This window comes from Hemicordylus capensis, chromosome 4, assembly GCF_027244095.1.
Source record: "Hemicordylus capensis ecotype Gifberg chromosome 4, rHemCap1.1.pri, whole genome shotgun sequence".
NCBI classification, from domain to species: Eukaryota; Metazoa; Chordata; class Lepidosauria; order Squamata; family Cordylidae; genus Hemicordylus; species Hemicordylus capensis.
Genome location: NC_069660.1, coordinates 120,606,146 through 120,894,503, shown reverse-complemented (window position 1 = coordinate 120,894,503; position 288,358 = coordinate 120,606,146). Strand labels below are relative to the sequence as shown.

Below are 288,358 nucleotides of genomic sequence, written 5' to 3'. Positions count from 1 at the left end.
GCTGAATGGTGAATTTTAAAAGCAAAGAATTAAGCAAAGGGAGCCCCCCCCCCACACAGACACAGTTCAGAGGGTGCAATCTCCTTACACCAGGCCTGCACAACTTGCAACCTGCCATTGCCAATACCAAATGACACACACCAGCCATACAGTGAGACCAATCACCACACCTTGTTTTTACAGTCCCTGGCAAGTAGGAAAAAGTGTGGGTTTATCAAGCCCCTGTGGGGAAAGGCACCATACATTGCTGATGCTGTGTTTGGCTTGATGGGTCACAGATTGTGGAAGCCTGCCTACACATAGCATTTCAGAGCAAACATCCTCCTCCACTATTTTGATGCCTAGGCATATCAGCTGTAATACAAACCATCTATTACTCTTGCTACTGTGGGTTGTTGGTGCTGGCACTGCCTGTTAGAACACGCAATACAGTATAGTTTTGCATGCCCTCAAATTTCAGGGGTAATGGCGCCTCTGTCTGAGCCCTCCTGTATAAGCTGGAAGAATGTTCAAGGCAAATTAGGATGTCTATACAGGGGCACCAACGGAACATCTGAAGCTGCCTTATGCTGTCAGACTACTGGTCCATCTAATTCAGTATTGTCTGCTCTGATGGCAGCAGCTCTTCTCAGTAAAAGGCAGATGTCTTGCTGCCTGAGGTTTTGTGACTAGAGATGCCAGGATATTATTATTATTATTATTATTATTATTATTATTATTATTATTATTATTAATTCGATTTCTATACCGCCCTTCCAAAAATGGCTCAGGGTGATTTACAAAGAGAAATAAAACAAATAAGATGACTCCCTGTCCCCAAAGGGCTCACATTCTAAAAAAAAATATAAGACACACACCAGCAACAGTCACTGGAAGTACTGTGCTGGGGGTGGATAGGGCCAGTTACTCTCCCCCTGCTAAATAAATGAGACCTTCTACTTACAAAGCCCCTGGTGGCGCAGTGGTAAAACTGCCGCCCTGTAACCAGAAGTTTACAAGTTCGATCCTGACCAGGGGCTCAAGGTTGACTCAGCCTTCCATCCTTCCGAGGTCGGTAAAATGAGTACCCAGAATGTTGGGGGCAATATGCTAAATCATTGTAAACCGCTTAGAGAGCTTCCAGCTATAGAGCGGTATATAAATGTAAGTGCTATTGCTATTGCTATTGCTATACAAAGCATGCCCTCTGCTTCTGAGCTCTGGTCCTTCATTATTGAGGGCACCGCAGGTCTCTGATTCAGGATCCATAATACCCCAACCTAAAGGGGCTCACACCAGTGATATGAGCACTATGCTGCTCTTCTTCTTAATTGGCTGTTTGATTACTTTATAAGAGGGAGAGGGAGAGAGAGATAATAAGAGCCATAATTCTGTGCAATGTACTCAAGCCTGGGACTCTGCGTCTCTCTGATTTGTGGAAACAAACAGCATGAGTGGAAGAAGTTTCAAACTTCTAGTCCTGGTTTAGAACAACCCAGGACTCTCTGTGACTTCGAAACTCAGCAACTCTTGGCTTATTCTTGCTTTGTTTCTTTGCAAACCAGAGTCTGCCACCAAGCCAGGATGTCAAACTAAAATGAATTCCAGTTCAGGAAGTCACACCCAATCATGGCTTGTTTTAAGCCAGGATCAGAAGTTTAAAACTTCCTCCACTTGTGCCCTAAGGGAAGGAGGAGTGTATGAGCCCAAGAAGAGGGGGAGCACATGAGCCCAAAGTTCATCAATAGGACATTGAATCATGGTGCCATGTGATGTCTGAACTGGGCCAAAGTATGTGTTGTAATGCACCAAGCAGATATAGCAATCAGTTTCCCAATATGTATATTGGTAAAAAGGACCCAGTCCAGCCCACATTGGCACAGCTCTTTTCTTCTCACCAAATGCACATATTCTTATAGACAAAAATGGAACCACATTGACAAAATCTCACTACTCTTAATTTGGATTTTAAAACACTGAATCTAATTGCCTTTAGTTAAAATTAATTAAAATAGTAGAACATTGGCAGACATATCACACAACATTACGTGTGCATTGTAATGTAACGTTCATGCAGTTGCACAAGTGTGCTTTTGTGCAAGTGCGAAAATTGCATTTATTATTATTATTATTATTATTATTATTTTACATTTATACCCTGCTCTTCCTCCAAGGAGCCCAGAGCGGTGTACTACATCCTTGAGTTTCTCTTTCACAACAACCCTGTGAAGTAGGTTAGGCTGAGAGAGAAGTGACTGGCCCAGATTCACTCAGCTAGTATCATGGCTGAATGGGGATTTGAGCTCGTGTCTCCCCGGTCCTAGTCCAGCACTCTAACCACTACACCATGCTTGCAGTCGTACAACAGCAAGACCATTATTTCCAATGGCCGCACTTTCACACAATTCTGCAATGTTTGGATTTACGCAAGAGCATACTTATGCAACCGCACGGATATTACAATGCAAATGAGTACCCTAACATGAGATACAGGATGCAAGGTGTCAACAGTCTGGGTGGGGGAGGGAAAGGGAGGAGCTGAGATGTGTGAGGTGAGTCACATGGGTATACTGGGTGCAGAGATAGATGTGGCTTATATCACAGAAGAAGCTGCAGTCTTAACTAGGAAGAACTGCTCCTGCTGAGCCTCTCATCCATAATAGATTAATTAACATAATGGTCCTAAATGAGATTTTCTCCAGAATTTAATTAATTACAATTGCAATACTTCTAAAGGTTACACAATATATTTGTCAGCAGTTAACTGATTAACCAAATATCTAATAAAAATGTTATATATACAGACACACCCCTGTTCGCGCCGGAAGAACCAATATTTCCGTGTCTGTGAATAAGTGCAAACATGAAAGTCAGCACAGGCAGCACAAATTTTAAAAAAGAAAAACAAAACCGAGAGAGGTTTGGTGTTAGGCATTTGCTTCAGGCTGGTAACTGAATAGCTTAGTTGTGGGTTTACCCTCAGCATTAGCCTAATTAATCGAGAACTGCTTTATTAAAAACCAGTTATAAAGAAAACATTCCTGGACAAGAAAGCCCTCCGGGGCTTCAAATTCCTTGTACAACAGATGAACCTGATGCATCAGAAAAGTCCAGTCATTTTCAAGTTTGCACATGAAGCTTGCCGTCCCACCGTCTTCTGTTTTTACTCCTATTTTCCTGTTCATTGACCTCAGAACCTAGAGTATTGGCTTCCACCTTGCCAGAACTTGACGCAGGAGATGAATTGTAGAAACCGATTTCATATAGAACAAAGAACATAGCAAGGCTGGGGTTGCTTTACTGACTGTAAACTTACCTAATCCTTGGGAGTGTTCAGCTCAAAACTGACTGGCAAAGGTCCCAACCCAGTCAGTAGCCACTGAGGGATGACAAGCAGAATGCACAGGAAGAGCTGATCTTTCCCTTTCCTCAGCAAGCAGCAAGTCTCCCAGAACAAAAGGAAACGGAAAATATCATTCAATAGTAATACTATTTATTTATTTATTTATTTATTTATTTATTTAAGTGAACACATTTAGCATTTGTATAGCACTTTCAAGTGTTCAAAAGTGTTTCATGTGGTTATTTTATTATGGGCCAGCAGCAGTGTGCTGGAAGGCAGGCAGGAAGGGCTGAGCTCCTCCTCTTCCTCCACAGCCCTCAAGCCTTGAGCCACCCCACGCATTGACTCCTCAGCACCAGGAGGCCAATGTAAGGCTCCGCCTGACAGGCGACTCATTTGTGCATGAGTGTTGGAGGGGAGGGGGCAGCCAGCAAGTGGGCAGACAACATGCCTGGGCGCATGGGGCTACCAGTACACACCCAGTCTGGGCTCCACCTGGCATTGTATTCTTCTCCTCTCCAGACTCCTCTGCTTCCTCCTCCACTGCTGATGCCGCATCATCAGTGAAGGGGCTTGGCAGGCACAGCAGCAGGGCGGGTGCCCTTTACAACTTGGTGTTTCAGGTGACCACCTAGGACACTTATATGGATAGCCCCACCCTGGTCCTTACAACAATCCTGTAAGGTAAATAAGTATCCCCATATCACAGATCAGGGGGCCCAGAAGAAGTCACTTGGCTAAATATACCTAGTGAGTTTATGGCAGGGTTTTGAACCAGGGAATTCTTGATGTGTAGTTCCGTCTCTAAGCCACTACGCTACAACAACTCTAGATGTGCTTAGATTCCCCAGTGGGGTGTGAGGGAAGATGGTGAGAGAGAAGAGTTGGGCAGGAAGAGAAAACTGTATCTTGCTAATCATTTTTTTTTTATTGTTGCATTTTATATAGCAATCTTTTGTGTTTTGTTGTTTGGAAGTTAGTACCTGGGGGGGATCCTGCAGAGAGTGTGTGGGAGGACAGGAGTGGAGTCAGAAATAAAAGGATTTAGACTGAACATCCTGGATTTTAGGAGGTTTGTTCTGAGGTACCAAAGAGAGTGATTCAGTACAGTGAAGAGCATTTCCCACCTTCCTAGCCATCTCTATTACTTTATCCAAGATGAATTTTCCTTCCAGGAGCAGTTTTTCACACATTTTAGAGTAGGCTAAACTTAAGGCACGTTATTCTGTAACATATTGATTAATAGATTCACCAGGCAATTGGGATCTAGCATAGAACTTGCTACATTCAGCCATCACATTCAAAGTAGGGTTGAAATGATCATCTAAGGCTTGAAGAGCAGCTTCAGAAGGGTTGGCATCCCCTTCCAAGTTGGTAAAGGTAAAGTGTGCCGTTGAGTCGGTCCATACTCCAACATGCTACAATGCATAACATGCAGGGCAAGGCTCCCTACAATGGCATTTACAACATTGTAGGGCAATACACTTTGGAGGGCACGTTGCCACGTTGGAGGGCAAAAATGCATCATTAAAATTTGAATCAAGGCATGGGAAATATGAATGGCACCCTGCTGAAAATGCAGCGACATCAGTGTGGAAACACCAGGAATACTGAGGGGCACTTAGCAGACACATTGCGAGTACGTTGCAGCATGTAATCTGGAAATCTCCCTGCAGTTGCTGAGGTGCTAGGGCAGCAGGCAATTCAGGACCCTGCCCCCCAGCACCCTGCCTTTGCTGTTGCTTTGAGGCTGCCTTTCGCAACCCTCCTCCTGCTGCTGTTGCTTCCATGAAGCCTCGTGGACCGGGTGACAAACTCACATCCTGGATTTCCACCCTACCCTTGTTCTATCACACAACCAGACCAGCAGTGCAAGAGAACCACAAAAGGTAAACTGAGTGCTGTGTGCACACTTGCATTCCAGGCAGCAGTAGTCCTCATGTTACATCAGCCAAATGTAGCCTAAAACTACAACAAATCTGCACCTGCAGCCTTCAGACATCCATCCATGGGGATATGGAGGTTCCCCTACTGCCATAAATGGATACTTCACTGCTATCTTGGAATACAAAGGATGGACTGCAGAAGGGAAAGTGTCACAAAAAGGTGTCTCAGTACTGGGCTGGAAACATCAGAAAGATCTACAGACAGTAGTAGACTGAAATAGCACGGAACCTGTATTACAGAAGATGGAGCATCCATATGCTGATACGATTGCTGATTTCGCTGGTGTTTTTGCTGATATTCCATACATTTCAAACAAAATTCAGATGAAGGCAAATGCAATATGTGTACAATACGTGTAAAGTGAGGAATGTAGCCATAGCACTGTGCCAACCACTTAAAGAAGATATTTTAAGACTACAGCATGCTGACATCATAGAACCTGTTGATTAATCAGAATCGGCCTCTCCCACTGTCCTTGTACAGAAATCAAATAGTATGCATTGAATGTGCGTAGATTTAAGAGATGTGAACTCCAACATGGTAGTGGATTGTCATCCATTACCCAATAACAATTAAATGCTTCTTACTCTGAAAGAGGCCTCAGAGTTCACAACTTTGGATTTATCTTCGGCCTATCATCAAATTGCTCTGCTCAAAAGTGTTTGCAAATACACAGCCTTCATTACCCCCGAGGGTCTTTTTCGATTCAGAATACTGCCCTTTTGAGTCACCTCTGCAGCTACAGTGTTTCAAAGAATGATGCATGCAATTTTTGAGACTATGGATGGCACCACTTACTTTCAGGATGACATTTTAGTGTATGGCAAAACCATTGAAGAGCATGATGCTAAACTGACAGAAGTCTTTAAAAAAAAAACCCTCTGACAACATTGAGGCTGTTCCCAAGAGCAGCCAAACCCAGACTTGGGCAGTCCTGTCTGGGTTTGGCTGCCCATGTGAGGCGCTGGGATTGATGCCAATTCCAGCGCTGCCTGCCCCATAAGCCCAGGAATTTACCCCAGGCTTTACCCTGGGTCATGTGTGTGCTCGAGCTGTATTCTTAAAGTTACTAGTGACTGACAATGGGACACAGCTTACCCCATTTGAAATGGAACAATACTTATGTAACCATGGGATAAAACACAATACTGTTCACTGTTTTGCACCCCATTTTTGATCCACATACAATTCATATTTTTGTTGATTTCCCCTTACCTGATCATGAATCTCTGCATCCTCAGGGTGAGATGGCATGGCTATCAGTTGTTGTCATTGTGTAAGTTGAGTGGTAGCTTTGCATCCTTTCAGCAGTTCAGTGATTTTCCTGATGTAGCGAAAATCGATAAGCAAATAGAGTTTCACAGATTGCCTCTTTTGAAGGTTGTTGCATTGTAGCCAGTTGTACCATCCTTGAGGGAATGGCTTAGTGGAAAAAATGAACAGGTTAGTGAAGGAAAGTTACAACTGGCTACAACGCAAGACTTTGGTTTGGGGTGCTATATAAATGTATTAAATAAAAATAATGAATGAATGAATGAATGAATGAATGAATGAATGAATGAATAATGGAGCATTAAAAGGCCTCCTTTAAAACGTGTGTTTCAAGATTAAAAACAACAACAACACTGAGGGAAGGAGCATGGCAAAGCTCTTCAGGGAGGGCTTTCCAAATCTGAGGGCCACAACCGAAAAAGCCCTGTCTCCAGTCCCCACCAACCAGATCTCTATTAGCGGCGGGGTCGTGAGCAGGGCCTGAGATGATGAGTGGAGGGCCCCGGCAGATTCATATGGGCAAATGTGGTCTGTCAGGTACCCCAGCCCCAAGCCATGTAGGGCTTTAAAGGTCAATACCAGCACCTTGAATCTAGCCTGGAAGCGGACCAGTAGCCAATGAAGCTGACGCAGGATGGGTGTAATACTCATGATGCAACTCGCACCCAAGAGCATCCTTGTGGCAGCATTCTGAACCAGCTGAAGCTTCCAAACAGTCTTCAAGGGGAGCCCCACGTAGAGCGCATTGCAGTAGTCCAGTCTGAATGTTACCAACGTATGAGTGACTGAGGTCAGGTCCAACTTCTCCAAGTAGGGTCGCAGCTAGCGTACCAGCCGTAGTTGGTAAAATGCGCTTCTGCACACCGCCGCCACCTGCGCCTCCAAGGACAGTGTTGGGTCCAGAAGCACCTCCAAGCTGCAGACTTTGTCTTTCAGGGGGAGAGTGACCCCTTCCAAGGCCACATTTACCTCATTACACGAATGATCACTTCTACCAACCCAGAGCACTTCTGTCTTATCTGGATTGCGTTTCAGCCTTTCAATGCAAAGGCTTTTCACGGATGCTAACTAATTTATTTTATCTTGTTACCTATACTGCACAGGAGCAATATTGGCTAGATGCTCCAGCTACGTTTTTGGGCTAAGTGGAGAAATGATCTCAAATGGAGGTGCAGCCCTGAAAACAGCATTACATTAAACAAGGACGGCGGACTGAAAAGATCCAAAGAAGAAGAGACTCAATTGTAAGTTTAAGGCTTTATTGAAAACAAACAGAAAGTAAGAGGGAGCTTGGTTAAGAATCTTAGAAAAGTGCCTGGCTTAGAGGATAGGGGAAGAGATGTTTAGAGCTGGAGGGAAAAGGTGGGATGTAGTTAGAAGAGAGATTGCTGAGTCGATAGTTACCTATCCTTCCTTGTGTTTGTGTGTTTGTTGCACAAAGTTCAGTCCTGAAATCCTTGAGGAAAGGGGCACATGGCAAGGCAAAGTGTGCGTGTAGAAAGCGGGACCAGGCAAAAAGAAAAGGGACGAGAATAGGGGGACGAGAAGAAGCAGCTGCCGTAGCTAGCCCAGCAGTGGCAGCAGGCTAGCTCTCTCTCTTGAGCAGATCAAGGGCAGATATACCTGACACCTTGCCCCTGGGCTACTTCAGGGCCATCAAGTGGCTATCTCTCTCCAGAGGGCAGGAAGATAGAGGCATTACAATGGTGTCAATAACTGGGTTAGGCTCATCAGCATGGGTGCACATTCTGTTACAGCACAGAATGGTGAAAGGGGACAAAGACGGTTGCAATCTGTTCATGAGCAGTTACATGTTTGACTGCCTTACTGAAACTAGGTGTGCCAGGTGCATATGCAGAGCCCTTTGCTTAGAGCTGAGCTACCTTCCTTATCTAGCCACCTCCCTTCCTTTACTTAACAAGGAGGGAAATGGTTGCATGATGGCCAATCTTGGCTGGAGCACTCAAGTGTCCTTATCGCTAAAATAGGGATCATGCCCAGGAGATTGCTTTTAAGGTCTGTCAGCTGGTAGCTTTGAAGGTCAAAGCTGTTTTTAACACCCTTTTCAACCAAGCAGCATTTTGACCTTTGGGCGTGTTTCCAAACTTGCCTTTTGCCAATGACCAAACTATGCAAAGAAGTGTGGGCTGGAAGATTGCTGGTGACTGTTCAGCCATAGACCTGGTGTTTTGCGAGATTCTGGGGTGAGGTGCGCCCCATAAGAACACTCTTGGCAACAATCTTTACCTGGCAGCCAGTTCTACATCACCACAGAAATTATGTCCAGCCATCCCAGAGGCTTTGACAGGTGCAGACATGCTTTGATGATTCATGTTGAAAGTCTTACCCTTCATATAATAAGGTAGTTCTCACAAGCATCCTACCCAGCTTTGGGAGCTGTGCGCACTCCCGGCTTTTGGTTATCTGTCAGTAAAGACCTAGGTAGGAGGAGGCAGAAGTGATCATGTGGCAGGCGGCACAGGCTCCGATTGTGGTGCCATCCACCCCAGACTTTTACCAAGCTTGACTTTATCAAGGGTGGATGAAATGCTGTCAGAGCCTGGGCCTGCCTCTCACACCATCACTTCCTCCTCCTCTTACCTAGGTTTTTGCTGTCAGACAACCAAAAATCAGTAGTGCGCACAACTCCCGAAGCTGGGTAGAACATTTGACCTCTCCAGTTTACCATTATGACAAGCAGACTTATGTGTAGAATCCAGACAGTCTTGCCCTCAGGTGTACAGCAATATTTTCATTCATTCATTTGATTTCTATACCGCCCTTCCAAATATGGCTTAGGGCGGTTTACACAGAAAAATAATAAATAAATAAGATGGCTCCCTGTCCCCAAAGGGCTCACAATCTAAAAAGAAACATAAGATAAGACACCAGTCACTGGAGGTACTGTGCTGGGGTCGATAGGGCTGGTTGCTTTCCTCTTGCTTGATAACGAGAATCACATTAAAAGGTGCCTCTATGCCCAGTTAGCAGGGGTTATATTTTGCGATATTTTGACCAGAGTTTGTTTTGTTTCCCCCCGATGCCATGTTTGGTTATATATAAAGTATTAGAATTTATTGGGACCAATATGTCACCATATTTAATAAACAGAATCAGCACATTGGCGGTGGGGGAGGCAATTTTTTCTAATACTAGGGAAGCCTTCTTATTACCATTTCCTAGAACTTTGGCATGAATCAGTTGGTTTTACAAAATGTTGGGCAGGGCCTATAGTTCAGTGGTAGAGCATAGGGGTGTGCAGACAGGTTAGAATCCAAACCGGTTTGATATTGAACCGGTTTGGTTCAAAGATTTGGGGTCGAGCTGAACCACCCGTAGTTCGGCTCCACCCTGGACTGAACACACACACACACACACACACACACACACACACACACACACACACGGGGTTTGTTGCGCCCTTTTAAAAAATATATATCTTTTTCCTTTAACTTACCTCCTACAAGGGGCTCCTCCAAGGTGGCGGAGAGGGTCCATGGAGGTTCCCCCTCCCACTGTCGGCCTTCCTTTTTGTAGTAATCACCCAGTTTGGGCATCTTCAGTCCTTTCTGGGCCTATTCCCCAGCACGGGGGCCATTTTAGAGGCTGCTGTGCCAGCGCAGTGGGACCCTGCATGGCCAAGTCATGACATGCCCCTAGTAGAGCACATACCATTCAGGCTGGAAGTCCAAATTTCAGACCCTGGCATGTCCAGATAGGTCTGGGGAGAGACCCCCGGACTGAAATTCTGGAGAGCTGCTGCCACTTAGTATAGACAAATAAACTGCATGAACTGCCTCTGCCTCCATATAAGGCAGTTTCGTACATTCATATATGTCCTGTATTATCTCAAACATAATCTGATTGTGCCACATTATGATCTATAATATGTGCTTGCTTACTATGACTATTATTATTTATATTTTAAAATATGCATACTAATGCTTACTACTACTATTATTATTTATATTTTAAAATATACATACTTACTACTATTATTATTTATACAGTACTGCTTTTCAGTGAAAAAGTTCTCAGTGTGGTTTACATAGAAAAGAATAATAATAATAAGATGATGATTCCCTCAAAGGGCTCAGAGTCTAAAAGAAACACAAGGTAGAGATACCAGCAACAGACACTGGGGGGATGCTGAGCTGGGACTGAATAGGGCCAGGTGTTAATATTTAAATTTAGTTATTTTTTAAATTTTGCCATTATTTGTTTCACAACCACCACCACCACCACCACCACCACCACCACCATCATCTTGCATATATTTAGGCATACAGAATACAGCAACAGAACCCTTAGAATGGCGCCTACAGCCCCAACATAGAATCTAGCAAACTGATATGCCACAAACATATCTTCAGGTTGCTCATAAGCTTTTAGACTTATTTTAGACTGACTTTGTGAAATTCTGTTTTGGAGAGTTTCAGATAATTATTAAAACACCTCTTTCTGTGTTGGAAAATAACACACCTTTCCTCCTTTCTTGAGTTGAAGTATGAAATGTCTTTCAAGAGCACCTTGCTTGAATAGTTGTTCTTGTTGTTGTTTATATACCATCTATTAACAATAAAAAGTTCTCAGAGCAGTTTATATAGCAAAGGGAATAAGAAAATGGTTCCCTGTCCCCAAAGAGGCTCATCATTCTCTCTCTCTCTCTCAATCTCTCTCTCGCTCTCTCTCTCCTCTCTGCTTAATATTTGAGAGCCACCTCTTTGAAAGTGCTTCTTTGCCCAGTTAGCAAGGGATGAGAAAGTTGTTTGAGTGGAGGCTACTTTGCTACATGAAGTACTGGAGGAGAAGAGGGGGAAGGAAGGTAGGGGTGTGCACAAAACCAGTTTGCCCAGTTCAGTTTGAGACTGAGCTGGACTCAAAGCACATCAGGCATGTTCCATTCTGGCACCCCGAACTAGAACTCTGGCTCAGCTCAAATTTGAGCCAGTTCGGGGTTCTAAATGTGTTTTTTTAAAAATTATGATTTATTGCCAGGTCTGGCAGCCTCTGGGGGGTGCTGCTGTGGCTGAAGGTTCCCCCTCTCCCCATCTTTTCCTGGCCATTTAGTCCCATTTTCTGGCATTTTTGGTTCCCTCCCTGCTCACAGTGGCCATTTTGAAGGCCGCTGCACATGCACACGGGCTATTTGGGTGCTCAGGTCATGACACGGGTCACACAGGTGCCATTGTGCATGTATGGTGGCCTCCAAAATGGCCACTGCGATCAGGAAGAGGGCCGAACAAGCCCGAAAATGGGCCTAAACGGCCAGGAAAAGACTCAGGGGGAGGCCAGCGTGGGAGAGGCAGTTCAGCTGAACCAGGTCCAGTCCTGTTCAAGGCCTGCTAGAGGGTGAACCCTTGAACAGGGCAAGTTCAATGATGAAATGAACCAGTTTGAGGTCAAGCTGGTTCACACATTCCTAAAGGAAGCCATCTCTTATATAAGTCCAGCTTGAAGAGAGGATTCCAAACAGGGAACAGACATAGAGCAAGCTGAAAAAACCCATTTCACAGATAATATACAAAGTACAAGTAAATTTAACTGGAACCAGGAACACTGTGAAATCCTTCAACATACTTAATGTATAATATTAGCAAATATAAGTCTAAGCATATAAAAGTCCAAGATAGACTTAATCATCAGATAAATTACATCTCAGAACATCATATATATTGCTTCTTATTTAAAGCTAACAACTTGCTTTAACTGTTGGATTTGCCTTCACTCTTGGCCAATGCAACAAGCTGTTAGAGGAAGAGTATCTCTTCTCTAAAGAGCTACAGAAGGATTAGGTTCAGGCAGTGTATCTGACAGCCTTGTGCCTCAAACTCAGCCAAAAGAGCACAATGAACTCCCTTAAGATCCTAAATTACTTTGTGCAATTTTTATGCTAGGATCTTTGCAGAGACATAAATATTGCCAAGTTGCTCTTTAATGCTTTTCTCTGTTTTTATGGTCTCTCTTTTTTTTGTCTTTACAGCTTGGATCATCATTGCCTATGAAAGTTAATAGTTCCAAGGCTCTGGGTGGGATACCTTTCCCAGAAACATGCACTCTCCATGGGAAACCAGAACAGCACTAGAGAGTTATCTTAAAGCAGATTTAAATAATTGAAAATTGAAAATTCTCAAACCATTCACCGTTTCAAAATTTATTCTTTAATAACGGCCTTATCTGAGCACTATAGGTTGGATTAGGGTTTCATTTGTTTGAAATGTAAGGCCTATCCTGCTCCTAATGTTATTTGTTAAATATGTAGGAGGAATTTTTGGTGCTTGTGAAAACGGAAAGATTGCTGCATTAGAAGTTCATTTCATCTCTTATTACACAGGACGTGTATGATGCAGCTGTGAAAGCTCTAGAAGTTAGCCCCAGTAGTGTCCTCAAATCGAGCCTTCAAGGACAATCCATTGTTTTTTTTTAGTATAAGCCTGTAATTTTGCCCATTTTGGGTATAATCTTGGTCTAAGTACTTCCAGACTGTCAACAGTGCTCAGTCCATGCTAGATAATCAGTGAATGTTAACGCTTGTAGGTGATTTTTCCCAGCAAAGAAATAATAGAAATTTTCACCCAGATCCTCCAAAATGGACTCTAGGTATTTCTTCAAAGGTCAAAGGTTCTCGAGCTAGCCAGCCCTTCCAATAACATGCTATATTAAATTCAGTACATAGAGCTGCTCAGCTAACAGGTGTTACATTGTAAAACAATCGCTCAGTGGTCGTTACTATTCACGCTAACAATTTTACAAACAAACGAGTTTCTTATACAGTCTTCATCACCTCCAGGCATTCTGATTCTTTTTAAAGTACAGAAACATTAATTAGATTTTGACCACAGACCCCGGATTTGACTTACCCTGACAGGGTTTCCATTAGCGTAATCTGTAGGGGAATTCACTGTTTTAACATCTGTGTGCCTGAGGCCTATCTCACATTTACTGCTGCAGCCTGAAAAGCCTCCCTTGTATAGTTGTATGTTTCTTCTTGCTCCCAATTTCACAGAAGTCATTTCAGCACCAAACGGTAATTAGCAAAGGGATGGGCCTCAGCTGACATGAATGCAATTTATTGTGTTCCAAAAGGCCCTGAACTAGGCAAACAAAGAATGCAGTCTTGCTGTCTAGCATTTTATTAACTTGTATTATTTTGTGTGTACCTCACTGAAGAGAGATCTTCAAGCAAATCCAGTCACTAATATGCAGTAACATGCATGCTTTTGAAGAATATTAATTTCAGTTCAATTAGGCACATTTTGTGGGCCCTCAGCCTCTAATACAGGGTAGGCACTTTCATAATTATCTTTGGTATTAACTTTATCATCACCAGGCTTCTGCATAAATGCAACCTTTCATCTTTAAAATGCCAACACTTCTTCAGTTTTTGGCAACCGTACAGCATTACTAATTATTTGCTCATTATGTGTGGTTAACTGATGAATCATTAATAAATGAATGAATGGATAATATATTTTTATGGTAATTGGAGATATAACTGATTGCAGATTTTCAGAGCTTTTTCAAGCCGTGCTGAAGGAGCAGTTGCTGCATAATTGTTTACAGATGAGATGTAGGCCTCTGACAAGGTTTTTCTCACAATTGTGTTTTATCACTAGGGAAGAAATTATCCTATCAGGATGCCTTCTACTCCAATAAAGCACTAATGGCAAAATGCAGTGGGCATATGAATGACAAATCTTATTTTACTGCACATTTATTTCCAGAATGCATGCCTTGTAACACAAAGCAGTACCTCCTTTGGGATGGTTATTCCTGTTACTTACGCAGCACCAACAATGCGCTTGATGCTTGACAGCATAAGTTAAAAAGTGCATGTCCCTAAATGAAAGTGTAGATGCATTCGTACTTACTTGGATGTGAAGAATTTCACCATTGCCTGTATCTGCCAATCTGAGAAATACAGGGTGGGTGGGTGGGGGGGGGTTTGCTTTTAAATGTTATGTCAAAGGGGAAGAAAACGTAGGAAGAAAAGGTTGAGAGGCAGAGTAACAAGGAATGAAGGTGAGCAGCTGCAGTTATTCATATGAAAGCCCGCTTCAGATTTGTATCTATTGAATGCGCATGAACATTTGGGAAGGTGTGACACTGGAGCAACTAGTTCTGTCCCTGACCTATACATTTTTATTGTAAGATCTGAAAAAGATCTTTGTATATACAACTGTTTTTTGAAAACAACAACACTTTAACAGTTGTAGACATAGAGATATTTTCAAATATTACAATTAACAAGTGTGGGTCTTCCATGATTCCACCCCTTCCCCATACACATTCATTCAATAGACTATGTTCATCTGAAAAGCCTGCAATGTGGTGAGTAGTGAAGTAGAGATAAGCAAGAACGTCTCTAGAAATGTAGGTATCTTCATCTTCCAACTCCTTCACAACCAGGGTGACTCCATACTTTATATAGTATGATAGAGGTGGATACAATGGTGGTACACCAGTGCATCCACAGGTGCATAAAGGAGGGATGGCTTGTTTTGTTAGACACTCATGTACAGGTTGGAGAGTTCAGACTGTAGAAGTTTTTAACATGCCCCTCTTTTATAATTAGGTCTTCAGCCCAGCCTGGCCAGAGCCCAGCAACAAGACCATATTTCGGGTCTTCTTTACCTGAGGGAACACAATTCACTCACACAGAATAAAATTTCAAAGCTTTATTAGCAACTCACCAGCTCCAGCAGATACTAGAATAGCAGACACAGGAACCAGCAACAGCAAGACTGAGAAGGTCATGCGCGATGAAGCAGAAACACCGGGGCGGGGGGGGGGGGTAGCCAATGTGGTTAGGATTGGAAGATGGCAACCCTTATGACAAACAGCATGCTAAAGTGCATGGACCAACAAGGATGTCAGACCCAGAAGGCAGACCCCGATCTTTAATCAAAGTAAAGGTAAAGTGTGCCGTCAAGTCGATTTTGACTCCTGGTGCCCACAAAGCCCTGTAGTTTTCTTTGGGTAGAATACAGGAAGGGTTTACCATTGCCTCCTCCTGTGCAGTATGAGATGATGCCTTTCAGCATCTCCCTATATCGCTGCTGCCCGATATAGTACCAGTGGGGATTTGAACCGGCAACCTTCTGCTTGTTAGTCAAGCATTTCCCCACTTTTTAAAATTCCACCCCACAGGAATCAAATACCATATTCTGCAATATGTATGTTTTATTCCTCTTTATGACTGACTTATCCCAACCAGATTTTCTTCCTCATATCTGGATAGACTCATTTGAATTAAAGACATCCTTTAGTCTCCTTTAAACTCATCCTTCTAGTTTCCACCTTTAAAGCATGTGATTTCCATGGAATTGGTGGGTTTTCCAATTAACTGATGGCCCATTCCCTGTGGCTTTTAACCAGCGTAGAGCTCACCATGACTACCTGTTTTCCAGGATAATCCCCTAACTTTGGTTGAGTTTGGACCACACTCTGTTTCAGTGTTAGACCTAAAACCAGCCAAGTGAACCTCCACCCAGTTATGTGGCAATTGTCCTTCACCACGGCAAGTGCAGCTCAAAGGCCTAGATGCACCTGCACATTGATTCCTTTCAACCCATAATACTTTATTAACATGTATTGATGAAGCAGTGTGCAAATCTAATAAGATTTTCCTTCAAGACCAAATCAGGTTCTCAGGGTGCTTAAGATGAAGGTGTGTTGTTGTTCAGACAGGATGCCCCCCCCCCCTTTGGCCAATCAGCTGGGGAAAACCCATGTGATCATGCCCATCCACATGATTGCAATATTTATTTCTATTCATTTATCAAATGTCTATGCCTCACCATAACAAAGTGTCATATCAAAGCACCTCCTGAGAACATTCAACAAAATGTAGCAATAAAAAAGAAAGAAACAAGCAGTAAACAGAACAAAATAAAATCAAACTAAATATCACATACAGCATAGAAATGAGCAAGCCACATATTTAACGCACACAAACATCACAGGTGAGGGAAAGAGCATCATGGAGAGGCAGCTTCGACATGGCTTGTGAAGGGAGGTTGTCCACTGCAGGAAACTGTGGTGTAATATCAGCATTCTGAACTCTGAAGCCCTTAGTAATGCAGATCACTGAAGAAAATATACCCTTGTTTCTTGTGGGCTTTGTGGGGTTCGTTTTAATTTCAACTTTGCATACTGCACACCAATATCTCTTATACAATACTAGTATTTTTAAGCCCGTTAAAATAACGGGCGCTAGTAGACCTTTGGGGCCAGCTTTCTCTGCCTCGGCCGCACCGCGTCCTCCTCCTCCTGGCCCTCGTTCTTTAACGGGCTCGTTCTTTGGGGCTGGCTGTTCCCTCCTCTCTCCTGCCCCACTCTCCCTCCCTACCTTCTGCCCCACACTCTTGCCTCTCTTCCTCTCCCTCCCACCCCACTCTCTTGCCCGCCCTCCCCATCCCCCTCTCTCACCCTCCCCTTCCTGTCAGGCTCCTGCCCCAGTCCCTTCTGCCCTCCCCACTCTCTCTTGCCCTTCCCCCTCCCCCTCTCGCCCTCTCCCATTGCCCTCCACCTCTCGCCCTTTCCCCTCCTCCTGCCCCACTCCCTCTTGCCCTTCCCCCTCCCCCCTGCCCAGCACAGTTGTGCACTCCGGGCCCCACTGCCACCATTCCCCCTTCCGCGGCCGCAACAAAGGGAAGCAACATCCGCAACAACTCCCTGCCCCACTCCCTCCTGCCCTTCTCCCTCCCTCCTGCCCTACTCTCTCTTGCCCCTCCCTCCTACCCCATACCCTCTTGCCCCTCCCCCTGCCCCACTCACTTTTGCCCTTCCCCCTCCCCCTTCCCCACTCCCTCCTGCCCCTCCCCCCTGCCCAACTCCCTCTTGCCCATCCCCCTTCCCCCTGCCCCACTCCCTCTTGCCCTTCTCCCTCCCTCCTGCCCCACTCTCTCTTGCCCCTCCCTCATACCCCATACCCTCTTCCCCCTCCCCCTGCCCCACTCCCTCCTGCCCCTCCCCCTCCCCCTGCCCCACTCCCTCTTGCCCTTCCCCCTCCCCCTGCCCCACTCCCTCTTGCCCTTCCCCCTCCCCCTCCATTTTGAAAGTTTTACTTACCAGGCCACCGCCGCTCCTCCTCCCGTGCGGAGAGCAGGAAAGTCCCGCTGCCCGGTTCCCTCCCAGAAACCACCCCAGCTAGGGAGACCAACAGAGGGGAGTGGGAGAGGGGAAGCCAAAGGCAGGGAGGGCTAAAGCTACACCAAGCCAGCCCCTAAACCCAATGGAGGACACCTGGGGAGGAGGGGGATGCGGGGGAGGAATGAACAAACCAAGAGGGCTAAAGCCCTCAACCGGCGAAGCCATGCCTGGACAACAGGCCGGAACGCTGGGCGCCCCTCCGAGCTGGGACGCCACCGCCGAAGCCGCCGCCCGCGAGGAAGGCCAAGCCGCCAGGCCCCATTCCGCGGCCGAGAAGCTGCCGAGGCCGCCACCAACACCCTTGCCAAGGCTGCTGCCTGCTCCGCAGCCGGGACCCTGAGAAGTCAGCCGCCGAAGCTTTCGCCGAATCCACCTCCTGGAGCCCCGACGGCGACCTGGAGGCTTCGCCGGCTGCCACCTCGCCGGTCCCGCTGCTGCCGCATCTGCCCTCCCCACAGTCCATCTGGTCCCGCCGCTCTCCTCATCATGGCTGCCTAGTGCCTGCGGCCGAGGAAGACACGGGCGCAGAGACACGGGTGCACACCCAAGGCTTTTATTATAGAGGATGTTTTTGCCAGGGTATTGTTAATGACTTCAGAGATAATTGGGGGGTTATGAGTTTTTGTTTGGGGCGGGGGGAGCTGTCCACAAATTATCAGGGCAAATAATACTCCAAAATGAGGCATTTAAACCTGCTGCCCAGCAAAATCATCCTAAATGAAAAGGAGGCAAAGAAGCTGGGAAACAAGCCTATGCTAGCTTGATGCTGTTGAAGCTCAGTGCTGAAACTTAGTGAAAAATGCAAAGGAGATTCCCAAATCTTAACTGTAATTATTTAACCAGGTGGGCTGTCTTTTCCTAATGATCATTTCCATGCAAAACAGAATAACTAATGAGGGTCCTAAAGAAACCTTTGTCTTTCCGTGTACTAATGATCACATTTATAAAGATGCAGAGGGGGGCCCCCTTGCATGTTGCTAATGATAAGTAATTAAGCACCAGGCATGGAAAACTACAGAAAAGGGTCATGCCAATGCAGGGGGAAATTAAGAATGCAATAAAATAAGTTGTCTAGAAAAGATTAAACTTTTGGCCTCTGCCATTCTTGGTATGAAAAAACATCTTTCTTCACGCGGGGGAGGGGGGCGAATCTGGGGCTGGTATTCTGGTAAACAGAGCGCTCATTTTCTTTTCACTTAATGTAATGTACTTCTGTGCTGCACTCAGTTTTATACACAAGTAATACACTATCCACTAAAACCAACGATCTTCTTTGGCCAAATTGCAGTGTCTTTATAAAAAAAGGAGAGGGAGCCAAGTTTGCCATTAGTAATAATCTCCTCTCTCCAGAAGCAGTTTCTAACTTTTTGGCAGTAGAAAACAGGGACATGTTCAGATTAAAATCTTAAATTTTATCCCCCAAAGATGATTATACTCACAGGAGTCCTCCCCAACAAAGTTTCTCTTGTCTGAGAAGCCATCTTGGGTTGAAAATGTTGTATTAGAAATGAGAAGAGGGGAAAGTTTCTATTTTTTGGATTCAAGTATTTGTGACTTGAAAGCCGTTATATAGGATAATTTGGAGAAACTTCTTAAGAGTCTTAGCATACAACTGTGACAGTAAAAGTTCCTGTCAGACTGTTTGGAGTCATTGATCACAAGCTTTTCTGATTCCCACATTCCAAAATTCTTCATTTTAGTTAATCCCTGGATAATAGAAAGCTAATTTTCTGCTGCTGAAGTCAAGTTTTCAACAAGGTGACAATCTTCGTCTGAAGGGAAATAAACTGCTGTTATTCATTCTGGACCAAAATTAGGATTTTAAAAACTATTCTTATTATAACTATATTGTATACATTGCAAATATAAATAGAGGAGAATTAGAAATCCAAGAGATATTGAAATGAACGAGTTGCCCTTTCCAGGTCTGTGAGAGCCTGTTCATAGAAACATCTGGGCACATGGTGGACATTGTTAAAGAAAATGGCAGTCTAAAGTCCATGGGAAGCCAGCAGTGTGCATTCACTGGCACAGATACTGAGGACTAATATTTATTTCTGGTGCTTTCCAGTGCATGCTGAAAGAAGGCCTCTGGTGGTAGCCACTTTCCTTTCCCCAGTGATCCAGATATTGGGATGTTCCAAGGCCTTTGAGGCGGGGGAAGAATGGCTGCTCCAATAGGCCCGCCATGTTTTTGTGGCAGTAGCTTTTTTGGTTTTTTTTTAAGCCCCAATGCCCCAGAATGATGCAATATTCAAGGCACTGGCAAAAATTGAACTCTGCTGCCAGAGTTTGAGCACTGCTGCTGGGTGCTGCTGTCATGTTACAAGGTAAGCTTCGCTGTGTAAAAAAAAAGAATGAGTGTCCAAATGAACCAAATACTATATATGCCATTCAGTTTGTTCAGGAACACATCCCATGAATTTCAGAATGAATGAAAAAAGACTTGAATAGGCCCAATTTGCATCATTTCTCCATTCATTGCAAAATGAATGCATAACCCTGCAATGTTTTTTTCAGTAAGTCCTGAGATGGTCTTTAATCATTACTTCTTGAAATGCCTTCAGGCCTGCTTGGCTGCTTTTAAATGGCAATTTAATATCACAGAATATATATATCTTAAACAAAGATAAAAGGAATGATCTACACATACAGAGAATCATGTGGGACACATTTCCTGGAACTGGACTGAAATTTGGACCCCCAAATTTCTAAAATCAAAGAACTTGGGAGGAAATCTAGGCCTGGTTCAGACGTAACATGGAACAGCAGGTCCAATTGACCTGTCGTTCTGCACCCCCTCCCCCCACTCTCCTGTCCATTTTCAGCCATTGGGGAGAGCTGCGTCTCTGCAGTCAGCAAGTCTGCAGGGAGGTGGGGAAGCTGGCTGTGCTGGCTTCCTTTTTTTCTGAAGGACAGCCTGCACAGCCAACCCAGCCAGAGCGTGGGAGGAGCTTCCTCCCTCAAATCCGGTTCCGTGGGGCCCAAACTGTGGTGTCAGCATTCAGATTTAACGCTGGCACCCCAGAAAGGTAGTTTGCAGCAGCAAAACTCCAGTTTGACTCAAGGTTCAGAGTGGAGTTCTTTCCCCACAAAATCCATGAATTCAGACATTTGGGTTAGGAAACCGGAGGTTAAGGGACCTCCAGTTTCCAGTTACGCCTGAACTGGGCCATATTCTTGGATATACAGTAGGATGTCAGGTAGAAAGCTAGGCTATAATTCTTCTCTCAAATGTGCTACCCTCCTACATTTAGGGGATTTTTAAAAGCATGAAAAAACATTCAAACATAATCACTTACCTGCAGCAGCATAAGTGAAAGGCTGCACTGCACAATTTCTCTGTATGTATTTGGCATTTTTAATACTGGCACTTTTAAACAGGACTAGTAATATTATAATACTAGAACACCAGTATTATAAACACAGTGGCTCAAAAGTGCATGGCTACCACATCACTATGAAGTGAGGAACAGACTCTTAAATGCAGATTTGAGGGAATTTCTACAAAAGCATGGCAAACAGGCAAAGAAAGGGTGGTGTCTAATTCTAGTTATACCTATCCCTCCTTCCCCCCTCCACCTCCCTAAATTATCAGCAGAATCTGAAAGGGATGGAATATGGTTTCATAAGAGGGCTTCTTCAATCAGTTATACCTATATCTATACCTGGTGGTCTCAAACTTCTACCTTCTAATTTACTGCACTTAAATTGCCTTCCAGTGTTCACAAATTCTTTTTGCCAGTGCCATCCAAAAGCAAATTCTATGCTGTGGATGTGTATGTACACACGTATACACACACACACACACACACACACACACACACACACACACGTCCTGCCCGAATCTATCAATCAAAAATTAAGTCAATTTATAATGTAATGAGTTTGGGCTGTCCTGATTTTGTTAAATGGATCCATCACCATAGTACTCGTCATATGTTCAAACTGCGTAGTCTGGATGGAGGCATGGATAACATCCACTAGCCCACCCTCTTGCCTCCACATGTTCAGCCTAAGATCTGAACAGAGCTAACTATACACAGGCACCTTTGTGCAATTCAAAGCCTTGAGCAGTTTAAGTATTGAATTAGTGGGACAGGAATTTGTCAACTGGCAATATCTCAAGATGAAACCACCAACACTGGACCAAACTAGATGTGGTGTGGAAGTATTGCTATTAGTATTCTGGGTGCCTTTTTAGCCTACTTTCCAGTAGGCTTATGAAATCACCCAGCATTGTTTGTGTGTGTGTGTGTGTGTGTGTGTGTGTGTGTGTGTGTGTGTGTCCCCGCATCAACTTTGCAACAACTGGACCATTATGAACCAAATTGGGTACATTTGCAGGGACACACAGGGTGTGGTGTGTGATAATGTCATCCACTCCAATTCAAAATGGCGGCTGTGTGAACATTTGAGGCATGGTGTGTGATGATGTCATCCACTCCGATTCAAGATGGTGACCGCATGATCATTTGAGGTGCCAATGGGCTAATTTGTGGACTCCCTAACCCATTTGAACCAAACTGGGTACAGTTGCAGTGAGTGACACACAGGGATGCCTCAGTGGCATAGTTTGTGATGATGTCATCCACACTGATTCAAGATGGCAGATGCATGAACTTTTGAGGTTCAAGTGGGCTAACGTGTGAACTGCTTAACCAATTAGAACTAAAATTGCTGCAGCTGTAGGGTCACCTCAATGGCATAGTTTGTGATGATGCCATCCACCCCAATTCAAGATGGTGGTCACGTGAACGTCTGAGGCTCAAGCCAGCTAATTTGTGGACTGTCTAACCCATTTGAACCAAATTGGGTATAGTTCCAGTGAGTGACATACAGGGACACCTCAATGGTGTAGTTTGTAATGATGCAATCTACCCTGGTACAAGATAGCAGATGCATGAACATTTGAGGTGCAAGAGATCTAATTTTGTGGATCTCGATTTGAACCAAATTTAGTCCAGTTGTAGAGACAATGAAAAAAAGTAGGCTGATTAGTTCTTACTAGAACCTGTTTTCTTTTTCAAAATGTGACTGAGGTTGAGAGTGCAGATTGGGTAAGGGACCCCTTGTTCCCATGTCAACAGCCCCAATCCCTCCCCGCCATTTAATGTTTTCCTTTCAATGAGTTTTCCATTCTATGGCTTATAGCAGTCTCAGGGGAGCCATTTGGATTGGGGCCACAGGGGAAAAGGGGCTAGACCTCCATGTCCCTGCCGCATGACCAGTGTTCCCTCTAACAGGGATTTCCAGATGTTGTTGACTACAACTCCCATAATCCCCAGCCAAAGGCCATTGCACTTAGGGATGCTGGGAGTTGTAGGTTAGGAACCTTTATATATTTATTTAGGAACCTTTAGGAGTGAGAACAGGTCTGTACCTGCTCCTCTGCTGCTTGCTGCAGCGACACACTCTCCAGAACTTCTCACATGCTTCCCAGCACCCCTCACATGACCTAGACCAGCCCTCTGGGGCAGACTGATGCGCTAAGTCTGGAGCAGAGGGCTGGTCTACCCACCAATCCCAACTGGCAGACCAGCTCTGCCTAGGAAAACAGAAGAGCTGGTCTACCACTTGGGATCAGTGGATAGACCAACCTTCTGCTCCAGACTTAGCACATCAGTTCACCCCAGAGAACTGGTGTAGACCAGTCCTCCAAAGTGGGCTGATGCACTAATTCCGGGCTGGTCTACCCAATTGGGATTGGCAGGTAGACCAGCCCTCTGTTCCAGACTTCACATGTCTACCTGCCTCGAACTGGTCTACCCAGGAAGACCAGGTAGACTTTGAGGTGGCCTGATGTGCTAAATCTGAAGCAGAAGGCTGGTCTACCCACCGATCCCAATTGGTAGACCAGCTCTTCCCAGAAAAACAGCACCATTCTGAGGCCCGTTTTTCCCAGTAAAATGAACCTTAAAATGGTGGTTGAATCATTCAAATCGACTGAAGTGATTCAAGGTTCATTGAGGCAGCCAGCCAAGCCAGCTGTTTTCAACTAATCAATTCGAGTTTTTGCAATTTGATTCAAGCTCGAATCAAATCGCAAAAATTGATTCATGCACACCCCTAATGGTTGGTGTGGCTCTTTTTTCCCCAAATAAGAATTGTTTTATTTAAAGAAAGAAAAAAGAAATAAGTTTGCATTATACACTCTTGAGCTTCATACAGGTGTAGTGGCTAGAGTGCTGGACTAGGACCAGGGAGACCTGAGTTCAAATCCCCAATCAGCCATGATACTAGCTGGGTGACTCTGGGCCAGTCACTTCTCTCTCAGCCTAACCTACTTCACAGGGTTGTTGTGAGGAGAAACTCAAATATGTAGTACAGCGCTCTGGGCTCCTTGGAGGAAGAGTGGGATATAAATGTAAAAATAAATAAATAAATAAATTATGGGGAACATTCAAAAAGAAAATACCATTGCAAGATTAAAGTTCATCAAATCTTCAAATATTTCAGAGCCGGAAAAACAAAAAACAGATCAAAGATTATATCATGATTACATAAGCAAATGTATGCTATATAACCCCAGTTTTAACAAAAACCAAATCTTGGGTGAGGGTGCAAACCTTGTGCTACGTTATAATTTATAAAAGGTACCCAAGATAGCCAGAATGTTTCATCTGTGTTATTCCTAAGGTAAGCTGTGACTTTAGCCATTGAGGCATACTTCCATATCTTTAATGGCCATTCATCCAGTGTTGGGAGTATCTGGGAGCGCCAATTTGCAGTGTAAAGAATCCTTGCTGCCATAATCATGTATAAAGATAGCTCAGTATATTTGTCTGGTATAGAGGGTTTAGTCATATTGAGCAAAAAAAAGCTCAGGTAGCTAGGAAAAGTTTATATTTAGGATTTTCTGCAGCATAGCATGAATTTTTTTCCAAAATTGTTGCACTTTATTACAAGTCCACCACATGACAAGTCCACCACATGTTGCACTTTATTACAAGTCCACCACAAGTCCACCACACCACAGAGCCCCTGGTGGCGCAGTGGTAAAACTGCCGCCCTGTAACCAGAAGGTTACAAGTTCAATCCTGACCAGGGGCTCAAGGTTGACTCAGCCTTCCATCCTTCCGAGGTCGGTAAAATGAGTACCCAGAACGTTGGGGGCAATATGCTAAATCATTGTAAACCGCTTAGAGAGCTCCGGCTATACAGTGGTATATAAATGTAAGTACTATGATAAAAAGTCTCTGCGTGCTTCCCGCACTTCCAACACTCTCCCTGGTAGTTACTGTCCATCTTATTTATCTTAGCAGGGGTGATATGCCAATGAAAGTACATTTTATACCAATTTCCCCGTAAAGTACTGTTTGCAGTAAATTTTATATTCACCCTCCACTGATGCTCCCATTGTTGAAGATCAATTGTTCTATTTATGTCCATGTAATCATGCAGCCTTTAATCTGTTCTGTTTCCAAGTCGTACTTCAACAGCAGTTTGTATATCAATCCCAACAAGTGTTGATCGCTTTTAGTTATTAATACTTCAAATTCCATTAGTTCTCTGAGCTTGCCACCTTGTTTTTGTATTTCTTTCTGTATAATCGAGATGATTTGCAAGTGTTGAAGCCACGGAAGTTCTGTAAACTATTCTTAAGTAAGTGTTTGAAGAGATTTGGGTTTAACCTTTCCAAAAGTTAATTTTTGCATATTATATGCCTTCTTTCTCTAAAGACTAAATTTGTTAAGTTTTTCTTCTTCATGAAAAAAAATATTTTAAATAGATGCCAAAGGGGATATATTTGGACTAATTCTGTTCCAGTATTTGTCCCAAACAGTTAACAAGCAATTTCTGATTGTATGGGGTTTTATTTCTTGTTTATCTCTCCTTGTCCTAGTCCATAGGAACTTATGTAAACCCTCCGATAAGCCTGACCCTTCCATGTTCATAGTTGGACTGTGTGGTGCTCTGATCCAATCTGAGATCCATGTCAAACAGCTGGCATGATAGTATAATTTCAGGTTAGGAACAGCTAAGTCTCCCCGTTCCTTTGTGTCTTGCATAACCTTAAACTTGACTCGGTTTCTTTCTAGCCCAAATGAAAGAATTAATATGCCTGGTGTGGCTCTTTTTCAACAGCATGGTGCTTTCCAGATTAGACTCTGCAACGGGGTCACAATGTATCTCTGCAACAGGGTCACAATGTATCTCCAAAGTGTGTTACCACACTTCCTGTGTTGTGACACTGCAGTCCCTATGCTGACAGCAGGGTGCCATTTCACATTTCCAATGCCTTGTTTGGGATTTATTCGCTGCAATGTATTGCTGTAACCTTGTATGTCCATCATAAAAAGATTGCTGCATTTTCTGGTTGTTAGTTTTCCCGAGACTGCTCCCCCTGCTGGGCGCTTTGCTATTTACGTTTTGAATGTGATTTGCCCAAACCAAAGCATCTTGCCGCTGTTGAGGGGGTAATCTGGAAAGCAGCCATGTCATTGGTATTGAAAAGTTTCAGGTGGTTGCTGAATGTAGTAGAACTTGATTCTCCTCAGCCCCAACGGTGGGATGAGCAAGCCTGCTCAAGCGAACACAACCTCTCTTCTGAGGTTTGTGGGCCTTGCCAAACAAATGGGTGTTTTGCACAAATGTTATTTATTTGTTGCAGGAGATCAAGATGTCTCTTCAAGGTAATGTTTCTGTTGTGGAGATATTGCTTAAAGCAACAGAAATCCTAAAAGTGGGTAGAAAGAGCTGTGTGTGACTCCTAGCCTTAGTGGGGGGAAGTGTCAGTGGCTTTCTGCTTTTAGCAACGTGCACCAGTGAATTAGGAATGGACAGCACAGCAACTACCTATGGAAAGAAAAGAATCAGAAATATACTCTTTTTATGCAGCATGGGTGATCCATGCCAAGTTTTAAATGTCACACACCCAATGACTAATAACCTAATCCCTCCCCTCCCCTCCCCTCCGTTCCCCTCGCCTCCCCACCCCAGCCAATATTTAGGCTTACTTCACTCAGGATGAACTTCCTACACAGAACCAATTTTTTGGTAGGAATTTGTGTCAGCACTGGGTATGTAAATTGTTATTTATTAAAAACCTTTCGCTCAACTAAAAATGTGCCCCTGATGATTTGACCTGATATATGTACTGTATGAATCAACATCTATGTATAAATTTTTTAAAAATACAAATACTTATGAAACCTCAGGTTGCAAGAACTGACTTGAAAGAAGTATCTCCTCTCTCTCTCTCTCTCTCTCTCCACACACACACACACACACACACGAATCCCTCTTCTGAAAATGTGAAAAACACATGTGCTTTTGCTTCATAAGTACTGGTTTTACTTATATGCAAATGTATGAAAATTTGAACTAGAACACATATGATGCATTTTATTAACTGAGTGACAACCCTAATAAATTATTCCATATGATAAACCTCTATGTACTGAATTTACTTCATGGACCGACAGTGGAAAACTGCAGATGAATACAACTGTCCAGCATGAAGAATTAGATGTAGGGTTTTCTAGAACACACTATAGTCACAGAAATTCCTACCAAGAAGTTATTTCTGTGTAGGAATTTTGTCATGTGTGAAGTGGCCTTTGGAGTACAGGAAAGCTTTTAGGAGGAGCACAAAGAAGTGGTTTGTGGATGTTTTCCCTACACATTTTGGCATCATTCCTGTTGTTTATAATTCCCAGCAAAGTACACTCAAACTATTAGGTCAGTTCCAAGCTACATTTTGACTGATATTAAAACCAAGGCAGACATATATATTAAGAGCCAGAACAAACATTTTTAACAGGAATTTTTTTTTTAAAGGAAAACCAATAAGTTAAAAAAAATTAAGGTGAAACCAATAAACCTGAGTCTTTGAAGATGTCTTTTAACACATTCCTATTAAATTTCCAAACTGACCTTTAATTACTTTACTGACTGTTTCCTAACACCCCCTCCAGATTGGTTCCCTGACTCCAGTATAGAGCCCCATAAACAGAACTCTGTGTGTGCTTCAACAGATGAATGCAGGACGCACTCCAACCAGCCAAGTTGGTTTTAATTTTTATGGGCTCTGCTGTTCAGCCTCCCTGCTAAAGCTGTTTCATTTTGTCTGCAGCCCAAAATCAAATAACCTGAAATAAACCCCATGCCAAAGAGGCTTGACCTACTGAGCAAGCCAAGGCATTTGGGCTTGGAGAAATAAATGGATGTCTATGAGACAACTGCCACCCCCATCCACCCCTCCTAGGTGCGGCCAATAGATGGTCTTCTTTTAATATGGTAGGTTGGTGGTGGGCCAGTAGTGTCAGGCAAGACTTCTCCTCCACCCTGCTAAGGTTTGCAGGGCTGCCCTCTCTCTGAAATGGCCACTGCTGGAAATGAGACATTGGTGGGAGAGGGCCTGTGCAAGAGAGAGGATTGTGGAAATCACCAGTGAACAGCCCTGCTTAGACAGCATCCTTTTGCTAGATGCGATGGTGGCACACCGATGTCTTCCAATGCAGATTGCACTCAAGAACTGTAAAAATTGGACACAGGAGTGACTTCAGCAGGGAATGGGTGAACAGGAAGGAAGTACTGAATCCTCCCTCTGCCCATTGCTTTTCTTCCTGCAACCTCCACCACAGCTCAGAAATAAGCCCAGCTAGGCAGGGGGGAAATGACTTGCCTAGCAAGCCAGACGTTGCCAGTTTGAATCCTCGCTTGTATGTTTCCCAGACTATGGGAAACTCCTATATTGGGCAGCAGCAATATAGGAAGGTGCTGAAAGGCATCATGGCAATGGTAAACCCCTCCTGTATTCTATCAAAGAAAACTACACATGACTCTCTGGTCGCTAGATGTCGACAGTAACTCAACAGCACACTTTTACCTTTACCTTTAGGAGAAAACCACTCAGGGACGGGACGGGGAGGGGAGAGAGGTGGCAAAGGGAAAGCAGCAGGCAGAAGAAGCGTTCAGCAGCACTCCCTCCCCATCCACCCATCACTTGAAGCTGTCCTCTCCTGAAGACACATGATGAGATCCAAAGTTGTACTTCTGCATGCAGATGGCCACTGGCAGGATGAATAAAATTGCTTACAGGAGTCCCATTGGAATTAATGCCTAATGTGTCCTTTTAATGTCAATAGGACTACTACCGTATTTTGAGTCATTTCCCTCATCATGTCAGCCAGTGCCTTCTCCTCATGGATGGGCTGTTTCACACCTCAGGCCGCTAGAGCAAAGCATGAGAAAAGCCAGCCTAACTCCAAAGCTGCTATTCTGCTTGTGCAAGAGATTGCATAACTTCTTGTGCAAGTGAAAGCCTGCAGACAGCTACAGAGCCTACCTGTTGTAGCACTACATGAACCCGTGTGCAAGCGTTGGTGGTTCTTTTTTGCTCGCCACGATTTCTTTCAATCCAGTACAGAGAACTGCAGCTGCCTTGTCCAGTTCAACTCTGAAAGCCAAACACAGAGTGAGAGTGCCACATCTGCTGCTGTGGGCTATACATTGCCACTCCAGGTCTATAAGTAATTGCTGGAAAGTTGCCTGGGGATGAAACCATTTTGTTTCATAGTCTCTTTTCCTGAGTTGTAGAATGTTCACAGAAGCTTTCAAAATGCACTTTTCCTCAGAGGAGCATGCTAGAGACTAGGTGTCTTGTTACAGTTAAATAAAATAAAATAAAATAAAATATGTATATGTATATGTATATGTATGACAAGACAATGCAATGGAAGACTGACACTCAAATCCCAAATTTCAGCTCTTCTCACTTTAGACAAAGAGGCTATTCTCACGTGCACTGGAAACTGGGCTAAGGGAGCCCAGCCCAGTTTCCAGTGTGCATATGGACTGCCAGGAGCCATGCAGCTCCCAGTGGCAAGTCCGCTTAATTCCCCACCACCACCACCACACACACACCTTAAATGAAGTTAACAGAGTGAACGCTCAGCTAACCCCATTTGTTTGGTCATGTGCCGCTGCGGAGCAGCTCTGTGCCACGACAACTCACGAGGAGACCCCTGACCAGGAGGCTATAATCCCAGAATGCCCTGTGCACTCACACGGGGCAGTCTGGGACTCCTGGAGGCCAGGAGGCCCCCCCAATCCCTGCCGTCCCAATCAGCTCCATGACAGAGCCGGTAATCATGTTGGTGGCCGACCCTGGGAGAGCCGAGGAGATCAAGCAGAGAGCAGATCAATCCCACTCTCCCTGCAAACCCCCTGCAGGCTCTCCACACTGCTCATGTGGAGAACCGCAAAGAATAGCCAAGTTGGCCATCAATGTCTATTGTCCCACAGCAATGAGGGGCACATCAACATCTAAAGGAGGTGCTTCTTCACTAGCCCTTTTCCCTGGAATTGCCTTACTTTACCCATGGACCTTTAAAGGATATTGTTTTTAAAACGATACCGTTAACTTCCAGGGCTTTCTGAGTTTTCCTCCTGTGGGGTGGGTGTGTGTGTGTGTGTGTGTGTGTGTGTTTTAAGGCCTGGTTTGTGATTATTCTTTTGGTACCATTGCACCTCCAGCCTGCCCAGCATAGACAAAGTGCTTTTCAGGGCTCCTGTGCTTTTAAATTAGAACACTTTTTTGCAGGTTCAGCTATCTTATTGCTTCCATTGATTCCAATTGGGAGATTCCACTTGTGGGATTATTGAGTAGTTGCTGCTATAATTACCTTTCTGTGAAGTGTCCCATATCAGATCTCTGTTACTGTGGGCAACACTTTAATTACCAATTCCCTCTCTCCTCCCCCCCTTTCCCTTTAAAAATAGCAAAATAGTGCTATTTTTGTTATAAACGGGAAAGGGGGGAAATGAGAAGTAATCAGTAATTCACAGAGAGGCTATTCAAGGAGCAATTACTGACTAAACTCCCTACTGGGATCAACAGAATTAATAAAATGGGCTGAACTTGCAAGCAAAATTTGAAGTTGCCAGGGACCTTTGCTGAATGGAACTTACTTGTTAGCCGAAATTATCAAAAGATTTTGGGCATGCATAGATTTTTTTTTTAAAAAAAAAAAAATCTAGATGACCTGGGTTAACATAAGGCCCACATGGCATCTGATGGTGGCAGACGTGTATTTTAAGGTACTCTGCATCATTCATATGCAAAGTGCCAAGATTTAAAAGTCCAAAAGAGCATGTAGGCAGAGATGGAGAGGAGAGCTGGTCTTGTGGTAGCAAGCATGACTTGTCCCCATAGCTAAGCAGGGTCTGCCATGGTTGCATCTGAATGGGAGACTTGATGTGTGAGCGCTGCAAGATATTCCCCTCAGGGGATGAAGCCGCTTTGGGAAGAGCAGAAGCTTTCAAGTTCCCTCCCTGGCTTCTCCAAGATAGGGCTGAGAGAGACTCCTGCCTGCAACCTTGGAGAAGCCGCTGCCAATCTGTGAAGACAATACTGAGCTAGATAAACCAATGGTCTGACTCAGTATATGGCAGTTTCCTATGTTCTTCCTATGGTGAATGTTTACTCTTGCACTTCATGCATCCAGCACTTTCCCTCTAGTTTGGCTCCAATAAGAAAAGTAAGCCTTGCTTGGAGCACATAGGAGTGCAGTGTTCAGAGACATCTACTGAACACTGTCTCTGTAGATTCAGTAGATGCTACAGGGGACTTGAGTCTTAGACTTGAGTCAACAGAATCTTCTGGTCCCCTGTGCTTTCCTGCTCTGGGGGGCTGAGCATACTGTACACAGGATGCTGCTTTGTACCAAGTCAGACCATTGGTCCATCTAACTCAGTATTTTCCATAGGAATAGCTCTCCAGCTGCACTTGGGAATGCCGTAGAAGGAACCTGAGACTTTCTGCATGCAAAGCAAGTGCTCTGCCACAGAGCTGCAGTTCATCCCCATGGTGATCCCTGCCCATATGGAAGCCCCTCTGAGTTCTAGGGGCCACTGCAGCTTGTTCAGCACTGGGTCGGCTTCATGTCCCTTGGTATCAATATGATTTCTGTACAACATGATGGGCACCCTTTATTTTTCATACCAGCCCCATTAAAGAAAGAACCAATACTGCAAACACCTGCACCAGGTGAAGTGAACTATGAAAAGTTCATGCCACAATACTTTTGCTAACCTTTATGGTGTCAAAAGACTTGTTGCTGTTGTCGTTTTCATTTTCAGATGTATGGCTGGCAAGACTACATGTCCTGATTGCCAGGAAATTTGGAACCAACAAAAGGAAGTACATTTTCCACACAATGCATAATTAATCTATGGAATTCTCTGCCCTGGGATGTGGTGATGGCCACTGACCTGAAAGAAGCATAGACAAATTCATGGAGGACAGGTCTAGAAATGGTTACTAGTTTGATGGCTATAGGCCACCTCCAGCCTCAGAGTCAAGATGCCTCTAAATTCCAATTGCAGGGGAGCCACAGCAGAAGAGAGGGTATGCCCTCACCTCTTGCCTGTAGGCTTCTCAGAGGCATCTGGTGAGTCACTGTGTGAAACAGGATGCTGGACAAGATGGGCCCTGAGCCTGATCTAGCAGGGCTGTTCTTATGCACCCAGCGCATTCCTTCTTTCAGTGTAGACAAGCCAGATGTGACTAAATTCAAACCGTGGCTATGACCAAGGGAGTTCCAGCCCACAGACATTTGAAGCTGAAGACACAGAACAAATAGATTTTGGGGTCAATATTAGGTGGATCCACTGCAGTTGGGTTTTACGGAGTGGCAGCATTGAGCCCCATGTAAAAGGAGTGCATCTCTGCCCAACAAATGTTATAGCTAGGTTTTAGAGTCAGTGGGTTTATCATGCTTGTTCTATAAGCAGATGGCAGAGAGAAAGCCGCAGCTATGGTGACTATTATTTGGGATTTTAAAAGACAGAAGCCTAATTTCTTTGCACCACTGTTTGCATTGCAGCAACTAAATTAAGTGTGGGAGGGAGGTCAGAAGAACATGAAGTTTTGAATTACAGTTAGCTCCAGTTAAGAAATGTTTTTGTCCTTGCGAATGCATATCTGTTACTGACAGACTCCAAAAACCACCACTCCAACCTTGACAGTAAAAACCTAATGTTAAGTGGAAAGTATTTGCCAAGATTTAAAATTAGACCCACACATTACTTACAGATGTTTCAATGGGCCGGGGAGGGGGGGCCTTGCAATCCAACCACACTAAGTAATAAACCCAACAATTGTGTGCATTTTTTTATATTCCAAGTTAATTTTTATTATACAAGTAGCCATATGAAGAAGCTGTTGCATACTGCTTAAATTAAATGTGGAGGAATGAAATCAGCAGTATCCTTTTCCAGCATATGGTCCAGCAAATCAAATTACAAAGCTTTCCACATCTCATTAACTGCAATGAGTACAGTGAGTTTTATAATAAGCCACTTCCCCCCACCCGCCTCTGTCCCGTGAGTGGTGAACAGTGACTTGTCATGTAAATATTCTCACAGGATGACCCTTGTGCTGGGATTAAGAACTAATCTAAAAAGGGAAGGGTCATTTGGTCAAATCTGAGCATAACATTTCCGCATTATTGTTTTCCTTGGCACTGTAACTTGTGCTTTCCTGTAGCCCTGGCTGAAGGGGAAAAAAGAAATGCCTCTGATAATTTCATCGACAGTAAGTAACCCGCACGTTGTTTAATGAGCTTGGGCAGGCTTAGCGAACAATCAAGAATAAAATCAAAATGTTTTCATAAGGAAGGAGGAGGAGGAGGAGTTCTCTTCAGCAGTGAAAGTTTCACACAGAAATCCTCAGCTAATGCATTATTTCCATCAACAAACAAGAGGTCACTATAAATACTTCTCAAAATGTAAAATCTTAAATCCATAAGGCAGTGTTTCTCAGTCCTGTGATGACCAAGGTCAGTGGCAACACCAGAACAAACACTGAGAGGGGACACAGAAGGGATAGCATATATTTCTTGTGTTGTTAGCCTCCCAGAATACAATTTGTTATGGGGTGGCTAACAAAGTTGTTTATTTTTAATTTGTTGTTGTTGTTGTTGTTGTTATTATTATGAAATTAATAATAACAATAACAACTATTTGTTGTTACCTGGACAGGACTGAGCTCTCTCTCACAAATTCATAGGTACGCATCATGCTGCCTTATTCTGATTCCTGAAAGAGAAATAAAAGTATATTTCAGATATATGCTTCCATCCTAAATTTACCTTATTTGAAATCCTGTTGATACTGGTGGGAGTGACACTCAAATTGGCCTGCTTAGGAAGACAGACTTATTTCCATTTCTAGTTTACGACTCACCCTTGGGGCCAGCAATGGAAGGCAGAAAGAAAGGGGAGAATACTTGCTGTGCCTCCTCACTCCTCCAGGCCAGCTGTTTATCCTCAAGGCACACCTTTTTTTCTGAATTATAATGGAGAAAATTATACATAGACTGCATTCACATGATCCGGGTGATGCTGGTTAAAGAGTTAACTAGAAACGTTGAGCCCTGTGGAGCTGACTGTGAGAACCTAGTTTTTCTAACTGCTGTGGTTAAACCACATTTAACCAGGATAGATAATCATGATCAAATTGGATTTTTGTGTGTGTGTATTTTATTGCCTTTTTTGATCTTGTAAGCCACTTCAAATCCAATCGGTAAAAATTTAGCAGGGTAGAATCTTTTAAATTAAATAAATTAAATAAGTAACTCATGTAGATACAAGATAAGCTCCCTTTGTTGAAACATATTTTGGGCTCACAAGAGGTTTAAATTTTGTAAGTGATTTATTTCCTATGGCACACTAGTGAGCCCTGCTACAGTTTGCAACTTATGCCCCTAATGAGACTATAGTTTGTTCTACATTTCGAAAGTCCACATGCTCAGGTGCTTTTCATAGTAATCTGGGAGCTCATATTCAAGCTGTGAAAAACAAAGCTAGGACTTAAATCTTCAAAGTATAGGCTGTCTTTTTTCATCTGCACAAGGTGGGGGAACCCCCCACAGCACAATCTCCAGTTGGGAATCATGTGGCCTTCATTTCAAGTGAATTCCTAATTTTGCATCAGGGTTACTGGCTCCCTGCTCCTGTTCACAAATCATTAAAGAGGAATGCAATCTTTCTTTCACCACAAACTTAAAACTGTCTCTTTTAAGATATATTCATCATAAATAACAAACCGTGGCACCCCTTGAAAAAGCAGAAGGATCTCAAGACACTGATTCTTTATTTATTTATTTATTTTTAAAGAAAGAAGCAGCAACTCAGCCAGCCAGGCCAGCTTTAAAAGCTTGGGAGGAAAGAAAAGTCAACCAACTGTTTTTAGACAATTACGAAGTTGTTGGCCGATCTGATGTAGCCAGGCAGGAAATTCCACAGTGTTTGGAAGTGATTTGACAAAACGGTCTGGCACTTGCTGTCCTCCAATTTTGCTTTGGGAAGAGTTAATATGCTGTTGGTAGTTGGAGAGACCAAGAACAGAGGGAGGGAAAAGCCGATTCCGAACTGAAAATCAGTGACGGAAAAGGACATACTGCAGCAAAGTTGCAGTTTCCCTTTCCTGCAAGATAACAGATGGCGAACAATAGCAGATTCTGTATCAAATGCTTAACAGAATTTGAGATGAATTGCAAAAGTGCATACTAAAACGAGGGCAAGCAATACATATCTCATGCCAGCTTACAACCTGGCTTCTAAAATGAACAGCAAGTTGCAGACAGAACTCATGACTGCCATTGAAGGCTAGATCCTTTTGTGACTACAGTCCTATTCAGAAACTAGGTATGCCAAATAATCGTTTTGAGGGGGAGATGGAGGTTGGTGGGCCAAGGTCCCAATTCCAAAGTGGCCCACTGGCAAATCCCATTGGCACAACCGCCATCCCTTCCCCAAACACCAGTCTTCCACTTCTGGGTTTGCAACTGGGTGTCCAGTTAGTGCCCTTCAAGGACCAGTTCCTGACCTGTAATTTACAGCACACTGGTATGATTGCTTTTATTTTCAGAACTCAACTGGGACCATTATGAAGAGCGGGAGCTAAGACATTAATGTGATAGTGACATCTACAATCTGAATTGAGTGGCAAATTCCACTTATGTCCTTGTGCCATCCTGGCATGACCACAGTAGAAGCCTCAGAAGATTCTCTGCAACCACCATAAGGAGTGGACAGGAGACACTGGGATAAGTAAGTTAAAGGAGGAATTATATTTTATCTCTCATGTGATAGGAAACAGAAACAAAGGAGACCAAAGTATGACTGTGCCTTGCATCATTTGAAACACTTGTCAACTGCAAGTGGAAATCTACTTATTCTCGTACAGCTCTCACCATCATCCGCAGGACAGCTGCTCTATGTCCTAAGAGCAATACATGACCCCAGTCTTGTTCACTATTCCTTCCAAAGGTCAGGGTTTTCTTTTTCTTTCTTTCTTTCTTTTTCTTTTTGAAAAGCCAGTGTTATTTGTCCCTCTCCAATTAAGTACCTCTGATCAACTTGATTAAGGGAAATTGTAAGGCATGTGCCTTAATAGCCTAGAGCTGAAGCGTCATGATTTTTAGGCTCATCAGCCACGCTAATGAGCAAAAATTCTCTTCCTCCAAAACACACGTCTAACCACTTCTAATGGCTTCTTGCAAATGTTTCTTTTAAAGAAATCCTAGCCCCTCTCAGTCTCCCAAACAAGAAAAACATCCATGTAAAATAAACATGCGCTTTGAATGTCCCTGTCTGTGTTACAATATCTAATGAGTACATGAAATCCAGGCATAAACCACAAATGCTCGCCAGAGTGTTCTTCCTTAAGGAAAAACTGTGTCCAAGTATGCATAGTGACTCATTCATGCACCACTAAACCACATGCATCTACTCAGCAGTCTGTTCAGCACAGGCCATTCGTCGCTGTTGAGTCACCTTTTGACTTAGTTCCTCGTTGGCTTGCTATTTCTCCAGATGAACATTAGTCAGTGGGTTCCTATTATCCCTGCAGCCATATAAGACTTGCTAAGTTTTTGCTCTGTAGAAAATATGTACTATCACGATTCCTATACAAATATGATTTGTTGGTTACTTGCTATAAGAGCAGGAAGCTTAAAGGCCATATTTGGTCAGATGAAGAGTCCACATAGCCCAAGTAGCTTCAACCATAAACTGTCCTTGGCAATAAATAAAATGTTGGACCTTCTCCAAATGCAGCAGAGACAAATATCTTAGTAGCTATTTGGTAGTAGCACCCAAAAGTCACTCAAAAATGGGCTGCAAGAAAGCAAAACACTGCTTTAAAAAATAATAATCACACGACACTCACTGCTGCCTTGTAACACACACTACATGTCGGAGATCAGAACACCCAATTTTACAGTCAACCGTCACACATCCCTAAGTAAGGTTGCCACGTTTCCAGATTGGACTTCAGGAGTAAATGAACAGAAAAACTGGGGATTTCCTCATAATCAACAGAAATTTAACCCCTGGCCTGGTCATCAAGTCCAAGCAATCTATTTTAAATGTCAGGACTGGGCCCTGGGTAGCAACCATATAGCCATATTATTAAGACATCACATTTAGCTCACTTATCACAAGAAGCAAAGAAAGAGCAAATGATTACAATCCTAGCTCATAAGCTTCAGCTCAGTATTCACAAGCCCTGATTCTCTGTACATAGTGCCAAACTGAATATGTGTACAGTGATTTATATTATATTAAATTAATTTTTTTAACCTGTAGCCCCTTTGGGGTGCTTCCTAAAGACTGTGGGGGGGGGGGTCCTGCAAAGGTTCCCCCTCCCCCCCGCTGGCCTCTTAATTCACCACCACAGCCAGGCTGATTTTGGGGCCTGTCTGGGCCTGCAAAGATCGGTGTGGTGGCCATTTTAGAGGCAGCCATGCATGTTCAAATGGCCTCTGTGAGGCCTGGCATGGCCTAGGGCCTCACAGAGGCCATTTGAGCATGTGTGGTAGCCATTTTGGTTTCGGTGGCCATTTTAAAAAATTCTTTTTTAAAAATGGTGCCCCCCCTTCAAGTGGTGCCCGGGGCATGTGCCCTGCCTGCCCCACCCTAGATAAGGCCCTGCGTATCCAGCAGTCAATTTATGGGCCCAATATTCCATGTATGGCCCATGTACAGGGCAATTCTAGGTTCTCTTGGATGAAACTGATTATCTGGGCTCATTTCCAACCTGGCTTTAGAACAGGTCTTCGGTAATGAACCATCCTAGTAGAGTTGGTTGATGACCTTTGTCTAGTGACAGTGTCTGCCAGTTAATTATTCTGAACTTCTCGGCAGCTTTCAGTACTGTTGACTGTGACTGCATTCGCATGACCATGGGGAGCATGGTTGAAGAGTTAACTGTGATCACCAAGCTCTGCATGTTCCTGTGGAGTATGACATGAGAACCTGGAATTTCTAGGCAATCCCAGACAGATCTTTGTGGTTAAACATAATTTATTCCGGATTGATAACAAGGATCCGATCCTTGTTGTTGATCCTGGTTAAATGCTGTTTAAGCACAGCAGTTTGATCAGGATTGCCCAGAAACCCCAAATTCTCATGTCACGATCCACAGGAGCACATGGGGATCGGCAATCATGCTTAATGTTTTAGCCATAATTCCTGTGGTCATGGAAATGAAGCCTTAGATACTGTGGACCATATCTCTAGGGTGGTTATAGGGGCATTGCTTTGCAGTGATCCTATTATTGATTTTGTTCAGTCAATAAACTCCACATGTCTATGGGCCCATAACTCTGTTTCCCACATACCTCTACTTGGCTACCTGCAATCAATGGGCAAGTAAATTCTTTTGTCCATCTCCAGAATGCCATTCCTTCATGATGCCTGCCCTAGGGTGCAGGTTGGAGTCTGAATGGACCTCTTAGGAACAGCATAGTATAACCATTACTCCTACCAAAAACACTCCTTGATAGACCCTGCCTGAATCCAGAAGGCACTATTTAATTCAATAATGAACATCAATAACCAGGATTATTATATTAAGGTGCAGACAAGTCTTTACTGCACAAGTATGCATAAGTGTTTTCTGATCAGTTATAAACAGTATAAAAGACATAATCTATATTATTAATTCTCCTCGGTGTGCCTTGGAATGTGCGTCCCAACACCCAGCTGATTGGCTGGGCAGTAGAGGCGCCTGATTGGCCGAGGTGCACCCAGGAGGATTGGTTGCCATGGTGGCGGCATCCGGCTTTGGAGGCCAGAGGAGGTGGCAGGCCCAGCCTGGCTGCAGAGGCAAGGCACAGGAAGAGGGAAAGAAAGTGGGGGGAGAAGTGGCGGTGGGGAAGAGAGGCGGCTGGGCCTGGCATGGGCCAGCTGTGGTTAGGAAGCAGAGACTGGGGCAGAAGGTGCAGTGGCGGGGGGAGAGGTAGCTGCTGGCCCCAAATAGTGCACAGATGCTCTGTACAGGGTCTGCTAGTTGCATCTAAGTATATAAGTACATAGGAACATAGGAAGCTGCCATATACTGAGTCTGACCATTGGTCTATCTAGCTCAGTATTGTCTACACAGACTGGCAGCAGCTTCTCGAAGGTTGCAGGCAGGAATCTCTCTCAGCCCTAACTTGGAGATGCTGCCAGGGAGGGAACTTGGAACCTTCTGCTCTTCCCAGAGTGTCTCCATCCCCTGAGGGGAATATCTTACAGTACTCGCACATTTAGTCTCCCAATAATATGCAACCAGGGTGGACCCTTCTTAGCTAAGGGGACAAGTCATGCTTCCTACCATAAGACCAGCTCTCCTCTCCTCTCAGCACAAGTAATGTGCTGTACAATACAAATCTCTATGGAAATATCAGCTGGAAAAAATGTTTGATGGCTACTTCCCCCGACATATAGCTAAAGAACAAAACCCTAATAAAATGATTATGTGACACTTGTAGAACACAACATTTTTATGTAGTTTCAGAATACAAGTTGCTCTTTCCATCTAGATGACCCCCCCCCTTTTAAATGACTATTCAAGGTTTTCAAAAAGAACAAACTTACACAAAATTGAGAAATATACTCTGGTGAATCATCTACTAAGCACAATGATTCATATTAGATAATTTGATACAAACATTCAAAAAGTGGTGACCATCTCTGACGTACAGAAAATGGATATTATTATGGCCTGAATTTTCTCTTCCTTACAGTCTAGGGATGAAAACAGTGGAAGCCAAACATAAAAACTGGCAGCTTCTGCCTTGATTTGAATTCTATTTTATTTAGGAGGTGAGTTTTGATGTTACTACTGACTTGCATGGTTTGTTAATCCAGTCCCTAGAGATAGGGGATTGTGTCTGTTTCCATTTGTTATGAAGATTGTGAGTCATTTGGGGATAGGAAACCATTAGGCTATACACCCGATCATTCCGGGTTTGGGAGACCCCAAGCCCAGGTTAGCATAGGGGCAACACAGACTATTGCTGCCCCCTCCAGGCTCACATGCCCACCCGGCAAGTGTGGTGGCAGAGCCCAGAGCTCTGACCAGAGGAAAAGGATTCACGCTTGGTCCTCCAAGGACCCAGAATGCAAAGTGTGAGCAACAGAGTGGCTGGTCTTAATACTGCAGCAGCTCCACTCTTTGCAGTCACCCTTTCCCCTGGCTTGTTGCCTAAAATAGTGGCTGGCTGGTTGGGAGATCATGCACATGATTGCCCAATGAGGTGGGACAAATGGTTGCTTCATTCTACCTCGGGAAAGACCTGGGTACAGAAGCTGGGCTACTCAGGTCCGAAGCAGCCAAGACCAGGGGGCTCCTGATGCTCCAGACAACATGGGTTGCCTGGATTACCCCAGGTAGTTAGTGCCGTGTGAACAGCCTCCATCTTTGTTTTCTTTTGCTATGTAAACAGATTGAAATTGTTTTGTTGAAAAGCAGTATATTATCATTGTAAATACCAATAACGATTTGCTGCCCTGCATTAGCTTAACAACAAGCAGTACATTCAAGAGCAAAATCTTGCATGTGCTTTATTATAAGACCATCCTCAACAATTTGTAACTATAATAGTTTAGGATTTTTTTTGATTACACAACCCATGAGTTCCCTACTTTTAAAAAATTGTCATATGAGGATCTCTGAGCCCTCAGGCACTCCCTCAATACAAGAAAATAAGAGCCTATTAATCCATAACTCCACCATCATTTGGGAGACAATTGGTAGTTGATTTAGCATAATTTGACAGGTATATTGTACCACCTGAGCATTTCAATGATGTTTCTTGGAAGCTGGTATAGATAGTGAGTTTAAACGCATTTTGTGAAGCAATAACCCATGTTTTGATCTCTATTGCTTCTCCAAGGTCTTGTCTCCCAGGGATGGAAACAAGAGGGTTTTATAGGTTGCATAGTGAATATTGAGTTATAAGTGAATGACAGGATGATTTAGGTTTTAAGTGTGTTTTCTGAAAGACAATTTCTGTAGGGCTCAATTCGTTGCCTACTTGACTTGTAACGTGGAGCTGTTGTGAAAAGTGTTTTAGTTGTAAATATTGCAGAGGTGTCCCCCTTTTCCTTCCTACATCTTCCAATGTTAGCGTATGGTTCTGTTTCTTCAGCAGTACTACTGCTGTATTTGAACTGATCTTCGCTAATCTCTAAATTGCTTAGTGGGTTATGGGCCAAAAAATGTGGATGATATTTGATGGAAGCTAGTGGGGATAATCCTGGAATTGCCACCTCCGGCCACCTGTCTGAGGTTTTACTAATGTCCAGTACTACAGAATGATAAAAGGGCTAACTTTGACTCTGTATCAAATAAAGCTATCCAAGATGAGTGGTGACATTTCCCCCCCGATACATGGAGCGCCTTCATGTCAGAGTTGGTGCTCTAAATGTTATGGTTCCAGGGCTTTCTCCACCAGCTCTTCCTCATGTTGATTTGCCAAATCCCTGACCACTGAGTCCTGTTTCTCATCTCGGTCTTTTGGATCATCGTTGTCCTTCAGATAACAATATATTCAGCTCTCTCAACAGAATTATGCCTTCTACTCTTGTGGTGATTTGCCAGCTTTTGCAATCCTTGGGTACAAGAAGTCTGAAAGAGAACTCCCAAAAGCATTTTCCACCAGTTCCATACAAGAGCCCCGTTTAAGCATTATGCAAACTGGGGGCATTGTACTTATGTACAATATCCTCAAGAATGTGCTTGAAAGCCCTGCTCCTACCATGACATATGGCAAGACCCCTGCTCTTCCCCTCCCCACATTTACCCTGCTTGAAGAGACATATGCTCATAGAGATATCCTTCCCATGATCAGAGCTCTGGCATGCCCAGTATTCTGCATCATGAGGAGGATCTCTCAACAAGTAAGGCACTGGTCTCTGCAGATCAACTGGAAGATTTACAGTGGCATGCTTTTCATTATTAATTTGTCCCACTGTACAAGAAGCCCTCACACACAAAAACAAAACAAAAAACAGAGGTACAGGAGTTCAAACAGCATCATAATCATGTCCAGTGAATTTGAATTCCTGATTCCAGGCATGCCTGGTTTAATGTGGCTATTAGAGGGCAAGTATTGGGAGAAGAGGGCATTTTAACAGGGGCCAGGAGGCTTGAGTCTGGGCTTCAAGTCCATTAACACCATGAGGTGAAATTGTAGAAAATCCTTGAGAAAATTTATTCAAATTTCCCTGTATCTATATGAACTGTCTAGATGTTGGTATATTTTTTGGAGCCAATCAGAAGCCGTGTTAGAACAGAACAAGCTGCTGGGTCAGGCCCTCATTTAGAACAGTGAGAGAACAAGAGGATGCTTGTACAGGAAACACCAGGAGTCGAAATTGGCGAGACAGAGAGATGTATACCATCCTATCTGACATGCTCTCACAAGAACTACAACTCTCAGAGTTCTTCAGCTGTTGCTGGCATTTTGATGCACTGACAGGAGAAACCAACATGTTATGCCATCTGACTGGTAGCAGGAGGGAGAGACAAACACCATAATAATTAGTGATGCCGGTGAAGCTCTTCAGGTTTGGTCTTGGGACAGAAATTTGGTGTTCAAAAGAGATCACCTCTTGCAGCACTGAAATTTCCTTTCTGTTTGGAGTTAGTTTGCCAGCAATATTATTCCCGCCAAAACAACTTCCCCTCCAGCCCCACTTGTCAAAAGCCCACTTTTATCCTTCACTTACAGTCCTCAGGGCAGCTTGTGGGAACAGCAACAGCTTCTTTAACTTGTTTAAAATGATGCTGCATGAAACGTGCCCCCTAAACCTAGCTTCCTCCTACAGGGGCTCTTGGGAATAGGTACCTTCACAAAAGCTGCTACAATACCCATAGCCCTTGGAAAGACTCCTAATCCTCACATTCCCCACAAGGAGGACTTTTTTTTTTCTTTTTAAAGAAGCCTGCTGCAGCCCGGCGGAGGAGGCTGCAACAGCAGAGAACTGCCTTGTCAGTCGCCCCGGACAGTGCTCTGCTCTACAGTTAGAGCAGTGTTCATCTGAAGAATTGGATACTTCTGTGACTGAGAGGCTTGGGCATCTAGGACTCCCAACCATGGAAGCACCCACCATCATGGATACAGCGTCCGCCTCTTCAGACAGATGCTGCTCCAGCTGTAAGTGGCACACTGCTGAGGTGACTGATGGGGCTGGGACGGTACTTTATACGCTGTATGCAAGAACAGCATTTATTCTACAACATCGGATAGGGCTCTTGCCTCTCCTCGTTCAGGCTAGGCATTTAGTCTGGTCTTTTCAGTTGTAGTCTACTCAATAGTATCCTGGAAAATGGTTTTGTAGGTTAGGCCTGAAGACAACTTTAATTCCAATCAATGTTTCCCTAGTTTTCTACTACTAGTCTCTGCTTCAAGCCTTGCACTGAAGCCCCCTTGTATTCTCCAAGTTCCCTCTAATATGGGATGCAAACATATTGGTGGTGGTCCCCAGGACTATGATTCAGTATTGTCTGCTCAACTTTTGCATAACAATTCAGCAAACATGGCTTTTAAGCATTCAATTCTACTTCTGCAGCTTCTTAAAATTCCCTGCCACATAATTATCCTGATGGGAATGCAGGGAGATAATTGCTTTTAGAGGAAAGTTCTCTTTTGTTTCACATTCATCTGGCTTTTACAAATGGAACAAGAGACCTTGAGCAGCATAAATACTCATCCATGTGTCTCTAGTTATTTATTTACAAAGATAGACCTTGACAAATGTAATTTGTTCAATACAATTAAAAAGGACGCACGATAATTCATTTAGACCACACACACAAAAAAAGGCTTTAAAAGGAACACTGAAAATCGGCAGCTCTTGCTGCATCATGGAACACAATCAGCTGACTTTGAAGAAGTGGCAGGTGTTCTCGCTTACGGAATGTGGACCAGAAATAATATTTGAAGGAGTGGGAGAGAGAGAGTTAAGAACAGGAGCTATTCTTTATGCAGGCAATAATTATACAAATTAGATCTGTGAAAGCCAGGGAATGACTATGCCTTCAACCCTGTCTGCACACAATGGAACAATGGAAAAATTAATAATTAAATCTATTACTGACGTTCACAGCTCCACTCAAAGGATACCTAGCTAGTTCAAACACTTTGGTACTTTCATTTGAATAAATGCTTTTGCACACTTCCTGCATGATAGATGCATTATATTTTAAATAGAACCACTTATTTTTGTTGCCTTTATGCATTGAATTCACAAGGTCAAGCTTTAAAACACAGATGTTGAATTATATTTTCCATCCTACCATCCGTCTCCAAAACCCCCACACCAAATCCCAGTTGACCCACAACTTGCTTTCCCTCTGCCCACTGTAAAAGCTAACATGGTTAGAGGTGAGTGATAAACCTGTGTGTAGTTTCAAAGGGCAAGAAGAGCCCTTGAGAACCTCAAGGCATTCTGAATGCCTGTGTAGGTTTAAAGATTACTTTTTGCTTTATTTACTTCTTTTGGGGCCATGGAGAACACTGCCTGCTCACTTCCAGCTAAGTCATCTTTGCCCTGGGTTGGCTTGAATGGTTTTTCTTAGAGAGATTCACTTTAACATTTAAAAAAACAAACAAAACAAAACCCCACCCTTTATAAAACCATTTCCACTGAAGTAGGCTAAACATCTTTCGCCTTGTTCACTTTTTTCCAAGTCCATTCTCCTAAACAATTCTCTCCCTTTCCTTCAAATCAAGGATACAAACTAGAAAAAAATTGCAGACGCTGGGCTCCCCTTTCCCCTCCTATTGAGAAGGTGAAACATTTGTTGGCAGGTAAATGCATGTTGATATGCACATGTAGCAGCATGTAACAGACCCCTCCTTCTTCTGGATTGGTGCATTTTTTTAAAAAAAGCATTGGATTTTCTCCAAACATGCATTGCATGGGAATTTTCTGAATTGCAACTGCAATGACAAAGATTAAAACCTACCTATTAAAACAAATCATTCAACAGAGGAGTTGTACATTTGAAACTGAAAAGGGGTTTTATGGACAATAAAATGGTGAAACCTGACAGCCTTAGGGGGGCAAATCCTAAAATAATTTTTGGCATTACTTGTCAGGCCTCAGCATGAGTCTGATGTAGGTGCTAAGACTGAGGGAAGCTGGGCATTGGTCCAGAGAAGCAGAGACAGAGAGGTGTTGCCAGGGCCAGGCTGAAGGTCAAATTCCAGGAAAGGCTGACCAGAATCTGAAGAGCCAGATCAGGGCTGCCAACTCTGACTGAGGCTATTCCTGGAGAACCCCTCCTCTCCCCCACCCCCAACAACATCAAACCATTAACTTCTCCAGCATTGCTTTCATAGTCACCTGGAGACTCCTTTGTAATCCTTCAGGGCTGGTAACCCTAGGACAGAAGTAAGGGCTTAGTCACAGCCAGCCTAAGGTCACATTTGGGGAAAGAAGTAGTCTGCACTGGTGCCCATGTTGGTGACTAGTTGCTCAGACTGAGGAATTAGCAGAGAAAGCAGGCTTTTTTCTTTTCTTTTCTTTTCTTTAAATGTAGGCTTTTTTTGGATCAGGATTAGCCCTTGGGGTCAGCTCAGCAGACAATACCCAAGCAAGCTGGGATTACAGGCAGACAGCATCCTTAAACTCCAGTGCTTGGCCTAGTACAGGACTGAAGACGATGCTTTGTAATGTTAGGGAACCCCAAATTTGCCTTGTAACACTAATGCTGGGTGTAAGTATTTGCAGGAGAGTTTTGGCAAGAAGGCAGTGCTTAAAACTACTCTTAGGAGAATCTGTCTGGATCCCTTCCTTCTGCACCTGTCTCCAGAGGTACTCTTACCCCTGGAATTCAGGGCTGAAGTCCAGGGCCTCCATACCTCATGCTCCCCCCCCCAATCCTTTTTAGTCTGTCCTGGGTGGTGTACAGAGGCATATCTAGGGAAAATAGCGCCTAGGGCAAGCACTGAAATTGCGCCCCTGTCCAAACAGGAATGATGAGACTTGTAGTCAACAATATCTGGAAAGCCCTATTAAAAGGAACACTGTACCATCTAGACATGGTTGTTGATCAAAACCTGAAAACATGAGCCATCTCTGTAAAAGACTTAGAACAGTCAGGAGCTTTGCGAGGATTCCAAGCGTCATTTTCTCTGTCTCATCTCACTCTTAAAAAAAAAAAAACATGACTTTGTCCTAGAGGATCACCTGCCCAAATAGCCACTAGCAAAACAGGGGAAGAAGGTGGTGGTGGTGGTGGTGGTGGTGTGTGTGTGTCTATAAATCAGTGAATGATTCCTGCCAGCCTTTGTCTTATGATGACTGTTGGCTCATGATGGGGTATATGTGCATTCACCACACTAGTGCTTACTTTGACACCAAGAGGGAGGAGGATACATTAGTTTGCCACACTAGACAGAGGCATTTGTAACAGGAGCAGACAGCCAAGTTCTGCCAGGGCCAAAACCAGCCCCTGCCAGACTAAGAAATCATTGTAATTTGCCCCTTCCTGTCACAAGCAGTGTGCTGTTCTTTTATTATTGACTCTGACTCTCAGATATCCCAGTCATGGGTGGAAAATTCAGGGTCAATTTACAAGAGACACATTTTCTACATGGAAGTTTCTTCTGTGCAGGTGTTGTGCAGAAACCCATGTGTAGTGACCGCCAGGGGCATAGCAAGGTTGGAATGGGCCCAGAGACAAGATTTCAAAATGGGCCCCCAGACCCTCAAAGTCCAGGGCCTCCACACATCCCAGGCCCACAAGGATTTAAGTCTGATATTTCAAAATAAGTATGCTGCCTGGAAATACATTTCACTGAATACACACACACACACGCACACTTCACAATATATAGTGATATACATTGAGAACTATATATTTGTGCTACTTGTAATGCCTAGAACACACTAGCAATACTAATTATTAAAATGGGCCCCTTGCTGCAGATTAGCAGACTTTCAACCATGCAGTGTGAGCCTATGTATGTTTTCTCAGAATTCTGAACAAATTCAGTAAAGTTTGATTCCAGGAGGTTTTTCACAGGTTATTGGAGGTTATTGGAGAGCATTTCACAAACAAGAAAAATAAAATAAAATAAAATAAAATAAAATAAAATAAAATAAAATAAAATAAAATAAAATAAAAGCACAACACATGCTTCACAGTTCTCACTCAGACCTTCTGGGTTGCAAAACAACTTGAACATAAGTGCATTTATGAATAAATGAATAAATAAATATTTGTTCCAGAAGTTTTTGTAATTTTCTGCCATGAAACAAGCCACTTACAGGCCTTTTAAGATAGTTTTTGTTCTTAAAGCCAGCAAATTTTTCAATCTGTTTTAAATTAAATATTCAGAGACTTCTCAGTCTCGCTGCCCACCATATCAAAGTCCTAGGGCAAGCAGATCCCTATATACCCGGGATTGGGGTGGGGTGGGGGTAAACCACAAAAAGGAATTCACAGTCTACCTGGCAAAAGCCGTGCTGGATGGTCTGGGCAGAGGGTCTGCTGCAGAGAACTCTGCCTGCCTCCTTCCTGGCTTGCTTGGGGCCTCCCGAGTTCAGGCTTCAGGGAGGCCTACTCGGAGGCCTCTCTGGAAGCCCTGCCCACCCACCGATCATCTGAGAGGCAGAGAGAGAAGAGCTCTGGAGTTTGCAGGCTGCTCAGATCCTAGGTCTCACTGATCTTAGGCCGGAGCCGGAGGCAAAGCAAGCAGGATGGCAAGTGGCTAAGGGGCCCTGGGGCTGGGCAGGTGGGCAATGGGGTCGGGGTGGCAGGAACTGACGTGGCACTCCCTACTGAGTGGCGCCTAGGGCACATGCCATGGCTGCCCCCCCGCAGTTCCGCCTATGGTGTAGTTTGTGCCCTCAAGAACCTATTTGTCCAAAAATGATGCTAAACTTGCAGCAGGGGGGCCTCCAAAGGCCTTTAGGTCCAGGCTCCAAAATTACCTAGGTGCGCCTCTGCCTTCCTCACTTCCTCAAGGGGGGACCATGCCAAGAAGGTATGAGTCCAGACAGCAGCTTCCCTGTACCGTCTTCTTCTCCACTTCAAATTGGAGACCACAGCATTTGCATGCCGAACACTGGTCAATTCCTTCTCAACCAGAAGGGTTCCCATGCTAGGGCCAACTGCAGTTGCCATAGGACTGTTGGCTTCTCATGTACATTCGCTTTAAGTGGAAAGCCTACAGAGCATCAGGATGAGATGGCCATATGAGAGAACTGTGGGGTCAATTTCAGTTTTGCAACAGAATCCTGTATAAGTCTCAGGGGCGTAAGAGTCCTAGGCCTAGAGGGACTAGAGACAACTCACAGATAAGCTGAACTCTTTTCTCTTGCCAATGTAAGTTCTTTGCAGTGGACTTATTGCAGGGGGAGGGGGCTGCTCATTCACTATGCCTTTGTATTCAAGGCCCCAGTTGAGGACTCGGTCTTCTCCATACTGAAGGGCAATAGGTGTATTGATGTGGGCGGAACCAAGAAAGCATGCAGGAAGAATCTCTCAGTGCACAGAAGAAACACACAGATGGCAGACACAACAACCAGGAAGCAATTCAGTCCCAGTAACAAAGACAAAGAGAGCAAGAAGAACACAGAGCCGAGGAGCATAAGCAGATATGATTAATTCAAACATTCACTCTGGAGATGTATGTCCATCTCCAGAGTGACTCTCATTAGCAACACCTCTTGAAACGATGGGTAGAGAGGCACCCTCTGTGCCTTAAGGACAGGCCACAATGAATGCCTGTAATAAGTGGAGTCAGTCATCAAAATAACTCCATAAGGTAAGACCCTCTATCTTTATCAGTAGAAGATTTGATACCTTTTTGTGGGATACAGAAATGCAGAGAAACTCCATGCCCATTTAAATAGCAAATGGATATTCCAAGTCTTCTTGAATCAGATTCAACTTCTCTCCATCAGCCACGAAGTGTATTATATTTGGCACCAGGGCATTCCTTTCACTGGCGCCTCCGCTGAATAGAGATGTTATTCCGTCATGCTTATTTAAGCAGAAAGGGCATTATCATTCCTTCATACTGTAACAGCAGCTTGCCCAAGGTGTAATAAGGTTTCCAGTGATATGCCAGAAAGGTTTGGGAAAATAAGTAATGAGTGGTTGCCCTGTTAAATACCATCATGACAAATTTGCTAAGTGTTCAGCGAGATAAAACACAGCACTTTAAATGCCCAGCTAATCAATACAGAGCACTGAGTGTGCTATTCATTTTGTGAGGAAAGGGCAACCTTTTAAGGGTTATTCTTCTGGCACTGAGTCTATGCCGGAGTCCTTTTAGAATCTGATCAGTTTTTTGATACACAAGGTTAATTTGACTATTTGAGTTCTATGAAGTCATTAAAATCCCTTATAGCAAGACCATTAATTGTTGGTTAAGTCATCTGGACAGCCATAGAAAACTTACTTGGGGATAGTTCACAGAATACTTTACATGATCCTAAATGAATGAGTGTGTCTAGCAACATTAACATACCCTCTAGTATTTGGTAGATATAAATTAAAGTACAGTTGGATCCCAGCCCTGAGCAGAACTCGGGAACCCATGGAAGTCAGTTCCACTGCATTCAGAGAGACTTGAGGCTGATTCAGACATTATACTCTACAAGTGTACAGATGTCATGTATATGTTTGTGTGAATGACTGTACTTGTGTTCATTAAAAAAGTGAACCTGGATATAGTCCCCTCAAATGCATGGTAAAGACAGGAAGTGCACTTCTCTACCTGCGTTCAACATAACATGTGAATCACTGTACCTGTGTATAGATCTGTACTTGTGTTCACTGTACCCTCATACATGTATTGAACATAACGTGTGTATGGGCCTTGTGTTCCTGATAAACATGGTTAGGATTGCAGCCCAAGTGAGAGAGTATCAACTTAGCACATAGAAGAACAGGCCCTGCTAGGAGTGAACCAGCATGGCTTCTGCAAAGGTAAATCTTGCCTCACAAACCTTTTGGAGTTCTTTGAGAGTGTCAACAAGTGAGTGATCAAGGTGATCCAGTTGACATAGTATACCTGGACTTCCAAAAAGCTTTGACAAATTTCCTCATCAAAGACTCCTGAGGAAAGGTCATGAGATAAGGGGACAAGTACATGTGTGGATGGCTAACTGGTTGAAAGACAGGAAACAGAGGGTAGGTATGGGAATTTTCACAATGAAGTAAGAAGTGGGGTCCCCCAAGGGATCTGTACTGGGACTGGTGCTTTTTAATTTATTCATAAATGATCTAGAAGTAGTGGTAAGCAGCAAGGTGGCCAGATTTGCAGATGATATCCAAACTCTTTCGGGTAGTGAAATCCAAAATAGATTGTCAGGAACTCCAAAAGGATCTCTCCAAACTGGGTGGGTGGGCGACAAAGTGGCAAATGTGGTTCAGTGTTGGCAAGTGTAAGGTGATGCACATTGGGACGAAAAACCCCAATTTCAAGTATATGCTGATGGGATCTGAGCAGTCAATGACTGACCAGGAGAGGGATCTTGGGGTCATGGTGGACAGCTCGTTGAAAGTGTTGACTCAATGTGCAACAGCTGTGAAAAAGGCCAGTTCCATGCTATGGATCATTAGGAAGGGGATTGAAAATAAAACGGCTAATATTATAATACCCTTATACAAAACGATGGTGCGGCCACACCTGGAGTACTGTGTACAATTCTGATCACCACATCTTAAAAAGGACATTGTAGAACTGGAAAAGATGCAGAAGAGGGCTACCAAGATGATCAAGGGGTCTAGAGCACCTTTCTTATGAGGCAAGGCTACAACACCTGGGGCTTTTTAGTTTAGAAAAAAGATGACTGCGGGGAGACATGATATAGAGGTCTATAAAATCATGCATGGTGTGGAGAAAGTGGATAGAGATAAATTCTTCTCCCTCTTACATAACACTAGAACCAGGGGTCATCCCATGAAATTGATTGCCAGGAAATCTAGGACCAACAAACAGAAGTACTTTTTCACACAACGCATAATCAACTTGTGGAATTCTCTGCCATGAGATGTGGTGACAGCCAACAACCTGGATGGCTTTAAGAGGGGTTTGGATAACTTCATGGAGGAGAGGTCTATCAACAGCTACTAGATTGAGGCTGGAGGTGGCCTTTAGTCTTCCAAGGCAGGATGCCTCTGAGTACCAGTTGCGGGGGAGTAACAGCGAGAGAGAGGGCATGCCCTCAACTCCTGCCTGTGGCTTCCAGAAGCATCTGGTGGACCACTGTGCAAAACAGGATGCTGGACTAGATGGGCCTTGGGCCTGACCCAGCAGAGCTGTTCTAATGTCACTTGTGCTGAGAGGGTTGCTTTCTCTCCTACACACATCTGCTCAAGAATTAAGATCCTCTCTGGAGGTGCTTTTGCAGATCACCCGCAAAATGGGTCCACTGTCACCTTAAGTGAGGCAGGTGACCACCCATGATAGGGTTTTTTCTGTTGTGATGCCCAGCCTTTGGAGCACAATTCCCAGAGAGGCTCACATTCATCGAAGATATTCTGCTCGTGCAAGGAAGAGGGGCAATTCTTGCCAGTTCGGAACCCTCAAAAAGCAGCTCTTGAGGTTCCTTTCAGAGGGCTGCAGGAAGGATTGGCGAAAGTTTCCCCTTGTGCAAGCGGAACATTTTCTGTTCATGGAACTACTAGTCAGGATGCTGTCCGTTGTTGTAGGCCTGTCACTGCCTGCTGTGTGATGCATTCATTTACTCTGTGGTAGCCTGTCCTCCACTGACTTTAATGCCAAGAGGTTAATTGTTTTTTTGGAGGTACACTAGAAAAGCATAATTATCCTAACATCTCTTTTCAACAAATTCAGTGCATTTATACCACACAATGAATGCACTGTGTGACATGTCAGGCTATTCACAGCTTGGCGCCTTAGTGTTCATGCACGTGCCTTTACTTTTATGGGTGACTCATGCAAACAACATTTTAAATTAGGCGTTTCCTAAACTCAAAACATAGGAATCTGCCTTATACCAAGTCAGACCCTTGGCCCATCTAGCTCAGTACTGTCTACACTGACTGGCAGCAACTCTCCAAAGTTCCAAGCAGTTGGCCCTCCCAGCCCTACCTGGTGGTGCCAGGGTGTGAACCTGGATCTTCTGCATGCCAGCAGATACTCTACCACTGAGCTACAGCCCTATCCCCCAAGGGCAATATCTCACCGCACACCGTGCTCACACGCAGTCACCCATCCAAATGCAAACCAGGTGGACCCTGCTTAGCAAAGTGGGCAATTCATGCTCACTGCTGCAAGGCCAGCTGTTGTCCCCATGCAACAACAGGCACAACAAATCAAGACTGCCCCTGGTAAATAGGAACAGTTGGAAGGGATGCCTGTGTGTCCTCACTATCCAGAACATACAGCTTTTTCATCACCACGAAGTTGGACAGATAGTACATCTGAGGGCACAATTCAAGAAGCTGGTTTTGACCTATGCAGTTCTTAACAACTTAAAAGCCTCAGAGGCTGCTTTTGCTCTTCAGTATCATCACAGCCCTTCAGATCTGTACCATAGGGCTGGTATCAGAGATCAGCCTAGACAGAGCTGGCAAGGGCCCAGGGCAGAAGGACCCATTGCTGATCCCTGAGACCACCCTGTGTCCAGAGTCTTCATATGCTGATGGTGCTGGAATGAATCCCTTAGGGTCCACCCAGCGAGGAGGAAGCCCAGGAAGCACTTTGCTCAGGGCCCTGTGAAATCCAGAGGCCACTCTGAATATATGCTCAAAGTTCAGGCCACAAGGGCACCTAGCGAGATGTTCTCTATGGCTGCTCAACCCGGGGTGTCCAAAAATTCCATACCAGTAGACCCTCCAGAAAACCTGTAAAACTTTTCTCTTTGGGCCAGCCTTCAGTCATCAGAATTATGCAGATGCATTGATAACTTAGATTTAATTGGCTACTTTGTTGGTGGGTGAATGGGTTGTTTTGTTTTGAACACAGTTACCTGCCCTGAGCACTTGGGAAGGGGTGGAGGAGAAACTAGATAATAACTGGGAATGTATTTTAAAGTATTCTGCCATTCACCAGCATACTAAGTCTTACCTGCTTGCATGTATAACAAACCTGTCAGATCTAGTACCAAAGCAAAATAGCTATCTTTCTACTGGCCCAATGCATAGATTTTGAATAGAGTTGCCATATTCAAGCTTCCCAAATCCGGTTAGGCTAATTTGTATATTATGCAAATTATGTGGCAACTAATTTGCATTTTTAAAATTTATTTATTTGACAGATTTGTATACTTTCCCCTCCTTCTCTGCCCTCCCATGTGATCGGAACCAGAGTAAAATCCAAGCAGCACAATTAAAATACATGTAAATCCAGGTGGAATTTAGCAGCTGAGTAGAGGAGCCAAAATCCAGGAGTTACTCTAAATTCTGGGGGACATGGCAACCCTAATTTTGAAGGATATGTAAGGTGTAAGGGATGTAAGTTTGGTGGATCTCAGCAACTGGCACACACAGGAATGGAACAGAAAACTCTACCTTTCATACTCATATTTCTAGCCACATTTCATTTAGGGCTGCCATCTCTCCCAGAGAAAATGCCCTGGTCACCTCACTTTTGTACACATACTAATTCATCTAAATAAATGCATTTAGACTAATCTGAACAGGTAGCAATCTTAAATTCAGCTTTCTGGTTTCCTGTGGAATTGAGCTGGGATTAAATGTGAACTGTAGAAGTCTTAACCTCTTGTAGAAAGGCAGACCTGACAGCAAAACAAGAGTATCCCCACTAAAGCTGCAAGATGGCATCAGCACCAAGGAGGCCATCGGAAGGGCTTGCATTTCCATTGTGTGAGGTGCGAATTCCTCTTGCACCACCTAGTGGCTGCAATGCAAAATTACCATCAGTTTAATTTCTATTTCTAATCATGGTTCTGGTAATGTTTTTTAAAGCAGGACATTTTTCAAGCTTGCGTTTTCTCTAGCCATGAAAAGAGTCAGTTGCTTGCCAACTCCATGAAGCCTTTTCAACAGCTGCATAGACAGATGAAAAAGGGGGGAAATGGTTCGATTTTAGAAGAAGAGTGCCTTTCAAAAAGAAGTTATATGAGAATGTGCGACAGAGAAGCAATAGAAAGCATTGTGTGTTTGTGTTGCTACTTATCTTTCATGGTCACTGGGCTTGCAGTTAGATAATTGCCTCTTGATAATTGCTCAATGCAAGATAAGAGCTGAAGTAAGGCAGTTGGTTTTATCAGCCTTAGCATAAGATCCGTCAAGCAGAAGATTAAAGGGGAGGCCCACTGGCAATAGTACCTGTGGTAAAATACACAAATTGCCTATTTCTAATTAGTCCCCACTTTGCATCATAGCTGCAGTTCTCTGAATAGAAAAGGGAACTGAAGACTCGTGAAATGCAAGCCACTTACACAATCAGCAGAATCAGGCAGTCTTCGACTGTACCATTCCAAGTGGCGTGTGTGCAAGTCTGTCCATGTGCACTTATTACACAGAGGGGGAAAGTTTAATTGCACATGTGGAATCGTATTGTATGTAAGGGAACAGACTAAGCTGAACCCTTCTTGTGAACTTTGTTGTGTAAAGGTAAAGTATGCCATCAAGTCGATTTTGACTCCTGGTGCCCACAGAGCCCTGTGGTTTCCTTTGGTAGCCACCTTAAGTGGCGCAGTGGGGAAATGCTTGACTAATAAGCAGAAGGTTGCCAGTTTGAATCCCCGCTGGTATGTTTCCCAGAATATGGGAGACTCCTATATTGGGCAGCAGCAATATAGGAAGATGCTGAAAGGCATCATCTCATACTGTGAGGGAGGAGGCAATGGTAAACCCCTCCTGTATTCTACCAAAGAAAACCACAGGGCTCTGTGGGTGCCAGGAGTCAAAATCAACTCAACGCCACACTTTACCTTTACCTTACAGGGAGTTATTTAGATGGGGAACATTCAAACATACAATGCCTGCCACCTGCAGCTGAAGTACTTACATGCTTGTAAAAGTTTCCCCACTTGAATTGATTCATTGTACAAACCAGCCTGGTCTGGAGGTTTTCACATGGGGTGCATTCACATATTGGCCAAATATACCCCAAAGTCCCTGCGAATTATCCAGGAGCACTTCACACACAATTTGGATTTTTCATCACGCGTTAAGAGTGTAGCCCGATTTATATCTGGAGTAAGAAAAACCACTTTTTGTTTCTGGTTTTGGGGACAACTTTGAACTTGCAGTAAAGGCTAGCAGAAAACCTTCAGTAATGCCTGCTATCTGGGAAGGCTCCTGGGCCCAATTCAAGACTAAATACATAAGGCCTGTTGCTGCTTCCCACCACTGTGATTCAGGCCTGGATCTGTGCAATCTAGAAACAGATGTGGACCCCTCTCATTTTTATTTGGTGACTATCTTGGTGGCACCTCAAGCCATCAATTTCTCGATTCATCATTTTCATTCCCTGTGCCTGTAGCCTGAAGAAGCAAGTAATGACCATGGTCAGCAGGACGATTGCCAACTTCCACCCCCTTTAACAGGATGTTTTTGCTTTTGACAGCTCTAGGGAGAAGTAGAAATTCGTCCTGTGAAGCTTTTCCCAGTTGCATGCCAGGAAAAGCTTCATAGATGAAACTGCTTGTTATGAAGCTGTTCAAGATACAGCAGGGATGCCAAAAAAAATCTTTTTTAAAAGCACTGCACAGAAACTGGAATTAATTGAAGGGTAGGCCTGCATGTCTTATAGCCCACCAAGCTGAATGAAATCCACCAGTAGGGTTACTAATCCTCCTGGATTGGCCCAGAGTCTGCCAAAACGGGCATTTATTTATTTATTTATTTATTTATTTATTTATTTATTTATTTATTTATTTGTTATTAAAAGCAATCCCGGAGTTTTTAATGGCTTGATATTATGGGGGAAATAGTGTGGTGGTGAGATCTCCCAAACTAGCTTCAGTCAGATGGCAGACCTACTACAAGCTCTCTCTTAGAGCCTGCCAGGTCCTCAACATCAAGGCTATTTATGGCGTTCTGGGCAGGTGGCAAAAACGGGCCACTTACTGAACCCCTGCTGGATTTCTGCTCATGGGTGGAAGCAGAGCTAGGACACTCCTTGCTATGGAGTGTTGGAACAATGGAAGGTTGCACTTTCAGCAATCAAAAAATCATCCTGAAATTTACAGTTTAGATTAGATTCGATCCAACCAAAAACAAAAGTTTATTTTGTGAAATTTTAACTGTTTTTACTCTGCTTTATATTGTGTTGTATTATATTGTATATATGTGCACCGCCTAGAGATGCACATATCAGGCGGTATAAAAATATGATAAAGAAATAAAACACGCTCATTTGACACAAGTCACTTTTGTGCACTGGGGATGACAAATTCTGGAGGATGCATGGAAAGGGCTCAGTTACTTTTTTGTGGGGTGAAGAGTAGTCCTTCCATTTTGGAGAGAGGAATTAACCCAAATCAGCATGGTCCTTAGTGCCGCATACTAGTGTCTCGTTCTTTCAGACAAGTATACTACATATTATCTTCAGGCATGTCCTTGTGGTCTTGAAAATGATTCTAAGAAAGTTGCTTCTGAGAGGCCTGAAAAGCAAAACACAAAAACAAACAAAAACAAACAAACCCTTTTCAGAGATGAAACAATGGATGCTTGACTGGGTCAGCCTGCCCAAGAGAAGTTGACATTCTACAAGAAGGGAAATGAGTCAACATTTCAGGAATCGGGCGAATTTGTAGACCTGTTTGGGATATGAACACTAGTCTAATGGACCCATAGTATATTACCCAGCCATTGAACAGAACTTCTCCCTTTTTGCTCCTTCATTCACTTTTCCCTCTGAAATTTATTATAACAGGAAGGAAAGTAGAGGTTGGGTAGGCAAGAGAGAATTAGGACAATAAAAGAGAAGAGGGAGGGAGTATTGGGACGGACAAGGGAATGGGAAGAGTATTAATGCTGTTAAAAAAACAACCTTGTTCTATGTCAAAAAAGCAGTACAAACACTCAAAGAAAAGAATGAAGAAAATCAGCCTGCTAGAGGTTTTACTATTTCTGCTGTTCAACAGGTGATTGAATAGCAGCATTGCTATCAAGCAATTACTATGCACTTTTTAAAAAAAGAATGTTTTTTTACAATTGCATTTTAGGTTGTATGCCTTTGGGTCAAGAAGCGGTCTATAAATTTTAACAACAATAAATACATATCCGAAGTGCAAATGAGAATCTTGATTTAAATCAATGATTTCAATTTCTTTCTTTCTTTTGCAGCAGTTTAAAATCCATCAATCCTGTTGACAGGGAATGATTTCAAGGGATTGAAACAGAAGATGTCCCTGCTACCTTGGCAAAGAGGCACCTTTTAATGTGGTGATTCTCTTTATTTAGCAGGGGGAGAGTAACTGGCCCTATCCACTCCCAGCACAGTACTTCCAGTGACTGTTGCTGGTGTCTATCTTATGTTTCTTTTTAGATTGTGAGCCCTTTGGGGACAGGGTTCCATTTTGTTTATCTTATTTATTTGTTATTTCTCTGTGTGAACAGCCCTGAGCCATTTTTGGAAGGGCGGTATAGAAATCGAATAAAATAAAATAAAATAAAATAAAATAAAATAAAATAAAATAAATTGTGGCACTGTAACCCTAAAGAGATGCAGGCCAAGAAGCAGGGGAGGGGCCCCAATATTTATTTAATCATACAAACATATTTCCATACTACCCCAAACTTGTGTCTCTTGGCAGTTTACAATAGAAATCATTTAAACATTAAAATAGTTTAAGAACCCAACATTAAAAATATTAAAACTATAACTCTAATTAAATGCCTGGGTGAACAAATATGTCTCCAGTGCCATTTTAAAAGTTGTCGGAGATGGAGAGGCTCTTATCTCAACAGGGAGCACATTCCAAAGCCCAGGGGCAGCAAGGGAGAAAGCCCATCCCCAACTAGGCACCGGACAAGCCAGTGGCAACCACAGATGAACCCCTCCAGATGATCTCAATGGGCAATGGGGCTCAAGGCAAAGAAGATGTTCTCTTAAAAAGCCAGGGTCTAAGCTGTTTAGGGCTTTATAGGTAAATATCAATTACTGGTGTAAACTAAACCGGCAGTTCCTTATATATTGACTTCTAGTTTCCTCAAAAGTTCTAGTGCAGAAACTTAGCACTGAAACAAGACTGAAGGCCTTGATAGTGGCTCAAACTATTTTTGGAAGAGAGTGTGAAAGAACCCTATCAAATTAAGCTATGAGGCAGGAAAAAGCCTCATTCTGGTTTGATTTAATGACCAATCTATATATTAACTGCTGATCTTAAGCTTCAGTCCTCCACACACCTACTGTGGAGTAAGTCCCATTGAACTCAATGGAAGACTTGTGAACAGAATCATATTGTTAGTTCCACAGTATTCCTATAGTGTGAGTTTACAAGAATAACCAGATTTCAGATCATAACGAACTCATGACTAGTTGACTACTATGACTACTATGACTGGTTCTCTCAGAAGAATTTCTCTCTCACACACACACAATTAAAATTGCACAGAAGTAAAAAAATAAATAAATTGAGAAAACTTGCAGAGAACTAGGGCTGCAAATGTCTTTCATTTTAAAGCTTTGAGTTTCAGTCTTTATTATATTTAGACTGTTACCCTAAATACACTTACCAGGTCTCATTGAATTCAGTGGGAGTTGCTTCCAGGTAAACAAAAGCTGTTCATAGGCAGCATATTCAGGCTTTTTCGTGTTCCTTAGGCCCATCGTTCTTAAAAACCGACATGATGGGTTATAAAAAGTTTTGTTTGCCTATTGTCTGAAAGGTATAGTATCAATAAAGGGATTTTTAAGAGGAGGAGGTTGGTTTATTCTGTTTCACTTGAGTCATTTATGATATGATATGCAGCCAGAGAGACTCAGTTTATTGACCCTAGTTCATCTAAGTACTCAGACCGAAATAATAATAAACTCAAACTCCAGAAGGGAAATAGAGAAGGCACATTTGGTGCATGTTTCACATGAACTCTGGAGAACAATAGTCACAAGCCAACTGATTTACCACTTCTCCAAAAAGGTCCACCACTTCACTATGTTAGCACAGGTCTATGAGGAGATTAAACAATTAGATAACTAAAATAAGAAAGACAGTTTCAGTAAAACCGATGACATGAAACCACAGACTGTCGCTATCCCTGCAAGGAGAGAAATGCTGGCATGACAATTGTTCATGACTCCCAAATGCCTCAGATGGAGGATGCCACGCACAGGAAGGTCACTCTACTCATACATAAAAGAGAAAAACCTTCTAGAGGGGGTGGGGAGAGAAAAAGCAGGGAGACACAGAGACATCAGGGTTCAAACAAAGTTTTATGAGGACAGTTAGAGTGCACACAGCTTGTAAAAAGCCTAAAAATGACAACAAGCTGTAGCTTGATACAGAGTCATCTCCGAAAAGTATACTATAAGGATACACTGTAGATTTTATGAGATGTTTAACATTGCCAACAGGTGATTGAATAGCCTTTCATAGGACAAGAGAAAAATCCTTGCCCTCGCAAACAGCAAAGAGAAAAGGACAGTATGTATAACCTACATTTAGATGTGTCCCTTTAGTCAAGGCTATCCCAGGGTTGCCAACTAGTGACCTTGATAGAGGACATGCAATTATTTGGGGGACCAAATGCTTCCCCCCCCCTTTTTCTTTTTTGCATTTGGGGGAAAAGAGACTATTTTGGAGACCAAATGACTTTTTTTTGCATGTGTTGGGGTGTCCAAAGTTCTGGGGAGCAACAGGAACATTTTGATCACTTAGAACACTTTGCTCTCATGAGCAGCTTCTGTTCCTCAATCCCCTTCCCCTTCCTACTGACCATCTGTCCAATGGGGAAGCCAGAGGGGAGGCAGTGGCAGGTTGCTTCAATGGCAAATTGCAGAGCCACATTATGCAGGAGCACAGATAGGTGGGCCCAATGGCTTGCTATTATGGGTGCAGCTTGCTTCAGTCATGTGGTGAGGGTGGCAGTGAGAAGTCAACAGTTACAGTACCCCTGCTGCTGACTGAATAAAAAGGCACCTTTTAAGATGGTGAATCTCTTCTATTTATCATGGGGAGAGCAAATAGACCTATCCAACCCCAGCACAGCATTCCTTCAGGGGGTGATGCTGGTGTTACCTGCCCTTTTGGGACAGCAGAGCATCTTGTTTTTCTGTGAAAACCATCTTGGAAAGCAGTATATAGATGTTTGTGGTCATAGAGAACAACAAGCAAGTGGGAGAAAAAGGCACCACTGCACCAACATGCGAAGGGGTTGTTAGGCTGGCTCAGTCGGAGCTAGCTGGCTGCCCTGCCTCGTGCCACGAGGTAAAGTTGTTGGCCTGGCTGGAGAGAGCAGGCTGGGGGAGGAGGACTGTGTGTGGGGTAAACCTGAAGAGGAGAAGAATTTATGGTTAAGAAGCTGGGGCCTTGAAAACTCAGCACCTAGACAGCAGACAGCTGAGCTGGGCGCTTTCCAGATTAGAACCTGCAACGGAGTCACGGTGTATCTCTGAAGTGTGCTTCCACACTTCCTGTGTTGTGAAACCACAGTCCCTACACTGACAACATGGTGCCATTCATATTTCCAATGCCTTGTTTCAAATTTAATCACTGTGATATAGTGCTATAACGTTGTATATCCAGTGTTAAAAAGTAGTGATGTGCCCAGACCGGTTCGGAGGCCATTCTACAGGCCTCCAGACCGGTCCGGACACGGGGTTGTACAGTTCGGAAGGATTGGGGTGGGGGGTTCCATTAAGGGCGGGGGAGGTTTTACTTACCCCTCCCGCGCTTTCCCCACTCCGGTGCCATATTTACTTTACAAATCGGACGGCAGGATACCTCCCTGCCGCCCCCTTCCCCGCTGGCTCCTTGTTCTTTTCAAATCGGCCGGCAGGATACTTCCCTGCTGCCCCTTTGCCCGCTTGGCTCGTTGTTCTTTCCAAAATTGGGTGGCAGGATACCTCCCTGCCGCCCCTTTCCAGGCTTGGCTGCAAAAGGCTTTAAGAAGCCTTTTGCAGCCAAGCAGGGAAAGGGGCGGCAGGGAAGTATCCTGCTGCCCGATTATGGAAAGGAGCCCAGTGGAAAAGGGGCGGCAGGGAGGTATCCTGCCACCCGATTTGTAAAGTAAATACAGCACTGGAGTGGGGAAAGCGCGGGTGGGGTAAGTAAACCCTCTCCCACCCTTAATGGAACCCCCCACCCCAGTGCCGGACCGCAGCTCCGCGGTTCCGTGCACACCCCTATTAAAAAGTTGGGTTTTTTCCAGGTTGTTTGTTTTCACAAAACTGCTCCCCCTGCTGGGGACTTTGCTATTTATGTTTTGAATGCTATTTGCCTGAACGGAAGTATTTTGCCACTGCTGAGAGACTAATCTGGAAAGTGCCCTGGTCATCAGCTTCACAGTGGTGAGTTGTATTTCTTATTTATTTATTTATTTATTTATTTATTTATTTATTTAGACATTTTTATACCGCCCAAAACTTACGTCTCTGGGCGGTTTACAACAGAATAAAAACAAAGTAAAACATTTGTTAAGACAAAAATAGGGGGACACACCCACATTACAACAATTTAAAATTTTTAAAATAATATTTTAAAACAACATTAAAGCCATTAAAACCATTAAAACAACATTAATTAAAAGCCTGGGTGAAGAAATGTGTTTTTAAAGACTTTTTAAAAGCTGTCAGAGATGGGGAGGCTCTTATTTCACTAGGGAGTGCATTCCAAAGCCTCAGGGCAGCAATGGAGACGGCCCGTCCCTGAGTGGCCACCAGGCGAGCCGGTGGCAGCTGCAGACGGACCTCTCCAGCAGATCTCAGTGGGCAGTGGGGTTCATGCAGAAGAAGGGGTTCTCTTACATACCCAGGGCCCAAACTGCTTAGGGCTTTATAGGTTATAACCAGCACCTTGTATTTTGCCCGGAAACATATTGGCAGCCAGTGTAGCTCCTTCAATACAGGAGTTATATGGTCTCTCTGAAATGACTCAGAGACCAGCCTGGCTGCCGCATTCTGGACCAGCTGTAGTTTCCGGACTACATACAAGGACAGCCCCACATAGAGTGCATTACAGCAATCCAGTCCAACCCCCTCAGACGCTCCAGAAGGATACTATGGTCGATAGTATCGAAAGCCGCCGAGAGCTCCAAAAGGATCAACAGTCACACTTCCTCTGTCAATTGCCAATTGGAGATCATCCATCAGGCCAACCAAGGCAGTCTCCTTGTTTGGCCTGGAGATAATTTAATTCTTCTCAAATTATCCAATTTTAATCAAAATATGCATACATAATACCAATTAACCTATGCAAATTTTATGCAAAGTGGAGACTTTTGTGAAAAGCGCCCTCTATTTCCACTTGTTTGGTGATGGGTATCTACTTTTTTCACCATCTGGACCTGGCAATAGAATCTACCAAGTTTAAGATGCACCATTCAAGCCAAAAAAGGGTGGAATCCTCTAGAAGTGTATTTTAAGGCCTTGTACAGTCCCTTCTGTCAGCACATACTGTCTCCTCAATTTGGAGGAGAATTTTAAGATGGTGGTTGTATTCTATCTAGTAGTATTTTTTGTTTTGTGATTTTAGAAGTTTGTCCCAGTGGGATCCTGTAGAGAGTGGCATCAGACAGGAAAAGGAGGGAAAGGAGAAGGAGAAAAATGGAGTCTCTGAATAAATTCTTAGTGAAATCCAATTAAGACCACTTTGTGTTTATAAGGGAAGCAGCTATAAAACAATGGCCAACTGTTGAGTTAAAATGCGGGTAAATTTCGCACTGGATATCTTCTAAGTGATCCATGATCTTGCTACTGTGATTAGCTTTTGTTGTTCATATCACTACCGTGTTATATTCTGATAGGTGATCTCCCATCACATTTACGAATTATGATTCAAGAGTTCCCCCCACCCTCCATCTTCAATCAATGATCTCTCATTAGAAGGTACAGAGGATGGTAATATTGCTATTTACCTAGTGTGAACCCGATTGTGCCTGTTCTCTCCTCCGTTTTGCCTCAGGTCAGCATGCACCTGTTTGCAATACTGGACTCCCTGTTAATGCAGCCTGGCACATGTTGTTCATTTGTTGACCCCCATTTGCCCTTACAGAAAAACTTTCAGGAACGTCTTGAGAAAAAGCAGCATGACACCAGAGCACCTCAGTGACACATTGGCATCTGGATGTTTTTGGCAAAGCGGGGGGTGGGGGAGAGTGTCTTTGTGGAAATATTGAGCAAAAAATCTTAAAAGTAAATCAAACAAAGGTCACATGTTGCACTTGGTTATCACAAGACAGCATCGAAGGAAGATTGATGCAGAACAATTATTGAAGGAAAATTAAGAGCCCTGAAAAGAGGAGGTGAACTTGGGAAGGAATGGCATGAAAGCAATTCTGAATTGAAACCTGCTTGGCGAAAAGTGAGCACAAAAACCAAACTTTTTTTTTTAAGATCATTAATCAGTTGAATCTTTACATTCACTTATTATTTCAGTAATCTGTACACTGGTTTGTAAGATCAGTGATTACCTCTATTTTACAGTTACAGCAGCTGAAGTAGATGAAGGACAGGGCCTTGTCGAAGCCCTGCCCTCCATGATTTCATGATTAAGGTGAGACTTGAATTTTAAAAAACCTTCCCTGCCCATAGCTCATTCTCCTACTATGCTACACTGGTCTCTTAAATAAAAATATCCACCAGCAATATTAAGGATTTCATTTTAAGGAAACCCACATACTATATAACAATCAGGGCTTTAACAAACAGCCTCACTGGGTAACAGGTTACCATGACATACCCGCCCTCACCCCAACACTTTACTAAAACAGGGACCCCAGGAAACATCTCAGTTCTTATGTCCAAGATCCCCATGACCTGAAGTTTCTGTGCCATCACATTCGTTTACTTTACAACTCCACCCATTTAAAAGCCAGGAGGGTTTTTGTCTTTGGGTAAATACATACAATAGAACCCTGTTCAGGCATTATCCTCTTTGCATACAGTCAATGCATAAACCCCTCGTGTGTTCAGCAGCACGGCCCTGTGAGGAGAAGTGCTGAACATAAGGTGTTTAGGGACATGGCCACTCAGCATGGTGTGTGTGTGTGTGTGTGTGCGCGTGTGTGCAGCTAGCTAGCACAATTTAAATGTTCTCTCTGACATGATGGCTGGACTCAGAGAGGATAATGCCTGTTCGGGCATTAGGTTATCAACTGTCCAAAATATATCTCAGCAGCTGTGGTATATAAAATGGCAGAATGTGTACTGCATGTTGCCTTAGTGTTAATGTAAACACATGGAGCTGCTGTATACAGAGTTACACACTATTGGTCTTTCTAGGTCAGTATTCGCTATACTGACTGACAGAGGCCTTTCCCAGCCTTATTTGGAGATTCCAAGGATTCTGCGTGGAACCTTCTGCATTCGAAGCTGGATACAAGATGTGTCCAGCACTTAGAAAATCAGCTTCTAGAACCCCTCCCTGGGGAGAAAGAGAACCCTGAGGAATCACAGCTCTAGCAATTCATATTAGAATTTTTCAAGAAGGCACTTCCAGAAGCCAAATGCAGGCCTGACCTATAGTATGCTTTTCCACACCAGGATATTCCTTAAATAGTAAGTGCACCATTTGAGCATGTCTCCCTCTGCAGCATACCATTCCTTAACCATGTGGCATTCTTCCAAACTGCCCTTCTACCATAACCTTTTTTTAAAAAGGAGAATTCAGAACTGCATATTAATTCACATGTGTAGTGCACACTGCTGTTACACATACCTATGCATTTCCCCAGTTTCTCCATACAAAGTCATATTCTGCCTAGAGTAACATTCTATAGTATTTAGAAGCCTTACAAAGAGTGAGATAAAACAGAACTGGGATTTGACAGCACGGTTGCAGAAGGTCTTTTTCTTTTTCTTTTCTTTTCTTGGTGAAGACTCTGTGGAGCAGCAGTGGAGTCTGCAGAAAGTGTCTTTGGCAGGGGAAGGAGAAATGGGTATACTTGATCAGAGTCTGAGTTAGAGGAGCCTGGACTAGTCACTTTACTTTTCTCACTGTCAGTCACTTTTAACATCATCTAACATAATACACCTTTTGCTTGACTTAAATTTTGGAACTGCACATTTTGTGTATGGTTACACATTTTTAAAAGCCTTGCCTTCTACACATGGGCCAACTACTACTTTAAAGTGGTACAGTTGGCAACAAGCAGGAACAAGACTTCTGTAGTGGCGCCATGCCTCTTTGCCCAAGAATGTTCATCTGGCTTCTACTCTGGCTGGTTTTAAGGGGGTCCTAAAAACCCTTTTCCGCCCTGGCTGGCTTTTAATCTATGACTTTAACATCTTGGCTTATGTTGTCTTCTTCTTTGGATTTCATGTGTGCTTGTGTTAAATTTCTGCACTTTGAGAAAGATGCATATAGAAAATGTTTTAAATGAATTCAATAAACAGATGAACTAGAGTGTGGATTGGGATTCCTAAACAAGTAAATCTTGAGGGCCTGCTCCTGAAATCACTGAGAAGGCAGCCAAAATGTCTCAGCAGCTTTGCATTTTAGGCGGATGTAGGTAAAGAAATTGTCATCAGTGCAGTTCTTTAATTCCACCTTGGAAATAGGCTGGGGGTGGGGAACTACCACACAAATCAGGCTTGGACAAATTTAGTATTTGCACATCTGTTCCAAGCCCTGTCCAAAGGGAGGGTCAAATGTGCTAGCTCCAGTGTTCAGAAATCTGCTGCTTGTGGCATTTTCATTTCGGGCCTAATTGGAGGGTTGATAATTAATCCTGAAGCCCAGAGGAGCACTATTCTTGCCAGCTAGGTTTCTACTACACCATAAAAAAAATCTCCTGAAACCTAAGAGATTATCCATCAGCAAACACCACCCAGCTTTTCATAACCTTCAGACTATTAAGGCCTATTTTTCAGATAAGCTGGCAGAACTTTTGTGGCACTGTACTTGATTTTTACTATGTACAGTGCAATACACAATATAGGTCACCTCTAATTTCAACCACTCTTTATGTGGAGAAAGGCTGGGTTGCTACCAATTGGTATTAGGAAAGAACTTGCTTCCTTCTTCGCTAGTGAATATCTACAATGAGAACAAGAATCCAGAAGGGAGCTCTAGAAATGCATAGAGCAAGTAGGCTGTAGGGCATGGTATGAGGATTGTAGTAGTCACAGGAATTCCTTTCTAGATAACAGGGGAAAGAGGGCAAATGCATCTACGTGGGTGGAGCTGTGTTTCACGCTCATCACAAGAATTCCATCCCATCTGAGAATGCAGGTAGGCTGGAGCCCACCTCACACATGTAGCACGTTAGCAGAGCCCATCATTTGCAGAGAGAGACACTAACACAATTAAAGTCTGCCCAAACCAAATAAGTAGCTGCCAAAGCAAATACTTCACTGTGGGAAGTTCTGTCCATTCAGTTGCCTTATGAGCAACCACACACTTGAATGACTGAACATGTAAATTAGACCTGTGGTTGAAATTTTAGTTGTCTGTTTAACATCCTAATCAATTACATCCTAATCTATTTGTCATTTCCTTATAGTAAAGTCTCCTAGTGAATGCACTTATTCTGAACACCTGGAAGGTGGCAGTTTCTCTCATGTTAGCTAATGTAAAAGTTACCATGAGTAAGTAGATTATATTAATATTTTCCTTTTCTGCAAATTGAATAATATGGCATACAGTCTATTATAGGAACTTATCAGAACCAAAATGCCCTCAAGTTCAAAGCCAATAAGCCTGGGTGAAGACCCAGATGTACATGATATGTTGCCAGCAGTGTTCCCTATAACAGGGATTCCCAGATGTTGTTGACAACTCCCATAATCTACAGCCAAAAGCCATTGCTGCTGGGGATGCTGGGAGTTGTAGTGAACAGCATCTGGGAATCCCTGTTAGAGGGAAGAGTGGTTCCCAGTGTCTTCAACCCAAAGAAGCCGGGGGAGGGGGGGCACAAAGCAAAATACACACCCCATACTGGAAGACTGTCAACTTTCCCTTCCTGCTGCAGTTTCTTGTACCTCTAGGAATGGTGCTCTTCAGATTCCCAGAGCTTCAGGGACATATACATTTCACTGTGCCAGTCAAGGTACTGGCTAATTTTAGATACAGGCTAGAATGAAAAGTAATCTCTAAGCCACCCACTCATTAAACAGGGCACAGGGAAGAGGACGTTGACATATCTGTGCAGTCAGCATAGCAACATTGTCTTCAGAAGTCCAAAGTTTTTGCTTGCTCTGAGCTCCACCAATTAAATGGGGAGAAGGAATTTTAATCTGTGATTAAAAATGTTAGTTGACTAATCTGCTGATTAAAATCTATTAAGGCTTGCAGCCATAAGACCAACATAAAACTGAGGATGCCACAATTCTTGGACGGGTTTTCTTTTCCTCTGTCCCCAAGGTGCAGGGATCTAGCACACTACCTTAACATTGCAATAGAATGAGTTTTATCATTGCAAATCAATGCAAGCATGCATACTTGCTTATGAACAGAATTGCTGGATGTGGGCTTTGCAGTTGCTTGCACCAGTAGTCTGTATGCCCTCACATACAACAGAATGAGGGCAGTGTAGCAGCTAGAGCATTACTGGACTTAGATGTGGGAAACTCCAGTTAAAATATCGGGAAAGTTTTGAACTTCACAAGACAGCCTGGAGCAAGTCACTATTTTCTAGCCTACCTTGCAGGTTAGTGGGATACTAAGATGCCACTAAACTTCTTATAAGAAGGCAAGGAGAAAAGTGTAACAAAACACTGGGTCAACACCTTCACACAAGTGCAAACCCGTACATCCATTGCTGCAAATTGCAGCCACTGGCTAACATGCTGACTGCTGAAGCACACACATAGAAAGTAAATTCATGCACACAGTGGGACACGCCCCCTACCCCCAGCCTGAAGCTCTGTCAGGTGCATTTTTGTGCAATGGATCTAGTGGGCACTTCTCCTGGAACGCTTTCCTGTACTCCTTGTTGGAGGTAGGACCCTGGCATCATCAGCTCTCAGCTGCAATGTCTCATAGTGACCCCTGGGGGTTAGGGTCACAGATAAAAGTGGTGGACTCCTCCCCTCTTTGTTCTTCCAGTGTAAGTCTCCATTTTGTCTCTGGTCTCTCTCTTCAGCCATGAGCTACAGCTGAAATTGAACTGCAGTTTTTTCACATTTGTTTGTAACCTTTTGTTTAAATAAATCCTTGTAGTTCTTCAGTACTAAAGAACTGTCTCAAGACCTCTTGCTTTGCTCAAACTGGTTTTGCTTTGCTATTTGGGGACTGAACTGTCATTCTTTCCCTACATTCCCAAAGCCCTCTGTCACAACAGAAACCCATCACCGAGGGCAGGAATGTGTTGCTGCTGCAAAAGAGGGCTTTGGGAGCACAGGGATTTATTGATTGATTGATTGATATTTATTTATTTAACATACTTTTATACTGCCCCAAACTTATGTCTCTGGGCAGTTTACAACAAAATAAAATCAGAAAGTTAAAAAAAAAATTAGTTATAAGTTTAAAACATTACAACAATTTAAAAATTATAAAACAATATTTTAAAACAGCATTAAAACCATTAAACCAATATATTGCACATCCCCATCCTGAGGATATGCCTCGGGATGGGGATGTGCGAACCGGTTCAGTTTTAAAAAAAACAGTTCGAATGGGACTGGTCTAGTTTGGCCGGTCTAAGTTTGAACCTGCTCAGCCCCCCAAAGGGGAGTGCCGGTTGAAGTTCAAAGTAGATTGGCCCCGGTTCTAAAAGAACCGGCCCAGGGGGCATACTTGTAAAGGGAAATCCGATAAGGATTCCCTTTTACAAGTAAAGGGGCATCCCCTATACTAAGGCTGGGGGTGGGAGAGAAAAGGTACTTAGTACCTTCTCTTTGCTGGCAGCGGGGACGACGGTAACCAAGACCTTGGAGACAGCAGAGGGGGGTTCCTCCAAACCACCTGCTGCCATCCTGAAGAACAGCCTGCACTGACCCGGGCTGTTCTTCAAGAGTACAGCAGGGAGGGGGTAGGAGGAGCCCTGCCACCTCTGCAGCCTGTGTCTCCACCACCTATGCTGTCTCTACTACCTACAGAGAGAAGGTACTAAATACCCTTCCTCCCCCTCCCTGCCCACCTTAGTATAGGGAATGCCCCTTCACCAGATTCACTTTTACAATTCTATCTGCCAAAGCAGCCTGTGGACCGGTTTGGCCAAGTTCGTTGGCAGAACTGGACTGAACCTGGTTCAGGCAGACCCAGAACAGGGCTGGTTCATTTCCAATTTGGTCCTAATTCAAACTGAACCAGCCAAACCGGTTCTGTGCACACCCCCTTCTTTGGGACCAGGAGAAGTACCCACTCTCTCCATTGCGCAAAACCACATGGGTAACAGACCTGAAGGAACTGCAGGAACAGTCCCGCAGATGTGTGCAAATCTGTTATCTACACACATGCTTCAGTAATCAGGATGTCAGCCAGTATCTTCAGTGAAATTAAAGTGCAAAAAATCTTTTTTTTTTAAGCCAGTGGTGGCTATGGTTTTCTCACTTTGGCATTATGTGTTGGCATTATGTGGCACTTAATGCCAAAGTTTATCTACTAACCAAAGCTTGACTTGTGTAACTAGGATGAAGTCTTGTTTGCATCACAACTCATCAATCTGTTTACAGTGAGTACTGGATGTGGTAGAGTATCTAGTGGCAAATGTTTTCATCTCATTGGATGAAAATGCCCCAGATCACTGCTTCATAACCTATAATTCACATTTTAATGCTGTGTCCAAGATCCTAAACCGTGACATAAAGCTATGCTTCCCACCACTCAAGTTATGGGTTTCTTCATCCACTGAATTTTTGAAATTTAGATATGCTTTATGTGTGCATTTTCCAAGTATGTTGTTACACACATTATTTATGTATTTAACTCACATATTTATATACTGTCCAAAACACAAGTCTCTGGCTAGTTTACAACAAAACAAATCAAGTAAAAAGGTTAAAACATTACAACAATTTCAAACTTAAAACAATGTTAACGCTATTAAAATCATTACACTATTAATACAGTATCTAATTAAAAGCCTGGGTGAACAGATGTATCTTGACTGCCTTTTAAAAAGTTGTAAGAGATGGGGAGGCTCATATTTCAGCAGGGAGCACATTCCAAAGTTATGGAGACAGCAATGGAGAAGGCCCGTCCCTGAGTAGCCACCAGATGAACCGGTGGCAACTGCAGACAAATCTCTCCTGATGATCTCAGTGGGCAGTGTGGTTCCTAGCGAAGACTGGGTATTTAAGAATTCTCCTAAATACCCAGGGCCCAAGCTGTTTAGGGCTTTATAGGTTATAACCAAGACCTTGTATTTTGCCCGGAAACTTATCAGAAACCAGTGTAGATCTTTTAAGAGAAGAGTGATATGGTCTCTCCTAGATGACCCAGAGACCAACCTGGCTGCCACATTCTGGACCAAATGCAGTTTCCACACTACGTACAAAGGCAGACCCACATAGAGCGCATTGCAGTAGTCAAATCTGGAAGTGACCAGCAGAATGTACTACTGTTCTGAGGTCATTTATCTCAAGAAATGGGCACAGCTGGCGTATCAGCTGAAGCTGATAAAAGGCAACTAGCCACTGCCTTAACCTGGGACACCAGGGAGAGGTTTGTGTCCAGAAGCACCACCAGATTGTGTACCTGTTCCTTCTGGGGAAGTGTGACTCCATCCAGAATAGGCAGATCAAAATAATCTCCTGAGTTCCGTCTCTACTCTAAACAATAAGTACTTTCGTCTTATCTGGATTCAGTCTGAGTTTGTTATCTCTCATCCAGCCCATCACAACCTCCAGACAGACACTTAGGGAGGTTATTAACAACAAAACAACAACAACAACATCTGCCTGACTGTGTAATTAATTAATTAATTAATTAATTATTCAATTTCTATACCATCCTTCCAAAAATGGGTCAGGGCGGTTTACACATAGAAATGACAAATAAGGTTATACCTTCTCCTGATGATATTGACATGGAGAAAAAGATTTGAGTGCTCCTGCCTGTGGCTCCCAGCGGCATCTGGTGGGCCACTGTGCAAAACAGGATGCTGGACTAGATGGGCCTTGGGCCTGATCCAGCAGGGCTGTTCTTATGAGTGTCATCAGCATATTGACAACATCTGGCACCAAATCTCCTGATGATCTCTCCCAGTGGTTTCATGTAGATGTTAAACATCGGAGACAATATATTACAGTCTGTGAGTCCCTAATCAAAAGCTCAATGTGCAGTATGAACAATCCTATTCCTAGAACCCTGGGAGTCTAGAGTAGGGGTGGCCAAGCCAAGGTTCTCCAGCTCTTGCTGTACGATCATCATTCTCAGCTTCAAAAAAGTGGTTTCAGGTTGGCAGACCCTCAGCTATAAGCTTATATGTTTTTTTAAACTAGCTGAGATCTCACGGCAACAATTTCTACACCCCATGCATTTCTCTACTTGAGTGATGGTATGGTTTCTCAAAGTCATGCAGAAGGAAGCAGTCTCATATTATGGGAAGCACTCCCCTCTCTTTGGGGAAAGCTCGACTATAGGATGCTCAAAATATTTTGAATGCTCTTCAGTTATGCTGTGCTGTGGTGACTAAAGGCAGTAGAACTGGGAGAAAAATAGAACAGTCTGAGAAAATATTGCAGGGTTGCTTTTTTGCTTTTTTTAAAAAGTGGAGCTAAGTTCTAGCTAATTTTGTATTCGTTATACTGAAACCTATTAGCATTCAGAAATGTTTATTTTATAAGAAATACTATTCAGATGAATCCATTCTGTGGTTAAATACACATTTTACAGGACTAAACATTAGGAACTATAAAAGATTCCTATATTTTGAACAGGTTCCTATACAGGTACTTTAGCTCATACATTTAGTTCATACATATAGTCATGGCTATAACGTACTCACCATAACCTCGGTGTCTCTTGGCCTCAACTGCAGAGGGAGATGATAGTGACTGGCTTTACATTGTGGTTGTAAGGTACAGCAAGGCAACCTTTCAAAAGTACTATACAGAAGATTTTATTGCAACATAACATACCTTTTCATAGGACCGTGAAGAGGAATTCTTATTCCATTTTTCAGTCATCTGTATTTTTTAGAATGTAAACACTTTGTACTTATCCATTATTTTGCTTTGTGACAGATTTGAAATACTGGAAATATTACTTTTATCATGAATTATCTGTTCATTGTTCAGCACAAAAAAGGCCATTAAGCTGGGCATCAAGACCACTATTATCCATAGAAAATAAAAGTAGACACAGATTGAGGAGCAGTAGTATATAGTCCATGTTTTGCGTGCAAGGTAGTTTCATGCCACATTTCCAGTCAAGGGATATGAGAAGGTGCTGCTAGTAGGATCTTCTCAGTCCACTATGCTGTTTTTGGCATGAAGGGTGAATGCCTAGGCCACATGGTGACTCTCTCAGCTCTGCCCATCCTATACACACACACACACACACACACACACACACACACACACACACGGTCACCTGTGCTACATTGACTGAAGAGCCCTGTAGATCATGTACCCATATCCACGATGACATGACACGAGTATTACTAAGGTGCTTTGAGTATCTTTGTCCACTCAATAAATTGAGATGTTTCAGAACCCTTAAATATTTGAATCAGCACTAATATCAAGTGTAACATGTCTCTGTCTTAAGTAGAAAAACCTAATTCCCTTTGATATGAATGTAAAATCACATTTTATCACATAAATACCATAATACTCTTAGCATGAAGACCGACTTGAAAGGGGACTCTCTAAAACAACCTTGGTTTATAAAAATTGGCAGAAACTCTTGCCTGGCCCCTTTCATTTTGATGGGGTTACAGTGGGTTGTTATGACAAGTTGAAAGGTCTTGAAGCTTTCGTTTTGAACCCACAGGTGTTCTTTGTAGGGTCTATTTTTTAATAAAGAGTATTATTTGTTTTTTAAATTAGCTCATATTGTGAGTTACCACATCTGTGCTATGTGGTAATGAAACCCAGGGGGAGGTCACAGCAGGAGGGGGGACTTACACATGAAGAAAACATCTGGATATTGCTTTGAGATTCACTTGCAGCTTCTTATATTTTATTAAGCAGCAAAGAAACTTGTGTGCCATGTTCAAATGCAGCACCCAGAAAAACACACAAGCAGAAAAGCCTAGCTATGGACAAATATGCTTTATCCCCAATGGATTTGGGGATGGTCAGCAGGCTATTCATAAAACAACATCTGTTCTAAAGGATTTCCTTGGTAAGTAATGTGACATGATAAAAGGTTGAAAAAAAATTGCTTTTATAGGATGCTAATATATACCATATTGAGGCATCATCGTGTTCCTTGGCAATAATTACTTGAGTGGCTCCATATTTCAATTTAGGTAAAGGTGCCTCTGAAGGAAGTGCTTGTACCCGTTTACAGGCCATGCAAATTGATCTCTCCACTTTTACTTGTCTAGTTTTTAAGGAGAAATGATATACAGGCTTGAATGAAAGGAGCTGCACGTGCAAGGGCAATGTAGAGTGGTTTTAAGGGCAATTCCTACATCTAGTTCAGGAATAAGATAGACAACCCCTGCTCCATCTTCCTTACCTCCCCAAACTGGCAGTAGATTTAACCTTCAGGAGTCTCCTTGGCTAGATATACAGGTCATCCTAAAAAGAGCTGAAACTTCATACAACAGTTGCCTCAGGGGGTAATGCTGACGACTAAATATTTAGGAACTATCCCATTAAGAGATCAAAGCAAGCACTTGAAGTGGAGTCAGCTGACTATCCTACAGCTAGAAGACAGCTGCAGCAGAGTACGTTTAGAGCTTAGTACACTTGTAAAGGATGTGTTTATTGGATTACAGCTTGTGGGTAACATATGGGAAGGTGTCATTGGCTAGATCACCATTTTCTTGATATTCAGCTTTTTCTGAAAATATGAGACAGCAACACACTAGTGTGTTCAGGATTGCAGATCGTCTCAGTCAGTCTTCATTAGTACATCCAATGGCCTGAATTACAAGAATAAAATCATTTAGAATTAACAACTTCAGATCGTGAAAGAGAGCTTCAATCAGGACCATAGCAGCTACCATCACCTAGAGCACCTGTCAGGCCTGTGCTGGTAACTGGGGCTGCTTCATTGCCATTTCAAATAGACCTCCATCAACACAAGCTGGGATTGGATTGGCTAAGGCAACATGCTGTTAGCTAGTAAATCAGAGTGTGCTACAACCACTCAAGCCCAACAGTCCTAGTTCCAACCTAGCTGCTTTCCAGAACCCTCAGTCAACTTTGGTACCCCTCCTTTGGCCCTGCTCCTGCTACTTATCTGCTGCTCTTATAAAATGAATCCCTAGCATTGCTTGGCCTATGGTTTCATTTCTGACACAGCCATCTCATTGCTTTGACTACCTCAGTTTAATACATATTTCAGTCATAGGAACACAGGAAGCTGCCTTCTACCAAGTCAGCTCATTGGTTCATCTAGCTCAGTATTGTCTACATAGAGTGGCAGCGGCTTCTTCAAGGTTACAGGCAGGAATCTCTCTCGGAGAGCCCTATCTTGGAGATGTCAGGGAAGGAACTTCGGAACTTGTGCATGCAAGTGCTCTTCACAGAGCAGCCCCATCTCCTAAGGGTAATACCTTACAGTGCTCACATGTAGTCTCCCATTCATATGCAAACTAGGGTAGACCCTGCTTAGGAAAGAAGGAAATTCATGAATCTCTTGCTGTTCAGATGCTCTCTCTACAGGCAGCCCTGATACGACTCATTCACCCACCTAAATTTTAATAATGACATCAGGCTTTCCCTGAAACACTGTCCCACCTTTTTAAATGTTTCCGGTGAAGGTTTCCCCTGCACAGAATGTAAAGCCCTATTCTTCTACTGGAGGCATACTAAATTGCACAAAGGTTATGGAATTATGATGAAACGTACTTCTCCTGCCATGTTTATAGCTTTAGGCTCAGTTGTCTGTATGCTTATATTGATTGCAGTTATTGTGAATGTTTACAAAGACATTTAAAAAGAAGAAGAAAAAGGCACCAGACTGTGCTCCCCCTTTCCCAATGGGTATTTTATTTTATATGTCATTTGCATCAGGTAATCAACTGAAACACTTCAACAACAGAAAGCTCTTAGCAAAGTTAAGAAATATGAAGCAATTATCTCAAACAGATGTGACAAAATGGTTTCAAATTTGGGAGAGTATTGCACAACTGAATCAGTATGTGAAGAAAGGAAAACAGAGGAGTGAGCATCTTCTAACATGGATTGTGAGGAAAAAAGGCACTATTTAGCTGTGTATATTTAAACAAAATAATGAGGCACAATCCATGTTCTCAAAGTTACATTCGACACTGCTTCTGAAATGCTCACCGATCCGACTAATACAGAAGCAACAGATTTGTTTCCTAAAACTTGAGTATTGGAGAAATACAAGCATCTAAACAGACTTATAGCAAACCTGCTATAAAAATCTTTACAAGGGCCTCCATTTATAAATAAGTGCCACAAAAGGTTACATAGCTGCATGGACTCAAAATAGGATATATCTAGGCAACTGATCATTGATTACACACTCTCTAGTCTGCTCTCCAGTAGTCACAAAATGCTCCACTTTTAAAGAGCTAAGTTGGCAGTGCACATGGTACAGGCTCTTCAGTGTGCTCTGTCTGCAGCATAGCTTAGGTATCATATATCATTCCTCACACAAAATGCTTCCAACACCACATTATATCAAAGGAGAGATGGGTATAACTGGACCCATTTCAGCTGCAATCCTAGGCATGTTTACTTGAAAGTAAGTCCTAATGAAATCAGTGGGGTTTTATTCCAATATATGGCATTAGGGTCAGAGAGTGAGAGTTTTGAACACAGGCAAATGTTTATGATGAGAATGCAGTGACAGCTGCTCTGCTCATATTTAGAAATGCAAAATAATATCTAAGAAGATGCAATCCAGATTCCATGAAAGACTACTTTCCCTTTTGCTACATTTCAGAAGTGATAATACATTTAACTCCCATTTTAAACTAAGATACACTGACTTAGAGTGGGGGGAAATCTGTTTAAGAGTACACAGTATTTAAAACAGCCCACACTGTGCATTCCGAAGCACTTGTTTGCTACAATTCTGAAAGTCTAAAATCTTCCTGCTTTAGTTTAAGTGGATAACCTTTCACTTTGTATGTAAGTGTTGCCAAAAAATACCAATAACTAGAAATTGCAACACACACTGATTTGTTCTTAAATACATGTTTTTATAACTAGATTTGCATAATATGATTTTCGAAGCAGAAGATAAAAAGTCAGTGAATCTGTATCATTTGATCATTCTACAAAACTTCTTTAAAAAGGAGAAGTATGATCAGGTTTTGGGTATCAACAGGGATACCCAACCCAGTCAAAAATGACCAACACCTTGGCCTGTGGAGTAAACAAACATACATGCAGACAGTGCAACAATGCAAGGTCTCCATGTTTTCATTCCAATTTCACAGCCACATCTCTTGCAAATGCATGTTCTTGTTCATTTCGATGAAGAAACCAGAGATCTGCAGCCTCCATTCACATGAATGGAGCTGCCTTTGCTGGCAGGAGAGGGACATGTGCATATGAAGCTTTCACTTGTAATCATTAACAGGGTTGGGGAAAGTGCTGTTACACCAGGAATGCTACACTAGATAAATGGTAAGATATTTAGGATCTGGATACTACCTAACAAATCTGTGAAATACCACATTAAAAATAGCACTTTCCCAAACCAAAGTTTGGGATTTGTCAAATAATTTACATTCCTTAAGCCACCTATTCAAATACTCCCACTATCTGTACTTCTTAATACATGCCTTAAATATTTAAATGAGATCAGTCCTATTGATTAATAATCAGATTGTAGACTGCATTTCTAAAGAACTGTACTTTATATGACCAGTACACATTGTATTCAGGTTTACATCTACCTGGAGACCCAGAGCAAACAAGCTAATCAATCAAAATTTCCCTACCCCTGAAGTCCAAGGGGAAAAAAAATTAATCTGTAGTAGTAATTGAGCTGTAGTAGTAATGCAGAACTTCAACCATCCTGACATCATCTTAAAGTCCAACTCTACTAATAATGGAATGTTCCATAAACTGGTGTTGCTGACAACTTCATCTTTCAGAAGGTGGAAGGAAGAACATTATTTTCTGTGCTGATCAAACCGCACTTGGAATACTGTGTTCAATTCTGGGTCCTGCATTTTAAGGACATTGGATTGGGTTCAGAGGAGGGCAACAGATGATGAAGGGTCTGGAAACCAAGTCCTATGAGAAACAATTAAAGGAAGTGGGTATGTTTACTCTGGAGAAAGGAAGTCTAAAGAGAGATATGACAGCTATCTTCAAGTCTCTGCATTGAAATAGGTGAACCAAGTCCTATTAATTTAAATGACTAACTTAGTCCTGCCCAATGGGTTGAAATTATAAGGAAGCAGATTCAAGCTAGCCATTATGACAAAAGAAGCAACCTGCCTAAAAGGAGGCTGTTGGTTCGAATCCCCGCTGGTGTGTTTTCCAAAATATGGGAAACCCCTATATCAGGCAGCAAAGATATAGGAAGGTGCTGAAAGGCATCATCTCATACTCCATGGGAGATGGCAATGGTAAACTCCTCCTGTATTCTACCAAGAAAACCACATGGCTCTGTGGTTGCCAGGAGTCGAAACTGACTCAATGGCACAACCTAACCTAACCTAAGTCTACTTTGCACAGTGGAGGTTTACAGATAAAGGCTGGACAGCCATCTGACAGAGATGCTATAGCAAATTCCTGCAGTTAACAGGGCTTGAACTAGAAGACCTTCAAAGTCTCTTCCAACGCTAAAATTATGTGGTCCAGCAACTACTTTGGGCTTAAAAGATCCATACCCTAGATTTCTAATTAACTATGAACCTATCTGGCCACCTAGGAACACAATTCTCTCAGCTTTTGGTTCTCCCCTCCATCTTTTCTTTACAAATTCAAACACTGTTTTCAGAAGGGTATATTCAGGGCTTTGTATTAAGAAAACAAGGGGTAGGACTCAACCCCATATACTGCATGAACAAAACAGTTATGCTCATACACTGGGAGATGGAAAAAAAAATCCTTTTGATGGCAGCTATTTGTGCCTTTAAAGGATGCTGCTGCATCACACCCAGACCTTGAAAGGACCCGTCTCTTGAACAAAAGAGCTCAGAAGTCTGCATAGGAGCAGAGTATCCACTCACACTGGTTTAGATCTCAGTGAATTTTCTAAACATTGCAAATAGCGAATACTGGGAATAGACCAGAGAATTTTAGCTGCAGATGAATAAGAAGCTGTTTAGTACATCAGAGTCCTGACTAGCATAGCTGATACTGAGAATCAAGAAAATATATCAGAGACTCCAAAGCTTCTCTCGAAGGACAAGAAACTGACTTTAAATATTTTTGGTTCTTGTGTAGTGAAATAATGTACAAGTAGAGAACAAAACATCCTTGGGTGAATTCTTTTCTAAATGTTTAAATACTGTCAAGATAAGCAGACTATACAAGTCACATTTCCAGTTACTTCTGCAAACTTGCAAAAGTGTTTTAAGTGTTCAGATACCTGTATTTCAAATATGTAAACATTAACCCCTTTATTCAGTGCTTTCTTTTCAAAGTAGTTTAAAACAGCTTCAAGAACACTTGAGCAATTAGGAAAAGTACAGATAATTTAAGAAAGAGTTGTGTACTATGGGTCTAGATATGGTTTGCCTTGAAAAGATCATCATCCCTTTGCATTAAAGAAGTTTTCTACTTTCTGGCCACTATCTTTAACATTCCTGCAGCCTCCTATTCCATAATTCTACAACCCTTCATACAGCTAGTAAGAACCAAAGTATCATGAGAAACATTTTTTCCCCTCAGCCATTGTGGTGCCTATGATGCTGGCTCATGATGCAGAACGTAACACGAGAAACACCGTTTGTGACTTAGGATACCTAGAATGTGCGTTTCAAATGAGCACTTGGGAAACTTGAGGAAAGTGCTATTCTAGTTGTTCAATTATCTACTTGCTGCCTACTTTGTTTCCTATACTGACTGGATGTATTAAAAAAAATGAACCCCAAATCCATGTTTAGATAAAGTTTAAGATTTAATTAATATGCACATACTCCTTTTGGCTTTAGGGGCAAGCCCACAGTGGAAATCTTGCCAGGGATGGTAGTCAACTGCCTCCTGAATTCTGGCTGTGAGTCAGAGGATCCATACTGCAGACCTGAAAATCACTTAACACAATTATACTTTGTGTCTACCGACTAGCACTAACTCACTCCATGCTACACTGCCCCTTGTTCCTGAGGCTGAGTACCTTAAACTATCTTCTTACCACACAGGAATGGAACAATGCATACCACTACACAGCCTTCAGCCTGAACCATCAAGATTTTAGTTGTGCTCTGAGCACCAACACCTGAGGTTGAACACATTGGTTCACAAATTTGCTATATTTCAAGTAACCAGTTGGTCCTCCCTGTCCCAAATTTCATTTCCCCATATCTCATTCAGCTGGGACCAACGGCTACAATACACTCTGGCTCACAGTAACACAGTGAAAGAGCAAAGAATATAACAGATTGCCAGCTGAAAAGAGGAAACTGATAGGAAGGCAGTGCTATTTTTAAATCTCTACAAGGAAGGCAAATAAAGAACGTGGCAAATTAAAAGCTTTACTTAACAGTCTCATTACCCTTTTATAATAGGATCATGTTTTTGGCATCAAACATTCAGTTTATAGGCAACAGTCAACCTCTTTGTGTTTGTATAGCAGATATAATTTTGGTAAAGTATTCCCCTATCAATACTTCTACACTGCAGTCCTAACATCCTACCAAATGTAAATAGAATGTGAAGTGCAAAGCTTGAAATAAACTAAAAATAATCTTCAAATTTTAATACACATTAAAAAACAACTTGTGGTAAAACATGAGTAGCTCAGGAATTTTTAGAACTGCAAGTTTGCTTGATTTTAAAATAAAATAAAATGTGATGTCCAAGCATCTAAACAGTTGCTAAATAAGTACTATAAGGTGCTAATAATGGCAAATGCAAGTTTACTGAAAGTAACATAAGGCAGTTCCATGAACATATTGACATCAATTTCTTTGTATCTCTCTTGACCAGGTCACATGCTTCCATTTTCCTTTTCCTCTTAAGCATGATAAAAAGGATGCAGATTAAGTAATTTTCTGTAAAGAGGGCTTCTGGACAGACACACTGCATATTTAAAGTTGGTGAGGTCACTGAAGTACATTTCAGTGATGTCCTAGAGTCAACTCAAAACTGGAATTTGAGCAGCAGATTGGATGGTTTTACTTCACACACAACAAAACTGGTGCAAATGCACTTTAAACTAGTTACTTGTAACCTTTTGGTCCAAATACATAAAATATGCATTATATACAGCATTTTACTCCTTTTGCAAATGCAATGCTTTAAAACACATTATAAAGCACCTTAGTAAAAATATTCTACAGGTAAAAGTATCTAAGTAGGAAAACCCTAACCATACCACAACTCACTAGAGTCATAATATGGATTCACCAGTAGTTTTCTTTGAAGTACAAAGAATCCATGGAACAATGATGATACAGAATTCACTGTATGTTTTATATTGATGTACAGGCAAAAGCCAGCTTCGTAAGAGTTTCCTCAACATCTGTAGGAAGAACAGAGGGTATTAAAAGAACACAGCCTTGATTTTTAGCCTTTTGACAATATCACTATGAAATTTGAATTTTTAAACCCACTGATGACCATTCTAGCTTCTTAAAATGAAAACCCACATTTATAAATATGGGCACGTCCAGCTGCAGCATTTCTCAGCAGAACATGATTGAACATTCCAATGAATGTCATGTGATATGAATTCACAAGAACAAAACACAGATGTCAGCCAGTTATTAACATTATTCATAAGTGTATACAACCCAAATCTCCATGTTGAAGCTAGGGAACAAACAACTTCCTCTTCCCATGAGGTTAAGTAAAATAAGCTGTCCTATGAATCAAAAAGAGCATAAAGGGAAGCCTTTATGGTTTTAGCTACAATTGGTATGCGGTTAGTTTCTGTAAACAAATGTGTAGGCTTCTTCAGGTGTGGGGTGAGAACCTCATTGGAAAGTACTGAACAAATTGAAGCTTATACTTCTGCATTACCAACGTATCTAGTCAGCAGCCATCTTCTTCGAGCAATCCAGAGTTTACCCAAGAAGTGCCTTGGTTGGTGTATCAGCGATCTAAAAGTTGGGGCTGAGAACAGTAAGGATGTAGACAAAGGTTTAGTCCCCTAATCTAGCAGTATACACTGATTTTAGTTCGATTTAGGGTAGATCTTTTCATAGAAAAAGTTTTGTGCCAGAATATACAGTTCCCCATCTTTTTCCCGAACTGCATGTGCTCTGACAAACTGAAATTGTTCCAGTGCAAATTCATAGAACTCGTTTTCCATTTTCCATATTTCAGACTGCTGCAGCTTTGCAATGGTTTCTTTTGTGGGAAGTTTCTTCTCTGTAGTCTTCCTAAGGTGAGACTTCTTGCCTAAAAGCAACATATACACATATACAATCATAAGCTTACTTTAACTTATAACTCAAGTATTCCCAAAACACAGCCCAGAAGGGTTGTGTGCATGCATGCACACAAGGGTATTCTTTAATCAGCAGGCTGCTAAATGAGTACCATAACTTGACAAAACTTGGGCCAAGATTGATTAAGCTGCTGGGACCCAAGAGACTGGAAGCTCCAACGTTAAACATGAATGTATTTGCATTAGTGTGCTCTCATAGTGAGTACTCCCCTCATTGTTTAAATGGTTTAATTATTAAAAACATAAGGAAACATGTGCACAAAACTGCATATCCTCACATATCCATTTAAGTTGTTTTTTTCAATCATGATTAATGTCTATTTGGAAATTCAGTACAATTGATGATAAACTTAATAAGATACAAATGGCATAATGATTAGGAAAGCAGTTTGTTTCACAGAATTCACAGTAAACTCAGATTAGAGAGGGTTTTTGGAGTGTGTTTGTTTTTAAAAAGAAATTTTCTTACTGTGAATTCCTGTTCTTATAAACTCCTGGAGGACATTCTAGAACTGCCCTCCAAGAATCTAGGGAGAAATGACTGGGGTGGTATGGCTACTAGAGCCAGTCCCAAGGTTTTCTTGCACTCCACCCTAACCAAGAAACAGAACTCAGGGGCTATGCAGATGGGAGGAGGCTTGCTCATCAGTGTTTTGAATACACACCTTTTTACTTTCCTCAATGTAAATAAATGGCTTCCCTGAGATGAAATTTCTAAGCATGTGGTACCTATAATGGTCAGGGAAAAGCTTGCCTTCTAGCCCAGCCCTCTCTGGCAAGAATCTTGCAGGAGGGTACAACATGTGCAGATCACACAGAAAAGCAAGGTATATCCCAGAGCCCTTGCAATATGCAAGCCTTCCCTCTACATTCACACACCAGCCATCATGACTATATTGTTAGTTATATATTAAAATAAAGCGAAAATATTCTGTGCACATGTTATATCATCTAAAAAGGTGGGCAACACTCATTCCTACTCCACCTTTACACTGGATGCTGGTTCAACATTCTATTTATATAGAGAAAGTCTAGCTGCAACCATGAACGAAATCCAGCATCTTCTGAGATGTGGCAAGAGGAGCACATATAGGCAATAATTTAAGTTTGTAGGGTTGTTTTCCCAGTCATTTTTACTGTAAATATAGGAAGGACGATCCCTTGCAGAAAAATATGGAGTCCGACTCTAAGATCAGTTTGGCCCACTGAGATTTCTCATACAAGGCAAAAAGCTCTTCCTCTCTTTTTCTTCCAGCAACAGACTCCTCTGTGCAAGTAAAACTTCTGGTTGGTGTTTGGAGCTCAAGGAGAGTTCTTCATGCTTCACTGACTTCTCAACTACATTGAGGAAATCAGTGGAGAAAGCATGAATGCACTGTGCAAGCACACAAAGGGAAACTAGAAATGGGTACTGGCAGGGCTACTACGAAGTAGGCTAAAGCAGGCCATTTCAGATGTCAGATTGCTGGCCAGTTCTCAAGGGTGGCACTGCAGCCTATTCAGCAGCTTCCCTCATGGATTCCTTGCAGAAGTGAAAATGGCACCACATCGCTTCTCCTTTCACCGAACAGACAGGAAGGAAGGGAGGGAGGGAGGGAACGATTTTAACAGAAAAGGAAGGAAGGGGGCACCGTTTGGTGGTCTGCTTCAGGCAGCAAAATCACATGGCCAGCATTGTATGTACTTATGGGTAGTCAACCTCTGGAATTACAAAAAAACTGAACCACTGTCTCAGGAAATACCTGTACGATAGAGTTCTGTAGCACCCCTGAAGAAACGGGGCAAAGCTGCCTCCAGCAACATAATAAAGTCCTCAAGTTCTTCAGTAACTCCCACTAGGAAATATTCATTAATCAAGTTGTATTTGGCTTGTTCCAAAGCCCATCTGCTTCCCACATTCCTAAAACGATAAAAAGTAATTACAGGAAGGTTTTGATGTCTGCCAAGAATTTTGGTTCCCTTCATTTAGATATTCTCACACCAGGCTAAAAGAATGACTTCGCTGTTATCTTTGCACAGGCAAGAAAACAAAGTTTCAGCCACACACATTTTTAATTTCCTTCACTTTTTTCCCTGCTCCCCACTTTTTGCTCTCTTCATTGCCTAGGTTAGATGTCAAAAGATTTACGGCTCTGATTTCTAGCTTCTTGATAACACTAATGCCTTTTTCAAGTGAGCTGAGCAACTATTCAATGCAGAAAGGTTTTGCTGTTGTAAAAGTGTGTTCAAAAATTGAAAGGCCTGTTTGAGCCAGGCACTAGTCTGCTGCAACAGATTTCAGAACTTTTGCATTTAGCAAGATCACTTTAATGAAGGGGCAAATGTGTCAGTTTTCTAGAAAAGTTAAGCATTCATAACGTCCCTTATACTTCACAAACACTTGCACATGCCCTAAACTGAAAAAGCAAATTGCGTAAGTAATTGTGTAGACATTTCTCTCCTCTACAAAACTACAGTGTAAGAAATGTGTTACACCTGAAATGGCCTCGAGACACAAAACACTGAGGATACTATTACCTGGAGAAAAGAATCCTTCATGTTCATTAATCCTTTTCTCCTACTGACAAATTAACTGTATTGACTGGAGTTACTGTATGATAAAACAACCTCCAAACTTCAATTTCCTGAATACTTTTAGAGAGGAAATGGTTTCACATTGTGATGGACATCCATCCATCCATATTTAATTATAGTTGCCATAAGTCTACTTCCCAAGCTAAAAGTGGCCATCTTTAGAGCACAAGTTGAATGTATTTTTCTTTATATAAAATGTTAACTATTTGAGTGATAAAACTATGGAATCTTTATTCAAACTATCAATTCATTAACAGAAGTTTAGAAAGGGAATACACAGTTTAAAATGTTCTGCTGCAGTGCGCAAGACAATGCTATTGTTTGGTACTGTTTGGAAAAATATCCCAAGGACACAGGCAATTAAGGTAAAGAGTGGTTCAGCCTAGTGATTTGTTCTGTGTGAAAATCTAAACTCTGCTCCATATTCTCTCTGGTTATATACAGTTCACATTGATAATGCATCTGATCAGCAACTTAAGCCAACTTCATCTTCTTACCAGCATTCAGAGCTGTGGCCACAGAAGAATGGAATTTGAAGCCAGAGTTTCTCTGGGGCACAATCTGAGCCTCCAGCTGCTACACATTCATCAAAGGTCTGGAACAAAGACAAAAACTCAAGAGTTAGCTATAAATTTCCATCTTACATATCAAACATCTTAATGTGGTTATATTACTAAATGAGCTTGGGTTTCAAGTACATTGCTTTACAATAGCTTACAAAAAGGCTCATTTCCACAATTGTGCCTGGATGTGGCAATCATGATTTTGAATCCATCTGCATTTACGCCCAATTTTTTGCACCATACATTGAGACAGTTGTCCTGTGAAGGCTGATGGTGAATGCAGAACTCAATGCATTATTTTTTTTTTGATAATCACTACTGCAGTGTGTAAAAAGCTGAGCCACATCCAGTTTTATGGATATCAGTACATCTGTGCATGGTTTGTCCAAATCCATTAGATCTATATTACAGCTTCCTAGATGTGTTCCTAATGCTGTCATTAGGAGTGAGGTGGGCCTTGGCTCTCTGGAAGCGGAATACTGGAAATGTATTTTTGCATCTTGGCTGAAATAAGTCTTTTCCCAATCTGGACTTGCACCCTTGGTATTAACTGATAATTTCAATTCTACTTGGAAGCAACTTGTTAAAACAAAATCCCAATATTATGGGTTTTCACCTGATATGCTTATTAGTTTGGGCCACGACCGCGCTAGGAAGCTGATCAAACAACGAATTTCTGACACCGATTTACAGCTTGAAGTTGCTAAAAACCCAAAAGGTTTATACCTTGGAGATCAGCTTTTCAGCACGAAACCTGCTGCATATTTAAATAATATCACCTTTTCTAAGTTCAGGTGGGCGCTATCTTTAGCTCCCTACAGTGGTGCTTTATGGGCGGTTCAGGGGGGGTTCCTTATCCATCCCGACTTTGTCCTTGTGGGTCTGGTGATATTGAGACTACTGAACATGTTATCTTATATTGTGACCTCTATAAGAATGACCGTTCAACTCTTATTTTGCCTTATTTTGTGACGTTTCCTGGTCACTCAGATGAATTTATCTTAAAAATTTAATTTTTATATTAAATTTATAATTAAATTAAATTTTAATTATAAGTACAACAACTCAGTGGCTAAATTGTTACATTTTATGTAAATTATGTTCTGCTGTGTGTGATAATGCTTCTGGTCAATGACTGAAATAAAAATGACTGCATGGTTTCTGTGGCTACAAAATGTGACTTCAAATGGACTATGTGCGAAAAAGGTCGTGGATATGTATCAGTTTTAAAAAACATTTTAATTACCTTATGTTAGGAGGCCTGAAAATACAGATGTCTTACAAATTTACAGACATGGGCTGATATCCTAAGCCTGCACCCGTGCTGTGGAATACCGCAGCATGCGTGCTCATTGAGGTAGTGTGCTAATAATTTTGCCAACTTCCCCCTTCAGCCCTGAGCCAAGGGCTGAAATGTGAGAATGAGCAGCCAAGAGCAACCCCTCAAAAATGTGTCCTTGAGGGCTGCTCAATGCAAGCTATATTGTTTGTACCACAAGAGATCACTATAGTGATCTATGCAGGGACTATTACTGGCACAATACTGAGGAACACACTCCTGCCTGCAGTCCATCATGTGCAGTTTGTTTCTGGTTTCACTTTACCACCTGCAGACTGACCTGGTTGGTCACACAGTTAGTGTCAAATAATCTGCAGATTTCTCCAGTACAGATGCTGCTTATATAAGGAGCAACATGGGGGTTGGGAATGGATGTATAAGGAAAACCTGGCCTGTTGAAGGATTAATCCTTTGTATTTGCTCTATAAAATTAAAATGCTGGAGAACTGTTATCTATGCTTATGTTCTGCAGAACTCCAAGACACTAGTCAGGTTCAGATGTAGCATGGAACCTAGCTGAAGCCAAGTTCCACCCATAACTCAGTCCCAGGAGCGTGCAAGCACACACACACGAGCATCTACCAGTCCCATATGTACTGTATGCTTCACTTCTTGCCTATGGACAGATAGAAGATAAGTCACCTACTCAGTCACCTCTACTGCCCAAATTGTTATCTAATCTTTATACTACCTTGAATCAAATTCACTTTTGAAAAGCTGTGTTATCTACGTTTTCAGTATGTTTATGGTCTGCACTGTTAAGTCTAGCCCATCAACAAAGTTGCCAAGATGTTCTTTTACTTTTTTATCGCCTTGCTTTCGCCTACGGAGTCCAGGCCTGTAATCATCTCCAAAACGCAGAAAGTAATAGTAAGAAACCAGCCGTTCTATTGGATCTCTTATGACATTGATGTATATTGGTTTCTTTTTAACGCCAAATCTGAAACAGAAAGATAATCCAGTTGACAAATCAAAAGTGTTTCCTGTATGATTTAAAAGTAGATCTAGGGTCAAATTTGTTTCAAAAGATGATGCCATTTTGCCACATATAGAGATCAACAAGTAGGCAATAGTACGTTTGCTATTTAAGATGGAAGAAAGGTATATAGATTTCTTAGGTTTTGTATGTTTAAAAAAAGATCAAAGCAACATATCCAAATACATTTCACTTTGGTGAATTTTAAATATGCATGTTTAATATTTACACACATTCATTCAATTTATTTTGTCTAGCAAGTACAGTATTATCAACTGAAGTCCTATCTGAAACTTCTGCTTTGAACAGATGCAGTCTTTTAAAACTATACTTTGTAATAAAGAAGGTAATGCAGCTGGTGTGACTACAAAGACCAGATGAGGGGAAAGTATGAGGATTAAAGAACCGCTCAGAGATTGCTACTGCTTTCCTAAATTCTTGTTGCTATATAGAAATGATTAAGCTTCATACAAACTGGTAGGCTGATAAATGATTAAATATTGCTCCAATTCAACAGATCAGAATTCTTTGATTCAATGGTATTTCTCCAAATTCAATACTTCAATTTTTGGTTCTCATGTAACATTTCAAATATTTTTCACAACTACTTTGTGAATAACTAAGCAAAAGTAAAATAATCTAAGTGTACCAGTGACAATTATTTTATGTACATATTGCTGTACACACTAGCAACTTTGGTTGCCTTCTAAAGACAGACTTGTATTTACCTGCCGTTCCAATTATGTTCATGTTTACCAGTCTAGTGTAGAAACATCTGCACACCAACTTACCACTTTGTAGCCTGCAGACTAAATAAGCATGGTCTGCTGGCTGGATATGCCCCGTACTGCATATTGAGTATTGCTGATTTAGCAGAACAGAGTTAATTTCCTGTATCGTAAGAGCTACAAAGGGGTTTTTAAAATGGTTTTGATACACAGCAACTAACTTTTCCCCTTGTTTAAAAAGTGTAACATTCTGGTCAATTTTGTTGAAGTGTGAAATATAAGTCAGTTTAAAGGAATATGAACATGAACTACAAAAAATATCTAACACCACAAGCCTGGAATCTAGGACTTCAAAAAGGTGGGGAGGGCCTTCTGAAATATGGTTTGCCAATCCTATTGTACTACAATATTTATGATTATTTTAAACTTGTTTAATTGTTATTCATATTGTTTTATTGTGTTGGAAGCTGCCTCAAGATATATGGGAGACAGCTATTTGAACACGTACCTACTAGGTTCAAAGCTCCCAGTACAGGGCTCACTGGGGAAGGAAATGAGACAAGGCAAGGTAAAGCCAGTTCCACAGGTCTCCTCTCTTTCCCTCAGCAGTGGTGACAGCTGTGTAGTTTGGAAGAGAGAAATGCTACCACCAAGGTAAGAGGTGAAGTGGAGTTTGGTCCCAAAATCATGTGCCACAAGAATGTGTCATGCCCCACTATGAGAACCTGCCAAGAGTGGCTCAGCACAGTCCAATATATACCTTTTCTTGTCCATGGTGGATTTCGCTGGATGGATACTGTCAGAGTCTTAAGAAGGGTGGAACAAGTTCTTCCAAATGCTTTGTACACACAATTAACATAACAAGGGCCCAAAACCCGTTGGCACTACTCTAAGATAAACAGTCTGTTTCAAGGGAAGCATTATTCTATGACAGTAGCAGTAACACTCAGTAGAACACAACAAATTAAAAAGGAGTCAATGAGACAGCAACAATATGAAACTCCTTTTAAATCAATGGTGGTGTTGTCCTATCCTCTTAGTTCGATTTTTAAAATATTCTCCTACTGCTGTTATAAAAACTTTTGAAATTCAATGTAATTTCATGAGCATATAGTAACAAAACATTATGCCAGAGTTTATTATGGAGGATGCATCTTTGCTGAAGGATTTTAAACTCCTCAACTATAGGAACATACCAAAAGTTACTCTTGTCTACTGCCAAGAGCAAGCATAGCACTCAATATATTATTTTAATAATGAAAACTACAAATATAAGAAAGCAAGCTGTTTCAGGGAGAAAAATAAATCATTTAGGTGAAAGGGTAACAAACAGAAAACACAAGGATAATGCAGCCCTGGAGGAAAATATGCATATGAAGGAAATCTGTGAAATTGCTTAGCTGCCTTTCTTGAGGTAAAAACGATTATTTTAGACTGAAAAGTTACAGAATGTACAAAACGTTTTAAGCTTTATTCTATGAATAATGTATAGGACAAGTAACACTTACCTAGCTGTTCGCAAGGTTATTATTTCATTAGGTATTCAACACAAGAGGTTTATTAATATAGCATTCTTGCATTTTTGAGTTTAGAGGAAGCAATGCAATTTTATGCTTAGATTTCTATTTTTTGAGATTGAAGTTCAGGAGCCATTTCTTTTTTCTTTGAATGCTGAAACATTTCACCTGCTGTTGTAGCCTTCAGCACTCTTTACCTGATAATATCTTGTGCATATAAGGATAGGCAAATACACATTATGAAGCTACTGGTGTTCCCACTTTATTTTCTTCATGTTTATCTTGAATTGAAGATAAACATTAAACTGCATTTGTTGCAACAGACTAAAAAGTCATACACGCCTTTTTAGATTAACTTTGGAAGCTACTGTTACTCCCAGACTAGTGTCGGTTAAGCAATGGAGAATAAAGGGAGGGGGCATATGTTCTGAGGGTTTCAATGGAGGAAAAACTCCACCGTGTTCAACCCACACACATAATGCTTGTAATGAATTTTCATTGTAAGGGCACGTACAATCTCTGTAAACTACATATGATTATGCTATCATGCATTCTTTACTTACATCAGGACTCTAGACTACTGTGATGCATTGTGTGGGGCTGTCTGTGCGTTCAGAAGCTTCAACTGGAGACAGTTTTGTTCAGTATGTTTCTCCACTAATGTCAGGCAATTCCTCCTGTCTGCCAGTCCATTTCTGGGCACCATTCAAAGTGCTGGTTGTTACCCTTACAAGTCCTAAATGGCTTGGGACCAGGGCATTTAAAGCACCATCTCCTCTTACATAGTCCTGCCTGGCCAATAAGATCAGCAGAAGAGGCCTTGCTTCATGCCTCACCTCCATCTGAAGTATGGCTAGTAGATACATGGAAGCAAGTCTTTTCTGGCCTATGGGAGATCCATTTGGCTCTTTCCCTTATGCTGTTTTAGCAGAAGGTCAATATCATTTTTTCATTAATCTTTTGACATGGGGCATGTGTTTTTACCTCTCTTGCAATCTTGAAAATTTTCTTCTACAATGCTTTTTATGCTAAGTTGTTTTAAAAAATTACTGTAACTTGATGTTTACTATTTTGCTGTAAGCTAGTATCTGAGAATGGGAGAAGAAGAAATATGTTTTAAAAGTTCAATTAAATAGGACCATGCTGGGGGTATGTGGATTCCCTGTTGATCTGTCTTGCAGACAAGGAACATTGCCTGTGGAATGCAGACAGTGCATGGTCATGATGAACCCCTGCAATTCAGTGCACCTGCTTTTGGGATTGCTAGACTATTCAGAGCCTGGCCTATAGTCTACCCCATGGGGACATACATTCAGCTATAAAAAGTTGCCATTGTTTACAACACAGTATGCCTGAACAGATATCAATTGACATCAGTCTTCCCTCTAAGGTGTGTGCATGCACAAAAGGTTTTTTATGTCCACTCAGACTGAATCATGAAGGCCCCACTCTGAAAATACATGTGCACACAATGCTTTTATACTGCTGCCCAGAGCAAAACTTATTCCTCACACAGATGAAAAAAATTAGAGAGAACACTGATTGACATTCATTTTGGGGTTCTTCCTCCATCCCCTTGAAGTGTTGGGAACCAATCTAACTGATCCAGGTACTAACACAGAAAACCAACTCCTATAGCAGCAAGTTCCTTTTTAAAGGAAATCCTCTCTGAAGTAGTACGACAACAGCCTTAAAAGTAACATATTTACTAAAAAGGGCAACAAATTATTGCATTTGGTATGCTAATTCTTAAAAGGTTCAAAATACTGGTTGGTATGCTTGTTAGATAAAAGCACTAAAAACGGACACTTCGTTCTTTTTAATTTTTGTGCCCTGCTGAATTGTGTGCTGAGCGGATCACATCCATCTTGGCTAGTGTTTTATACCAAGGAGGCAGCTAGCAAGGGGGGGGGGGGTGCGCTGAAGACTCTAGTAGAATTATCCTAACTCGAGCTGTTCCACTTGTATGGTGGAGGAGAAACAGGCCAGCCCATCGGACGTGGGATTTTTTAAAAAATGAAAACCACCGAGCAAGCCTCTGGGAGGGCAGATGGTCACTGCCCAGGCCTGGGGAAGGGGTGGCACCAACAGAGTTGTATCATTTGAAAAATATAAAGGATTTCATGAGAATACTTTTAACAACGGAACAAAAAAAGTCAACTGATAAAAATCTTGCTTAGCAGCAAATCATATGAGAGATCATATGCATACACACAATTATATATTCTGTTTGGCCTATGGCTGCAGTAAAAGTAAACAAACAAACAAACAAACAATTATATACTCGTTGCCTCCCACAGCAGATAAAACATTAATTCAGGAAGTATGATTTCTAAGACCTTAGTCTCTAAGACATGCCAATAAGAAGAGAAGGTGCATGTCCAATAGAAAGAGTTTATTCCAAAACCATCCAAATAAAAAGTCAACAACTTGAAGGGTGGAAGCGATATAGCTATACTAAAAGAAAATGGGTGTTCAAAATTTATACAATGCCATTTCTAAACCTGACCATTAGAGGGCAGTAAAATCTAAAGTGAGATTACCATTGTAATCTACTTGAGCTATGAAAATTCAGCTGACAAGAAAATATGTTACAATCAAATTGCTATGAACAGAATTTATTCATGTATAACTTACTTTGCAAAATCCAAAAAAGATATGTGTCCATGATAAAACCCTGGTTTCATCTCTTTCCAGGAAGTTACATTCTTCACAAATCGTACCTGAAAGAGGAGATATCTGCAATATTTAGCAAAGAATGGTTTCCAAACTAATAACATGTAATTTATTTAGTAGCACATATGTACAAGTAGTTCTTGACATAAATATTTTTCATACTTTCTACAGCATTTTTCATATGAGCTCAGAGTGCTTTCCACTTATCCGTAACAGTCATCTTATGGCCGTGAGTAGAATGAACAGTTAATAAGAGGCTAATTTATAAAAAATATAAGCCTGTATCTGGCTGATGTTTCATCCAGGCCTGACTTGTACACATGAAGTTGCCTTATACTGAGTCTGCCTATTGGTCCATTTAGATCAGTATTACCTACCCTGACTGGCAGTGCATCTCTGAAATCCTAGAGAATATTTCCTAGCCCTACCTGGAGATGCTACCGATTGAGCCTGGACCTTTTGTGTGCAAAGCATGTACACTCGCATGCAGCTATGAAAACGTTTTCATCAAGGGCAAAAGTATGGTAATGTTTCACCTCTGCTCAATATCCTAGAGCAGGGCTTGTATCTATTTTGCAGGCAAGGTCCTATAAATATACATCAAAGCCTTCTGCTATGGACCCCCAGTTGGAGTTGGTTACTATGCTCCCTGAAGTCTGTGCTGCATCTTCTGCTAGGAAGACAGGCACACACACACTTCCTGACTCAGCCACTGCCTCCTGCTATGGATCCTCTGCAGCATGTAAGGTACGGCCTACCTGTCTATTATACCAGCTAACACAAGTATTATAAGTTAGAACCAACATTTTCTTTAACTACCTACAACCATCTCCTTCATACTACTACAAGAGTCCCACTGTACTAGTAACTCTGCAGATGGTGGCAGCTTTTTTTAAAAAAAATGTATTTTAGGGTGGATCTAGTCCCAGTGACACAGTTATAATAACTGGACACCCATCTAATTTGGTTCACCTAGTGACTCTCTGGTGTGTCAGGCTAAGGACTCTCCAAATAGCTGCATAGGCATCACAAAATGATTTAGTACTCTCATCCATCTATTGTAGATGGGACCCCCAAAAGTCACTCAGTGAGCTCATAATTGAATTCTGAAGCAGGAACTTCCAAAGCATATGCAGTACATGCTCTCAGCCACTATAATAATGTAAATAGATTAGTATAGCTGCTCAAAAGCAACCAACAAGATACATGTGATCCAGCAATCTATTTTTTTAATTCAGGTGCTAAAGTCCTGTCTTCTAATACCACTGTTGCAGGGCAAGCAGTCTCCTTGACAACTGCAGGGCTTTTATTGCAATAAAATGCTTAGTCCAATTTGACAATTAGAGCTTGGAGTTTCTAAACATACAAATAGGTATTAGGAGAAGGGGAGTACTAGTCTACTGGCTGCCAATTGCATAAAGAAACTTTTAATTGTGCATATTAAGAAACTATCAATAAGGTTCTTCCCCATGGAGTTCTTGGGGAACAGTTCTGATGCTCCAAGAAAAAAGGTTGCAGGCTTCCCAAACATAGCTGATTTGCCATCTTCTCCCTCTCAGCTTTCAACCTTTATCCTATGCAGTCTCACTGACGCAGCTGTTTAAGAGAAGGCAAACAGATGCACACATGCACAGCTTTGTAACATCATACAGGTAGCCATTGGATTACTCCTCAAACAAGACAAGACCTTAAAGAGATCCAGGTAAAGCTTGTTACAAGAAATGGAAGCAGACATGCTGTTCAGAAGGTCTCAGTATGACTCAAGACAAATGTGAGGCCCAAACCAGATGCTATCTACCCGCAATTTAACCAAGTGAGGCAAGACAAAGGTTGTTCATTTGGCTTTGTTAGACGAGTTGATAAATCTGAATATCACCATCTGTAGGGCTCTAATGCTGAATTTCTGAAACTGATACACTAAAGTACACACAAATTGAACACACCAGGAAGCATCTTTGTACTGAAACAGATAGACATATGGTTTCTGCAAGCAGAAGGCGTGAGTGACTGAGAGAGAGAGAGAGAGAGAGAGAGAGAGAAGGAACATTGGTTTTGCCATGAAGGGTTCTTTTTCTGGAGTTCATCATCAATGGATTGTGGACTGAGCATGCTTGAGAGACAGGACTGTGAATTTGTAGAGTACTTCCTGCGGCTGGGAGGCGCTAATGCCCCAGTTCTGGGACTATAACAAAGAGCGGCATGAGGAGGAGAGAGCCTACTGGATAGTTGACAGTTAATCAGAAAAAAGGACTGAACAAAAAACAGAGCTAGCACAGTACATCGTGTATGAGGATATCAGGACAAGGAGGTAGAACTAGCGCTGATTACCCCAGGAGCTGACTCCACCTGCACTTTGTCCAAAGACATCCCACCCTGACTCACGAGTAGGTAACAGAACACGGCAAAAACAAACAACAAGAGTACATCCGGGTGGGCATAATGAGCTCCAGACACAGGGGAAAGGAACCTTTCATGGTAAGACCAATGTTCCTTTCCCCACTGTGCTGGAGCTCATAATCAGTGGGACGTGCCCCAAGCACAAAGACTGTGGGTTGGGGGTGTACTACAGTACTTGTTGTAACAGTCTTCATCCTGGGCAGCCTGGGAGGATGAGAAGGAGGAAAATTTGTAGTGCTGGATGAATGGGGTGATGGAGGACCACGTCGCTGCTTTACAGATGTCTGCTGGGGGAGCATGTGTAGAGAAAGCAGCCGAGGCACTACGGCTGGAATGTACAGTTATTCCACCTGGGACCACAAGGTTCAGGATCTTGTAAGCGAGCTTGATGCATTCTGGGGTGGAAGGCAACATAGAGTGCATCTGATCTGCGGAATTCTGTCATGCAGTTGAGATATATATGGATTGATCTGCGGACATCGAGTTTGTGCCACATCTTCTCTTTCCGGTGTACTGGAGCCAGGCAAAAGGAGGGGAGTACTATGTCTTGCGAATGGTGGAAAGCTGACCTATGTGAAGGAAAGCTGGGTCTAACCTGAGTACAACCATGTCTGGCTGGAAGAGGCAGAGTTATTTGCGGGCAGATGAGCACCAAGTTCTGAGACTCTGTGGGCGGAGGTAACAGCCACTAAAAACAGGACTTTGTAAGAGAAAGGTTTCAAGCTAATAGAGAACAAGGGCTTGAATGGAGGCTGGGTGAGGGCATTAAGGACTTTATTCAAGCTCCAAGATGGGAAGCGCTGAATTGGAGCGGGAGCCAGATTCGATGCCCCTTTCAGAAAATGGGAGATATGAGGATGAAGGGACAAGGCGTCTGAGCCTGAGATGTTGAGTACAGAGGCAAGAGCTAAGGCTTGTCTCTTGAGAGTATTCAGGCAGAGCTGGAGGTCCACACCTGCTTGTAGGAAGTATAGAACTACAGGTTGCTTACCTGTAACTTTGGTTCTTCTAGTGGTCATCTGTCCTTTTACACAAATAGGCTATGCACCTGTGCAGAGACCTTGTTGGAATCTAACAAGTTCAATTCTCCTGCTTTGGGAGGGAACCCCGCCCCCAGCTGCTAAATGTGGCTGCGCCACTCCTCATTCCCTCAGTCACAGAGTCAAGCTTCAGTAGATCCCGTGGGAAGGACAGAAAGGTGTGTAAAAGGACAGATGATGACTAGAAGAACCAAAGTTACAGGTAAGCAACCTGTAGTTCTTCGACATGGTCTCTGCCTTTTACACTAATGGGCACATAACAAGCTAGCACCCAAGGAGGAGGAAAGAAACAGAAGCAATATATAATCTACAAGAAATATTTATTTGAAAAACAAGTACATCCACTGAAAATTGACTGCAGGACACTCCAGCCAACTACAGAATCATACCGTGCTCTGGCATCAATAGCATAATGATGGATAAGCGAATGGGGTGAAGCCCAGGTAGCTGCCTGGCAAATAGTGTCCAATGGAACCGCATGATCAAAGGCAACAGAGGCCGCCACACTGAGTGCGCCTTAATGGTAGCAGGCAGCAGTTTATGAGCCAATTGACAGCACAGTTCAACTGTGGAAACTATCCATCTAGACAGGATCTGGGCCGAAACTTGACGACCTTTACGAGGCCAATCATAAAGAACGAACAAGGAAGGAGTTTTCCTCCACTCAGCAGACTGCTGGACACAGAAGGACAATGCCCTTCTAACATCCAAACAATGTAACCTTCGCTCTACATCCGAGGAAGGATTTTGGAAAAACACAGGTAACGTTGGTGGGGACAAACAGTGAAACATAGATACCACTTTAGGAAGAAACTGGACATCTGGCCTGAGCACAACCTTGTCTTTGTGCAACTGAAGGTATGATCAACCTTCAGGGTCTGTAATTCACTCACCCTTCTAGCATAGCCCAAACATATGATCGTAAGGACCCACTGGTCCGTGGTCACTCTGTCCCAACTCACTGAGAACGGGGCCAGGAGGGCATGGAAGCACCTCGAGTAATTGTTTCTTTTGGAAGGTGTTCGGCGCTGTTTCTGAAAGGCCAGCTTACTAGGCTGGAGGCCAGACTTGTATCTCTGCTGGAACTTGTTGACATGAAAGGAATGTTCGGATGGAGACTGTTGTTCAGAAGGGGTCTTCTGTGGATGACAAGGAGACCACTTGGCAGTTTTCTGTGGTTTGCTGGCTGATGACGAGTATGACATGGATCACGCTGTGCTCCTCAGGTTCTGAACTTTCTGGAGCATGTCATCCATCTGCTTTGCAAAAAGGCTAGAGCCCTGAAAGGGCAAGTCCTCGACTCTAGCACGGGCCTCGTAGTTCAGGCCAGACAAACACAGCCAAGCTTGTCATCTGAACGCCACGGATGTGGCCATCACCTTAGTCATGCATTCCACCCAATGCCGCGCCGAATAGAGCTCCTGTTTGGCCACCTGAATATCTTAGCAATAGCAATAGCAATAGCACTTACATTTATATACCGCTCTATAGCCGGAGCTCTCTAAGCGGTTTACAATGATTTAGCATATTGCCCCCAACATTCTGGGTACTCATTTTACCGACCTCGGAAGGATGGAAGGCTGAGTCAACCTTGAGCCCCTGGTCAGGATCGAACTTGCAACCTTCTGGTTACAGGGCGGCAGTTTTACAGAGAAATGCTTTCGCCAGATCCCGCTTGTTCTGAGACAGGAGATCCAGGAAAGGACCCATTTTCTCCCACAAAAAGTGGTTATATGAGACATTATAAGCCTGATAATTGGCCACCCTCAAGTGGAGGGCTGAGGCCGAGTAAAGCCTCCTCCCGAAGGAGTCCAATTTTCTGCCTTCCTTATCACTCAGTGCCGATAGGCTGTGACCCCTTGTCCTTTGCAGGGACGCCTCCACGATGATCGAATTTGGGGTGGGATGATTCTTCAGAAAGGCTGTATCATCCTGTAGTTGCACTCTGTAAAAGTTCTCTAAGCTCCTATTAAGTTGGGAAAGAGTTGCTGGCTTTTCCCAATGACCCCGCATGACCCCCAACAATGCCGAGTTCAGGGGCAAAGTGGCTGGTATCTTAGTCACCAAATCGATAAAGCTGAACAAGGGGTCCAGCTCTCCCTTCTGCTGCATACCGAAGCTCATGCGAACGGCCAAAGCCATGCAGGCCACGTGTGTGAAGTACTGTTTGAAGTCCTCCAATGGGGAAACAGGCTTAGAATCTGACTGTATGTTGAGTGGGCATGACCGCCGGGAAGCCACTTCAGAGTCCTGGGAGCTAGTATTGCTCTCATATTTGGACTCTCAAGGAGTCAAAGAGTCCTAGGCCAAGGGTGTTGAACCCGTTGGGGAGCCCAGTTTGGTTCCGGGATTGTCCCGTATCGAAGCGAGGGCGTCTGTCGCTTCTGCCATCTGGGAGTGGTAACGAGTGAAGAATCATGGTATGAGTGCCTCCCAGTGGCAGGAAGTACTCTACAAATTCACAGTTCTGTCTCAGTCCACAACCCATTGATGATGAGCTCTAGCACAGGGGGAAATGGTACTTCTGAAGTATGTTATATATTTCATGGGTTATAACTCAACACTGTAGACATATACATCTAAGTAAGCTTCCCAAACAGCATGATGTGTAAGTTATGAATAAGCAAAATAGGACACAATGAACTGTGATAAGTGCATTGTGAAGTTAAGTGGTGGTGATACACTGCTATTTCCTACTGAAGCTGACAAGATGGCTTTAGTATTATTTGCCAAATGTGTTGTTGAGTATTTGGCATAAGCTGCATCTTTGTACTTTTCTGAAGAAGCCAATATTCTATTGATGTTTACTTGTAAAGGCAAGACAGTTTACAATGGAGAGTTCTTCAACAGTGAGATGTTTACATGGTTTTCTGAAGAGGCAGAAATTTACTAGTCATTTGTAACAATAAACGTTAGTAGCTGGCTCACTGTGGTATGCAAGTTGGGATGGGAATATAAACAAGCAAAACAGGTGTATATTTTTTAATTTTCCATTTCAAAAATGCCAAGGCAAGATACACAATAATCAAACATAGTAGGAGTCTGAATCAAATTACAAATGGAGTACAGAATCTGCTCCTCACAGAGGAACGTTCATCAGTTCTGGAATATTCTCTCATCTGCATGCTTGTGGTTGCTCCCTTCAACCCCCCCCAAACCCTCCCCCCCCAAAAGCCTAGACAGGTGATTGTGTATGGTCAAAATCCTCTACGTTCAACAGCCTTACATTTCTGGGTAGCAACAGTTTTCCAAGGAAATCAGAGTATTCAGGGGCGTAGCAAGGTTGGAGTGGGCCCAGAGACAAGATTTTAAAATGGGGCCCCCCCCGCTCACTGAAGCTCAGCTCATGAAGTAAAGAAATCTTAAATGAGGCTGAATAGTGGTAACAAAAAGCTTTGTCACAATAGAACATCATCCTAAAAAAATTTTTTTTTAAGGTTTTGTGAATTGTGGACAATGCAAGTCATTTAATGGTCCTAGAGAAAGACATGCTGTTCTGGTAGCTCCAGGTCTTAACACTCACAATTTCGGAGGATGAATACAACTGAAGGAAGCCCGGGCGGGTGCATGGCTGGGGGAGTCAGTCATGTGACTTGGCCTCTACCCCCGCAAGCAGTGGGCCCCCAGACAACTGTCTCCCCTTGCCTTATTATAGTTACGCCCCTGAGAGTGTTATATTAGGGTTGAATCTTAATGATGTGCTTTTCACATATCTTGTCTGAAAATATATAGTAGTTAAGCCATCAAGAAAGCCGAGTTGCAAATTCCACATGCACCTTCACAGTAGGGATGTGCACGGAACTGGGCGGGGGTGGCTTGAAGGCAGTGCTCCATTTTCTTAAAGTCCATTGGGGTGGCAACGTAACTCCCTGCTGCCCTGTTGCAGGCACATCGGATACTTCTGGAAAAGGGGGCAATGGGGCAGCAAGGAGGTACGCTGCCACCCCAATGGACTTTTAAGAAAATGGTGCGCCGGTGGGGGGAAAGCAGAGGGAGTGATAAGTGCACCCTCCCCCACCCTTAAAGATGCACTCCCTGGCCACCATTCAAACCGGTTCGGAGGCCCATAAAGGGCCTCTGAACCGGTTCCGTGCACATCCCTACTTCACAGTAGAGACACTGAGGATTATATTGCATTACCAACTGGGGACTGAGAGAAGGTGTTCTTTGGGGACAAGAGAATCTTTACCAAGGGTCAGTTTATTAAAATAATTTTACCCTAGCTTTCAATGGCCGATATCTTCTACCTTTGCAGAAAGAAAACAGATGATTGGTCCTCCACTATCTTAACACTGGAATTTTTAAAAAGTAACTAACTTGTTAGGAACCAAATGGAATGGAGTCTAACCCCATGTGAGGCAGGAGCACCTATAGGCTTTCCCACAAATTGGCCATGTAATGCTTACCACAGTGTTCCATAAGTGAAGATACAATGCAGCATGAAAGGGATTTTCCCTCTAGAATCTTTAAATACCCCCCAAACTATTCCAAAATTCACCTGCAGATCTTAACACTTAAGAACGTTGAAGCTCTTTCTATTTAATCCAGGTTTAACAATTTGGCTTCAATTAAAAGTGGAACAACAACAATTTCTAAGCTACAAATTGGTTTGCTAAATTTGAGTTGGTTAGAACAAACTGAAACCTTCTCAATGGACAAGAATTGCTAAAAGACGTTCTAGCGGCTACTACAACCCACAAGCACAAACCAACTAGATGACCAAGGCGAAATTAAAAGTCTACAACCAAGTCTCCAGTTCTCATAGGTCACAGATAACCCTGTTAACCATATTTATTTCTACCTTGTAGAGATTTATTTTTACTGCACTCACACATAACCAGCCCTCAACTGCAGACACAGAGTATGTAGACACAGTCTGCAAGACTAGTATCTTATAACAAAGTGTGCTGCCTTCCCACCACCTCCCTGTATGCCTTGAAGTGCATCAAGACAGATTTTAGGAGATCCCAGGAAAGTGATCCTGAGCAGAGCAAATGAAACTGCACAATTACCCAGCTAAAACTCTAGATGTGTTCAAAGTTGCTCTGTGCAGGTGTAGATCACGTTGATGTGACTGCACAGAGTCCATGAAGGTTTCACACTGCCATCATAATGACCATTAATTTTTGAAGCCAAACACATCTTAATTGAGGGAGACAGCTGCTCTCTTTGGTTTCAATACTTTTGCCCATTATTTCATAGGTTTTGATATGATCTAAGTAACAACTTCTTCTCATTTGATGGGCAATTCCTTTAAAGGCCTTTCATGGAAGAGGTCAGCAGCAAACAGTGAATATCTATTAGTTGCATATTAAACTATTCAAAATCATGTTCAGCCCTGTGAATACTAGACACTCTACTTTACCAAAAAACCCAGTAAGGCAGTCATTTAACATTTCATATTGAAGGTAATCACTGGAATTTAACTTACAGGCAAAAAAAAAAAAAAGGGAACAAGTTTCTATACAAGCATTTCCCCTCGCACTTCCAAAAAAATAACTGAAAAGCTATTTTTGAACTTCTGGTATGTTTAAGCTGTTTACATTTTAAGCTCAGATGAGCTTTGTGGAATTGAAAGAGATCAAAAATGTACTCTGTTGGAGAAGAAGAAATCCTGCAAGGAAAGAGTAGAAAATGATTGGTAAAGATTTCCATTTTCTGGGCAGATGGGAACTTCAACAGGTCTCTAAGGATCAAAGAAAAAGAAACCAGACAAGCCAGTATGGTCTCAGCAAAACAGAAAATATGGGTTTTATAGCCAAAGAATAAAATTCTAAAGAATTATTGGTATATAGCTTTCATGGCCAGACTTCATTGCATATCTAGATTCTGCCATCAGTTGGGTTCACAGGCAAACTATGCTCCAAATAATTGTAGGAGCTTCGACACTAACAATGTTGTTAACCCAGGAAGTTGTCCTTGGATATGCGTCAGAGTATCAGCAATGATTCTGCAGGACAGAGGTAAATACTCTCCACCCCACCCCCAAGATTAACAGAACAAAGAAGAAAGGGAAGGAGAAAGCTGATGACAGGGCATCATGTCTGAATGAAACAGGTGAGAAGGCTGAAATATGACAACTGAAGACTGGAGAGAAGAAGAGTGCAGTAATCAAGGTGGGAGATGATGACATGAACTAGAGGTGCTCTCACAATGTTTTATAGGAAGAAGGAAGAAGATTAATTTGGTGATAGACTGAGGAAGTAGAAAAGGAGAGGAAGCCATCAAAAGAAAGCCAAGGCACTGCACCCAATCAAATGGGGACATTCAGTTTATCAGGAGAGGAAGGATTAGAAGGAAGACTGGAAGTTTGGCCTTAATGAACCAAGAGATCACTCAAGCTTATTGTGAAACAGACACTTGCATACTTTAACCAAAAATTAGAGGAAAGGTATCATTTACTTTTATGCAAATTCAAGTTTAAACTTAACTAAGGCTCATTTAATATAACACTGATTGCAAGACTTCTGCTCTGTAAGGTTCTAATAAAATTGTTTTCTTTGAATCTAATATCTTCTTGCTCTCTGATGGGACTTTGAGATGTTTCCTTTCACACAACACTTTTTAATTTAACTTTATCACCAACATAACAAAACACTATATATAATTAAAGCTATTATGGAGGTGAAAGAATACATCTTAACAGACATAACCTACCTGATCTTGTAGAGACATAACAGGATTATTTTTGGTTGTGTTGATATGCAGAACATGATACTTGTTCCTTGCACAAAGATCATAGGCAATGTTTGTAAAGGACGTGCTTGCAGTTTTAGGTACTCGATTATAAATAATCACCACATCATCGTCTTCATCCAGAACCACATCTGACCGAGAACCATCTATCGTATGGCGCTGCTCAATTTCTCTGACTTCATGTTTTGCAATAGCCCTCTCTGGAGAAGGGGGAAAAAAGAGAGCACACAAGTTATCTGAAGAGATCAATCAGCCTTCCATTTAGTCACAGAATTGATTAAAATGGAATTTAAACCTCTCAAGTATCTGGAAAATAATATGCACTGTCTGGGAATTTACACTGAAAATTCCACCTAGCGTTAACAGGAATAGGGAAAAAAGTTTCTTTTAAAAGACTTCCCCACAAAAATATTTTTTTAAATAACTCATCCGAAAATAATTGCTATAAAACTTCTAGCACATTGTAATGATAGATAGATGAAATGATACAGTACATAATATGAATTTTACAGAACATTAGCTACTGACCATTCAGAGTTTAGTCAATTAACTGCAAAGAGGAACTGAAGTTTAGATAAAATGGATGTTGTGCTTATTTTAATTAAGCCCACTCCCTTGTGTATGATATTACAATGAATGGCTTTGCAAAATCCAATTAGATATATTAATTGCAACTCTGATAAGAATAAAGGCAGAAGCAGCTTACAGCATGATCATCATTAAGGTGCAAAGTGCCAAACCTGAATACAAAAATGTACCCAAAAGAAAGGAAAGGAGCAGGATGCGCAATTGCACTCCTTAAAATGGGCACTAGAAACAGGGATGCTTCAGCTCCACTTCAGCCCAAATCCACAACATTTCTCCACGTAATTCCTAACTGACCGTCTTCCAAAGCATGGGCAGGAGTAGCATAATGCACTTTTTCCTGGTATGCTGGGCTTGTTACTTCTGTCTGGACTGAATGCTTGGACTGCTTTGCTACTGCTATTACTGACACTTAGCCATCAACTCAAATTCAACTTGATTAAAATTGAATGCAGATCTCTTCTTTTCGTGACCACCCTAACACCTCACAAGGTATGAATGATAGCTGTGTGTGCGCACGCGCAACTTGCATGCAACTTCCCCCCTTATTTTATAACAGAAATGAAAGCAGTGAACTGGAACTCCAACATTAGGGGCATGTTGGAGTAGGAAGAACAGGAAATGTGTCCTTTCTGTATTCATTTTCCCTTTAGCTCCCCACCCCCTGCCGGCACATATAGGCTTTGGATACAGCACAGTACCAAAGAGAGGCCTAGTCAACAGAGACCTGTTTGGAATGCAAGAAACACAGGCATAGCTGAACATATGCAACCAAAAGCTAGTTAACGTGAAATGTGTAGCAAAAATATTGACAACACCTCGTAAATGGACACTCAAAAAATGCCTGTCAATCCAACATGTTCTGTAATATATAATTCAATTCTCGAAGGTTGAAATTTGGGTATTTTTTAAATGATTACCACATACTCAGACTACCAACTGTCACTTGCTTTGTCCTGCCCTTCCTGCCAGGTTTGTTCAGCTCCTCCTGCCGCATTATATGCAAATTATTTAATTAGCTAACTGGCACAGTTGTCAAGAATATGCATAGGTTCATTCCTGATGTTAATTTAGTACTGCTTAATGGTGTCAGCCTCTTGAATCCTTTCATCTAAAAGCCTGTGAAAATACAGGCAAAAAAAGCCAGAACAGCCTCCAACTACACCTTCTCAATACTCACTCACTCACACTCTCTCTCTCTCTCTCTCTCTCTCTCTCTCTCTCTCACACACACACACACACACACACACACACACACACACACACACACACACACCAGCCGCTATATGAAATTGGGCTAAAAAGGGAATTTTAATCCCATATGCTGGGGGACTGCAGACTGCTCTGTTCAGTAGGCAGCCTCCCAGCATATGGGATTAAAACACCCTTTTTAGCCCTATCTCATAACATGGAGGAGAAAAAACTGCTAGATCAGACAATTGGAAGTTGAGATAGCCTAATTAACAGTACCTATATAGCTTTTTATCTGCTCCCTTAGGGGAAATCCTTTATGAGAGTATCTTTAATTACATGCTAGCTTTTCCTCTTCATTACAGAATTTATCAGAATTTCAAACCAGGATGATCAGATTAAAGAACAAGCCTTTCACTTAAGCTGAAACGTGCAACCAATAGTGTTGAAAAGTAAATTAACCCTTTATGGGTTAGTCCCAGCACTCAAGGCACCTAATTGTGTAGTGGGGAAATGACTTGATTAGCAAGCCATAGGTTGCCGGTTTGAATCCCTGCTGGTATGTTTCCCAGACTATGGGTAATGCCTATATCAGGCAGCAGCGATACAGGAAAGATGCTGTGTAATCTCATATGACATGGGAGATGGCAATGGTAAACCCCTCCTGTGTTCTACCAGAAACAACCACAGAGCTCTGTGGTTGCCAGGAGTCGACACTGACCCGACGGCACACATTACCTTTTACCCAGCACTCATAAGTGGAGACAAACCCTGGGCTTGACAGTTTGTATTCTGATATATACCCCAAGGTTCCTCTCTCTTTTTGCTCTCATACACAAAAGTGGTTTTCTTTGACCTCCAAGAGAAATGACCTAGATCTTTGCTATGTTTGTGTTAATAGATTCTAACCTGGCCTCCTGCATGGCCTGTTGTTCACTATTCCTGGTCTTTCAAACAATAAAATTTACAATCTGGTACCATTTCCTCAAAAAACTGTGCTGCCACACTCCAATATAACAACTTCCTGAGCTGGATCAGACCAAAGTCCATCTACACAAGCACGCAGCCGCCAACAGTAACCCGCCAAATGCCTCTGAAAGCTCATGTTTTGGTGCTGTGATGGCCATCCCTGTACCACAGGGTAGAGAAATATATGTTGCCTCTGGCAGGATGAATAGTCACGGACCCATTGGACAAATTAACTGAGGATGGGTCTGTGTGTGGCCACCAAAGATAAATCTCTCAATGTAATACCCGATTTTAACAGTACCCTAATTCCTCCTAGATATGAATGGAATGTTATTAATGACAACTAGAGCATGACTATGTGTAGCGCTCTTGTGCTGCTTTGAATTGGGGTACGTGTGTGTGAGAAGAGAAATTGTAGTATTTGTTGAAATTGCTGACATGCAAACCCCTTCTAACTTGGCAAAGAGGCACCTTTTAACATGGTGATTCTCTTTATTTAGCAGGGGGAGAGTAACTGGCCCTATCTAACCCCAGCGCAGTACCTCCAGTGACTGTTGTTGGTGTCTATTTTTTTTAGATTGTGAGCCCTTTGGGGACAGGGATCCATCTTATTTATGTGTTATTTCTCTGTGTAAACTGCCCTGAGCCATTTTTGGAAGGGCGGTATAGAAACTGAATTAATAATGGCTGCATCTGCATCATCATCATAATCATCATTATCATCATCAATGCAGCCACAGCATAAGAGGAAGCATTCAGTCCAATATATTCTGCTTGCATGTGCATGCACGTGTGCACACTTAATTAATTAATTAGTCACAAATCTGAGATAAGCTGATCATTCCAAGGGTTTTGACCATTAAAGATGACTGACTATATATTTATTAAGCACCTAAAGGACTTGCTTGCAGACATTCAAGACAATGGACTGCTTAGGCATTCTTATTGTTAGTTCAGGAAGTTACTAGAATGGCATAGGAAGTAATTTGGGAGATGAAGCAGACACGCATCTGTAATGCAAGATCTTCACCCACTCCATCCAGGGGAGCCTATTTCATTGATTGGTAGAAACGGGCATGTGGATACTTACATTGAAGTAAACTGGAAAGTAAACCAAATAAAGAAAGAAGTATGGTTTTGCCTAAGTAAGCATATACCAAAACTCTTGAGTCTTCTGTACAGTCCTATGCCTGTTTACTCAGAAGTAAGTCCCACTGTGTTCAGTGCGGCTTACTCCCAGGTAAGTGTCTAAAGCAGGGTTTCTTAATCTTGGGCCCCCAGATGTTGTTGGTCTACAACTCCCATCGTCCTCAGACATGGCTTTTGTAGCTGAGGATGATGGGAGTTGTAGTCCAACAACATCTGGGGGCCCAAGGTTAAGAAACCCTGGTCTAAAGGATTGCAGCATTAAGTGCTTTAATCTCCTTTCTGCTTGAATTAGAAATTAATGTGTTTCCAGTAAGATTGAAAATGCATTAATCTGAGGATACTGGAAGATTAATAAATTCGTACTTCTTTCGTTTTCTCCATACTTCATTAGTACATGTTTCATTGTACAGTTGTAGATTCTTAATCTGTTAGTATGTGATAATATATATGTGGGGGAGAGCTATGGTTTATTGGTTTTATGGTTTAAACACAAAATTTTGTGTTTTTTGACAATTCAATACATAAAAGAAAACGCGCGCACGCACACACAGAGTTTTGCTTTCTAGAACAAACTGGTTAAACTGCATGTCATTGATCCTGGCAAAGACCTTTTTGAAAAAAACAAACCACAAGAAACAGAGATAATCTGCAGCTCAGAATAAATAGTGTTGGATTGCTAAAAAAGATGATAGGATTACAGCCATTTCTAGATTCTGAGTATCTTGTCAGTCGTTCAAAAGATTTATATTCAAAAATATTTTACCAAATACACGCTATTCACAGTGCAACTCTCGAAATGAAAATATCAACATGGGGAAAAAAGGATCAGAGAGAAAACTGGAACACAAAATGAAAATCCTTCAAATGAAATCCAAGCTGCAATGCAAACAAGTGAGAACACCTTTTTATTTCCTTGTGGTCTTTGGGAGTGTTTTGTTTTTGTGTGTCTTGTGTGTTTGTTTTTCTCTATTTCACTTTAAGATTCTTTCCTCCACCACCAGCTTGATTTTACACATATTGGCTCCACTCAGTTCCAGGTCCTGAGTAGCCTTCATGGGTCAACGTTGCATGCACATATCTCTGTGACGTCAGGTTCTACCTTTATGATGGTGTTAGTGCTGGCAGCGCACAAAACAGGACTCTGTTGTCATAAAATAATCTAAGAGCCTTGATGGATCAGGTCCAAAGCCTATCTAGTCCAGCATCCTGTTTCCCACAGTGACCCACCAGATGCCTCTGGAATGCCCACAAGCAAGAGAGGAAAGCATGTCCTCTCCTGCTGTGGCTCCCCTGCCGTTAGTATTTAGAGGCAACCTTTCCCTGAACCTGGAGGTAGCCTATAGTCATCAAGACTCGCAGCCACTGACAGACCTGAATTTGTCTAAGTCAAATGGGATTATATCACACATGGGCAGAATGCCAACAGATGACTGGATTGAGAGCTTTACATCTGAGCATTACTTGTACTTCTGGCACAGTTTGTGCATTTTGGCTATAATTTAATGTTTGTGAAACAATACTGTTTTTGTTTGTTGTAAGTTATTTCAACAAACTAAAAGGATAGGTTCCCCTCCCCACCAGATACTATTGCAAATTCCCAGCTACATATAACTATGTGTTCATAACAGAAACCACTGATAGGATTAGAGCACACAACTCCAAATTCATTGTCCTGCCATATAGGCTCACGTCCACACAGCATACAATTCTGTGATCACTTCCCCACCACCCCAAATATAATTGTAAATGAAGAAAACGGAAAACACTACATTATGATTACTCTGTTTGAAACATGGTTAAAATTTCAGTGAGGCTCATGATAAAAATAAAAGGTTCTGTTCTGTTCACTGCTTTATTAAAAACACACACACACACACACACAATCAATCTTCAAACTTAAATCATACCAGGATTGTGGAGAAAAGCGAATGGCAATAGAGAGTGGGAGGTAAGGAGGAGTATAGAAGGCGAAAGATAAAAGTAAATAAATAATATTTACTTATCTAAAAGTCGATAAAAGTAAATACTACACATTTTTGGTTACCTAAAGGTAGCTATGGTGGCATTTCTTTCTAGCTATTTACACATTTAACAATTTTATCTGAACAGATGTGCTTCTCTGTGTATTTTATCACATTTATTTTAGATGTGCATTTTATCTGTGAACAGATGTGCAAGATACCTCTAAATACCAGTTGCAAGGGAGCAACAGCAGGAGAGAGGACATGCCCTCACCTCTAGCTTCTGGGCTTCTCAGAGGCATCTGGTGTAGGCCACTATGTGAAACAGAATGCTGGACTAGATAGGCTTTGGACCTTATCTAGCAGACAGGGGCGTAACTACCATTAGGTAAGGGGAGGCAGTCGTCTTGGGGCCCCACTGCCTCGAGGGGTCCCCCAAGAAGCACATCACATGACTCCCCACCCACCCATGTTGCACCCCCTATGAATTATGTTGAGTATCTTGGAGATCGGCAGGAGCAGAGAGTAAAAAAACTAGATATTCACCGTATTCATAATGGGGATGTGAGTGTGAGTGCACGATATATTGTGAAGTGTGTTTGTGTGTGTATATCAGCGAGGGGCCCATTTTAAAATCTTGTCTCTGGGCCCCCTCCAACCTTGCTATGCCCCTGCTAGCCGAGCTGTTATATTAGTTATCTGCTGTTATTGTAAGCTTATATAGCTGAACAAATGCTACTACAGACATACTTTCATTGCTCCTTTCTGGAAGCTTTTGTATAGCATTACTTTAGGGCAAGGCCCCACTTTTCTCTTAAGCAGAACAAAGCTCTGTTCTTATAGCATGGCATGACAATATGCAGGGGCAAGCTTGCCATGGCACCCGAACAATTAAGCGTGGTGATGGATGGATGCAACCAGGAGAAGGAGTGAACAAACAATGAAGGAGCGGGTTGCTTCCTCCTCTTCCTGGCCACGTTCATCTGGCTCAGACAGATGGACTGATGCAACCAAGAGGAGGATGGAGCAACCTGCCCCCATTTTGCTTGCTGCTCCTGGCTGCATTAGTCTATCACTTGCCCAAGTCAGAAAGACATGACCAGGAACAGAAGTGAACAAGTTAGGGAGCACCCCCACACTCATATGGAGTGGAGGACATTGGTGGGGATGAGTAGGTAGTTGGGCTGCTAAAGTTTGGGGCAGGTTTCCACAGCCAAAGAAAAATGGTCAAGGCTTGGCTCATGACAGTGATCTTCACTATTTTTCAAGTGGGGGGCACTTAGTTTAAAAAAAGCCTTTAATATGGGAGGCATTTCCCACAGTGTTGACTTCTGCTAAATAGTGTGCTTTTCTCAGTGCTGGGAGGACACTCTTCAAGAGAGACCGAACCCTCTTTTAAGAGCAATATGGGGAAAGCGCTGGGAAGGGCTACACTTCCCAACACTCCATGCACACCTTCCAAGATAGTACAAGGGCTCAATCAAGAAAGAATTCAGACTCTCTTACAAAAGCCACCCCCCCCTCCCAGCACTGGACAAAGCCTAGTACTACCTGGTGAGAATGGTCATCTGAATGGTGGTGCCAGGGGCATAAGGCAGTGTATTCAGCTTCGATCAAATCTTCACATAGGCTGAATAAACCATTAGTCAGGGGGCCACACTTAGGGTTGATGGGGCCACCAGTGGCTCCAGGGCCTTACAATGAAGAACATTGGCTTATGGATTACTCAACTGATGAATAAGAACTCTGAGCTCTTTGTGGAGGAAGAGCGGGATATAAATTTAAAAACAAATAAAAACATATAATCTGGATCAAGGCAACCATGACCTCTAGAGATTGTCAGAAATTTTCCTCCAGTTGGGGTTATTTTCATAGTGGCAAATAAAACTGGAATAAGTACAAGGTTATTTAGTGTGTGTGTGTGTGTGTGTACACACACACACCACCTAATGGCACAGCGGGGAAATAACTTGCCTAGGGAACAAGAGGGTGCCCGTTTGAACACCCACTGGTATGTTTCCCATACTATGGGAAACACCTATATCGGGCAGCAGCGATATAGGAAGATGCTGAAAGGCATAATCTTATACTGTGTGGGAGATGGCAATGGTTAAACCTCTCCTGTATTCTACCAAAGAAAACCACATGGCACCGTGGTCGCCAGGAGTCGACACTGACTCGATACACACACTTACTTATTTTCTGGTCTTCACCTAGTATAGTCAAGTCATTTTCAGAGCCCCCACCACCCTTCAATGTCATTTTTTAGTTCTTCTGAATAGAAAACAGACCTGTTGCTATGGCATTCAAATATATGCATACCATTCAGCCCTAGCTTCTTTCTGGCAAATACATGCTCTTAAGGAAGGAAGCAGAGATAATGCATATTGATAGGTGAATTACCAAGAGGTTGATATTAGAGAAGATGTTCAGTCTATACCGACTGCCAAGCTGAGTTATGCTGCCACAGTTGCAAATAAATGCAGCTAATCTTTTTCAGCTATTTGTCATGACAACCTAGCCGAGCACGTATGATCAGGCATCAAGAACATTTGCTTATTTTTCTAAAAATCTTTGTAAGTTTGAGAGATATGAATGTACAAGTATTCTTCACAGAAAAAACAAGTTCTCTAGACTCAATGAATTTTGTATGCAGTGATACAGTTCATGTTTATTCTTCTCAGGGATCTATAGGGAAGAGAGTTGACTTGTGGTAGCAAGCATGAATTGTCCCCTTTGCTAAGCAGGATCCACCCTGGTTTGCATTTGAATGGGAGAATACATATGAGGACTGTTAAGATATTCCCCTTAGGGATGGGGCTGCTCTGAGAAGAACATCTGCATGCTTGCACGCAGAAAGTTCCATGCTGCAGAGGATCCACAGTAGGAGGCAAGAGCTGAGGCAAGAATTAAGTGTATGTCTGGCTTCCTAGCAGATGCAGCATTGACTCCAGAGAGCATAATAACCAACTTCAACTGGGGGTCCATAGCAAATGGCTTCAATGTATATTTCTGGGCCTTGCCGGCAGAATAGATAACAGTTGCAAGCCCTGCTCAAGGATATTGAGCAGGGGTGGAACAAAGGATAGGGACCATACTTTTGCTCTTTGATGATCATAGGTCTGTGCCAGACTGCATGCTTTGCATGCAAAAGGTAGTCTTGTGGCAGCAAGAATGAATTGTCTCCTTTGCTAACTAGGGTCTGCTTGATCTGCATTTGAATGGGAGACTAAATGCAAGCACTGTAAGATATTCCCCTTAGGGGACGTGGCCGCTCTGGGAAGAGCACCTGCATGTTTAAATGCAGAATGTTCCACATTCCCTGCCATCTCCAAGATAGGGCTGAGAGAGACTCCTGCCTGCAGCCTTGAAGAAGCCACTGCCAATCTGTGTAGACAATACTGAGTTAAATGGACCAATGGTCTGACTTTTTATAAGGCAGCCTCCTATGTTCCTAATCCTCTCTTCCTTCAGATCCTTTTATGACACACAGGCACAGGACTTAAGAGAGAAACGGGTCTTGTCATTTGCACTGGGATATGCAGATGGTAATAAACAGTGGGAGTCCTCTCCTACGAGTCTATGACAACTTGCTGTGGGGACAACTTGCCGCAGGGAACAATGCAACTCCCCCTCACAAGCTCATCCTGCCACTTTGGCTTTCGATCCGGAGAGGACAAGTGGGAGAGAGGTGAAAGGAAGCTAAATTCCCACCTGCCACCCACCAAAGCATGTCTTTCACGTTCTGCAGTGGAAGGAAGAATCTCTCTGCATTCCTACCTGTGGGATTGTGCCTCATGAGAAGTGAAATGTCAGATGCGAAGCCTGCACCAGAGCTGTAGAGCAGGCGAGCTGCCATTTTCCTCCTCATATTGCCCTTTGTGGGTCTCCCCAAAGCAGCAGCAGACCTTGCTGCTCAGTTCTCTTATTAAAGCAGACTACCTCATGTGTATCCCAGGGATATTAACAGAACACTTGGGGGATCTGGTGTGTAGTTGAATTTTGAATTGTTTAGCAAAACTCTTAGGAGGAGATTTCCTGGCCAAGGTGTGTGTGTGCATGTTATATTGTTGTTTTTTAATTCTCTGCAGGAAAGTACAACTCACTGTACCCTATGGCCCAGCATAAAACTGCTTACATGGCAGGTGGGGGAGGCGGGCTAGGAGAGCAGCGATGTGGGCTCTACCCATTTTGAGTCAAATGGCCCTTCTCTGGAGGCAACTTGCCAGCCTCACTGAGAAAGCTGCAATTCTCCTGCAAAATGGAGCTTCTCCTGACAAAACCAAGGGACAGGTGGGCAGAAGGAGGGCTGGGAGGCTCTCTGTCCAAAACAGAAGGGTGCCCAGAAACCTCTCCCTGCAGCTTCCACTCAGCGGACAACACATCTCCCTCCCCACCCGCCCCCTCTGCATGTTCATCCTGTCACTTTGACTTTTGATCTGGAGCAGGCAGCGGTGCCGCCACTGCAGGCTTCCTGCCCGCCACTTGTTCGTTTGCAACACTCTGTTCTGTGTAAGAAATCTCCCTTGTGTGTAAAAGGTTTTGCAAGTTTTCGCTCGCGTTGGGGAGGAGGGGTGGCTTCCTCTCGCCTCCCTCTCACTTGTCCCCTCCAGATCAAAAGCCAAAGTGAAAGGACGGGCTTGGGGGGGGGAGTGCCCCCACGGCGAGTTGTCCCATTCCCCTCTCCTACTGCTCAGAAAAGATTCATGCTGCTTCTTGTCTTCTCAAAAACAGAAGTGGAAATGAGATCTCTGGGGAGGAGATATGCATGGTGCTGGATGTCCTAATTGCCAGAAGGTTGTGGGCACTTGACACTGGCAAGCGGATTTGTAGACACTTGATTCTTCTGCTTGTCATAGGGGAAGGACAAAAGGCTAAGCAAAATACTAAATTGCACCCTTGGCCACCAGAAAGCTTTAGTGTCTGTGGTTTATGTATTTACACCAGGTACCACACTGGTTTCCAAGTTTCTTTACAGTCATAACCCTCCACACCCCTCTTTTTAAAGCTATCAAAGAAAAAGTCCCCTCCCCCAATAAAATTATACTTTTTCTTGCACATTCTGAAAAACAGCAGCGACATGTTAGTAATGTAGTTCAATATCAACATCAGCATACAGCAGTGGCCAGCATGAGACTTAGGAGTCAGATATCAAGAAGTAGAGTAGAGTAGAGTAGAGTAGAACGTACAATAGCAGGGCAGGATGAAGAAAAGCCTTGCGATGGAGGCAACATGGCTCCCAAGTGTTATGTTGCCAATCCCTTTATAGCCTCTGCTAGTTGAATAAAATTCCTTATTTTCCCCCAGTTTGCTTATTTTTCTCTCTAGGTTTTACAAAATAGAGATGTGTAGTTCAGCGTAGATATTCAGTCAGTGGAAGCACGGCACTACAAGGAATATAGGAACTGCACAATTTTGCACACACACAAAAGAAGTCTGTAAAGCAATATAGTCCGTCCCCCCCCAATAGAAGGAATGGTACATATTCCATGCATACTTGTGGAAGAGAATTATAAACCCTCTAGCCAACACGCTAAAGGAATTCCAAGATAATACCTAGGTAAGCTTTCCAAGGATTTAGAAATTAAAAATTGAAATATTCAAATTTTGTAATTCTATTAGTTTTGAAACAGCTTTATTATGAAGATGCAGATGGTTGAACACACTTGCACATTTTGCTAATTACTTTACAGATTTCCTGGAAAACATTAAGAAAATGCTATTGTCCCAATCAGGAGCAAGTACGTTTGATTTTAAAATTCACTTGTTTACAAGAGAATTTAGACTCGACAAACAGATAGAAATATGGAATCAAATAGGAAAAAGGAAACCAAAGCTATAGAAGCTACTTAAAAATCAAAGATAAATCAACAGAAAATCTATTTCAATTTAATTAGTTGGCAAACATGTACTGGAAAATACCTGGCAAACATTATTGTGAGCCTACATTACATATATCAGAAATTATACTTCGAGGCACATTGCTGGAGTATTTCTAATTCACTGTCACAGCCAAGTTTGCATTAGAGTGAGACAGATTAGAGTGAGACAGAATTGTCACGCTAATACTACTGGCTGGCAAATGAGCCTCATCACCTTGAAATTCTTCTATGCAAGTTACTGAAACAAACATCACGTGGAACTTTTCTCACTGAAATCAAATTCCATGGATTACATAAGCTAACACAGTTATCCCACTAAAGGTTACACAGGAAATAATCATGAAGCAGCCCTACTGGTTCATCTAGCAACCCCTTTCCAGAGGTTCTTCCAGTTCTCCTTCCAGAGATCTTTTTATCTGGAAATTGAACTTGGCGTCATCTGTATGCACTCTTCATTATACTCTTTCTAGAAGTGTTTTTAGTCCACTACAAATTTTCTCTCAGAGTTCTATTAGAAGTCCATGCAATCATTGTTCATTACATTAATTGTTTTACCCTAGCTTCAGACACCTGCTTTAAGCAATAGATCCACTGAGACTGCTCTAGGCCAGTGTTCTTCAATGCAAGGCCCAGGGACCAATGGAGGCCCCCTTCAATCTTAAGTGTGGCTCCCTGACTAATTGTTTACTGGGCCAGTGTGAATTCGCAGCCAAAGAAGCACAGCTCCCTGGTACTTTGCCCAGTGCTGGGGGGTCCTTTACGGAAAATGGAACCCTCTTGAGGCCCAGCCCCTTCTCAGAAAGTGTGTACGGAAAATGGAACCCTCTTGAGGCCCAGCCCCTTCTCAGAAAGTGTGCACAGAGTGCTAGGAAGTGCAGCCCTTCACAGCGCCTTCCTCCTAGAGACCTTAAGAGAGGACTTCATCTCTCTGAAAGGCCTCTCCCAGCACTAAGAAAAGCACAGTACTGTGCAGAGTGGGAAATAGGTCTCACATTGAAATTTTGTTGTTGTTTTGCCAAAGTGGCCCCTGCTTGAAAAATAGTGCAGATCACTGCTCTAAGGCTTCTGTTACTTTTCATACTGCTCTGGAGCAATAATATTCATGGAATCAAGACTTGGCCCATGAAGGTTTCACTCTAGAACCTACTTTTCCCAACACCTAGATAGTTATTCCTGTTGGCTATTCCTGAATAGCCAAGAGCAGGCAGTTTTAGTTGACACAAATATGTGCTAAGTGGAAATCTAAAAGGTTCAATTTGATTCTTTAAGGACTTTCACAACACCTGTATGGCTAAAGAGTCAATAGCTTTTAAAGGCTAGAGGAAAGAGGCAAGTAGTAAATGCATCTGAAGTATGCGATGACACCCAGATCTAATTCTCCATACCAACTTCTTCAGGAAATGGCATAACTTCCCTAAATGTCTGCCTGGAAGCGTTTATGGGCTGGATGAGGGATAAAAAAAAACTTGTTGAATCCAAATAAGACAAAAGTACTGACTGTGGGGGGTCAGGACCCGAGAGAGGTACTCATTGTGCGGGGTCGAAACTTGGGAGATGAGTTTGGTCTGCCTGTTCTGTATGGAGACACACTTCCCCGGAACAGGTACGCAGTCTGGGGTGTTTCTGGATCCCCAGGTTGAAGCAGTGGCCAGAGGTGCCTCCTATCAGCTTCGGCTGATATGCCAACTATGTCAATTTCTTGAGATAAACTACCTCAGAACAGTAGTACATCTGCTGGTAACTTCCAGACTGGATTACTGCAGTGTGCTCTATGTGAGGTTGCCTTTGTATGTAGTTCAGAAACTACAGCTGGTTCAGAATGGTCCCTGGGTCATCTCAGAGAGACCATATTACTCCTGTATTGAAAGAGCTACACTGGCTGCTGATTATAACCTATAAAGCCTTAAATGGCTTGGGCCCTGGGTATTTAAGAGAACGTCATCTTCATCATGAACCCCACCACCCTCCACAGGAGAGGAGACGAGATGAGACGAGAGCTGATCTTGTGGTAGCAAGCATGTCCACTTGTCCCCTTAGGTCCACCCTGGTTGCATATGACTGGGAGACTAAACATGCGAGTATTGTATGATATTTCCCTCAGGGGATGGAGCCACTCTGAGAAGAGCAGAAGTTTCCAGGTTCCCTTCCTGTCTTCTCCAAGATACGGCTGAGAGAGATTCCTGCATGCAACCTAGGAGAAGCTACAGCTAGACAGCTAGCTGAGCTAGATAGACCAATGGTCTGATGTGGCATATGGCAGCTTCCTATGTTCTTATATACTTAGATACAATTATGTCTTTTATACTATTTATAACTGATCAAAAATACTTATGCGTACTAGTGCAGTAAAGACTTCTCTGCACCTTAATATGAGAGGAGAGCTGGTCTTGTGGTAGCAAGCATGACTTGTCCCCTTAGCTAAGCAGGGTCCACCCTGGTTGCGTATGAAAGGGAGACTAGAAGTGTGAGCACTGTAAGATATTCCCCTCAGGGGATGAAGCCGCTCTGGGAAAAGCAGAAGGTTTCAAGTTCCCTCCCTGGCTTCTCCAAAGATAGGGCTGAGAGAGATTCCTGCCTGCAACCTTGGAGAAGCCGCTGCCAGACTGTGTAGACAATACTGAGCTAGATAGACCAATGGTCTGACTCAGTATATGGCAGCTTCCTATGTTCCTATGCCCATTGAGATAATCAGGAGAGGCCCAATCGTAGTTGCCACCGGCTTGTCTGGTGGCTACTCAGGGATGGGCCTTTTTCCACTGCTGCCCCGAAGCTTTGGAACATGCTCCCTGCTGAAATAAGAGCCTCCCCATCTCTGACAATTAAAAAAAAATCTTTAAAGACACATCTGTCCACCCAGGTTTTTAATTAAATACCGTTTTAATAGTTTTAATATTGTTTTAAGGTTTTAAATTGTTGTAATGTCATTTGCTGTCATTTATTTTAACCAATGTTTTAATTTCTCTGTTGTCATTATTTATTTTAAATAACTGTTCTGTTATTTTTTGTTGTAAACCACCCAGAGACGCAAGTTTGGTGCAGTATAAAAATGTTAAATAAATAAAATATAATGCTGATTTTGAAAGAACTGCACTGGCTGCTGCCAAGTTTCCATGTGAAAATACAAAGTGCTGGTCGATACAAAGAGCGGTAGACACAATGGTTCCTAAGCGTCCTCTCTGACCTGCTTTAAAGTCAGTCCCATGGTATTTGGATGAACCGCGGGAGTTGAAGCAGCGAGGTAGATGTCTAGAGCGCAAGTGGAGGAAGACTTGGCATAAAACCAATAGATTGCAACACAGAGCTCATCTAAGGCTCTATGCTATGGCAATGCAGATGGCAAAGAAGTGGTTCTTTTCTGCCCGCATTGCTTCTGCGTACTCATGCCCAGCTGAGATGTCTAGTAGTCGTGTGCATGGTTCGGTTCAGAGGCCATTGTCAAGGCCTCCGAACCGGTCTGGAATTCCGGGGGTTTGGTTCGGCCCGGGGGGGGGGAGTGTGTGTCTTTAAGGGGGGGTGGTAGTACTTACCCCCCCCCCGCCGCTCTTCCCCCTCCGGCGCTGGTGGTTTTCAAAACATTCCTCCCTGCCGCCCCTGCCCCCGTCGTCGTTCTTGAGTGCTTAAAAGCAGGAAGAGCTGGTGGCGCGCATGCGCCCTTCGTGGCGCGCGCGCTCATCTCCGCCACTGGCGCCGCATACGTCATGCCGCGTGCGCCACAAAGGGCGCACGCGCGCCACCAGCTCTTCCTGCTTTTAAGGACAACGACGGGGGCAGGGGCGGCAGGGAGGAACTCTGGTCTGCCTGTTCTGTATGGGGACACACTTCCCCGGAACAGGTACGCAGTCTGGGGGTGCTTCTAGATAGCACAACGATGGGGGCAGGGGCGGCAGGAAGGAAATCTGCCGCCCCAAGAACGTTTTGAAAACCATCAGCGCCGGAGGGGAAAGAGCGGCGGGGGGGGGGAGTACTACCACCCCCCCTTAAAGCTACACACACACCCGTGCTGAACCGCCCCACCGCGGTTCCGTGCACATCCCTAATGTCTACGGTTGTGAGGGGGCTAGTTCATGCCCCCTCTGCCTTGAATTTGAATTTGGAATCATCTGTTATGTGCTGTGATATTTTTAACAACTTTTTTTGCAATAAAATATCTTGTATTTGTGCTGAACTAGACTCCACAATCACTGCAGAGTCCATTGTAGAGGTGCCCAGCAACCCCTCTTGTAGGATTGGATTATTTTCAGTTTCTTACTTCTGAAGATGTGGACAAACTGCTTCGGACTGTACGCCCCACTACCTGCTCTCTTGACCATTGCCCAGCTTGACTTATTTCATTTGGCAGTCATATTATCAAAGAGGGTCTGGTAAATATCATAAATGCTTCTCTGAGAGAGGGAAGGAATGTCTCCTTGTCTTGTCTCCTAAAGACAAGGAATGTCTCCTTGTCCTGAGGAGACAATTATTAGACCTTATTTGAAGAAACCTGCATTGGAGCCCTCAGAGTTAGCTAATTACAGGCCTGTCTCTAACCTTCTTTGGTTGAGCAAGGTGATTGAGTGAGTGGTTGCTTCTCAGCTCTAGGCAGTTTTGGATGACGCAGATTATTTAGATTCTCTCCAGATTGGCTTTCGGGTCAGCTATGGGGTTGAGACTGCCTTGGTCGGTCTAATGGATGATCTCCAATTGGCTATCGACAGAGGGAGTGTGACTCTGATGATCCTTTTTGATCTCTTGGCAGCTTTCGATACCATTGACCATGGTATCCTGCTGGATTGCTTGAAGGAGGTGGACTTGGGTGGCACTGTTTTACAGTGGTTCTGTTCCTACCTCTCTGGCAGATTCCAGATGATGTCACTTGGAGACTGTTGCTCTGAAAAGTGAAAGCAAAACTATGGGGTTTCACAAGGCTCCATACTGTCTCCATTGCTTTTTAACATCTACATGAAACCGCTGAGAGAGATTGTCAGGAAATTTGGTCTGAGATGCTATCAATATGCTGATGACACTCAGATCTGTTCCTCCATACCAACTTCATCAGAAAATGGCATGACCCCCCTAAGTGCTTGCCTGGAGGTGATATTGGGCTGGATGAGGGATAACAGGCTGAAGCTGAATCCAAACAAGATGGAGGTGCTGTCTGTAGGGGGCCAGGATCAGAGATAACATTTAGATCTACCTGTTCTGGATGGGGTTACACTCCCCCTAAAGGATCAGGTTTGTAGTCTGGGAGTGTTCCTGGATCCCACTCTCCATGGTTTTTCAGGTTGAGGCTGTAGCCAGCAGTGCTTTTTATCAGCTTCCGCTGATATGCTAGATACGTCAATTGGTGGTACATATGCTGGTAACCTCTAGGCTTGACTATTGTAATGCACTCTACATGGGGCTGCCTTTGTACATATTTCAGAAACTACAACTGGTACAGTATACGGCAGCCAGCCTGGTCTCTGGGTTTACCAGAAGGGACCATATAACACCGATTCTAAAAGAACTGAACTTGCTGCTGCTATGTTTCCGAACAAAGTAAAAAGTACTGGTTATTACCTAGAAAACTCTTAACAGCTTAGATCCAAGGTATTTAAGAAAGCGCCTTCTCTGTCATGAACCCTGTCACATATTAAGACCATCTGGAGGTGTCGGGCTGCGGTTGCTGCTGATTCGTTTGATGGCAACTCGAGACCGGGCCTTCACTGTGGCTGCCCCAGGGCTTTGGAACACGCTCCCTGCTGAAATAAGAGCATTTCCTTTGTTTGTTTTTAGGAGGACCCTGAAGACATACCTATTTTCCCAGGCCTTCAGCTGAGATCAAATTTTAAGTTTTTAATGTGTGTTTTTATCTATAATGATTTTTATCATTATAAAAATGATATATGTTTTATATTGTGTTTTAATTCTGCACACCTGTCTTCTCTTCTGTCTAGAGATTTCTATGCTAGGCGGTAAATAAATTCAATAAATAATAAACAAACAAATAAATACATAAAGGTGGGTGGCAGTAGCTGGGAAAGTGCACCAAGTTCAGGAGTATCCTCCTCAGACTCCAATGGTCTCCTCAAGAGTAGAAAGCAGGCAGGCGATCCACACAACAGCCTGCAAAAGCAAATGCTCACTCAGACGAGTAGCAAGATGCTTGGTCTTTTGGAAAGCTTTTCCTGCACGCTCTGGAGCTGCTTGAGAGCCTCACACTGAGACTTCTCTTCTTCCTTTCAGAGGGGGAGAGGGAGAGCCAGGAAGCTTTGTCACTCTTTCCCCCTCTCCCCAGCTGGGTTACTGCCGCTGTGCCTCCTCCTCCTCCAGTTCCAGCTGCAGATCTTGTGAGATCTGCAGCCAGAGGAGAACTGGAGGTGCCCCCGATGGCATCCCAGACAGCTGGGGCCTGGGGGAGGAGGAGGAGGCTCTCCCTCGTGGCTGCAGACGGAGCAGCCAGAGGAGTTTGGGAGGTGGCTGCTCCCCCACTCCTGGCAGCCCAGACAGAGCCCAGAGAGATTGGAGTGCAATATTAAGAGAGAGAGAGAGAGAGAGAGAGAGTGTGTGTGTGTGAGAGAGAGAGAGAGTGTATGTGTGTTATGTGAGCACACTAACTTGATGCTGCCAACCTAGGACAAAACTCTTTCTGCTCACTGTTCCCTCTTTCTGTTCCCTCTAAAAATTAGAGGGAACACTGCTAAAAGATAAATTTCAAAGGACAAAATGTTTTGTCTTTAAGCAAATCAAGAAAAAGACTCCCTTTCTATCCTAGGACAACTGCAGAGGAGAAGAGAGGAAAATCTGAAAAAGCAAAAACAAGTCAAAAGTGATGGGGACTTAGCAGTCCTCTTAGCATGGGGCAAGACAGGACCGGAACTAGGGATTTGGTGCCTTTATCTACCGGAAGCCTCAACTGATAATTCAAACAAGTCCTGTAATGGAGAATGTGGGGTCAACCACCCATCCTATAGGGTGACCTTCTACACTGTGGGAGAAGGTGGAATGACATCCGAATGTTCTTCCACAAGCAGTAGCATGGGAACAGCTTTGACACTTTTATAGCAATACTTTTCCAAAACTCTTCCAATAGCACACGCTCGAGCTGTACAGTACTAGCAGCTATTTTCCTTCTGTTACTGAGATCAATTCTCATGAAATCAAACACCATCAAGCAACAGAATTGCCCTGGATCGCATTAAGACCCAAACATACTAGCAGCTCATCGATACATTTAATTCTAGTATTCCCCCCACTGCACTGGAAACAACTGGTTTAGTCATTTTACTATAAATAACATTGGACTAGTGAACCACTAGTTACTAACAATGTCTAGTGTTTATTTTCTCCAACAGCAAGTATAAACATCTTCAGAAGTGCAAGCAAATAGCAATGCTGATGATAGCCTATACACAACAGAATTATTTTTACATCCCAACAATCGCACCTGATGCTCTATGCTATTGGTAAGCAACGTTAGCTAAGACAACTCCAGCTGGGCTTGGATATCATTAAATACAATGTAATGCAGCAGCTGTCTGAAAATTAGAGCTAGCAATGCTGAAAACCTGCTACTGTTCCATTAGCATCAGATAATCCATGTCAAGAAATCACTTCTTTACAATTGCAGCACTGTGCAATGATCCTGCACATGATGAAACACTGTGCACAGAAAGATATTAAACTTAAAGGTTTAAATTTAAAATACTACACTAAATACTACACTACACCCTTGCTAACTTGGCAAAGAGGCACCTTTTAACGTGGTGATTCTCTTTATTTAGCAGGGGGAGAGTAACTGGCCCTATCCACCCCCAGCACAGTACTTCCAGTGATTGTTGCTGGTGTCTATCTTATGTTTCTTTTTAGATTGTGAGCCCTTTGGGGACAGGGAGCCATCTTATTTATGTATTATTTTTCTGTGTAAACCGCCCTGAGCCATTTATGGAAGGGCGGTATAGAAATCAAATAAATAATAATTTATTGAATTGCTAAAATGCTGCAGCTAGTAATTATGCCCCATTTTTTGTGTGTACTGTTCTCTATGATAACGTCCAGATTCCAATAGAAAACATGCAGTCTCAGTGTCTCAATCCGCATGAGCATGTAACACATAACCGCAAGTACAAGGGGCCCACAGTTCCAGTCTCCCTCCCTGTCTGAATTCAAGTGTCACAGAGAGGAGGGGGAACTGGCTGCCAGGGCTTCCTTCTTGATTGAAGGACAGCCCCAGCAGCCAATAGCAGACAGTGTGAGGGAGGAATTTCCTCCCTCAACTCCGGTTGCTGGACAACAAGCAAATTAGAGTCTGAGAAGAGAAACCACAGGTCAATTTTTTCTCTATAGCTGCTCACATTCAGACAAACAAAAATGGAAGCCAGGGGCACCTTTACCTCCTGTTTCATGCTATGTGTGAATGCAGCCTCAGTCTGTCTGTCTGTCTGTCTGTCTGTCTGTCTCTCTCTCTCTCTCTCTCTCTCACACACACACACACACGGTATGGAATCTTCTAGGGCTCTAAATAATCATGCCTCTCAGGACAGGGAGTCCTCTTCCTGCTCAGATCTGTTCCTGACAGCTGTGAAGTTAAAAAAAAACAACCAAATCTCCCACACCTCCCCACACCCTTTAGTTGGAATAAAGCCAATGCTATATTTTCTAATAAAAATATCACACTGTGTATCAGATGAACCTGATCAAGGAACACATTAGTGGCAAGGAAAGAGTTATTAACAAGTTGTTCTAGTAAGAACTAATCAGCTTACTTTCCTTTCACTGTCTCTACAACTGGACTAAATTTGGTTCAAATTGAGGTCCACAAGTTAGATCTCTTGCGCCTCAAATGTTTATGTGTGCACCATCTTGGATCAGGATGGATCTCATAATTACAAACTACACCATTGAGGTGTTCCTGTGTGTCACTCACTACCAATGTACCAAATTTGGTTCAAATCATTTCAATAGTCCTCAAGTTAGTGCACTTGTGCCTCCAAAGTTTACAGGTCTGCCATCTTGAATCAGTGTGGATGACATCATCACGGACTATGTGACTGCGGTATTCCTGTGTGTCACTCATTGCAACTGTACCCAACTTGGTTCAAATGGATTAGGCAGTCCACAAATTAGCCTGCTTGCGCCTCATGGCTGCCATCTTGAATTGAGGTGGATGACATCACACACAACTCCATTAGAGCATCCCTATGTGTCCCTAAAGCTGTAACAAATTTGGTTCAAATCGGTTAGGTGGTTCACAAGTTAGCCCACTTGCGCCTCAAAAGTTCACATGTCCACCATCTTGGATCGGGATAGATGACATCATCACAAACTATATTGTTGGTGTGTCCCTTTGTGTCCCTACAACTGTACCCGGTTTGTTTTATATTGGTCCAGGCATTGCGAAGTGGGTGGTGGTGGTTGGGGGAACACACGGATGGACACAAACACATGAAGCCAGGTGATCTCATAAGCCTACTGCAAAGTAGACTTAATAAAAATGACTGCATTTAACACTGACAAGCTATGGCACCTCATAGAACAAAAATGTTATTTTGCCACTATATAATGCCTAAAGAGCAACAGGATTTGAAAAGCAATACTTCAGTATGCAGATAAGATGCATTTGTAAAGAGAAGTCTTCCAGCTGGTAACTGAGTGGATGCTCATCCAGGGCTTCCAGTTCAGTGCCAGATTAAGCTTCTAATTAAAACAGCCTTCCTGTCTGCATAAGATAATACTTTTGGCAGAAAATCAATTATCCTAAAAAAAGTTTACTTGAATAGAACTTGGAGGAAATATGAAGTGTTAAAATGCCAACTGCATTTTGGCATGTGCTGGTAGCATGTCATGCCTTCACATACACTGAAGCTAGTAGAAATTCAACAGCCTGCACGGGATACCAAGAACCTCAACTTTCATTTTAAGAGCAATTATAGTTCTAGAGAAAGACATACACACAGTGTCTAAAGGGCCTAGAATATAGGCCCTTTCTGTATCCAGGTCATCCCCCTCAGTCCTTTTCCATCATTTACTTTTCTCCTCTTGTAATACTACTCTTTGCCCATTCAACCTTCTGAATTCAACAAACTCAGAATAAGCATACACATGGAGAACATGTATTTACTTTTAGTAAATGCTGGGCTAGATATAATTTTTTCTTAATGACTGGTTAGCCTACCGATCTGGTCTATCAAAGTCCACTCCTCAATATCTTCATTCCTGGCATCTGATCTTATTTTACTATATCAGTTTCTTGCATTTTTCCTTTGAGATATCCAGGTCTACAAAAGAAAAATGATGAAGAATCTAGCAATCTTGCTGTAATGTAACACAATTGGAAAGAGTACGGTAACAGAGATCTTTCCAAGGGGATGGAGCTGCAGCCCAGTGGTAGGAGAATCCACTTTGCAAGCAGAAGGTCCTAAGTTCAACCCCAGGCATCTCCAGGTACATCAGTCCTGTTTGAAATCCTGGAGAGCAACTATCAGGAATTGTAGGCAGTACTGAGCTCAAAGGACTAATGGTCTGACTCAGGATAAGGCAGCTTCCTATACACCCATGTGCCAGGCTTTCTAAAGCTGTTTTTTGTGGTTGTGCAATTGAATTGAGGTGGAAACAAGCCTGGTTATGGCAACTGATCATCTCTCAAAGATATGGATTTGCTTCTCACGTTACTAGGCATCATACAGAATAACTGCAAAGATGTCATGATCTAGTCAAAGTTAAGCACCTATGTCCCCACAAATTATAATGAACAGGATAGGCATGTGCCCAACTTCTCCATTAGAATAAATGGGATTTAGGTGTAGGACTTTGCCTGCCCAAAATTAAGAACCACCTGATTGAAGTTCAAAGGCTGATCTTGAAAGCCAAATACAAATCAAGGAGAGCATGAAAGCAGAAATAGCAGTTGTTATGGTAGTGGCGATTTAGGCGTACAAGCTGCAGGTAAAGCAGAAAATATGTAAAAGTTGTACATTAGTTATTCGAGATGGGAAGCATTTTATAGCAACACATATACTTGCAATGAATGGTACACTAGCATAGATGGTGTTCAATCATTTTATAGAAGAGCAAGTGTATCAGTGGCTATTGACCATGATAATTAAAGCTGAAACCTCAATGTTCAAAGGCACATTCCACTCCAGTGACTAGATACTGAAGAAAATCATTGACAGTCATCTCCATCAAACCCTGCATATGAGTTTCCAAGGGGAATCTAACCATTACTGAGACAGTGCTAGACTAAATGGTTTCTCAGATATGGCTTGCATGAAATTCACATCACCAAAGCATCAGTTAGCTTAACTGACTTGTATGGGATATGATTGTGCCGCCACTGTATCTGCTTCCAGTCTTGTCCATTCTGTGGTCTCATCTGCAGTCATACCTAAAGAGAAGTTTGAGTAATACTGGATTAAACTATTGACATGACCATGCAAGACAATTCTTATGTCATCTAGTACTTCAGTCCACCTAAGAAAATTATTATAAACCAAATCAGTCAACTCAGAAAGTTGCCCAACATCAATTGATCCTAGAGCACATCAGTCTCAGGTATGGGTAGCTTGACAGACAGTCCTGAAAAGAGAAAATAAAAAACCTATATAGAGCAGTTAAATTTAAATGATAGTAAATAGCACCTTTTATATAAATCTCCCCTAATGGTGCAGCAGGGAAGTAACTTGTCTAGCAAGCAAGAGGTTGCTGGTTCGAACCTCCACTGGTATATTTTCCAGGCTATGGGAAACACCTATATCGGGCAGCAGCGATACAGGAAGATGCAAAGGCATATGGCTCTGTGGTCGCCAGGAGTCAACATCGATTCGACAGCACTTTACTTTGCCCATTTAACTAAAGATGCCTTTCTTGCTCTATCATTTCCAACTTTTGCTACAGTATTTTCAAAACAAGAGTGAAAGCAAAGCACTGAAGCTGAGTGATCATTGCCCAAATGTACTTGCCCCTTGCTATTTACCTTTTGTTCAAGCATTTAGCTTTTTACGCTATGAAATGTTATTCTATGCACAATTAATCTCCTTTCTACAGCAGCGAACACTATGAAATCTAGCATTAACCCATTTCCAAAGCAACTAGGAATTCTCTGCCTCTTAAAGAAATAATCTGTTTGCTATTTATACAAGTGATTCATATCTATAATATTGAGCCACTTAGGGATACATTTTCATAATCTGATAACACTCAAAAATGTCATGGAGAACATTGCCGAGAAATGTACTGACAAATCTGCAATGAGAAGAACGGAAAAAGAGACAAGTTCAGCAACATTGATCTGAATACAGTCAAGGCTGGATGTGTGAAGGGCATGCAATTAGATACATTCAAGGTTGAATGTGCCATTGCACAGAAGGGCCAGAGGAAGAAAACAGTATGGCCAGGTAAAGTTGAGGAATTGTATCCTCAAAAGAGGCCTGAATAGAGAGGAGGAATTATGGTAGGTTTGACATTCCATATAATAATGGCAATGTAAGCAAGAAGGTTGGTCCCAGTGATGAACTAGTGCAAACTGGGATGGAGAGACATCTCTCCAATTGTGACAGCAGGAGACAAGATTGAGAGAAGGAACAGCATTCCCATGAAGGAATGCCAGTCATCAAGCAAGAGTAGTGGTGGTGTATAGAGTGGGGAGGGGATGGTCCTGAAGAGGTACTTGAGGAATCTTCCAAGGACTGAGTGGGAGATGTTGGCACTGTGTCAGTATGTCTCCCCATGGTCCTGAGCATAGAGATAGTAGGCTGTGCTAGCTTTGCAGATGAGAGGTGGGTGGCCTTCCTCCAAACCTGATTGGATGTATTGAGTTTGCCAGGGTGAGTTAGAGAATATCATCAGGAAAAAATTGGGCAGAATGACAACCCAGACAATGCAAGTATCTTGGGGTTTAGACAGCTTCAATGGTTTAAAACGTTTGGCACTTAAAACATCCCAGTCACTCAAATTTTAAGTATGGATATTCAGAAGAGTGTGATACTATACATCCTTGACTCTGACCACCTCTATTTCAGCAAAGAAATAGATAGCTCTTGGTTTCACAGAAGAGAAACAGAAAATGTTATGGTAAAGGTGGTGGTGGGAAATCTCTGAAATTAGAGATACTGGAAAGGTGAAAATGACTACTCAATTTTCATTTGTGGACAGTAGGGATGTGTAAAAGATTTCAACAGTGAAACAGTTCAACTTGAAATAGGCCGTTTTGAATATTTCGAACTCAAAACAGAACACCCTTTAAACAAAGGGCCTGTTTCAAGCTTGGAGCAGAACAACCCTGTTTCGATTGAAATGTCCCAAATGCCATTTTGGAAGCCTGTTCCCCACTGCTGATTGGTTTTCTGGCACTAGCTTCTGATTGGCTTGTGATCTCCTTGCTTCTTGGTTGGCTTGCTATCATACAAATCAAGTCAATCAATCTTTATTAGAATTTTAGACCAGCATAAAAACAAACAGAGCACTTAACAGTTGATATTAAGAATAATTGAAAGCAGTTAAAATGATAGAGTCTATGCCTATTATTTATTTATTTGTCAAATTTGTACACTGCCCCAAACTTTCATCTCTGGGTGGTTAACAACAACATAAAACAAGTTAAAACATACACAAAAATCTGTAAACAATTTAGGCAATCTAAAAATCAAAAACATTAAAACTTAAAAATTTTATCAGATGAAAAAGCTTGGATGAAGAGGTGGGTTTTCAAGTGCTTTTCAAAAGTTGTCTATTAGCCAGCTGCAGGGGAGTAACAGCAGGACAGAGGGCATGCCCTCAACTCCTGCCTGTGGCTTCCAGAGGCATCTAGTGGGCCTCTGTGTGAAACAGGTTGCTGGACTAGGTATATGCACAGACTGTGGAGGCGCGGTCCGACGCTGGGGTTGTGTGTCGCTTTAAGGGCGGGGTTATATGTGTGTCGCTTTAAGGGCGGGGGGGTTATACCCGCCGGTTTTTCTCCCACGTCACTCCATTTTTGAGTGAAATCTTCAGGGCGGCAGCGGTCCTCCCTGCCGCCCCTGCCCCCTTGTTAACTGCCAAAAGTGGAAGTAACTGCCACGCATGTGCCCGCTGCTCGCACACACACTGTGTGTGTGATGAGTGCAGTGTGCGCATGCACATGAGCGATGGACGCATGCGCAGGAGTTACTTCCGCTTTTGGCAGTCAACAAGGGGGCAGGGGCGGCAGGGAAGACCACTGCTGCCCTGAAAATTTCACTCAAAAATGGAGCGCCGGAGGGGGAAAAGCGGCGGGAGGGATAAGTATAACTCCCCTGCCCTTAAAGCGACATACACACACACCCAGCGTCGGACCGGGCCACTTGTGACCCAGTTCGTAGGCCTCTAACATGGCCTGCAGACCGGTTTGTGCACATCCCTGTGCTGGACTAGATGGGCCTTGGTCCTGATCCAGCAGGGCTGTTATGTTCTTAGCATAAAGACTAAGGTTACTATAAAATTACTTTAAGATTACTGTATGGCTAAAATCTATGAGCGACTGTAGAAAGTAGTCAATGGAACTGTAAAATTGCTAACAGAGTAGCGTGAGGACTATAGAGTCACAGTTGGGCTAAAATCTATGATGCTATTAAAATTTGCATGCTATTAAATTGCTGAAATGCTAAAATCTGTCAGTAAAATATTCAGGGTGGATTTGATTTAAATCAAACTGATTTAAATCACGATTTAAATCACTAGCAGGGTGGATAAAAATAAAAAAAATCTGATTTAAATCAAAAAAATCTGATTTAAATAAAAAAAATTGGATTTTTTTGATTTAAATCGGATTTTTTTGATTTAAATCGGATTTTTTTGATTTTTATCCACCCTGCTAGTGATTTAAATCGTGATTTAAATCGTGATTTAAATCAGTTTGATTTAAATCAAATCCACCCTGAAAATATTAAATGATAAACTAAGCCAGTAAAAGTAACAGGACTGAATTAAATGATTAGTTATTGCTGGCGGTCAGAGCCCAGCGAATTCTGCAAGTTTCCATGCAGAACTTGGCAACATTGTATGTTATAGAGGGATTATAATCTGAGTGTAATAGGGAGACGTAGGATTGGCCAGCGCATCCTGGCGCCCTATCTAATGAGATAATAAGGGCACTTTGTAAGTCTCTATAGAATACACAGTGAAAGATAACTTGTTGCCCTTCTGTAGTTAGGTACTTCTATTTGTGTAAGGTATCCAGCAGGTGGTGTTATGTACCTTAGATTATCAGAGAGAAGAATGTTCGAGGAACTATCTAAATCAGTTTGGCATTCTACATCAACTATGTGCTCTTTGATAAGTCTTCTGGCCCACTCGTAACCCAAGGAATGTAGGTGAGAACAGGAGAGTCCAAGTAAGGATAGTTTCGCTGATATAGTTTTCATGTGGATTAGAAGCTGTCCACCAAATTTGAGGGGACTAGGCCCATTGGGAGGAGGAATAGTCTCAGCCAGTAGTTGAGTTTGGACAACCAGACTCTGGCCTCCACTTTCACCAGGCCTGCCTCCAATCGTAGACTGGCATTATACACACAACAGGCGACTTGAAGTACTGGTCTAGAGGGGCAAATTTGGGAAAGGGGCCAACAGTAGTAGTAGTAGTAGTAGTGACATTGACTTAGCTTCAAATAGCTTATGTATTGGCTCCCTTTTGATCCGGAGAATTTTAAGTTGGCAGTGGCGCATCTCTGGGTGTTTGGGACAACATGGCTGCCATGGGCCTTCCTAGTCCCAGAAGCATGAAAACCACCCCCAAGTATTTGAAACATGAGACCTGGTCAATGTCGGCACGTAATTAATACGCCAAGAGTGTGTGCTTGGTCTCATAGAGAAGACCATAATTTTGGTTTTATGGGAATTGATTACCAGTAGGTCTTCCTTACAGTACTGAGCGAGGGTCTTCAATGTCCTTAAGTCCTATGAGGGTCCTTGAGACGACTGCCACATCGTCTGCATAGAGCAGGGAGGAGATGTGTTTCTATGCCAGCTTTGGTGGGTGGAAGTCTAGGTTGTTTAGGTGGCCCACCATATTGAACAGGAGAGGAGAGGAGCATGTATGCAACCTTGGGTTGGAAAAGCATTAGTTAAGTGTCATCAGGGGTTGCATCTAACCTTCAGGGATGTGTCTATCATGCAGAGTATGAATGAAAAACAGCAGGTGGACAATTGAGGAGGCTTCCTTTCCCCCAATAATTTGGGTCATGAGATGGAGTCAAAAGCGGACTTGAGATCAATGAAGGCTGCATACAGGGAGACCGAGTTGTATTTTTTGATTAGGTGCTCAAGTACAAGGCACTAGTCAATAGTGGATTGTCCCTCTCTAAATCCAGCCTGCTCCTCCATCAAGATGTTTTCTTCTTCCAGCCAGTCCCTTTTCAATATTCATGTCTATCATAGAGTTTGCTGACTATGCTGAGCAGGCTGATAGGCCTATAATTAGCTGGTCATCCTTCATGCCTTTTTCAAAGATGGGATCTATGTCTGAAAGCCCCCAGTCTCTAGGGATATATCTGTGTTTGTTAATGGATGTGAACAGCACAGCCAGAATGGGAGCCCACCATGCTGAGTCATTTTGCATAAGCTCAGGGTAAATTAGGTCAGCAATACAAATCAAATATTGTCATGGGCAACTGTGCCCCCCATTGGCTGGGGAGTAGGGAGGAGGTGGAACAACAAAAAAGGAAGTTTCAAAATGTATTCAAAGGGACTGGGAGGCAGAGAGCAAGATTTGATTTGGTGGTTTTCTTTTCTCAACACTGAGTATAATATGTTGTGCAATTGCTGCTAGAACTATCTGGTTCTGCTGGATCTCAGACTGACAAAGGAAGAACCTGGGTGCCTGCCTGCCTTGAGTTGTGGTTTGTTTTGTTTGTGAGATAGTATTGTGGTGAGAAATGGACAGTGGCAGTGTGTGTGTATGTATGTGTGTGTGTGCACGTCCATGTGTAGTATTTCTTGGTGATTGCTGTGATAAGTTCTATGTCTGGCCTTGAGACTAACTTGTGCTTCACTCACTGCTCTAGTCTGCATCGCAAGGTAGTCAAAATGTGGCTGAAGTTGCTCTAGTTGAGCTTTTGGCCATGCTTGCCACCAAGAGTGTTGCTGTGGAAGCTGTTGCAATGCTAGGAAGTAAGGAGTCATAACTCTGTGTGTGAGAGCAACTTGTGCCAATGATATTACAGCAGCGCAGACACTGTCGTGGGCAGTGGATTCTGGATCAGTGGTTCTTTTTTGCCCATTTTAAAACTGTGTTTGAAACATGTGTTGTGTTGGGAGGGATTGCCTTTTACTGTGTTCTACAGTGTTTATCAAGACAGAGTTGCAAAATGCATCGCAAATTGCAATGCAAAACCTGTGTGTGTACACTCTTGAGTGCAGCTTGTTATGCCATGGGGAATAATAGGGAACATGAAACACCCCACAGGTAGCTCCTAGGGACACCAAAGTGGGTTGGGTGCCAAGGCATGATAGGTGCTACCAACCACCCAATCCACAAAATAAATTGGCAAGCAGGCGATTTTAAACAAAATGTTTAACCTTTCTCCAGGGTTCCCAATTGTTTCCTATGTCCGAAGCTTGCAACGTTTTGAGTTTGTTCTGTCTAAACTATCAGTCTGACCAGTTAGTTTGATGAAATGTTTCAGCCATTTGTGTTTCATTTCAGTCTCGAAACAGAACACAAAATCTGTTTTGTGCACATCCCTAGTGGACAGCAGAAACATGTAGATAATTCCTGCAGTTCAAGAACCAAAAAATTATTAGTGTTTGACTATTATTCTAGGAAATTTAAGAACTTACAACAGATCATGATCTAATCTGAGTTAGACATGCCTAACATCAATGACTTAAAGTGAGCTTAAGCATGCGTGCCAGAGTTCACATTTAAGTCTGTGAAGTCATGTTGCTTTTCGGATTATAATAAATTGACAAGAACATTACACAACACTGTCACTTTCCTACCTAAAAAAGCCAAAACTGAGTTAAGCATGTCATTTAAACCATCTACCTGCTCTTTGCTCAAAGAATCCAAGCATCAAATTTGAACTCTCAAGATAATGATTCAAATTTAATATTGTTAGAAGTGCAGAATCACAATACACATATACATCTGGCTCAAGAAAGAAAGAAAGAAAGAAAGAAAGAAAGAAAGAAAGAAAGAAAGAAAGAAAGAAAGAAAGAAAGAAAGAAAGAAAATTTCAGTTTAAAGATAAACATTATTTCAAAAATCTTTATTGTTAGTCATTCAACCAGCAAAATACAAAGTACAAAAGCTTTACATAAAAGTGAACTTGGTCAAATAAAGTAATAAACTGTTAAAACATAAAGCAGAACCATAACACCCGAGTTCATCCATTACATAAAACAGAGGGCTCCATGCATTATAATAATCTAAAATTTAATTCAATCCAGCTTCATATCTTGCTTCTCAACATTTCTTATCCTAGTCTTATTAGCCAGAAAACAATACTTCACCATGTTATAAGATACTACATCCCAATGGTCTGTCAAAAGTAATTCCAGATAGAACTGCTCAGAACAACTGGGGTATGCTGTTAAAAAAGGACTTATATATCTCTCCCACAAAGTTTGATAAAACTGACAATTCAAGATAACATGGGCTGTTGACTCCACGTTCCCAGAACCACAAGGGCAGACAAACTCCTTATAGGGCAGGGATGGGGAACCTTGGCATTCCAGCTGTTTTTGGACTACAACTCCCATAATCCCCAGCCACAGAGGCCAATAGCTAGGGATTATGGGAATTGTAGGCCAACATCTGCAGGAGTGCCAAGGGGATCTTACACCATCTCCCCTCCCGGACAGCCATTTCTAAGGCATTACACCGGGCCAGCGTCAGAGCCCTCTGGCAACTAGATACTAATATTTTATTAAGGTATCTTGCTGGGCCAGACAGTGATGTTTGATTACCTAAATAAGGGTCAACCCCTATCTGGCTCCTGTCCATCTGTTTCTCCATATCCATAATGTGTTGGCACAGACATGATCTCGCTCTCCCATAGCCCAAGACAACCAAAGCATTGCTGGAGAAGCCATGGTAGTTCAACTCCTTCTCCACATAGTATTTCCACCTAGACCTATATATATCATTCAACACTAAGGGTGCTAGTCCTACTGGCTGAAAAATCAACTTCAGCCAATATAAACACTATTTCAAATCTATGCTTATTAAGAATTTTATGCCATAAAATAAAAAGATAATTCAACACCTGCCCCCCTTGAGTGGATAGCAATACGAAGCAAATAGCAATATCATACATTTTTCTGGTGCAAGACCTAAAGGCAAATGGCAACAACTGGGGTCAAGATAGCCTATTGCGTTCATGCCACTTTACAATCTTCCAGTCAGGGCTAAGAATTTCATCTAAACTCTTTAAACATACAACAGTTTTCCTCTCAGGACTTGTCAGTGGTTATGTTAATAAAGCACACTCCTGATCCAAATTACTTAACATGCTTTAAAAATGGGAGGTGAGGGAAGCTCCAGTCTTCATCATGTCAAGTTAAGGTAGCACAATAGCAGTTAAGTGGCAGAGTTCTACCAGTCCACTTGCCAGCTTACCAATGGCAATTTTGTTCATCTATTAGCAAATCAGTAACAATCACCATTCCAATTTCAACAAGAAGCTAACTACCAGCAATATTACTACTAGTTCCTGAGGACCACCTGTTTCCATCTAGGTCTGCCAACCATATAAGTTTTTGTTCCACATACAGGCTCTGGCCAAAATACATTATTTATAGACATAGGACACTGTCTTCTCAGTGAAAAGTCCTCTTTGGGGAGATTTGGCCCATCCCCCTTCTCTTCCAAGTGTTCAAAAACAGAGAGACTGTTATCTGCATGCTGACAGAGAGAATGCTGCTAATTGTTTAAAAAAATGTCTGAGACCCATACTCTGGTTATTGCTTATTGCTCTTTGGTAATGTTTTTATAATGTTACTTGCATCCTTTGTTTAACTCACTGTAAAGTGCCTCGAGACCTACAGGCACTAGGAAGCTTAAAAAACACTTTCTAAGGCTACTAGTTTTCTTAAGTTTGAAAAACTGTTCCTAAAATGTGTTAAATTCAGTACTGTGTATAAGGCAGTGGTTCTTAATGTGGGGTCTGTCAGATGTTGCTGAACTCCCAGCATCCACAGCAACAATGGCTGAGGATGCTGGGAACTGTAGTTCAGCAACGACAGACCCCAGATTAAGAACTACTTGTATAAGATGTCAAGTTCTACCTTTGCCCTAAAATTACTTTGATTGTCGGCATTAGCATTTACCTTCCATCTACTTTAGAAAAAAATATTTCACCCATCCATTATTTTGTCTTCAAAATTATACTCCCCTCCTTTTTGAATACCAGATCAAAATATCAATGTGATACAGTTAATTTTTTTTTTACTAATATCAAACACTTTATTTTTTAAAAATGTTGATTTGTCAAGGCTGTTGAGCTTATCTTCATTTTACAGATTGAGGGGTATCATACCAGAGTTATACTTGCTAAAAGTCATGGGGAAAGTTGGTGGCAGAGGCTGAACAGAAAAAAGTCTTTTCACTTTTTAAGCTTAATTTCTTTGGTGACATTTGCTCTCACATCTTCCTCTATAATAAAGAGCCAGGGTGCGCGCCCGTGTCTTCCTTGGCTGTTCTGGGCATGCGCGGAGCGCATGCCCAGAACGTCCGAGGAAGATACAGCCGCAGGCACCAGGCGGCCATGTTGAGGAGAGCGGCGGGCCGAGAACGGCCTACGTGGAGGGCAGAGGCGGAGGCGGCAGGTCCAGCCTGGCCGCGGAGTGAGCCGACCGCTGTTGGAGTGGGGAGCAGCTGGGCTCACTCCGGCCGAGCGGCTCTCCGAGGCAGAGCGGCAGCTGCTCTCCGGTGCAACCCCGGCCAGCCAGGGGTAAAGCAAGCGAGTGAGTGAGTGGAGTGGAGCGCCGGCTGAACAATAATAAGCTGCTGCTGGCTCCTCCCGCTGCCGAGTCTGATGGACGGACTGGCTGACTAGCTACGTGGGGGGGGGGAAGGAGCGAAGAGGCTGGGGGGCTCTCAGGCACGGAGCGAGCCAGCCAGCGAACAGCGGCCGGGCAGCGAAAGTGGAACGAGCCAGAGCGGCGGGCAGAAGAAGCGAGCAGGGCACGGCGGCGGATGCTTTCCACGGCCGGGGGTTTTTGGTGGCGGCGGCAGCCAGCGACCGTTGGAAGTGCTGCCGCGTGGGGAGGAGGGAGACAGGCGAGGCTCGGCCACTGTGCGTGCCCTTCAGTAGGCCGTGCCCACAAACCCCCTGCCTTCAAATTCTCTTTTGCTTTTGTTGGGTTGTGCTCCTTGGGACTAGCCCGGCCACCCCTTCAGGGCTGGGGTTGGCCCCAGGCTCCAAGTCGCCAGGAGAAGGAAAGGAGTAGTCTTGCATAGGAATATAGGAAGCTGCCATAGACTGAGTCAGACCCCACCTCTTCTAGCGCCCGTTAATGTAACGGGCTCAAAGTTACTAGGGGAAAGGGGAGCAAAGCGGGGACCATGCGGACAGGGAGCAAAGCAGGGACTATGCGGGACGCAATAGTGGTCTACTAGCACCCGTTAATTTAACGGGCTTAAAGTTACTAGTTATTAATATAATTCTCCAAAGTTGGCAACTGAAATTATGTTTTTATTATACAAAGTAATTATTTATGATTATACAATATCTGCATTAAGAATGAAAATCCGTTTACATTCATGTTTTAACCTTGTTTTAACATTTTCTGGGGAAAGGCAAAAAAGAAATCCACTTCAGAGAACCAAGATCTCTTTTACATTTTTAAAAAAATGTACCTCAGATCAACACTTAAAATGAGAAATAGCACAATCGAGAGAAATTTAATGGCCAATGTCTAGTCTATCAAAGGTACAGAATACTGCCTATCTCTGAACATCTGTTGCAAATGCAAACATCAACCACTTTATTTTTTGCCTGGAAATCCGATAATTAAATCCTAAGAGTATCCTTAATATACAAATGGATGATGACTAGTAGAGAGTTCTATTTATTAAAGATTGTTTTGTTTTTTTGCTGAGATACGATATTATTCAAGACTTGGTGAAAAACCTAACTTCAATCTAAAAGGCTGATTTTGTTTTTCATTCACAGGTCCAAATTATTCTGTAGATATGATAGTATAACTTGACCACCACTAGAGGGAGTGAAAGATCATGCTTCCCCCTTTGATACTTTAAGGTTGAACCTGGAAACACATAATTTTGGTCCTTTCACAACTGTTTAACAGAAGCCTCTTGTGCATGGACCTATATTTAACATTGTTTTTAAGTTGCCCTGTGATTAATAGGGAAGGCAGGATACAAATCACTCAAATAAAGCATTCATAACTAGCATTTTCAAATATTTAAGTATCTTCTGTCTCAGAAGTGGTCTCAATATTAAATTCTGTACAGTGCCATCCTGATCATCCGACAGAGTAAGGTAGCTGTCACTGACAGGCAGTTTGGGGCAAACTTGCCAGTATAGTCTTTCTACAACTAAGTTTAAAAGGTAACCTTTGGCACACTCGATTCACTTCTAACAAATAATGACTTGAGTTATAAAACCAATAATGTGTTTTGCAGAGAAAACGGCGTGCAAAAATCACTAGTAATGTATTTTTTCAGAGCAACAGATGGACTAGCATGTTCGACCACTCTTTAGACAGATCAAGAACACATGGGGCACATCTCAGGCACCAGGTGGTCTTGGGCACCACCCTGATTTTGTATGAAGTTGACTAAGTCAGGAAACTCTACACACTAAAATTCAAAGTAACCAACAAATGAAATTTGAAATATTTTGCAAGTGTATAAGTATCATCCCAATATGATTTTTACTTGCAATATCCCACAACCAGAACACACTTTACTTGTAACATTAACCTAATAATTTCAGTTACAACTATGATCTTGTACTATGTGCATCTTATTTATGTAGAGAATTATGTTAAAAAGAGCCTATGTCAAAAGGGACTAACACATCTAACATTTTTGTTTACAGAGAAAAAAATGACTCTTAAGCTACCTGTGAGTGCTAGGAAGTATAAGCAATAAGAAAAAATAAATTACAAAGGCACGCAATTCTCTGTATGTAACACCAAGGCCTCAGGGAGAATAAAATATTAACAGCACTAGAATCTGAGTTCCAAGGAATGGCAATCCTGAAGAACCGCTGACTAGATTTGAAAAATGAGAGCATAGGTGCATCTTGGCTGGTAAGAATGACACAGTAGCAAACCGTTGTGGTGATCAGATAGGGCAAACAATGGCAATGGGAAGGTCTGCTGAGAAGTGACAGGGGCTGTGGCAGAACACGTCATCAGAAAGTAGTTAACTTCTGCATTACGGTATTACAGCTCTCAATGTAAACATATGCCTGGATGTGCTTTGAACTACTACTGGCATTAACTGAGTGATGTGCGACTTCTAGCATTTTAAAAAAAATTGCTTTAATTGATATTTTGTTTTATGGTTTTCAAGTTGTATGATATGGTGGTATATAAATCTGAATAACCCACAAGGCTCTTTCTTGGATTAGGAATTTTGTCATCTCCAATCTTCCATGGTTATTCTGAGCAGACTTCCCCACCAACAACTCCAAGAAGCACCCCATAGTATCCTGTACAGGACTACATACACCCCATATGTGTCAGCTGCAGCAAGACAGAAAACAGCCACTTTTCAGCTGAAACTTCAGCTCATAACTGCACAGTTACTTCAATCAGCCACAGAACTAGCAGTTCACAGGAAATCAGCAGCATTTTGGCCACACCTGTATGCAAATACACAGAGCAGCCAACTACATCGGAAAAGTTTTGTCACAATCATGAAACAATAAGCAATGAATTTGTGTTCTGAACCAATAAAGGTGAATTCGACCCTCATCATTCCTAGATGCATCATTCCACATGAAGGCACAACACCCTCTCTCAACCCCTGGGTCACTAGGCACTGTATGAAGCTTCTTCCCATCTCGGTCCTGTTCCTCCTTGGTGCTGAAAACCATCACTTCAGTTACTATGCATGATGCTCTCTGCCAGCCAAATCAAACATCCACTTTCCTGTCAGCAGCTGCACTTATTTCCTCATTTTAGTATTTAGACATTTTAGCACATACTATGCCATGACTGACCTGCCTCTTTAGCAAAAAGATCATTTACAAATGGCATCATGGTGGTAAAACCCATGCTGGGGAGGGGCACAGCACTGGGTGGTGGCATGTGCAGATTTGGCCAGATTTTAGCCCATTATAAAGATATAAAAATCAAAAGCAGAGAGCCATCTGACATGCCAATTAAAATTGTTCTTTGTGACTCAGTAGGTTGTCACCAGAAAACAGCAGCAAAGCAGTTCTTCAATATAGCTGAATGCTTTTGGCAAGGATGCAAAAAAATGGCACACTGATAACTCAATCTAAAAGCAGAGTCAGGGGAAGGTTTTCACAGAGCTGAAAGAACTTCATGAGATGACAGAGACTGAAAATGCCATCTCTTGCCTATCGGCATTATGTAATCACTTGTCTCCACCTTTTTCCTGTAGCTATTCTGTCACAGAACAAGCACAAATGCTTTCACTGAGAATCCCAGGGAATTTGGTGAGAATGGACAGACTGCCGTGGCTTTACATATACAGAAGAACTAGACTAGAAAAGTATTTCAGTTCGGGGTACTTCAGGGTAACATTAATGTTTCTTTAATGGATTGGATTTTAATAGTTTCCAATTCACGTATCAAAAGCAACAGCATGCAATCTGAAAGGCTGGAAGTAACAAAAAAGCCGTGCAGCTCTAAGAACTCTCCTTAATCTCAACCTCAGCATTCAAAGGTAATCGTGCTGGCCACAGGTATTTTTAACATACAGCCACAGGCAGCCCAGAATGTCACTGAAGCCTTCAGCTACCTTGGAAAGCCATGAACACTGTTATTGTAAAATCAAGTATTCCAAATGAGTATTTGATGTCACTCACAAGTCTACAGAGTTTCAATTTGGCATTTTGTATTCTGGTTCTGGGTCCTCAGACAATTGCTCCCTTTCCTCTAGCCACCAAAACAGCTAAAACTGCATCACCCCCTCATTAGATCCAAGTTACTCTTGATTCTAGGAAGAAAATGCTAACCTCAGAAATATGTCTGCCTGAAGCAACCTCACCCCAAAAGACACATCACAGAGGAGATTATCATATTCAACATTACTTAAGGAAAAACAGGCAGACAGTTACTTGGATGATAGCTACAGCATTCAACATTCAGTTCCACCATTGTTTACTTGACATTTATATTCTACCTTATTATTATTATTATTATTATTATTATTATTATTATTATTATTATTATTATTATTATTAAAAGGATTCATGGCTGTGTATACAGACTCCCTATGTGGTCTTCCATCCAGGCATTGACCAGATTCAGACCTTAGCTTCTGCAACAACCATAGTTTAAAAAAGCTGTACATTTGGTTCTCCTTAACTTAATATTCAAGCACCATTAGTTGATTAAAAGCTAGGAAGGAGAATGAAACAGTTACATTTTCAAGAGACCATGGGCAGAACTATGGCAGCTGCACTGATTACTCTCAACACTGAGAATTTGAGTTTTACTCTTGAGCCTAATGGTATGATAAACCAGTCTCAAAGGTGGATGGGTACACAGTTATGAATTATACAACTTCAGCTTAGAAAGCGGTTCTAAGACTCAAAACGAATACAGTTAAAGCCAAAACAATCCTGGAGAAAGGCATCACAGCAAAAAACAAAGGCAATCTTTAAGTTAAGGGCTTATTTGCAAAGAGGGTGTAAGGAAACCTGTGAACAGGATTGTAAGAACACTTGAAAACCAGTTCCAAGGAATTGGCAAATAATGAAAACTGAAATATCAGAGGCAAATGCAGTTACAGATCTGAACAAAGAAAGGTCAGGAGTACGGCATAGCTGGGACATATCAGCCCACAACACAAGTTCATAAGAGGTTACTGAATCGTTAGGATGTCAAGAGAATCTCAGGTTTGTTCTATAGAACTGATTTGTAAGAGAGCAGTCTTCAGGTCTGAATCATACTTGTCAGTTTCTCATGGTTTAGCTTTACTTTTCCCTTTATTGCTTAGTTAAAACTTGACAAATTATTAAACATTATCATCACGCATTCCAAAGAAATAAAATAAATCTTTTGATAACTTTGACTTCTCCTGTAGAGCCAAGAAATGTTTTATAATTATCAACAGAAGACAGGACATTTTACACACACACACACACACACACACACACACACACACACACACACACACACACACTCTCTCTCTCTCTCTCTCTCTCTCTCTCTCTCTTCAAAAACAGTTGTGACATTAATCCTGTAGAGTAACTTACTTCATAGAGAGTTTTTAGGACTAGAAGTTGAAGACTTGTTAAGACATTCTCAAATCTGAATATAGGACATCACCATATGTTCTGTTTAAAATGTTAATTAAACAACAGGACACACCAGTTTAAATGTTCACACACAAGTTTAAAATCAATTTTTCCATTATGCAGTTCTTATATTCCCTGCACAAATCTACATATTTACTAGTTCATAAAGAAAATTCATTTGTTTGCAACTAAGCAGAGTTTTTGTACAATGTAGGAATGTAATGGCTTCAGTCATCCATGCTCTGGTAGCATCCTGAATGGATTGTTGCAATTTGCTATTCTGAACCTTGAAAATGGTTCAGAAGCTGCTGTTTAGTACAAAACATGATGGCCACGTTACTGAGACCAGATGTATGAAACATCTATCCTGTATTGAAACAACTTCATCAGTTCCTGGTCTACTTCTAACCCTCAACTCAAGATGCGGCTTACCTATTTGTAAGTGACTTAGGACCAGAGTACCTGAAAGACTGCCTATTACTATATCAATATATCTAGATGTGATTAGCCTGCTCTCGGTTCCTACCTAATCAAAGATGTGGTGGGTACTCACGAGAAAGGGCTCTCTCCATGGTGGCACCCCACCCATGGAATACTCTCTCTAGGAAAACCTGCCTGGCATCAAGTTTGCTCCCTTCTCAGTACTAGGTAGACAGTTATTTCTCAAGACACTTGTTTTAACTGCCTTTTAAAATTATTTATATACTGCTAAATCCATTTTAAATGTATTGCTATTTTATTGATGCCGAGGTCAGTATCAGAGATTTTTAAGCTGAAATGTAGGGGGAAAATAACCAATCTCAAATCTCTGGATATCCAGAGTCACTCAAGCTGAGCCTTGTTTGTTCAACAGGACCTCCTTGCTTCCCCCTTCCTTCTGCAGCCCCTTGTGTATGCCGACATCCCGAGATGATGCTCCTCAGGGTCACTTTGGGGCTGTTTGAAATGTGGTACAGGGAGCTGAACCTAGGAAGGAAGAACTGGAGACACTCCCTTACATGAGTGGTAGCATCTTCTGCTTGAGCAGGGAGTGATGCTCTGGATCTAAGCTTTAGCCCACATGCCTTTTACATTACATATAATTATCTACTTTGAGAAAATATCAGAATTATTGCTGTTTGGCTCAGTCAATACAGGCAGGCAAAGGGCACTTAATTAAATGTCGACAGCTTTGCATACTGGACTGGTGAATAATGGATAAGAAAAGTGTTTTTCCATGAGGCAGAGAGGACAGAGTAAAGCCGTAGTAAAGGCCAAGCTCTCTCCTTTTGAAATCAATGACACCTAACACTGCTTACCTTGATTTGACTTGTACTAAGTGGCAATGCTGTGTGGCTGTCATTCATATGACTCAGCATGTTGTCATGCTTTGACTCAGAAGTCATATTGTTCCCATGCTTTTCTTTTACATAGAAATATACATTCAATATATTTGACAAGTGGTCCATGTCTGTGTTTTAAAAAGGTAGCAAACATTTTAAGCCAGGGTATTTGACTGATTAAGTTTAAGTTACCAGATTTATCATACACCCTATAGCAACAGAGATACATTATAAAATAGATTGAGTAACGAACATAAAACGTATCTGCTAATTCTGCCTAATTCCATAGATGACAGCAAGAAATGTGCACTTCAAAATCTCAGCAAATAGACATCTTATCTCTCGGAGAGGCATCTTCAAAACTTCATCAGGTATTTTTAAAATTCATTTTACAGTAATATATCGTTTAACATGTTGCCACTGAGACAAACATTCTCTCAGCTTTCCCAAAACAATAGCTTGATTAACTTTATGTAAATGTATTCCCATTTTGATCATGACCAAGCAGAATGTGTTAATTAAGATTCAAGTAAGGCATCCTAAGAAACTACTCTGCAAATTATTCATTAGAACTTTGATAGAACACAACTAATAACTGGCCATAACAGTAAGTGTTATGTTTTAGAAATCACAGATAAACATACTGCAACACAGAAGTTGCTAGCTGATAATGGTACAATTTAAAATGTACAAAAAAGTCTCTTGCTTGGTAGTTGTGAAAGCTGTAAGTTTAAAATAAAAATTATACTCGAAATAAAGGTGTTGATTACTGTTAACATCAGTAGGATTAGTTATATAATGTGATTAAAACTCATTGTTTTAAATCAGTGCTTATCCAAAACTATAAGTGGTTAAAAGACAACTTGTATTTGTGAATGTGATATCCTATAGAGTTTTAAAAGTGACAGAGGTCAGAGAAAAGACTCTATCAAAAGAATCTCAGAATTCTAAAGCAGCATCAAAATGCTCCAGCAAGGATAAACAAAATAGCTTTCAAGCTTCTACTAAAAATTCCTGCAATTGATACCAAAATAAATAAAGAGTGGTTTTTAACCATGCTGTATTTAATAGCAATAGCAATAGCAATAGCAATAGCAATAGCACTTACATTTATATACTGCTCTATAGCCGGAGCTCTCTAAGCGGTTTACAATGATTTTAGCATATTGCCCCCAACATTCTGGGTACTCATTTTACTGACCTCGGAAGGATGGAAGGCTGAGTCAGCCTTGAGCCCCTGGTCAGGATCGAACTTGTAACCTTCTGGTTACAGGGCAGCAGTTTTACCACTGCGCCACCAAAGTGTTAAGAACTTGCTACAGAAGCTGACACTGGTGCAAGCTTAAAATTGAAAATAAAATTGGTTTGTTAAATCAGGAAAGAAACGATCACTTGGGGCAAGTTCACAAAATATGGTAAATTATCAGGGAATAAGTTGAATATATTATTATGAACCTGGTATATTGACAAGTTCCCAGGGTTACTCACCAGAGATAAATTGGGATGCATCCAAACTTGTCTGAGCGGAACAAAACACATGCACCATCTTGCCTGCCCCCTCCTCAATACAGTCCTCTAAAAAGGGAGGGTCAAGGGACCCTTTGTGACAGAGTCAGCTATGTTCTGTTATGCAACAATGGGATACCACTGGTAGTGACCAGGACTAAAACATTTGTTTGTTATCTTTGTGGTAGAGGGCCTTTCATCAAGGAAGACCCCAACATAAAGACTACCGCTTAACCTGAATGTGCAAACTATGAAAGAGTGCTCTTTCATAGCAAGAAACCGTAAGTGTGTAATAGTTCTCATATTATACCCATTCCTGGCTATGGGGGAAAAATTGACACAAAATGCTGGTGGAAAATGGATTTTCAACTTTCTTGGAAAAATATAAGGCACTCTGATGTCTACCACTTTTGAGAAATAAATTTAGAATTAAGCTACAATGTTCACACAGGTTTATGACCATCTCTACTTGTCAATCAGTTGGGATGTGGGAATTCAGAACCCCCTTCAAGTCTATTTATGCTCACTATTTCCCCTGCCCTTTACCTCTCCTGTGCTTGCAGTATAGATCCTAATGGGTAGGAGATATGCTCTCGGAGATGAGAAAGACATGCTTTTCAAGAGATGAAAGCTCTAGAGATTTAGAACTGAAACCTGGTTCTCCTTTTCTTGCCCTCCATTAGCAGTGGATATACCAAGAGATCAGACTATCCCTTTCCTTTATTAAGGTTTTTGAAAAACCTCTATTGACATTTTTCACCTGAGGAAAAAGCAATTGCAAGCCTCTTCACATTAGCAGGGAACAGCCAACTCCATCATGGGTTAAAATAGTCTTAAGATGAAACCAAAGTTTCGCAAGACACTACTAAAATCTTGAATTCTGTTATTAAGTCTTAAATTCATGCCCTTTCTGCAAAGAAGTGGACTACGAAGTGGACTACTGTAAAGCCTTCACAAAAAAAGGGGATACAACATGCAACAGATTGAAAGACTGATTGTCTTTCCCATGTCGCATGTCTTCCCCCCCCCTTTTCACTGAAGGCTTCTCTCTACAAGGTGCAGTGGGTCACTTTGTTAGAAGCTTATTTTTCAAAATGCAGATATCCCACCTTTCAGGGCCAAGGCCTCATAAGGCAGCAAAATACACACACACACAAACCCCAATAACAAAAAACAGACCATAGCAATAAAATGCAAACAGAAAACCCATAAAATTAAAACGCTATTAAAGTCAAGTCCACCCATCCACCCCCAGAAAGGACTTGGCTTAAGGGAACTCTAGTCCAGGTGACTGATTGATTAAGTGCAGTCAAGTCGGTGTCGACTCCTAGCGACCACATAGATTCTCTCCAGGACAATCTCTCTTCAACTTGGCCCTTAAGGTCTCTCAGTGGTGCATTCATTGCTGCTGTAATTGAGTCCATCCACCTTGCTGCTGGTCGTCCTCTTCTCTTTCCTTCCACTTTTCCCAGCATTATGGACTTCTCAAGGGAGCTGGATCTTCGCATAGTGTGACTGAAGTATGATAGTTTGAGCCTGGTCATTTGTGCCTCGAGTGAAAATTCTGGATTGATTCGTGCTATGATCCATTTTGTTTTCCTGGCTGTCCATGGTATCCTCAAAAGTCTTCTCCAGCACCAAAGTTTAAAAGCGTCAATGCTTTTTCTATCTTGCTTCTTCAAAGTCCAACTTTCACATCCATAGAGTGTCACGGTGAAAACCATTGTCCAAATAATTCTAATCTTTGTAGGTGTAGACACGTCACAGCATCTAAATAGCCTTCATTGAAACTTTACCAAGTGCTAGTCTGCGGCGTATTTCTTGACTTCTGGATCCTTTACTGTTGATGGTTGATCCTAAAAGGCAGATTCTGAGACTGGTTGCTGTACCTGCTGTCATTAGTTTAGTCTTCTTTACATGTAGTTGTAGTCCCATTTTTTCACTGTGCTCCTTGACTTTCATTACTAGAGCTTGCAGATCTGCATTCTCAGCTATCAGAGTGGTGTCATCAGCATAGCGCAAGTTATTGATGTTTCTTCCTCCAACTTTAAAACCACGCTTATCTTCTTCCAATCCAGCTTCTGGAAAATAATTGCCTGAGTTTCCTAATGGGTAGGCTTTTATTTTATCTTATTTTACTTAAAATTCCTGGTCTCTACCATGATCGGGTCCAGAAATAGTTTGAGGAGCTTGGCGCTTGCTAAGGGAGAGGACATAAGTGCAAGTTTAGACTTTGTGTCAACCTTCCAGAGTGCTAGCCAGACAGATCTGTTTAGAGTCACTCCGGGTGCTAAAGGCTTGGAGGCGTGTTGTATACAATTTTAGGCTAGAGTCTGCCATCAGTGCTGCTGCTTTTGCCAAATATTGATCCCTTGGAGAAACTCCTTGTTCTCAGACAGAACAAGAGAAGTGAGTTCCTATGGACCAGAATTGAGGCTCTTGCAAGGAAGCAGTTAGTGGTGGTTGCTTGACAAAAGTAGTGGATGCCTTGTGGGCAATCCCGAGGAGTAAGTTGCAATTTCTATTCCCTGGTAGCTCTGGGTGGTATTGCCCTTTGGAGCTGAAGGGTGATCCTGAGACCAAATGCACACCAAGGGTGTCATCACAGAGAACGGCAAGGCAAGCCATAACAAAGGTGCATCATGTCTCCCAGGGAACTCAACCCAGAGGGGCCCCAACCTAGAGGGGCCGGGTTGTTATCATGCTGCCAAAAAGACCCTGCGAAAGAGGGGTAAGGGTCTGTGGCAGTGGGGATAGAAGAGAAAGGAAAGAAAGGTTTGATCTAGACCTGTTGATATAAACACAAAAATCGCAGCTGACTTATTTATTACACATGTAGTCTCCTATCCAAATGCAAACTAGGAGGAAACTTGCTCAGCAAGAGGAGCAACCCATGCCTGCCACCACAAAACCAGCTCTCCGAGCATTTTTAATGGAGAGACATTACTGACCACCTACTTACCTTGGTAAGTAAGATCCCAAATGAGAGAGGAAGGAAGGGAAGGGAGAAGAAAAGGTATTGTTGGACTACCTCCTCTTCAGATAACACTACTTCCTCTTATTGGATCCCACAGGATTGTTTGGGTTCAAAGAGCAGACTTCAAGGCTTCAGGATCAGATGCTGGTAGCCGGTTGTTCACATGTGAACTCCTATCCAAATGCACATCGCGGAGGACCCTGCTCAGCAAAGGAGACAATTCATACTAGCTGCCACAAGACCAGCTCTCTGCCTGTGTAGGCTTTGAGCAGATAAGGAGGAAATGGGGATAATGCAGTGGTAGGTGGGGGAAACAGGAGCAGGTGGGAACTGAGACGTTAAATTGTAGTCTCCCTTTCCATGCAACCAAGGTTGATCCTGCTAGCAAGGAACAAACTATGCCCGCCACAGGGGATCAGCCCATCCTCCTCGGGTGCAACACAGGAGCATTGGGTTGCTAGTTCTGTTTGGGCAATGGAGAGATGACTCAGAGAGAGGAATGTTAAGCCCTCTGTGTTTAAAATCAGAACTCCTGGGTGCTAAATGGCCCCACTCTAAAATGGGAATGGCCTCTCCTCAAGGACTGTAGCCTGGGAAGGAGGAGAGCAGTAGCCCAGCAGAGTGTAAGGTTCTGAGAGAAAGAAAGGAGCAGTGGGAGGAGGCATTGGGGGTGGGTTGGTTGAGTTACACTTATGCTGATACTACCTGGCCAAGACTTTTGAGCCAGTTGGACACACCTGGTAGAATACGATGGTATCGAGCCCAAAAGGTAGAGGGAGGCATTCCTTACAGGCCGCACTGAGTAGGTTTGCCACAACGGTTTCCAGCAGGGTTGCCAGCAATTTCCTGTGGTAGAGGGCTTGCCCTTAGGAGTCGCTGACTGCACAGACTCAAAGGGGGGCAGGCAGAGCAATCATCACATCCTCTCCAGCAGGAGTGGATGTGATGATTGGCAGATGAGATGGGCAGTGGGGGGGGGCAGACTAGCTGGTTCCCCCTCAACTACCATTGCTGCTTGTGTAGTTTGCTTAGACACCAATAGTTCGCCCAAAGGATGATGGTTGTCATTTTCTCTGTGCCCCGTGTGGTTTGCTTAGACGCCAATAGTTTGCCCAAAGGACGATGGTCATCATTTTCTCCGTGCCCTGCTCCACCGAGGGGCTAGGGAGGCAGCAAGTCTTGCTTCTTCGTTGACACATGCCCAAAAGAGATCTGCTCACTGAGGCGAGGAGGACTGAGGAGGCTCTGCCAGTACCATGCAGCGTTTGTTCTGTTTGCGGCTTCTGAATGTGAGCCAGAGCCACTGCTACAATTGTACCTGCTGTAGTGGCAGGAGCGGGGGCTATCTGCATAGGTGAGGCCAACCTATCCCATATTGGGGGTGGGAGGGCTCTCGCGAGGATATCTGGCTTTACAGATGGCTGCAAGTCCTCAAAAAAGGGGGCCCTGTAGGATATTGCTATAATCAAGAGGCGCTTGCTAAGGCACAAAGGGCAGGCAGGAATTGCATTTCTTTTTAGTCAGTTTCGTCTCATCCCCACAAGCTTTTGATTTATTATTATTTTAATTTGCAGCTATTTTGTATGCAACAGCTGCCTCCACCCCAGCAAGCACGAGATCAGCTAGAGGAATTTCAATTCACATAGGCAAGGCCAAAACTGCCCAAGTAGGTGGGTTGGAGGGCTCTTGCAAAGGACTGCTGGAATTGGAAGCTAGCTGCAGGCCCTCAGAAAGGGATCCTTGCAGCAGCTCTTCTGCCTGAGCAGGCTCCATAAAGAGTAAAGGAAAATGAACATGAAACTAGAAATTGCCAATGGTCTAATTAGGAATAGAAAAATGCTTAGGGTTTAGGTTAAAATAAAATGCTAAGATAGCTCCCTTCCCACCCTCACACAATCTAAGAAGGGAAGAGGGGAAGGAGGAAGAGAAATAAAAGTTTAAAAAAGGAAAATGAGAAACTAGCCTGTCTTATTTCCAAAAAATGCTGGACAGCTTTCACAGCCCTGCTACCTTGAGCAAGACAGGACCAGAACGGGGGATATGGCGTCCTCTGGCAACAGGAAACTAGCCTCACATGTTTTGGTCCTGTCTCTTGAGCATGCTCAGTGCACAATCCATACCGATGAGCTCTAGCACAGGGGAAAAATGAACTGGCAACCAAGGCATGGTTGCAGGGCTTGAAGAAATATTCTTAGAAGTTATGCATAATTATATTAAAAGAATCTGGGTTGGGGCAGACATTTAAAAGCAGTTTATATGCTGATGACACTGCACTCATTTATATCTGCTTGTCATTTTCACAATGCAGTTGATTTGCTTGGAATTTACAGCCTGGCTTCTGGATAAGATATGAATTTTAATACATGGATATGGTCTAAATATGAACTGGAGAACTGGAAATCTGATAGTGGAGGCATGTTCAGTCCCATAAAGCGTAACCTATAGATAATCAGCTTATTTTGAAACGGAGCTTATTTGTGACCATGACAAAGCACAAGACACTGCAACTGTATGTTACAATGAGAACTAATGTGAGCACAAAAGGATGGGTAATTCAAGAGGATGGGTAATACCATAAGGTATGAGGTATTTTATAGTGCTTTGTATTATGTATTCTTGTATGTTTCTTTGTACAGCACTCATTTATATTAATATCTAAAAAATTAAATCCATGTTTTTTAAAAAAAGATAGGAAAGACAGCAGTTGCTACACATTAGTCTTTTCTATCTTGCAGAAGATATTATTATCACTCCTCGCCCATTGATGGTAACTTCATGAACATACCACCAGACTTTGAGACCAAGATTTATATGCATCAGACTTCACCACAAAAGATTTTAAACAGCCAAATAAACTAAACAGCAGTTCTCCTAAGGGGAATATTTTACAGATAGAGTTATTTAAGAATAACCTTAATTTGTCCCAGACTGCCCTGTTCTAAGTATGTTACCCGTAAAAGGGATAAAGAGAAGCACATTTACTGTCTCCCTCCACAAAATCCATCACTAAGTCTGGTAATTGTGTCAAGGGTCCATTGTCTGGCTCCTAAATGTTTGGGCTGGCTCCCAAATTCCAAGAAAAACTGTCAAGTCCTGCTGTTATTTACTAGTTTTATTTATTTACTGTCAAGTTTCTATACTCCTGTTCATAAGACATTCGTGTGTGTGTGTGTGTGTGTGTGTGTGTGTGTGTGTGTGTAGAGTAATACAATATAATATACAGGTGGCCCTCAAATCCGCAGATAATGAAACCGTGGATAACGAGATTTTCAGTGAATGGGAATTGGAGGGGGGGATTAAGTTCCTGGAGGTTTAAAAAAGCATAAAAGGAGCTAAGAGGAAGAAATAAGAGCAATAAGGTAATATGCCATGATCTCCAAGTCTCCCGCTGTCCAGCATTGTGCCCCCCCCCCACATACCCCTCCAAATTCACCGGAAACTCACTGGGATTTTTTAATATTTTTTTTAACAGAAGAGCCACAAAATGGCTCCATTTAGCAAAATGGTATCTGGAAATGACCTTGGAAATGACCATGGATAGGCAAATTTCAACTATTTTTATATCTGTGGATAATGAGGCTGAGTGTACATGGCCCAACCATGGATATGCTAAACCATGGGTGCTGGAACTGCAGATAACGAGGGCCACCTGTAGTTGTATTATAGTGATGAATTTTATCCATGATTTTTGTCAGCTGCTTTGATCATTTGTATTTGAAAGTGGGGCACAGATAACAAATAAAATACGTGCAATACTAGGCCTTTGGGGCATGGCACGACTTTTCCACAGCAAGTAACACAATGAACAGTCCTTTGCAAGGCAAGGGACGATAGTTTTGTAAATATCTCCCACCCACCCCCTTACTACTATCTCATCCTTTTCTAATAATCATGCCAGTCTTCTCTGAAGTAGGGATGTGCATGGTCCGGAGCGGTCCGGACCGGCACCGAAGGGGGGTCTCCCTTTAAGGGCGGGGAGGGTTTACTTACCCCTCCCGCCGCTTTGCCCCCTCCAGCGCCCTTATTCTTTGTAGAAATTGGGGCGGCAGGATACCTCCCCACCACCCCTTCTGCCTCCAATGCCGCCTCCAGGATGGGGTGGGCGCGCGCGGGGCTTCACTTTACAAAGATCCTGTTGCTGGTGCTGAGGGACTCACGGTTTAGTAATTACTGCTGCCAATGGTATTGAAAAAACCCGAACAGAAGCTGGCACAGCACCGAGCCGGCCTCCGCTCCAGCGCCGCCGCCCAGCAGCCACTGAGAACGGCTCTGCCAGGGAGGATGCGCCGTTGCCGACACGCCGCGGCACCCAGGCAACCCTCACTTCCGGCTTCCATGCGACTTCCCCCCCACATACAGAGTGGCAGAATGGCTGCCATGTGGGGGGAAGTCACATGGAAGCCGGAAGTGAGGGTTGCCTGGGCGCCATGGCGCGTCGGCGACAGCGCATCCTCCCTGGCGGAGCCGTTCTCAGTGGCTGCTGGGCGGCGCCGCCGGAGTGGAGGCCGGCTCGATGCTGTGCCGGCTTCTGTTCGGGTTTTTTCAATACCATTGGCAGCAGTAATTACTAAACCGTGTGTCCCTCAGCACCAGCAACAGGATCTTTGTAAAGCGAAGCCCCGCGCGCGCCCACCCCGTCCTGGAGGCGGCATTGGAGGCAGAAGGGGTGGCGGGGAGGTATCCTGCCACCCCAATTTCTACAAAGAATATGGGCGCTGGAGGGGGAAAAGCGGCGGGAGGGGTAAGTAAACCCTCCCTGCCCTTAAAGGAAGACCCGCCACCCGAACCAAACTGACCAGGTCCGGACCGGTCCGGACACCTTTACAATGGCCTCCGAACTGGTTCAGACTCATCTCTACTCTGAAGTCATCTTCAGAGGATGCTTCCTCCCCTTGTTTATGTCAAGCACTACATTTGTTTCTAACGAAATAATGCAGAAATATGATCTTCTCCATTATACAATCTATATCTTTAAAAAAAACACCAAAAAACTATATTATACAAGTGGTATAAGAAATGTTTACCATTCCAAGATAGCTGGGAGGCCTCTTACCATAAATTTTAATGCAATCCTAGAAAAATTATGACAGCCTTTTTAGTGTTATCAATAGGGCTGTGGTAATATGCTTACTGTTTTCCTTGGAAGAGATTCCATTACCTTAAAGTATGTTGTGAACTAGTCACAATACTCTTCTCTCTTGGGAGCCACAGTGAATTAAGGCTGGGTTTTAGCATTGATGTTACTAGCTCAGCTGAATTCTGCTGCCAAAATATTCAAGCAAGAGTTTTAACAATGTTTGGAGGCATTATCAGTTGCTTGGTAGTTTGCTATTATACACTGCAAACCCGCAGACATGCAGGGAATCCTTAGTAAAAGGCATTATAGTAAATAATGCAGGCAAAGCATTTAATAGTCAGCAGGGGCTGATTTGATGACTTAGATGGGCTGTTGTCTGATTGATGATACCCATTACCACAAGGTTGTATTTTTTTTAGACAACAAATCAGTAATTATGTGCATGTGCAAAATGATTAATAGGTTTTTGTTGGTTTGAAGAGTGAAGTATAGGCAGAAATTCTCATTGGGGCGAATTTCAGGTTCTTGATTGAGATTTCTAGTTACTACCTGGAAACAAGCTTGGCGAAGAATGGAAACAGAACTTTTATTTTTCTTACAAAAATATTCCAAATTTTACTGTAAGATTTCTGTGCCTTTATTGCTTGTTCCTATTCTTTCTGAACTGAGTCACATGAACTCAACATATAATTGAAGTGTGTTAACACAATGGTCTTATTTTAGTCAACACTATATTAAACAAGTAGGGACCTGCAATAAAATGCTACTGTCTTCCTAACCACAACAGGCAACTTCCCCCACAGGCATCCAGAACTGGGGAAATTGCAGCATTTTATCAAATGAAATTGACCCATTTGTCATACTGCCATAGAACCCTGGCAGTAGGAGGAAAGAACACTGGGACAAACTTTCACTGTGCGGCACTTCCCACAAGGATGCTCTGTAGAGGAGTTCTCACCCACAGCATGCTGAAGGGAAGGAGGTAGCACTTTATTTTCTTACAATTTAACTAGCAGTTAGGGGACTGACGGATTGAACCTGCATTCTGCCCTCATGCTGCCAGCATACAGAGAACCCAGTCCTGCTCCTCCAGTTATTTAATTATTTAGGGATTTAAAGATGTGTGTGTGTGTGTGTGTGTGTGTGTGCGCGCGTACGTATGACACACACACCTGAAACAGGGCAGGGTACCATTTCACAGGCACAGCTCTCACACACTAGAATGGAGCACATACAAAAATGGAGAGCAAGAGTGGGGAAAGGCTGGATCAAGAACATTTTTGGCAGAGTTCTCAACCACATGCCCTCAGGGGAGAGGTTCTGTCCAACTCAAATGTATAGCGAGATTATGCACTCATATCTGACAAATGTATTATTGAGAAAGTCTTAAGATCTTCTACATATGCCATACTATTAATTCAATATAGTTCAGGGGGACCTTCTTTCAAAGTACACAGTGGAAGGAATTGCTCACGCTTAATTCACCAGAGTAGAGCCACTTAACGGCACAGCAGGGAAGTAACTTGCCTAGGAAGCAAGAGGTTACCGTTCCAAATCCCCATTGGTATGTTTTCCAGACTATAGAAAAGACCTATACTGGGCAGCAGAGCTACAGGAAGGTACTGAAAGGCATCATCTCATACTATGCGGGAGATGGCAATGGTAAACCCCTCCTGTACTCTACCAAAGAAAACCACATGGCTCTGTGGTCGTCAGGAGTAGACACCGACTTGACGGCACAACTTTACCTTTTAATTCACCAGGGTAGCAGCCAGTCCTCTTGCAATTCTTTATCCAAGCATCAAGTGCAAGACTCCATTCTCAACAGTTCAGGTTCCATAGTCTGAAGAAACTGACTCAAGATTTGAAAGGGACAGAGAGGAATTCTTCATCTATGGGAAAAGCAGAAATGAGCCCCAAGAGTTCCAGTGCCTTTTTGGAGCGCTTTGGCTTCCTGGCGGCGAAACATTTTAATGTGGGGCAAGGGATTCTCTTAAGAGAAGGCAGGCAGGTCCTACCTGCCCATCCTCCAAGCCCCTGCCAGCCCACTGTGGAACTATTGGTACAGAAAGACTTTTGTGCAAGCAGCAGCTTCTGCCACTGGCTCCTCTAAAATGCCGCTGGGTCGAGTCGGGTCCTCGGCATCCCTCGTGTGGCGTCGGTGCAACAGCATGCTGGCCCCGCAAATGGCGTTGACAGATGCGCTGACGCCATTTACGTGCCAATGCTGGGGACACATACCATCGCTGCAGTGCAGGATTTTAAAGGAGCAAGCAGCACAAGCTGCTGCTTGCACAGAAGTATTTCCGTACCTATAGCACTGCGGCAGGGCCTTGGAGGATGGGCAGGTAGGACCTTCTCGCCTCTTCTTAAGGGAACCCCATGCTGCCCTTGGATGTGCACCAAAGCAATTCGGTGCACATCCCTAAAGAAAAGCCAGTGCACAAATATTCAACATGTACTACTGCAAGAAGGAAAATACATTCCCTGCCTTTTCTTTAACAGCCTCAGAATTCTGGAATGTCTTCCCCAGAAGCCCTGCCTATCTTCTTCCCTCATATCCCTTTGGAGACAGGTGATGTTTCTTAGGTCAAGCTTTTTAAATAAATAAATAAAAATCTATCCTGCCCTTCAGACCATAAGGTAAAGTTTGCCATCAAGTCGATTTCGACTCCTGGCGCCCACAGAGCCCTGTGGTAGAATACAGGAGGGGTTTACCAATGCCTTCTCCCGTGCAGTGTGAGATGCCTTTCAGCATCTTCCTAGATCGCTGCTGCCTGATACAGGTGTTTCCCATAGTCTGGGAAACATAGTCTGGGAAACATAACAGCAGGGATTCGAACTGGCAACCTCTGGCTTGCTAGTCAAGTCATTTCCCTGCTGCACCATTAGGTGGCTTCAGATCATAAAGCAGGTTGCAAAAAATTTACAATTTCTCACACACAGAGCGCAAATAGTTTTAAAAAACACACAAAACAGAGCAGCCAAAGTCAACAGAATCAACTAACGGTTCTCCAAGAACACCTGATGAAATAGAAAATCCTTTAGTGATCATTTAAACTCACTAAGGAAGGGTCTTGATGTGCCTCCACGGGAAGGACATTCCACAGATGGGGCACTACTTCTACAAGAAAAGGGCCCTATTACTGCTAACAGTGTCAGAAACAGTGGCAGGCTGCAGAGCAGGTTCTGAGAGGCTGATCTCAAAGCCAAAGTTCATACAGGTGCAATATCCTAGTCTCAAGTATCCCAGTCTCAAGACGTATAGGACTTTAGAACAGCATTTTAATTGAGTTTGGTAGCACAACCAGTACAACTGGTACAGTATTTATGCAGCATTCTTGCACTGCTGTGTACCCACAAACATTCTTGTGGCAGCATTCTGTACCTGCTGAAGCTTCTGAATTGTCTTCAAAGCCAATCCCACACAAAGCACAAAAATTCAGCCAAGATGCACATGTGGATGACCAATGGTCCTACGTAACCAAAAGCTTAGCCCTTTTAAAACTGTATTCGATAGCTGCTTTTGTTTTACTGGATTCTGCTGTCTTTCAAGTTTAATAGGCTTCTAGATTTTATGGTTTTGCACTGCTACCTTAAGAATGTTAGTTGAAAGATGGTTCATAAATATTGCAAATGCCATATTAAAAAGCTGCAGCAGGAAAACTATGTAGTCTTTGCTGCCTGCTCCCAGTGAAGTTGTCCTATTAACTTACTGAATAATACAAAGTTTTCCATTCATTTGGGAGAATTCTAGTATAAACACAATCAGTGCTTAAGTAGATAAACTATACTTCTCAAATGCAATGACTCCTCAACATTGGCTAGTTCTTCCTAAGCGATATAAATTCAACATTATAAGATTCAAATTAGTTACATTTACACAGCTAGTACTGAAAATAATAATTCATGAAATAAAGTAATTACCTTTGGTATCTATCCTTAGTTTGCCTATATATCAGAAGCTGGGTACTTTGAGGTCACAGGTAACTAAATATAATTTAAACCTGGACAAAGGAATATTCTTCTAGTACCACAACTATTTGCAGCTTAGTTCTTAATTCTTAAATGCTTTGTTGCCTTTATAAGCTAGCCCTTGAGGGCCAGTTCTTTGCTACAGTTATTTACTTTGTTTGCATTTGGTGTAATACAATGATCCTGAGTGCCGAGGGAAACCAAAGTTCTTTTAAAATAATGCATGCATTAGAACATCTTCAGGATCACTACTATTATATGACCAAATACATTTGCCATATGCCATTAAAGAACATGCAGTACTCAGCAGCACATTTTTACAGGTCAATGAGTTTTCTATAGAGCGATTGCCGAGAACTATTTTGAAAGTAGCTTCTCAAGTATGCTTGTCTAAGTCAATATGTTCATTGCAAAAGTATGCTGTCAGGCAATAAAATAAAGCAGACTATTAGGCAAGCTATTTACTTTCCAACTCTTGTTTGTAGTTTAAATTCCTTTCATGGACTTCTACTTTGAAAACAATGCTTTAAAAAAAAGTGCCCACTATTAAATACTACTGCTAAGGTCACTTCTATTCACTTCAACTAAAAAGTTTGACTGGGTTTTTTTTTTTGTGTCACTGGGTAGCAGAGTTTCACTAGCATAAATGCTATTGCGCTTGAGTTAAGGATATTGTGCCCCACATTGCTATGCAAAGAAATCTGCCCCTATTGCAGACCAGTTCAATTGTTGGGCAACGTTGTATACAGAAAATAACTGAGAACCCCTAGCAGTGCACCACATACATTCAGGTGGTTCTTCTGCTAGAGGCTAGGGATGCACACAAACAAGTTCAGTGCTCCCTTTCCATAGAGCCGAACCTGTTCAAACACCGGTGTTAAAGCCAGCTTGATGGGTGGTGGTCCCTTTAGCAAACAGGTAAGGAGCTCCTTACCTGCTTGCTCCCTCCCTGCTGCTTCCCCCCCTCCCCAGCACTTGTTTTAAAAAACAGCCGCACAGGGCTGCAGCATTCCTTCCTGCAACCCCGACTGGCATCAGCATGCAAATACTGAGCCGCAAATGCTAACCGCCCTGAGCCATTTTGGATGGGAAGTATACAAATCAATCAATCAATCAATCAATCAAATGACCAGGGCATGTGCTGGCAGGGGGAAAGCGGTGGGGAGGGGGTGAGCAGGTAAGGAGCTCCTTACCTGTTTGTTAAAGGCACCCCCCTGCCCTGCAAGGGAGTGCATGAAAAGGTCATGCACATCCCTACTAGAGGCAGCACAGCTTTGCAAACCTCCACAATCACAAGAAATCCTTCCGCGAGTGTCACACTAAATGCTACCCATTGTGTTTAAAAGGGCAACTGCTGCTCTTTTAAAGTTCTAAACAAAACCAAACAACACTCACAAATCTTTCCAAGGTTCCATGACAAAGCCTTTATAAATAAGTTTAATTTACAATTTAAAAATAAGAGTGTTTTGGCTTTATCATATGCTTCGAGCAAATACCCTTTGGGCATTAGCGAGGATCTCACAAATACCCTTTGGGCATTAGCGAGGATCTCACAAATATCTGACTACCCCAGTACCCTGCATACAGGGGCGTAGTAAGGTTGGAGTGGGCCCAGAGACAAGATATTAAAATAGCCCCCCCTCGCTGAAGTATGTATGTGTGTGTGTATATATGTATGTGTGTGTGTGTGTGTGTGTATACACACACATACACCCCTATGTGCCACAACAGAACACCAACCTAAATTATTTTTAAAAAGGTTTTGTAAATTGTGTACGATGCAAGTCATTTAATGGTCTTCAGAGAAAGACTTGCTCTTCTGGTAGCTCCAGGTCTTAACTTAACGGTCACATCATTTTTGGAGGATGAATACAACTGAAGGAAGCCTGGGTGGGTGCGCAGCTGGGGGAGTCAGTCATGTGACTTGCCTCTGGGGGGGGCAAGGCAGTGAGCCCCCAGACAACTGTCTCCTCTTACCCTATTACAGTTACGCCCCTGCCTGCATACCAGAAGAAAAGCCTGGAACACTGAAAACAAGGATTCCTGCCTACACACATATACAGACCATACCCCCATATCTATTCCCAATGAAGGTACTGATTGTGTGCATCATTATTATTATTTATTATTATTATTAGATTTCTAAAAAAACCCTTACAAAAATGGCTCAGGGTGGGCTCAGGGCCTGAGCCAAAAATACTAGGCTTCCACACTTGCCTGCAACCCCAGAGATATTTATAAATTTATTTTAAGGTTAGGGTTATGCAATTTAGATCTGTATAGAAACTGTAAATACATTTTAAAAAGACAGATAGAGTGCTGCTTGCTCCAGAACAAGTCTATGGCTTTATTCCTCAGAATAACCTACCCCTCAGATTCTACTCCCACTCAGTGGGCTGCACCAAATAACCCAGAGTGTTACACTGGAGCACGTAAGGAATGAACAGTTCCCAACTTGGGTTGTTTTAACACTAATGATGCCACAGTCTCATTGTGTCAGTGTTAGATCATACTTTTCCACTGTAACAACTGCATTCATAAGCTTCCTTGTTTTACATTAGCAGTGCATAGCTGGTGTAAACTTGCATAAATAGCTTTGAATTGATAGACCTGCACATCAAATCTCTTTCCAACTATTCAGCTATAGTTCAGGAACCTCATTTTTATCTATGCTTTTGTTCTTCCCGCAAAAGACCTGCAACAATGCCAACTATTACTGTAAATTTACATTAAAAATGCTGAATAATGAACTGAGGTAATGGAGATGCTTTATATAATAAATCAATTTCACATTATTTCCAGTTTCAAAGTGATTTCTGGCTGTCCCACTTTAAAGCTGGGACAAATGGAGACCTCTTCTCAACAAAAACAGACATTAAACCAAAGATACACTTTATTTCCATTCTTCCAAAATCTCTGAAAACTGCATAAATTACATTAAATGAGGAACATCACATTTACACATACCCCATTTACTAAATTACATCAAGAGACTAAATATAATCACAGTGAATTGATTATAAATTATGAAATAATTATGTTACATTTTCCCTCTTGATGTAATTTTGTAAATGTGAGTTTATGTAAATGTAAACTGATGTTCTACAGGTAATGCAGTTTACATGTAGTTTTCTTCACCTTTAGGTGAAAGCACAAAAATAAATCGTATGCTTTTAATGTTGTAATACAAAAAAGTATACAATTCATAAGCTCACACACATCAGAAGGAAAAGCTATTCAAAACTACTGTTACTACCTTGAAATAAACTGGTTTTTCTGGAGTGAAATATGGACATTTCAGACTGTTGCAATGTCAACACATCAAACTGAAAGGACAGCAACAGTGCACAGTGAAGGGAATGCAACATACATAACATTCTGAAAGTGTGCTTTCGCAAGCCTCTTAAATATCCAAGTCTTTTTGAGTGTTATCTGGTAGCAATTACCCTTATTCCAAGCTTTGACAACTTGCAAATTCAAAAGGGAAACTAACTATTTGTATCTATAACACATTGACAGTTTTCCAGATGTAGGACAGCTATGGAAAATAAAGTCTTATGAAAGGATGCTTCCCATCACATGCCAAGTTCCCAACAGTCATCTACTGCAAAACACACACACACACACACACACACACACACACACACACACACACACACACAGAGTTTGCCTGTTTCCAGTGTGGGTTTCGGGCAGGAAATGACATCTGAACAGCTCTGTTCTTGGTAAATTTCGTAATCTTATACAGGAAAAGCCTCTGTATTTGTGGGGGTTCTGCTCTCGGCTAGTGGCACAGATAATGGAACTGCAAATACTGAGGCTTTGTGGCAATGGGAATTGGGGATTAGGTTCCAAAAGGGCAGGGAAACTGGCTAAAAACAATGAAAAAATACCAAATATCCATGCTCAGCTGGTCCCCTGTGTTCCAGCAATGCCCCCCAAGCAGGGTGGATTTGATTTAAATCACGATTTAAATCACTAGCAGGGTGGATAAAAATCAAAAAAATCCGATTTAAATCAAAAAAATCCGATTTAAATTTAAAAAATCAGATTTTTTTTGATTTAAATCAGATTTTTTTTGATTTAAATTGGATTTTTTTTATTTAAATCAGATTTTTTTTATTTTTATCCACCCTGCTAGTGATTTAAATCGTGATTTAAATAAGTTTGATTTAAATCAAATCCACCCTGCCCCCAAGAGGGGGGGAAATGGCTGAAAATCATGGTTTTTTCCATTTTAAAAAAATTAGCCACAAAATGGGTCCCAATCTCTACTGAACTCAAAAAGGTGGCCAAAAATAACCTCCGAGGTAATTTCTGACCACCCTTAACCCACAGATACATGGGTTTCGCCTCCGTCGACCATTTCCTCTCACGTATACCGAGGTCAGGTGCCTATTTCCTGACAGCAGATATGCGAAACCATGAGTGCTGGACCTGCAATTAACAAGGTCCTCCTGTAGTAAATAAAGTTTGTTTGGTAAGTAAATCTTTCATCAATACTGGCAAATGAACTGAATATACTGAAGCTACTTCAACAAGACACAGCTTGCAAAGGTTCCTTGCTCACTGCAGGACAAAAACTTTCAGGAACTGGTGTGCCAATGAAATCCAATTCTACTTTCCTATTTGTGAGTGATGCTTTGGTGAAGAAAGGAAAATGAAGACATTAATCAATCCAGTAAGACGGAAATACTTCCATACTTCATATGTATGAGTTTCAGCCTTTTATAGTAACTAATAAGAAGTACCTTCAGTTCGATATCTGCATTAATCTACCCATCCTGAGCTTCTTCACACATATTTGATGTGAATATTTTGTTTATATGTATGCATATAGTATATATACTAAATAGAAGTATGCATATAAAAGAGACTCAGGTCTGGACTCTCTAGGAGAGGAGAGCTGGTCTTGTGGTAGCAAGCATGACTTGTCCCCATAGCTAAGCAGGGTCTGCCCTGGTTGCATCTGAATGGGAGACTTGATGTGTGAGCACTGTAAGATATTCCCCTCAGGGGATGGAGCCACTCTGAGAAGAGCAGAAGGTTTCAAGTTCCCTCCCTGGCTTCTCCAAGATAGGGCTGAGAGAGATTCCTGCCTGCAACCTTGGAGAAGCTGCTGCCAGTCTGTGAAGACAATACTGAGCTAGATAGACCAATGGTCTGACTCAGTATAGGGCAGTTTCCTATGTTCCTATGACTCCAGGCCAGAGCTTACATGCTTTACTGCTATACAGTAGAGAGGGGGAAGTTTCTAAAGAGCTTGAAGATAAACAGGTTCCTTTCTCTTTTCCTTCCTTCCAGAAGAAAGGTGAGGGGAGTTTTTTCAGTGCCCATCATCCCCCAATCCTAATAAATATGCTGTTAAATACTAAAGTAGGCCAATTCCCCCGCTCCCCATTTTCCTTTCCCCAAACGGACCCCCTCAACGTTCTGTAGGTTTTGAAAGCTTATAGAGTTCTGTCTGTCCATTTTTTCATTATTTTTTTCAAATTTCATTTTACAAGTTAATATATTTGCCCATACTTAGGGAGTCCCAAACATATAGAAGCCAATATCTTATTTTTGAGTGGCCCTGCTTTGCTTCTAAACAGATAGGTGTTGATTATTTATATACCATTTTTCCAACCAAGTTGTCAAAAGCTCCTAGCCCAAAATAAGACATTATTACAAATGCAGAAAACATTCCTCCCCCAACCCCAATACACTAATTTTCTCTGTTCTGGTAAAGCTAAATCATGCAAAGCAGATGTGGGATGACATCAGTTTGCACAATTTCCCACTCTACTTCATTGGTTGCCGTTTGAAAACCTACAACTAGTATTGGAGAATCTCTAGAGATAATGAACTTTGTTCATATACAGAGTACAGTACCTACTAGGTTTAAGTAACATTTTGAAAAGGTGTGGCCAGACTGCCCACAAAATTTTACAAAGTAACCTACCATTAATGTTATAGTCAACAGGTGTCTACTGCCAAATGCAGCAAAGGGCAGGGAGGAAGGGCTTGATCAGGATCCTGACACAGCTGCCAGCTGGCAGAGTGTGTGCTTTGCTGCTCCTCTCTCTCCCATGGACTGCCTTATTTAACCAAGGCTCCGCCCAGAGGCGCAAGCCGAAGGGTGAGCACAAGCACTCTCTTCCTTGTGGCTTTTAGCCATGTGGCAAACAGCCTCTAGACCTGAAGAGTGGGAGGGATAAACAGGTTCAGTGAACAGCTAGAAGGCTGCAGACCAAGAATACTGACAAGGGCATAAGAACTATCCTGCTGGATCAAGCCCACGGCCCATCTAGTCCAACATCCTGTTTCACATAGTGGCCCACCAGATGCCACTGGGAGCCCACAGGCAGGAGTTGAGGGCAGGCTCTCTCTCCTGCTGTTACTCCCCTGCAACTGGTATACAGAGGCATCCTGCCTCTGAGGCTGGAGGTGGCCCATAGATCTCCAACTAGTAGCCGCTGACAGACCTCTCCTCCATGAAGTTATCCAAATCCCTCTTAAAGCCATCCAGGTTGTTGGCAGTCACATCTTGTGGCAGAGAATTCCACAAGTTGATTATGTGTTGTGTGAAAAAGTACTTCCGTTGTTGGTCCTAAATTTCCTGGCAATCAATTTCATGGGATGATCCCTGGTTCTAGTGTTATGTGAAAGGGAGAATTTCTCTCTATCTACATCTTCCACACCATGCATGAATTTATAGACCTCTAACATGTTTCCCTGCAGTCGTCATTTTTCTAAACTAAAAAGCCCCAGGTGTTGTAGCCTTGCCTCATAAGGAAGGTGCTCTAGGCTCTTGATCATCTTGGTAGTCCTCTTCTGCACCTTTTCCAGTTCTACAATGTCCTTTTTTTAGATGTGGTGACCAGAATTGTACGCAGTACTCCAGGTGTGGCCACACCATAGTTTTGTATAAGGGCATTATAATATTAGCCGTCTTATTTTCAATCCCCTTCCTAAGGATCCATAGCATGGAATTGGCCTTTTTCACAGCTGCCACACATTGAGTCGACACTTTCAATGAGCTGTCTACCACGATCCCAAGATCCCTCTCCTGGTCAGTAACCAACAGCTCAGATCCCATCAGCGTATACTTGAAGTTGGGGTTTTTCCCCCCAATGTGCACCACTTAACATTTGCCAACACTGAACTGCATTTGCCATTTTGTCGCCCACTCACCCAGTTTGGAGAGATCCTTTTGGAGCTGCTCACAATCCATTTTGGATTTCACTACCCGAAAGAGTTTGGTATCATCTGCAAATCTGGCCACCTGACTACTTGCCTCAACTTCTAGATCATCTGTGAATAAATTAAAAAGCACCGATCCCAGTACAGACCCCGGGAGATCCCCACTTATTTCCCTCCATTGTGAAAACTCTCCATTTATACCGACCCTCTGTTTCCTGTTCATGAACCAGTTACCAATCCACACATGTACTTGTCCCCTTATCTCAGGATTGCCAAGTTTCCACAAGAGTCTTTGATAAGGAACTTTGTCAAAAGCATTTAGGAAGTCCAAGTATACTATGTTTACTGGATCACCTTGATCCACACACTTGTTGACACTCTCAATGAACTCCAAAAGGTTTGTGAGGCATGATTTACCTTTGCAGAAACCATGCTGGTTTTCTCCCAGCAAAGGCTGTTCTTCTATGTGCTTTACAATTTTATCCTTGAGAATGCTTTCCATCAATTTGCCTGGAATGGACGTTAAGCTAACTAGGGATGTGCAAAACGTTTCAGGCACAGAACGATCTGTGCCCGAAACAGCGAATTTCAGGTGATTCCGGGCCGAACCGAATCACCCACGAAAAGATCCGAGAAATTTCGGGCACGAGCCGAATCACCCGAATTTCGGGCCTGAAAATTCGGGTGATTCAGACCTCCATTTTTTTGCCTTCTTTCCCCTCCTCCGTTTTGAGCTATGATGATTATTTGAATTTCCCACCTTTTTGCATCCCATTGACTTCAATGCAAAAATGTTGGATGTGACGTCTGCTCGAATTTCGGGTGCCAGGGGCAAAATAGTGGGGTGGGGTGGTAGAACCTAATGGGTGGAGGTTACCACCCCAATTGCAGAGGGATTGGGCAAAGGGCTGATTTTTGGTGAATTTCTGAAGTTTTAGTGTCTTTGGGGCAGATAGGGGCATAACGTGGGATCTGTGCCAAAAGGGTGGGGTGGAGTGGTAGTGCCTAATGGGTGGAGGCTACCACCCCAATTGCAAAGTGATTGGGCAGAGGGCTGATTTTTGCTGAATTTCTGAAGTTTACACATCTTTAAGGTTTTCCCCGTGAAGGGTGTATCGCTTCACGTCGGGGGGAAAGGGGTGTCCTAGAGTGGGGTGGGGTTGGTGGTAGTGCCGGGTTGGGGCAAGGAAGCTAGGATTTGGGCAGAGGGCTGATTTTTGGTTAATTGTTGAAGTTTTCACGTCTTTAAGGTTTTTCCTCATAATAAGTTATAATGGAGCTTTCATCAGCCCCATAAGTGCACTTAGGGGGTGCTGGGGTGTCCCAGAGCGAGTGGTGGTGTAGTGCACATAGGGTGCCAACCACCCCCATGGGTTTCTAACCCATGGGGTACAGGGTTCTGTTGTTTCTGAGGTTTTCTGAGTGTGGATTCTATGATAGCAAATGAGATTTTCAATGAGACACCATGAATCCACTCTAATTTGCTATCATAGAATCCACACTCAGAACACCTCAGAAGCAACAGAACCCTGTACCCCATGGGTTAGAAACCCATGGGGGTGGTTGGCGCCCTATGTGCACTACACCACCACTCTCTCTGGGCCACCCCAGCACCCCCCAAGTGCACTTATGGGGCTGCTGAAAGCTCCATTATAACATATGAGGAAAAACCTTAAAGACGCGTGAACTTCAACAATTCGCCAAAAATCAGCACTCTGCCCAAATCCTTTGAAAATATTCAGGTAGCTTCCTTGCCCCTACCCGGCACTACCACCAACCCCACCTGGCACTAGGACACCCCTTTCCCCCCAACGTGAAGCGATACACCCTTCATGGGGGAAAACCTTAAAGACGTGTAAACTTCAGAAATTCACCAAAAATCAGCCCTTTGCCCAATCCCTCTGCAATTGGGGTAGTAACCTCCACCCATTAGGCACTACCACCCCACCCCACCCTTTTGCCCCAGATCCCACGTTATGGCCCCTATCTGCCCCAAAGACACTAAAACTTCAAAAATTCACCAAAAATCAGCCCTTTGACCAATCCCCCTGAAATTTGGGTGGTAGCCTCCACCCATTGGGCACTACCACCCCACTATTTTGCCCCTGGGACCCGCTTTTTTGCCCCGAATCGATTTGGATTCAGACCCGAATAAATTCGGGTCCGAACCAAATCGGGGGGTGATTCGGGAGGGCCATATTCGGCCACAGAGCAGAATGGGGGTGTTTTGGCTTGGGTCCAAGCTGAAACACCGAAAATCCGAATTGCACACCCCTAAAGCTAACCAGCCCGTAATTTCCCAGTTCAGCCCTGGATCCCTTTTTGAAAACCGGTGTTACATTTGCTGTTTTCCAGTCTTCTAGTACAAAGCCTGATTGTAAGGATAAGCTATATATTTTTGCAAGGTGGTCGGCAATTTCACATTTGAGTTCTTTGAGGACTCTTGGATGGATGCCATCTGGCCCTGGCAATTTCCTAGTCTTCAATTCTTCCAGACAGTTTAGAACATCATCTCTTGTCACTTCTATCTGACTCAGTTCTTTAGCCTCCGTCCCCAAAAAGACTGGTTCAAGAAGCGGTATATGCTCAGCATCCTCTGCCATGAAGACAGATGCAAAGAACTTCTCTGCAACCTCCATATCCTCCTTATTAGTCCCTTTCACTTCCCCATTGTCTAATGGTCCAATTGCCTCCCTGGCAGATTTCCTGCTTCTGATATATTTAAAGAAGTATTTGTTATTCCCCTTGATGCTTTTAGCTAAATGTTCCTCAAACTCTCTTTTTGACTCCCTTATTGTCACCTTGCATTTTTTTTGCCAGAGTTTGTGTTCCTTTCTGTTCTCCTCATTTGGACAGGCCTTCCAATTTCAGAAGCAAATCTCCTTTATGGCTTCCTTGACTTTACCTGTTAGCCATGCTGACATCTTCCTAGACTTAGTTACACCTTTCCTCCTTTTTGGTATACATTCTAACTGGGCTTCTAGTATTGTGATTTTGAGTAAACTCCATGCATTCTGGAGCAAAGTGACTCTCCTGATTTTCCCCCTCAGCTTTCTTTTCACCATACTCCTCATTTTGGAGAAGTTTCCTCTAGGGATGTGCATGGTCCGGAGCAGTCCGGACCGGCACCGAAGGGGGGGCCTTACTTTTAGGGCGGGGAGGGCTTACTTACCCCTCCCGCCTCTTTGCCCTCTCCAGCACCTGTATTTAATAGACTAACGGGGCGCTGGAAACCAGCCGCTGCCGCGAGCAGATTTCTCCGAAAACTACCCATACCCCTGCCGCCGCCGTAGCCCGCCAGCCAGCCCGCCCTTCCTCCCTCCCTCCCAGCTGCCCGCCCGCCCGAGTCCTCACCGGAATGCTTTGTTAAAAAACGAGAGGAGCTCCCGGACAGAGCTCCTCTCGTTACGAAGGCCTGCTGCAGAATGAAGGCGCTTTGCGTGCGCGCACATGCACGCGCCACAAAGGACGCCGATCGCCGGAGGCCCGGTCTACCCGGCCGGGAAAAGGTTTCCAGCACCCCGTTAGTCTATTAAATACGGGCGCTGGAGGGGGCAAAGAGGCGGGAGGGGTAAGCAAGCCCTCCTGCCCTTAAAGCAATACCCCTCACCCAGACCCGAACCAGCAAGCACCGAACCGGTCCGGCAGTTCGGCCATTCTTTAGAATGGCCGCCGGACCGGTTCGGACTCACCCCTAGTTTCCTCTTCTGAAATTCAAAATATCTGTGTTAGACATCCTTGGTGATTCTCTCCCCGCATGTATGCTGAATTTGATTATACTATGGTCACTGTTCCCTAAGGGGTCAATGACAATGACATCATGCACCAGGTCCTGGGTGCCACTCAAGATTAAGTCCAAGGTCACCTTCTCTCTGGTTGGTTCCAAGACCAACTGTTCTAGAGCACAGTCATTCAGTGTATCTAGAAATCTGACCTCTTTGTTTTTACCTGACTGAATTTACCCTGTCTATATGTGGGTAATTGAAGTCACCCATTATTACTGACCTGCTTCTCCTTGACGCCTCCTTGATTTCCTCCTGCAACTTCCAGTCACTATCAGTGTTTTGATCCGGAGGGAGATAGCACATCCCCAGTAACACATTTTCTTTCAGGCCTTCTATTGTCACCCACAGGGTTTCTGTGGATGACTCCAGTCCTCCTAGGTTTTCTACCTTGTTAGATTCTATCCTTTCCTTAACATACATTGCTACTACACCTCCAAGGCACCCTTCCCTGTCCTTTCTACAGAGTTTATATCCAGGGATAACAGTGTTCCACTAGTTCTCACTGTTCCACCATGTTTCTGTTATGGCCACTATATCTATTTCTGTGTTAGCAACAAGCACTACCACTTGCCCATCTTTGCTTGAAGGCTGCTGGCACTGGCAAACAAGCACCTATGCGATGAATCTCTTACCTGGTTTATGCTATATTTCTTTTGACTCTGATCTCTTTGACCAGCTAGCACAGCCTCCTGTCTGCTCTTTATATGGTTCTGCTCTGCCCACTTATCTAAATCTTTTATACCCTCACACCTTGCGGGATGGCATTTGCAGAACTGGATACTGCCCAGCTCCTGTAGCCTATTCCCCAGGCATCATTTTAAAAGCTGCACTGTGACCTTTTTTATTTTAAGCAACAGCAGTCTGGTTCCATCTTGGTTCAAGTGCAGCCCGTCCCTTTTGAACAGGCTTTGCTTACCCCAAAATGTATCCAAGTGCCTGCTTAGAACAGTACTTTCCATACCTGCTTGGGATTTAGAGGCTGCATAGAACATGCCAGAATAGCTCATTAGCCCTGCACCAGGAAAACTAGAACTCCTGATACTGTTTGTGGCCAGTGGCAACCACCAGAAGGGCTGGTGTGGTGGGGTATATCTAGGACATTGCCTTTAGTAGGAGGGAGATCATTTATGTTTTGTAATTAAGGTGTTGCTCTTTGCAATGTGTGTCAGGATGTGTGTGTTAATTTGCAGGAGGCCCTTCCAATTGAGGTGGTCCTGGGAATAGGGTGATATGGCAGTGAGAGTAGGATATGCCAGGTGAAGGGAAGGAATGCTGGCTATGTCAAAGTCATTGCATCCTCCAGTCCTTCCATCTAAGCAGACCCCAGTAACTCTCCTAGCAGCCCACCTTGCCTGAAGCTGGAGCTATCGAATGCCAGAGACCACTGTCACCCTAGAGGTTATCTTGGATAAATATAACAACCTGGTGTGCATTACAGAGATCTGGTTCTAAGGTGGAGGGGGAAGATGATCTTCTAACCATGTCCACCAGGTTTCCAGGTGCAGCATCAGCAAAGGTAGGGTGGGCAGGGAGGTGGAGTTGCCCTGGTTCATCCCTCTCACCAGATGCACTGTCCACCATTTTAACCAGTTTGAGTGCCTGTCTGCAGCGTTTGGATCGCAAAACAAAGTTGGGATTCTGTTAGTATACTGCCCACGCCACTGTCTAACAGTCTCCCTGCACAAACTGCTTGAGGTGGTCTTGGATGTGGCACTGAGGTCTCTGGGGCTGTTAGTATTGGGGGATTTTAATGTGCAGACTGAGGCTGTGTTGTCTGGTGCAGTATGGGACTTTGTGTCCTCCAGGACAACCATGGGCTTGTCTCAACTGATTTCTTGTCCCACACATATGTGGCAGATCAGTCTTGGTCTTTGGGTTATCGATGGGCAGTCATGCTCTGTTCATAGCCCAGGAGACCTTAACACCATTGTCATGGATGGAACACTATCTGATTAAGATTGGACTGAGGGTGGATCCAATACACCTCTCCAGGGCTGGGAGACTCCACCCTTGGTGTCTTATGGATCCTAGTGGATTCCCAACACCTCAGGGGGATTTTCCTGCTGAGAGAGTGGATGATCCTGCCAACACCCTGGTCTCTGGTATGAGGAGATGGGTTGGGTAAGTGACACTGTGACAACTGAGTGTGCTCTCCCAAGTTCAAGCAACCTCCTGGTATACAAGTGAGTTGTGGAAAAAGAAGTGGGCTGGTAGACTGCCTGAACATCACTGGTGGAAAACCCAGAATGAATGTGACCAAACACAGGCTAGAGCCCATGTAAGGACCTCTTTTTGCATCCAATGTCACTCAGCAGAGCTTTTTCAAGTGGTTTTGGGCCTCCCACACAAGGGCCACAAAGACCATAAAATGGAACCCTCGGCAGCCCGGTGTGATAAATTTGCATTATATTTTGTGGATAAATTCGCTCATATCCATTTTGACTTGGATGCTAAGGTTTTGCTGAACCAGAAGTCATCAATACATCATCTGGTTTTCTTAGACTGGATAGTTTCCAGATGGTCTTGACTGAGGAGGTGGACAAGCTGTTTGGAAGCTTGAGGCTTATCACATGCATACTCAAACCTTTCCTTTCATGGGTGGTGAAGGCTGCTAGGGAGGGATTGGATCCATGGGTATTGGGGTGAAGAATCACTCCCTGAACCAGGGGGTGGTGCCCCCCCCTGCTCAGCTGAAATAGGCAGTCAATAAGCTCCTCTTAAAATCATAACCTCCCTAAATGCCTGCCTGGAGTCAGTGATGGGCTGGATGAGGGATAACAAACTGAGACTGAATCCAGCTAAGACAGAGGTACTCATTGTCCAGGTTCGGAACAGATGATTTTGATCTGCCTGTTCTGGATGGGGTCACACTTCCCCAGAAGGAACAGGTACGCAGTCTAGGGGTGCTTCTGGATCCGAGCCTCTCCCTGGTGTCCCAGGTTGAGGCAGTGGCCAGAAGTGCCTTCTATCAGCTTCGGCTGATACACCAGCTGCGTCCATTTCTTGAGATGAATGACCTCAAAACAGTGGTACATCTGCTGGTAACCTCCAGACTGAATTACTGTAATGTGCTCTATGTGGGGCTGTCCTTGTACGTAGTCCAGAAACTACAGCTGGTCCAGAATGCGGCAGCCAGGCTGGTCTCTGGGTCATCTCAGAGAGACCATATAACTCCTGTATTGAAGGAGCTACACTGGCTGCCAATATGTTTCCGGGCAAAATACAAGGTGCTGGTTATAACCTATAAAGCCCTAAACAGTTTGGGCCCTGGGTATGTAAGAGAACCCCTTCTTCTGCATGAACCCCACCGCCCACTGAGATCTGCTGGAGAGGTCCGTCTGCAGCTGCCATCGGCTCGTCTGGTGGCCACTCAGGGACGGGCCGTCTCCATTGCTGCCCTGAGGCTTTGGAATGCACTCCCTAGTGAAATAAGAGCCTCCCCATCTCTAACAGCTTTTAAAAAGTCTTTAAAAACACATTTCTTCACCCAGGCTTTTAATTAATGTTGTTTTAATGCTGTTTTAAAATATTATTTTAAAATTTTAAAATTGTTGTAATGTGTGTCCCCCCCCCCCATTTTTGTCTTAACGAATGTTTTATTTTGTTTTTATTCTGTTGTAAACCGCCCAGAGACGTAAGTTTTGGGCGGTATAAAAATGTTTTAATAAAATAAATAAAATAAAGCCTTCATTGGACCCAGATGATTTAAATAGCTTTCGACCTTTTGAAGAACATGGGGGTGTCTCAGTTCCAGGCAGTTCTGGATGAATTCAACTACTTAGATCAGGCATCCCCAAACTGTGGCCCTCCAGATGTTGCTGAACTACAACTTCCAGCATACCCAGCCACAAAAAATTGTGTCTAGGGATGCTGGGAGTTGTAGTTCAGCAACATCTGGAGGGCCGCAGTTTGGGGATGCCTGACTTAGATCCTTTCCATCTGGCTTCTGGCCTGGACACGGGATGGAAACTGCCTTGGTTGCCCTGGTGGATGACCTACGCCAGGAGATAGAGTGAGTATGACTGATTCACCTTGATCATGGTATCCTTCTGGGTCATTTCTCTGGGTTGGGATTTAGGCGCACAGATACATGGTGGCTCTGATCCTATCTGGAGAATTTTGCTCACAAGGTGGTACTTGGGATGACTGCTCCAGCCCTTGGCCTATGCGATGCCACAAAGATCCAATTTGTCCCCTATGCAGTTTAACATCTACATGAGAAACCACTGGGAGAGATAATCTGTGAGTATTGACTGTGATGTCACCAAAGTGAGGATGACACCCCGCTCTACTTAAGAGTTAATTCAGCAGATACCATGGAGGCATTGGATGTTCTGAACTGGGGGACGGAGGATGTTCTGTGCTGGATGAGGGCAAACAAGTTGAAACGTAATCCATATAAGACAGAAGTGCTCTGGGTTTGCAAAACTGATTATTCAAGTAGTGAGGTAAATCTGGTCTTGGATGGCATCACACGCCCACTGAAAGACAATGTATGCAGCTTGTGAGGTACTTCTAAACCTCGCACAGGTCATGACGGTGTGCACAAGTACTTTTTACCAGCTATGGTTGGCACACCAGCTGCGGCCCTACTTGGAAAAGTTACATTGACCTCAGTCCCTCATGCTCTGCGAATATCCAGATTGGACTACTATAACACAGTCTAGATGAGGATGCCTTTGAAGATGGTTCGGAAGCTTCAGCTGTTCGAGAATGCTGTATTGTGGCCACAAGTGGCTTAATAAGCCTAACACTCATCCTGCAGAAGCTTTACTGGTTACCAGTCTACTTCAAGGTACTGGTCTTGACCTTTAAGAGTGTACATGGCTTAGGGCCAGGGTACCTGTCAGACTGCATTTTGCCCATATGAACCTGCCAGGGCCTTCACTTTGGTGTCTCAGAACCTGCTCATAGCCTCATGACTAACCAAGATCCAACTGGCCTTTTTGATTGTGGCCCCTCTGTTTTGGAAACCCTCCCAGAAGAGTTTCACCTGGCTCCTTCCCTCAGTGTTTTTAAAATACGATACGACAAATCTTTATTGTCATTGTCCTGTACAGAACAACGAGATTGAAAGAATCTACAACAACCCCTACAGGACCTAACAAAAAATAGCTAAATATATCCCAATATACTACCCCCCCCCCCCATATACCCATTACTCTAAAAAACCCTAAAAAGCAACACTAAAAAACCCACTGTTTTTAAAATACAGTTAAAGACATCTTTTTAGAGCAGCTTTTTAATGTTTTAGAGACTGCCAATATCTGGTAGGTTTTTTAGTTTTTAGCTTCTTAGTTTTAGTTATTGTATTTTCTGGTAGAAAGGCTGCACTGGCATAAAGGCTGCACCGGCATAAAGGCTGCACCATTGAAAAACAGCTGAATTTTTAAAAAATCACATCAGAAATGCTGCATGAACATAAAGGCCACAGCTAAAGCACCTTGGGGGGGAGGGAGAGCAAGAAGCCAAAATGCCCCCATGTGGAGCGCAAACGGTACTCCACGGGAAATAGAAAGGGGGAAACATGAAAACCCAGGGCCAGGAAGGTCCAAATACGCTGTTGCTGCTCCTCTTCTGCTGCCTCTGTTTCTTCCAGGCCTTCTCAACCATGTGGAGCCTATTGTTGGTCCTGCTGAGCTACAGCCGCACCTCCTTTCCTTGCCCCTTAATTCTGGCATAAAGGCCACATCTGCATAAAGGCTATAGGTGCCTTAAAGTAACTTTTAAATACTTATGTGCCACAGCCTTTCTACCAGAAAATATGGTATGTACTTTATACTGTATCATTTTATTAATGCTGTAGCTGCCCCAAGCAGCAGTGTTCAGATGGGCAAGATATAAACATGTTAAACAAAATGTTTAGTAAAGTGTAAAGTATGTTGTCAAGTCTATTTCGACTCCTGGTGCTCACAGAGCACAATGGTTTTCTTTGGGAGAATACAGGAGAGGTTTACCATTGCCTCTTCCCGCGCAGTATGAGATGATGTCTTTCAGCATCTTCCTATAACGCTGCTGCCCGATATAGGTGTTTCCAATAGTCTGGGAAACATACCAGTGGGTATTCGAACTAGCAACCTTCTGCTTGTTAGTCAAGCATTTCCCTGCTGCACCACTTAAGGTGGTACAGGGAAGTTTAGTACTGTAATTCAAAACATGTAAGTCACTGCAGAGAGAATTTCCCTATCCCCACAAGTTGCTGCCAATGAAGTTGAGTAAGAAAGTGTGCAACTTAATGTCATTGCTTCATGTGCGCTGCATTACTAAACTTTAAAGTTGTGCTGTCGAGTCGGTGTCGACTCCTGGCAACCACAGAGCCATGTGGTTTTCTTTTGGTAGAATACAGGAGGGGTTTACCATTGCCATTTCATAGGAACATAGGAAACTGCCATATACTGAGTCAGACCATTGGTCTATCTAGCTCAGTATTGTCATCACAGACTGGCCGAGGCTTCTCCAAGTTTGCAGGCAGGAAACTCTCTCAGCCCTATCTTGGAGAAGCCAGGGAAGGAACTTGAAACCTTCTGCTCTTCCCAGAGCGGCTTCATCCCCTGAGGGGAAGATCTTGCAGTGCTCACACATCAAGTCTCCCATTCAGATGCAACCAGGGAAGACCCTGCTTAGCTATGGTAACAAGTCATGCCTGCTACCACAAGACCAGCTCTCCTCCCCTTTCCCATACAGTATGAAATGATACCTTCCAGCATCTTCCTAGATCACTGCTACCCAATATAGGTGTTTCCCATAGTCTGGGAAAACATACCAGCAGGGATTCAAACCAGCAACCTCTTGCTCCCTAGGTAATTTACTTCCCCACTGCGCCATTAGACGGCTACTAAACGTCACCAGAGGGGGGGGAAATAGTTTTTAAGGGCCACTGCTTTCATCATCAGCTGTAATGTAAAACTTCAGCCTAAGGATAAAAAGGAAACTTAGTTAACATCAGAGTTTTAAGAGCCAAGGTAACTGCATATTAATTTTTTCTCAACTGTCTGCACAGTAAGCACTATTTGCTGTGCTAATCTTTATTTTCCCTAAATGGCATACATGAACATGATTCACTTTTAAAGTAGTGAATCATTTATCACCCTAATTCTTTCAGTAACAAAACGTGACAGGCTTTATTCAGAGACTTATTTCTGAAACACTATGCAATTGCCTAATGTAGAGTTCGTGTTACACTTTCTTGACTTCAGACAACCACAGCCAGTCTTTGAAACGTGGTAGCAATCTGAAAAAGTGATTTCTAATTTGACAACCTGTTACTGAATAAGGTTTATTCTTTATCTAAGTCATAGCTACTAGTCACAATCTACTACTCTAACTACAGTAGGGGAAATGTTCTAAGGCCCAGTATATTACAGATTAAACATTTTTAAAAGACCTAATGATGAGTGGCCAGGCTACCATCTAGTTGTGGGGTCACCTAACTCCCCAGTGTGCTGCCAAGGGGAGCCAATATGGCACCATCTCAAGGCATGGATAAAGTTGCATCTATGTGCAGAAGCCACTTGACACTAGCCTAAGTTTCAGGACCTAATCCAGTCTCGAAGCCTTCCCATCTAACCACCAGCATGACCACCAATCCCACATTTCTGTACATAGGAACATAGGAAGCTGCCATATACTGAGTCAGACTATTGGTCCATCTAGCTCAGTATTGTCTTCACAGACTGGCAGTGGCTTCTCCAAGGTTACAGGCAGGAATCTCTCTCAGCCCTATCTTGGAGAAGCCAGGGAGGGAACTTGAAACCTTCTGCTCTTCCCAGAGCGGCTCCATCCACTGAGGGGACTATCTGACAGTGCTCACACTTCTAGTCTCCTATTCATGTGCAACCAGGGTGGACCCTGCTTAGCTAAGGGGACCAGTCATGCTTGCTACAACCATTCCAGTACTCGGCTTCCAGACAAAGCCAATTACCATCCATGCTGAGAAGAAGTCAAGTGTGCACTGTGCAGAAGTGAATTAGTGGGCAAAGCCAAAACTGTTTCCCCAATTCAAAATATGGCCTCTTCATTGCCAGCCAAGGCACTACTTACCTGCAAAGAGTAGTTTAATTAAACCCCATGCTTTCCTTCATGGGCTACTGGTACAAGGTGGGATGATCATTGCTTTTACTGGATCTGAACAGCCTAGGTTGCAGAAGAAAGGAATACATTTGTGCTACTAGAACTTAGAGCGGTGGTTCCCAATCTGGGTTCTTCCAGATGTTGATGAACTACAAATCCCAGCATCTCCAGCCACAATAAATTGTAGCTGGGAATGATGGGAGTTGTAGTTCAGCAACATCTGGAAGAACCCAGGTTGAGAACCACTGACTTAGAGGCTCAGTTTAAAGCAAGCATCAGTAGGCAGAGTTAAGGAAATACAAGCAGGAGGCCAGCAATCACAACAGTGATCCTTGTTTGCATATCTGGAGGGTGGAGATGAAGTATAAATCTAGTTTAGTCCCTTAGTCAATCAGCTGAATACTTGCCTGGGAGACAGGGACACTGAACACATTTCATTTCAAACCCTAAAACTGCTGAACTACTATGTCAATATTCAATGTCAACCTTAACACTAAGCTTTAAAATCCTTGTATTTTCTCCCTTAGCCACTCAAGCCATCCCTGTCCAGAAATTACATTTGCATGCTTATCTGCATAAAGTCTCAGCAAGAGATTAATTTCATGCGTATAGACATAGCCATAGCCATCTGGTTTTGTAGAGAGTTACAATTTGAGTGTTTTCTTTTAAGAGTTAAACTACTTCATTTTCTACCTAACGTGTCTCGATTAAAGGATACTACACATTTTATCTGTTTCAATTTTACTTTATTAACTGAAGATCTGAGAACTATTATAGCCTGCTGATAGACAAAAACTAGGACTGCACTGAATATTAACTAGCATTCCGGCATGAAAAGCGAGGCTTTTAGAAATGTAAAACTTTACAGCAGAAAAATAAAGTATGGGCATTTTTTTCCTGGAAGAATTGCCATTTTGGAATTTCCCCCTGAAAAATAGTTTTCTACCCCACATCTTTGCACGTCAGATTCAGCCAGCTTCTCCAGCTTTTAATCCTGGAATCAGAGAAGTTATAGCCCTATTATGAAATCACCCTTCTTCTAGGGCAAGTAGTAAGTGCCCCAAGACGAGCACCAAAGGAATAGACCACCACATTTGTGGTTCTCTAGACCAGGGTTTCTCAACGTGTGGGTCCCCAGATGTTATTGGACTTCAATTCCCATAATCCCCGGCCCCAGTGGTCTTTGGTTGGGAATTATGGGAGTTGAAGTCCAATTACATCTGGGGACCCACACGTTGAGAATCCCTGCTCTAGACCAAATGCTTAAAAGCTGTTCAGTCTAGAATAGCACTAAACTAGCTATACATGCAGTTGAGTCCTTAAATATAAACATGCTGCTTTTCAATGACACCATTATCAAGGTGGTTTATAACTACAAGGGAAAGAACTGAATAGCAAGGAAAGGTGGTTAAGTAGATTTAAGTCAGCCACCTAATGGCAAAGTGGGGAAATGACTTAACTACCAAGCCAGAGGTTGCTAGTTTGAATCCCCACTGGTATGTTTCTCAAACTATAGGAAATATTTATATTGGACAGCATCGATATGGAAGATGCTGAAAGGCATAATCTCATACTGCAATGGTAAACCCCTCCTGTATTCAAATCCCCATTCAGCCACGAGACTTGCTGGGTGACTCGGGGCCAGTCACTTCTCTCTCAGGCTAGCATACTTCACAGGGTTGTTGTGAGGAGAAACTCAAGTATGTAGTACACCGCTCTGGGCTCCTTGGAGGAAGAGCGGGATATAAATGTAATAACAACAACAACCCCCAGTGAGGCACTACCTTGGCGTGGTTGTGGGGCTTGTGTGCTCTGAGGAAGGTGAGAGCTATGCCAGAGATGCAACCATACTGGACAGGTCTCACCAGAGGAGCCAGACAAAGAGTGCCTCTCCCATCAACAATATGGTGAGATGTAACTTTAATAAATCTATACCGGATTGGTCATTGCCCGGGTCAACAAGGACCGCGCCAGGTGCTGGAGGCCCTGGACATCTGGTGGCAAGTGGGCAACAGGACTCAGGATCTTCAGCTGAGCAACCAGGGCTGAAGACAGCAAAGTTACTTGAAGAAACGTCGCTTAACCGAAAAAAATATACGAGATGTCAATGCTGCACTTGCAGAAATAACAACCAATAATTTGCAAGAAACAAACCAACTAATGTACAGTGCAGCAACAACAACACCACAAGAACTCGGATATAAGATCAATTGATCTGTAAAAAAAGAAAGTAGTACATCACCTAAATGGAAGATTAGATTAGAAAATAAAATCTCCAGGCTTAGATCAGATGCTAGTAAATTGAAAGATATGAAAGACAAGAAGCTGAAGAATGAAAACACCAAACAGTATCTGATCCAAAAATACCACCTAGATTCAAGGAAAATTAGAGAAGTCCTGGAAATAATAAAGCAGCAAATAACAGCAGTGTCAAAGAAAATTAGCAGATATGAAGCCAGAACTACACAACACAGGCAGAATCTCCAATTCTAGTCGAATCAGAGATGTTTCTACCAAAGCATAGAAGGAGAAACTGCAAGAAACCTAGAAACACCAAATAAAGAAGAAACAGTGCAATTCTGGGGGAAATTATGGGACAATCCGATAGATTATAATAAAAAAGCAGGCTGGTTGAAAGAGGTCAAAAAATGTAACCAACAAATGCAAGATCTAATAAGAACACCAGAATTAATAAGCGAAAGAGCAAAGAAAATTAAAAATTGGACTGCTCCAGGCGACAATGAACTGCATGGCTTTTGGCTTAAACACCTAACAAGCCTTCATAAACAACTATCAAAACAGTTCAATCACATTTTGCAAGAAGGTGATATTGAACAATGGCTAACAACTGGGAAAACTCATCTCATCATGAAAGACTCAGCAAAAGGTGCAGTTCCAAGTAATTATAAACCCATAACCTGCCTGCCAACCATGTTCAAATTATTAACTGGAATAATAGCAGATGAAGTGATGCAACACTTATTAACTAACAAACAGCTTCCAGTTGAACAGAAAGGAAATTGCCCGAACACCAGAGGCACAAAAGACCAGCTGCTGATTGACAAAATGATTTTAGAAAATTGCAAGAGAAGAAAAACCAATCTAAGTGTTGCATGGATTGACTACAAGAAAGCCTTCGATTCATTGCCTCACACATGGATACTAAAATGTTTAGAAACAACTGGTGTCAGCAAAAACATTCAGATATTTATAAAAAAGCAATGAGCATGTGGAGTTGAGATTTTTCTCTTCCACATGCACGTGGGAGATTAGGGTAGGAAAGAAAGAAGAAGACCTCATCGTTCTGAAAAAGAGGAAGGAGCACAGTGAATGGATCCCAGCAGATAAGTGTATTACTGTTTTATTCAAGAAGGGACAGGACAGTAAATCTTCAACAGGTACACTCTTGCTGTACCTTATTGGGATGTGCACAGAACTGCGGCAGGGAGGCTCAAAGGTGACGAGGGGGGAAGGGTGCACTTACCTCCCACCGCTTTCTCCCCACCGGCATCTGTTTCAAAGCCAAGTCATTTCCGATCATATCCGGAAGATGAGGGCAACGGGGCGACAGGGAGGTACACTGCTGCCCCAATGGGCTTTGAAACAAATTGATGCCGGTGGGGGCAAAGCAGTGGGAGGGGTAGGTGCACCCTCCCCTGCTCTTAAAGACCCCTGCCACCTTCAAACTGGCAGAACCATCGGTTCTTCTAACTGGTTCGGAGGCCCATAAAGGACCTCAAAACCGGTTCTGTGCACATCCCTAGTACCTTAACTCAAATGCCATATGCCTGCCTCTCCAACTTAGGCCCTTATACTGAGTTTCAGAAAGTATGACAGTTCCCATGAATCCCAATAGGTTTTTCACAAGTCCATCTTTAGAATTTGAAAAAAGTCAGAATATTTCTGAAGAAACCCAGGTGCATTACTACTTCTGACATGCCAACACTTTAAAGGTTTGCATGCAGCTTAGAAAGATCACCAGAGTTGCCAGCAAATCCACAAAGAAAAGGAGACACAAAATACATCTTTCGGTTGAAGTTTCATAGACACACAAAATCAAAGAATACATTTCCTTGCATAACCCTCCAACTTTACTAGGGTCAAACAATCTCAAAAATGTGGGATATAAAGATTCCTTTCAAGCTCAAAAAGGAAACCCCTCAACAAGTTTTCACTTCAAATAGTTTACAGTATTAATCTCTGAACAGGTGATTACATAGGTATATGTAACTGTGTATAGTTGCAACATGTTTAGAGTTCTTGCCCTTTAAGTGCTGAAATATTACTTCTCTAATGGCTAGAGTGCTCCTGAGGGGGGGGGGGAAACTGACTTTTTGTTCAAATCATCAATAATCAAGAAAATGTTATGATTTTGCATTATCTATACCAACATCTGAGGTGACTTCTCACTTACAGTCAAGGCAAATATTTCTCATAGGCAATTTATGCAAGCATACCACAGAAGACAAGAGTCACATGCAAGGATGTGCTGACTAGCTGCCAACAAAAGATTAGCTAGTATCAGTATCATCATCACCAATTTTATTACAGTCATTGGCCAGCAAAAATAGAAACAATAAACATAGATTAGCTAGTAAAATACACTGTACTCTCAACAACAAGGGATAATTTACACTTTCACTGTTGGAAGTAATTTCTCAGAACGAACAAAAATAGGAACAGAGGAAGCTACCTTATACCGAGTTAGACTCTAGGTCCATCTAAGTCAGTATCGTCTACACCAGTGTTTCTCAACCACCAGTCCACGGACCGGTGCCGGTCCGTGAGTCATCACTAATAAAAATCACCCCCCAAAAAACAATTTTGGGCTGGCGGAGGTCACCAGGAGCTCTCCAAAGCTCATTTCCAGGCAGTCCTTGCTGATGGATAACATTCATTTCATTTCCTAGAAATGAACATTATCCAACAGAGGGGGCTGCCTGGAAATGAGCTCCGGAGAACTGTCCAAAATTGTTTTTGGGAGGTGCCTGGGGTTGGGGACCCCCTTACTAACTGCTGATCCAGAAAACTGTGCATAAATAATGTACCGGTCCATGACTCCAAAAACGCTGAGAAACACTGGTCTACACTGACTGGTAACTGCTCTCCAAGGTTTCAGACGGCAGTCTCTTGCAACCCTACCTGGAGATGCCTGGGATTCAACCTGGGACCTTCTGCCTGCAAAGCAGGTGCTCTGCCATGGAGCTGCGGGCCCACCCCGTAAAACAAATAGTATTTTACCAGAGGTCTGTGTATGTTTTCTTCCTTCAGATTAGCTGTGAAACTGAAACTATTCTGAAGTCTCATTTAAATAATTTATGAATATATAAATTTGGGGCCTAATGCCATCCAAATGTTACGGTGATGAGGTCAGAGATTTAAACTCTAGAGAAAACCGAGCTGACCACCAGCTAACTTGGTAGACTCAAAACTACTACATGACATAGAGGAAATACATCTCAGAGCAGATCAAGCTAGCCTTTACTGATAAGGTTAACCACATGTTAGAGAATCTCCTTACATTGCCATAGTGTACATTCATTACATTAAAAACCAGGTATTAAGTAGAAATCAATGTACCAAATTCATTTGTATCTATTCTTTTAATTTCCCAACCCCCTCAACAAAGCTTGCAGGAAATATACACCAAGTTAAAGGATATGGTATGTATATGTACTGAATAAATTTTAAAATAATTGTGGTGTTCAACTTCCAGTCTTCCTTGATGGTGTTCAAAGAAATTTAGAAATTTCAAGACTCGAAAGCATAAGACTGAGTTATTTCTTACAGTAACATTTTTGCCACTAAGTTACCAAGGCAGAGATTTTCAGATATAACCTCAACAGCCAATACAGGAATGTTTTCTAGACCTTGTAACGTCATATCCCAAAGGTGGTGAAAATCACACTCATAACTGATTAAATATAAACTAATGTAGAAAAGACACAGTCTTGATCTGATAACACCATGCTGTTGCATTTGATTTACATACAAATGTTACATAAATACACACACAGCTACATACAAATGTGAAGTATCAAGCTATCTGTGAAATCTCAACTTATTTTCATTATATTTAAACTACTGTTTTGACATTCTAAATCATACATAACTGAAAATAATTTTCATTCAATTCAGCTTCAACTTTTGTAAAGTTCCTAATCTTGATTTAGAAGAAAACATCTCTTGGGTTGGATCCCAAGAACCACAAATCTTTTCTCATAATGAGGTTTTCCTGCTCACTTGTTTCTGCTAAAGAACCCTGTGTTTAAGAAGGGGGACCCCCTGGAATGTATTCAACGCAGCACAATGGGAGTGGAGGAAGAAATGTTGGCCTTACTGTGAAAGGTTCTTTTTCACAGCTGAGGAGCTCATCCTCCATTGTATGGGTTGTGCACTGAGCAAGCTCCGAAGACAGGACCAAAATAAAACTGCAGGCATGGCTAGCTTCCTGCCTGGAAGGCGCCAAACCCCAGTTCTGGGACTGTAGTGCTCATAATACAGGATACAAAGAGAAAACAAGTGAAAGACGGTCTGTGTGTGAAGGCATCAGAAGCGTATGGAAGGCTGGGTGGCCAGGTGGCCAGGGGGTGGTCAGGGCATCTGTAGCCTCCACCCGTGGTTTGAAGAAGCAGGAGAAGAACTGTGGTGGGAGGTGGTTATGTGTCGATGCGAACAGGTCTACTACTGGCTCCCCAAAATGGTGTATGATTTGGGAGAATGTCTCCAGGTGGAGGGACCATTCTGCCGGGTCTATCATTTGACGGCTGAGCCAATCGACCTGTGTGTTGGCAATTCCCTATAGGTGTTCTGCAAAATTGACATGAGGTACTGTTCCGCACACTGGAATATCTGGGTGGACTCCGCCATGAGGGCCCAGGACCTGGGGCCATCCTGACGACTGATGTGGCACTTCATTGCAATGTTGTCTGTATGGACCAGAATGTTGGTGAGCCGGATATTGGGAAGAAAGTGAAGGATGGCTAGATGGACAGCACAAAACTCTAGCCAGTTTATGTTGCATTGTTTGCAGGGACTCCACGTGCCCTGTGTGAACTGACTGTTGCAACAGGCTCGCCATCCCAGCAGACTTGCATCTGTGGTGAGGACTATCTGCTCTGGGACTTTCAGGGTAAGGCCCCAGGACATGGCTAAAGATACCTACCACTGAAGAGATTGTTGGACGGACAGTGATAGGTGAACCTTCTTGTGAGAGAAAGCCATTATGTCTTCCTGGAAGGGCAGGAGCAGCCACTGGAGGATGTGGGAGTGCCACCTGGCCCAAGGTGTGCATTCTATGCATACAATCATGGACCCCAGAAGTTGTACCAGGAAAGACAAGTCCACTGACGTGCTGTGGAAAGATTAAAGACGTGATTAAAGAAAGACGTGAGAGGAAATATTAGAAGCTCCAGCTTTTGGCATCTTTCCACTTGAATACACACAGTTGCTTGGGCAATATTGAACACTGGGCTTCAGATATTGAAGCGTCTGAGATGGAATTACATTACTTTTCTATCTGTTTATCAAAAAGCCGTGTAACTCAAGAGACTGAAGCATACAATGGACCACTTGTTGAACTAGATGGAGGAACAGGGCTTTCATTAAAACATCGTCCAATTATAGGTAAATGTGAACTCGGCTCATCCTGAGGTGTGCCACCACTACTTTCATGAAAACCCTCAGGGCTGAGAAGCCGAAGGGGAGGGCCCTGTATCGGTAATGGAGGCTGTTGTAGCAGAATCAGTTAGCGGTGGTGGTCTGGGAGAATCAGGATGTGCAGGTATGCCTTGTCTAGGTTAATGGATGCCAGGAAGTCTCATGGAGCAATGGCTTTCTTGATGGTCCGAAGAGACTCCATACAGAATTTCCATTTGCGAATGAAGTGGTTGAGGCGTTTGAGATCTAGAACAGCTCTCCAGGATCCATCCTTCTTTGGCACTAATAGAGAATAAACGCCTCCCCATAACTCGTTCAAGGGCACGGGTTTGATGACCTGGATCTGAATCAGATAAAGGATGGCCTGCTTCATCCTCAGGTGTTTGGTCAGATCCTTGGATCTGGGAGACACAAAGTGATGATCGGGGGTGAGGGAGAGATGAGATGAAATCCAGGGCATGGCCATGGGCGATGGTTGACAACACCCATCAGTCCTGGGTGGTGGCCTCCCATTGGTGAAAAATGTGGAGAAGCCTGCCCCCTACTGGTAGTAGGAATCATTGTTTCCAGGCTGACTGGTTGGATGGCGGGGGGAGGAGGATGTCAGGAAGATCATCCCCTGAAATTGCCTCCTTCATGGTGTTGCCACTGGTTTCACCAGGTGGGTCTGTAGGCAGCGCCATGATTGTCTCTGGCAGGGGCAAACTGCTATCTGGATAAGTTCCTGTACGGGTGAAAGGACTGTAAAAATGAAAGGTTTTACAAAAATTCCTGCGTGAGGATAGGAGCGCCTTCTTTTTATCCTTTGTTTCAATAAAGATCGGGTCAAGGTCCTCTCCAAAAAGGTGCTCACCCTTGAAGGGTGTGGCAGACAAGTTAATTCTGGATCTAGCATCCAAATTCAGTGTTTTAGCCTTAGAGACCTTCGCACTGCTACCCCCAAGGCCACAGCCCTGGCTGCGAGCTGGATGCAGTCCAGAATGGAGTCTGCCATAAGGATGGAAACTTTGGTCAATTTATTGCAGTCCCTGATGCAATTTGGGATTGTCTGGGGCGGTGGGGTACTAGATCAGTGAGCACTTTGATCCAAAGCATAGGAGCCCTGGCAAAAATCGAATTAGAGGAAGCTGCTTTGGTAACAGTAGCAGCAGCTATATGGGACTTGCATAAAAGAAGGTCACATTTGCGGTCTTCGGGGATTTTGAGCTGCTCATCCCCTTCTTTAGCCACTACTGAGGCAGATATTAACTGTGCAACAGGCAGATCTACCGTGGGAACAACAATAAGAGAAGCTACTTCCTGGATCAGGTTGTAATGTTTCTTAGGTAAAACCCTAATGGGTTTTAGTGGAAGTGGGCAAAGCCCATTCTGCCAGCATAATGTCTCAAAAACGAATTGGAAAGGGCACAGTAGCTAGATTGGCAGAGCTAGAGGGAAAAACATTTTGATCAAGAGAATCAGCCTCAGAAGGTGCATCCATGGGATCAATATCATTGATAGCGTTTCTAGCCTTAGAAAGCTTGACTGAAGTCAGCAGAAGTAAGAGGCATGTGGAAGCTGGAATGGTAGCAGGCGCTGTCTCAACTGAAAGCTGCCCTTCTTTACCAGAAAGAGTCATTCCCCTGGTCAGTAAGAGGATCATGGCAGAAACAGTAATTGCTGTGTGTGTGTAATACCCAGCTCAGGAGCCAGTGTCCCAAGGGGAAGGGCTGGATCTGAACCCTTTGGAACAGGATTAGCAGGAGGAGGGGGAGGAGCTGGACATTTGGTCCGAGGAGGTAGAAGAGGGGGCCCTGGGTCTCTTTACATTTAGTGGATATGGGGCACAGCTGGAAACGTCCCCACTCACTTGGGGGAATAGAGTGCCTGGAAGGGCTGGAATCAGGAGAAGAGGAAAGAGAGGGATGCACAGCAGTTCTTGGTCTGGCAGGGGCCCAGGGCACAAGTGATGTGGGGGGTGGCTGAACGGGCAACACCAGAGGAAGAACAGGCACCCGAGGAGGAGAGGCAGGCTTGTCAGGAGGAGTTAACTGAGCTTTAACGAGGCACACTGCCTGGAACGAGGCACACTGCCTGGAAATAAAATCCCCCAGCCAAGTGGGAACATTGGGGGGTGGGGGAAAAGGGATCCTTGAAAGGCAAGGGATGTCCCTTTCAAGTGGATGATTTGGCCTCTGCAGTGGGGCAGGCTCCTCAACTCACACTGGAGTATTTGGAGACAGCAATGGTGATTGCGGGTGCTCCAGGTGGTTGGTGGTTAAGGAACAACTGGCACCCACAGCAGCAGCTCAGTGGGCTCCTCCGAGGGCTGCTCCCGCCATGAGCGGAACTTTAGGTTCTCGGAGGACTGGTAAGACATTTCCACTGGCACAACCCATACAATGGAGGATGAGCTTCTCGGGCTGTGGAAAATGAGCAGAAATTGGGCATCTCTACACATGAATAGAAGCTACTTCTACTAACATTGGGGCTCCATGAATCCAAAACTTTGGAAACAGTGTACCATATAGCCATGTACATGATTCTAATCACCAATTATCCTTCATGTTATTTTGCACTATACCTTATAGTCAAATTCCCCCTAGAATGACACATAATGGACTCATGTTTTCCATGTGGCTTGAAGATCCTCACGGTACTTCGGTGGATCCTTCCTACACTGTGGAAGTAATGTTAAGAGGGGTCTTAACTCTATCAGACATTTGAACTTGGAAATATGGTAAAGCAAGTCACTTATATTTAATTTAGAGTGAAGTTTAATACTTCACATTATAAATGAAAAGTGTACTATTGTTCACACTGAAAGTTAAGTTCTATGTGGATCTGAACGGAACTCCCCCAAGTTCACATTAAAAGAAATGCCATTCTAAAACTACACAAGTCTCGGGGGAGGAGGGTTGAACTATTAGGCTTCACCAAGCATTCCCCTGAATGAAAGTTCTCCAAATCTAAGTATTTGTGCTTCTCATTATTAGGAGTAAGATGTCTAATATCCTTACCAAGGATGATAAAGAGATAAGACAGTGAATTGTTTTACTATGGTAACAACTGTTAAAATTCAACACATCATTTTCTCTCATTTAAATATAAATGCAGAGCAAAGCAGCTGCTTCAGTGATTGACATGCACTCAATCTAAAACTATTACCATGAGGATTTCCAACTTGGAATGTGACTCAGTCACCTAGTGCATTGCAATGAGCTTCAGAAGCATTACTGAAGATGTGTTGGGCTTAGAAATGATAAAGTCAAAATATCCTTGTAGAAAATTAGTTTTCCAAAGCTGCTGAGAACAAAATCACTATGGCTGTGATCCACAATCTAATGTACATGGATGAGAACTGGCAATGTCCATGCATACACAATGGATGTACTACCTCTTAGGAGTGCATGCTTTCTACCTAGGGATGTAATTTTGAGTGCAATTTTAAATTTCTGCATGCACGTTATTAAGGTAATGAAGAAGAAATACATCCAGGCAGCTGCTGCTCTTGATATCTTCAGGAGAGGTAGGGCACAAATCTAAGTCATGTGTGAAGATAAAGCAGCTGCCTTGAAACAATCTACTCGATGCTTCCCTGACTCTTCCAAGGAATTTTAAAAGTATTAAAACTGATACAGCAAGACATTTTATTATTTCCTTGTTGGTTTACTTGGTCTAGTGGATTTCTATCCTGGTTTTCTATGGAGTCCCCTAAATTGTTCAATATATTTATTTATTTATTACATTTCTATACTGTCCAAAACTTGCATCTCTGGGCATATTGACAAGATGCAACTGAAACATTAACCTTACACTTTAAACCCACACATACAGTCTAGCTGAAGCAAGAGCAGGCATCTTGTCCTTATTTGCTTGCCTTCTTCCATCCCTACTCCAGAGTTCTCACAAGGTAGCTTTGAAACTGATGTATTCATCTTCACTGTCTATATTCATTATTGGGAAAAGTGCATTTGCAAAAGAAGCAGAAATGATATTGTGTGCAGAATACAATGTGACCAACATTTGGTTTACTAATCACCACTTTTATGACCTGCCTTTCTAAAGGAGCTCTGAACAGCAGACATTAATCTCTCATTTTATCCTCACAACAATGCTATAAGGTAGACTAGGACACGAGAATGGCTTGATCAAGGACACCGGTGAGCTTCAGTGAAGAGGCATGTCAGATTGAGTTTCCAGCATTTTAGGCAGTACATCATGCTGACTTTCATATGTTTAAAAACACAAACCTTGTTACAACAAGTGGACAGGGTGTCGCAGAAAAAAGATCAAACAGGACACTCTGGGTGAGTTTTCCTTATGTTCATATTTGAAAGAATTTTATACGGAAAATTCTATACGAAAAACTAGATAATGCACTTATCTAGTATAAGTTGTTGAGTTAATCAAGACATATGTTCATAGTTAAGAAGCAGACACTCATCCACCATCTCCCCCAGAACATCTGCAATTGTTGCCACATCTTTAAGATGTAGCCATTTAGATTTGTACTAATCCCAGGCTTTCACAGTATCAGTCAATCTTTTCAAAAATATGAGCTAATAAGTTGAATTCTAAATATAAGTCAGTCAAGTTCTGCCGTCCACAGTCTCCACACAGTAGTCTATGGCTTCTCACAGCTTTAATACCACAGAAAGTGAAATACATCAGAAAGACTGGGCACTGCTATTCCCTGTAGAAGGTAATGAAAGGAACCAGGAAGATGTCAGTTTCATTCCAGATAAATGGCTGAGGGAAAGATGAATATAAAATGTTCTAACATTTAAAACTCAGAAAAAGCTTGTGCCTGGATTGCTCTACTGTTGACTCTTTGGACAAAATCACTTCCCATTTAAGATTACAATCTTTGCAGACAACATTACTACATGTTCAGAACCATACATCTATAGTCTCATAGCTGCCAGGACAAGTCTGAAATAAAAATTCTTAGCTTGTGTGTTTTTCTATACCAGGGTAAACAAATCTTAGTAGAACAGCACTCTAACCACTACACCACGCTGGCTCAGTATATTCATAAAGAATATGATCTTTTATATCTGGGTACCGTGAGTACATGCATAATTTTCTAAACCTCAAAGTGTTCATAGGACAAGATTTTCTTCTTGAGACTAGAGATGTGCACAGAAAGGATGTGTTCTGTTTAGAGCTCAAAATGGAAAGCAAAATAGCTGAAACGTTCTGAGCCAGATGTTCCAAAGGAACTCTAAACATTTCAAGTGTTCTGGCCATAAGGAACAATGGAACAATGGAGAACTTGGAACACCCCATTTGTTCTTCATGGGTAGCTCCTAGGGACACCAAAGTGAGCAGGGTGGTAGAGCATGTTGAGTGCTACCTACCACCCAACACACAAAACCAATGGACAAGCAGGTGATTTTTAACAAGTTGTTAACCTTTCCCCAAACCCCCACAAGATCCTCACTCACAATTATGACTCCTTAAGTCCTAGCTTTGCAACAGCTGCCACAGCAACAATCTTAGCAGCAAGCACACCCATAAGCTCAGCTAGCAACTTCAGCCACATTTTGACTGTAGTATACCTTGCAGAGCAGACCCAAGAAGTGAGTGAAACACGTTGGTCTCAAGACCAGATAAGGAGCTCATCACAGCAACAACAAAAAAACAAACCGCCCCATGCAAAGACTCTGAGTGGTGTGCAAGTTTCACACATACAAAAACAAGCACCATTTTAATAACACACTGCTTAAAACAATATAAAAACAATTTTAAAACTGTTCAGAACCATTGAAAACCAATTAAAATACCTTAAAACAATTTAGAAACCTTGGAAGGCCAGGCCAAACAAGTAAGTATTTAGGGCTCTCTTAAAGGCCAACGAGTCTAAATCTAGAGTACTGTAGTGAACACAAGCTAGAAAAATTAAAAACAACCAAAAAACCCAAATCAAGAAGCAGGCTTTATGGGGGTGGGGGGTGGGTGGAAGCAAGCAAGCAACAATGGGGGAAATCAAAGGGAGATTACTGTGGCTTCTCCTCAGAACCCACCCCTTCTGTCCTGTAGTCCTAGTACCTAATCCCTTCCCCAAACTAGGCCCTATTTAAGAACTCCAACCTGACTAAGGAGGAGCTTACCTTCCAGCATTTTCTGCTAGAGTCTGGCCAGGTGCTGCCCTCGGAGGCATTCAGGCCAAGTAGACACTGGGACTTGACAGCTGGGAGTAGGGCAGGTGGGCACCACTGCCAGGCAGGCAACCACCAAAAAAATTAAAAAGAAATAGCTGGAGTGGGGGATGAAACCACACCAGGCAAACACTACAGAGAGAGCCTGCTAGACTGAGCACCAGACACAAGTCACAGACCACACCAGCCTACCAAAAAAAAAAAAAAAAAAAAAAATCAAGCCTCAAGCTACAGTAAAGGCGCAGCTTGGGGCTATAAAACTGTGTGTATGGCGGGGGGGAACCATCACAACACACCGGATATTAAAGCCACTGGGGGCTGGCTACAAGAGGGGAAAACCCACAGAAGGGAGGGGGGATTCACAACAGCTCCCAATTAAAGCCACTGGGGCTTCTGGTACAACCAAGACAGAAAAATAGGGAGGAAAGCAGTTGGTTAGCACTGCAGAAAGCCGGGACGGGGGGGGGCATTCTGTCGCTCTCTTTCCACTGGGCCAGGCAGGCCCCAGGCTATGACCACCAATCTGCTCTCTGTGCTACTGCAGCCTCTGATCCTTCCTCCTCCTGATGTATCCTCTTCAAGAGGCTAGAGGCTCTGCCTCTACTCCCAGGCCCCTTAAGTACCTTTTGAAACCCTTTTTAGCCTCCCACCCCCTGCCAGTTGCCCATGACAACACTTGATTAGTACATTAACAAGCCAACCAAGAAGCAAGGAGATGTTATTTATTTATTTATTACATTTATATCCCGCTCTTCCTCTGAGGAGCTCAGAGTGGTGTACATGCTTATTTTTATCCTCACAACAACCCTGTGAGGTGGGTTAGGCTGAGAGATGCATGACTGGCCCAGAGTCAGCCAATGAGTTTCATGGTTGAACTAATATTCAAATTCGGGTCTTCCCAGTCATAGCCCAACACTCTAATCACTACGCTATGCTGGCTCTTCAGCATAGAGGCTGAAGATTGGCTCTTGCAAGCCGATCTGAAGTCAGTGCCAGAAAACCAATCAGCAAGGGAAAAACACCGCTCCAAAATTGTGCTCAGAATACTCAAAATGTTCTGAACAGGGTCATCCATTCCGAGCTTGAAACATGCCCTTCATTTGAAGGGTGTGCTCTTTTGAGCTCGAAACAGCCTGTTTCAGGTCAGAACATTCTGACCACGAAACGTTCTGCACATCCCTACTTGAGATAGTATTTTGAAAACTGCATGTGTGCTATCACATTTGAAAAGGCCGATTTCATCCAATGAAGTAGTTAATCCTGCTATAACTTGCTTCTATACAAGAATTATACATAACTTAACTCTAGGTTCGATTTTGCTAGTTCTACTTTGAAATACAAAAGGAAGCAACAGAGTGGCAGAACTAGCACCAAGTTACGTGAAACTACTATAAAATAGCAAGTGGAGGGTGTACATAAGCCTGATACCCAGAATATGCTAGGAGATTAGAAAAGTAAGGAGGAGGGATACCACACATTTCTGGTGTATTATCAGATTCTGCTTTGCATCATCCCCTCACAGCCCCTTGCATTTTGGAGTTCATATATATAACATTTAATTGTGAAGATATAACCCACCAGTTAGATACGAATGTTTCAGTTTTGCTCTGAACTGTTCATTGCTTCCACAATGGGGTAGAGCTTCTGCATTTAGAGTATGTATTTTTAAATATTCTGTTACCTTCCTAAAGCACACACGCTTCATATATCATTTCTTGCTGATCAAGCAATTAAGGGATTTTTTGTTGTTTTAAGTAAAGGTTGATTTAAAGAAGCACTAGAAATTGGAAAGCAAATTAATTAGCTTGCCACATACCAATCGAGAGTAAATACAACTTAATGGTCAAATAACCAGACTAGATAGAGGTGTGCCAGAAAGCACAAGCTGGTCACAGCTACTAGCTTGTAAAAAGTAGAATTCATATATTTCAGATGGGAGTGAATTCATCTTTCCCTTTATAGTCTATTATTCTTAATTAGCGTATATACATCTAAATACCATCTGGAGAGCTAACATGCCAAATGTCTTCTAAATATATTTGCATAGCAAGTTAGAGTTAGGTTCTTGGATGCAGATGCAATTTACTCAGAAAATTACATGCTTGTTGTTCAGTGTCTTATCAAATTCTACTGAGCTCAAAGTTTGCATGAAGTAAGAAAGGACCAGATGAAAGCTATCATATACCTAGCATTTAACCTGTTAAAAGAAGCTACTTCCAACTGCTTGCATTCCTGCACCCTCATCAGTAGGGAGTATGCATCTCTGTATAGTACATCACTGCACTCTTCCCACTACCAGACCAGAGACATGGGTTTTCAAGAGCATTTTGAACTGGCAAGTTTTCTTGAAACATTTTCCATACAATTTATCTGCATAAGATTTTTTCTTCAGAAAATTTTACAATGCAAAATTTCCTAATGCACTTAAGGTCTGAGTGGGCAGGTTATGGGACTCCCCCACCCACACGAGAACACCCCACCATACTAAGTTCCCACGTTACATCTTGCAAGGTTTTTTAAGTAGCTGAGTAACTGAAGTATGTCAGTTCATTTCTGAGGTGGAGGTGATTAATATTAATGTTAGATGTTATATGAAACAAATTCAAAGCTTTACATGGAAATACATTACTTTCATTAGAATACTGAACAAAACATATGTACTGTCTCAGAGATCTCCTAGGGATAACAACCTAGCACATTAATTATAACTTTGAAATCACCAAACTTGACAAAGATTATATTGGTATCCATTTATTTTTACCCATTAATTTTATGGAACCATGATCAACATTGGACTAGCACTGTAAGTGTGCAGCTGCACATGTTCCAGGCTACTGCAACGTGGAAGCTTGAGTGAGGAAGCTTGAGTGAGGAAGCTGAGATTTTCACCAATCTCCCATTTCCTCTGAAGTCTACTCAGGGTCGTAACTATAGAGTGTAATGAACTGTAATTGACACCCCCCCAAATTTGCCTGAAGCTGCAAATTGTTTTTAGAAAACCATATAACCTGCCCCCCCCCAACTTTTGCGACCCCCCCCCAAGACCTTGAGGCTGGCTACAAGCTTGAGTCCACTGATCACCACCAAAATATGCAACCCTCAAGGGCATATTTTGGTGAAGCACAGTGGGCTTCAGAGCAAAGGAGAGATTGGTGAAAATCACCCTTTCCCTTAAGCAACAGCGCAGCCAGTAGTCAAACTCTCATTGCTACTTTGCATGTCTGCCAATGAATTTTTGGAAATCAAAAACTTTTCATTAAAAATAGAATATGGGTGAAATTGCTGATTTGGAAATTTTTCATCCCACATCTTTGTACCAGACCCATAGGGCTTTTTCATAGGGGCACCTGGATTGTGGAACACTCCCTCCTGACATTCTTTTATTATGAATCGCTACTGTTCTATTTTCTGTGTTTATCATTGCTGATCTGCTTTTATCTATTTTATTGTGCTTAATTGCTTTAACACTGTTCCATGGCTTGACCACTTCCAGACATCAGAGAACCATGATGCCATGTAGTGCCTAGACTAAGATATACAGAGGTAGAGTTAGTTCATAAAACATTTGTCCCAGGCAGCGTCGTTTCCGTTCAGAACATGCAACTTGTAAACAGTATGTTAATTTTAAAGGGAAGCCTATTTACCCTCCACCTCCACCAAGTCCATCACTAACTCTGGTAAGTTTGCCAAGCATCCATGGCAGGCCTCCTATAGGCAAAAAAGCTTTTTGGTCTTTGTAAACTACTTCAAGTACAACAGAAAAGTGGTTTACAAATTTAATAACTGAATCACTGAGTTGCTCACTTAGGTTCTATATACACATAATCAAGCACTGAATTTAGTTCTAATTGAACACTGCTGGTATTTTATAGAAACAAACATACTGTCTGTAGCCATTACCTGCGTTCCCTCTAAGGTGAGTGCATGCACATACAACTACCGCCCTCAGTGCAGCTGTTTTTATGAGGCGCTCAGTCTCTTCCTCAACTCCCTCCACTTTGCTCCTGTTCCTTGGCAGCTGGAGACAAAAGAGAAGGCAGCTCCCCTTCCATCCCATCCCCATCCCACCCCCAACAGATCTCCCCACCCCTGGGACTGAAGAAGGATGGCCTCAGCCAGAGTGGAAAAATCAGCTTTCCCGTGCAAGCGAGAAAGACAATCTCCTGCTCTAGATGACAGGCACGCATATGCTTTAATAACTGCATCAGGGCACATGTGCACCCTTTGCCATTTCCAATAGACTCTTGCCGCAGTAAAAGCAGGAGCGCCGATTTCCCTGCCTGAACGTCGCAGCGGCAAGAATGACAAAGGGGACGGCTGTTGAGAGAAAAGTGGTGGCAGTGGCTGTGGGGGAAACAGCTGGGCAGAGAGGAGGCCCATGGCCGGGGGGGCCTCCCCCCCATAAATTTATCTTCCCCACTCCCCGCCAGCCTGGGTTGACCTGTTCAGCACTGCGTGCATTCAGAGGCTCTTGCATGGAGCCCTGGTCCTCCCCGCTCAAGCCCACAGCCGAATGACAAGGACCCGGTGAAGGGCCCGCAGTGGCTCCTGCTCTCCTTCTCCCATTGCTTTAGCACCCTCCCAGCCTAGTCCTTGCAAGAAAGGGAAGAGAGTGTGAGTGTCCCTGCTTATTCCCCTGCTCTGCCAGAGCCTCCAGTGAGTGCTGCGCCTCCACCTCATCCCATCTCCTTTTGCCCCAGAATCGTCTGTCTCTCTCCCTCGCGAGGACATGGCAAGGAGGACATCTTATTCATAATCGCATCAGGGTACATGTGTGCCTGTCACCATTTCCAATAGACTCTTGCTGCAGTGAGAGCGGGAGAGGCAATTTGCCCACCAGAACGTGGTGGCGGCGGGGACACAAAGGTGGTAGCAACATCCAAGTAGGATTGCATACACCAAGGTGCTTTCCCTTCAAGTTATTACAGAGATCCAGCAATTGTGGGGGTGGCAGTTGAGTGAGCTACTTCTTTGGCGGGCAGCCCAAGTAAGCCTTCAGGTAGGCAGCCTTCCCACCTAGCAGTATGTCCGCAGACCATAAGATCAAAGCCATAACACACTGAATGGCAATGAATAAAGTTCAATAAAGGAAACTTGAAAATTTATAGTAGTCCAAATTATAACAGACCATGCAATGGCTACTTCTGTCAAAGGTCCTTTAATACTTTCCCCTTTTTTCAACCAAATTCTACATCTTCAATAACATTTGTTTCTTAGTGATTTCTATCCGGCCTTTGCTTTTGTATTTGCTAATTTCACCAATGGTACTAATGAAATTAGTATATGTAATGGTGCAGCGGGGAAGTAACTTGTTTAGGGAGCAAGAGGTTGCTGCTTCAGATGGCAATGGGAAATCCTTCCTGTATTCTAGCAAAGAAAACCACATGGCTCTGTGGTCGCCAGGAGTCGACACCGACTCAATGGCACAACTTATACTCTCTATAGAATATGAATTCTGAATCCCTTATGAATTTGCCAGTCTTCTAAATCATCTGGTGACACCCACTTGTGCCTCTGCCTTCAGATACCTGATTGGTGATGAGATGGACCATCAACACGAGAGGACCTTTTTCTGTGGTGACACCTACTATGTGGAACTCCCTGCCACAGGAGTTGAGAGTCACTTCCTCCGTGCATTCTGCCAATACCCGAAGGCTTACTTGCTTAGGCAAGCTTTTTAATCTTGGTGTTAACTCTGATGTTCTACAATTATTTAATTCGCTGCCTTTTCTTTCTTAGTTGCTATTGATATTTTAATTTTTTATTGTTGTGGTTTGATTGCTAGCTGCTCTGGGAATCCCCATTTTGGGTGGGGAAAGAACAGGATATCTAGTTCATTTTTAATGCATGAAAATATGTATGCCCTTTGTAACTTAAATTTCAAAGACAACTCTTCCTCAGGATATCCTGAACCTACAGATATATGTAGCTGAACACACAGCTCACACAACAGCTTTCAATGTTGGTGTCTAGTGTTCTCTCTAAGGCATGCACATGTGCGTATGCTCATAAGGTTTTTTATGTCCACTCAATTAATTTTAGATCCTGCTCAAGTTGATTAAGAAAGGCTCCACTCAGTGCACATGTGCATACACTACCTTGATACTGCTATCCAGCACAAAATTCATTCCGCACCCAGATGAAAAAAAATTAGAGGGCACACTGGCCATTACCAATAGTAGAATATTGTTTATGAATTACAATCAGACACGGAATTAATGACATTGATATTTTATCTGTCAATGTATAATTGACAGAGGGAACATAAGGGATTCTAGGGATAGAATACAGAAGGCACACAGCTCTTTGTCAGTGGCAGACAACAAATATGGGTGCATGTTGCAAGGTGGTGACCTACGTTCAAACTCTGAGATGCACATGGGGAACACTTCTGCATATATGTGGAGGGGGGGGCTATTTTGGGCAATCTCCCTTCATTCTGCAGCTACCTGTGTCTCTCAAGGACACAGGGATTGTGAAACTCCATGAGGTAAATAGGACCCTGCAAAGAAAAGAAGGAAGCTGCCCCTTCCCTCCATGCATCGAAGCACTCCCCAGTCATAATTTGGATGGTGGCCAGCAGTTGTAGCAGCAGTGACCAGAAAAAGGGACAACTTTGATTCAAAAGCAAAATCTTGTAGAACTCTAACCATCATCAACATCATAGTAGAGATGTGCAAACTGGCTTGAATTCGATTTGGTTCGAAGGTTCAAACTTGGACCAAACAGAGCATTGGCAACCAGTTCAAGCTGGTTTGAAGGGTCTAGAGGCCATTTTAAATGTTGTCCTCCATTTTGTGTAGCTTGTGTTGCTTGATTTCATTGGCTAAGCTCTTGCTTCCCTGATTGGCCAGATGGGTCTGGCTCCCTGGTAGGCTCTGCACTGTGCCAGACCTTGAGAACTGGCACCCTATTTGCCAGGAGGGGAGGCAAAGGTGGGAAGTTTCAAATCTTATTTAAAGCCAATCTTCGGCCTAGCAAAATCACTCTGGCTGCAGTGTTCTTTGGCTTCCTTCTGCCCTGCTGAAATTGCTGGTGTGGTGAGAGTCTGCTTGGCAGTCTGCTGTGTTTTTGTTCCCAACCCTCCTTTCTGCCTGATTTTCTCCCCCCCCCCTCCCCTGCTTGAAACCTTCTTACCCTGGTGTGACTGTGCGTGCATTTGTTCTGCTGCTTCCCCCCCCCCCGAGTGTCTCACTCTCTCTCCCCTCTCCTCTGGGCCTGGGGGCCCAGGCCCTTTGACCTGAGGCCTCTTTCTAGCCCATTTCCCTAACCCAGCCCCCACTTTCCCCCACCCTTTTTGCTTTTGTGGTGGCTGCTGCTTTTAAATCTGTTGGCTGAGTTGAGATAAAGAGTCCTCCTCAGCTCAGCAGCTACTGCCAGTTTTTATTTTATTCTGGGTTGGGTGTTTTTTTTTTGGGGGGGGGGGAGTCTTGTTTGCTCTGGAGCAGGTGCTTTTCTTTGTTAATCCTTTTCTTGCTGTGCTTAGCACACTGCCTGCTCCAGAGTCCAGCACCACTGTCCTCCCCTTGCCCTCCCCCATCACCTTGTTGCCCACAAGACTTTATTTATTTAATCAGTGTTTTTACTTTGGTTTATTTGGGCGGGTGAAATAGCTGGAAAGCTTTTCATTCTACCTTCTCCCCACCCCACCACAGCTGTGCCTGCCTACTCGTGGTGCCAGCTTGCCACCGGTCTGGAATTCCTTCTTTTTTCTCCTGACCAGTGTGTGGGGCAGATCTCCAGGACAATGAGGTGGTAAGTAACTACTTTTAGTTGTCCCCTTTAGTATTCCTTAAATAGGGCCTCCTTTCGTGTTTGGGTGTGGGGAGGTATATTTTCTATGTTTTTCCTTTACAGGTTGCTTCTTGTTTTCACAGGTTCCCCCTTAGTCCCCCCCCCCCATGTACTTTATTGCATTGTTTATTGTATTGTTGTGGGTGGAGTGGGTAGGTAGGCTGGTTTTTAAAAGGTTTTTCTTTAAAAGAGGTTTTTTGTTTTTTTGTTTTTTTTAAAAGGTTCCCCCCAATAGGATTTCTTTTTAAAAAGAAATGTTGTTGACTACAACTCCAAGAATCTCCAGCTGCAATGGCTTTTGCTTGGTTATTATGGGAGTTGTAGTCAACAACATCTGGGAATCCCTGTTAGAGGGAACACTGCCTATCTGCTATCATTACAAGAGGAACACTCTTAAAATATGACTAATTCCAACTCTGTGGTTTCAGATCAATATAACATAACATGTCTTCAAGGAAAGACTATGACTTTTTCAAAGCCTATGCATCAACTCTGCAGTCAGAAAAACAGGATCAATAACCTAGGCTGCTTTTTCAGGTATGTTATAAATGTTTACCATCTTACAAGCTGTTCTACATGTCTCTTTTTACTAGAAGCTAATGGTGGCAGATTCTCACACTGAATGTGCAGCTTTTACCACAATGCTACTGAGCAAGTTCCATTCAAACTGTTCACAAACAAGCAGCCAGGCAGCGTCAAGACAGGCTGACCTCTTGAGACAGCTTGGTCTTTTCAGAGGAACCAATCATCAAACCACTTCTGTTAAACAAGACAGAACATAAAATACACCACAAATAAATGTAACACATGGAAATACAAGATGTCCTCAGACTTACAACACAACTGATTGCTGAAAACTCTCTTAAGTCTAAATTTCTTCACTTGGAACCTATTTCCCCCGAGATGAAACAATATTATAAACTAGCTGATTCTCACCCCCCGCCTCATTCTCCACCCCCACCCCCCACCCTCTGTCTTCCTTCCCTGCCCGCTGGCAGTCTGTTTCCCCACCCGACCCCTGCCCACCCGCCGTCTGTTTCCCCCAGCTGCAGCCACCTTTCTGCCTGCCTGCCGCCACCATTTTCTTTCCCCCACCCATCCTGTGGCTATCCAGCAGCTCTCCGAACTCTCACGAAAGCTGCCACTAATGGGATTAGCCATGGGCATGCCTTAGAGAAATATAAAGAAGATGGGAGCTTGGTTCCTGCTGCTGTGTTAGTCACAGATGTGCATATGTGCAGCAAAAAAGTTGATGGTGAAGAATCAGAAGTGGCTCACCCTTGCCATGCAATCCTTTTGTGGCTCTTGGTCATTTTTCCATGGAATGAAGAGAGACAACTGGGCTGTTCTCCTCCCCTTCCCCCTTTTGGGCAAGATTAGTGAGGGCAGACAGGGGCATGTAGGTTGTGAACAGGTTGGGCTCTTTCCCTCGTCACCACAGCACAGCAGCTGAGCCTGGAAAAGAAGGAGCTTCTCCTTGTGACACCTCATGTCACAGTGGTGGAAGGAAGTGGGAGAGCATCTCAGACAGGCAAGTCAGTCAACCCCTCCACAGCCTCAGATGCAGCAGCACTTGCTGGCAGGATTGAAAGTTTCAATTTTCAAGTGTGGGACCCTTTTCACCTTTCAGAATGCACAAACAGACATAAAGGATCCCATAGTGTCCTATGTATACCCATGGGAGGATGCAAGAAAGGAACACTGGACTTACCTGTGAAGGGTTCTTTTTCCCTGTGTCTGAAGCTCATCAGATATGGTTGTGGACTGAGCATGCTTGAGACAGGACTGTATCATGTGAGGCTTGTTTCCTTCTGCCAAAGGCATGAAATACAGCATCAGTACAGAAAGAGCAACCATCTAGCAAAAGATAGGAAAACAGACTGGCAAGATATGAGATATGAGAGGAAATGATAGAATAGCAGTAGGAAAGGAGTGAGCAGGAAACAACTGTTGGAGCCCTACCGCTATGCGCCCTGGGAGCTGACACCACCCAAAAGACAGAAAAAGGGATTCACCTTGTACCCCACAAGGAGGGAATTGAGCTATGTACATCTGGGTGGGCCTGATAAACTCCAGACACAGGGAAAAAGAACCCTTCACAGGTAAGACCAATGTTCCTTTCCCCTCATGCTGGAGCTCATCAGATAGGGACATGCCCAAGCAGTATGATAATGGGTGGGAAAAGATATGCTATACAACAACTTTTTGGAGAACTCTGTGGCCAGAGGCTGCCTGTGGTATAAGGAAGAGGCAATCTTATAATGGCAAATAATAGTGATAGACCAGGTAGCAGCCTTGCAGATGTCTGCCAACAGGGTATGAGCGGAGAAAGCAGCAGAGGCCATGGCACTGCATGTGGAATGGGCTGTAATATACCCCATGTGAAGACACAAGGAAGACAGTAGTTGGTTGGCGATGCAAGTAGAACAGATCTACTTGTGGTTTTCCAAGGAGAATGGTGATCTGTTGGATCAACTTTGTGAAGAGTCAATTCTACTGGGTCCACTGTTTGTCGAAGGAGCCAATCTGCCTGTAAGTTGTCTACTCTGTTGAGGTGTTCTGCAGTCATGGTGAGATTCCGCCCATTTGAACAGGAGATCGGATTCCATCATCAGACGTTGTGCTGTCCTGGCGTTTTATGTGTGTTTTAGTGGTGATGTCGGTTCATATTAAGGCATGTTTGCCCCGAAGGTGGTGTTGGGAGCAGACCAGGGCAAGCCTCACAGCTCGCAATTCAAGGTAATTTATACTCCTTTCCGCTTCTTCTGGGGACCAGCAGCCTTGGACTACGTGACTGAGGCAATGGACTCCCCAACCTCCCCGACTGGTATCTGTGGTGATCATGGTCCATGTTGGGTCTGTCAGGGGAAGGCCTTTGAATAGAGCCGGGGAGAGCCATCAGCAGGAGTGTCAGACTTTGGGTGGCAGGTGAACTTGTTTGTGGGTGCCTGACATGACTGCCTCTTGATGAAGGAGAAAGAACCATTGTAGAGGTCAGCTGTTCCACCATAAAAAGGAGAATAAACCAAGGCAAGCTTGGACTTGGTGTCAACATTCCAACTTTTAAGCCAAAGAAATCTATATACTGCCACCCCCAAAACCATAGTCTGGATGCCTGTTGGATGAAATCCAAACTGGAGTCCATCATGGCCGCTGCTTTAGCCATTTTGTTGATAGCTTCATATTTTCAGGAGGGACCAGTGCTATGATTTCCTTGGCCCACAGGATAAAAGCCTGTGAAAAAACAGAATTGATAGTAGCTGCCTTGGTGACCATAGCCGAAGCCTCATGGGCTTTGAGCATTTGGTCACATTTCCTGTCTCCTGAGGATTTCAGCTGTATTTAGGATGGTGCCTGAAACCATATGTACCACAGGAGGATAAATGCAAGGGATGGTCAGAAGGGTGGTGACCTCCAGAGAAAGGTTGTAATGCTTCCTGGAGTAACTGCCATTTGGCTTGGAAGAAGCTGGGTGCAGCCATTCTGAATACATGATCTTGCGAAAAAGAGAGGGGAAAGGTGTGGGAGAGAGAGAGGAGGCAGGAAAAACATTTTGATCTAGTCTCAGAAACCTTAGCTGGGCTGCATAACTAATCACCCTCTTGGCTTTAGAAAGGAGAACCTCAAAGTCTGCAGAAACAAAGAAGTGAGAGGAAATAGATGTTTGTTGGCTAACTTATTCAGCTAACTTCCCTTCTTCTTTGTCTGAAGAGACTGGATTAAGCTGTTCCCCATACCTCGATTGAGAAGAACCTGAGTCAGAAACAGGGTACCAAGCTGTACCTTGGAGCTTAAGACACACAGGTGGAGGAACAACAGGGCGGGTAGGAAGTGTGGTAGGGTGCGCAACTCAGGAGGCAATGGTGGTAATGGAAGAACAGAAAATTGGCCCCTTGGTATATGGAAGAACTACGGGGGCTGAAGCGGTGAGGTAGACGACTAGGGCGCAAGTGGAGAAAGACAACTCGAATCCGACAGATAGATATCTTGAATATCTATGCTCAGGCGATACATGCAGCAAATAAGCTATTCTTTTCCTCCCGTATCACGTCCACAAGTTTACGTATGACGGAGTTGTTCAGGGTTGTGAGGGGGCTAGTGTGCGCCCCTTCCCCCTTGAATGAATGAATGAATGAAGAGCCAGTCTTGTGGTAGCAAGCATGACCTGTCCCCTTAGCTAAGCAGGATCCACCGTGGTTGCATATGAATGGGAGACTAGAAGTGTGAGCACTGTCAGCTATTCCCCACAGGGGATAGAGCCTTCTGGAAAGAGCAAAAGAAGGTTCCAAGTTCCCTCCCTGGCTTCTCCAAGATAGGGTTGATAGAGATTCCTGCCTGCAACCTTGAAGACGCTGCTGTCAGTCTGAGTAGACAATACTGAGCTAGATAGACCAATGGTCTCACTCAATATATGGCAGCTTCCTATGAATCAGTACTTGGAACCAGCAATTACTCACTGTGACCTTTTAAATGAGTTTTTTGCGGACAAAATCTCTTGTATTTGGGCCAACTTAGATTCAAACTCCACAATTGTTACAGAGTCTGATGTCGAGGTGTCCAGCATCTCCTCTTATGTGATGACCCTGGATAAATTTCAGTTTGTGACTCCGGGGGATATGGAGAAGTTGCTTGGTATCGTGAAGCCTATCACCTGCCCTCTTGATCCTTGCCCAACATGGCTTATATTAACTGGCAAGGAGGCTGTTTTAGCGGGTAGAGACTATAAATGCTTCTCTGAGGGAAGGCAGGATGCCTCCTTGTCTGAAGGAGGCAATCAGACCACTTCTGAAGAAGCTTACCTTGGATTCCTCAGAGTTAAGCAACTTCAGGCCTGTCTCCAACCTTCCATGGCAGGGCAAGGTAAATGAGAAGGTGGTGGCCTCCCAGCTCCAGACAGTCTTGGAGGAAACTGATCATCTAGACCCATTTCAAACTGGCTTTCCGGTGGGCTATGGGGTGGAGACTGCCTTGGTCAGCCTGATGGATGATCTCCAATTGGGAATTGACAGGGGGAGTGTGACTCTGTTGGTTCTTTTGGATCTCTCGGCAGCTTTCAATGCTCTTGACCATAGTATCCTTTTGGAATGTCAGAGTACTAGGGGTGGGAGACACTGCTTTGCAGTGGTTCTGCTCCTACCTCACAGGCAGATTCCAGATGGTGTCTCCTGGAGACTGTTCTTCAAAATATGAACTTTCATATGGTGTCCCTCAGGGCTCCATATTGTCTACGCTGGGAGAGATCATCAGTATGCTGATGACACCCCAAATCTCTTTCTCCATGTCAACAATAAATAAATAAAATAAATTATTAAAATAAAATAAATAAATAACAACATTGCCTGCCTGGAGCCAGTAACGAACTGGATGAGGGATAACCAACTGAGGCCGAATCTAGATAAGATTGAGGTACATATTGTGTGGGGTCAGAACTGAGGAGACAATTCTGATCTGCCATTTCTGGATGGGGTCACGCTCCCCTGGCAGGAACAGGTACGAAGTCTTGGGGTGCTTCTGAATCTGAACTTCTCCCTGGTGTCCCAGGTTGAGGTCGTGGCCAGAGGTGCTTTTTATCAGCTTCGGCTGATACGCCTGCTGCATCTGTTTCTTGAGAATGACCTCAAAATGATGGTACATATGCTGGTAACCTCTAGGCTGGATTACTGTAATGCGCTCTTATGTGGGGCTGCCTTTGTTCATAGCCCAGAAACTGCAATTGGTCAAGAATGTGGTGGCCAGGTTGGTCTCTGGGTCATCTAGGAGAGACCATATTACCCCTGCGTTGAATGAACTACACTGGCTGTCAATACGTTTCCGGGTAAAATACAAGGAGCTGGTTATTATCCATAAAGCTCTAAACAGCTTAAGCCCTGGGTATTAACATCTTCACCATGAGCCCCATCACCTGTTAAGATCATCTGTAAAGCTTCATCTGCAGTTGCCGCCAACTCTCCTGGCAGCTACTCAGGAACAGGCCTTCTCAGTTGCTGCCCCTGGACTTGGGAATGCGCTCCCTGTTGAAATAAGAGCCTCCCCATCTCTGGCAACTTTTTAAAAGGCACTGAGGACACATTTATTCACCCAGGCTTTTAATTAGAGTTATCATTTTAGTATTTTTAATCTTGGTTTTTAAATGATTTTAATATTAATGATGTTTTTAATGTTTAAAAGATTTTAATTGATTTAATGTTTAAATGATTTTAATTGCAAACCACCCAGAGATGCAAGTTTTGGGCAGTATAGAAATATTTTAAATAAAATAAATATTAACAACATAAATATTAAAAACTTCTTAACTGCTTCACCTAAATACCAGTTCAGGCCTTGACAAGTTTTCTTTGGATATGGAAGCCAGCCAAAAAAGTTTAAGAGCCAGACAGTAAACACTTGACAAAATTACCAGACTTAGTGACAGAAGTTGTGTGGGGGAGGGAGACGTAAACCAGATTCTCTTTATCCCTTTTACAAATAACTTACTAATAAGAGAGATAAGGCTACCTGGAACAAATAAAAGATGTAATAAAATAGCTACCTCTTAATATCCTGGTCAGGACTAGTGCCAACACACTCATATGAAGGAAGGAGCAGGAGCATAAGTTTGGGACAAAACGTATGTCCTAATACCTTTTCTCAACTGAAAATCTAAAAAAACATTTTGAAAGTACATTACTTAAGCACATCACCTTCAAAAAGGTAAATATACACCATGGGAAAGGTGAAATAATGGTATCTTCTGTCCATGGCAAAGTGTTCATATATCTACTCTTCAAAAGAAGCATTTTAAGGGGACGTAACGTAATACGTAGGGGACAGCCACCTAATGGTGCACTGGGGAAACAACTTGACCAGCAAGTCAGAGGTTTGCTGGTTCAAATTCCCACTGGTATGTTTCCCAGACTATGGGAAACACTTATATAGAGCAGCAGCAATATAGGAAGATGCTAAAAGGCATCATCTCATACTGCAAAGGAGATGGCAATACTAAACCAAAGACAACCACAGGACTGATCCATGGATTCACCTGTGAATCAAATTGCTCTTTAAATGAAGGGGCTCATTTGAGGGCGAATCAAATCTTCCCAATTCATCACAAATTAAATCACATGATTATCATGACAGTCACCATTTTGTGTCTGTTTTTTAATTGCCAATTGGTTTTCTGGCACTGGCTTCTGATTGGCTTGAGATCGCCTTGCTTTTTTATTGGCTTGTTATTCAAATAAAGTGTTGGCATGGGCAACTGTGCCCCTATTGGCTGGAGAAGACCGAATGAGGACTTTTCAAAGTGTATTTAAGGGGCTGCTTAGAGGCGCCATTGCTTTTTGTGCCTCAGGAGAGAACTGTCAGAGACAGACTGCAGAAGCACTGAGAGCAGAGTGGTGGCAGTGGTCTGGGCCTGCCTGACCATGACACTGTGAGTGGAAGCAGGCAGGCTTATCTGACTTCTTTTTCCTTAATCCTTTTAATTTGCAGTGCTGTAAGCAACTGCTTTTATTTTATTTTTTAAAAAACAATAGCCTCAGTGGCTTGAACTGGGGGCTGTTTGGAATTTCCTTTTGTGGTTTCTTTTCTCTCTCATTGTTTTTAGCCACTCCCCTTTAATAACTGGGGTGCTGTGATCATCCCCCCAATTTTGTTTAAAACGTACCAGCAGCCCCTAGGCTTTAACTGGGTACTATTTGGAATTTTATTCATTTTTATTTTTATTTTCTTATTGCTTGTAGGCTGTAGCCGGCCCCCAGTGGCTTTAGTAACTGGGGTGCTGTGTTTTTTTTAAAAAAAAAATTGCAGTCCTGCTGCCACTGTCTGCATGTTGCCTGTTCCTGGAGGATTGTTTGTTTGTTTCTGTAGGCTGATGTGTGGTGCCCAGACTGCCAGGCTTCCTCTGATTACCATTTTTTGGGGGTGGGGGGTGAGTTCCTGACTGGTGCCCACCTGCGATCTCCCCAGTTGCCAAGTCCCAGTATTTGCTGAGCCCAAGAGTGCCTCCAACACCTGGCAGAATCCAGCTGAAGATGCTGGAAGGCAAGAGACCCCTGCCTTGGTCAGGTTATCAGAACTTAAGAGTTCTTTAAATAGGGCCTAGTTTGGGGAAGGGAGGGATTAGGTGGCAGGACTGCAGGATGGAGGTGGTTAGAGTGAGGACACAATAATACCTTGTCCTTCTTTGCCTTCCCTTCACTTAGACTTGTCCCATGGTCGCTTGGTCTCCTCCAAGAACAGCCCCTCCATAAAGCCTTTAGAGTGTGTGTGTGTGTGAATTCTCTCATTTACTTCCAGAGATTCTACTCTCAGAACACCTCAGACATTGAGAACAAAACCCAGTGACCCATGGGTTTGTCATTTTGGAGGTGACTGGCAACCTATCTGCACTACACCACACAACCCACTCTGGGCCACCCTGGTGCCCCCCAAGTGTAGTTATGGGGCTGCTGAAATTCCCCATTATTCCCTATGGGAGAAAAGCTTAAAGATGTGCAAACTTCAGAAAAAAATCAAAAAAATCATCCCTTTCACCAATTTATTTGAAATCTGGGTGGTAGCAGGCACCCACTGGGGCACTACCACCTGACCCATTCTTCTGTCCCAAAAACCCCTTTTCTGCCCCAAAGACATGCAAACTTCAAAAGAAGTTTAAAAAACACCCCTTTGCCCAATTTATTTGGAATACGGGGGGTAGCTTCCTTGTACCCATTGGGCACTGCCACCCACCACAATCTGCTCTGGGCCATCCCAGTGAGTTATCACTAAGGCTGCTGAAATCCCCATTATTCCCTATGGAGGAAAGCTTAAAGATGCAGCAACTTCAAAAATTCTTTAAAAATCACTCCTTTGCCCAATTTCTTTGAGATTTGGGTGGTAAGCTTCTACCCATTGGGCACTACCACCCACCCCCCTCTTTTGCCCCTGGGGCCCTTTTTGCCCCGAACTGATTTGGATTCAGAGAATTTGGGTACAAATTGAATCTGGGGTGATTGGGGGGCAGATTCGGACCCAAAACAAATTGGGGGTGACTCGATTTGGGTACAAATCAAATTGAAAAAAATCAATTCATGCACATCCTTACTATCAATAGTGCTGTGTGTGTCACACAGATTATAAATAGAACACCCCACACCCTGTTAAAGATGCTTCTTCCTTCCTCCCATCTGAGTAGGGGTGAATTTTTTTAAAACCCCAAGATGTCCAGCAGAGTGAAAAGCAGAGCCAGAAGCACAATGGCAGGCAGAGGGAGGGATGTTGCTGCTGTTAGTGGTGGGCAACGGAGAGAGGGACCTACTTCCTAAGTTGTCTCAGTCTCGACTGATATGATTATGTGCAGGCTCTCCTTTCAGAGGAGCCTGGCCCTGCAGCCGGATCATCCTCACCCATTACAACACTGCTGGCAGCTCACCCCACCCTTGCCAATCCCAAACCCAAATGTGCTAGTCTACCCTCTAGCACTCCTGACACACGCAGTCATGCACAAGCACACACCATGCCAATGATGCACTATGAACTGGTGCCCTGACTCATCTCTGTCAGGCTGTCAGTCAGGGCCCAGCACCAATCTGAAGCCATGGTGTGATATCCAGACATAAGCAAGCAAACAGGGATGCCCGCTTATGCTGGAGAAGAATCAAGACTTCTTATGGTAAGAGATGAGCTCCATTTCTGTCCTTGAGAGTAACTTGTGCTTCACTCGCTGCTCTGCAATCTGAATTACAAGGCAAAATGTGGCTGAAGACATTGCTGTAGTTGAGCTTATTGCTGTGCTTGCTGGCTACTAAGGTTGCTGCTGTACTGTGGCAGCTGTTGCATTGTGTAAGAGCATGACTTGTGCCAATGATGTTCCTGAAGTGTAGGTACTGTTATTAAAATGTTTAAACATCACCCGCTTGCTTATTTCTCTTGTGCAAGACAATCATAAAAGCCTGTGTAAAAAGCCAAGATTTAACACACTTTCTAAAAACTGAGATGGAGACTGAGGAGCAAATAGCCACCAGAAGAGCATTCCAGAGTCTGGGGGCAAAACCGAGATGGCCCTGTCCCCGAGTGAACAACAGTTGAGCCTCCTTCATTGTCGGCACCCTGAGCCCCCTCAGATGACCTTGTCAAGCAGGCAGCAACCCTTGGGACCAGGTGGTCCCTTAGGTGTCCAGGGCCCAAACTGTTATGGGCAAATCATTAATTTCCGATTAAGAAATTTGACTCTGAATCAAGGCTGAATCAAAATTTGAGGTCAAATCAAAATCACAACTATTCATGCACAACTCTAGTAAAAAGTTATCTTGAGTAAGCAATTCCAGCCCTTTCCCTTCCCATATCCCCATTCTACAGAGGCCACCTCCTAATTGGGAAGGAAAACACAACCTGGAACTTCCTCCTTTCAGAGAATCAGCAGTAACACGTAGCTTCCTCTCTCCCTCTTGACCAGCATGCACATGCTCTCCTCCTGTCCATTACCATCCCTACATCAGGCAGCAGTCACCAGTCTTGCAATCCAGCTTCTTCGTTGCAATACTGCTCCAAGCAAAATGATGAGGAGGCCCGTCATGAAGTGGAGGAAAGTACGCACAGGAGAATTTGGAGAAGAGAAGGAATCAGAAGGCTGTGACTTAAGGGGTTTAATTGCTCTGAAAAAAATAACTGAGCCAGTTTTCTCTAGGCACCATTTCTAGGTGCACCGGTGAGCTGGCACCTGGGGTTTATCAAGCCCTATACTAGTTGCATTGCATTCTGCATGCATCTAAGCCAAGTCTCTTTCAAAGCAATAAAGGTGCTTAATTCACAATAAACCCCAGCTAATATTTACTAGTATTTGCCAGTACTAGCAAATAACTTTAGCAGATTGGCAGGAAACTATTGGAGGGGAAATAAGTACAAAGCATGCATTAAAGCAGTTGTAAGCAAGTTAGATATTGCATACTATAAACACTATTAAACTCAATATTCAGAAGAAATTGAGATAAATATCCTAGTTAGTTGCTTAAAATTCACAATGCCTTAACAATCTCATTTGTAATTTACCAGTTAACCTTGGGTGAGTAAATATCCAACCTGGGGAAAATAAATTGTAGTTAAGTATGCAAGATCCCCAAAATAACATTACATCATTTTGCACCAATGCCTATTTATATGACATAGGAAAGTGTGATCAAAAGTGGTCTAATTTGCACAACCATAAAACCACGGTATCAATTGAGAATGCAAGCCAAGCACACGTTCACTTGCCATTTCTCCTTACCTCATGGGCTACCAAATATTCTATCTTGCTTAAACTGGGAAATCTGTCCAGCAAGCCACGATGTGAAACCAAACCAATTTTGCATCCTGCCTTTTAAGTCACAGTTCTGTGCAAGTGTATTTCCATGCATGGATTTCAAAAATAGATTATGTGTAAAGTTCTGAGTACCAACTGGACAATTCCAGAACTATTAAATAAGTTGAGTATTAAATAAAACTTTGCATAATTAAGCTAATCAATTTTTGAATGCAGGGAACTAAGAGACAAATTTAAATAAGCAGTTAAATAAAGACTTTGGAACATATACAACTTTTATTGTAGGTCAGAAGCTCTCAAGTCAAAATGAAACTTAACAGTTTAGATCATCCAGCTATGAAAAATATAGGAGTTGAGTTTATTTTTGCTGCCATTCTAATTCACTTTTTATTTTGGACATTCATTGCTGGCAGAAGCACTTAAAGCCTTTTCACCTATCATGACACATCCTAATCAATAATGAAGAACTGAGACAGGTCAATCAATGGCAAGCCATTCCAATATGTTTTGTGAACTAAAGGCCAAATGAATCCTATTCATCACCTGGAATTTAAAAAGCATTGATTTTATATATTTGTCAGAGTATTAACTACAGATGAAAGTTGGCCCATGTGTTGCTCTCAAACTTATCAATTCTGCTTGCCAAAGACCCTGCTTCTCATTTTCATGACAACAGGTCATAACTATATTTTAAGATGAGTATCAGAACAAATACCAACAGTAGTAACGAGGCACAGGCTGAATCAATACACAATACCCATAAAGGAATAGGGGTGTGCCACACCGGTTCAATTTGAACAGATCTGGTTCGAACATGGACTGGCAAGGTATCAAAAAGAGAGAGCCGGTCCATGTTCGAATCTGATCAATCTTGGTTCTAACAAAACTGGTTTGAAAGTTCAAGCAGCATGGCGACTGCGATTTCTGCTGACAAAAATCCTGTCCTTGCTATTGGTTTTCTGCCGTTGTCACGATCTCCTTTCTCCTGGTTGGCCTGTTATTCAAAATCAAGGTTGTCAGGGCAACTCTGTCCCCCTTGGCTGGGGAAGGGGGGGAGGGATGAGCGAAGGGGAGCAAAAAGGAGTGAGTTTTAAACTGCATTTAAAGGCAGGCAGTATCTGCCTGGCTTCACTCTGCCTCTGGATCTCTGGAGGAAGAGCTGGCTGCCTGCCTTCCTGGATCTGCCTTTTTGATGGGCCTAGGAGGCAGAAGCTTATCTGTCTGTTTTTCTTTTGTAGTAGGGATATGCACAAACCGGTTCAGTGCTCCTTTTCTGGAGTGCCAAACCGGTTCAGAAGTCCAGTGTTTGAGCTGGTTCATAGGCAGGGGGTTCAAATGGCACACACATCAGCCATTTGCATGACGACATTCAGCAGGGCTGCAAGGAGGTACACTGCAGCCCCACACCAGCGCTTTTGGGGAGAGTGCTGGTGGGGGGGAAATGGTGAGGCAGGTAAGAGCATCCTCCTGCCCCTTAAAGAACCCCATCCCCCGCCTCCTGCGAGCACACGAACCAGTTTGTGCACATCCTTATTTTTCAGAACCAACTGCTTTTTTGTTTTCTTAAGTGGTTTTTCTTTTCTGGTGGATAGATGGCCTATCTCCTAGCCCCCATCTGTCCTCCCTCCGGCTGTTAAGTGCCAGTGTGCACTCGGCCCAACTGCCTGGGGCCCCTGGTCAGACTCCAGCTGAAGATGCTGGAAAAAAGATGGATTGGTGAGTCCCACACATCCTCACACCCCCTTGCCTTGGTTAGATTTATTTCTTTTCAATAGGGCCTAGTTTGGAGAAAGGGAGAAATTCAGGTTGGTAGGTACAGTAGGACTGGGTTAGGAGGAGACTGGGTTAGGCCACAGTAATCCCCTCTCCTGTGCTTCCCTTGGATGTAGTTACCCCACTGTTGCTTGCTCCTGCCCCCAAGTAAAGCCTGCTTATAGTTGGGGGTTTTCCTAGCATATGTGTGCGCACTGCAGTGCTACAAACAACACTGTGTGTGGCACACACAGCATAAATAGACCATCCACCCTTGGCCCCACACCCCCTAAAGGCTCTCCCTCTCCCCCCACCCAACAGAGCTAGGGCTTTAATTTAAAACCCAAAATATGTTCTCCAGCAGGATGCCCAGAAGGGGTGATAATGCTGGTCATATGGGGGGGGGTGAGGGCAGCAAGAGGTGGCCTACTTCAAATTGCCTGTCCCCCAAGAAATCATTGCATGCATGCTCACCTTTCTGGAGGCACTGCCTGCTCCAGTAACAAAAACCACCCGTGGTGGCTGATGTAGAGGGGGAGGGGTCTCCCCTGTCAAGGAAGAAGCTCTTGCAGACGTGGCAGTGGAGATGGTGTCATTGGCTGCTTGCTCAGCCAGATCACCCTCTCCATCCTCCTCCCCTTTCTCAGGGCGACCCCCGCCCAATTAAAGCCTGAGGCGGAGGAGGAGTTAGTTGTTCTTGAACCTAACTTCCTTAAACAATTTGGGAAAAGGCACTACCGACATTTGGCCTGAGGAGTATATGGAATCTATTGCATCTTAAAGGAGCCCAGTGAATTGATTAAAAACTACCGAATTCTTCACTACACTTTAGATGAGGCAGATGTGATCACAAGCTTAAACATGCACAAACACATGTGTTATGGATACTGGTGAGATCATTCCCCTTCTTCAACCCACTGGTTGCTTTTTAGCCTCAGCCAAAACACAAATGATATTGCAAAAAAAAAAAAAATACTCCCACTCCGTAGTGGTAAAGAATTTTACTTGTTGCTTGGGCATGAGAACACCTGTGATCCAAGCAACCAATGCTTTGTCCAAAGGATCTTCAAGTGCACAATAACCTTGTGTGTGTGTGTGTAATCTGCCAACAGCTTTTGCAAAGCTCTTCCTTTTAAAGCAAATATAATCCATACACTGAAATCGAAGGCATATAGTGAAAGACAGAGGAAGGCACTTTTGAAAGAAAAATAAGTTACAACAGAACTAAATAGCAGCAACCCCTGCATTTCCACCTAAGAAAAAAGATCCCTTCATAGTAAGACCAATGTTGCTTTTTGTTGCTGCTTAGAAGTGGCAGTAACAAATGAAAAATACATATGTCTAAGGTATTTATTAGATAGCATCACATCATGACTGCAGCTCTGTCTAGAGCAGTGATTCTCAAACTTGGGTCCTCAGGTGTTACTGGACTTCAACTCCCATAATCCCCAACCAAAGGCCACTGAGGCTGGGGATTAAGGGAGTTGAAGTCCAATAACACCTGAGGACCCAAGTTTGAGAATCCCTGCTCTAGAGCTTATGAAGCACTATACATGATGCCCTGTGGCAACATGTACTGTGGGTGGCACTGTTCCCTCTAAGGCATGTGCATGTGCTCACAAATGTTTTGATGTCTGCTCAGTTAGTTTTAGATCCCGCTCAGGTCAAATCAAGAAGGTCCCATTCTGAATTCATGTGTGCACATGCTACCTTGATACTGCCGCCCAGAACAAAACTCATTCTGCACAAATATGAGAAAAATTAGAGGGACCACTGGTGGGTGGGACAATTTGGAGAACAGGCTGCTCACTGCATACTGAGAAAATGTAAAGATAGGTCTATTGCACTATTTTTCTAAATTTCCACACATATGCTATCATCCCTAATCTCACACTTTTTTCCTGCCACCTTTTACCTGCTTTGAAATTTTTCTCTTGTGGCCTTTCAGTACACGTCTTCCATGTGAATAGTTCCTATGGCAGCACCAACCATGGAGGACATATGCCAAACCCAAATACATATCAAGACAAAGTCCAGAGAAAAAATGAAGACATTCCTTTGGGATCATGATTTGTACAACTGAACCAAGAAGAGATCTGCTTTTTCAATCAAGCAATGAAAGAGCTCTTTCCCATACACACTGCAGTTTTATAGCAATTACACCAAAGTTTGCATAAACACTTGACAGCTATGTTTTATCAAAACACCACTTACATTTTGCATATGTTTCAACATATATTACTATTCAGCAATAAACAAGTGTAGAGACTTGATTGTGTCATCTGTCTGTCATCTACAACCTGAAGGAGGGGGTAGGCAAAAATAATTTTTCTCAAGTCATTCTGCCATTTTATTTACAAATTAGTATTTTGTTCTCCACTGGTTAATAGTGTCTTTCCATGAACAATTAAGAATGCACACTGAATATATAAAGGGTGCAACTCTGAGCATACTTTGAGATTTTCCTACTGAACATAGTGTAATTTTGTTCCACTCAAGCAGTTCCAAATGAGGGCATTCAACCATGCACTGATGTGCCAGGGTTTTGTGTCATTTGGGAGGGGGGCATTTCTGGCAATCCTCCCTACCCTATGCATCTACTTGTGCCTCTCAAGACTCTGTCCCTGAGCATTGGGGGACTCCCCTAGAGACAGTTTTGGGAGGCACCAGTGGCTGGCCAAAAATTCCTTTGTACACAGTGTAAATTCCATTTGGTTTAAACCAGATTGAAAGTAAACTAAATATCTTTAAAAGCCAAGCAAAAAAGATGGTTCTTTAAGACTCTTCTGAAGGCCTCCAAAGAGGATAACCCAGGGGCAACAACTGAGAAGACCCGATCCCACGTAGTCACCAGACAAACCAGTGGTACCCAAAGACAGAACCCTCATGATGATTCTTAATAAGTAGGGGTATCTTGTAGAGAAAGGTGCTCTCTCAGGTAACCTGGACCGAGGCCATTCAAAATTTAGAAGGTAATAACTAGCACTTTGCCCGGAAATATAACACCAGCCAGTGCAACTGTTTAAGAGCAAGCATAATGTGGTCTCTCCAGGATACCCCAAAGACCAATATGGCTGCTGCATTTTGAACTGACATTTCCAAACTTCATACAGAGGCAGGCTTACACAGAATGCATTGTAGAAGTCCAATCAGCTGGTATACCACTGTTTTCAGGTCATTCTCAAGAAATGGGCAGAGTTGACAAATCAATTGTAGCTGGTTAAAAGTGCTCCTGGCCACAGCCTCAACCTGAGGCACCAGGGTGAGACCAGGGTCCATGAGCACTCCCAAGCTACAAACCTCTTCTTCCTGGGGGAGTGTAACCTCATCCAGAACAGGAAGTTCTATCTCATCTTTCAGATTATGACCCCCAACCATGAGCACGTCCATCTTACTTGGTTTCAGCTTCAGTAGTACTGCTAACACCTACGCAACATGTACCTATCCCTCATCCAGCCCATTACTGCCTGTAGGCAGGCAATGAAAGGGCTAATGCCATTTCTTGATATTGATGACAAGGAGAAACAGATTTGGTGTCATCAGCATGTTCTCTGCATCACTGTGTTCTAACAAATTAGGCTACTATCTTTATACTCTTTAGAGAGATTATAACACAAATGTTAGCAGAATAACTGCTTTGCAAACTGCTTAAGAAATCCTGGAGCTACCATAAATGTTTCAATGGTGTATATTCCTAACTCTCAAATTTCTGTATCAGCCCCATAACTGTATTCAGGTACATAATCAGTAGGCAGAGAAACAAGAATCATTGTTGTAACTTTTAGTTTTCAAAAAACAACCACACACACACTTTAAAGTTTGCCTTTAGTTAGCTCGGAGTGGAGTCAGGGATGGGCGGGGGGGGGATCTTGGAAGGCGAGGAAACAGCCCTGCGAAGATGCTTGGGCTCTCTGGGTGGACTGCTTCCCAGCAGTACTTAAAGACCAGTGTGCCCTGAGAGGAATGCAAGAAAGGATGAACCCAGACCAGAGAGCTCGTCCTCAGCTCCTGAAAAGACCAACAGCCTGAGACAATGTTTTATTAACATTCTGTAATTTGCTTCTTTTAATATTGTAAACTGTTTTGGGTGCTTTTGTCAAGGCAGAAAGGTGGTGTAAAAATGTAGTAAATAGGAAGAGGAGGGAGACCTGTTGCATTTTCTGTGTCTTTGCCCCCTCATGACAAGAATCACCCCCTTTCTGTGACAGGAATTTATTTATTTATTTTATTTAACAGATTTCTATACCGCCCAAAACACAAGCTCTCTGGGTGGTTAACACACCAGCGTTAACACACCAGCGTTAACACAGAATGGCCCCCCTTACAGGGCTGGAAGCAAAGGAGGATGACCAGGCCAGACGGGTTGGAGCCCTGGGAACCAATGGGGGTGGGGGGGGGAGTGGATCTTCAGGAACAGAAATCTCAGCAAGGGGGTTGGAGGTGGGTGCCAGAGGAGAGACAGTTTTCATAATACCTAGAAATAAAATCTTGCAGTCATTCAGCAACATCAGGAGAGAAGGGATCCTTCTTGGGCAAGGGCACCCTACTCATGATCTCTGTAGGTAGAGTTGGGCCCGCAGGCACCACTGGCTGTCAAATCTCCTCTTCCAGACTAAAGTTTGTGAGCGGGTACCGAGGCAAAGGCGAGGCCAGCTGGACCGGCAACTGAGTCGCCGAGAGCTTGTGGTGCTTGCAAGGCTTGGCACCGCGCTTCTTGGGGTCTTCTGCATGGCACATCTTTTTAGCGTCTTTTTTGTACACCTTTTTGTCTTTCTTCAAGCAGAGACCATACAGGGCTGGGGAGGGAGCTTGATATAACCCTAGTTGTGCGTGAGAAGAAGAGCCTCCCCGAGTATCAGGGCACGGACCCTCAGAGGGAGCCCTCCATTAAAGCTCCTGCTTGGGAGCGGTTCATAGTGCCATTAAGTAGCTGTAAACTAGGTATGTGCCAATTGATTCAGATACAGATTGATTTGTACCCGAATCTAGCTGATTTGGGTGATTTGTAGACAAAACAAATCACCCCTCTGGTCCATTGGCAAGATTCAGGTACAAATCAAATAGTGCCTGATTTGATTCAAATCGATTCGAGATTTGGATTCCTTCTATTAATTCCCCCAGATTCCCAGCTTTCATTTAAAAAAAACAAAACAAAAGCTAAGCTCTAGCCCTTGTAGAAGTGGGAGTTATGGAGCAAAATGTGTGGTCACTATTTTTCAGGTGTTTGGATTCTTTGGTGTATAATAATATTCCCTCAATGAATCTCTATGAGGATTCATTACACACCTTCATTTTGACCGTCTTTTCGACAGTGCCAACTGTCAACTGCCATGTACCTACTATACCCCACTCCCACCCACAAGGCAATGGGGTACTACTCTGTTTACTTTCTAGGATTTTTTTCAAGTGTTTAGGCTCTTTGGTGTCTAATAACCTTTCCTCATAATGAATCCCTATGAGGATTCATTACACACCAAAGAGTCTAAACACCTCAAAAAAATCCTAAAATATAAACTGAGTACTCAGTGGCTTGTGGGTTGCAGGTTAGTTGCAACATGGGATGCCACTAATTCCCCACCCCACCTGCAAAGCAGTGGGGTCAAAATGAACAGAAGAAATGAAGGCGTGTAATAAAGACACCAAAGAATCTAAACACTTCAAAAATACCTAAAAAACAAACGGAGTACCCCAGTGTGAGGGGGGGAGCGTGCGGGGGATGTAGTTGACACATGGCAGTTGACTGTTGGCACTGTCTAATGATAGTCAAAATGAACAGGAGAAACAAAGGTGTATAATGAATCCTCATAGGGATTCATTATGAGTAAGGTTATTAGATACCAGAGAATCTAAACATTTCAATATTCCTAAAAATTAAAATGAGTACCCCACTGCCTTGCGCGGGGCGGGGGGGGAGTTTGCGGGGGGAAACTCTTCTGGAACGTTGCCTTCCTCTTTGATTCAGCCCCTTGCGTTCATCCTTCTATCACATTGATAGAGAATGGGGAGTCTTGCCAGAATCAAAGAGGATTAGAAAGAGTTCCCGCAATTTTGCTTGTTGCCTGACTGAAAGAAGTCAAATGCAGCAAGGGTGCATGTTCAAAATAAGCTTTTATTTCATGTTATGAAAGGCATGAGTACAGTCAGAGTGTATCTAGCTGGTACTGAGCCCCGAAGCCATGCAGTTGGCTAGCTTATATAGGTTTCAAACAAGCATCTCAATAAAGCAATTAATACATGTTATTGGTTAGTAAACATACATATCCCAGAGGTGCCACTTAAGAGTCTGGGAAGATGAGTTACTACCTGGCCTTTCTGACAACTTCAATCCCTATCGTATCTCCTGGTACCAGCAAGATCCTCTTTCTGCTGACTGAGGAATTTGGCTAATGGCCTGTGTTTGACAGGTTCTGGTACCTGTTATCTCTCGTGGGCCTCACATTCTTGAGGGGCCCACGTTCTTGGCTTTGGTGGTAGTAGTAGTAGTATGTTTATTGCGGTCACAGACCAGATTAACAACAACAATTAATAGCATTAATAAGAAAATTCAAGAATTTCAAAAGTTTACAAAATCACAAACTGTTCAAATTACTAATACAGTCTTTACGGAGCTTCGACACCACAAAACAGAACTTTGCCACATTATCTGAAATTACAGGTTTAAAATTGGCCAGCATAATTTCCAAACAAAATTGGTCTGTGTGACCAGGATAAATGGCTAAAATAGGAGCAATAAATTTGGTGCGAGCATCCTTATAAAACTGGCAATAAATAATAGCATGAGTGATAGACTCTATATCCCCTGAGCTGCAGGGACAACAGCGCTGATCATAAGGAAGTCATTTGAATTTACCATCAAGTACTGCCAAAGGGAGAATGTTTAATCGTGTGAGGGTGAGAAATCTCCTAAATTTTGGTACCAAGATCTGGTCTAAATATTCAGCCAGTTATCGTTTAAAAAGTTTGAGAACCTAAGTATATTCCCTTGGGTAGCCATGTGGACTCCCCCTGCAAATCTATATCTCAGAGCCATTGCTTCACAAAGTAAAGCACCTGTTCTAATCCTCACCCAATGAGATCTTCTTGAGATGTGCCCAATGATGCAATTTTAATTTCAGAACTGATTTCCATTTGGAAACGAAACTGTCTGGTAACACTAAGGGGGCAAGACCAGCCAGAAAGAAGACCAGGCTTAACCAAAATTATGCAAAACCATACTTTTGCTTTCAGAGTGGTGTCCCCTGCTTCCCTACGAAGGACAGTATTTGCTGTACCCCTGGGTACCTGAAAAATAGCCCTCAGGAATTTAGTTTGTACTCTTTCAAGCTGAGAGAAGTTTTCCAGAGGACCAATCTGCGCCCCATAAAGAATTTGGGGATATATCTTGGCCTTCAACAATTTTATAGCCACTAGTGCAGAAAAGGCACATTTGCCATCTGTTGAGCACCTTGGGAAATGTTCCAATTTGGTGGAATACTTTACGTGTTCCAATTTGGTGGAATACTTTATGTGTTCCAATTTGGTGGAATACTACCCCCAAATACTTAAAAACCTATATTCAATACTGTGCCCATTTATTGTCCATTTAAAGATTTTGGGGTGCTTTGAAAACACCATTATCTTGGTCTTAGAATAATTGATCTCTAAAGCCTCCTTCTCAGTATACTTACCTAAGGAGGTCAAAGCACGACCAAGACCTATCCTGGTTTGAGATAAAATGGCAATATCATCCGCATAGAGCAATAATGAAACATGTCTGCCAACAGGTTTCGGGGGGTGCAAATCCAAATCATTAAAATGCAAAACTATTGAGTTTATGTAAAAATTAAACAAGATTGGGGCAAGGATGCATCCTTGCCGAACTCCTTTATAGGTAGGAATCTCAGACGAGAGGTGCCCTTTTCTAGAGCACTGTACTCTGAGACAGGTATTACGATGGAAATTGTAAATTAATAAAAGTAAACGGCGGTCTATAGATGATAGATGAGTGTTTCATAGGTTCTGGTACCTGTTATCTCTCGTGGGCCTCCCATCTCACATTTTTGAGGGGCCCATGTTCTTGGCTTTGGTATCCGTTACCTCTTGACCGAGAGGCTCCCCATTCTGAACAATTCTCATTTCAGTCCTACTGGCTCCATATTCTATTAGGGATTTTAATCAAACCAACCCTGAATCATATTTTAATACACACTTTTATATACTTATTTGTAGGCCTGGATTAAACAATTCGTTATCAGTGGAGTGCAGTTGGCACATGGCAGTTGACAGTTGGCACTGTCTAGAGACAGTCAAAATGAACAGAAGAAATGAAGGTGTGCAATGAATCCTCATAGGGATTCCTTATGAGGAAAAGTTATTGTACACCAAAGAATCCAAACACTTGAAAAATAATGACCGCACATTTCGCTCCTAATGGTTTAGATTCAATTTATAAAAACACAAGACTGAAAACCGTTGATTTTCTTCCACTTCTGGCACACTACTAAGGGTGTAGGGGGAAAGTAAAGGAAAAGCTAGCCACAGAAAAAAGAGCCAAGGAACCAGGAGCTCCTAAGTAGCAAGACAGGACTGGAACTCGGATTTGCCGCCTTCCAAGCAGGAAGCTAGCCACACCTACAGTTCGAAAGGTCAGGTCCTGTCTACTGGTGCATGCTCAGTACACAACTGTGTTAAGGATGGCCTCTTCAACTATGGAAAAATCTGTTACTAGGAATATCCATATTAATTATGCAAATATTTTAATCAGCTTCCATTAGCTTCCCTTTTATGTGTGGACTTGGGATGGAGGTGAATTAAAACGAACTAAGTAGGATTACTGGGAGATGCCATCTCTTCTTATTATAGAAATATCAAATATTAACCTCAATGTAGCACTTCTCTTACTGCCAAGGCACAGCTGAACTTATAGGGAGATAGACACTTAACTGGACCTAAGCCAACATAAGATACTTTCAATTTTGGAATAGGTTTAGCATTTTCAGGGAAGAGAAACTTCTTCCATATGCCAGCCCGAAGCTGCTTATGCCAACATAATTTCCAAAAAAAGCTATCAGCAATGATAAGACACGGAAAGGAAGAACAATCCTCCATTCTGCTTGGAAATCAGCTGAAAAGGACAGCAAGGCCCTTGTTTGGATTCCCCATACCATGAATTCCCCATACCATGAAGCAGCTCCTTCCAAAACACAGATTTGCCCTTTTAAATTGTAGGTGCTTTGCATTTGTAATTCTGCTTATCTTAAATATTGTTAGATAGCAAGGCAAACCCTTTCACTGCTACTAAAGAGCAACAAATTAAAATTCCTGCATGCCATCAATATTTAGGAACTAGCCCTTTGCAGGGACAGAACCACACCAACATTCTGGCATCTTTTCCCATACCCTTGTACCTGTATCTGTATGTCCATGATCTTCACTATTTTTCAGGCAGGGGCCACTCTAAAGGTGTGTATTTGTTTGGTTTTGCATGGATGTAAAAGTCATGTCATATTTTGCCGACCTCCACTTCTCCCAGTGCCAGAGAGCCCTTTAAGAGAAACCAAGCCCTGTCAAACTTCAGTGATGTGAATACATGCACCAAGTGCTGGCAAGTGTAGTTCTTCCCAATGCTTTCCCCATAGAGATTAATGAGGAAAGCACTGGCAGGGACCAGACTTCCTACTCCGTGCATGCCTTCCAAAATCCCAAAGTGGCTTGAGAGCTCCCTTTCCTTTCAAGGAGTCCCACCAGCAACTGACAAAGGTAGCAACCATCATCATTCCATGAGTGTCAGGAAGGCTAAGCAGAGTATTGCGCTTCAGCCAACACTTCGCATACGCCTAACAAACAATTAGTCAGGGAGGGGTTGATGGGAGCTGCCACTGGCTCCTGTGCCTTGCAATGAAGAACACTTGTTTAAGTCCTTCATCTACAGGGAGCAGGATTCAAATTAAGTTAGTCATGACTAAGCACCAATGAAATAAATGAGCCAGTTAGTCATGACTTAAGTCCCATTAAACTGAACATGACTTAGTCAAGAGTAACTTAGCCTGGCTCCTGTCAAAAGTCTTTTCATTTAGTGCTCTTGTTCTTAATGCTGAGTCAGCCTTATTGCCATAAGACAGAACACTTTAAGACAGAAAAGCCTAAGGGCAAGTTTTCGGTTCTGCTACCCCATATCTGAAATCATAAAAATACTACTGAAACACACTAGTCTTGCCAGATTAGGTACAATTAACATTCAGCATGACATTCCAAGTTTAATTTGTGCCAAGGTATTTATTCACAAGATAACAGAAAGCAAGCATGAACTGAGAATTTTGAAACAGATTGGTTTTGGACTAATTAAGAAGCATATATGGAAGATGAGATTGAGAATCAGAAGCATGCAAACTTTCTAATGAATTGTCACATAAGATACTCAGCATAAACAAAACAAACCAGGCCACAGTTCAAAAACTCAGTAGCATCTGTTTCAAAAGCCAAAAGGCAACAACAATCTGTAGAAAATACTACCCATCTGTAAAGATGGCAATTTCTTTAAATGAAGGGAGAAAGGCCCAAACATTTTATTACAGAGATGTGAGGTGAGCTTCCCAGAAACAGAGCAAACTGTATTACTTCTAGATTACACGTTAAATCAGCAGCTTTAAACTAGGTATTTAAAGTCTATACTGGGCACTTAAAATCAATGTTAACTTAGGGGATCCTTACAGTATCTTCTGTACAACTCCTCAGCAATACCTGCTTTAGTTTAGAGTAGTGTTCCCTCTAAGGTGTGCGTGCATGTTCGCAAGGTTTTTTTTAATGTCCACTCAGTTAATTTTAGATCCCGCTCAGGCTGAGTCAGGAAGGCCGCTATTCTAAATGCATGTGCGCACACAGTGCCTTGATATTGCCACCCAGAACAAAACTCATTCCGCACAGAGATTAAAAAAAATTAGTGGGAACACTGGTTTTGAGTATCTCCCATAGTTCAATTTCAAGGAGACAATCCATGCATCTGTCTCTAGGATTCATGCTAAGAGCTATAGGCTTTCAGTAAACTCAGCATTTAAAGGCAAAGGGGGCTGTTTTTCAGTACTGGCTGGAGGCTGAACAAAAGTAGTGCATTAATGTAGCTGAATTAAATATAAATGCATTACATTAATTCTCCTTGGCTAGATTCCAATGGTGGTTACAGGCTTCAATACATTTGGGGAAGTCAGGGTACTGCTATTTCTAACGCAGAATTATTATGTAAATACTGATATTCCACCAATGCACAAGCTCGAAGAAAAATTAAGACCACTAACACCTTTGGCAATCGCATAGTATTTTGGGAATTTCAATGTGTGACTACACAGAAGAAAGGAACAACTAGTCATGACTTCAGTGTGTGTATTCCAAGGAATCTGTACAATTAGCACATATTATGTAAACTATTTATATAGTGCTTTTCAACCAAAGCAGTTCTTGAAGTAGTTTACATAACAAAGGTAATGAAGATTATCTGTTCCCCAAGGCTAACAATCTAAGAAGAAACACAATGGAGGCACTAGCAATAACCACTGGGAGGGCTGCAATGCTGGGTTCAACAGGGAGAGTTCTCCCTTTACTAAATATAAATGAGCCACCACATTGAAAGGTGTCTCTGCCCTATTAGCAAACAGTTCAATGACAATTCACAGTTGGTTTGCCTATTTTCCTTCCCTGAAAAGCTTTTTATCTAGAAAGTTCAGCATATTTCAAGCAGTACTCTGTCCTTCCTGAAAAGAAGTATTTGTTTAAGAGAAAATGAAGTGTTTTAAATTTCACTAAAGGTAGATCTAAATATAGTAATCTTACTTTTCTGCAAGTATTTGCTTTCAAGCAAGCTAACCAGAGTTCCCTCATTCAAACCTACTGGAAACAGATTGAACACTGCTCTAGCAATCAAGGAAGATCCTATATATTTTGCAGATAATGTTTTGAGAAGATTACAACGAAATTGAGCATGAATATATGCTTATATGATTGTCATATTAATTCAAGACATCATATAGCTCAGAATTTTCTACTCTGACTGGTAATGGCTCTTCCCAAGGCTGCTACCACCAATATTTTTACAGGCTATGTTGGTGATTGTGACTGGATTCTTCTGCACACAACGTCAAGAGCTCTATACTAAGCTATGGGTCTTCCACTGACCAAAAAAATGAATATCCAAATCCTTTAAAATGTAATCAGGCACTTGGAGTTAACAACTAGGAGCTGCCCTGAAATATGTTTAAATCAAGAAAAATAAGCACACAGGATTATGTACCCATAAAATGGAGAGGAAGGGGAGATCACATTTTAGTCTCTTCATCGGGAATTATATTTAGGGGACTAAATTCACGAATGTTCTATTTGTACTGCCAAAAGCAGTGAAAGATAGAATACCACCAGACAAAATTCAGGACAGGTGAAACTGTTTAGTATTTTCTTGAATATTTGCAAACCATTAAAGGAAGAGTTTCAGCAAGTTAGTAAATCCATACATTGCATTCTGAATACTCTTATTTCAGCTAGTATGAAATAATATGTTGTGGGAAACAAATTAAGTTTGTTTGAAGTATACATATCCATTCAGCTATCTAGACATCTTGCCAAACGTTAAATCAAAATCAAATTCACCACACTAGCTATGAATCCAAACAATTGTTCTGCTTATGCTCCAACCAGCTAGTAAACACTCAAATTTAATTATACTTTGTGAATATTCAAGTTTAAAGTTGCTTTAGAACTCTCATTTCAAAAAAGAAGAAATATTTAATTGCTAATTTACTATGAAATGCTATAATCTACATACCATATTGGCTTTGCTTTGAAATTGAATTAAGAACATAGGAACAATCCTGCTGGATCAGGCCCATAGTCAAGGGGTGGTCATGCCAGATGCTATTTTGATACAATTGCTGTTGAATAGTTTGCCACATTACTTTGATAGTGTGACCAGTGCCTTGGAAGTCAAAAAGGATGCAGACTTACAAATTTGTAATTAACTGTCTAGAGGTTAATTGGTTGATTTGGGCAGAATGGATAATAAGCAACCAAAGGAAAGTGAAGAAAATGCATTTAGGACCTTGCAAAGAAATAAGATATTCTTTATTTGTGTAAGCACCAAACAGTTGCAGAATAAGTGCCTCAAGAATAAGTGTTTGCAGACAAAAGCAAACAAAACAAAGTTGAAAGGAGAGCGAGTCATCTGGGAACAGAGAGTACAGCATTTACATGCAATCAGGTACTAAAGCTAATAAGCAAAAGATATACCTCGCAAGAACAGATAAAGTTTTGGAACCTAAGTCTGAGAAATGCAGCAGTGGCATCTGCATTGACTCAATTGCTATAAGCAACCAGATCAGAGAAAGGGAGAGAATTATAAACCTAGAAGATACAAGTTGTAAAATCCCTATATATTTGGCAGATGGAAAACTGATGCATGCAGAAGGGAAAGGATCTTCACAGTTGCTCTGCAAACTGGAAAAAGAAGAAAACATTGGATTAACAATTGAAGAAGCTTTGTATGTGTATACTCTAGAAACAAGTCTGATGTCTGTAAAATGTGCTACAGAAAAGGGGCTATGAAGTACAATTTAAAGGAATGCACTGATTCATTACTCAAACAGGAATTGCTTATGAAAGCAGTTTTAGAATAGAACGGATTGTTTGAAGTAGAATGTAACTAAAAAGGCCAAAAATGTGAAGGAATGCACACACAAAGGTTGTCTGAATTTGTGGCACAGAACGTTAGGCCATAGAGATACCAAAATATGTCAGGCTGAACTTTGATTTGGTGAAGGGTCTAAAAATAGCCCCCTGCAGCACTGAATCAAAGTGTGCATGTTGTATAAGAGGAAAGGCAATATGGCCTACTTTTCTTCCATGCGAAGAAACAGCAACACAGCAGCCTTTGGATTTGATTCATAGTGATGTTTGTGGACCTATGCAAGTTAATACATCAAGAGGGAATAAATGTATTCTTACTTTCATTGATGACTATTCTAGATACACATATACATGCTGTTAAGTGAAAAGGGACAAATTCTAGAAAGACTAAAACAATATGTTGCAAGAGTGAGCAACAAGTTTAGGAGAAAGCCATAGATCCTCCACACTGACAATGGTGGTGAATACACTGGGAATGATGTCATAAGATTCCTAAAAGAGGAGGACACTGAACACCAAAAGACTGTTCCTTTTACTCGGGAGCAAAATAGTAGGGATGTGCATGGTCCGGAGCAGTCCGGACCAGCACCGAAGGGGGGCCTTCCTTTTAGGGTGGGGAGGGCTTGCTTACCCCTCCCGCCTCTTTGCCCCCTCCAGCGCCCGTATTCTATAGTATAATTGGGGTGCTGGAAACCAGACGCCCCAGCCACCCCCCCCACGAGTGGATTAGGGGCAAAGAAGGGCTGCTGCCGCCCCCCCTCCCACCCACCCCACCGCCCTCCCTCCCACCCCCCCGCCGCCCCCCCGAGTGCTCACCACGTTTTCAGAAAAATAGAGAGGAGCTCACGCAGAGCTCCTCTCTTGCCAAAGTCTCCGGCACAACTGGGGCCTTGGGCGCACGCGCACGCGCGATAGAACTCCTTAACTAATAGAACTTTCGCTGGAGGCCCGGTCTACCCGCCGGGAGGAAGCCGGGTAGACCGGGTAGACCTGGGCGGGGGGCGGCGGGTGGGTGGGTGGGAGGGAGGGCGGGGGCGGCAGTAGCCTTTCTTTGCCCCTAATCCGCTCGCGGGGGGCGGCGGAGACAGCTGGTTTCCAGCACCCCAATTATACTATAGAATACGGGCGCTGGAGGGAGCAAAGAGGCGGGAGGAGTAAGCAAGCCCTCCCGCCCTTAAAGGAAGACCCCCCACCCGGACCCGGACCGGCCAAGTCCGAACCGGTCTGGAAGTTCAGAGGCCTTTAGAATGGCCTCCAGACCGGTTTGGACACACCCCTACAAAATAGAGTGGCGGACAGAAATGACCAGATGCATGTTTGGAGATGCTAGTTTGGCTACTAAATTTTGGGGAGAGGCAGTGATGACAGCTACTTATCTGCAAAAACAGATTGCCAACAAAGGCCACAGGAACAACGCCACATGGGTTATGGCATGGCAACAAGCCCACTTTGAGTCATAAAAGAGTGTTTGGATCTAAAGCATACAACCATATACCAAAAGCACCAAACTCAACTGTAGATCTGAGGAAGGAATACTTGTTGGCTATTGCATAGGATGTAAAGATATATGATTTTAGATCTTGTCAAACAATTAAATGTAGCATACTTAAGTGAAAATGAAAAACCAACCACTAGTGAACTGCCAAACTTAAGCCTAATTTTCAGTTGGGGAAAGAATCAAGGCAATATGACCAAAAGGAAGGATCCACTGTAAGTTTTACATGAGGATGCTGATGATGAACAAGGGGTGCAGAGTTCAACACAACAAAATAAAGGAGTTCCGCTTAAGAAACCTTCCTATATTGCAAAGGGAGAAAGGTTTCAAGAACCAAGTGAAAAGAAACTGATAACTTACCGGCAACTGAAGCACAAAACTGGAAGGAAGCTGCAAAAGAAATGGAATCATTTCACAAAAATAACACATGGACACTCACAGGGAAGAAAGACTGGGGTGCAAGTGGATTTTTAAAATTAAGCAAATGCAGAAGGAGATGTCCAGTGTTACAAAGCAGGACTGGTGGGCAAAGGGATTCTTGCAAATATATGGGGAAGATTATGATGAGACATTTGCTACCATTGTAAAACACACCTCAGTAACGACACTCCTAAGCACTGCAGCAGCAAAGAAAATGCAAGTGGATCACATAGACATGAAAACTGCATGGAGACATTAAAGAAGATATTTATATGGAGCAGCCTCCAGGATTTGTGGAGCCTGGTAAAGACAAACTTGTATGTAAGCTGCAGAAACTTATTTATTGACTGAAGCAGGCTGTAAGAGCCAGGAATGTCAGGTTCAAAGACAACAGATGGACCTATATACTTCTGTTGATGATCTGATAATGATTATGAAAATAGAGAGGACTGCCTTGAAATAATAGAGCACCTGAACAGTGAGATAGAAGTACAAGAACTTGGGCCTATTTCACACTATCTTGGGATACACAAAGAGAAGAGGATGGAAGCTATTTGCTTAACCAAAAACAGAAAATAATTGATTTACTAGAGTATTTGGGACTTAGAGGCCAAAGAAATGAGTACACCTATGGAAACAGGTTATCTAAAACAGGAGGAGAGTGAGCGTCTGCCAGACAGCAGTGAGTACAGGACAGCGATTGGAAAGCTTTTATATGTAGCTATGACAACAAGACTGGATATATCTACATCTGTTGGCATCTTGAGTAGGAAAGTAAGCACACCCAGCAAAGATGACTGGACTGCAGTAAAGAGACTAGGCAGGTACCTAAAAGGGACAATCCATCTAAAATTAAAGTTGCCTGCTAGTAGTTTATATGGATGCAGACTGGCCTAAGGATCAAACAGACCGGAAGTTAACCAGTGGTTATGTATTCTTTTATTGTGGTGGAGCAGTCAGTTGGCGTAGCTGCAATCAATCAATAGTTGCTCTCTCATCTACTGAGGCAGAATATGTATCTGCCACTCAAGCATGTCAGGTGGTGGCGTGGCTGCACAAGCTAGTGTCTGATTTCAACACAGACAAACCAAAACCCACGGAGATGTTCAAGGATAATCAAAGCTGCATCCAGATCGCACAAATGGAGCGAATTAAATTTAGAACAAAACACACTGAAACAAAATATGTGCAGGATGCGCAAGAAAACAGATTTGTAAAATTGAAGTATTGTCCAAGTGAGCAAATGGTAGCAGATGTGCCAACTAAGCTGTTGCCCAGAGATAGTTTCAAAATCTTGTGAGAGAAGTTGGGACTTGTAGCCAGCAACACAAGCTGAGGAGGAGTAGAGTTGGAGCTAGGAACATGGCAGCATCAGCTCTCAGCTGCAATGTCTCATAGTGACCAGTGTGTGTGGGGGTGTGGGGGTGTTAGGGTCATGGATAAAAGTGATGGACTCCTTCCCTCTTTGTTCTTCCAGTGCTAGTCTCCATTTTGTCTCTCCAGAGATGGCTGTTTTGTTTTGGTCTCTCTTCCCTTCCAGCCCTGAACTCAGCTTTCCTATCCTTTTGTAACTTCTAAATAAATCCTTGTTCTTCAAACTTAAACTGTCTCCAGACCTCTCGCTCAGCTAAATTCTCCCCAAACTGGCTTTGCTCAGCAAATGGGAATTAAACTGCCATTTTTCTCCTACACTATCCAACACGATCCCAAGTTGTCTCTCTTAGTCACTGACAGCTCAGACCCCATCAATGTATTTGTCAAGCTGGGGGCTCCCCCCACCCCAATATGCATCACTTTACACTTACTTGCACTAAATTGCTTTTGACATTTTATCACCCACTCACCCAGTTTGGAGACATTCTTTTGGAGCTCCTCACAATCTGTTTTATATTTCACTACAAATTAAATACACATATATGCATATGTTCATGTGCACACTAACTAGCCTTAGAGGCTGTGCATGTTTGCTCAGGAGCATGCCAAGCATAGACATTTTAAATTCTTTGACACCTGGAATGCCAAATGGGGATCCTAGCATTAGATGGCCATCAACATTACTTCTGAGGCATTTCAGTGGATTAGATTCAAGTAAATGTAAAATATCATCCTAATAGTGTTCAAGGAAAATGTCCTACCCTTCCCAATAGATTTGCTCACTTGCTTGACTCTCCAGAAATGTTAGCCTATGAGCCGGGTCTCACGATCAGTGAGACCCGGTTTGTAAGGGTGAGCAGGAAGAGCAGGCTTAGCTCTCTCTCCCCGCACATGAGCAGACAGTCTGCTCTGGGAGGCCGAACGAGCTGCCCAGATAACTGTCGGCTCTGTAACGGAGCCGGCGGGTGCTGGGGCCGATTGGCCCCCAGAAGCTCCAGCATGCCCTGAGCAACTGCGCAGGGCATGCTGGAGAGACCCCCAAAGCCAGGAGGCAGCTTTTCGCCTCCCCTCCGGGGGTCTACTCATGAGTAGCCATGGCAAGGAGCCACACCGTGGCAACTCATGATCGGGAAGCCCAGGTTAGCGGAGCACTCTTGGTTGGCTTGTTATCATGGGCAACTGTGACCACATTGGCTGAGGAGGGGGGTTCAAAATGTAATCGGGGGATGAAGTCAGAGAGCGCTTATAGCGTGTCCCTCTAGAAGAGGATACATTAGGAGAAGAGGAAGGAATCAAGTAAATTATGATTTTGTGGTTTTATCAGCACTGAGTACAATATGTTCTACCATTGCTGCTAAAACTATCTGGTTTTGCTGGATCTCAAATTGACAGAGGCAGAACTTGGTGCCTGCCTGCCTTGAGTTGTTTTGTTTTGTTTATGATAAAGTGTTGTGATGAGAAATGGATAATGGCAGAGAGATATTTCTTGGTGATTGCTGTGATGAGCTGGAGCTCATCACAGGCCTTGACACTAACTTGTGCTTCACTCGCTGCTCTGCTCTGCAATCTGCACTGCAAGGTGTACTCAGTCAAAATGTGGCTGAAGTTGCTCTAGTTCAGCTTATGGCTATGCTTGCCGATAAGCTGTTGTGGCAGGCTGTTGCAATGCTCAGATGTAAGAAGTCAATTGTGTGTGAGAGAGGAACTTGTGCCAATGATGTTACTGCAGCGCTGGCACTGTGGCTGGCAGTGGATTCTGGGTCAGTGATTCTTTTCTGGCCATTTTTGGACTGTTTGAAATGTGTGTTCTGTGTTAGGACAGATTCCCTTTTACTGTGTGCTTCTGCAGTGTTTAAAGCAGGGTTGCAAAATGCATTGCAGACTGCAATGCAAACCTTCTGTGAGAGCACTCTGGGTGCAGCTTGTTCCAGCCAAAGCCAACAACTGGGAAACACAGAACACCACATTGTTCCCCATGGGTAGCTCCTAGGGAAACCACAGTGGGCTAGGTGGTAGGGCATGACAGATGCTATCTACCACCCAACCCAAAGAAATGGGCAAGCGAGTGGGTGTTTTGGTTTTTTGTTTTTTACACACAAATATTTAACCTTTTCCTCATAGGCTCCTATGGGGATTTGGGGGAAAGGGTTAAAAATTGGTTAAAAACTGCCCCCTTGCTCATTTCTTTTGTGGGTTGGGTGATAGGTAGTACCCATCATGCCCTACCATCCAGCCCACTTTGGTGTCCCTAGGAACTATCTATTGTGAATAATGGCATGTTGGGTTTTCTCATTGTTCCCCATGGGTGAACAAAACTCGAGACATTGGGTTTTGTCAAAAACTCCAGTTCAACTGCTGTTCAACTGCTTTTCAACTGTTCAAACTCCAGTTCAACTGCTGACAAAACATTTTAGTCATTTGTGGTTTGTTTCATGCTTGAAACCAAGTGCAAAATCTGTTTCATGCACATCCCTAATACTTCACATAGTACATAACACCCAGAAACCCCAAGGCAGCATTCCACAGACTGCAGTGACCCTTCAAAAATAAACTGAGAAAAAGCTACATGTATTTTTACAAGGAAAACAAGGTTGCCGTTTTGGGCAGAATCCCATGTTGCAGGTGATGTTTGACTGCAAGTAACATATAGCTCTACCCTAAGCTTATAAAAACTAGGATGGCAAAACTAAGTTGACAGATAGATCCCCTCTCCAAAATAGAACACATCTTACATTCTCAATGGTAATTCAATCAAATTTCTCGACTTAACTGTTTCCGGAATTTTAGATGCAATTCCTAAAATCAGTCTTTTGTTACCTTCTTTCTGCCTATAAGTGTTCTCTTAGCAGAATGTTTAAAGAAGAAATAGAGACTAAAATGTAAATGTGGTGGAAAGCTACACTGTAAAAATATCAAGGAACAATTTCCATTTATACCAATACAGAAGCCAAATTACTGTCATCTCCATTTGTCAGAGGTTGCCAGTTCAAATCCCCACTGGCATGTTTCCCTGACTATGGGACTATGTTTCCAAACTATGCCCAACACCTATATCTGGCAACAGTGCTATAGCAAGATTCTGAAAGGCATCATCTCATACTGTGTGGGAGATGGCAGTGGTAAACCCCTGCTGTAAGGAGATTTCACTTTTCTTTGCCAGTTATTTCAAGTTACTCAAAATCAAAATGATAATCTTGTTTCAAGTATAAAACCTTTCTTGCTTGCATGTCAGACTCACAAAATGCTATTCCATCAGAAAGTATCATAAAAATCTGTTCTTAGTTTCTCATCAAGCTTCCAAGAATTGTTTCTATAATCAAAGTTGCAAACCTAGAGGTTTGTGTGCCATGGCAGAAGTAGGTGCTAATTTCTCCAAATTAAAATAAAACTAAACACTCTGTTTTATCATGGCATGGTTTATGTGCAATACTATGGATTAATTTTTTTTAGTTCTTACATTAAACAGACTTGCTAGTACTAGCCAGACATATGTGCACACACGCACAATTTACAGAGCCAAAAGTTAATCGGCTGTTGAAGTAGTGTACTGACATTTACAAACTGATCAGAAAATTCATACAATGAAGCTTAAATTCTGGTAGTTCATAAATGATTTCAAAAATGCATATGGACTAACCAAGACTGGATGCTACTGCACAGACATTATTTATTTATTTATCTACCATATTTTTACACCGCCCAAAGCTTACATCTCTGGGCAGTTTACAATAAGATTAAAAAGTAAAACATTAATTAAAAACAAAACAAAAATTTAAAAGCAAGAAATGTAAAACAATTTAAAAATTTTAAAACAATATTCTAAAAATAATATTCAAAACAATCAAAACAATATCAGTTAAAAGCCTGTGTGAAGAAATGCATCTTTAAGGACTTTTTAAAGGATGTCAGAGATGGGGAGGCTTGTTAAAAAGTGACTACCGTTTTTTACTAGACAAGATTCTCCATTATGCTGAGTATTTCTTTGATGGGCTCAACTCAAATTAATGTATCTTAAAGCAGGATCAATAAAAATTAGGGGTTCCCCCCCAAACAAGAACCAAGTTTTTATTTAGATCAGTTTTATTCCCTTCACACCAACCATCATAAATTTTCTTACATTTAATAGGAAGATGTCTAACTCCATCTCTTAACCCATGTGCCTCACACATTCACAGACTGCTTTTTTCTCAAAAAAAGGAACCATGAGGGGGAAGTTATCCTTTAAGGTTAAACACAAATATGATTTATTAGGTAACATTTAATATTGTGCATTTCCTAAGATATCTCAGAGCTAGCAATGATAGAAGTGCTAGGATCTGATTTCTTCACTAAACCCAGCTAAGTATAGTTCTATGTTATGCTCGCCAACTATCAGAGCACTACATGAGTATTCTCAATACTGTATTATGATTACTACTTTACCAAACATGGACATTCACCACCTTATGATAATGCATTCTGACTGAGTTGCAGACCTTCTTTGGAAAGTTCTGAAGAGTCCGTTTCCATAGACAGGAAGTGGCCTTGCTTCAGAGTTCTTCCACGTACAGAGAACACCAACTAAAAATCCTTTAGTTTTGTAAATTGCAATTCTTCCCCCCCCCACACACACACTCCATTTCTACTGGCATAATCCTACAGAGCAAGAGATATTCAGGTTGTACAATCTAAGCATTTGAAAAAGTGGCATATCAATATGCCTAAGTTATTCTACATCTTCAGTTATGTACATGTTTGTTCAGGAAATACAAGATGCCCACACCACAGAGACTAACCAATTCAACCTGTCCTGAAGCACACCAATGCATTATCCTATTTACATTCATATATGCAAAACAAATCTATAAAGGATGAGACAACATGGGAAAGGTTTCAGTCACAAAGCCATTTATTCTCATGGGCCAGTCACCATAATGCAGCTTCAGTAACCTAATGGGGTAGGTGGGTCAACTATATACACCACACACTGCTACACACACGTGCGGGAAAGGGTAAGATTAAAAATGCCATGAGTTACATGGCAATCACTCTTTATAGGAGCTGATTTCCCTAACAATCATACCAGCCATTAGATACAGAGGATGAGTATTGGTGCCAGCCTCCCAACTGTCAAGTATAGAAACACAAGTGAATAGGGTTTCCCTCCACATTACCCTTTAACAGATTAAACAGAAATAGAGCCTCATCTCATACTCGATATACAACATGATTTTGCATTTAGATTTAACACAATGTACTTCTACAAAGGTTAGTCAGGTTGTATATGCCTTCTGTACATTTCACATGTTTTAACAATATAAGTAAATATTGTGGGGGATTTTAACCCCTGCATGTGATCAGGAGGATCACATGCAGTCAAGTTAGATGAAGGTCTCTCATGGTTTTCCCCCGAGTTTTGCACAGCAGGCTAAGACTGTGGGAAAAGGTCGGTTCTACTACGGCCAAGTTCACACAACGGAAAAAAATAGTCAAATAACATTGTTTAAGCAAGACAGATAACATTGTTTAAGCAAGACTCTATTGTCCTGTTCTTAATTTACACCAGAGAAATCGAGTTTCAGGAATATATGAACATTAAGAACAAAGCACATTTGTTAAGTGAAGTAACTTTGCATTAGCACAGCCCAAGATAGGCAATGTAAAGCACTTGCCACTAAAAGCACTACAGAATAATTATGAGAGCCACGGGGTGCAAGCATGCTAAACTAAGACTACGGATACACCCATAAACTCACAGTAATCTCAGGACAATCGCTATAAAGGGGGATAGCCAATGCACACTGCCCTGACCCCTTGGAGGAAGGACAAGATACAAGTGTGATGTTATTTTGTTGCAGGAGTGTAACAGCAGGAGAAAGGGCATGCCCTCAACTCCTGCTGTAGGCTTCCAGTGGCATCTGGTGGGCCACTGTGTGAAAAAGGATGCTGGACTAGATGGGCCTTGGGCCTGATCCAGCACGGCTGTGCTTATTTGTCTGCTTATCTTCTCTTACATTCCAAGCCCCATTACAAATTAAGCTTTAAACAAAAGATAGTCATTCTTAACATGTTTAAGAGCAAAACTCTGCCCTGGTTTCTGTTATCAACCCCAACCTGCACAGCATAGAGACCAATAGGGACTAATTGCTTACAGTATTGGTCTTGAAATGTAATTCCATCTTCCCTGCCAAACACAACGTATTTATATTCTTTGTGCAGATATATGCATTTTAAACCTCCACCACGACCTTTCCAAGCGATGCAACGGGTTTGACAATCTCGCCAATACCTTACACGTAGATCAACTCCAAAGCCATGGTTACCGCCGACACAGCTTCCAACCTTTTCTGCATTGTCGTCCCCCAGGTAATATCAACCAAACCAGTTTATTATTGGACAGGCGGACAAGACATACGGGCAAGAGCCAGATGAAGGCAGGCTGGCTTTCTGATAGCCTACCTGCCAGTCCCCAAAGCTGCTCCAGATTTCTGCACTCCCCGCATAGCCGTGATGGCCCCATCTTTGCCGCCTCTCCCTCTAAATTCTGAGGTAAAGAGGGGTGGGGGGTTCGTGCTCTTCTTCTTCTTCTTCTCCTCCCTCCCAAATGGGGGAGCCTCCATTCCACCCAGCCCTTACCGTTATCCCTCAGCTTCCCCTCTTAGTTTCCCCCCAACCCAATATCCTGCCAGGCTTTCGGCCACCCGCGCCTCCCTCCTCTTCCCAAGGCCGCGCGTCGCTCACCAAGCTTCCCGCGGGATTCCTCCAGCTTCTGGATCTGGTTCTCCAGGAAGAGGACAGACACCCCGAACGCCAGCACCGCCAAGAGCTGCAACTTAGGCGGCAGCATAATCCGGAGCAGCCCCATCAGCAGCAGCAACCGCCGCCGCCTCAGCGCCGCCCGCCTAGTCGCACGTCCGCCTGGGGATCAAGACATCACGCGGGGCCCGACCGGGGAGGCCGGTGGGAGCCTCTGCACGGGACCCAGCGGCGGCCAAGCGAAGGGTCGACTGGCAAGCAGAAAACAGACACGGGTCTCTCACATTCCTCAGGAGACCGCGCGACGCCGCCTCCACAGGCGCCTCTTCGGCCACCAACCGGCAAACCCAACCCCCCTGCAACACACACTCCGCGAGCCCCGCTCCCTCGGCGGTCACAGGCACGCGCTTCTCCCCCGCCCAACCGCCAGTCTGCGTGCGCTGCTCAGCAACCGAATGCCCGGGCGCACTCACGCCCACTCTGCCTACCACTGACCAGCCAAAGCTCAGGCTCCGCCCATGTACCCCCCACCTATTGGTTACAATTCTTCCGTTTCTCGCACTTTATTGACTAGCTGAGCCGTCGGCCCGCCCACAAACACTTCAGTACGTCGCTCGAAGGGCCGAACCGACGCTTCCCCTCCCCACTCCTTGCGTCTTGATTGGACAAGCTTGTGCAGAAAGGCTGTCCACACTTCCTTAAGCTATTGGGTGCTGAAGAAGTTGCGAATACCACTGTTCACAATGTGATTGGCCAAGCCCTTTGTCAATTTTTATGAGCCCGTTCTAGTTAATTCAGGACGTACGAGAAGAAGCCCCGGTTATAGTGTTCTACGTAGTGCCTGAAAGAAATTGAGAGAGTTAAGCTCTTAAGAGTGTCTTGAATCCTATCTAATAAATGAAATTAATTTTTTTCTTAACTTGAACTCCCTTCAAAGTCACCGTTGTGGTAATGGGAAGGTCCGACCAGTATTTTTATCTTTCTCAAAGAACAGGCGTTTCATTCTTTTCCTTGTCGATTTGAGGGCCTATCAGCGGATTTTTTGTGGGACCGCTAGTGGCCAACATGGCGAGGGAGAGAGGGGTGATGGAGCTTTGGCGCTCTTGGTTATGGCTGCTAGCGACGTTGCAGGCGGTAAGGAGTCTTGTTAAGTTGGGGAAACTGGGAACGACGAGCTTCTGTATTCCAGGCTGGGGACTGGGAAAGAAAGAATGCTCCTTGGACGGGGAAAGGGAAAAGAGCTGCCGCTTCCAGCTCTATCTTTTCTGGCTCCTTACTGTGCAATCCTGCTCATGCTTACTTGAGAATTTACTTTTAGGAAAGCGTTCGTAGGACTTGGGTGGTAATACAACTTGTTCATTTTCTCTTATTCCCGGCCTCCTCCCTCGCCAGTAGGTTAAAAATGCACTCCACTGAATAGGTGTGTTTGACATGTGGATTATTATTCACCTCTGGTTTAACCAGAAACTATTTTTTTTGTCATGTGCTTCTCAGTCTTTTGCTGCAGTGCAGACAATGGGTTCAAAGTTATTGGATAACTGAGATGGGGATGTAGAATACTAATTTGACTATCTAAAGCACACTCCGTGGAAGTAAGTTCCATTAAAGTTAAAGGAACATGGCTGGGATCCAAAGACCTGTGCATCACTCCCTTATCAAATGTCACATGGCAATCTTTTCTTTTAATGTAAGAGCCTTTCAAAAGTAGTTTGTAATGTAGTGTGGATGTCTGCTGTAGAAAGAAACTAAAGTCAGAAACCCCACTGGATATGCCCAAGACCCGGTCATGTGCATTGGCTAAGATCCAAATGCATTGGATCTTAGTCAGTGCATGTAACAATGGAGTTAGCTGTTTAGATTATGGGTAAGCACTAAGCATTTTTCCCTGCTACTCTGTAACAAGTGTTAACTATCCTGTAAAATACAGCCAGATCAAATAATGTTATTGCAATGTGACAATTATTTGAAAAATAATTGTGACATTATTTGAAAAAGTTAAGTGACAACATAGAAAGCACTTTAATGTTGTTATGTTTGCATTAACACTTACAGGATAGTGAACACTTGTTACAGGGTCGGGGAGGGGAGGGAAGAGAAGGTTAGTGCTGGCCTATCAATCAGGGTGGATTTGATTTAAATCAAACTGATTTAAATCACGATTTAAATCACGATTTAAATCACTAGCAGGGTGGATAAAAATAAAAAAAATCCAATTTAAATAAAAAAAATCGGATTTTTTTTTATTTAAATCGGATTTTTTTTATTTTTATCCACCCTGCTAGTGATTTAAATCGTGATTTAAATCAGTTTGATTTAAATCAAATCCACCCTGCCTATCATCTAAACAGCTAATACTCCATTGTTATGCACAGTGGCTAGGATCCAGTACATTTAGATCTTGGCCAGTGCACATGACCAGAGATTGGGCACACCCGGGGGTGAGGGCTGACTTTAGTTTCTCTCTACAATTATATATATAATCTTGTTCTGTAATGGGAGCTGGATTTTATTTTATTCTCATTTATCAGTAATATTTCTCTACCACTTTTCTGTTAATGTTCCAAAAAGTATCTAGTCAGTCTTAATAAGACCAGATTGATTGATTGATTGATTAAGTGCTGTCAAGTTGGTTTTGACTCCTAACGACCACATAGATAGATTCTTTCCAGGATGATCTGTCTTCAGCTTGGCCTTTAAGGTCTCTCGGTGCATTCATTGCTGTTGTAATTGAGTCCATCCACCTTGCTGCTGGTCATCCTCTTCTTCTCTTTCCTTTAACTTTCCCCAGCATTATAGACTTCTCAAGGTTGTTGGTTCTTCACATAATGTGTCCGAAGTATGATAGTTTGAGCCTGGTCATTTGTGCCTCAAGTGAAAATTCTGGATTGATTTGTTCTGTGATCCATTTGTTTGTTTTCTTGGCCGTCCGTTGTATCTCAAAAGTCTTCTCCAGCACCAAAGTTTAAAAGTATCAATGCTTTTTCTATCTTGCTTCTTCAAAGTCCAGCTTTCACATCCATAGAGTGTCACGGGGAAAACCATTGTCCAAACGATTCTAATCTTTTTAGGTGTAGACACGTCATGGCATCTAAATATCCTTTCCAAGGCCTTTATTGAAACTTTACCAAGTGCTAGTTGCGGCGTATTTCTTGACTCCTGGCTCCTTTACTATTGACAGTTGATCCTAAAAGGCAGAAGCTATCCACCACTTCAGTGTCTTCATTGTCAATTCTGAGACTGGTTGCTATACCCGTTGTCATTAGTTTAGTCTTCTTTACATTTAATTGTAGTCCCATTTTTTCACTGTGCTCCTTGATTTTCATTACTAGAGCTTGCAGATCATCTGCGTTCTCGGCTATCAGAGTGGTGTCATCAGTGTAGCTCAGGTTATGGATGTTTCTTCCTCCAACTTTAAAACCACACTCAACTTCTTCCAATGAAGCTTCTCTCAATATATGTTCAGCATATAAATTGATAGGAGAAAGTATTCAGCCTTGTCTTACTCCTTTGACAATCTGGAACCAGTCTGTTTCACCATGTTCAGTCTGGACTGTGGCTTACTGTCCTGTGTATAGGTTTTCCCCCTATACTGGAGCTCATCAGTATGGGATCAATCACTGAGCATGCTTGAGACAGGCTGGAAATTATGAAATGGTATTCTCTCTCACTAGAGGGCGCCATCCCCAGTTCCGGTCCTGTCTGCTCGAGGCTCGCACGCTGAGAGTTTTTGCTCTGCTGGAAATCGGATCTTGCTTTAGAAATCTTCTCCTTACCTACTCTTTCTCCCCTATAGTGTGCAAGGGTGGGAAGGAGCTCGCCTTTAGGCCATTGTTTTCATTTTTTAAAGGACCAAACTGTTTTTTCTTTATTCAGTTCAGCTGATTGGAACTTTTTACTTTCGGTTTTATTGTTTGTTTGCTTTTTGGTACGGACATTGCTGGGCTTGTTACCTCTGTTATGGAGCTTGCCCTTGCCAAGGAGCTTTTAGGGGACTGTCTTTCTGGGGGGTCTATTGTCCCTGAGCTGGCAGAGGAGGCGATGCAGCCCATTCTGACTATGTCGGCAGCTCTTGATGCAACAGCCGCTTTTCGCACTCAGGTGGAGGCGCCCATCCCGATCCTCCTCCCGTTGCCACACAAGGCGGCCAAGAGAAACAGACACAGTAAGGAGGGGAACGGGAGCAAACTTTAAAAAGGAAAGAAGTTGTCCGAGTCTGTGCAGCTTAGTGAGCATCTCCTCATTCAGGCAGTGTGCAAGTGGTGCAAACCACACACCAAAGGTCAGAGAGCTAAGAATGGGAAGGACAACAAGCACCCAGTGGGTGATTCTGTGGCATCCATCAGCACTTCCCCTGTGGTTGTGGTCGAGGGGAAACCGGCTGGTCCGCACAGCCTCCTCCCCCGCCCTCCATCCCAGCTGACCAACAAAGAGCGGAGCACCTAAGGAGCCTGCAGGATTGGACAAGCAAGGAGAACCCGCTCAGGACTGTGCTGCCCAGACTGCTCAGACCACACAGGCTGAGGGGCCTTCAGGTAACGTCTCCCTCCCCCCATGGGGCTGACTCCCGCCCCCTTCCCACCTGATGTGGCCATGTGGCTGAAGGAATTCTTTGCCAGGGAGTGCCTTCCCCTTGTTACACAACCACAAGTTCAGGCTCCTCCAGCACCTTTGCAGCCTTCCTGCCCTCCCCCTGAGGCTTCTGGCTGCCCCAATAGGCCTTTGCGCCCTAATAGACACCTATCCTCATCCTCCCCAGACCAAGGAGGGAGGCGATACCACTATTGGAGCGTGGGCGGTTTGCCACCAGGCCAGCTAGGCTTAGGCACAAAAGGCGGCTTCCTATGTCCTCATCTGGCCCAGATGCTGGGCAGAGGCCCCTCAAATGCCCTCAGGAACCCATGGGACCACCCCTCCCAGTTGCCCTGGAGGGCCCAGTGCTGCCGCCTAGTTGACTTGTTCCTAGCCTTCTCAACCTTGCCTAACCCATCGCTCCCTACCCCTCCCATTCTTCTCACCCAGCCTGCTTCTGAATCAGATCCTGGGTCACACATGCCATTACTTAAGGACTCAGATAGAGAGGAGGGAGAGCTCTCAGAGGAGGAAACCACTCCCGTGGCACAGATTTCTGCGCGTCTTTTTACATCTTTTGATTTTGATGTCCTCTTATCCAAAGCTAAGTGGGCTATTAATGATGTATCCCCAGCCGATCTGGCACCTCCTTCAGAATTAGATCAGAATGTTTTTCCTTCCTCCTCAGGCCCCTCGACTTCTATGCCTTTTCCATCTCTGTTTAAACAGGATATGCTGGCAGAATGGCAAAATCCTGCATCCTGCAGGCCCATTGATTCCTACCCGAGGAAACACTATATCTTATCACCTGAGGTAACTTTTTTGCTAGACTCATCTAGGGTGGATGGTATTTGGGATTCTCATGAATATTGAGAGTCAGGAGCAGCTAAGGGCTACAGAGGACAAAAAGTGTGATCTATTACTAAAAAAAGGCCCATGAGGCCTCCTCCACAGTGATTAGGGCTAATTGAGCCCTAATCTAAAATCTAATCTAATCTAAAAACTAATTCAGTTTTTGCCAGGGCCTCCATTTTATGGGCTAAGCAGTTGGCACCTTCAGTGCCCCCAGGAAATTCCAGCTTATGACAGGGCATTAATAAAATGGCTAAGGCTGCTGCCTTCATGGGAGACTCCAGCCTTGACTGTGGCCAACAGGCTTCGAGAGCCCTGGCCTCTGGGGTAGTCCTTGCGCAGATCACTGTGGCTTAAGGGATGGCAGGTTGACTCTAAATCTAAGATTGCATTAACGGCCTCTCCCTACTCAGGTAATAATCTTTTTGGTACCTCTTTATATCTGGTTATAGTAGAGACTAAGGATAAAAAGAAAGCTATGCCCATCACCAGAAGGGATTATTGCAGAGGCTTTCGCAGCCCAGGTAGCTCCTTTTGTAACCAAAGACAATTTCACAACCCGCCTTCCTTTCGCACAGGAGACGTCAGACAAACCAACTTTAGAGGCACGGGAAGGTACCAGTGGAGACCACGAGGCAGAGGTTCGTCCAGGACACAGGGCAATAGAGCTCCTAATGTGGCCACTCACTATAATAAACGACAATGACTACCTGCCCATAGGGGACAGGCTCCAGCAGTTTGCCCTCAAAATCAATGGGTATTGGACACGGTGTCCAAGGGTTATTCTCTGGATCTGTCCCTCATGATCCCTTCTACATTACCCCGCACTCCCAGTGGATAGGAAAACATTTTCTGATGACCAAGGTGATCCAACATCTTCTATACACTCGGGCGATCGAACCCGTTCCTTGGATGCGAAGATGTTCAGGCATTTACTCGCTACTTTTCCTGGCTCCCAAGAAGGACGGATCCTGGAGAGCAGTTGTAAACCTCAAACGTCTCAACAGGTTCATTAAGAGAAAATTCAGGCTGGACTCTCTTACGTCCATCAGGCAGGCAATTCTTCTAAATGACTTCCTTCCATCAGTGGACCTTTCAGAGGTGTATCTGCATATTCCTGTCCTTCCGGAGCACAGAAAATTCCTCTGCTTCTTCTACAACAACCACCATTATCAATATCGGGCTTTCCTGTTCGGCCTTGCTTCAGCCCCACGGGTGTTCACGAAGGTGATGGCGGCCCTCACTGCTCATCTCCGCCTACAGAGAGTGTGCATCTATCTATCTCTGGACAACTTCAGGGCTTCGTCCTTCATGTGCAGTGTCTCAGGGACCATGGCTTCATCGTGAACCTGGACACGAACATCAATCCCATTTCTGCAGGGGTTCCCAAAGTCCTGGTGTTCCACCAGTATGGCCTGGAGTTTCGTTTGAAACCAGCCACTTTAAAAAGACAAGTCTCCACCTTGGCTTCAGTTCTGGATATTTTGGATCCTGGGACGCAATCCCTGCACCCACATATATCTCGTTTTCTCGAGGGAGCTTCCAGTTTGGCTCCACCACTGGTTCCTTGTTTCCCTTCATGGAACTTCAACAAGGTGCTGAATGCCCTCGCCTTACCACCTTTCGAACCCTTGAGTTCCATCCCTCTGAGGATTCTATCATATAAAACTCTTTTCCTGGTAGCCATCACATCAGCACACAGGGTTTTGGAACGGGAGGCTCAGTCCGTAAGGAACTGTGCCTCTTCCAGCCTGATGAGGCTATTCTGCGATTGGACCCAACTTTTCTACCAAAGGTTAATACGGTTTTCCATCGCTCTCAGCACGTCATCTTACCCTCCTTCTGCCTCAGCCCTTCTCATCACAAGGAAAAACTCTGGCATAAATTAGAAGTCCGTCGCACCTTGAGCTTTTATATCTGTCGCACCAAGGAGACTAGGTGGTCAGATGCCCACCACCACTCTATGGGATGTCTGGTCCCATAATCTAGACCAGAAGGTGTCGAAGTCCTCTTTGGCAGCCTAGATTAGGGTGTGCATTAGGATCGCATGCAAGTCTCAGAATTTGCTCCCCTGGTGGGGATTACAGCACACTCCACCCATAGCGCTGAGGTGTCCGCAGTCTTCTCTACCCAAGCACTGCTGGCGGATATTTGTATGGTGGCAACATGGAGCTCGGCCACTCCCTTTAATCGTCACTATAAGATTTCTTCTTTTGCTTTGTCTCAGGCAGCCTTTGGCCATAGGGTACTGCAGCAGGTGGTCTAAAACATCCTCTTCCCCCCCCCCGAGGATACTGCTTAGGCATGCCCCACACTGATGAGCTCCAGTACAGGGGGGAAAGGAAAATTGGTCTTAGCTGTGAAGGGTTCTTTTCCCCTGTAACTGGAGCTCATGAGGTCCTCTCAGATGTTTTTTATCAGCGTGTCCGGGCTCTTCACCCCTTGTATATAGTTGGAAGGGTTCAGTCGTTTTGGGGAGGAGGCAGCTTCTGGGGTTATAGTGCCTTTCCTTTCCTCCCCTTCTGCCTCTTTCTTACCATCTTCTACCTTCTCCTTGTTCCGTTGGGAAGTTGTTACTGACGATTTTGTTTCTTGAGTTTGGTTTTTTTTAGCAGAGCCTCAACATGCTTCACCACTCTTCGCTTCAGTCCCGGAACTGGGGATGGCGCCCTCTAGCAAGAGAGAATACTGTTTGATAATTTCCGGCCTGTCTCGAGCATACTCAGTGATTGATCCCACACTGATGAGCTCCAGTTAACAGGGAAAAAGAACCCTTCACAAGTAAGAACAATGTTCCTTTCTCATGAGAACAATGAGATGTTCTGGGATGCCCATTTTCCTAAGGATATTCTACAACTTGATATGGTTGATGCAATCGAAGGCTTTTCTGTAGTCAATAAAGCACATATTGGCTTCTTTCTGGTATTCTTTGGCTTTCTCAATTATCCAGCGTGCATCAGCAATGGTATCTCTTCTTCCTCAGCCATTTCTGAAACCAGCTTGAACATCCGGCATTTCCCTTTCCATGTAGGGCTCTAATCTGCATTGGATGATCCTGAGCATTATTTTGCTAGCATGTTAAACTAAGGATATTGTGCGATGGTTTGCATAATGTGTTAAGTCTCCTTTCTTTGGTATGGGTATGTAGACTGACCTCTTCCAAACTGTTGACCACTGTGTCAATCTCCAAATTTGCTGGCATAGTTTGGTTAGAGCCTCAACTGATTCTTCTTATGTTGCCTGCTATATTTCTGTAACTATTCCATCAATTCCTGTAGCCTTCCGACTTGGTAATGACCGGAGTGCTGATCTAACTTCATTTTCCCATACTAGAGGCTCTTGCAAGTAGGGAAGATCTTCTAGTGTATCTTGGATCTTGACGTCCCTGCTGTACAGATTTTCAGTATACTCTTTCCATCTCTATTTGATCTTCTCTGAATCAGTTACTATCCTTAACATTCCAATTAGAGATTGGAACCTCCCTCTGAGTTCAGAGATCTTTTGGAAAACTTGCCTTCTCCCGCACAGTGTGAAATGATGCCTTTGTCATTGTCACTGAAGTGATCGTCTGCCTCCAGCACCTTCCTATATCACTGCTGCCCAATATAGGTGCCTGCTTGCTTTAGCTGGGCAGCTGGGATGACCTTCGCACTTTGGGTGACCCTACTGGGAGTATACCTCCTGGCATACTTCGCTCATCCCTCCCAGGAACACCACCCCCACCCCGGTTAGGCAGCATAGCAGGACTTGGGGGGAAGACCATATTACCATACAACAAAACAATATCAAGCAATCCATTAAAAAATCAAGCAGCAGAAAAATATCTATAGTAAATGCTAACGCTTAAAAGCACTATGAGCAATTACTTTTCTCAGTTGAGTACTATATTATTGTGGATTGTTTGAAAAGTTGATTTGTTGTGTATATTTTGATTAATTGCAGATATCTGTTTATGGAGCAGAGTTATCATCAGAGGCATGCAGAGAACTGGGCTTTTCCAGTAACTTGCTATGCAGTTCTTGTAACCTTCTTAGTCAGTTTGGCTTGAGTCAACTAGATCCATTCTGCAGAAAATGCTGCCAAGAAGAAGTGCAATCTGAAACTAGAAAGGTAAGTTTGATAACATTGTATAAAATAACTGAGTTAGGCTATTATTTAAAGTTCAATAAGGATTTAAGGTTGCCAGACCCCAGATTTCTTTGATTTGAAATTGCATGTTGAAAGGATTAGATTTTTCAGAGTTTTGGCAAGGAGTATAGCACAAACAGTGAGGGAAAGCTGGACAAGCAAAACATGATGGTTTGTGCCAACAAGAATTACATAGGAACATAGGAAGCTGCCAACTGCTGAGTCAGACCATAGGTCCATCTAGCTCAGTATTGTCTACACAGACTGGCAGCGGCTTCTCCAAGGTTACAGGCAGGAATCTCTCTAAGCCCTATCTTCGAGATGCCAGGGAGGGAACTTGGAACCTTCTGCCCTTCCCAGAGTAGTTCCATCTCCTAAGGGAAATATCTTACAGTGCTCACACATCAAGTTTCCCATTCATATGCAACCAGGGTGGACCCTGCTTAGCTAAGGGGACAAGTCATGCTTGTTACCACAAGACCAGAATCCAAATCATAGTTTGAACTTCCAGGCATGCAAGAGGCAAATGTGATTTAGAGCTGCTTGTCTGCATCTGCTCAGGACTTATAAATTTCTCTCATTGCCATACTGCAGCAGCCTTTTATTTAGTTAGTTAGTTAGTTAGTTAGTTAGTTAGTATACCACCCCAAACTTCCGCCTCTGGGTGGTTCACAGCAAAATAAAACAAGTTAAAACAGAAACTAAAACCTTAAAACCACTAATCTAGTTTAAAAGCTTGGATGAATAAATGTGCCTTTAGAGATTTCTTTTAAGTTGTCAGAGATGGGGAAGCTCTTATTTCAGCAGAGAGCACATTCCAGAGTTCTGGGGCAGTGACAGAGAAGGCCCATCCCTGTGTAGCCACCAGACGAGATGTTTGCAACTGCAGACAAACCTTCCGGATTATCACAATGGGAGATGGCGCTCATAGTGAAGAAAACATTTTCTTAAATACCCTTTTTTAGGTGATAGCAATAGCTGTTACCATGGTTTATCACTAGCTTGTAAATTCAGATATAACATAAAACCATAGTTAGCACTAACTGTGGTTTGCAAACATACCTCAGATCATGGGTTTAAATTGTGGTTTGTCAGTGAAATAAACTATGAGGCTATTCTCATGATGGGGAGAAATCAGGCTAAGGGTTCCCCCCCATCGTGAAAACTACTGGGCTCGCAGGTGAGTCCAGTGGTTCAACGGCAGCTAGCCCACCAAAGTAGCCCTCCCCTTAAATGAGGTTAGTGGAGCGAGCGCTCCGCTAATCCTGTTTGCAAGATCATGAGACACCACGGTGACTTGTGAGTAGATCCCCGACCGGGAGGCTACAACAAGCCGCTTGGCTTCGGGGGTCTCCCCAGAATGCCCCGTGTACTTGCACAGGGCGTTCTGGGACTTCCAGGGGCCTGAAGCCCCCCGATCCCACCCCCCTGCCGCCGCCGCCCCACAGGCTCTGTGATGGAGCCGGTAATCGTGTGGGCGGCCAATCCGGCCACCAAGGGCTGGGCTCTTGCTCAGCCTGCTTGTGTGCAGAGAGAGCCTGGTTGGGCTCTACACAAGGATCGTGTGTAGAGCCTCATTGATTTGTTGGTTGGTGCAAGTTCAGACAAAATACCCGCAGTTAAATGAAATAAACCATGACTCCATATTATTGATGTTTCTGTTTTAATGGGTTTTAGTTATATGTAAGTATTCTGTTGTGAGCTGTTCAGAGAACAACTGCTATGGATTGGCCAATTGGTGATGATGATGGTGATGATGATTGATGATGATGTAAATGTCTAAACCAGCCACAGGACACTTTGAAGGCATAGTACATTCTTTAGTAAGAAGGGTTCATGTACTGTTTAACCAGTTAATTGTAGTTTCTTTAAAGACGGAAATGTCTTGAACTTTTATATAAAAGTATTAAAGCAGCATGAACTATTTTTAAAAAATATGCCATATTATTCAAAACATAATAAACTGGCTGTCTTCATGCCTTTTGTTTTAAAAATAGCTGTAAGGCTTGTCATGTTTGGTTCATAATAAAAATCCTGGGAGTTACCCTGTTTGCTGGCTCTGATCTAGAGAAAGCTGTATTCTGTGTTGCACAGCCCATGTGAAATAGTGCTTGGGGATACTCATTCCTATTCCCTTCATGAACAGATGGAATTGTATCCTTCACAATGAAATGCCACATGAAGTGCCTCCCATCCAACTGCTCATTGCATTGTAGGTACACATGTGGATATGTGTCCCCAACCAGTCTACTCACATGGTTCCCAATGCAATAGGCAAATTTGTACTGAGAATCTTCTTCTACACATATCCATCCTTTGCTTGACTGGGCAGCCAAAGTAGTCTTTTTCCCCCCATTTTTTTTTTCTTTTTACAGCAGTGCTTGAAAGACTCAAACTGACTATGTTAATGTCTGCTTTCAATCTCAGACAAAGGTCTTTTCAATGAGTTGGAAATTCAAAGGGGACTGATTTATCCTTTGTAAAATACATTTCCATGCGATCATTGTCAATCCCTTGTGTCTTGGACAATTTTACAAAGAGTGATGACATTTTGAGGGATGTTTTCAAGATGCTTTTTGATGAGAGTCAAAAATTCATGCTGTTGTGGAGGCGGGGTGGAGAAGTGAGGATAAGACCATTTGAGCATCTAGACTGGATACAGCTACTGATTCTGATATACCATCTGACTGTGAATTTTTTGTTATAGTGCATGATAATTTGTGGTTGCAGGCAGTTTTGAAAGAATGTTGGAAAATCAACTTTTTAAAAAATTTTGAGATTTCTGATGCTTGCAGAATCTACATGGTGTGAACCATGGAAATGTAGAATCTTTGGAAACTCAGGATTAATGTTAGTATGTGCCTAAGGACCCTCCTTAGTGTCCCGGGCCCTGGTGTAGTGTGTGGTGCCAGGGCCCGTAGGATGGCCTTCTCTGTGGCTGCCCCTCTTCTTTGGAACACCCATCCACCCACCCAGATTCGTTCAGCCTTCTCCCTAGCTGCTTTTAAGGCTTTTCTTAAGACCTACCTGTTTCACCAGGCATTTGCCCTGTAATTTATTATTGTTGTTTTTAAATTGTTATTGGTATTGTTGTCCACAGCCTAGAGTCTTGGGAGGGAAATTTTAATAAAGAAATACAATTGCTTGGCACTGTATAGGAAATAAAATAGTAGAGGACCTGCCTGCGGGCTTACAGACTAAAGAAAAAGATGGGTTTGAGAAGCAGTGAAAGGACAGTAAAAGGGAAGGAGATGCCATTGGGCAGCTCAAACAATGTGGAGATGTTTCTTTAAACGGGGGGGATTCTATGCTTGATTAGCTTTGTGAACCCTGGCTATGAAGTAATTGATTGTATTAGAAAGAAACAGACCACTTTGATTTTGTTCCAGTAGACCTTGGTGAAATCTGCCTTGCGCCTAGCAGAGGCTAAACAAATTAAGTCTCCATAAAACCACCTACATTATGTCTTAAAACTATTACAAACTGCAAACATAGGAGCACTTCCTGTTTTATCTTTCTCCCTCCACTCCCTGTTTAATATGTAGCCTGAAGACATTTTCTGGAAAACTCAAAGGTTGCTCATCACTTAGATTTTTAAAAAACTGGGTCCCAGCTTTGTCTTTGGATTTCATTCTGACATGCTATGTATAATTTTAGTATGTTCATTGTTTCAGCCACCATGAAAGGGTCCAAAATTCATTTGGGATGTATTTTTTAATTGGGTATATTTAAAATCTCCTTTTTAATACCAGCATATCAAACTAAATCATATATGTTTCTGTGGCTTTATATTTCAAAAGTATTGCCACTGAGTTTAAAAGAAGACACAATTGAGTTGTCACTCTGTGCTTCTGCTCCTTGCCCTAGATATCTTTAAATCTGTCATACTGTCATAGTTGTCTGAACTGCACAATAGTTATTTGTATTTCTCTTTATAAACAGGATATCCACAGTGAATGCCAAACTTGTGGATCGATCAGGGTAGGAAAGGGTCTCTCTCTCTCTCTCTCTCTACTTTTGCAGGAAAATATGGCATGGGACCAATCCCCACTTCCCTGCAAACCCAGCATGGAGATGGATTGAAGAAGTGTAGAGCTCTGCCTTCAAGCCACCCACAATCTTTGCTTATGAAATTCAGTGTGCGGGTACTAGCCTTCAGTTACTAGGGCAAAAAGCAAACTGAGCCCAAGGAAAAGATAGGTCCATACCCCCTGAGCCAAGTTTCCCTCACCTCCTGCCTCCAAATCATTCTAGCAGTAAAGTGGGATTGCTCCTTTGTCAATCAAAAGGACAGAAAACACAGTATAAATTGAGCTCAGAAGCCACATGCCCTCTTCACCTAATTCCCCACCCTGCTTTCGCTCTGGTTGTTCCTTCATCAACTACAAAAATTGCAATGGGAGAGGGATTTGGGCTAACCTGAAGAACTACAAGGGAGAGGGGAGTTCTCAGTTTTTAATTGGCACACTAATCACAATCCCCCATGACTTTTCAAGGGTCCCCAGTTGTATTTATTATAATTAGTAGATGTAGTGTGTAGTTTAAGCAACAGTGCCTTAGTTGGATGTGTGTGATTATTTCCGCCCCCCCACCCCGTTTTCTTCCCACTGAGAATCAACGTAGCTTGTATGAGACTAACCTGCTATTTTTAGTAGATGAGTTCTCAATATTCATTATGTTGAGAGTGCCCTGTGGGTATTCCTGTTGATTCAGAGAAGGTCTTCAATCAAGTGCCCTTGAATGGTATGCTCTGCGTCTCAGAAATTCTCTGCTTCAGGGAGCAAAATTTGTTATCTTGAACTTATTTATAGAGACTTCAGGGTTGCATTACTTACAAATGGAAGCTTCGCTGAATATTTTATCTTTAAAAGAAGCATGAACTAGGACTGCCTGCCATCTCTGTTACTTTTCCAACTGAAACCTGGCATTTTTTAATTGTTTTTTTATGTCCTATGGGAAACTGAAAGAAGCATTGGCCTTTGCAAATGATTTATTACTGCCTTTACCTAAATACCTCTATTTTTATTCTGAAGACCATCAAATTGTGATCACATGGTGGACAACATCTATTCAAGTCAATATTATTTAAGAAATCAATAGTGTCCAATAACATTTGGTGTAATCTTGGGCAATAGTAGTACTCTTTAAATCCGTGGTGGTCTTAATTATTTTCAAGACTTGTATCAGCCTCTTCCTGGTGCTAGCTCGTTCATACTAGAGCTTGGCAGTGGTGTAATTCATTTGTGAAGATCCTTGCTAGAATGCAAATTCATTTTAATGTGGGGTAACTTCCAACTCATGCAATTGATGTGTGCAAGCCTACTTTTCCATGAAGTCTTTGGCTTAATGCTGTAACGCTCACCTCTAAGATAACCAAAAAAATGTATAACTGTAACTGCATTTGCTCACATTCATCCTTTGTTATAGGAATACACAAATTTGCCCATCATGGCAAGAGTCCCTTTTGCCTCAAGTGAGTACTCCCAAAGTCCTCTTCCTCCTACACTTTACAGTAAATGGAGAAACGCATTCCATGGATGTTGGATCTCTTCTGCACACAAACTCTCTGGATCTGGACCCTTGTATGAAGCATAATCATTTTCTGTGGCACAGAAGCAATATAAAAACAATGATGATTTGTTTTATTAGAACTAGTATTTGCCTTTGATAGAATAGTTTTGTGGGTGAGCTGTGATATAATGCCAGGAAGGAAACAAAATTTGGAAACTATGGGTGGAACTTTTTGCCTCTGGTGTGTGAAGTGGTTGGGACAGGGAAGAATATACAGGGGAGCAGCAGCAAGCAGGGGGACATATAATTAACATTTCCACTATCATTTTTCCTCTGCATTTTCTTACACCAACTTCTATTCCACTTGTCCAGGAACCCTGCTCATGGAGCCAGGTTGAAGAAAAAGCCACTGGGGAGGGGTTTTACACTACATCTCCCTCTTAGAAATGCCCCCACACAGACCCCTTTCTTTCTGAAGAAAACATGGAATTGGGCATTGTTGCCCAATGTTTAACTCCATCCTAACTAAATAGAGAAGCATATTAGAAAATGTTGGAAGAACAGATGTGTGAGGTTTGCAATGAAGACAGCACTGAAACTTTGCTCCAGACAAAAGTGTACAGACTGGCTATTTCTATAATGGTTAATTCTACAGGATTAATCAAAACACATGGCAGGGAGGATGTTATATTTCTGGTGATCCTCCAGAATCTCTAACTCCTGTGCCCTTCTTGATTGGTCTTTTCTCTCAACTCTGTAGCTTTGATTTTGAAGAATATTTCAAAACCAGTCATGTTTGACTTGGATAAGGCCTTGTTAAGCTGATGTAATAAAGTTGATGATATGAGATCCAGGCAGTTAGGGCAGGCATCAGGAAAGTACCAAGCTTAATGAACACATTTACAAATTGGATAAGAAAGTGGTTGTTTTATAAATAGTGCAGTGTTTCACTACTGTAGACTGTCACTGCTACAGATAATGCTGTTTATATCAGTAGTTCTTTGTATGCATTCTCACACATGTTTTTGTGTACTAACTCTTAGATAAGCACCTAGGGGTTATTGCTTGTGTAATGTTGTATTGTTATTCTCTTTCTTAACTCAAGAGTTAAGTTCTTATGTGAGGTTAGCACACATAAGAATGTGCAGATTGATATTATTCAAAGGCAACTCAACAACTGCAAATGTGCTGGGCAACCTTGATCATGATTAGTCAGTTCCCTTATTGATTTGCCTCCAGGCGATAACTTGAATATGAACCAGTTGAAATATGAGATCATCTTCAGTCCCAGTAATCATCCACCACCCATTAAATACCTACTCTGGGTCCGTCCATCATTGTCTCCCATGTTTCTGGTGTCACTCCTATGGGTCCTTCAGTTAAGTGTGGGCATCTTTTATTCCTGCAACTTCCCCTTGAAATGGCACCAGGGTTGATGGTTAGTAGTCCTACTAAGCAGAGCTCAGCTCCTCCACAATGCACAGGTTTAGAAAATGTAAACTCTAGATTATTACAAGTATTATAAACTGGTATAGCCCTAAAAAAGCAGTTTGGATAGGAGAGACTTTCAGTAAGATCAAATTCATGAAATACAATTTAACTGGTAGTGCAATTGACAGATCTCTTTGGGCTGGAAAGCAGGCACTACAGATTATCCTGACAACTTCTTGTGAACTAGAGAATTATGCCTAGCCTGCATCTTTGATGCCACATGAGTCACTTCTGATGAGGTTCTTAGAAGGCTTTCAAGATACTATTGTATTGGTTGACTGTGCTACATAATTTGCCTGGAAAGGAGTTGTTTAAATGTAACTTCTCTTAAATATGTGATTGAAACGAATAGGGATTGGCGAATGGCAGATTTAAGCCCAGCCATTGTCTCAGAGCAAGTCCACATGGGAGAAAGAAAATTACTGATTCATTCCCTCCATGTTTGCTCAACAAAGGCTGTTCCTCTGGTAATCGTTGCCACCTCACCCAAATTATTACAGAGTCTCCCCCGCTGCCGGATTTGAGTGAATGTCTAGGGAAGTCTCCTCCTCATTTACCAAATGGAAAAATACAAAAACCTTCCACATGCAGCCTACACATAATGAGAAAACTTGGTAGTGTGTTGCTGAGCAATCAATCTTGAGGCATGTTTGCATCAGAGTAAAACCCCTTTCCAACCCCCAACCCCCTTTCCTGAGTTAAAAATCCACTCAAGGAGGCTGGTTAAAATTCTAAAGGACCAAAAAGAAAAATAACCTTTATTCAAAATACTACAGACTGCTTCATTCTAAGGCTCTCTTTCAGCTTCAGTTACAGGTAATAGCAAACATTCAGCACCTTAAAAGATTACTTTCAAAGAACACTCTGCTGGTATTTGGAGTGGCACACTTTAAAGATCTTGGTTACTCAATTGCATAGAACATAAATGCAAGAAAATACAAAATAAAACACCCCCAGTTGTAAGGAACCTTTAAAAGCACCTTTAAAGGTTACAGAGACTTTTGTAGTGCACTGGATGGATAAAAAGGGCACAGGTTCAACATTCTTACATTATAGATAAAATACAATAGACCAGTTGTAAATAGACCAGTCTGCAAAGCACTAAAATAAAGAAATCTGACACCAGCTACCTAACACGCAGTTCCCTGGCTAAATCTTTTTCCAAAGCCAAGCCCTGGCTTCTTTCCTGAAGTCATCAAAACCATGGTAGAGATTTCAGGCCCCTGCAGAGTTCCTGGTTGCTTCCATGGCTTGGCCAGCCAGCCTGTTGCTTCCCCCTCCTGGCTCCAACCAAATGAGAACAAAGAACCTCTTCACTTCCTGCCTCAAGGCCCCTCTAAGTCCTGGTCACCATGTGCTGAGTCGCTGATCCCTAGAGGTCACTGCCTGAAAGACAGGGCAGGGTTCACTTCCAGTTAACTCTTTAGGGTAAGGAGGGGCCAGATTACTACAGTGATGCATAGACCTTACCTGTATTAGTCTAGGGATGAGGCCTGTTGACAGTACTGAAAACCATCCCTCCCTCACACTTTGTATGTTGGGAACTTAACTCAGCAATCATAACGGTTAGAAATATTCCTATACTAGCTTAACCCGCGCAGATCATCTATGCGCTAGTACTTGATTGCCCCCCTCACCCCTTGCCACAGCCCCCCCTCACCTCAGAGATCTCTCCACTCTCGCCTGAGCGACACTCCTGTTCTTCCTCCTCCATCCTGTTGCTTCCATCCCTCTCACCCCTCTTGGTCACTCCTCCATCCCTTGACTCCATTCCCCTCACCCCTCTTGGTTGCCGCTGCAGCATTGCTGGTGATCATTGGCCAAGCTGCAGCCCCCTTATCCCCAGATACCTCCCCACCTCACCTGAGCCTCACTCCTGTCTACAGGAGTAGCAGCAGCAATGGTTGACCGAGCCCTTCCTCGCTGCCACCACTGCCATGGCCGCTCATTCCCCTCAGGCTGCTGACAGGCCCCTTGCCTGCTTGTCTCCCTCTGCCAATGGCCTTGGTAGCCCTAAACAGCAGCAGTGGTTGACTGGGCCCTTCCTAGCTGCCAATAGGCACCGCCATGGCTGCTCATTCCCCTCAGGCCATTAACAAGCTCGGGCCTGTCCCTTGCCATTCCTTCTTTCTCTCTTTCCCTCCCCTCCCCCCTCTCTCCATTCCTGAATTAACAGATCTTCTTCATCTTGTTTCCTCATCTAATTCATACAATGGCAGCCTCCTTCTCCTGAAGGGTCTCTTTCCTCCCTCATGACCCCTCTCTATGCAGACCCTGCCCACTATCCTATATCTATATCTATATATTATTATTTATTATTTATTATTAATATTTTTATACCCCACTTCCAAAAGGCTCAGGATATATATATTTATATCTTCTAAGTTTGCTGGTCAATGACCGAATAAACTTATAACTTATATCTTCTAAGAACATCTTCTGACCCAACCATCATGGTCTCCTCCTCCCTATCTGCATATGGAATCCCCACTGCCCAATCACCATGGTGTGTCTGCTCTTACAGGCTCCTCCTCCCTATCTGCATATGGAATCCCCATTGTCAAATCACCATGGTGCTTCTGCTTTCACAGGCTCCTTCTCCCTATCTGCATATGGCATCCCCTCTGCCCAATCAGGTGCTTCTGCTTGTGAACTCTGGTGAGAGCTGCCACACACGGGATTAGCTTTAGAGAATTAGATAGATTAGATTATACAGCTTTGGCAGGGGGACCCCTAAACACTTCACAATGATTTTTTAAAAGCAGCACCGATGTTCTTTCTGTAGACTGACAATAAGTTTAAGGGAGTGACACACAAAGCTTTTAGTTTGGGTTTAAAATAAAATTGGGGCTCTTTAAGGTTCCAGCAAAAGATAAAGTAGCAGTTCTGTAACAATACTCCTAATGCCTAGCCCAGCAAGACTTTATTTATTTATCATGTTTTTATACCGCCTGATATGTACCTCTCTAGACTTGTCATTGTTTTGACAATCTTTGCTTCTCCACCTTTGCCTTAACCACACTGAGCTTCTCCTTCCCTCTCATCCTTTGTGTCCTCATTGTAATGCCCATTTCCACATTTTTGCTTTATGATTAAATCTAACTCCAGTGAAATAGCAGAATAAGACTACAGAAGCAATTCCAAGCAAGGGAAAGGAACATATGAAACTGTTTTATACCAGTTCAGACCATTGGTCCCTGTTGGACCAATATTTTCAACTTTGACTGGGATTATCTCTGTGGGATTCAGGAAGGATTCCTTCTTATTACTTGTTACCTGATGTTTTCAACTAGCGCTTCCAGAGACTGAACTTTCTGCATGAAAGCATATGCTCTACCTCTGAGCTATGTAAAACATGGGGGCTATTCTCACAATCTGCAAAAATCGGACTAGGAGAGCCTAGCCCGATTTTTGCAGATCATAAGAACCACCAGGCTCGGCTGCGAGCCCGGTTGTTCTAGAGCGAGTAACCCGTTCAAGAACCCCTGCACCAAAACCAGGTTTGCGGAGCAAGTGCTCCGCAAACCTGGTTTTCTAGATCATGAGTAGCCATGGCGCGGCTTCACGCCGTCCCTACTCACGAGGATACCCCCAGAGGGGAGGCAAAAAGCCGCCTACCGGCTCCGGGGGTCTCGCCAGCATGCCCTGCACACTCACACGGCATGCTGGAGCTTGCAGGGGCCAATCGGCCCCCGCTCCCCCCAGCCCCTGCCAGCTCTGTCACGGAGCCGGCAATCGTGTGGGCGGCCGATGCAGCCGCCCAGGGCTCCCAGCAGAATTGTCTGTGGGGAGAGCGGGCTTAGCCTGCTCTCCCTGCTCTGCTTCCAAAACCGGGTCTCACCAATCATGAGACCCAGCTCCTTGTGTTTATATCTTAAGCCTACCTTTTAAATATAGATGCTCATAAAATCTAGATTTTTAAGAATTTCCAAGTTAAAATACTTTGAAAGCCAAATGAAAAATCAGTTAAATTACACATTAAGATTATGATTTGCTCCTTCTGCACACAGAAAATGAGGCTGAGTGAATGGAAATAAGCAGCTGATTCTCCTCCTCCTTGCCCCCTCCCTTCCCTCTTGTTACTCAGTTAACAGTGTGCTCTGCTGTTCATAGGCTGGAGCAACTCAGGCATTTGTGTGAGGCTGCTCACTAGGGGCAAGATGCCTCCTCTGACGATGCCAGTTACTGGATACAATCAAAGAAGAAGTGTAGTGGCTGGCACCATCTGCTGAGCCAGAAAGAGCCTGAATCATCTGGGCCAGCATATTTTCTTCCTCCCTGACCTTCCAGCTCACTCACTGGTGCTCTCAATGCAGAGAGCCAGCCCCTTTGTTCTACCCTCCTCAAGAGGAAGAGAGAGATCATAGTCATAATGTGTTTTCTTTAAAGAAATAAAGATTTAGTCAAACTAAATCTCTTTCTAAACAACCAAGCAAATGTAAAACTAACCTCTAATAACCCAAGTATTTGTACTTGGAAGTAAGTATCTCTGTTAAATAGAACTTTCTGTTAAGTTTGAATATTGCAGCCTTAGACTGCATAAATTGTACATAATGTTATATGCAAGTTGATACATTTGGCAATAAATATATAAAAATGTAATCCAGTATGAAGGGATACAAATTCTAACATTTACCAAGTGACTCTTTTTGTCCTTTTAAGAAATTAATATCTTTCAATGTTATTTAAAACATATTGTTGGGATAGGAATTCCTGAAAAGTGAGCACAGTTAATATTTTTTCCTTATTCGTATTACTAATTTGTCTTTCAAAGCTGAAGCAGGCTGTGTATCATCCACACTTGATACTATAGGTGATGCTGGTGACAGATTGATGAGGGCTATTTGCAGGAGGACCCTCCAAGGTAGCTTTCCTTCCTTATTCATCATTATGCTGTTTTTGTGTAATGGTGAGTATACTGACCTTTACACTCTAATCCAGAAAAGAAGTATAGGAGACCCACTCATGGAAACAGCCTATTGTACATTACTGCTTGTTGGATCAGGGATTGTGAAGATAAGTCAAATGCTTATTTAGATGTGCATCTCCATCTGAACTCTGGGACCATTGATAATGCATAAATACCGTTTCCATGCATAACTAAAGTTGGATCAGTATACTTTTTGCTAAGTAGAGATTTTCCATTGATGTTGTGAAGACAAGATTTTACACTCTCTGGTACCAAACTGTCCTAGAAAAAAAAGAAAAGAAATGCCCTACCAATTCTTGTACAATTACTGCTTGCAAAAAGGAAAACATTTCAGAGACAAATAGCAACAAAAAATTGTCCTAACGCTGGCAAATTTGCACCAATGTACGTCTGCTCTCCATGTCCAGAAATTTTATATCCAGTTTCAAGCTAATTCAAAAGCTCATATTTCCAGCAATACTTTAGACAGCTGTACATTGTAAGCCTCAGCCTCTTCAGCACAGAATGATGCTGTTGTGTGAAACATGGAAAGATGAAATGGAGGTAAAAGTAACTGTGCATGAAATTGTAGTAGCAGACGAAATTGCCAGTGTTTTGCAGTTGCTGAAAATAGCTGTGCTTAAGAGTGTCTGTTTCCCTATATCATCTGATTATGTTGAAGCATGTGTCCTTAATTATAAGTAAATATGACTGTTAGGAGGAGTTGGTTATGGATTGTAGTGCAGTTGTGTATTAAAAAGTCTTAGCGTACCTAGAGCTCTGCAACACACTGCAATAATTTGAAGAGATATATTAGATAGTATTGGCAATAGCGGCTTTTTATTTACAAACTGATTGTTACTTTTTAAAAAATGTTCATAAGATTCGCACTGGAAAATGAGACCTAATTAAGTATGTACTGAGCCAATAACTTCAAACTATTGAGCTGTAACAAGACTAGTTAGTTATGACTAAGCACCCTTGAAATAAATGAGACAAGTTAATCATGGCTAACTTAAGTCCCATTAATTTAAATGGGACTTAGTAATGAGTAACTTAGTCTGGGTGCAGCCCAGATTTTTTTGTTGTTGTTGTAACTGATTAATATGTCTGTTACGGGTTGTTGCCACCTGTGCAGTTGGAGGAAAAGCACCCGGGGGCCCCATCTGTGTTGCTTTTGAGTCAACCGTTCTAGCAGATCTCTTGCTCCAGCTATGATGATGAGTCAGTGGAATCCTGTCTGGATTGCTTAACATTTAGATGTTCATTTGCTTTAATACTCAGAAGAAAACAAATATGCTAGACCTGTCCCTCCCCTCCAGGAAGGGCTATTGGCCCATAATTTCCTCTCTTGGTTGTTCTGTATTCTTTGCTTCAAATGCTCTGCAGGTGAGTAAGGATGATGAGTCGGTGACTTTAGACAGTTATTCCACAGTCTTTTTGTCATCTCTCTCTTCCCTCCTTAACTGGGGTGCATAAGAGAGGGGGCTTGGGAGATTGGAATTGGGGCTTCCTCTTCAGCGATGCAGCTTTTGCCCTGTGCAGGTACACAAAGGAAGTGCTTTGCTTTCGTATGAAATGACACCACCCATTCCTGCCATCTGACATCTCCCCCGTCTCAGAGCTTTCTCTTGACCCCACCCTATTGGTTTTCCTTGAGAAGCCATTTCCTGGCCTGGAATATCTGCCTGCAGGACCAGGGGCGTAGCTATAATTGAGCGAAAGGGTTCAAAGAACACGGGCCCCCAGGCCCTCCAGCTCCACTCCTCCCTATTTTCTTCATTATCTCCCTCACTCTGGGGGGGGCCGCCAGAGAGAGGAATGAACACGGGCCCCCTCTCCTCTAGCTACACCCCTGTGCAAGACAACTGGGCCTTTCCCTGTAGTGATTGTGTGTGGTGGTAATTTGGCGGCAGGGAAGCCTTTGCTGAGCCTTAGGCCTACTTAGGGGTAGGTTATACTTTGTCCCACCACAATTAGTTGTGGCCAGAAACCAGAGAGACCAAAGTGCTTACTACTACTAGTGCCACCTGTGAATGAGGAGGTACAGTGATCCTCTCCCCGCTTTCTGGTTGCAGCAACTTGTATCTAATGAAATGCCACTTTGAGGAGCCTGTCCTTTGGTGGCAGGTTTTTCAGGAGCCGAGAGAGAGAAAGACTAAAAGCCCCACATATGAAAAACCAACATGGCTCTTTGAATCCTAGCCAGTATGCACAACTCTGGAAAACATAACTGTCATTCCAACTGTAGCATTTGCTAGAGAAGGGCCACTTGGGAAGATTTTCTGGCTGGAGAGGGCTACTGTTATCCCAAAGATAAGTGTTAGCTTCCCTTACCTCTTAGCTTTGTGGAATGGCAGCTTTCTTACACAAACAATTGAAGAGGTGCAGCAGAAGAAGGCAGATGTGCAGGCAGCCTTACCAAGTGTAGTGTCTATATTATTAATTCTCCAAGACGGGCCATGCGTGGGGACGTGGTAGAAAGGAGGCGATTGACTGACAGAGTTTGCAAGCAGAAGCACCTGATTGGGCAGTGGGGATTCCATATGCAGATAGGGAGAAGGAGCCTGTGAGAGCAGAAGCACCATGGTGATGGGGCAGTGGGGATTCCAGATGCAGATAGGGAGGAGGAGCCTGTGATGGTTAAGGTCAGTTGAATGCAACTGTTACTGGTCGGAAGATGTTCTTGATTGTTGAGGAGAGGAATCTCTATATATAAAAGGATAGCAGGCAGGGGTCTGCAAAAAGACGGGTCGTGAGGAGGAAAGAGCCCCTTCAGGAGAAGGAGGATGCTGTTGTGTGAATTAAATGAGGAAACAAGATGAACAAAATCTGTTAACTCAGGGAAGGAGGGAGAGAGAAAGAAAACATGAAGGGAGGGGGAAGAAAGCGGGGGAAGAGCAAGTGGAGGAGAGAGAAAGAGAAAAAGAAGGGAGGGGAAAGAGAGACAGAAGGAAGGGCATGGGATGGGCCTGAGCCTGTCAGCAGCCTGAGGGGAATGAGCGGCCATGGCAGCACTAGCAGCAAGGAAGGGCCCAGTCAACCACTGCTGCTGTATGGGGCTACCGTCAGAGGGAGGCAGGCAGGCAAGGGACAGGCCTGGACTTGTCAGTGGCCTGAGGGGAAGGAGCGACCATGGTGGTGGCAGTAGCAAGGAACGGCCCAGTCAACCACTGCTGCTGCTCCTGGGGGGAGGAGCAGGAGCAGGGTTCAGGTGAGGGTGGGGAGGTCTCTTGGGATAGGGGGCTGCAGCTTGGCCAATAGGCGGCAGCAATGCTGCAGCCACGACCAAGAAGGGTGAGGGGGATGGAAGCAACGGGTTGGAGGAGGAGGAGGAGGAGTGCAGCTCAGGTGAGGAGATCTCTGAGGTGAGGGGAGCAATCAAGTACTAACGTGCAGATGCTCTAGAGCATGGAAGAGTTCCAGCATTGAAGCGGAGAGAAATAATGGCAGCGTTCAGGAGGCAGAGGTGGAGTGCCGGCAGGCGAAGCCCCTCCAGCCAGAAGAGGTGGGTGGTTGGCGGGCAAAGCCCCGCCGGCCAGGAAGAGGAGGCGGTGGCAAGGAGAAATAATGGCGGCAGCGAGGAGGTGGGCAGATGGTGGGCAAAGCCCTAGCAGCTGGGAGGAGGAGGTGGGAGGCGGCGGGATGGCTGGCCCTGGCCCGCCCAATGGGGAGAGCTGGGGGGGAGAGAGAGCTGTGGGGGGGAGGGGGGCGAGCAAGCTGCGGGGGGAGGGAGGGCGAGCGAGCTGCGGGGGGGAGGGAGGGCGAGCGAGCTGTGGGGGGGGGAGGGCGGGAGAGCGAGCTGCGGGGGGGGGTGCCACAGGCTCAGTGTACAACTGCACAGATGCTCTGTGTGGGGTCAGCTACTGTATATATATTGCAGGTGGGTTGCCTTCTGAGAGGAAAACCTTCTCACAACATCTGACAGACTGGTGTCCATAGAAGTAAACAGCCATGCATGCCCACACTTTTCTGTCTTGGGCGGGGGGGGAGTACCAAAAACACCTTTTTAATATAAAAGAAAGACCTTTCTTTTGTAAGATACAGATCTTAAGATCATTCATTGGGCTGCTTGAACTAAATGACAGGTTTTTTATTCATTTCAGATGGACAGAGTTGTGCTATGGTGAAGTTAATGGTTATCAGAGTCCCTTAACACTTTGATAAATGTCTTCAGGTGGCTGTCTTCTAGCCTATAGTAGACTTTGATAGATCTAGAATCAGTAGTACACAGAGAACCAAAAGATGGCCAGTTCTGTCAGTTAGTCCTTTATTTCGGTCTTTGACCAGTCAACAGGACTAGCAGTAACCTGATTGCCCTGGAAATTTTCTTTTCAAATATGGCTCTGGGTCTATTTAACTTGGTTGCACTTGGGTCAGAAGAAATGCTAATATTAATAGCTGGGATTCAGTCAATGTGGGCAGCTCTGCAATTCCCCATGAGAACTTTCTAGCTCCTTCCCAGCAGAAGCCTCTCTGCAGAGTGGCACCCCATGAGGCAGGAGGGCCTTCCACCACCAAAAGGAAATGTCATCACTACCACCATCCCATGCGCTGGCATAAGTGCTTTCTGCTCATGGTTCAGGTGGCGGCAATTGAATCCTGATCTACATATATAACAGCATATATGCTGTTTATGCCACATCTGGATGTTAAGTTCCCTTATTCTTCTGTTACTTATTGAATTAAGGTACCACTGCCTATCATAGCAATATATCTGCCAGGAAATTAGTTTGATTATGTACTTAGCCATTTGTGGCTCACATACCATTTGTGAGCCATTTGTGGCTCACACTCACATACAGACACACACACAGTTCACTACATCTCGGTATATAAGATGGAAATTGCTTGATTTTAACACTTTCCCTCTCTTCTTTTTCTGTCTGTAGCTGCTTTTAAGCTTACGTATATATGATCTCTCTTTTTCCCCCATAATCACTCTCATTTTTGGCAAATAAGTTTAATGTTGGTATAAAAAAATTTAAAGCATTGCTTGTTTTAAATATGTTACTTTTATACATTAGTCAGCACTCATTTGATATCTTCCTTTAGCTACTTTCTGCTGAGATCTGCGCTGCAGGGTATGCCTGAAGCCAAAGCAGTTACAGCACTTGGAACTGTGACATTTGATCGTTCATTCACTCTGTGGACTAAGGCTTTCTACATAATTGCAGAAAGGCTTAAGGTTAGGGAAACTAGAACATGACTAAAAAAAGAAACACTTCACTCTTAATGATATTTAGAAGGAGCCTTCTGTGTCTTACCTTCCTTCTTTTCTGCCAGAAATATAACAAGAAATAATGAAATGTAGCAGACCCAGTGTAAACGTAAAGTTGTGCAGTGAAGTCGTTCTCGACTCCTGGCGCCCACAGAGCCCTGTGGTTTTCTTTGGTAGAATACAGGAGGGGTTTACCATTGCCATCTCCCACGCAGTATGAGATGATGCCTTTCAGCATCTTCCTATATCACTGCTGCCAAATATAGGTGTTTCCCATAGTTTCCCATAGTCTGGGAAACATAGCAGCAGGGATTTAAACCAGCAACCTCTTGTTCCATAGGCAAGTTACTTCCCTGCTAGTATACATTACCTGTCAAACCCCTCTGTATTAAGCCTATCTAGATTGCGGAAACATATGTTACTAGTAGGCCTGTGTGTGTGTTCAGAAAATTTGGACTCGGGTGATCCGAACTTGAAAATATCTGATTCAATGGGCTTTGGCAATATCTGATTCAGAATTCAAGTTGAAATTCTGACTTAAATAACTTTTCCCCCATTGTGGTCAAAGGGGAAATTTGGGGTGTGGTGTCACCAAAAAACAACTGGTTGGTCCTAGGGCCTTGAAATGTGTCACAGTGAATTTGAACATAATTGGTCAACCCACTTATTTTTGGTGTATTTTTGAAATTCACCAAATTTCAAAATTTCTCAGCTAAAAATGAAGAACTAAAAAACCTACCAGATATAACATAGCAGATAAAACATTTAAAAGCCTCTTCCAAAAGGTTTGTTTTTTGAACACCTCTTTTGCCCTGACCCCCTTCCCCACATGTGTGGCAAGTTCCAAGGCTCTAGGACCAACCAGTGATTTTTAGTTATTCTGCCCCAAACACACATACATTTCCCTGAGGAAAAATCCCATTGTGTTTTGCTAATTCCAAAGTATCTTCTAAATATAATTTTGATATTTTGGAATTAATTCTGATTTTATTTTGGTTTTGCTTTGGTTTCAGAGCAACAGGCAATCCTTCACTCCTATCAACACTGCAGCACTTGTGGAATCCATAAATCTTTTACTTTGTTTGGATTTGTGGACCCCACATACACACCATATATAATCCCTGAGATTCCATTCAAATATGTATCTCATAAATATCTATATGGGCCCATCTGTATGAAAGAGGTGGCATAACCATGTCATGCATCTTTAAAAACACAGCAGAGACAGCACTTAATTATTCTTGATCCTTATGGTACCACTTCCCATGGGCACAGAGCTCACCAGTTTTTTTGCCCTAAGCAGCATATGCTGTCAGATAAACCCAAGTGCTAACTTAGCCATCTGTGATGGAAAATCTTTGTTGTAGAATATTTAGGTTCATGTTTACATTGGTGAAAAAAATACCTTTTATTCTGATAATGGATTATTGGGTATATGTTTGTATCAAGTTCAGATATAGATCTTACATTAATACTTGCTAGCAGGCTGACATAGGAAATAGAACTGTAAGTAATGGTCACCTCATTTCAGTCAGTGAATCCTGGAAGTCTAGCCAGGATAGATAATTGAACTGGTGATGTATCTTTCCCTAGTTAACCCCCAGGTTACTTTTTGTTTGCATTTCCTGATTGATGAGCCACAAACTTCTTAATATCACTTCTTAATAAACTTCTAAGCCGCCCAGAGACGTAAGTTTGGGCGGGGTATAAATTTAATTAATTAATTAATTAATATTTCTCATAGTGGCAACCATATTTGCAAGTGTAGTATGCAGAGATGTTAATGATGCTAACCTTGAATCTTGTGACCTAATATTGCAGATAATATCCTGATCAAAGCAATCTTTTTATCTGCTAATCATATCAGTGGGGATCAAAAAGGGGGACAAGTGCACACTGTCAGAGCTTTGGTTTTGCATTTGCCACAACAGTTTCCAGTGCCAAAGTCAACCAGATTATAAAAGCTGGATGGTAGCCTCTGCCTTTGGCAGAGGAAACTTCTGCAGTGAAATAAAAAAGAGTCCCAGCTGTGAGCCCATTCTCCAACACGCACACGATCCTTCTCTGGATTCTGTACATATGTTGGTTTTGTCAGTATTTCCGCAGATTTGCCATCTTTTCCTATTATGTGGTGCTGGAAAGTTCTGTGTGTTGCTTATTTCAGACTTGTAAATAAAAAAGAAATATGGGTGATCACCTACTGCTCCACTTGCATGAGCATCCCTCTCTTCTGGGGGTTCTCCCACATGCACACATTTCAGGGAGGACATCAGGGTGGGCAGCTGCCATTAGTGCTCTGCTCTGTTTCCATGATGCAGTGCTAATTGCAAGTGCTCTCTGTAGCCCCTCCAGTCTTAGAGTTTCAAGCTTTAAATCTGAGAGGGAGAAAGAGAGAGAAAAGATTGGCCTTAGTCTCCATCGAACTGCCATGGGTATTGAGTAGGGATGTGCACTGAATTGCTTCAGTGCTTATGCAAGGGTGGCGAGGGGTTCCCTTAAGGAGAGGAGGGCAGGTCCTACCTGCTCATCCTCCAAGCCCCCGCCAGCCTGCCGTGGTGCTGTTGAAGCAGAAATACTTCCGTGCAAGCAGCAGCTTGTGCCACTTGCCCCTTCAAAACGCCCCACTGCAGCAACGGGATGCATCCCCCGGCATTCCTCGCATGGTGTCAGCATGCAAATGTCTTCAGCGCTGAAGCCATTTTCGTGCCGACACCATGTGAGGGATGCTGGATGACACATCCCATTGCCACAGTGAGGCGTTTTGAAGGGGCAAGTGGCACAAGCTGCTGCTTGCACGGAAGTATTTTTGCTTCAACAGCACCACGGCGGGCCGGCGGGGGCTTGGAGGATGAGCAGGTAGGACCTGCCCGCCTCCCCTTAAGGGAACCCCTCACCCCATGCCAAAACGTTTCGGTGCCAGGGAGCCGAAACATTTCGGGCTCATCCCTAGTATTGAGCATACAGCCTTCTCTTTTGTCCCTTAGCTTTATTGCTGTTGGCAGCACCAGAGTAGCTGCATTATATAAACCATTTCCCCCTATAAATAGCAGTGACCCCAGAGCCACCTAGAGTCAGTTTTTATTTCCCCCAGTTCCAGGCAAATTGGAGCCGCTATGGAAAGGAGGCATGGAGACAGAGCATGAAGTCCCAGAAAACATGAAAGGAGAGTGGTGTGAGTGTGGCTAACCTAGACAAGACATTTAAAACTGCCATCCATCCAACTATTCTACCAGGGCTGATTTGCCAGTATTAAAGAAAAAATCATTTTTACAATAGCTTAATAAATCCACTTTTCCAGTAACTATTTGCTTTCAAAAACCTATTTTGTGTAGCAGAGATAAGAGAGGTAGAAATATTTGAACAGCATGCATCTTAGAGAATAACTTTATCTGGGTTGCCGTGCAGAGTCTCCAGTTCAGAGGAATTGATAATAGAATGCATTTAGTGCTTTGGGCTAATTTTACTTTGAGTGACCTGATTTCACTTCATTTTAAAGTCTGTTTCATTCTGTTACACTAATTAAAATGCAGCTGTCAGCTTTAAGGATTCTGACTCTTTATTTTTAGTTCTATGCAGCCTTTATGTCTCTGGGCTTCCGCCAGAGGCTCTGTCAAAGTAGTAATAATTGTTCATTGGGCCAGACTCTCATCTTCTTCATGACAGTGTCAAGTGAGGGTGCTTCTGTACCCTTTCCCCCCCTCCCCAGTTAGCATACCTTTATTACAAATGGAGCTTTGAAATCTTCCTGAGTGTGATGATATTCTGCCTGTGTAACAACTTGAGCAGAGTTGTAAAGCCCAGGTACTCAGCTTCTTTTAGCTTCCTTAAAAGCTGTATATATGTTTTCTTTTATTATATAGGAAGCATAAGGGTAAGAGTGAAGAGGAAAGGCTCCCTATTCTTGCTGTTTATTGATATTAGAAGTTGTGGGACTGAAATTGAAAAGTTGCTCTATTCCAAATTGAGGGATGGAGACACATGTTCCCCCTCCCTAATTCCTTCCCAGTTTCTTTCATTTTTAGCCCACACTTCCTCCAATGTGCTCAGGGCTGATCCATTATTCTTTCCTCCTGTGATTTTCACAACAACCCTGTGTGGTAGGTTAGGCTGAGAGATGGTGACTGGCTATCACCCAGTAAGCACTGGGTTGAGAAGGATTTGAAGCTACTGCTACACCCTACTGATTCCTGAGCTGCACAACATAGAACAGTGGTTTTCGTCCTGTGAGACAGATCTTCCTAGACAGGTACAGGCAGTTGCTAGGCAAGGCTTAATCTTCTCCCTCACCTCTTGTCTTTTAGGTGCTTTCTTGGCCAGCAGGCAGACTGCCAACACAGCAGTATTCTGTGGATGTTCAAGCTCTTTGGCTGGTCATTCGTGCTGTACCAAGATAACTTTCTGTTCTGTGTTTGCTTTTTAAAATTTAATTCCCTGAGGTTCCTCCAACAGTGATTTCAAAACATGATTTGGTCTTCTGCAACCTAGCTCCTTCCATGTTGCTACCATCAGATTGTTCTTTGGCCAAGATAAGGGTGCCTCCCCTGGTAAGAACCCCTCGTTGAGTTTTTAATCAACAGTGTACAGGAATTCAGGAAGGGAAACTAAAAGAAAATTGATACTGAGATCTAAATGCTAGTGAAAAATGCAAGAACTTGATTTGCTCTAAGATATCTAATATGCTATTTGTTCTGTATTGAGGAGACACAGATGAACTACAAGCAATCTGGTTTAACTAAATAGTTGGCCCACTTGATAAGCTGATAAGGAAGACAGGACCTGATCTACCCAGAGTTAACTTGTAACTTCCATTTGTTTTGAATAGGACACTTTTAAGCACATACGGTACTAAACTCTCCCTTTGGATAAAATGGGACTTTGGCAGTTTTTGAGTCTTTACCAGAATGGTAACCCTCGCAAGTACCTCTTAATAGACGAGAGGTTTTTTTTCTGCTGTGGTCCCCTATTTTTGGAATCCCCATTCTAGGAATGTTTACCAAGCGACTTCATTGACATCTTTTAAATGCCAGGTCAAAACTGCTCTGTCAACCAAAGCCTTTGGTAGGCTGTATTTCGGACTTTTAAATTGCGTCTACTGTGAACAGCTGCTTTCTGCATTTCCTTGGTTTTGGTTATTGGTGCTTTAATTGATTTTAATTAATCAATTTTGGGTTTTAATTTTGTTTATGTAAATAGCCTTTCCATTTATTTAAATTGAAGAGCATGGTAAAAATCTTCAAAATGAATAGCCCTGGGTCAGAGTTATGACATCCAGTCCATATCCTGGAAGCTTTGAATTTTTTGATTAGGTTCTAATGGAAAAATATTGTGGATTAGTTTGGATCCATAGTATTTTTGGCATGTCTTCATCCAATTACCTGAAGTCAGAATAAGAATGGTGTGTGCTCAGCCTCTGGTTATTCATGATGGCTCCCATGCTATTTATTTTCTGTATTATTGTAAGCTTTTTTATTCTGCTCCTTGACTGATAAGGCTCATAGTGGTTCATATAAAACAAATACAAATAGCAACTCATTAAAACAATGTATGATCGTTCGTGGGGGATGGGGGCAGATTTCTGCCTTGATGGCTTCTGTTCCTCATCCTCACAGGACTGTTGGCAGTTCTGCTGGCATCTGTGAGGTGAGGAGGAGCTCAGTCTCGGCAGGAGACACAGCAGCAGGTAGGGATAACAGTGGTGACATCTAGCCTCACTGTCTTCTGCTTCTTCTCACAGGGCAATTGATGGTTCTGCTTATGAGGGGAGGAGGGGCCCCAGTCCCAGGCTGCAGAAGCAGTTGGCAGGTGAAGATAGCAATAGTGACACTTCTCTCCTCCTCAGAAGAAGAAGAAGCCAGCGAGGCAAAGTGTCACTGCTGCCATTTTAACCTGCTGCTACTACTCAGCTGGGTCCCTCCTTCTCCTCTCACAGAGGCCAGTAGAACTGCTGAGGAGGAGAAACCAGAAGACTGGCATACTTGTCCTCTTCCTGCTCAGAGGGCAGGGAGGAAGGATCCAGTCCCGGGTGGAGATGGTGATAGTGGCACTTGAGCTCATTAAGCGTGTAGCAAAGAAGTTTTTAAAAGCACACATGTGTATTTAATGTGAAATTATGCTTTGAAATGCAAATGGTTTAGACTTGTCCTTCCTTGATTGTTTTGATTTTGCTGGGAATGGAATATGAAATCTCAAACTGTAGCCTGTAAATATGAAATACCATTGCATTTCATCAAATAATATTTGACAGATATTGCATTGGCAAGTATTCCAAACTATTCAGAGACTATCTGGAGAATGTTTGATAGCAAAATTAGGGAGACTTTTTCTGAGCATTTCTGTTCTTTTTTTCAGTATCACTTGCTGGTCAACCTGTCTGAGAAAAAGCTGATACTGAGGGAATTCTCACATTAGTATATGTAGATAATACTTTATAAATTAGGTATAAAAATCATATAGAATTATTCTGAGTCAAATTTGACAGTTTGCTTGTAAATCCAGATGGTGAAATATACCCAAATATACAAAGAAAGGTTAACAGTTGCCTGTATACTAAAGAGGCTTAAGAATATGAGAGTGTGCAAAAAAGCTGAAAGAAATGTGAGGAGTTTTAACTATGACATTTTCTAATCATATGCAGAAGTAAATTAAATTCAGTTTGCTAAATTCATGGTAACTGGACTCTTGGAACTGAAATGATTTAAAAACTAACTCCATGTGTGTGTGTTTTCACATGAGGAATACAATTGTGAGAGCTTCTTTTAAGAACATAAGACCAGCCCTGCTGGATCAGGCCCAAGGCCCATCTAGTCCAGCATCCCGTTTTGCACAGTGGCCCACAAGATGCCACTGGGAGCCAACATACATGAGTTGAGGGCATGTCCTCTCTCCTGCTGTTACTCCCCTGCAACTGGTACCCAGAGGCACCCTGCCCCCAAGGCTGGAGGTGGCCTACAGCCCTCCAGCTAGTAGCCGTCAATAGACCTCTCCTCCATGAAGTTATCCAAACCCCTTTTCTCTGTGCTTATCTGCATATTAAAACACTATTTCTTAATAACTACTCATCTGTAGTACTCCATTACTTTGTGCTTTTAATTGAAGATATGAGCATAATACAAATAATTTCCTGCCTTTTCAGAACTGAACACTACCTTTAACTCCAACCTGCAACATAGCACCTATTTTTTATTATGATTATTATGATTATTTTTATAGTGTATTCCAGCTGACATCCAGATTAATGCTGCACTGGCACTACAGAAAAGGAGTTATTTTTGCTGATCAGCCCTTTTCTCTGAAGCCCACTGTGCCTCCCAAAAATTATTTCCCCAGGGGTTACATGATATATTTTTGGGAAGCTTCCTCCAAAATGTCACTTGACCCTCAGGGAAAAAATTCAATAAAAAATTAAAATAAGGAGAGGAGAGTAATTGAAGCGCATACACTCTGACATAAGGAACTAGAGCTGATTAATTAAAGTGCAATTCATCATCAGTTCTACACCACACCAAACAGGATGCAATTAGAGACAGAAGCCGAAAGGGGAAAGACTCTAATTAAGGTTGCAAAGGAACTTCGCTAAATGGGACTTAATTCCCATTGTATAAATAGAGAGATAACTTGTCCATGTAGTTTGGCATTACAGTACTGGATAATGTATCACTATATTAAGTGAGATGTGGAGCTGTATTTCAGTTCTGCTTCATTGGTTGTGGAAAAGCAGTGCATGGTGCGGAACCCTAGTGTGGAAGTAACCTACAACCAATCATACAAATACATCCCACCCAGATATGTAGATTAAGTGCAGTCAGTTTTGCTGGCAGTGTCTGTTTCCCACTACTAAGTGGCTGCAGTCAGGAGGCTTGTGGTTCTTAAAAAGTTGTTTTCCTAAGGAGCTTTAAAGCCTCAAAGCAATCCTGTGAGGTCAGTATGACTGAGAGGTTATGATTGGCCCAACATCACACTGCAAGTTTCATGGCTGAATGGACGATTTGAACCCAGGTCTCCCTCGTTGAAGTTCAACGCTTTATCCACTATACCATATTGGCTAGTGTATAGTATAATGAGGTGACTTAAATAAGAGCAATCAATCACATTTCTGTAGTACATTTGAGAGTTCTTAGCACTTCATATATATATCGGGAGCTATTCTTACAGCCACTCTGGAAGGCAGGTCAGTATTATCCCCTTAGGGGAACTGACCACGAGTGAGTTGTCCTAGTGAGATTATGTCTGAGGTGAGATTGATCTGGGAAATTTCTGACTTGCAGCCTGCACTCTTAGCCTTACACATAATCCCAAGAAGCCATGGAAGGTTTTGCAATGGTCTCACCTAGAAAATATTCATCACAAGGATTCTTGGTACAGAAATTTGATATTTGAAGTGTAAATATCAAAAAATTTGAATGGGACTGTAGCTAAGTGGTAGAGCATCTCCAGGTAGGACTGAGAAAGGTCCTTGCCTGAAACCTTGAAGAGCGACTGCCAGTACTGAACTAAATGGTCAAGTTAAGACCTTTCTTAAAGGTCTCGCCTATGTGTTCCCAGATGATCACCTGCCTGGGATTTGCTGGTGGTACTGGCAGGATTGATGCGGCCACCCTTTGAGCCTTTGGCTTTGGTGGACTTGCATCTGCTCTCCTGGAAGGTGGCCTTTTTGGTGGCAATAACCTCCGCCAGGAGGGTTAGCGAGTTACAGGCCCTCAGGGCTGACCGACCTGACTTACAATTCCATAAGGATAAAATGATCATCCAGCTGGATATCCAATTTCTGCCCAACGTGGTGTTGGTCTTTCACCGCTCCACGCCTCTTACTCTCCCAGCGTTCTTTCAAAACCCAGCCTCAGATGTGGAGCTTCGGTTGCACTGACTAGATCTGAGGAGGGCCTTGTCTTTTTATGTCCAGAGGTCAGCTGCGTAGCAGAAGATGCCCTCGCTTTTTGTTCTGTACGATGGGCCCCGTAAAGGGTTACAGGTTTCGGCCCAGTCCATGTCATGGTGCCTGGTCTCCACCATTAAACTTTGTTACCAGCTGGCTCATAAACAGCTGCCAGCCATGGTTAAGTCCAGGGGTGTATCTAGGGGTGGGGCAGGCAGGGCACGTGCCCGGGCGCCACTTGAAGGGGGGCGCCATTTTTCTAAAATTTAAAAAATAAAAATAAAATGGCTGCTGAAAACAAAATGGCCACCGTGCATGCTCAAATGGCCTCTGTGAGGCCCTAGGCCATGCCAGGCCTTGCAGAGGCCATTTGAGCATGCACAGTTGCCATTTTGTTTTCAGTGGCCATTTTAAAAAAATATTTTTTTAAAAAAAATGGCCACCGCACATGCTGAAATGGTCCCTGCGAGGCCCTAGAGGCCAGAGAGGGGAGGGAAAACCTTTGCAGACCCCCCCCCCACAGCCTTTAGGAAGCCCCCCGAAGGGGCTACAGGTAATTTTTTAAAATTACTTTTTTAAAAAAATTTAAAAAAATTAATTTAAAAAAAAATTTTTTTTAATTTAATATAATATGTCACTGTACACATATTCAGTTTGGCACTATGTACAGAGAATCAGATGGGTGTCAGATGTTTGGACAGGGGGCGCAATTTCAGTGCTTGTCCTAGGCACTATTTTCCCTAGATATGCCTCTGGTTAAGGCACATTAGGTGCGTTCAGTAGCTACCTCGGTGGCCTTTGATAGGCCTGTCCTTTTGGATGTAATTTGGAAGGCGGCCACTTGGGCCTCCCCACATTCCTTTATCCACCACTGTGCAATTGATTCTAAAGCACAAAATGATGCTGTGTTTTTCAGTTGAGATGGTGTGTGTGTGTGTGTGTGTGTAATGGTAATACATACAGCTGCTGATGTATCTGATATGACTTCATGCTGTTATTCAGGAGGTGGAAATGTTAATAAAGGGCTGTTTGTTTCACTGTTGCCTTGCCTCTCCCTCCTCCTTGGGTGCTTGCTTGTTATGCACCCATTGGTGTAAAACATAGAGACCACATCGAAGAACAACAGGTTACTCACCTGTAACGTTGGTTCTTCTAGTGGTCATCTGTAGTTTTACATGCCCTCCCATCCTCCCCGCTGGTTTCCTGAAGCCAGGCTGAGGGGATGAGGAGTGGCGCAGCCACATATCGCGTAGGAAAATTGAGCTTGTTAGATTCTGACGTGGAATCTGCGCAGAGGCAAAGCCCATTGGTGTAAAACTACAGATGATCACTAGAAGAACCAACATGAGTAATCTGTCGTTCTTCTAGAGCCTTTATTCCTTATGATTGTGTATGTTTTTCCTTACATTAAATCTCAGAAGGTGGTCAAGATGTTGGCATGCTCTTACTGCAATGTAATACTTTTTGGTCCTGTTAACTTTAATGGGAGAAGTGTAAGGATGTGTTTAATTCTCTCATTAAAATCTTTGGGATTTTAAAATTCTTGGCTTTGTGAATGCTGCCCATGTAATTTAGTTCCTCAGTTAAAACTTAATGTTCATAAAAATATAAAAATAACTGTAGATATCATGAAAGCTGTTTCCTCCTATGTACCAACCACTGTATATTGTACCAAAGAATTACAGTACACTTATCCTACAGCTTTTCCTACTGCTTCATCTGGAACAAAAATTGACTAATGTCAGTCACTCAAGGCTACTTCCTCATCTGCTCAACTAGTCATAAACACCACACGGTTATTGATTCACCTAACTTTAGAAACTATGTCAAATATAAGATTTAGACAAAATTCAGATGTGACATTGAAACCTGTCTTTTAATGCGGTGGGCAGTACTTTGATTTGGTTAGATGTTAACATCTAAAATAAGTAAATAGGCATCAAATAAATTGCTTTCTTTTGTGAACAATGCCTGCTACTTAGAATAGAATGCTAAAGCAAGGATTGGGAAAGGCATTGTAATAAAGTATTGTAGTGGACAAATGCTGTTTACTGCTATTGCAACATTGCTGTAGCTGCATATCATATTTGCCCAGATCTTATCTGGCTCCATGAAGTAACATCTTCTGGTTATCAAGTCTTTTAGGTGTCCTTGTTTGGTTTGCAGAAATTTGTGAGGATGTGCTAAATCGAAAGACTACATGCCAGTGATATTTGGATAGTAAAGTATGTAGTGTGGTCCTGCCTTGGAGACTAATTTAATCATAAAGACTTCCTTTGCTCTTAAATGTTTTAGAAATGAAGCCTGAAAGAACAGATGCTTAAAAAAAATTGTTCTGAATACTGCCTAGTAAGTTTTATAAAACCAGCACATGTTCTAAATCCATCAAGCATTGAAGATTGCTTGTGTTGCAAAGACGTGAATGGAGGTTGCCCCAACAATGTACAGTTTCATAGATTACAGTTATCATTATTCCATTAAACTCCCACTTTTGAAAATGCGGGTATATATTTGGCTTACAAACCTTAGATTTCATAGGGATGGAAGAGTTCCTGATGAGGCATATTACAGTATTATTTTATACTAGCTTAACCCGCGCAGAGCATCTGCGCGCTAGTACTTGATTGCTCCCCTCACCCCCTGCCACAGCCCCCCTCACCTCAGAGATCCCTCACTTGAGCCACACTCCTGTTCCTCCTCTTCCATTCCATTGCTTACACACACACACCGTCACCCCTCTTGGTCAATCCTCCCTCACCCTTCATCCCCCTCATCCTTCTTGGTTGCGGCTGCAGCATTGCTGGCGCCCATTGGCCAAGCTGCAGCCCCCTATCCCCAGAGACCTCCCCACCTCACCCGAGCCCCGCTCCTGCCCACAGGAGCAGCAGCAGCAGTGGTTGACCGGACCCTTCCTCGCTGCTGCCACTGCCATGGCCACTGGTTCCACTCAGGCCACTGACAGGCTCAGGCCCATCCCTTGCCTGCCTGCCTTCCTCCATCAATGGCCTCCTAATAGGCACCGCCATGGCCATTCATTCCCCTCAGGCCACTGACAGGCTCAGGCCTATCCCTCGCCCTTCCTTCTTTCTCTCTCCTCCACTTTCTCTTCCCCTCTGTCTTTTTCCCCTTCCTTCTTTTTTTCCCCTCCCCCCCCCCTTGAGTTAGCAGATCATGTTAATCTTGTTTCCTCATCTAATTCATACAGCTGCAGCCTCCTTCTCCTGAAGGGGCTCTTTCCTCCCTCACAACCTCACTCTTCACAGACCCATGCCCACTATCCTTTTCGAGAGGAGAGCTGGTCTTGTGGTAGCAAGCATGACTTGTTCCCATAGCTAAGCAGGGTCTGCCCTAGTTGCATCTGAATGGGAGACTTGATGTGTGAGCACCGCAAGGTATTCCCCTCAGGGATTCCCCTCAGGGGATGAAGCTGCTCTGGGAAGAGCAGAAGGTTTCAAGTTCCCTCCTTGGCTTCTCCAAGATAGGACAAGATTTACAGGAGAGGAGAGCTGGTCTTGTGGTAGCAGCATGACTTGTCCCCTTAGCTAAGCAGGGTTCACCCTGTTTGCATATGGATGGGAGGCTTGATGTGAGCACTGTAAGATATTCCCCTCAGGGGATGAAGCCGCTCTGGGAAGAGCAGAAGGTTTCAAGTTCCCTCCCTGGCTTCTCCAAGATAGGGCTGAGAGAGATTCCTGCCTGCAACCTTGGAGAAGCCGCTGCCAGTCTGTGAAGACAATACTGAGCTAGATAGACCAATGGTCTGACTCAGTATATGGCAGTTTCCTATGTTCCTATTTAGATAGATAGATAGATTCATCTCCTCTAAGAACATCTTCCAACCAGTAACAGTTGCATTCCAACTGACCTTAACCATCACTGTCTCCTCCTCCCTATCTGCATATGGAATCCCCACTGCCCAGTCAGGTACGTCTGCTTGTGAACTCTCGGGAGAGCTGCCACACATGCGATTAGCCACGAGTATGCCTTAGAGAATTAGATAGATAGATAAATAGATAGATCAGTTGTCTCCCTTCCCCCCCACCCACCTTCCTATCACAATTACGGTATAAAAATGTGTCTATCATTAATAGAATATATTGGTTAATATTTTTTCGGCATAGATTAAAAAAATTAATGTTTGTTCTTTTGCAGCTCTATGCAGGAGCTATTCTTGAAGTGTGTGGATGAAAATTAGGGAGGTTCCCTCAGGTTCAGGGTAAGTGCAATTGTAATGGATGCCCTTTTTTCAGTGACTAGGAAAAATTAGGTATAAATTGGCTGGGGATTATGGTCGTTGTAGTCCAGAGTCATCTGGGAACCAAGGTTGGGACTCCTTGACATCAAGGAAAACCTCTTTACACCTAATATGTTTGCATAGATTAGAGGGGTGGGGAGCAGAGGTGGTAGACCCAGCTGCTCTATAGGTGTGTAAAACATGTCGACTTAAAGTCCATTGCAGGACAGTAGCACACTGGAGAACAGTAACCCATAATTTTCTGGTGATTTTTTAATTTTAATGTGTTCTTATTGCTCTGCTTCATTCATATTTAGTCTAGTTAGTTATGACTAAGCACCACTGAAATCAGTGAGACAAGTGAACTTGAATCCCATTAATTTTAATGAGACTTGGTCATAACTAACTTAAGCTGAATGTTGCCGAATGGTCTTATTTTATGATTTATTTGGTGGTTCTGTGGCCCTGTCCTGAAAAGCAATCTGTAAATTCCTTAATAAATAAAATATAAATAATATATAAACAATTACTGCAAAAAAGACTAACCCATTTCCCCCAATTCCCCTTAATTTCTCTTTCCAACTTCCTTTAATGCACATATGTATATGACAGACAATATAACATTCTCTTCAGGTTATCTTTTTTCATACTACAGAGGACGAAGGAACTTCCTAGACATAGGGACTTATTTTTAAAAAGCCTTTGGGGGTGATTAAAGCCAGTTACTCTAGTGACTGGCAGACTACTTTTTTCCTAACTGGAAATTGGATATTGTTCGTCACACATTGTGGGTTGAGAAAGAACTGAATGGAGGTGGGATGGAGAACACAAGATCACTGCATTGTCCCCTTAGTCATGAACTTCTGTTAAGGATGTTTGCGTTATTCATATGCTTGAAAAAATTCTGAGTTCACATCTGCTTAGTTCTAGTTTGAAGTACATTGTTAACTGTGCTGGGTAGCAGGGAAAGACTTAAGCTTTATGGTACCTATTGACCCATTAGTTGTGTGTGAGCTACAGTGGCTTTCATTTGTGCACATGCGGATGGCCTTCTGCCTCCCTATATCTCTTCTGCTATTCTCCCATCCTCGTGTTCCTTTTCCTAGTGCTGCTGCAGTCAAAAGGCTATTTTAAATTAGGCCTGTTTGCTGAACTGTGCCTGTGAGTATTGGCTGCCTTAGCCAATATCATATCGTATCATGAGAGAGGGATTGCTATTTTAAGCAGAGGAAATGGAAATATGCGCATGGGAAGAAAACCGTGTTTGTGTGCGCTTGTTTGTGGCAGGAATGGGGTGAGGTGCTTTTGTTGAAAATATTGTTAACTTATATTTTAAGAAATGTTTCTCTCAGCACAAACAGATCTCATTACATTCACAGTCCTGTTCAGCATCTCCAACATCCAAATTAGCCCCCAGCAATTTCCTAGCAAATATAATTGCTTTGGCTATACAGGCTTTATTTGTTGCCTATATGCCACTCGAATGGTTATTACAGAATGTGGAACTAACTGAAGATCATGTTGCTACTTCAGAAGATGGAGTATTTTAGGTTATATTGAACTGTGTAGCCTGTTACTGTTAAAGCTCTCACTGCTAGCATTTAGTTTTAAGTTGATTTTTGTCTGATAGGTCCCACTGCAATATGTTTTTCCTTGCTGAGCATCACAAAATTGCATCATTTGTTTGCTGGATTGTGTATATATTATCATCACATCAGTTAGTGTATGTTTATTCTGTAGTTAATTGAGTGTAATTTTTCTAAATGTTTAGAAAAATGCATTTGGGTAGCATTTTCACCCAGTGCAGCAGAGTGGGGGTGTTAATTGTTAAATCCAAATTTAAGCAGAGTACAGTTATTTATTTATGAGAGCTAAATGACAGAAGTATGATCTAAGTTCTGGGATCCTGCTTCTGGGAACCGTGGTGCTAACAAATAAGGATTTAGGTTCTTAATGAAGCTTTATTGTGCAGTGGAGAGGTAAAACAGAATTATGAATATGACAAATATTTATATACTGCTTTTCAACAAAAGTTCCCAAAGCAGGATGGATGGATGGATGGATGGATGGATAGACAAAATGGATCTCTGTCCCTAAAGAACTCACAATCTAAAAAACAAACATAAGATACACACCAGCAACGGCCACTAGAGCAGAGCTGCTCAATTTCGGCCCTCCTGCAGATGTTGGCCTACAACTCCCATAATCCCTGGCTATTGGCCACTGTGCCTGGGGATTATGGGAGTTGTCATCCAAAAACAGCTGGGGGGGGCAAAGTTGAGCAGGCCTGCACTAGAGGGATGCTGTGTTGGGGATGGATAGGGCTAGTTGCTCTCGCCCTGCTAAATAAAAAGAAACACCACTTTTAAAAGGTGCCTCTTTGCTCAGTTAGCAGGGGAATGCACTCAGCATTCTGTCATGTTATTTCACCTGACCACCCACCCACCTTCTGTGGCTTCTCAAAGCTCTCCTTTGCACTATTGATGCTAGAAGAGGCATTCTTACACTCAGAATCACCTGCGGAACAAGTGTGTCAATTTTTTTAATCGAATCTGTGGAGAAATGGCTAAATTATGAGGATTAAAAGTTGAAAAGGAGAAACCTCAGGACCACAATTGGTCTCCTACTCCCCTCTTTATAATGTGATTTTTTTGCATTCAAATAGGGAAGCACAGACTGACTCATTCTCTTCACAAAAGGTCTCTCTCAATAGTCTGTAGTTGTCCATGAAGAAGAGTAATTTGACTTGAAATATGTGGGACTTGAATAAACTGTTTGAGTGCTCTCTTTTTTGAAGTTTCCTCTTCTCTGTATTCCTGTACTGTAATAAAACATTACTTCTTTTTTGGATTTGTATAGGGGCCCATAGAATGCCTCTTCTAGCTTAGTCATCAAATCACATATTCTGCCCCCTTCCTCTGAACATATTCTGCCTTCCAGTTAACCCTCCTCACTACATGGGAATGGAGATCATTCCTATACCCTGCAGTGCACTCTGCATACCCAAACAAAAAACTTCTTAAGGTCCCAGCATTCCTTGCTGTGACACTGTTTGGTCCATTCATCCACTTGCTGCCTTGTTTACAGGAGAACCTACCATATCCCGCCCTAGGAAACCATAGCCAATAAATTCTATTTTTCATTTTAAGCTGAAACACTTATGATATGTGTTTCCTTTCTCCTCCCTCCCTCCCTCCCTCTCAATTTGTCTCTCAACAAATAAACTTCAATTCAGATTAGTCAGTATTGTAAGGTAAAGGTAAAGTATGCTGTCAAGTTGATTTTGACTCGTGGTGCCCACAGAACCTTGTGGGGTTTTTTGGTAGAATACAGGAGGGGGTTTACCATTGCCTCCTCCTGCACAGTATGAGATGATGCCTTTCATCATCTTCCTATATTGCTGCTTCCCGATATAGTAGCAGTGGGGATTCAAACCGGCAACCTTCTGCTTGTTAGTCAAGCATCTCCCCTCTGTGTCACTTAAGGTAATTTAGTCAATATTGTACTTTAATCTTATTCATTAAAAAAAACCAAAAAGAAATAATTTGAAGCTCAGTCATCCCTAAACAACCTCACATATTGAGAGTATCTTAACAGAAAATGAAATTGTAATGGCTTGGCTAATTTTAGGGAGGGAAATCTGGAAGATGTCTTGATTCACTTTCACTAGATTTAGAAATCTGACAGTGCTACAATATGTCTGATAGTCTAAGTTATCAAACATAGCAGAGCCGGTGTTAAGACTCTTCTACACTCAGGCTTCATTTGTCTAACATCAAAGTAGCAGTGAGACAGAAATGTGCCTACAAAATGTCTTCTAGTTGAGTAAATGCTTGACACAACTATTACCAACACTATAAGCTTTTAACCCGTCAGTCAGCAAAGCAATTTGCCACTCACCTGGCCAACTTAACAGTGGTCCCCAGGCAAGCAGTTGAGTGGTGCATACATTTGCAGAATCCCTGATCTTGGCCCAAGGGCTGTCCCCCAATCACAGTGTTACATTTTCTGGGAAGGGCAACAAGGCAGGTCACTGTGGCTGCTGCATGTAATCTATTGCTTGAACACGAGAAAGCTGGAGAGAGTTCACCCACATGCAGTGACACAAGATGGTGGCAGGCAAATGTACAGGGGTGGACCATAGTCCCTCAGTTCTTATTGGAGAATATGTGATCCCGTTTTAATATCTATTTTTTCCACTTACCTTTCCTATAAAATCCTAATCATAACCTAGTGGCTTCCTGTTTTCTTGAAGCAGTTATTGTTCCTGCATAGTTGTTCCTCATCTGCATAACATAATGTCGAAGCAACATATGGTGAAGGAATAAATGTCTACATGACAGCTGACAGCACTTGCTCCCCCCCCCCCATCCTGATGAAACTCACATTCACTTGGCCCTAGACCTCTCATGCATTTAGTTTGGCTGGTCTACCAGCACATAGGGAAGGAATTGTCCAGGCTAGCATTTGGCTTTCTAATGCTAGAAACTGCCGTTGCTTCTCTTGTACATATTGCTTGCTCAAAGCAAATGATCTTCCTCTTTCCCACTTCTTCCATCCAGTATTTATTGCCATGAGTCTTTATTGGACAAGAGCTGAAGACACAAAGAGCACTAAATCAGCTTCTGAGGTGCATGGAACAGTATCTAACATCATGTCATGCTTTTGTCTTCTAGCTTATAAATTTGTGAATAAAATTGCTTGTACTTTTTAATAAAGGGATTCTCAACGTTGGGTCCCCAGATGTTATTGAACTGCAACTCCCATAATCCCCAGCCAAAGGCCACTGTAGCTGGGAATTATGGGAGTTGAAGCCCAATAACATCTGGGGACCCAACGCTGAGAATCCCTGCTTTAATACATGAGAAGAAAACATTCATTCTGAGGGTCTATAAATGTAGAATAACTTTTTTTTTTTGCCTGCACATTTTAGCTTTTGTCAGGAGTGACAAGCCTAAACTGTTCAGGGGACTGCAGATCAAGGTATGTACTGATTTTGTTTGGCTTTCTTACCATCTTTTAGTTCGTTAGAGCGAATTGAATATTACCTTTTGTAAGGTACCTTTTTTAATAGAGGATAAAAGTGCAATGGTAGGCCTGACTGATGGAAACATTAGTTGAAGATGTTCTGGTCCACTTATAATATTGATTTTAACTTACTATAGAGAGCATTACTGCTCCCTCAACTATATCTTCAGAAACAATGAGAGTTAGCGCTCGCTCTCTCTCTCTCTCTCTCTCTCTCTCTCTCTCTCTCTCTATATATATATATATATATATATACACACACACACACATATATACACACTCGCATGCTTCAGCTGTCTCAAAACTTCTGGAAGTTGGGAGTGAATTGCAAGAAGTGGAATATTAATTTCCTTAAAATGTTAATATTTCCAATATTTCCTTTGGGAATATTTCCTTTGAATCTAACGACTTTGAAATAAAGTTATTAGTATGCCTTTCTCAAGGTGCCGCCCCAATTTGATGAAATGGAAATATTCCAAACAACACTCATGGATCTGAATTCACATCCTTAGTTAAGTTTCTGTGGTCAAGCATGGGCTTAATTCTGTAATGTAGCTAATCTAGCTTGAAAAGCAATACTGAAAGCAAATTTGGCTTCTAGTTCAGGATATGTATAGATACATTTTCACACCAGGCCACAACAACTAATTCAACTTGAAACTGATACTTGAACAACTGTGGTATGCTGAATTACATTTGGAGGAGGAGGAAGAACAAAGTTGAGATTGCCAGATATGTTCAATGTTTGAAACTAGGCAGATATTAATCTTTAACCTCTAACCTCTCTCCATACAGTATGTACGCGGTTCTGACCCTGTACTGAAGCTCTTGGATGACAGTGGGAACATTGCTGAAGAACTAAGCATCCTCAAGTGGAATACAGACAGTGTAGAAGAATTCCTAAGTGAAAAACTAGAGCGTCTCTAAATATCTTGCTTCCCCCACCCCCGCCACAGTTTTTATTTCTTGCATCATTTTTCATCTTAATAATCTTCTCAGACAAAGTGTGATAAACCCCGGAAATCATTCCAGCTTCTGCATTAATTTTAAAGCTATCCCATACTGTGTGGTACTCAACATCTTTTAATTAGAAGCAGAAGCTTCAAGCACAGCACATTTGACAAATTGGCAGGCTGAACAAATGGCCTGTCCTGGTACATTTCAGCTCATCTTACTGGATGGAGATCATTAATGAAGTGCTTTGAGACAAATGTAATGCAAATACTGAAATTTGTTACAATTGGGCCTTTTTTTTTCCAGGCAAGCCTATTTGTCAGCTCCCAATAATTGAGATGATTACTATGCTTTTTTTATATATGCTGCCTTTGTACAGCAATGGGAAGTTGGAACTAAATAAGATGTACTCTCCCTCCCACAGAGACGTCTGCTCGGATCCACTGCATTTTGTATTTCCCAGCTGTTCTTTTTATAGAAGCGTTATTTACAATATTCGTAATGAATGCCTGCCTTCAGGAAAAAATAATTTGAAGACTTGTTCTGATGGAGGAGCCCATGATCTGGAATGACTGGAGAATGAATGCTAGGGAAGTGCACTTTAATGATGACTACATAGAAAGCCTCAACCAAAGGCACGTGTAGGTCTGATGTCCGGTGTGCTTTCGTTAAATTTGTTTACTCTCATTCAGCAGACTTGAGTTCAGTGGAGGTAAAAATATGGAGATGGCAACAAACTACTTAACAAGATGTGTATCAAATGTCTGTCATCCAGTGAATAAAAACCTGTTTTGCAAAGTAGGTTTGAACAGTGTTCATTCAGGAGATAACATACACACCAGTTGATCCAATCAGTTTATCTTGCATAACAAGGATATCTATCAAAATAGGCTTATATCTAAAAATGGGACTTAGTCATGACTAATCTAGATGTTCCTCATTAGGAACAAAAATACACAAACTGACTTTTTCATGGGGAGTCAAATACTAGGGAGTATGGCAACTATTAAAGGCAGATAAAACACAACAGAAGATTGCAATAAAATTGCATTCTGTAGGAAGGCTCATTCTTTCCTAAGCTAACTTGAGGGGTACACCCATAGTGAAACATTTTAGTATTGGGGAAAGGAGTGAGTAGTTAGGCAAGAAGCCTAGTGCATTTTCCCAAAACAAATAACCACCAAGAGCAGCCTATTACCATTTCTGTAAAAGTGGGTGCATTTGGCTCTCTTTCCTTCCTCATACTATTATTAGTAATATTAAGAAGTAGCATCCAGATCACTCTCGCCTAGAATGCTCTTCTAAAATGAGAGCAATAAAATAATCTAAAAATGCATGCAAATAGGGATCTCCTTGTGCAACATGTATTTGGATGGTTCCTCTTCTGCTAGCAGTAGCACAATTTTGCAGAGCACCACAACCACAAAATGTATTTCCACAAGTGCCACTGTGGATGCTACCTATAATGTTTTTTGTTAGATTTTTATACTGCCTTTCAATAAAACCATCATGAATCAGGGCAGATGACATCATCACAAATTATGCCGTTTTTGGTGTCTCTATGTGTCCCTACAACTGTACCCGATTCGTCACAATCTCAGCTGCCAAAAAGATGTTGGAGTACAACTCCCATCATAACCAGCCACAATCTACCTTTGGTCATTGTGACTGGGGATGATAGTCTCTTATTAGCGAGGTCATAGGTGCCTGCATTCAATAAACGAGCATAGGCCACCCCGTCATTCCTCAGGTTTCTTTCATGGTGCCTAATTTTTTTTACTTTTTATTTTTTGGTGGTGGTGACCATGGCCATAAAGCACACCCTCCCCCATAGCAGTGCCTTGCCACTGCCGCTCCTCCTCCATCTGCCCACCACCGCCACTTACGGCACTGCTCTCAGCCCCGCTGCCCCATGCTGCCACCGCCAACATCACTTAGGAGTTGGTTTGCCTGGCAGTAAGGAGCTGAATGGCTGCTTTTTCTCATGCAAGCAAGGAAAAGCAGCCATTCAGCTTCCTACTGATGTGGGAGCCGAAGTGGAGAGTGTGATGTGCCATGATGCCTAACACACAGGTGCCCTTCATTTCTCATCTGGTTTGTGCAGCAGCAAGGGGTTTCAGGGCTTCTCTACCCTTTCCGCTGTGCGAGCCAGCAAGGAGCAACAAGAAGGGAGCAAGTGGCGGGTGGGGGCCCTTGGCAATTCCCCTTTTGGGACTGACATTGGACAGCACATTTTCTTAAACCACCTATTTCCAATTATAGTTACAGCCCACCCTTCCTCACCCCCTACCTCCTGCCAATAGGTGCAGGAGTTTGTGTGCAGTGCCTAATGGAATGTCCTGAGCAATCTGGTAACCCAGTGGTTGCCAAACTGGGAACCTCCAGATGTTGCTGAACTACTACTCCCATCAGCCCCAGCTGTGACTGGAGCTGATGGAAGTTGTAGTTCAGCAACATCTGGAGGCTCCCAGTTTGGCAACCACTGTGGTAGCCCAAATTATTTCAAGATAGGAAGTTAACATTTCTGAAAGTTTATTCAGGACTTTTGGAGCATCAGAAAGCAGAGATGTTCTTACCCCTGGACCTTGGGGCTCTGGTCCATGGCCTCCAAGCTCCAGGGGGGCCTTCAGGCCACCACCCTGCGCCAACCCCACTGTCCTGCTGTGCCCAACCACCAAACCACCAAAATTTACCTTCATTTTTTATTTATTATTATTATTATTATTAATTCAATTTCTATACTAAATTGGCTCAGGGAGGTTTACATAGAGAAATAACAAACAGACACAATGGAACCCAGTCCCCAAAGGGCTCATAATCTAAAAAGCAACATCAGATAGACACCAGCAACAGTCACTGGAAGTACTGTGCTGGGGGTGGAGAGGGCCAGTTACTCTCCCCCTGCTAAATAAAGAGAATCACTATGTTAAAAGCTATCTCTTTACCCAGTTAGCAGAGATCTAACTTTTTAGCCACCAAAGCACATGGTCAGGGAGTGGGGGAGAGCTGAGCAGGGCTCCCCCCACCCTGTGGTGGCAGCGGGTGGAGCAGCCACTGGGCCTGCCCATCTGGCCCAGTGGCCACTCCACTTGCCGCCACAGAGCAGGAGGCGGCCTGCTCGGCTCACCCCACACATCCCTGGCTGTGCACATTGGCGGCTAAAACTAAGGTAAATTTTGGCAGGGCGGGTGCAGGGTGGTAGCAGGAGGGCACCACAGAATGCAGGGGGGCCTTGCTTCAGTGGGGCCTTGCTGCAGGGACAGTCTGGGCACCAAAATTACCTAGGTGCACCACTGTCAGAAAGTATAAGGTTTTTCATGGGAATTCTAAGTAGGAAGGCAGCACTTTTTAAGCAAGTGCATGGAAGATTGTATAACTGTATCTGCCATGTTCAACAGTAACACTTTCCTTATCCATTAGACAGGACGTCCTCCATTGTGTACTGTGTTGACAGTTTCTCCCTCTGTCCACAGTGATAAGGGATTCCTTGGACCTGAAGGATGTGAGAAGCAAAGGAATGAACTAGGAATTCCTTGACTTAAAAATTTAGTGGCTGTTCTCTTGGAACCTCAACAAGGTAGCAAAACAGGTGGTACCCTGTGCCACCTAAAGAAGCAATTCTTTTGTCACAGCAGTTTTCTAGGGAAATGTCATTTCTTCAAAGATATGTTGAGGTATAAAACAAAGGTATCAAAGTTGGGATGTAACAATCATGGAAATAGTTGGGGTCTGAATCATGAACAAATACATACTCTACACCTAAATTATATTTGCAGGTGCATGCTACTGTAATCCTATTGATGTCAGATAACAATAGTTGCTTAAACCTTGAGAGAAAGGGTCGCATTTATTGGGTTTTGGTGTAGTTTCTCATTCCAACAGCTCTTCAGCTTGCTTTTTATTTAAATATAGCTACATCAAGGTAGAAGCCACTTAATGGCGCAGCGGGAAATAACTTGCCTAGCAAGCATGAGGTTGCCGGTTTGAATCCCTGCTGGTATGTTTCCCAGACTATGGGAAACACCTATATCGGGCAGCAGCGATATCGGAAGATGCTGAAAGACATCATCTCCTACTGTATGGGAGATGGCAATGGTAAACCCCTGTATTCTACTAAAGACAACCACATGGTTCTGTGGTCACCAGGAATCAACACCTACTCAACGGCACACTTTACATCTAGGTAGACCACCCAAGTTAAAAAAAAAAAAAAGACCAGGTTTTTAGCCGTTTTACCGGTCAGCATATTTCATATAAAAACTGAGCTTTGAGGCCGCGTCATTGAGTAAAAGTCAGCAGCATCATTTTGGCTTCATATATATGTTTGATGAATGTATAACAATTCTTGTGCAATTCTTGTGCAACATGTGCAATTCTGCACATGTTCTTAAGGACATTGAGCTCTGTGGAATGTAATTTGTTATACAGAAACTCATTTGGCTTCCCTTGAACATCCTCAAATGTTTTGTATTGGGAGAAATCCTGACATTCACTGTGAATTTCGCTTTTTTGAAGTTTTGGCCCCAGCTCTGAAGTGAGTCCAGCCACAGATAACTATTGAATGTGCTGCCCTATAAGGGATCAGGTGCTTCCAACATAGTACAAACCCTTCCCCAACATAGGCAGGCTCTGTAGACTAGGACAGGCTTATGGCAACTTGACAGCAGCATTTGTGGAATTTGCTCACACCCTCTATTTCTTAAGCAAATTCTTCATCCCATCCTGATAATGCAAGCACAGATTCAGCTCACTGCTAGCTCCAGCCACAAGGTCAAGTAGAAAACTCTTGAAGCTATTCACACACGCGTGCAAAACTGGGCTAAGGAAGCCCAGCCAAGTTTTGCACGCACATGTGTACTGCTGGGATTGTGCCCTATCCTGGCAGTGCCATCGCAGCAAACCCACCTACAGAGCCATCCACCAAAATGAGGTTAGGAGCGTGAGCACTCTCCTATTTTACTGATTGTCTGCTAGCCCTGGCTGTTTGCATGAGGTGCATTATGGGGGCTGTTTGCATAATGCATGAGGTGCATTATGGGGGCTCTTGGGGGGGAAGAGTCTGCACCCCAACCCTCAGAGTTACTAGCAGCAGCTACTAATCTGGGCAGGTGATCCACCCACCCAAAGGGAGGTACAAGATCATCTTCAGGGAGGTGAGCCTTTTAAGGCTACCTCCCGACTAGCCCTCTTGCCCTTTCTCACTGCTCATGAGAAAGGGCTCCTTGATTTTCAGTTCTGCTGATGCTGAGGTTTATCAGGCCACCTAGCTCTATCCAGCTATCAGAATTTATGAAACAAAGCTGGCAACCCTACCTGGAAGTCAATTTCTGTCCCGGGAAATAGACAGAAAATCTGTTTGCAGGGCACGATAAGGAACAGAACAGTATAAAAACAAAGCTCCACTATAGAGAGGCAGGAAGACATAGGCTAAGAAAGTAAAGCTAATTCATTGCCAGCCATGAACCACCCTACCATTAGGCAGAATCAAGTGGTCTGCTTCAGGGAGCAAATTGTCAATTAAGTTATTATAATCATTATGATTTTATTATTACCAACATGGGGGAAGCCATGTTAAATATTCTGCCTTAGGCACCAAAATGTCTCTGGGTCATTGCTGCTGCTAATTTAGTTAGGGAGGACTGGAGACCTGGCTGAGTTGAATGTGTTTGGATTTGTTCCAATGCAGTTATATGAGCTAAGGGATGTGAAAAAAACGGGACCCTTAGCATTAAAAAAATAATATTTAATATTTAGAAGCCCATGATAAGCCAAGTTCATTGATGTAGATCTGCATTTGTAGGAGAATGGTGCTAACAGTTCCAAGGTTTACTGTATAAGCATTTTTTTCCCCAGTGTGTAGGAAATGTGGCTAAAAGGCACTCAACATCTCCCAGAATTAGGGTCTGAAAGAACACATTCCTGGGTTGCAAGGTGGCTTTTCTGTTCTTTCAGCTTCAGCGAGGGCTGAATGTGCAAGGTCACTGGAGAGCAAAAAGACTGGAATGCTGTGGTCATGAACTGTATTCTTGGTCCTACACAAGGCCGCATGATAAAGATCACTGTCTCGTCCCTACACATTTAGTGCTCAGGACACCAAATAAAAATGGAATGTGTTTATTGCAGCCGCAGGAAATGTGTGGGAGGAGGAGAACAGAGGTTGCTTTTGAATTTTGTGTTCAGTAAAAATGAATTCATGACTCTAGGCAATAGGACAGAAGTGAGATCGGAGTAGGGATTCAAAGTTGACAGTGTTAGTATTCTATTATCACTTTATAATATAACAAATCTGAGTATAGGCTGCTGCTTCATTTTATTTTCTGTTCTGCCAAACACACTAAGCCATATTGCAAGGCTGGACATAACAAACAACACTATGTGTATGCTTTGGGCATCAGCTTCTGAGAATAAGAGTTTCTCAGCTTCCAATCTTCACTTTTGTCATTAAAACATATATACACAATACACACACCCCTTTAATCTGCAGCCAGGAAGGGTGGCAGGATGGTCAGTTTGACTTTCTGCTTCACGTTTGAAAGCACCGCACTGTTGAATATTTAAACTGGATAGCACACTAAGCTACCTGAAGTATACCTTGCCACAGGTTATTATTGTTTTATTTCTTGAGCATCAATGAGAACCTGGTGTTTGACAATGATAAAATAAATATAGGTCCTGCTCTCAGGCCTACGCTCTACACAATCTGCATATAACATACAATTTGCATTGTAAGTCTGTCAGGAATGAATGCCATTAGACATCAACACCACCAACTCAATATGGCCTAGTTTTTTTCAGTCTAGAGGTCAGATAACTGGGACCAGTTTGTGATGTATGGAAATTGGCCTTCTGTTTACCCTTATGATCCAACTATCACCTACCCTCCCAATCCCATTGATGTATCTGCTATAAATCTTATCTCAGCTGCTTCTGTCCTAGTTATATATGGATACCATATATAACACTTGCTTTTCCTAAATGGAAGTTAAATCTATGTTTATTCACTCACATGCCACATACACTTGTTAGTTTTGTACAGCCTGCACTGTCTGAGAAGAGCAAACCACATATGGTACATGTTATGTTTCCTAACACATTATTGGAATGCACTGATATTCTGTGAGGATACAGACTATACACTTCTGCACCCCATCCTATCCTCCAAATTTTTGTAGCAAGGAAATTAACAGTCTGTATTTTGAACAAATTATCTGAATTGAGCCCTTGTCATAAGATGTTTGCAAGCTATTACTTGAAATTAGGAATAGCAATAGCACTTACATTTATATACCGTTCTATAGCCGGAGCTCTCTAAGCGGTTGACAATGATTTAGCATATTGCCCCCAACATTCTGGGTACTCATTTTACCGACCTCAGAAGGACGGAAGGCTGAGTCAACCTTGAGCCCTTGGTCAGGATCGAACTTGTAACCTTCTGGTTACAGGGCGGCAGTTTTACCACTGCGCCACCAGGGGCTGGGGTTGTCACAAATGTGAAATACTGGCAGAGTTTAAGACAAAAGGAAAATGAGAGTTAAATTAAGAAAGCAAAAACCTTTGGAAAGTGCAACCAAGAGACCTAGATGATGCTCTGACACAGAAGCCCTTCTCACTGATATCATATCTGTGGGTCCTGGTTGTTGGTAGCAGTGAAAGAAAAGCATTGTTTGCATGCTCATCAACACTCTCTTTTTCTTCCATTTCTCATATTCCAGAGCTAAACTCTGCTGTTAAAAATTCATTTTGGAGCTAAGCCCTGCTGAAGTTTGGCTCACATTAATCCCTGTTGCAGACATTCAAGAATGTAAACAGCCTTGAGTAATCTGTGAGGTCATCCCTTTAAACCAACATCTGATCAAAGCAGTGAGGGTTCATCTCCTAAACATTTGTTTTCTGATTTGCATTCATGTAATCACATTGTACTTCAGTGTTGGAAGGAAAAGTATAAATCTATTTTAGTAAAACCTTCACATAGAAAAACAATTTGTTTCATCCAATAAAATTTTTCTTGGCTTACATGTGGAAAATAAACCTCTGGAGAGAGGCTGGCAATAGATATTTAGCCTTAATTCACAATGAACACTTAATATGCTACAAATTACATTTGAGTTTCTTGGCAACAGTCATAAATTCACAACTGGCATTTTTTGATACCTCAGAGGGACAATACCATACAAAAGAAATACGCATCACCAAAATTGGATGAAATTTCAACATGAGCACAATCCTTTGTAAGCAGCCTTTGGTCTATTTCTAGAAGGGCAGCCGTGTTAGTCTGTCTCAACAAAAGCAACAGAGTCTTGCAGCGCCATAAAGACTAACAGATTTATCATGCCATAAACTCATGCCACAATAAATCTGTTAGTGCATAAGGTGCCACAAGGTTCTTTGTTGCTTTTGGTGGTGGTTTCAAGCAAGCTATAATTCAAGTGCTACTTCATTTCATATCACTATTTCATATTGTTAGCTGCTTGCAGTGCTAGTGATTTTTAAAAATCAGGAACACTGGTTAATCTTTCTAGCAATGAGATTTAAAAGATTTGCTGTTTCATATTTTGGACCTAGTGTGAAGAAGCCTTCGTTGAAATTAAATTTGCCTTTAATGTTAAAAATCTTTATATGCTTTAAATCAGAAGAGAAATGTACAGTATGTTCACTATTATTAACCAAATGCTTAGGCCCCACACTGAACAAAATAACTGAATGCTCACTTTTGCTGTCTCTGACTGTTTCTTACTCACACACCACCTTAGTAATGCTTTCATTACATGAGCTGCATTAGTCACAGAACATCTGATTTTATGACTCGTCACTGCCCAAATCCATAGCCTCCGTGTGTGCATACAGTTTGGTCCTGCCACCCAATACTCTACATGCCAGTAATGTTTTAATTTTTTTTCCCCACAGGGGAACTATGTTAATAGTGTATGAGTGGATCTCAGCTCCACAGCTGTAACATGTGAATATGCCAAAATGACAGGGAGCTACCTTTGTTCTTACAGCGAAGCCTTTAAAAGATTGTAAGGCTTAAGAGGATATCCCTCAAAAACCATATTAGAATGTTGACTGGAGCCAGCAGCAGGCCCATTTCACTGAAGGTGACAGGAACAAGTTGCTAATGGCCCTCTCGATTTTGGCCTGCTCTCATGCACTGTGGTAAATTTGTAAAGATGTTTGGTATTGAGCCTGGGTTGACAACATACAGCTATAGCTTTGGTCATGGTGACTTAAAATCTTTTTTTTAAGAAAGAAGAAAAAGGGGAAAAAACTGTAAATCAAGGCAGGATTTTTGTTTCGTAATCCTTGCTTCAGTGCAAAGTGGTGGGATTTCCTGAAGGGAACAGCAGCAGCTGTTAGCAGCATTTGAACAGACCGGTCTGTGCCAAGAAGCAAGCTGTTCTCCAGTTGGTATGTATTTCTTGGCCTCACATGGACAAAGGATTGGTCCTGCCATTTGACTCTCAGAAAAAATTCCCATTTACTTTGGAATCTTAAGCCACCTTCTCACTTGATGCTATGCTAGGGCCCTCACAGGTGTATGTGGCATGTGAGGGAAGCTGTTCGCCACTGTAACGAAGAATGGGAGTAGTTTAAGTGTCAAGATGGCTTGGATTCAATTCTAACACGTCTATGGGAGTTTTTACCACAGAATAATTGCTTTAATATATGGTTTTATCATCAGGTTTTCTATTCCTGATGAAGGATATATTTTACCAAAAGGTATTCCAAGTTCAGTGTATCCCTTGGCTGACATCCTGACTAATACTGCAGCAGTGTGGTGTATAAAGCACCTCAACAGCATTTAGTAATCCAGAGTCACTCTGCATGCATGCATCTCCTCCCTCAGAAGTGCTCCGTGCAACCCCAAAATAGGTCCTGATGGTCACAACCTTCAGGGACCCACTTCTGGGGTAGGGGAAATTGGTGAAAATTGTCCCTCATAAGATGAACAGTCCTCCTATCTAGTCCAGGGCTGCTCAACTTTGGCCCTCTTGCAGACGTTGGCCTACAACTCCCATAATCACTGTCTATTAGCCACTGTGGCTGGGGATTATGGGAGTTGTAGTCCAAAAACAGCAGGGGGGGAGGCAAAGTTGAGCAGGCCTGATCTAGTTCAACATTCAGTTTCACAC

The 288,358-nt window shown here is 43.0% G+C and overlaps 2 protein-coding genes and 1 long non-coding RNA gene across 7 annotated transcripts; 2 read left to right on the top strand and 1 right to left on the bottom strand.

Moving 5' to 3' along the window:
• Positions 1-75,076: 75,076 nt before the first annotated feature.
• HS2ST1 (heparan sulfate 2-O-sulfotransferase 1) lies at positions 75,077-233,009 on the bottom strand. 5 transcript variants are annotated; one of them, XR_008306030.1, is made up of 8 exons: positions 232,445-233,009; positions 102,131-102,369; positions 91,998-92,083; positions 86,941-87,079; positions 84,735-84,832; positions 83,406-83,563; positions 79,190-81,614; positions 75,077-77,333 (listed from the first exon to the last, which is right to left on the bottom strand). XR_008306030.1 is itself a non-coding variant. In XM_053244926.1 (8 exons), the coding sequence occupies exons 2-8, from the start codon at positions 125,223-125,225 to the stop codon at positions 81,388-81,390; spliced, it is 999 nt and encodes a 332-aa protein (XP_053100901.1). In that variant the 5' UTR covers positions 125,226-125,250; positions 232,445-232,561; the 3' UTR covers positions 75,077-81,387. The 5 variants fall into 5 exon arrangements, 4 of the variants coding, with proteins under 4 accessions (XP_053100901.1, XP_053100900.1, XP_053100898.1 ...); XM_053244926.1 differs by adding an exon at positions 125,174-125,250 and having other exon boundaries at positions 75,077-81,614; positions 232,445-232,561; XM_053244925.1 differs by lacking the exon at positions 232,445-233,009 and adding exons at positions 125,174-125,250; positions 143,097-143,150 and having other exon boundaries at positions 75,077-81,614.
• LOC128322848 (uncharacterized) lies at positions 143,309-148,543 on the top strand. Its single transcript, XR_008306031.1, has 2 exons — positions 143,309-143,395; positions 148,400-148,543. It is a non-coding gene; the product is annotated as an uncharacterized LOC128322848 (long non-coding RNA).
• A 271-nt stretch (positions 233,010-233,280) lies between the features above and the next one.
• SELENOF (selenoprotein F) lies at positions 233,281-279,029 on the top strand. Its single transcript, XM_053244927.1, has 5 exons — positions 233,281-233,593; positions 241,823-241,990; positions 272,165-272,228; positions 277,180-277,229; positions 278,070-279,029. Exons 1-5 carry the CDS (start codon positions 233,525-233,527, stop codon positions 278,199-278,201), a joined length of 483 nt encoding a protein of 160 aa, XP_053100902.1. The 5' UTR covers positions 233,281-233,524; the 3' UTR covers positions 278,202-279,029.
• Positions 279,030-288,358: the final 9,329 nt, after the last annotated feature.

What these genes read in the sequence shown, in the direction of transcription:
- HS2ST1 (XM_053244923.1), bottom strand. Translation starts at nt 232,568, where the DNA reads ATGGGGCTGCTCCGGATTATGCTGCCGCCTAAGTTGCAGCTCTTGGCG. An exon ending in TTATGTCTCTACAAGATCAG is followed by an intron (nt 92,084 to 102,130) that starts GTAGGTTATGTC and finishes CTCCTCTTTCAG; the next exon opens with GTACGATTTGTGAAGAATGT. An exon ending in TCTTTTTTGGATTTTGCAAA is followed by an intron (nt 87,080 to 91,997) that starts GTAAGTTATACA and finishes TTTCTGTTTCAG; the next exon opens with ATTTGGCGTTAAAAAGAAAC.